Here is a 262202-nt window from a genome sequence, read left to right as displayed (position 1 = left end):
CCCTCACACGGCCATTTCCTCCCTGCCTGACAGGAACATACCTATTAAGGACAGGCAGTATTTGTTCCTTGAACAAGCTCCACTTTTCATTTGTGCCTTTCCCTGACAGTTTCTGTTCCCATCTTATGCTCCCTAATTCTTTCCTAATCGCATCCAATTATAAACCTTGCCCTGCCGTATGGCCCTATCCCTCTCCATTGCAATAGTGAAAGACAGCAAATTGTGGTCACTGTCATAATATACACCAGTATATCATGGTGCAGACACACACTGATGGACACTCACAGGGACCAATCAACATGTACAAACACCACAGCCAATCACCAGTTAGAATACACACACTATAAAGGCAGAGGGCAGCACGGTTCCCGCTCATTCTGGGTGCTGCCTCTCAGTGTAACAAGATCTCATCCAGCCCAGCACAGACTCACACCACGTGCTGAATCAACTGGTTCGGACAAGGGTTAGGTCTCTAGTTTAAGTTAGCATCATTTAGATCCACAGTCATCGTTTGTTAGAAGTAGTTAATAAAATTGAGTTGAACCTTCATCAGTGTTGGCAGTGTCTGTTCATCTCTCAAGTCTACACTAGCCAACACTTCATGGTACCAGGAGTTGAGGGATGCTAGCACTTCTGAGACCTACCTTTCAGTGATATGCCTTTCCACCAGTCTCGCGCCATCCTACAGAATGGACTCCGTTCGCCCGCCGCCACCTCTCCACATTGCCGGGAATCTGTGCTGGAACTGGAAACTTTTCAAACAGCGCTTCCAGCTGTACCTCGAGGCCAGGGACCTGGAAGCCGCCTCGGACGCACGGAACATTGCTCTCTTCCTCTCCACAGCCGGGGACCACGCTCTGCACATTTTCAACTCGCTCACCTTCGATGAGGGGGAGGACAAATCGAAGTTCAAGACCGCAATTTTAAAGTTCGACAGCCACTGCGCGGTCAAGGTCAACGAGAGCTTCAAGAGATACATGTTTCAGCAGCGAATTCAGGGTAAGGACGAGCCTTTCCAGTCCTTTATTACCCACCTCCACGTCCTTGCACATTCCTGCAACTACGGGTCCACCTCTGATTCCATGCTCCGTGACCAGATTGTTTTTGGTGTTCAATCTGAGCCCCTGCTCCAGCAGCTACTAAAAGTAAAGCAGCTCACTCTCTCTACGGCCATTGAGACCTGTGCACTTCATGAACATGCCTCCACACGCTACTCCTGCATCCAGGCCACTGAAACGGTGCAGCAAGCCCCTTACGAGGCAGAACGGGTCCGAATTACTAAATCGTTTCAGGCTCTGGATCTGAACGACGGCGGCCATTTTGCGCGCTTTTCGCGGAGTCCCGCGCTTACATGCAGCGAGCATGCTGATGTCACGGACCGCTTTGCGCAGGTGGATCGCCCCGTGCATGCGCGGAGGCGTGCCGAACGTCCCGACGCTCCAGAGTTTGGCCACTGTGGCTCCGCCCACTTAAAGCGGCAATGTCCCGCGAAGTCCTGACGCTGCCTGCAGTGTGGCAAACGAGGCCACTACGCTACAATAAGAACATAAGAACTAGGAGCAGGAGTAGGCCATCTGGCCCCTCAAGCCTGCTCCGCCATTCAATGAGATCATGGCTGATCTTTTGTGGACTCAGCTCCACTTTCCGGCTCGAACACCATAACCCTTAATCCCTTTATTCTTCAAAAAACTATCTATCTATACCTTAAAAACATGTAATGAAGGAGCCTCAACTGCTTCACTGGGCAAGGAATTCCATAGATTCACAACCCCTTGGGTGAAGAAGTTCCTCCTAAACTCAGTCCTAAATCTACTTCCCCTTATTTTGAGGCTATGTCCCCTAGTTCTGCTTTCACCCGCCAGTGGAAACAACCTGCCCGCATCTATCCTATCTATTCCCTTCATAATTTTAAATGTTTCTATAAGATCCCCCCTCATCCTTCTAAATTCCAATGAGTACAGTCCCAGTCTACTCAACCTCTCCTCATAATCCAACCCCTTCAGCTCTGGGATTAACCTAGTGAATCTCCTCTGCACACCCTCCAGTGCCAGTACGTCCTTTCTCAAGTAAGGAGACCAAAACTGAACACAATACTCCAGGTGTGGCCTCACTAACACCTTATACAATTGCAACATAACCTCCCTAGTCTTAAACTCCATCCCTCTAGCAATGAAGGACAAAATTCCATTTGCCTTCTTAATCACCTGTTGCACCTGTAAACCAACCTTCTGTGACTCATGCACTAGCACACCCAAGTCTCTCTGCACAGCGGCATGCTTTAATATTTTATCGTTTAAATAATAATCCCATTTGCTGTTATTCCTACCAAAATGGATAACCTCACATTTGTCAACATTGTATTCCATCTGCCAGACCCTAGCCCATTCACTTAACCTATCCAAATCCCTCTGCAGACTTCCAGTATCCTCTGCACTCTTCGCTTTACCACTCATCTTAGTGTCATCTGCAAACTTGGACACATTGCCCTTGGTCCCCAACTCCAAATCATCTATGTAGATTGTGAACAATTGTGGGCCCAACACGGATCCCTGAGGGACACCACTAGCTACTGATTGCCAACCAGAGAAACACCCATTAATCTCCACTCTTTGCTTTCTATTAATTAACCAATCCTCTATCCATGCTACTACTTTACCCTTAATGCCATGCATCTTTATCTTATGCAGCAACCTTTTGTGTGGCACCTTGTCAAAGGCTTTCTGGAAATCCAGATATACCACATCCATCGGCTCCCCGTTATCTACTGCACTGGTAATGTCCTCAAGAAATTCCACTAAATTAGTGAGGCATGACCTGCCCTTTATGAAGCCATGCTGCGTCTGCCCAATGGGACAATTTCTATCCAGATGCCTCGCTATTTCTTCCTTGATGATAGATTCCAGCATCTTCCCTACTACCGAAGTTAAGCTCACTGGCCTATAATTTCCTGCTTTCTGCCTACATAGAACATAGAACACTACATAGAACACTACAGCGCAGTACGGGCCCTTCGGCCCTCGATGTTGCGCCGACCTGTGAAACCATCTGAAGCCTATCTGACCTACACTATTCCATTTTCATCCATATGTCTATCCAGTGACCACTTAAATGCCCTTAAAGTTGGCGAGTCTACTACTGTTGCAGGCAGGGCGTTCCACACCCCTACTACTCTCTGAGTAAAGAAACTGCCTCTGACATCTGTCCTATATCTCTCACCCCTCAATTTAAAGCTATGTCCCCTCGTGTTGGTCATCACCATCCGAGGAAAAAGACTCTCACTGTCCACCCTATCTAACCCTCTGACTATCTTATATGTCTCTGTTAAGTCACCTCTCAGCCTTCTCCTCTCTAAGGAAAACAACCTCAATTCCCTGAGCCTTTCCTCGTAAGACCTTCCCTCCATACCAGGCAACATCCTAGTAAATCTCCTCTGAACCCTTTCCAAAGCTTCCACATCCTTCCTATAATGTGGTGACCAGAACTGCACGCAGTACTCCAGGTGTGGCCGCACCAGAGTTATGTACAGCTGCAGCATGACCCCGTGGTTCCGAAACTCAATCCCCCTGCTTATAAAGGCTAGCACACCATATGCCTTCTTAACAGCCCTATTAACCTGGGTGGCAACTTTCAAGGATTTATGTACCTGGATGCCGAGATCTCTCTGTTCATCTACACTACCAAGAATCTTGCCATTAGCCCAGTACTCTGCATTCCTGTTACTCCTTCCAAAGTGAACCACCTCACACTTTTCCGCATTAAACTCCATCTGCCACCTCTCAGCCCAGCTCTGCAGCTTATCTATGTCCCTCTGTATCCTATAACATCCTTCAGCACTATCCACAACTCCACCGACCTTCGTGTCATCTGCAAATTTACTAACCCATCCTTCTACACCATCTTCCAGGTCATTTATAAAAATGACAAACAGCAGTGGCCCCAAAACAGATCCTTGCGGTACACCACTAGTAACTGAACTCCAGGATGAACATTTGCCATCAACCACCACCCTCTGTCTTCTTTCAGCTAGCCAATTACTGATCCAAACCGCTAAATCACCTTCAATTCCATACTTCCTTATTTTCTGCAATAGCCTACCGTGGGGAACCTTATCAAACGCCTTACTGAAATCCATATACACCACATCAACAGCTTTACCCTGATCCACCTGTTTGGTCACCTTCTCAAAAAACTCAATAAGGTTTGTGAGACATGACCTACCCTTCACAAAACCGTGTTGAGTATCGCTAATCAACTTGTTCTTTTCAAGATGATTATAAACCCTATCTCTTATAACCTTTTCCAACATTTTACCCACAACCGAAGTAAGGCTCACAGGTCTATAATTACCAGGGTTGTCTCTACTCCCCTTCTTGAACAAGGGGACAACATTTGCTATCCTCCAGTCTTCCGGCACTATTCCTGTCAACAAAGACGACATAAAGATCAAGGACAAAGGCTCAGCAATCTCCTCCCTGGCTTCCCAGAGAATCCTAGGATAAATCCCATCTGGCCCAGGGGACTTATCTATTTTGACATTTTCTAAAATTGCTAACACCTCCTCCTTTTGAACCTCAATTCCATCTAGCCTGGTCGACTGAACCTGAGTGTTCTCCTCGACAACATTGTCTTTCTCCAGTGTAAACACTGACAAAAAATATCCATTTAATGCTTCCCCTATCTCCTCTGATTCCACACACAACTTTCCACTACTATCCTTGATTGGCCCTAATCTTACTCGAGTCATTCTTTTGTTCCTGATATACCTATAGAAAGCCTTAGGGTTTTCCTTGATCCTATCCGCCAACGACTTTTCGTGTCCTCTCCTCGCTCTTCTTAACTCTCCCTTTAGGTCCTTCCTGGCTAACTTGTAACTCTCAAGTGCCCTAACTGAGCCTTCATGTCTCATCCTAACATAAGCCTTCTTCTTCCTCTTGACAAGTGCTTCAACTTCCTTAGTAAACCACGGCTCCCTTGCTCGACAACTTCCTCCCTGCCTGACAGGTACATACTTATCAAGGACACGCAGTAGCTGTTCCTTGAAAAAGCTCCACATTTCGATTATACCCATCCCCTGCAGTTTCCTTCCCCATCCTATACCTCCTAAATCTTGCCGAATAGCATCATAATTGCCTTTCCCCCAGCTATAATTCTTGCCTTGCGGTATATACCTATCCCTGCCCATTGCTAAAGTAAACATAACCGAGTTGTGATCACTATCACCAAAGTGCTCACCTACATCTAAATCTAACACCTGGCCGGGTTCATTACCCAGTACCAAATCCAATGTGGCCTCGCCCCTTGTTGGTCTGTCTACATACTGTGTCAGAAAACCCTCCTGCACACACTGCACAAAAACTGACCCATCTATAGTACTCGAACTATAGTATTTCCAGTCAATATTTGGAAAGTTAAAGTCCCCCATAACAACTACCCTGTTACTCTCGTTCCTGTCAAGAATCATCTTTGCAATCCTTTCCTCGACATCTCTGGGACTATTCGGAGGTCTATAGACAACTCCCAACAGGGTGACCTCTCCTCTACTGTTCCTAACCTCGGCCCATACTGCCTCAGTAGACGAGTCCTCAAGCGTCCTTTCTACCGCCGTAATACTTTCCTTGATTAACAATGCCACACCCCCCCCTCTTTTACCATCTTCTCTGTTCTTACAGAAACATCTAAATCCTGGAACCTGCAACAACCATTCCTGTCCCTGCTCTACCCATGTCTCCGAAATCGCCACAACATCGAGATCCCAGGTACCAACCCATGCTGCAAGCTCACCCACCTTATTCCGGATGCTCCTGGCGTTGAAGTAGACACACTTCAAACCAGCGTCCTGCTTGCCGGTGCCCTCTTTCGAACTTTTAACCCTATCCCTGACCTCACTACTCTCAACATCCTGTACACTGGGACTACAATTTAGGTTCCCATCCCCCTGCTGAATTAGTTTAAACCCCCCCGAAGAGCACTAGCAAATCTCCCCCCCAGGATATTGGTACCCCTCTGGTTCAGGTGAAGACCATCCTGTTTGTAGAGGTCCCACCTACCCCAGAATGAGCCCCAATTATCCAGGAACATAGAACATAGAACATAGAACAGTACAGCACAGAACAGGCCCTTCGGCCCTCAATGTTGTGCCGAGCCATGATCACCCTCCCTCCTGCACCATCCCTGTAGCCACGTGTTCAACTCCTCTCTCTCCTTATTTCTCACTTCGCTAGCACGTGGCACGGGTAACAACCCAGAGATAACAACTCTGTTTGTTCTAGCTCTCAGCTTCCACCCTAGCTCCCTGAATTTCTGTCTCAAATCCCCATCTCTCTTCCTACCTATGTCGTTGGTACCTATGTGGACCACGACTTGGGGCTGCTCCCCCTCCCCCTTAAGGATCCCAAAAACACGATCAGAGACATCACGAACCCTGGCACCTGGGAGGCAACATACCAACCGTGAGTCTCTTTCGTTCCCACAGAACCTCCTGTCTGTTCCTCTAACTATGGAGTCCCCAATGACAAGTGCTCTGTTCCTCTTCTCCCTTCCCGTCTGAGCAACAGGGACAGACTCTGTGCCAGAGACCTGCGTCCTATTGCTTACCCCTGGTAAGTCGTCCCCCGCAACAGTATCCAAAACGGTATACTTGTTATAGAGGGGAACGACCACAGGGGATCCCTGCACTGCCTGCCGGTTCCCTCTCCCTCCCCTGACGGTAACCCATCTACTTTCTTCTTTTACCTGAGGTGTGACTACCTCCCTATAACTCCTCTCAATAACCTCCTCCGCCTCCCGAATGATCCGAAGTTCATCCAGCTCCAGCTCCAGGTCCCTAATGCGGCTCTCGAGGAGCTGGAGTTGGGTGCACTTCCCGCAGATGTAGTCAGAAGGGATACTAGAGGTGACCCTTTCCTCCCACATTCTGCAGGAGGAACATTCAACTGCCCTAGCCTCCATTCCCACTGGACTAACTTCCCAACAACTGAAAAATAAAAAAATAAAAAGCTTGTTAGTTTAGCAATCCAACGGACAGAGCTTTTTTTTTGGTTAGAGGAGGAGGATGGGTGGGAGACACTACGTAAGTAGTGTTTTGGGTAAAGCTGTCACTCGAGAACAGCCCCTTCACAAACCACCTTCAACTTACGCTGACCGCACTGCACGTATGCAAATCTCCCCGGAACAGCCAAACAGAAGCTCTGCTCTGCTGCCCTCTGCTGGATGCTCACCTTCCGTCGAACTCCTCGGGTCACTGATGCAGGTGCACCTTCAACTTACTCTGACCGCACTGCACGTATGCAAATCTCCCCGGAACAGCCAAACAGAAGCTCTGCTCTGCTGCCCTCTGCTGGATGCTCACCTTCCGTCGAACTCCTCGGGTCACTGATGCAGGTGCACCTTCAACTTACGCTGACCGCACTGCACGTATGCAAATCTCCCCGGAACAGCCAAACAGAAGCTCTGCTCTGCTGCCCTCTGCTGGATGCTCACCTTCCGTCGAACTCCTCGGGTCACTGATGCAGGTGCACCTTCAACTTACGCTGACCGCACTGCACGTATGCAAATCTCCCCGGAACAGCCAAACAGAAGCTCTGCTCTGCTGCCCTCTGCTGGATGCTCACCTTCCGTCGAACTCCTCGGGTCACTGATGCAGGTGCACCTTCAACTTACGCTGACCGCACTGCACGTATGCAAATCTCCCCGGAACAGCCAAACAGAAGCTCTGCTCTGCTGCCCTCTACCTCCTTTTTTAAACAGTGGTGTCACGTTTGCTAATTTCCAATCCACCGGGACCACCCCAGAGTCTAGTGAATTTTGGTAAATTATCACTAGTGCATCTGCAATTTCCCTAACCATCTCTTTTAGCACTCTGGGATGCATTCCATCAGGGCCAGGAGACTTGTCTACCTTTAGCCCCATTAGCTTGCCTATCACTACCTCCTTAGTGATAACAATCCTCTCAAGGTCCTCACCTGTCATAGCTTCATTTCTATCAGTCGCTGGCATGTTATTTGTGTCTTCCACTGTGAAGACCGATGCAAAAAACCTGTTCAGTTCCTCAGCCATTTCCTCATTTCTAAAACTCCCTTCTCATCCTCTAAAGGACCAATATTTACCTTAGCCACTCTTTTTTGTTTTATATATTTGTAAAAACTTTTACTGTCTTAGAACAGTACAGCACAGAACAGGCCCTTCGGCCCTCAATGTTGTGCCGAGCAATGATCATCGTACTCAAACCCACGTATCCACCCTATACCCGTAACCCAACAACCCCCCCCTTAACCTTACTTTTTAGGACACTACGGGCAATTTAGCATGGCCAATCCACCTAACCCGCACATCTTTGGACTGTGGGAGGAAACCGGAGCACCCGGAGGAAACCCACACACACACGGGGAGGACGTGCAGACTCCGCACAGACAGTGACCCAGCCGGGAATCGAACCTGGGACCCTGGAGCTGTGAAGCATTTATGCTAACCACCATGCTACCATGCTGCCCTGTCTGTTTTTATATTCTGAGCAAGTTTACTCTCATACTCTATCTTACTCTTCTTTATAGCTTTTTTAGTAGCTTTCTGTTGCCCCCTAAAGATTCCCCAGTCCTCTAATCTCCCAGGAATCTTTGCCACTTTATATGCTTTTTTCTTCAATTTAATACTCTCCCTTATTTCCTTAGATATCCACGGTCGATTTTCCCTCTTTCTACCATCCTTCCTTTTTGTTGGTATAAACCTTTGCTGAGCACTGTGAAAAATCGCTTGGAAGGTTCTCCACTGTTCCTCAACTGTTCCACCATAAAGTCTTTGCTCCCAGTCTACCTTAGCTAGTTCTTCTCTCATCCCCTTGTAATCTCCTTTGTTTAAACACAAAACACTAGTATTTGATTTTACTTTCTCACCCTCCATCTGTATTTTAAATTCCACCATATTGTGATCGCTCCTTCCGAGAGGATCCCTAACTATGAGTTCATGAATGTGCAGATCTTCCATGCCTGCTGTTTTTAGGAGTTCCACCCAGCCCCACAGAGATGTCAGGGCTATCCAGCCTGCCATCAATGAATCTACTCCAGACCTTGCTTCCGACTGCCTGCGATGACCCACAGGTCCTGTTCCAAATCGGTGTTGTTACCACGAACAGGATGTCCCCCAAGCGTGGCACTGATCCCGTCTACGTCCACAGCGTCAGCCAGGATGATGAGTGATGTGCCACCCTTACGGTCAACAGGTCCCCTGTCAGGTTCCGTCTGGACACTGGCGCTTCTGCCAATCTCAGCGCGTCGTCTGATTTCCGCAAGCTCTGCATACAGCCTGCTGTCCTGCCATCTGTGTGTAAATTGCTGGACTACAATGGCAATGCCATCGCCGCCAGCGGCTGCCGCCGCCTTGAGGTGACACATCGTGCTCACACAGCCATTCTCCCGTTTGAGATTGTTGCTGCCTCAAAAGCCTCCCTGCTTGGTGCGCAGGCATGCAAGCTGCTCCACTTAGTGCAGAGAGTACACTCTCTCTCTTCAAGCGATGTGTCTGCATCCTCTGACACAGACTTCAGGGCTCAACTCGACTCCATCATCCAGCAATACCATGATGTTTTCGAAGGCATGGGCACGCTCCCGTACACATACAAAATCTTACTCAAGCCCAACGCCACGCCTGTCGTTCACGCACCTCACAGAGTCCCAGCGCCCCTCAGTGACTGCCTCAAGCAACAGCTCCAGGTCCTCCAGGATCAAGGAGTCATCTCTAGAGTCACGGAACCCACAGACTGGGTAAGCTCCATGGTCTGCGTCAAGAAGCCGCCCGGCGAGCTGCGGATCTGTATTGATCCTAAAGATCTGAATCAGAATATCATGCGGGAGCACTACCCGATTCCGAAACGTGAGGAGCTCACGTCCAAGATGGCCCACGCCAAACTATTCTCAAAACTGGATGCCTCGAAGGGTTTCTGGCAGATCCAACTAGATGAGTCAAGCAGGAAGCTGTGTACGTTCAATACACCCATTGGCAGGTTCTGCTACAACCGGATGCCATTCGGCATCATTTCTGCATCCAAAGTTTTCCATCGGATCATGGAGCAGATGATGGAGGGGATCGACGGCGTCCGGGTATATGTCGACGACATTATTATCTGGTCAACCAGAGTTCGTCGCCCACCTCAGAGACTGAACTTATGAACTCTGTACACATGTGGACTTTATGAAAAAAAAATTCTATATCCTTCATTGTTGCATTCGTTATCCAGTGATTTGTAAATAGATTCGTTGGTTGTTCCAGTTCATGGTAGTCATCTGCGCCAGGCATCTTCCTCTGTAAATAGTCTTGTTCCCTGTATATAGCTTTGTACATATGTCTTCACACTTCACACGTAGCTAGGTACATTTTCCACACACCCACACTATTTATCATCACATGCCTATATCAACATTTTTTATTAAAGGAGGGATGTCATAACACACACCAGTATATCATGGTGCAGACACACACTGATGGACACACACAGGGACCAATCAACATGTACAAACACCACAGCCAATCACCAGTTAGAATACACACTATAAAGGCAGAGGGCACCACGGTTCCTGCTCATTCTGGGTGCTGCCTCTCAGTGTAACAGGAACTCATCCAGCCCAGCACAGACTCACACCACGTGCTGAGAGAATCAACTGGTTCTGACAAGGCTTAGGTCTTTAGTGTAAGTTAGCATCATTTAGACCCACAGTCATCGTGTGTTAGTTAGAAGTAGTTAATAAAATTGAGTTGAACCTTCATCAGTGTTGGAAGTGTCTGTTCATCTCTCAAGTCTACACGAGCCAACACTTCAGTCACTATCTCCAAAGTGCTCTCCCACAAACAAATCTAACACTTGGCCCGGTTCATTACCCAGTACCAAATCCAATGTGCACACCCCCCTCCTTTCCTGTTTCTAACTTCAGCCCACACTACCTCAGTAGGCAGATCCCCCTCAAACTGCCTTTCTGCAGCCGTTAAACTATCATTGATTAACAATGCTACTCCTCCACCTCATTTACCACCTTACCTACTCTTACTGAAACATCTATACCCCGGAACTTCCAACAACCATTCCTATCCCTGTTCTAACCATGTCTCCGTAATGGTAACAACAAAGTTCATCTACCTTATTCCGGATGCTCCTTACATTGAAGTAGACACACATCAACCCATCTTTCTGAGGGCCGGTACACTCCTGCGACCTTGATACCCTCATCAGTACCTCACCTCTCAACACTGGCTCTGGACCCCGGTTAGGATCCCGGACCAGACTCACATTTGTTAGGATCCTGGATCAGACACCAACGTTTGTTTGGATCCCAGACCAGAATCACATTTGTTAGGATCCTGGACATGGCACCAACATTTGATACGATCACGGACCAGACACCAACATTTGGCAGGATCACGGACCAGACACCAACATTTGGCAGGATCACGGACCAGACACCAACATTTGGCAGGATCACGGACCAGACATCAACATTTGGCAGGATCACGGACCAGACACCAACATTTGGCAGGATCACGGACCAGACACCAACATTTGGCAGGATCACGGACCAGACACCAACATTTGGCAGGATCACGGACCAGACATCAACATTTGTTCGGAGCCCAGGCCAGTCCCGGACATTTGTCAGGATCCCGGACCAGACCCCAATACTTGTTAAGATCCCGGAATAGACTCACATTTGTCAGGATCCCGGAACAGAAACCAACATTTGTTCAGATTCCGGACCAGGCCCCAACATTTGTTAGGATCTCAAACCAGACCCCAACATTTGTTAGGATACTGGACCAGACCCCAACATTTATTCGGAGCCCGGACCAGCCCCCTACATTTGTTAGGATCCCGGACCAGGGGCAGGATTCTCCGACCCCCCCGCCGGGAGAATCGCCCGGGGCCGACGTCAATCCCGCCCCCGCCGTGTCCCGAATTCTCCACCACCCAAGATTCGGCGGGGGCGGGAATCGCACTGCGCCAGTCAGCGGACCCCCGCGGCGATTCACCTGCCCGCGATGGGCCGAAGTCCCGCCGCTGACAAGCCTCTCCCGCCGGCGTGGTTAAACCACCTCTCTTACCGGCGGGATTGGCTGCGCGGCCGGGCGCCGGGTCCTTGGGGGGGTGGGGCACGGAGTGATCTGACCCCAGGGGGTGCCCCCACGGTGGCCTGGCCCGCAATCGGGGCCCACCAATCGGTGGGCGGGCCTGTGCCGTGGGGGCACTCTTTATCTTCCGCCTTCGCCATAGTCTTCACCATGGCGGAGGCGGAAGGGACCCCGTCCCCTGCGCATGCGCCGGAATGATGTCAGCAGCCGCTGACACTCCGGCGCAGGCGCGGACTTACGCCGGCCAGCGAAGTCCTTTCGGTCCCGGCTGGTGTGGCGCCAAAGGCCGTTAGCGCCACCCAGCGGAGTGGGAACCACTGCGGCGCGAGCCTAGCCCCTCAATGTGAGGGCTTGGCCACTAAAGTTGTGGAGACTTCCGCACCTCTGGGGCGGCCCAACGCTGGAGTGGTTCACTCCACTCCAACATGCCAGGACCACCCCCCCCCCCCCCCGCCCCACCGGGTAGGGGAGAATCCCGGCCCAGACACCAACATTTATTAGGATCCCGGACCAGACACCAACATTTGTTAGGATCCCGGACCAGACCCCAACATTTGTTAGGATCCCGGATCAGACCCCAACATTTGTTAGGATCCCGGAACAGATTCACATTTGTTAGGATCCCAGACCAGACCCCAATATTTGTTAGGATCCCGGACCAGACCCCAACATTTGTTCGGATCCTGGACCGGACTCCAAACAATTTGTTTTCAATTATTAAATCTGTGAGGAAAGGATACTTCACCCATGGAGTGATGACTCTTGCAAATAGGTATTGTTCATGTTAAAATAAACATTGAATTTATACACAGAATTAACCACATTAACATCAAAGAAAATAGCTTTACAATTAACAATTCGTTAACACAAGGAACAACTTAAACTTACCCCCTATACATAGAAACATGGAAAATATAAACAGGAAGAGTCCATTCGGTCCTGCAAGCTTGCTCCACCATTCATTATGATCGTGGCTGATCATCAAGTTCAATACCCTGATCCTGCCTCCCCCCCCCCCCCCTCCCCCATATCCCTTGATCCCGTTAGCCCCAAGGGCCATACTTAATACCTTCTTGAAATTACACAACATTTTGGCCTCAGCTAATTTCTGCGATAGTCAATTCCACTGATTCCCCACTCTCTGGATGAAGAAATATCTTCTTGCCTCAGTCCTAAATTGTTTACCCCTTCTCCTCAAACTATAATCCCCTTTCCCCACCATCGGGAGCATTCTTTCTGAATATATCCTGTCTAATCCTGTTAATTTTGTAAGTTCCTATGAGATCCCCTCTCACTCTTCTAAACTCTAGTGAATATAATCCTAACTGACTTCGTCTCTCCTCATATGCCAGTCCCAACCATCCCAGGAATCAGCCTGGTCAACCTTTGCTGCACTCCCTCCATAGCAAGAACATCCTTCCTCAGAGAAGGTCACCAAAATTGCAGAAAACTGCAGGTGTGGCCTCACCAATGCCCTATACAATTGCAGTAAAACATTTCCATTCCTATACTCTAAGTTGAAGACCATAAGAACATAAGAACATAAGCACATAAGAACTAGGAGCAGGAGTAGGCCATCTGGCCCCTCGAGCCTGCTCCGCCATTCAATTAGATCATGGCTGATCTTTTGTGGACTCAGCTCCACTTTCCGGCCCGAACACCATAACCCTTAATCCCTTTATTCTTCAAAAAACTATCTATCTTTACCTTAAAAACATGTAATGAAGGAGCCTCAACTGCTTCACTGGGCAAGGAATTCCATAGATTCACAACCCTTTGGGTGAAGAAGTTCCTCCTAAACTCAGTCCTAAATCTACTTCCCCTTAATTCCCCTTATTTTGAGGCTATGCCCCCTAGTTCTGCTGTCACCCGCCAGTGGAAACAACCTGCCCGCATCTATCCTATCTATTCCCTTCATAATTTTAAATGTTTCTATAAGATCCCCCCTCATCCTTCTAAATTCCAACGAGTACAGTCCCAGTCTACTCAACCTCTCCTCATAATCCAACCCCTTCAGCTCTGGGATTAACCTAGTGAATCTCCTCTGCACACCCTCCAGCGCCAGTACGTCCTTTCTCAAGTAAGGAGACCAAAACTGAACACAATACTCCAGGTGTGGCCGCACTAACACCTTATACAATTGCAACATAACCTCCCTAGTCTTAAACTCCATCCCTCTAGCAATGAAGGACAAAATTCCATTTGCCTTCTTAATCACCTGTTGCACTTGTAAACCAACCTTCTGTGACTCATGCACTAGCACACCCAAGTCTCTCTGAACAGCGGCATGCTTTAATATTTTATCGTTTAAATAATAATCCCGTTTGCTGTTATTCCTACCAAAATGGATAACCTCACATTTGTCAACATTGTATTCCATCTGCCAGACCCGAGCCCATTCACTTAACCTATCCAAATCCCTCTGCAGACTTCCAGTATCCTCTGCACTTTTCACTTTACCACTCATCTTAGTGTCATCTGCAAACTTGGACACATTGCCCTTGGTCCCCAACTCCAAATCATCAATGTAAATTGTGAACAATTGTGGGCCCAACACGGATCCCTGAGGGACACCACTAGCTACTGATTGCCAACCAGAGAAACACCCATTTGTCCCAACTCTTTGCTTTCTATTAATTAACCAATCCTCTATCCATGCTTCTACTTTACCCTTAATGCCATGCATCTTTATCTTATGCAGCAACCTTTTGTGTGGCACCTTGTCAAAGGCTTTCTGGAAATCCAGATATACCACATCCATCGGCTCCCCGTTATCTACTGCACTGGTAATGTCCTCAAAAAATTCCACTAAATTAGTTAGGCATGACCTGCCTTTAACGAACCCATGCTGCGTCTGCCCAATGGGACAATTTCTATCCAGATGCCTCGCAATTTCTTTCTTGATGATAGATTCCAGCATCTTCCCTATTACCGAAGTTAAACTCACTGGCCTATAATTTGCTTTCTGCCTACCTCCTTTTTTAAACAGTGGCGTCACGTTTGCTAATTTCCAATCCACCGGAACCACCCCAGAGTCTAGTGAATTTCGGTAAATTATCACTAGTGCATCTGCAATTTCCCTAGCCATCTCTTTTAGCACTCTGGGATGCATTCCATCAGGGCCAGGAGACTTGTCTACCTTTAGCCCCATTAGCTTGCCCATCACTCCCTCCTTAGTGATAACAATCCTCTCAAGGTCCTCACCTGTCATAGCCTCATTTCTATCAGTCGCTGGCATGTTATTTGTGTCTTCCACTGTGAAAACCGACCCAAAAAACCTGTTCAGTTCCTCAGCCATTTCCTCATTTCCCATTATTAAAACTCCCTTCTCATCCTCTAAAGGACCAATATTTACCTTAGCCACTCTTTTTTGTCTTATATATTTGTAAAAACTTTTACTGTCTGTTTTTATATTCTGAGCAAGTTTACTCTCATACTCTATCTTACTCTTCTTTATAGCTTTTTTAGTAGCTTTCTGTTGCCCCCTAAAGATTTCCCAGTCCTCTAATCTCCCAGCACTCTTTGCCACTTTATATGCTTTTTCCTTCAATTTGATACTCTCCCTTATTTCCTTAGATATCCACGGCCGATTTTCCCTCTTTCTTCCGTCCTTCCTTTTTGTTGGTATAAACCTTTGCTGAGCACTGTGAAAAATGTGCTTTGCTGAGCACTGTGACCAACATACCATTTGCCTTCCTTTCTGCCGACTGTGCCTGCATGCTTATTTTCAGCAACTGATGCATGAGGAAATCAAGGTGTCAATGAGAATCTACCTCTCAATTTACACCCATTCAAATAATAATCTGTCTTCCTGTTTTTGCTACCGAAGCGGATAACCTCACATTTATCCACATTATTCTGCATCTGCCATGCATGTGCCCATTCACTCAGCCTGTCCAAATCCCACTGAAGCATCTCTGCATCCTCCTCACAGCTCACCCTCCCACCCAAATTTGTATAATCTACAAATTTGGAGATCATACATTTAGTTCCCTCGCCCAAATCATTAATAATAATAATCTTTATTGTCACAAGTAGGCATACATCAACACTGCAATGAAGTTACTATGAAAAGCCCCTAGTCGCCACACTCCAGCGCCTGTTCGGGAACACAGAGGGAGAATTCAGAATGTCCAATTTACCTAACAACATGTCTTTCAGGACTTGTGGGAGGAAACCGGAGCACCCGGAGGAAACTCACTCAGACTCAGGGAGAATGTGCAGACTCCGCACAGACAGTGACCCAAAGTTGGAATCGAACCTGGGATCCTGGAGTTGTGAAGCAACAGTGTTACCCACGGTGCTACTGTGCCGCCCTATTATATTAATATATAATGTGAAGTTGGGGTCCTAGCACAGATCCCTGCAGCACCCCACTTGTCACTCCCTGACAATCATTAAAAGACCCATTTATTCCAAGATTTTGCTTCCTGTCTGCTAACCTGCTTTCTATCCTGCTCAATCCCATGTGCCTCATCTTTACATAGTAATCTGCTATGTGAGAACTTGTCGAAAGCTACTGAAAGTTTAAGTAAACCACATCCCTGGTCAACTCTACCAGTTACATCTTCAAAGAATTCTAGTAGATTTGTCAAGCATGATTGTCAAGCATTATTTTCTTTTTGTGAATATATTTTTGATTACACCATTTCTTTCCAAATGCTGTGCTCTGAAATCCTTGATAATGGACTCCAGCAATTTTCCTACTACCGACGTTAGGCTCACTGATCTAGAGTTCCCTGTTTTCTCTCTACCTCCCTTTTTGAATAGCGGGGTTACATTCACTACCCTCCAATCTGTAGGAACCATTCCAGGGTCCAAAGAATTTTGGAAAATGACCACCATTGGATCTACTATTTCTCGGGCCACTTAACATAGACATAGAACGACAGGCCGGACGGCGGAGGAGCCGGAGCGGGAGCCGAGGAGACGGAGCCGAGGAGCCGGGGAGCCGAGGAGCCGGGGAGCCGAGGAGCCGGGGAGCCGGGGAGCCGAGGAGCCGAGGAGCCGAGGAGCCGGGGAGCCGAGGAGCCGAGGAGCCGGAGCGGAGGAGCCGAGGAGCCGGGGAGCCGAGGAGCCGAGGAGCCGGGGCGGAGGAGCCGAGGAGCCGAGGAGCCGGAGCGGGAGCCGAGGAGCCGGAGCCGAGGAGCCGGAGCGGGAGCGGAGGAGCCGGAGCGGAGGAGCCGGAGCGGCGACAGGGGGGCCCAACAGCAGCAGGTCCATCCCCTCTCCCCCCCCCCCCCCCCCCCACGCGGGCCAGGAGCGGTGCGGCGGCGGCCCCCCCCCCCACGCGACCCAGGAGCGGTGCGGCGGCGGCGGTGCCGGCCCCTCTTCTCTCCCCCCCCCCCCCCCCCCACGCGGGCCAGGAGCGGTGCGGCGGCGGCGGCCCCTCTTCTCTTCCCCCCCCCCCCCCCCACGCGGGCCAGGAGCGGTGCGGCGGCGGCGGCCCCTCTTCTCTCTCCCCCCCCCCCCCCCCCCCCCCACGCGGGCCAGGAGCGGTGCGGCGGCGGCGGCCCCTCTTCTCCCCCCCCCCCCCCCCACGCGGGCCAGGAGCGGTGCGGCGGCGGCGGCCCCTCTTCTCTTTCCCCCCCCCCCCCCCAGCCAGCAGCGGGGACCCCCCCCCCCCCCAGCCAGCAGCGGGGACACAACCCCCCCCCCCCCCCCCAGCCAGCAGCGGGGACACAACCCCCCCCCCCCCAGCCAGCAGCGGGGACACAACCCCCCCCCCCCCCCCAGCCAGCAGCGGGGACACAACCCCCCCCCCCAGCCAGCAGCGGGGACCCCCCCCCCCCAACCAGCAGCGGGGACCCCCCCCCCCCCCAACCAGCAGCGACCACCGGCCCACTCGCCCCTCCCCCCCCCCCCCCAACTGCTGTGACCACCACGTGGCAAAGACAAAGGGACTCTCTCTCCTGGTTGAGTGGGGAAAAAAGAAAAAAGAGACTTGTATTTCTGTTCTTCCCAAAAGAAAACTGGTAAAGAGAAAAGGGGTAGGGGAAATAAATTAAAAAAAAAAAAAAAATATATATATATATATATATATACATATATAGATATATAATAATAAATAAAATAAAAATAGGGTGCGGAAAAGGGGGAAAAAGAAGAACAAGGAGAGAAGAAAAGATGAAGGGGAAGGGGGAGAAAAAAGTGCCAGAAAGGAGCCAAGAGAAAGGGGGCACCGGAAGTAGACTGGGCAAAGGGAAAGCCAGCTCGGGCGAACGAGTCAACACGCGAAGCGGCGGGAAGGATGCTTCGCCGCATCCAGAAGAGCTGGACGGGCGGGCAACCTCTCCCCTGGGGTTAGAGGGGGGCGTGAATTGGAAGGAAGCCTTTGCCGAGGTGGTGAGGGAGCAGCTGCAGGCATTCAAGGCAGAGTTAAAAGCAGACGCAGAGGCCGCAGCACAGGCAGCAGCGACCAGGGCCATGTCAGGGGTGCAGCAGGTTCTGACCAGATTGGAGAAGAAAGTGGATGCCCAAGGGAAGATACTGGAAGCCCAAGGGAAGATACTGGAAGCCCAGGGGGCAACCATTAAAGAGCTGGAGAAGGCAGCGACTGACGCGAGCGACCGGGTCATATCCCTGGAGAGGGGAATGGTGAAACTGAGTGCAACACAGAGGAGCCTGAAGGGCAGGGTAGACGACCAGGAGATCAGCTCGAGAAGGCAAAATATCAAGATAGTGGGCCTGCCAGAGGGGATAGAGGGTAGAAATCCCACAACATTCGTGGCTGCGATGCTGGGCTCCTTAGTGGGGCGGGAAACTTTTCCCACCCCACCGGAAATGGACAGAGCTCATCGGTCACTGCGCCCGAAGCCCAAGGAAGGGGAAAAACCGAGAGCAGTTATAGCCAGACTGCACCGGTACCGGGATAGGGAGACAATCCTGCGCTGGGCCAAGGAGAATAGAGCCTGCAATTGGGACGGGCACGCCATCCGAATCTACGAGGATTTTGGAGCGGACATAGCTAAGAGACGGGCGGAGTTCAACAGAGCGAAAGCAGCTCTCTATAAGAACAAAGTACGTTTTGGTATGCTGTACCCAGCAAAACTCTGGGTCACATACCAACACAAGGAATATTTCTTTACAGCCCCTGCCGAGGCGAATAGATTCGTCGAGGAGCACGGGCTGGAAAAACGCCATGGGAAGTAGGGACGAGGGGCCCATGGCAAGGAGACACGTCATGCCGACGGGGGGGTGGGGAGGGGCGAGGCAAAGCCAGCCCCCTCCCCCCTGGCAGAAACACCCAGAACGGAAAACAACCCAATGCCCTAGGGCCCGCTCCAGGTGGGAGGCCAGGCCCCGGCACGAGGGAACGGGAGTACTGGAGAGGGGAGAGGGGAAGCGGGACAGCAACCTCCGAGAGGGGAGCCACCGTGCTAGCAGGAAAGCTAGCGAAGGGGGCGCGCAACAGAGCAGGGCCGCAGCGCACCCCCAACAGGGGGGAAGGCGCCAGGCAGGGGAGGGGGGGGATCACCCATCAAAGGTGGGAGAGCAAATGGGGACAGGAATGGGGGAGAGAGGGGCAATGGAGGGGTACACAGGGGTATCCCCGAAAGGGATAGAGCGGGGGGGGGGGGGGCACCCGGGGGGCGAGAGACCAGGGAGGGGAAACGCAGGGACGAAGGGACAAAAGAGGCCAGTAAGGGAATAGGGCCACAAAGTGCCACAGACAAGGGCTCGAAACAGGGAACTGCTGCAAGCACCCACCCAGTACGGTCTGTGGGTGAAGGGGCCCCCCGGAGTGCAGGGGACTACCCGCGTGGCGGACACAAAGTGGACGGCCATGGCGGGTGTCCCCGGGACAAGGGGGAACCCCGGAGCGCAGGGACCCGACCGCATGGGGAGAGCAGTGATAGTGGACATCCTGGACGGCCCCCTAACATAGGGAAACCCCAGAGGGCAGGGGCGCGTCCACCGGACAAATATGGTTAACCCCACAGGAGCAAGGGGGCAGAAGCCCCCCACCAGAATAGTCACCTGGAACGTAAGGGGACTTAACGGCCCAGTGAAGAGATCTAGAGTCCTCACCCACCTTAGAAACATGAGGGCCGACATAGTCTTCCTCCAAGAGACGCACTTGAGGGAGCGGGACCAACTGCGGGTAAGAAAGGGCTGGGTGGGACAAACCTATCATTCCTGTTATGGGGCAAGGGCCAGGGGGGTGGCGATCCTGATTGGCAAGAGGACAATGTTTAGGGCGACAAAGACGGTTACGGACCCAGGGGGACGGTATGTCATGGTCAGCGGGGCCCTGGATGGGGCGCCGGTAGATCTAGTTAACGTGTACGCGCCCAACTGGGACGACACGAGCTTCATCCAAAAGACCATGGCAGAAATCCCGGACATAGCGACGCACCGACTAATCATGGGGGGGGACTTCAACTGTGTACAGGACCCAACGATGGACAGATCAAACCCCAGAACGGGGAAAACCTCAAACATGGCAAGGGAACTCAGCCACTATATGGAGCAGATGGGAGCAGTAGACCCCTGGAGATTCGCCCACCCGGGGGAGAAAGAATTCTCTTTCTTCTCCCCAGTACACAACGTGTACACCAGAATTGACTTCTTTGTGGTGGGGAAAACGGTGCTTCCAGAGATAGACAAGGTGGAATACTCCGCAATTGTGATATCAGACCACGCTCCACACTACATGGATGTGCGGCTAGAGACGGGAAGGGCCCAGCGCCCCAAATGGAGGTTGGACGGTGCCTTACTAGCTGACAAGGCCTTCAGCGAAAGGATAGCGCAGGCCATAGCGGAGTACACTGAGATCAACCAAAACGGGGAGGTCTCACCCTCCACGTTCTGGGAAGCGCTTAAGGCCGTACTAAGAGGGGAAATCATAGCCTACAAAGCGCAAAGAGATAGGGAGGAAAGGGTGGCTAGGCAGAAGCTGGTCGACTCCATACTGGAGGTAGACCATAAATACTCCGAGGCCCCGACTGTAGAACTCCTGGCGGAGAGAAAAGAATTACAAAGGAACTTTGACCTGCTCTCCACCAGGAAAGCAGTACACCAACTCCGCCAGGCACGCGGGGCCCTATACGAACACGGAGACAAAGCCAGCCGCCTGTTGGCCCACCAGCTGAGAAAGCAGGCAGCCAGCAGAGAAATCGCGCAAATCAGAGATACCAGAGGCACGTTGGAAACAGAACCAGAGAAGATTAACAAAACCTTCAAGGCCTTCTACCAAGAGCTGTACACCTCAGAGCCCCCAACGGGGAAGGCTGGGATGAACCGGTTTCTTGACGGACTGAACATACCAGTTGTGGGAGAGGGCAGAAAACGGGATCTGGAAGCACCACTAGCACTGGGAGAGATCATGGACAGCATTAGCTCCATGCAGGCGGGGAAGGCGCCGGGACCGGACGGATTCCCGGCGGACTTCTACAAAAAATTTGCGACAGCGCTGGCCCCGCACATGCGGGAGATGTTCACAGACTCGCTAGCTAGGGGCACGTTGCCACCCACGTTAGCACAGGCCTCAATCTCGCTGATACCTAAGAAAGACAAAGACCCAACGGAATGTGGGTCATACAGACCCATATCTCTGCTGAATGCAGACGCCAAAATACTGGCCACAATCCTAGCCAAAAGGCTAGAAGACTGTGTACCTGAGGTGGTCACAGAGGACCAGACGGGCTTTGTCAAAGGTAGACAGCTGACCGCGAACATCAGGCGCCTGCTGAACGTGATAATGACCCCCTCCGGGGAGAGAACACAAGAGGTGATCGTCTCCCTGGACGCAGAAAAGGCCTTCGACAGAGTCGAATGGAAATACCTCATAGAGGTACTGGAGCGGTTCGGGCTTGGAACAGGGTTCACCGCTTGGGTAAAGCTCCTGTACAACGCTCCCATGGCGAGTGTACAGACCAACAATACCAACTCCCAATACTTCCAGCTGCACAGGGGCACCAGACAAGGATGCCCACTGTCCCCGCTGCTGTTCGCACTAGCAATCGAACCGCTAGCAATCGCGCTCAGGGCAGCAAAAAATTGGAGGGGGATCCGAAGGGGAGGTAGAGAGCACAGAGTCTCACTCTATGCGGATGATCTGCTCCTCTATATCTCGGACCCACAAAGCAGCATGGACGGAATCATCGCGCTCCTGAAAGAGTTTGGAGCCTTCTCGGGCTACAAACTCAACATGAGCAAAAGTGAGATCTTCCCATTACACCCGCAAGGGGGGGGGGGGGGCAGCACTAAAGGGGCTGCCGTTCAAACAAGCCCGACATAAATTCCGCTACCTGGGGATCCAAATAGCCCATGACTGGAAAGGGATCCACAAATGGAACCTCACCAGCCTGACGGAGGAAGTTAAAAAGGACCTGCAAAGATGGAACACACTCCCGCTCTCCCTCGCGGGGAGAGTTCAGACGATCAAAATGAACGTACTGCCCAGGTTCCTCTTCCTGTTTAGATCCATTCCGATCTACATCCCCAAGGCCTTTTTCAAAGCGCTGGACAAACTCATCATGGCGTTCGTATGGGGGGGTAAAAATGCTAGGATCCCAAAGAAGGTCTTACAAAAAACAAAAACCAGGGGAGGGTTAGCCCTCCCGAATCTACAATTCTACCACTGGGCAGCAACAGCCGAGCGAGTAAGGGGATGGATCCAGGAGCCAGAAGCTGAGTGGGTGCGTGCGGAGGAGGCCTCCTGCATGGGAACCTCCCTCCGGGCCCTCGCCACGGCAGCACTCCCATCCCCACCCAAAAAACACTCCAGCAGCCCAGTGGTGACAGCCACCCTCCAATCCTGGAACCAACTGCGGCAGCAACTTGGCCTGACCAAAATGTCGAACAGGGCTCCCATCTGCAACAACCATAGGTTCAAACCAGCACTGACCGACGCCACCTTCAAAAGGTGGAGGCAGGACGGGGGGACACTGACAGTCAGGGACCTATACACGGACGACAGGATCGCAACACTGGACGAACTGACAGAGAAATTTCAGCTAGCTGGGGGGAACGAGCTACGGTACCTGCAGCTCAAAAACTTCCTACGAAAGGAGACAAGGACGTACCCACAACCGCCACGACAGACACTACTGGAAGACCTACTGGACGCAAGTATCCTAGAGAAAGGGAACTGTAGTGACATGTATGACCGACTGGTAGATAGGGACGACACCGTACTGGACGCAACAAGGAGGAAATGGGAGGACGACCTGGGGATGGAGATCGGGTGGGGACTCTGGAGCGAAGCACTGCATAGGGTCAACTCCACCTCCACGTGCGCAAGGCTCAGCCTGACGCAACTAAAAGTGGTACATAGAGCCCACTTAACAAGAACCCGTATGAGTAGGTTCTTCCCGGAGGTGGAAGACAGATGTGAACGGTGCCAAAGAGGCCCGGCCAACCACGCCCACATGTTCTGGTCCTGCCCCAGACTCGTGGAGTACTGGACAGCCTTCTTCGAGGTAATGTCCAAAGTGGTGGGAGTGAGGGTGGAGCCATGCCCGATAGTGGCGGTCTTCGGGGTTTCAGAACAGCCAGATCTATTCCTGGGGAGGAGGGCGGATGCCCTTGCCTTTGCCTCCCTGATTGCCCGCCGTAGAATCCTGTTTGGCTGGCGGTCAGCAGCACCGCCCAGAGCTGCGGACTGGCTGTCCGACCTCTCGGAATCTCTCCAAATGGAGAAAATCAAATTTGCCATCCGAGGGTCGGACGACGGCTTCCACAGAACGTGGGAGCCATTCATGCGACTGTTCCGGGACCTATTTGTGGCCAATGTACAAGAGGAAGAATAGTCGGGGGAAGGTAGCGGGAGGGGGGGGGGGGGGGCTACAGGTTCGTTACGGGGGTTCGATGGCTAGCTAAGGCCCAAAACCAAGCTAAATAAACATGTTGAGGGGGGGAGGGGGGGGGGGGGGGCGCAGTTACTACTACGAAGATGCTTACCTGTAAATATGTGTGTTAATTTTTGCGTGTTTGTTTTTGTTTGTTTTTTTTTTCTCTCTCCTAACAATTTGTAATTTGTTCAATATAAAATACGAAAACTGAATAAAAACATTTATAAAAAAAAAACATAGACATAGAACAGTACAGCACAGAACAGGCCCTTCGGCCCTCAATGTTGTGCCGAGCCATAATCACCCTACTCAAACCCACGTATCCACCCTATATCCGTAACCCAACAACCCCCCCTTAACCTTACTTTTATTAGGACACTACGGGCAATTTAGCATGGCCAATCCACCTAATCCGCACATCTTTGGACTGTGGGAGGAAACCGGAGCACCCGGAGGAAACCCACGCACACAGGGGGAGGACGTGCAGACTCCACACAGACAGTGACCCAGCCGGGAATCGAACCTGGGACCCTGGAGCTGTGAAGCATTTATGCTAACCACCATGCTACCCTGCTGCCCCACTTCCTTAAATACTCAGGAATGAAGATTATCAGGCCCTGAAGATTTGTCCGCCTTTAATCCCATTAATTTTCGCAAAACCATTTCTTTCCTAATATTAATTTCCTTCAGCTCCTCACTAAAACCTATGCTTCTCAGAACTTCTGGTACATTATTCATATCTTCCTTTGTGAAGACAAAAGCAAAGTACGAATTTAGTTCCTCAGCTATTTCTTTGTTCCCTGTGAAGAATTTTCCCGTTTCTGACTGTAAGGGGTTGCAAGGTAGCACAGGAGGGCGGCATGGCAGCACCATGTTTGCACTGCTGCTTCACAACGCCAGGATTCAATTCCCAGCTTGGGGCACTGACCGTGTGGAGTCTGCACGTTCTCCCCGTGTCTGCAGGTGTGCTCCGGTTTCTTCCCACAAGTCCCCAAATACATGCAGTTTTGGTGAATTGGACATTCTGAATTCTCCCTCTGTGTACCTGAACAGGTGCTGGAATGTGGCGACTAAGGGCTTTTCACAGTAACTTCATTGCAGTGTTAATGTAAGCCTGCTTGTGGCATGAATAAAAATTATTGTTATTATATTAGTTTTTATTAATCTTTTTCTCTTCCCAGAGAAACGTTTACAGTCAGTTTTCATGTTCTCCACTAGTTTACTTTCAAATTGTATTTCCTCCTTCTTAATCAATCCCTTGGTCTGCCTTTGCTGAATTTTAAACTGTTCCCAATCCTCAGGTCTACTGTTTTTTTTGCTAATTTCTCTGCCTCATCTTTGAATCTAATACTATCTCTAATTTCCATGGTTTGGCCACAGTTCCCTTTCCACTCTTGAGCCAAATAGGAATAAACAACTTTTGGAGTTGAGCTTCTACTAACTCCAATTAAGCAACCCAAACAGTTCCAATGCCACTTATAAAGTTAGCAAACAGATCATTTGCTTAGTTGTATGGAAACATTTGGAGAGAGATCCTCACAAAGCAAACTTCTGCTCAACCTAACTACACTTAGCAAAACTGCTGTTCAACTTAAAATCCTTCAGTATTGTCAGACTCAAATCCTATGGCAAACTGTAAAACTAGATGTGGAGATGCCGGCGTTGGACTGGGGTGAGCACAGTAAGAAGTCTTACAACACCAGGTTAAAGTCCAACAGGTTTGTTTCAAACACGAGCTTTCGGAGCACGGCTCCTTCTTCAGGTGAATGGAAAGGCTTGTTCCAGAAATGTTTATATAGACACAGTCAGAGATGCCCCGGAATGCGAGCACCTGCAGGCAATCAAATCATCAAAGATGCAGAGAGAGAGGTAACTCCAGGTTAAAGAGGTGTGAATTGTCCCAAGCCAGTTCAGTCGGTAGGCCTCTGCAAGTCCAGGCTTGTTGGTGGGGGCCGAATGTAATGCGACATGAATCCCAGATCCCGGTTGAGTCCGCATTCATGCGTGCGTCCGCAGTGTAAAGAACAGGTCAGTGTTTCGGAGTAGTACTCCTCCTCAGGACACAAAATTTACAAAAGCAAATATGCAATCAGTTAGCTTTTTGCTATGTGATTTAAGCTGAGAATATCATTAGAACCTGGCTTCCTCTTCCATTTGTTGACCTTTCAGTTGAATAAATGACTTTCAATAGCTTTGCTTTGTAATCAGAAACACTGAGCACTCCATTATATCAGATATGAAAACATTTACTTTTCACTCCATGGCTGCTAAGTAGAGGGGTCAAGGGCACAATATGATTTCCACACTAATGCAGTTTTAAAACAGTTCTGTTTGATGAAGCAGATGACAACCAGCAGTCGGCACACATTGAACAAGTTAACTGCATATTAACCGAGCAGGCCTGAAGGCCAATTTCTCCCTTTGCACATCTCAATCTGCAGCTAACCTTGTCTCAGTGTTTCAATATCACCTCTGAATGAGCAGCCCATTCCAGAGACTTTGAGCTGACACAATGAGAGACTCTGAGGCATTTTTTGTCTTTCATTAAAAAAAAAGACGGGAACATTCAGTGTTATTATCAGTGCTAAACGGGGTATAGCGCCATAACTTGTATTTAGATATTGCCTTTCAACTAACAAAATGTCTCAGGGTCCTCGACGTAGGAGCATTATAAAATTAAGTCTGATACCGAGCAACAAAGGTAGGTATGAGGTCAAATAACCAAAAGCCTGGTCAAAGAGCGACTTTAATTGGAAAGCAAAGTGGGGAGACGGAGAGATGTAGGGAGGGGATTCCATAAGGCCATAAACATTGGAGCAGAAATGGACCATTCAGCCCATTGGATCTGCTCCAACATTCAATGAGATCATGGCTTTTTAAAAATATTTCTATTTCCTCCTTTTTCACATTTTCCCCCAAATGTACACCCACCAACAATAAACAATAATCAATAACAAATATGTCAATCCCCATATCAATAACAACGATCCTATCCTCTCACCAAACCCCAAACAATAGCCCCCATGTTCACATAAACAAATGACAAAAAGGAATCAGGAATCACCCATAGTTACCATTAACACACTGTCCCCCACGCCCCAACTAATGTTCGATGTTATCCAGTTCTTGAAAGTGCATAATAAATAATGCCCATGAATTGTAGAACCCCTCCATCCTTCCCCTCACTTCAAACTTAACCTTCTCAAGGGTCAAGAATTCCAACAGATCCCCTCCGCCACGCCAGGGCACAGGGTGGAGAGGCCGCTCTCCAACCTATCAGGATCCGCCTTCGGACGATCAACGAGGCGAAGGCTACAACATCTGCCCCCGCACCCGTTTCCAACCCTGGCTGGTCCGACACCCCAAATATGGCCTCCTGGGGGCCGGGGTCCAGCTTCACGTGCAGCACTTTAGAAATTACCCTAAAAGCCTCCTTCCAGTAATCCTCTAGCTTTGGACAGGACCAAAACACATGAATGTGATTAGCGCCCCCCCCCCCAACCCCACCCCCCGTAACTTTCACACAAAACTTCTACTTCAAAGAATCGGCTCATCCACGTCCTCATGAGCTGTGCCCTGTACACCACCTTCAGCAGTATCAGCCCCAACCTCGCGCACGAGGTGGAAGCATTCACTCTTCGGGGCACCTCACACCAGAACCCCTCCTCCATATCCTCTCCCAACTCTTCCTCCCACTTTGCTTTGATCCCTTCTAGTTGTGCCTTCTCCTCTTCTAAAATAGTTCTGTAAACCGCCAACAGTACTCCCCCTGTCGTCAGCACTCCTCCAGCAATGTGGAGGCTCTGACTGAAATTAAATGAAAATTGCTTATTGTCACAAGTAGGCTTCAAATGAAGTTACTGTGAAAAGCCCCTAGTCGCCACATTCCGGCGCCTGTTTGGGCAGGCTGGTACGGGAATTGAACTGTGCTGCTGGCCTGCCTTGGTCTGCTTTAAAAGCCAGCTCTTTAGCCCTGTGCTAAACCAGCCTCTGTATCTCCTTTCTGGCAAAATCTCGAACCTGCATGTATCTAAACATTTCCCCCTGTTCCAGCCCATACTTCACTTCCATCTCCTTCAGTCCTGCAAACCGACCCCTAAGAAACAAATCTTTTAGTGTCTTAATCCTCTTCCCCTCCCATTTCCGAAAATATCCATCCCAGCATTTTCCCTTAACCCTGCCCCCAACCCGAAGTGTTGGCGAAACTGCCTCCAAATTCTCAATGAAGCTATTATTACCGGGCTCCCTGAGTATTTCCCCGGGGCTATCGGGAGTGGCGCTGTTGCTAATGCTTTCAATCCCGACCCCCTGCACAAACTCTCCTCCGTTCTGACCCACTGGGAATCAACCCCTCTGACCCAGCTCCGCACCTTCTCCACATTCACCGCCCAGTAGTAATACATCAGGTTCGGAAGGCCCAAACCCCCTGCCTGCCTTCCCCTCTGTAGCAGCACCTTTCTAACTCTGGCCACCTTCCCTCCCCATATGAACGAAGTAATCCTTCCCTCAAACTCTCTGAAAAAAGCCTTTGGAAAGAAAATCGGCAGGCATTGGAAAATAAACAGAAATCATGGCAACACATTCATTTTAACCACCTGTACCCGACCCGCCAGTGACAGAGGGAGACCATCCCACCTTGCCAGATCAGCTTTCACTCTCCTCCCCAAACTAGAAATGTTGTACCTGCGGAGCTCCCCCCACTCCCGGGCAATCTGCACCCCCAGGTATCTAAAGTGAGTCCCTGCCCCACTCGGAACGGCAGGAGGGACATAGGACCTCAATGAGATCATGGCTGATCCAATATAATACTCATCTCCACTTTCCTGCCTATTCCCCATAACCCTTGATTACCCTACTGATTAAAAATCTGCCTATCCCAGCCTTGAACATAGTTTTTTCTAAAGATAGTTTATTGGAGGTATTTTCAAATATATACAGAACAAAAAGACACAAAGATGGATAACCAACCATCAAGAATGTAACAACATGTCTTCTTCGCTAACTTTTCCCAGTCCCTCCTACCTCCCTTGCCTTTCTCCAATATAACCCTCAACCCTCCCTCCCCCTAACAAAGAAAGAAATGAAAAAGAGGTCAAAATAAACAATGCCCCCCTCCCCTCCCACCAGCGCTGACATTTTGGTACTGATGAGCAGTTTCAAAGAGAATCCTTCATCCGTTCCTCTTATGTAGAACTTTATCTTCTCTAAGTGTAGAAATCCCACTGCTGCCTCACAGCGCCAAGGACCCGCATTCGATCCCGGCCCCGGGTCACTGTCTGTATGGAGTTTGCACATTCTCCCCGTGTCTATGTGGGTATCACCCCCACAACACAAAGATGTGCAGGGTAGGTGGATTGGCTGCACTAAATTGCCCCTTAATTAGAAAGAAAATAGTTGGGAACTCTAAATTTATATAAATTCCGCCAGGTCACACACCCATGTCCCCACCCTCGGTGGCTCCGAATCCCGCCAACTCAACAACATCCTTCTCCGGGCTAGCAGGGAGGCGATGGCTACTATGTCAGCCTCTCTCCCAACCTAAGCACCTAGATCTTCCCACACTTCAAATATTGCTACCCACGGGTTTGGTGTTACCTCCACATCCAGAACCTTTAACAATGCTTCCACAACCCCTTTCCACAACCATTGAAGCTTTTTCAAGCGCTGGTCACCAAATCCTCTGCTCTCCCTGTGGATATAGAGTCACATGTAGGCCAGACCAGGTAAGGATTTCCTTTCCTAAAGGACGTTAGTGAAACAAATAGGTTTTTACAACAATCAGTAATCGATTCATGGCCTTCCTTAGACTTTTAATTCCAGATTTTAATTGAATTCAAATTTCCCATCTGCCCTAGTGGGATTCGAACCTGGATCCTCAGGTCTCTGGGTCTCTGGATTACTAGTCCAGTGACAATACCACTACACTACTGCCTCCCCAATCTGAATTGTGAATCTAAAGTAGAATAGAGGACAGGAGAAACTTCAACACAACAGTGAGGCTGTGGTCAATTCAGGGCTTGTGTTGAGGCAGAACCCAATATTATTGTTCAGGATTTGGTTAGCTAGGTGAATGAGGCAACGGGATGAGGAATGGAAATAGGGTTTGCAAAAATGAATAGGACTGATTGCTTCCATGGTGTAAATTGAGCTTTAAACATAGCTTTAAATTGAGGGGTGATAGATATAGGACAGATGTCAGAGGCAGTTTCTTTACTCAGAGAGTAGTAGGGGTGTGGAACGCCCTGTAGTTGACTCGCCAAATTTAAGGGCATTTAAGTGGTCACTGGATAGACATATGGATGAAAATGGAATAGTGTAGGTCAGATAGGCTTCAGATGGTTTCACGGGTCGGCGCAACATCGAGGGCCGAAGGGCCCGTACTGCGCTGTAATGTTCTATGTTCTATGAACCTAGTTGGGCCAATAGCCAAGGAAGTTGGATATAAGTACCATTCTCAACAAGAACATATCTCACTTCTTTGAAAATTTAGAGTGAAACCACAGCCATTGCTGTCCATCCTGTTCATCTGCGATCCTAGCCCTGTACCATTCCTAAGCACTGACAAGAGTGAGTGAATAAATGGATTCAACTTCAGTTTGCTGCAGTTGAAATCTGGAACCAGGATTCAGATCAATGCACTAAGTGCTTTTTTTTTCTGAAAAATTTAGAGTACCCAATTTATTTTTTCCAATTAAGGGGCAATTTAGCGTGGCCAATCCACCTACCCTGCACATCTTTTGTGTTGTGGGGGCGAAACCCACGCAAACACTGGGAGAATGTGCAAACTCCACAAGGACAGTGACCCAGAGGGGGGATCGAATCTGGGACGTCGGCAGCATGAGGCAGCAGTGCTAACCACTATGCCACCGTGCTGCCCAGCACTAACTAAAATGCTGTTCATGTTATTTGAGCACGCAGAGATATTGTACTTGCAGTCTTGTTAGAGTCACATGTCCCTGGATGCGATAACTCCATCAGCACTGGCCTGTGACAAGTATTGGATTGACTGCTGGGGTTCTGTCAAAGAGTCATATGGAGTCGAAACATTAACCTCTAAGTCTCTCTCCACAGATGCTGCCAGACCTGCTGCCTTGTTCCAACATTTTCTGTTTTTATTTCAGATTTGCAGCATCTGCAGTATTTTGCTTTTATATCATTGGATTGACTGTTTTGTGCTACTCCCTGCTACAGCTCTCCTTTTTTTACCAAGTGAAATGCTGTGATTTTCTTTTCAAATTGGATGTATACTCCTGTTTTTAATGATGCTCCTTACTTTTGTGTTGTTTTCATTGTCATCGAATAGTTTATACAGGAGGAGGCCATTCTGTCCATCGTGACTCTGCTAGCTCTTTGAAAGAGATGTCCAATGAAAGTAAAATGGCTGCGCCCAGCCCTGTGCCTCATGGCAGATGCCACATGGCTATGGCAAACCAGACTTTGCTTGATTGCATTTGAAAACTCAAATATTCCCCTTTCCATAATGAACAAAAGGAAAATTTGCGTGCACTGTTATGTACCTGTGAGTTATCCATTATACCAAAACTGTTGGCATACATTAACAAACTGGTGGTAATCTGAGACCACGAAGAAGGTAGTCAAATGCTTTGTTTAAAAGAAGGAACTTATTTATATCAATAAATAAATGACAAATGTGACAATAACAGTAACTCAGCATAGCAGGAGTGACAGTAATAACTATGAAAACCGGAGCTTTAGTAAAACGGGTATTGCTTGCTTGCAGACTGAAAAGCCCACACATACTCAAAACCCTCAACAGATGCCAGTAAAACAATTACACTGAACATAAGAACATAAGAACATAAGAACTAGGAGCAGGAGTAGGCCATCTGGCCCCTCGAGCCTGCTCCGCCATTCAATTAGATCATGGCTGATCTTTTGTGGACTCAGCTCCACTTTCCGGCCCAAACACCATAACCCTTAATCCCTTTATTCTTCAAAAAACTATCTATCTTTACCTTAAAAACATGTAATGAAGGAGCCTCAACTGCTTCACTGGGCAAGGAATTCCATAGATTCACAACCCTTTGGGTGAAGAAGTTCCTCCTAAACTCAGTCCTAAATCTACTTCACCTTATTTTGAGGCTATGTCCCCTAGTTCTGCTGTCACCCGCCAGTGGAAACAACCTGCCCGCATCTATCCTATCTATTCCCTTCATAATTTTAAATGTTTCTATAAGATCCCCCCTCATCCTTCTAAATTCCAACGAGTACAGTCCCAGTCTACTCAACCTCTCCTCATAATCCAACCCCTTCAGCTCTGGGATTAACCTAGTGAATCTCCTCTGCACACCCTCCAGTGCCAGTACGTCCTTTCTCAAGTAAGGAGACCAAAACTGAACACAATACTCCACGTGTGGCCGCACTAACACCTTATACAATTGCAACATAACCTCCCTAGTCTTAAACTCCATCCCTCTAGCAATGAAGGACAAAATTCCATTTGCCTTCTTAATCAGCTGTTGCACTTGTAAACCAACCTTCTGTGACTCATGCACTAGCACACCCAAGTCTCTCTGAACAGCGGCATGCTTTAATATTTTATCGTTTAAATAATAATCCCGTTTGCTGTTATTCCTACCAAAATGGATAACCTCACATTTGTCAACATTGTATTCCATAGAACATGGAACAGTACAACACAGAAAAGGCCCTTCGGCCCTCGATGTTGTGCCAAGCATTGTCCAAAACCAAGATCAAGCTATCCCACTCCCGGTCATTCTGGTGTGCTCCATTTGCCTATCCAATAACCGCTTGAGAGTTCCTAAAGTGTCCGACTCCACTATCACAGCAGGCAGTCCATTCCACACCCTAACCACTCTCTGAGTAAAGAACCTACCTCGGATATCCCTCCTATATCTCCCACCCTGAACCTTATAGTTATGCCCCCTTGTAAAAGTTACATCCACCCGAGGAAATAGTCTCTGAATGTCCACTCTATCTATACCCCTCATCGTCTTATAAACCTCTGTTAAGTTGCCTCTCATTCTCCTCCGCTCCAAAGAGAAAAGCCTGAGCCCCCTCAACCTTTCCTCATAAGACCTATCCTCCAAACCAGGCAGCATCCTGGTAAATCTCCTTTGCACCCTTTCCAATGCTTCCACATCCTTCCTATAATGAGGTGACCAGAACTGCACACAATACTCCAAATGTGGTCTCACCAGGGTCATGTACAGTTGCAGCATAAACCCACGGCTCTTAAACTCAAGAAAAAGGAGAAAGACTTATAAGAACACTCTGTACTCAAAATGACACTCCGTGACACTTCTCGTCCCTTAAATCTCAGTCCCCCATCAGGACAGAAATACAACAAAAGTAATGCCTTAACTGTGCAAAAGTCCTGTCAGGAACTTTGTAGTTGATTCAATATCATTGGTCAATCTTGTTTCAGTTGATCTGGAATTGTAGTGAAGAGGTAGATTGAGAATCTGAAAATAATATTCCTCTTCCACTTCCCCTGCAGAGTTAACTGGCAAATCTGGAAACACAGGAATCACTTCCTGGTGAACACCCACAGTAGCATTACCTTTAGCCCTGTTATCAGCAATGGTTACTGACTCCCATTTTCTAACTCTGAGTCATAACGTAAGCGAATATGATCTGTGAACCCTTCCGTGTTGCAATCTCATGACCCAAGATAATGGGACTACTTTGATTTAAAATTATTCCCAGTAACCACTCTGGTTGCTACCAAAGTTCCTAATGTAAACCTGATCACCAAGTTTAAACTGCCTCTCTTTGGTGTGGTGGCCATGTCCCTCCTCCTGATTCTCTTGTGTCCTGATCACTTTTGCTCTGAGATTTGGATGAAGCAAATCCAGATGATACTTGGGCCTTCTACCTAACAATAATTCCACTGCAGAGAGCCTGGTTGTGTGTTGCAGGGTGACACGATACTGAAATAAAAATCTTGAGGGTGTTGCACTCCTCACCTGCCATTCTCTTCATTCCCTTCTTCTGCCAAACCATTTGAAGCTGGATTAAATGGCACAGTACACATGCACAAATTCTTGAAACAATTTATTTGCTAACATAGGCATAGTGCTGTTACCCGAAACAAGCAAATCCGGTCAACCATGAATTGCAAAAATTTGATGTAGCTTCACAATTGCAACAGGAGCTGTATTATTACTCATGATATGCGCTTCCAACCATTTTGAATGTTCATCTACAACAATCAAAAACATGTGTTTCATGAAAGGTCCCGCAAAGTCCACATGCAGTCTGGACCAAGGCCTATCAGGCCACTCCCAAGGATGGTGACACCATCTTCTGGTTTATGTGACATGCCGAAATGGATTTCACCTTGTTCTACATGTCCAGATCCATATTAGGCCACCAAACATACGATCTGGCTAGACTTTTTGTTATAGAAGCACCTGAATAAGACTCATGAATTTCATCCATGATTTGCGAATGACCAGGGGGCAGAATGACCACTTTTGACCCTACAGTTTGCATCCATCCTGCACACTTAACTCATCCCTACACTTCACATAATATTCCAACCAATCATCTTCCATGATAGTTGGCTAATCTTGCATTAAAAATCTTTTAACTTGTGGCAGAATAGGATCTCTCTCTGTCTACTTATTCACACTTACTGGAGATTGGGAAAAGTCTCTCTAGTAAGAATATTGACTCAGAAATACACTATACCTGGGTTGGCAAATCCGGTAAAGGGAGACGATTTAACTCGTCCATCTTAATATTACCCTTCCCTGCCCTGAACATGATGCTGTACTGATAAGCTGACAATGTAAGCACCCAGCACTGTATTCTTGCCGAGGCCATGGTAGGAATGCATTCAGACTTACTGAAAAGGCTCCTCAATGGTGAATACACATGATGAATAAATGACCATAGAGGTATAGATTGGATTGGACTGGATTTGTTTATTGTCACGTGTACCGAGGTACAGTGAAAACTATTTTTCTGCGAGCGGCTCAACAGATCATTAAATATATGAAAAGAAAAGGAAATAAAAGAAAATACATAAAAGATTAGTACGCTTATAAGGTAAGTAAAAAGAGCTCGCAGAGAGTCGCCTCGCTCCGGCGCCATCTTGAGGAACTGCCTTGAATCCATTTGCCGCAAATCAATAGCTAGATCCACTTTGTCCATATCTGAATATCCCTTTTCAGCCTTTGTCAGCATCCGAGATGCAAATTTGATGGGTGTTACGGCCCTGTCCTCCATTAAGTGAGAAAGTACCGGCCCATATACCGTAGGGTGAGGCATCACACAACAGGATAAGTTCCCTCATTGAATCAAAATGGGCGAGTACATTTTTTGATTGCAGCAACGCTGTCACATCTTTGAAAGCTTTCTTCTGTGCGGAATCACACCTCCATTTTGTTTCTTTGTACCGAAGTAGGTACAGTGGAGCCAACACTGTCAACAGGTCTGCCAAAAACATTCCATAATCGTTGACCAGACGTACAAATGACCTCAGCTCAGCCATATTACTGGGCTCTGGAGCTTCCTTAATCGCTTGAACATTCCTTCCACAGGAGATAAGCCTTGTGCAGTGATTCTGTGGCCTAGACACTCCACACGTGGGGCCTGAAAAATGCACTTTCAGACACAGTCCCATCTCTGAAAACCTCTTTAAACTTGATCCAGGTTGCTGCGGTGTTCCTCCTCGGTCTTCCCTGTAATTAAAATGTCATCCAAGTAGACAGTGAAGAATGCCTTGCAACAGGTTGTCCATCATTGTTTGGAAGATTGCCGGACTGGAGGATACATCAAAATCCAAACGATTATACTTGAACAACCCTTTATGAGTGTTGATGGCCACGTACTGCTTTGAATCTTCCTCCAGCAAAAAATCTTTCCCCCTCGTTAATGGATAAGCATCTAACTTTGAAACCTGATTAAAGGTGAGCTTGTAGTCACCACACATGTGCACAGTACCATCATTCTTCAGAACAGGGACGACTGGAGTTGCCCAACGTGAAAACTGCATGAGATCAGTGATTCCAAGCCTTTTCAGCCATTCCAACTCCTCCTCCACTTTCTCATGGCATTGGCCAATGTGCGGGGTTGAAAAAGCAAGGAGCAGCCTAAGGATCAATGTACAACTTCACAGTAGTACCACGCAGTGTACCCACTTTATCCTTGAGCATGCTGGCATTTTGCTGAGCCTAGCAAATTCTGACCTTCCATTTCACCACAAGGAGGCGTGCCCCTGCTTCTTGACTATTACATGCAATATGGACTTCAAACATTCCAATGGGCTGAATGGCCTCTTTCTGTACTGTGAGGATTCTATTATTCTATGAAAGGTATACATCCAAAGATAAATATCTGCTGGAATAAGATCTGGGGCTTGGCTAGAATCCCGCATTGACTTCTAGGTCTCTTTATTAATAGAGGCTCTTGTGTCCACCTCCATCTTAATTTGCTCACCATCCTCCACCACCGTAGCACAAATATGCTCTGCTCATGTGTCATTCACATTAAACATGCTGTAAGTTTGATCCTCTACCTGCTCTGAGCTGTCTAAATGATATACAGTTCATTGAGGCTTCTTCGAATTAAAAGTTTCCTGTGAGAAGTCTTACAACACCAGGTTAAAGTCCAACATGTTTGTTTCAGACACTAGCTTTCGGAGCGCAGCTCCTTCCTCAGGTGAATGAAGAGGTATGTTCCAGAAACATATATATAGAAAAATTCAAAGATGCCAGACAATGCTGAGAATGCGAGCATTTGCAGGTAATTAAATCTTTACAGATCCAAAGATAGGGGTAACCCCAGGTTATAGAGGTGTGAATTGTCTCAAGCCAGGGCAGTTGGTAGGATTTTGCAAGCCCAGGCCAGATGGTGGGGGATGAATGTAATGCGACATGAATCCAAGATCCCTGTTGAGGCCGCACACATGTGTGCGGAACTTGGCTATAAGTTTTTGCTCGGCAATTCTGCGTTGTCGTACGTCCTGAAGGCTGCCTTGGAGAACGCTTACCCGGAGAACAGAGGCTGAATGCCCTTGACTGCTGAAGTGTTCCCCGACTGGAAAGGAACACTCCTGCCTGGTGATTGTTGCGTGATGTCCGTTCATTCATTGTCGCAGCGTCTGCATGGTCTCGCCAATGTACCATGCTTCGGGACATCCTTTCCTGCAGCGTATGAGGTTGACAATGTTGGCCGAGTCGCACGAGTATGTACCGCGTACCTGGTGGGTGGTGTTACCACGTGTAATGGTGGTATCCAAGTCGATGATCTGGCATGTCTTGCAGAGATTGCCCTGGCAGGGTTGTGTGGTGCCGTGGTCGCTGTTCTGAAGGCTGGGTAGTTTGCTGCAAACAATGGTTTATTTGAGGTTGTGCGGTTGTTTCAAGGCAAGTAGTGGGGGTGTGGGGATGACCTTGGCAAGATGTTCATCTTCATCGATGATGTGTTGAAGGCTGCGAAGAAGATGCCGTAGTTTCTCCGCTCCAGGGAAGTACTGGATGACGAAGGGTACTCTGTCGGTTGTGTCCCGTGTTTGTCTTCTGAGGAGGTCTGTGCGTTTTTTTGCTGTGGCACTTTGGAACTGTCGATCGATGAGTCGAGCACCATATCCCGTTGGTACGAGGGCATCCTTCAGCGTCTGTAGATGTCTGTTATGCTCCTCCTCGTCTGAGCAGATCCTGTGTATACGGAGGGCTTGTCCATAGGGGATGGCTTCTTTAATGTGTTTAGGGTGGAAGCTGGAGAAGTGGAGCATTGTGAAATTTTCATGTTCAGTCTTTTCCTTGCTCTTCGCACCCCTGCATTTCTTCACTAAATTCCCCTTCTTGCTGCACCGGTGACAAACTGCATAATTTGTAACGATTTGTAGATTGTGGCCCACCACACCTAAAACACTCCACTGCTTTCACCTTTATGCTTGCAACCTCTTTCTTCATTTGGTACAGCACCTCTGCCTGCGCACCAACATTTGAATGTTTTTAGCATTACTGGTAGTCATTTACATGCCCTGTAAAATTTCCAGAGCCTTCTGAAAAGTCAGTGAGGTTTCACTTTAAAGCCAATGTTGAATGTTAACATTGTTAATGCCGCAGACCAGCCTATCTCTGAGCATATCTTCTAAAACTGCTCTGAAATCAGTGTTCTGAAAACTGCCATAATTCTGCCACAAAGTTAGCTACCAATTGATCTGCTTTTCAGAAATGGGTATGAAATTTGAATCTTTGAACAATCACCTAGGACTTCGGATTATGGCGATTCTCTAACAGAGCAACTCTTTTATGCCAAAGACAATTCTATATTTTATGAGATTTAGGAACAAAGGTCCTATCTTGCTTGTCATAGTCACGTGACCTCTGAGGCACAGGACTGGTGGGAGCCAGTTCAATATAAACAGTGCTCTGTACGTCTTTGGGCTCATCACATGGTGTCAGAAGTGGAGCTGAGATTGTTTTGAAAAGCTGGCAGAGGAGTCACAGCCACTGAAAGAAGAACACTGAAATGTTCCAATCTGATAAAAGCTGCTGAAAATAACTACTGACAAGGAAAAGCAAACAAGACGACCCAGTCAAAAATGGTTGTGAATTAACCATGCCACTCTAATAATAATTGCTTATTGTCACAAGTAGGCTTCAATGAAGTTACTGTGAAAATCCCCTCGTCGCCACATTCCGGTGCCTGTTCGAGGAGACTGGTACAGGAATTGAACCTGTGCTGCTGGCACTGGTTCTGCATTACAAGCCAGCTGCTTAGCCCACTGTGGTAAACCAGCCCCTCTGTATCTGTATCTTTCTACTACAGATATAATAACCTGGGTGAATTTGACAACAGGCCCTAAAGTTCACCAATGTTTTGACATCTGGCTGTCTACAGTCATAATGCGCAGCCTTATTATGGTGAAAGTGGGACTTCCTCCCGTCAGGGGCTGGAGGTTTCTGCCTAGAGAGTGGCCGGCCAATCAGATTAGCTAATTGCAGCCCTAGAAGTACCAAAAGATAGGAGTGGCCAAGGATGGGACTACAACCTGTCCCACAGAAGATGATAAGATGGATACCAGACTCAGGAAAGGCTGAGCATTCTGAACACATACAGCTGGGAAACCCCAGCGACAGGAATGGAGGGGATCTGTGAGAGTTTGAATTAGAGAGGCGAGGGGAGGATGGGCAAATGGGGTTACCATCATGGGGCGGGTGGCCCCGATTTGGCATTTCCCCAAAGGATGTACCACCCTTCCTGTCCTCCAGAGCACACAGTGAAAGCTCTTCAGCTGTTCATCATGTCCCCTCCTCCCCCCACAGACCAAACAATTCCAACAGAAGCAGAACAAAGCTGTTAATGGCATTTCATAGTCCACGTAACAGCCTCATTGGCCTAAGGGTGGGAAAGCTGCCTGATGCTTTCCCCAGCCCCTGTAATGTGGGGAGAGGATGGGGACACAGCTCGTCACCCACGTCAAATATGCCAGTGTGAGTGGACCACAAAGTTCACCCCAAAACCCCCCCTACAAGGAGTTATTTCTGAAGTTCTCATCTCTGTGTAGGATGGGTGGAAATCAGGATGATGATGATATGATTTAGTGGCCGTGATTGACCTGACCAGCTGCCTTGTTTATCGACTCCAACATTCCAAAATACCACAGACGCCAAGGTAAAACTGAAACAATCACAACAGACAAATGTAATCACGGAATGCAAATTTAAATATGATTAACCTTACATTTCAACAGTTATTTTTCTATAATAAACTAGCCCATTGGTGTTAATAATGAATCATATTTCCAGAAGACAAATGATTGAAACTGCTTCATTCACAAATAATAAAACTGGAATGATGCCTAAACTTCAAAATACCTCAATTATAATCAAACATTTTTGACCATTCGGAGGTTCAGAGAGATACCATGCAAATCCAATTCTTCTTTTCCTCTGTCCTGTATTTACACATCTTATCTTCAGGAATATACAATAAGAATGCAAGGTTAAACCCCAAAACGTAGACACTGGAATGAAGGTTACAGTATAAGGTGAATTCCCTACACCTTCAGCTGCCAGTTTTATCCCAGTGTACAGTATAGTTCACGATGTGAGAAGCCAAATTGCTGGATTGGAGAACTTGGGGACATGATTGATGAATTGGGACCCAGCTTCGGAGGATCAGGAGTCAGAACTGGGGAACGGGAACTGGAATTGGAGAATTAGGAACTGGAGTGGAAGATTCCGGAACCTTTGTGGAATCTGGATCAAAAGAATTGGGAATCTGGAGTTGAGAATTAGGAACCTGACTCAATGTTTGGTTCTCCTTGGCTGTAGCGAGTGGCTTCATGTGGGAACTATGTCTCACAATGTTGCTCCTTGTCTCGATGGACAACTGGCCTCCTTCTGGACTATTACAATTCTGTGATTCAATCTCTGAAGGGATAATAGTCCGATACAAGAAGATATGCGTTTCAAAGAATAGTTTGAGAGCTGACATATTCTCTCTTTGTCTCTTCAGTTTCTTCATAATTGGAATTGATGCGACAATTTGTTGTTGTCTCCATTCTAGTCATGGTGTAAGTGCTGCTACGTGTAGTTCGGAAGCTTGCTGTTGTTGTTAACTCCTGTTCATCATACCTACTAACATGTATAAAAGGGCAGCAACGAAAAGCTTTCTTAAACCCAACGCGAAACCTGTTAATGACAACAGAAGAAAGATTAATAAAGCATCATGGGAGCCAATAGCTTTACACCTTTGATGAATAGCATTTACTGTCAGAGGAACCTTTCTTTCATCCAGTTCTTGAATTTAGTAGAAATGCCAAACAAAAGGTTGGCACGGTGGCATAGTGGTTAGCACTGCTACTTCACAGTACCAGCACCCGGGTTCAATTCCAGCCTCTGTCTGTGTGGAGTTTGCACTTTCTCCACGTGTCTAAGTGGGTTTCCTCCGGGTGCTCCAGTTTTCAACAGTCCAAAGACGTGCAGGTTAGGTGGATTGGCCTAAATTGGCCCTTAGTGTCCAAAAGGTTATGTGGAATCATTGGGTTACGGGGATAGGGTAGAGGCGTGGGCTTAAGTAGGGTGCTCTTTCCAAGAGCCGGTGCAGACTCGATGGGCCTAAGGGCCTCCTTCTGCACTGTAGGGATTCCATGAAAGCAAACCACACATCAGATAATCCCCAGCATAGCTCAACCCGCCAATCGTGTCACTTAATTGCCTCAACTTAATTTATGCCGTCCACTAACATTCCAACATTGGGAAATTATTCCACAACTTACTATCCTTTGAAGTTCTTCCTCGCATCACTTCTTATTCCCAACTTGGGACACAGAATGTGAGTAATTTGAGACATGACATGGTGAGTGTAATGTGCTTGGGAGGAACAGAACTTTGAAACTCTGGTTCCCAAGGCTCTCCACCAGTGTTGGGTGGGGGGGGGGGGGCAGGGGCGGGTTCTCACCTCCTGTCAGGGTCTGTGGTAGACTAATCGACAGAGATTAATTTCTGTGATTAAACAACTACTCAACCACAGTTTATCATGTAACTACCTGCATGGAGGAGGATCATCTAGATGTGACTGTGGTCTTTATATACTTCCTGTGCGCCAAACTTTCCGTTTTTTAATTTGTGTCCCTGAAATTGCCAAATATTATTGGGAAACATTAAGGAACACTGGGTAAGGACCATTGCCTGTGATGTGAACAGTTTGCTCTGTGAGAAGAGGGTTGGGAACATTGGTACAGAAACAGGCCATTCAGCCCTCAGACCCTTTTCTGTAATCAGTTAGATCAGGGGTGGGCAAACTTTTCCGTGCAAGGGCCACATTCAGAAATTCACAATTTTAAAGGGCCGCATAGTATATTAATTAATAGTCCCGGTTGTAACCAATTAGCGTGCGGCATATACCTCAGCGCTTCTCCCTGCGGCATCCTGCCTTTAGCCCTCTTTTTCTCTACTTTTCAAAAATGGCGCTTCACCCGGTTATGAATCTGGGCGCCTCATATAGAACATAGAACAGTACAGCACAGAACAGACCCTTCGGCCCTCGATGTTGTGCCGAGCAATGATCACCCTATTCAAGTCAACGTATCCACCCTATACCAGTATCCCAACAGCCCCCCCCCCCCCCCCCCCCCATTAACCTTATATAAAAAAAATAATTTAAAAAAAAAAATGTAAAATTTTTTTTTGAGGACTTGATCTTAGTGGGGCGCATAAAGACCTTTGGCGGGCCGCATGCGGCCCGCGGGCCGTAGTTTGCCCACCCTTGAATTAGATTGTGACTGATCTGTATTTTTACTTCATCCACCCCTCTTTATTTCTTAATACTTAACACAAGGAAAACTGATCAATCTGAATGCTCGCATTCAGAGTATCTTTGACTTTGTCTAAATACATTTTTCTGGAACCTACCTCTTCATTCACCTGAGCAAGGAGCAGTGCTCGAAAGCTAGTGATTTGAAACAAACCTATTGACTTTAACCTGGTGTTATAAGACTTCTTACTGTGTTGCTTCCTCAGTCACTCTCTCTCTCAGTCACTCTCTCTCTCAGTCACTCTCTCTCTCAGTCACTCTCTCTCTGTCACACTCTCTCTCTCAGTCACACTCTCTCTCTCAGTCACACTCTCACTCAGTCACTCTCTCTCAGTCACACTCTCTCTCTCAGTCACACTCTCACTCAGTCACTCTCTCTCAGTCACTCTCTCTCTCAGTCACTCGCTCTCTCAGTCACTCGCTCTCTCAGTCACTCGCTCTCTCAGTCACTCTCGCTCAGTCACTCTCTCTCTCTGCCACTCTCTCTGCCACTCTCTCTCTCTGCCTCTCTCTCTCTCTGCCTCTCTCTCTCTCTGCCACTCTCTCTCTCTGCCACTCTCTCTCTGCCACTCTCTCTCTCTCTGTCACTCTCTCTCTCTGTCACTCTCTCTCTCTGTCACTCTCTCTCTCTGTCACTCTCTCTCTCTCTGTCACTCTCTCTCTGTCACTCTCTCTCTGTCACTCCCTCTCTGTCACTCCCTCTCTGTCACTCCCTCTCTGTCACTCTCTCTCTGTCGCACTGTCTCTCAGTCACTCTCTCAGTCACTGTCTCTCTCAAGCACTCTCTCTCTCAGTCACACTCTCTGTCACTCTCTCTCTCAGTCACATTCTCTCTCAGTAATTCTCTCTCTCTGTAGCTGTCTCTCAGTCGCTGTCTCTCTGTCTCTCAGTCACTCTCACTCTCTCTCTCAGTCACTCTCTCTCTTGAAAAACTTACCTTGAAGGGTGACATCACAGAAAAGCAGTGACCTGATTGGCTGGTAAGGAAAATGCTCCAATTAGCAGTAGCTGGGAGAAATTTAACTCTGTGTGTTTGGTAAGTATTGTGATTGGTAAGTAAAATCTTTATTCCTTTCACTTATCCATTATTTGGTATTATATTTGTAATCAGTTAAGGTAAAGTGTAAAAATGGCAGGAGATCCCAGACCTGTGTTATGCTCCTCGTGCTCAATGTGGGAGTTCAGGGACGTGGCCGATGCCCCGACTCCTTCATGTGCGGGAAGGGTGTCCAGCTGCAGCTCCTGTTAGACCAGGGGTGGGCAAACTACGGCCCGCGGGCCGCATGTGGCCCGCCAAATGTCTTTATGCGGCCCACCAAGTCATTAAAAAAAAAAAAAAATTTAAAATTTTTTTTTTTAATTTTAAATTTTTTTTTAAGGTTAATGGGGGGGGGGGCTGTTGGGTTACTTACTGGTATAGGGTGGATACGTTGACTTGAGTAGGGTGATCATTGCTCGGCACAAGTCAAGAGCCGAAGGGCCTGTTCTGTGCTGTACTGTTCTATGTTCTATATGAGGCGCCCAGAATCATAACCGGGTGAAGTAATTATTTACTTAATATACTATGCGGCCCTTTAAAATTGTGAATTTCTGAATGTGGCCCTTGCACGGAAAAGTTTGCCCACCCCTGTGTTAGACTGTATGATGGCTTTGGAGCTGCGGATGGACTCACATTGGAGCATCTGCGATGCTGAGGATGTGGTGGATAGCATGTTCAGTGAGTTGGTCACACTGCAGATTAGGATTGGTGAGGGAGACAGGGAATGGGTGACCAAAAGGAAGAGAAAGAGCAGGAAGGCAGTGCAGGTGTCCCCTGCGGTCATCTCCCTCCAAAACAGGTATACCGTTTGGATATTGTTGGGGGAGATGACTCACCAGGGGAAGGCAGTAGTAACCAGGCTCATGGCACTGTGGCTAGCTCTGCTGCACAGAAGGGTGGGGAAAAGACTGGCAGGGCTATAGTCATAGGGGATTCAATTGTAAGGGGAGTAGACAGGCGTTTCAGTGGTCGAAAACGAGACTCCCGAATGGTATGTTGCCTCCCGGGTGCACGGATCAGGGATGTCTCAGATCGGCTGCAGGACATACTGAAGGGGAAGGGTGAATAGCCAGTTGTTGTGGTGCATATAGGCACCAACGATATAGGTAGAAATCAGAATTTAGGGAGGTAGGACATAAGTTAAAAAGTAGGACCTCAAAGGTAGTAATCTCAGGATTGCTACCAGTGCCACAAGACAGTCAGAGTAGAAATTCGAGAATAGTCAGAATGAATACGTGGCTTGAGAGATGGTGCAGGAGGGAGGGGTTCAGATTTTTGGGACATTGGAACCGGTTCTGGGGGTGGTGGGACCATTACAAATCGGATGGTCTACACCTGGGCAGGACTGGAACCAATGTCCTCGGGGCTGCTTTTGCTAACACTGTTGGGTTGGTTTCAAACTAATGTGGCAGGGGGATGGGAACCAGATTAGGAAATTAGAGGTCAGTAAAGAAGCAGCAACTAAAGCCAGTAAGGTAATGGATAATAAACTCAATGTGACTAAGGGGAAGAGTAGACAGGGAAGAGATGATGATCGCAAAGGGACAGGTGGTCTGAGGTGCATTTGTTTTAATGCGAGAAGTGTAGCAGGTAAGGCAGATGAACTTAGGGCTTGGATTAGTACCTGGGAATATGATGTTATTGGTATTACTGAGACTTGGTTGAGGGATGAGCAAGACTGGCAACTAAATATCCAAGGGTATAGATGGGTATAGGGAGGGATAGAGAGGGAGGTAAAAGGGGTGGAGGAGTTGCATTACTGGTCAGAGGTGATATCACAGCTGTGATTAAGGAGGGCACGATGTGAGACTAGCTAAGATGAAAAAGGAAGCATACATAAGATCGAGGTGACTCAAACTGATGAAGCTTTGGAGGAATATCGGAAAAGTAGGACAAATCTCAAACGCGCAATAAAGAGGACTAAAAGGGGTCATGAAATATCTTTGGCTAACAGGGTTAAGGAAAATCCCAAAGCCTTTTATTCGTATATAAGGAGCAAGAGGGTAACTAGAGAAAGGATTGGCCCACTCAAAGACAAAAGAGGGAATTTATGCGTGGAGTCAGAGGAAATGAGTGAGCTTGCTAATGAGTACTTTGCATCGGTATTCAACAAGGAGAGGGACATGATGGATGTTGAGACTAGGAATGGATGTTTAAATACTCGTCATGTCGGCATAAGGAAGGGGGAGGTTTTGGGTATTCTAAAAGGCATTAAGGTGGACAAGTCCCCAGGACCGGATGGGATCTATCCCAGGTTACTGAGGCAAGCGAGGGACAAAATAGCTGGGGCCTTAACAGATATCTTTGCAGCATCCTTGAGCACGGGTGAGGTCCCGGAGGACTGGAGAATTGCTAATGTTGTCCCTTTGTTTAAGAAGGGTAGCAGGGATAATCCAGGGAATTATAGACCTGTGAGCTTGACGTCAGTGGTAGGCATACTGTTGGAGAAGATACCGAGGGATAGGATCTATTCACATTTGGAAGAAAATAGACTTATCAGTGATAGGCAGCATGGTTTTGTGCAGGGAAGGTCATGTCTTACAAACCTAATAGAATTCTTTGAGGAAGTGACAAAGTTAATTGATGAGGGAAGGGTTGTAGATGTCATATACATGGACTTTAGTAAGGTGTTTGATAAGCTTTCCCATGGCAGGTCGATGGAAAAAGTGAAGTTGTATGGGGTTCAGGGTGTACTAGCTAGATGGATAAAGAACTGGCTGGGCAACAGGAGACAGAGAGTAGTGGTGGAAGGGAGTGTCTCAAAATGGAGAAAGGTGACTAGTGGTGTTCCACAGGGATCTGTGCTCGGACCACTGTTGTTTGTGATATACATAAATGATCTGGACGAAGGTATAAGGTAGGCATACTCTTGCAACAGTAGTGAACACGCCAACATTGAGGGCATTTAAAAATTTATTGGATAAGCATATGGATGATAAGGGCATAGTGTAGGTTAGATGGCCTTTAGATTTTTTCCATGTCGGTGCAACATCGAAGGCCGAAGGGCCTGTACTGCGCTGTATCATTCTATGTTCTATGTTCTATAAGGGGCCTGATTAGCCAGTTTGCAGATGATACTAAGATTGGTGGAGTTGCAGATAGCGAGGAGGACTGTCAGAGAATACATCAAAATACAGATAGATTGGAGAGTTGGGCAGAGAAATGGCAGATGGAGTTCAATCCAGGCAAATGCGAGGTGATGCATTTTGGAAGATCTAACTCAAGAGCAGACTATATGGTCAATGGAAGAGTCCTGGGGAAAATTGATGTACAGAGAGATCTGGGAGTTCAGGTCCATTGTACCCTGAAGGTGGCAACACAGGTTGATAGAGTGGTCAAGAAGGCATACAGCATGCTTGCCTTCATCGGAAGGGGTATTGAGTACAAGAGTCGGCAGGTCATGTTACAGTTGTATCGGACTTTGGTTAGGCCACATTTGGAATACTGCGTGAAGTTCTGGTCGCCACATTACCAGAAGGATGTGGATGCTTTGGAGAGGGTGCAGAGGAGGTTCACCAGGATGTTGCCTGGTATGGAGGGTGCTAGCTATGAAGAAAGGTTGAGTAGATTAGGATTGTTTTCATTGGAAAGACAGAGGTTGAGGGGAGACCTGATTGAGGTCTACAAAATTAAGAGAGGTATGGACAGGTTGGATAGCAACAAGCTTTTTCCAAGAGTGGGAGTGCCATTACAAGGGGTCACGATTTCAAGGTGAGAGGGGAAAAGTTTAAGGGAGATGTGCGTGGAAAGTTTTTTACGCAGTGGGTGGTGGGTGCCTGGAATCCTTTGCCAGCGGAGGTGATAGAGGCAGGTACGATAGCATCATTTAAGATGCATCTGGACAGATATATAAACGGGTGGGGAACAGAGAGAAGTAGACCTTGGAAAATAGGCAACAGGTGAAGATAAAGGATCTGGATCGGCGCATGCTGGGCGGGCCGAAGGCCTGTTCCTGTGCTGTAATTTTCTTTGTTATTTGTTCGTCTCTCAGTCACTGTCTCTCTCAAGCACACTCTCTCAGTCACTCTCTCTCTCAGTCACTCTCTTTCTCTGTCACTCTCTCTCAGTCACTCTCTCTCTTAGTCACTCTCTGTCTCTCAGTCACTCTCTGTCACTGTCTCTCAGTCACTCTCTCTCTCAGTCACTCTCTCTCAGTCTCTCTCTCAGTCACTTTCTCTCTCTCAGTCACTCTCTCTGTCACTCTCTCCCTCAGTCATTCTCTCTCAAAATCACTCTCTCTCTCAGTCACTCTTTGGCTCTGTCACTCCATCAGTCACTCTCTCTCTCAGTCACTCTCTCTCTCTCTCTCTCACTCTCTCTCAGTCACTCGCTCTCTGTCACTCTCTCTCAGTCACTCACTCTCTCAGTCACTCTCTCTCTCAGTCACTCTCTCACTCACTCTCTCTGAGTCACTCTCTCACTCAGTCTCTCTCACTCTCTCACTCACTCTCTCAGTCAGCCTCTCTCTCTCAGTCACTCTCTCACTCTCTCTCACTCACTCACTCTCTCTCAGTCACTCTCTCCCTCATTCACTCTCTCTCTGTTATTCTCTCTCTCCCTGTCACTCTCGCTCAGGCACTCGCTCCCTTATTTACCCTCTCTCTGTTATTCTCTCTCTCTCTGTCACTCTCTCTCAAAGTCACTCTCTCTCTCAGCCACTCTTTCGCTCTGTCACTCTCTCATTTACTCTCTCCAACTTACTCTCTCTCACTCTCTCTCAGTCACTGTCTCTCTCAGTCACTCTATCACTCTCTCCCTCAGTCACTATCTCTCTCAAAGTCACTCTCTCTCTCTCAGTCAATCTTTCGCTCTGTCACTCTCTCAGTCACTCTCTCCCTCAGTCACTCTCTCTCAGTCACTCTCTCTCAGTCACTCTCTCTCAGTCACTCTCTCTCTCAGTCACTCTCTCTCTGTCAGTGTCTCTCTCAGTCACTCTCTCTCTCTGTCACTCTCTCTGTCACTCTCTTTGTCACTCTCTCTCTGTCACTCTCTCTCAGTCACACTTTCTCCCTCAGTGACTCTCTCTCCCTCAGTCAACCTCTCAGTGAGAACTCCTTCTCACTCTTTCTCAGTCACTCTAGGTCTCTCTCTCAGTCACTCTCTCTCTGTCTCTCTCTGTCACTCTCTCTCTCAGTCACTCTGTCTCAGTCACTCTTTCTCGCTGGCTCTGTCACTCTCTCAGTCACTGTCTCTCTCAAGCACTCTCTCTCTCAGTCACACTCTCTGTCACTCTCTCAGTCACACTCTCTGTCATTCTCTCTCTCAGTCACTCTCTCTCAGTCACTCTCTCTCTCAGTCACTCTCTCTCTGTGTCACTCTCTCTCTCAGTCACTCTCTCTCTCTGTCGCTGTCTCTCAGTCACTTTCTCTGTCACTGTCTCTCTCAAGCACTCTCGCTCAGTCACTCTCTCATTCACTCTCTCAGTCACTCTCCCTCTCAGTTATTCTCCCTCTCAGTTACTCTCAGTCAGTCACTCTCTCTCTCTGTCACTCTCTCAGTCTCTCTCTCACTCACTCACTCTCCCTCAGTCACTCTCTCTCTCAGTCTTTCTCTCTCTCAGTCACTCTCTCTCAGTCACTCTCTCTCTGTCACTCTCTCAGTCACTCTCTGTTAGTCACTCTCTGTCTCTCAGTCACTCTCTGTCGCTGTCTCTCAGTCTCTCTCTCAGTCACTGTATCTCTCAGTCACTCTCTGTCACTCTCTCCCTCAGTCAATCTCTCTCAAAGTCACTCCGTTTCTCAGTCACTCTCTCAATCACTCTCTCTCACTCACTCTCTCTCACTCTCTCTCAGTCACTCTCTCTCTCAAGCACTCTCTCTCAGTCACACTCTCAGTCACTCTCTCTCTCTGTCGCTCTCTCTCAGTCACTGTCTCTCTCAGTCACTCTCTCTGTCACGCTCTCCCTCAGTCACTCTCTCTCTCAAAGTTACTCTCTCTCTCTCAGTCACTTTCGCTCTGTTACTCTCTCAGTCACTCTCTCTCTCTCAGTCACTCTCTTTCTCAGTCACTCTTCTCAGTGACTCTCTCTCTCTGTCACTCTCTCTCTCTGTCACTCTCTCTCAGTCACTTTCTCTCTCTGTAACTCTATCACTCACTCTCTCTCACTCACTCTCTCTGTCACTCTCTCTCAGTCACTCACTCTCTCAGTCACTCTCTCTCACAGTCACTCTCTCACTCACTCTCTCTCACTCTCTCACACACTCTCTCTCAGTCAGCCTCTCTCTCTCAGTCACTCTCTCTCACTCACTCACTCTCTCTCAGTCACTCTCTCTCAGTCACTCACTCTCTCTGTCACTCTCTCTTAGTCACTCTCTCTCTCAGTCACTCTCTCTCAGTCACTCTCTCTCAGTCACTCTCTCTCTCTGTCACTCTCTCTCAGTCACTCTCTCTCAGTCACTCTCTCTTAGTCACTCTCTCTCAGTCACTCTCTCTCAGTCACTCTCTCTCTCAGTCACTCTTTCTCGCTGTGTCTGTCACTCTCTCAGTCACACTCTCTGTCACTCTCTCTCTCAGTCACATTCTCTGTCACTCTCAGTCACTGTCTCTCTCAGTCACTCACTCTCTCTGTCGCTGTCTCTCAGTCACTCTCTCTCTCAGTCACTCTCTCTCTCAGTCACTCTCTCTCTGTCACTCTCTCTCTGTTATTCTCCCTCTCAGTTACTCTCAGTCAGTCACTCTCTCTCTCTGTCACTCTTTCAGCCTCTCTCTCACTCACTCACTCTCCCTCAGTCACTCTCTCTCTCAGTCATTCTCTCTCAGTCACTCTCTCTCTGTCACTCTCTCAGTCACTCTCTGTTAGTCACTCTCTGTCTCTCAGTCACCCTCTGTCGCTGTCTCTCAGTCTCTCTCTCAGTCACTGTATCTCTCAGTCACTCTCTGTCACTCTCTCCCTCAGTCAATCTCTCTCAAAGTCACTCCGTTTCTCAGTCACTCTCTCAGTCACTCTCTCTCACTCACTCTCTCTCACTCTCTCTCAGTCACTCTCTCTCTCAAGCACTCTCTCTCAGTCACACTCTCAGTCACTCTCTCTCTCAGTCACTCTCTCTCACTCACTCACTCTCTCTCAGTCACTCTCTCTCAGTCACTCACTCTCAGTCACTCTCTCTTAGTCACTCTCTCTCTCAGTCACTCTCTCTCAGTCACTCTCTCTCTCAGTCACTCTTTCTCGCTGTGTCTGTCACTCTCCCAGTCACACTCTCTGTCACTCTCTCTCTCAGTCACATTCTCTGTCACTCTCAGTCACTGTCTCTCTCAGTCACTCACTCTCTCTGTCGCTGTCTCTCAGTCACTCTCTCTCTCAGTCACTCTCTCTCTCAGTCACTCTCTCTCTGTCACTCTCTCTCTGTTATTCTCCCTCTCAGTTACTCTCAGTCACTCTCTCTCTCTGTCACTCTCTCTCTAAGTCTCTCCCTCTCTCAGTCACTCTCTCTCTCAGTCACTCTCTCTCTGTCGCTGTCTCTCAGTCACTCTCTCTGTCACTGTCTCTCTCAAGCACACTCTCTGCCACTCTCTCTCTCAGTCACTCTCTTTCTCTGACACTCTCTCTCAGTCACACTCTCTCTTAGTCACTCTCTGTCTCTCAGTTACTCTCTGTCACTGTCTCTCAGTCACTCTCTCTCAGTCACTCTCTCTCAGTCTCTCTCTCTCTCAGTCACTCTCTCTCTCAGTCACTCTCTGTCACTGTCTCTCAGTCACTCTCTCTGTCACGGTCTCTCTCAAGCACACTCTCTCAGTCACTCTCTCTCTCAGTCACTCTCTTTCTCTGTCACTCTCTCTCAGTCACACTCTCTCTTAGTCACTCTCTCTCAGTCTCTCTCTCTCTCAGTCACTGTCTCTCTCTCAGTCACTCTCTGCCACTCTCTCCTTCAGTCACTCTCTCTCTCAAAGTCACTCTCTCTCAGTCACTCTTTCGCTCTGTCTCTCTCTCAGTTACTCCCTCAGTCACTCTCTCTCTCACTCACTCCCTCTCACTCTCTATCTAAGTCACTCTCTCGCTCAAGCACTCTCTCTCAGTCACACTCTCAGTCACTCTCTCTCTGCCTCTCTCCATCAGTCACTGTCTCTCCCTCAGTCACTCTCTCTGTCACTCTCCATCTCTCACTCTGTCACTCCATCAGTCACTCTCTCTCTCAGTCACTCTCTTTCTCCGTCACTCTCTCTCAGTCACTCTCTCTCTCTCTCTCTCACTCTCTCTCAGTCACTCTCTCTCTGTCACTCTCTCTCAGTCACTCACTCTCTCAGTCACTCTTTCTCTGTCACTCTCTCACTCACTCTCTCTGAGTCACTCTCTCACTCAGTCTCTCTCACTCTCTCACTCACTCTCTCAGTCAGCCTCTCTCTCTGTCACTCTCTCACTCTCTCTCACTCACTCACTCTCTCTCAGTCACTCTCTCTCTCTGTCACTCTCTCAGTCACTCTCTCTCTCATTCACTCTCTCTCTGTTATTCTCTCTCTCCCTGTCACTCTCGCTCAGTCACTCGCTCCCTTATTTACTCTCTCTCTGTTATTCTCTCTCTCTCTGTCACTCTCTCCCTCAGTCACTCTCTCTCAAAGTCACTCTCTCTCTCTCAGTCACTCTTTCGCTCTGTCACTCTCTCAGTCACTCTCTCTCTCATTCACTCTCTCTCTGTTATTCTCTCTCTCCCTGTCACTCACGCTCAGTCACTCGCTCCCTTATTTACTCTCTCTCTGTTATTCTCTCTCTCTCTGTCACTCTCTCCCTCAGTCACTCTCTCTCAAAGTCACTCTCTCTCTCTCTCTCAGTCACTCTTTCACTCTGTCACTCTCTCAGTCACTCTCTCTCAGTCACTCTCTCTCTCTCTCACTCTCTCTCAATCACTGTCTCTCTCTGTCACTCTCTCTCTGTCACTCTCTCTCAGTCACTCTCTCTCTCTCTCTCACTCTATCACTCACTCTCTCACTCACTCTCTCGGTCACTCCCTCTCAGTCACTCACTCTCTCAGTCACTCTCTCTCTCAGTCACTCTCTCTCAGTCACTCTCTCACTCTCTCACTCACTCTCTCTCAGTCAGCCTCTCTCTCTCAGTCACTCTCTCACTCACTCTCTCCGTCACTCTCTCTCTCTGTCACTCTATCACTCACTCTCTCCCTCATTCACTCTCTCTCTGTTATTCTCTCTCTTCCTGTCACTCTCTCCCTCAGTCACTCTCTCCCTCATTCACTCTCTCTGTCACTCTCTCTCAGTCACTCTCTGTGCAGTCACTCTCTGTGCAGTCACTCTCTCTCTCTCCCTCTCTCTATCCCTCAGTCACTCTGTCAGTTGTTCTTACCGGTGGTTTAGGCAGCAGTAAATGATGGGGTTGAACATGGTGGAGCTCATGGCAAGCCAGAACAGTCCCAGGTACACCTGCTGTATGTAGGTTTCATAATAGATGTCCTTATTGAAACTCGCAAGGATAAAATACAAATGGTAGGGCAGCCAGCAAACAGCAAAGGTCAGAATCACCACGATCATCATTTTCACTATCTGAAACAGAGTAAGCAACATCAGGTATGCTTTTTTTTAAGCGATAATTTATTGAAGCTATATCAAGAAATACAAAAACAGAAACAATGAAAGAACAGCTAAAAACAAGCTATAATACAGTAACAATGCATTTAACACAATAGCAATACGGCACAACAGAAACACCCTTTTATACAAATCCATCAGCCAAACCCTAAAATGATTTAACCCTAATAACCCACCTCTACCCCTAAATAACCAATAACTGCAATACCCCAACCCTCCACCTCCCAACCCACAATCCTACGGCTGCCATTCCAATACTCCTTGGGAAAGTTGATGAACAGCTTCCACCTCATGGAGAACCCCTCATCCATTCCTGCAACGGCAAAGCTAATTTTCTCCAAATGAAGCAACTCAGACATGTCCTGCCCCAAGACCTGATACTAGTGGATCCGAGGACTGCCAGTTTGGCAAAATTCTCCCCCGGGCTAACAGGGGATATATGACAGCCGTATGAGGGTGTCCAGAGGGTTGGCGGGGGTGGGCTCTCAGATGACCAGAGGCCTTAGAACCATAGAAATGTTACAGAACAGAAGGAGCCCATTTGGCCCATCTTGTCCATGCCAACCCAAGGAGATCCAGGTGCCCTTTCTAATCCTACGTTCCTGCACCCGATCCATAGCTTGTAGCTACAGCACTTGAGGTGCATATCAAAGTAAAAGAGTTTAGGGTCTCCGTCTCCACCGCTAATTTGGGCAAGGGATTCCAGAATCCCACCACATTCTGCTTAAATAAATTCTTCCTCATGTCCCCTCTACACCTTCAGCTACTTATCTTGATTCTATGTCCCCTGGTTCTAGAATTCTCCACCAAGAGAAACAATTTTATCCCATCCACCCTATCTCTTCCCCTCATAATATTGTACACCTCCATTAAGTTACCCCTCAGCCTTCTTTATTCCAAGGAAAATAACTCCAATCTATCCAGGGTGGGTTTTTAGTCCCACCGCATATGATTTCTGGTGTGGCACAGTATCGGGACTCTCCGTGGGGTTGTCATGTGAGAGTACCCTTAAGAAATAGGTGTTTATAAGTGGGTATGTATATAAATATCTGTAGTGAGAGTACCTTTAAGAAATAGGTGTTTATAAGTGGGTGTGTATATAAATATCTGTAGTGAGAGTACCTTTAAGAAATGGGTGTTTACTACTGCAGTGATTTCAGAGAGTGGGTGGAGCTGGGCTGTCTGTCTGATTTTTACTTTTGTTTTAGGCTGTTTGCTGCAGGGTGTGTTTTAGTTTTGTTTCAGTGTTGGAGCTGAAGCCAGACAAAGCAGGTGCACTGTTGATCTCTCTGCCATGAAAAGACTATCTCTTGATCCCCATACCACAATCTATTAAAGTTGTGGGTCAGGTGAACTTCATGATACACTTTGGGGTTCTCTAAACCTTAGCCCATAACAAATTTGTGGCTCGTCTGGGATAAAAGTCTATCTATGGGGTTGGCTTAGTGAACTTAAAGATAGTGAGGGGTGGTTGCTTTTCAGGTGTGGTATTCTAGTTTAAGTAGGGAGTGTGTTTTGGACAATGGCTCTTTCAGAGGCTCTGAAGTTTTTGGGGGTGGAGACAGTCACACGCAGTACCTTACGGACAGAGACTAAAAGCAGACTGTTAGATTTGGCAAAAACATTGCAGTTAACATTACCTGACAAAATTGCGAAAAGATGAGGTAATTATGGCAGTGGCTAAGCATTTAAAGTTGCCTGAGATACTGTTTGACTCATTGGAAATGGCAAAAATTCAGTTACAACTTAAACAAATGGAACATGAGAAAGAATTAAAGCAGATTGAATACGAAAGAGATAGAGAGGAAAAAGAAAGAGAGAGAGAAGAAAGGAGAAAAGAAAGAATAGCCCCAGCAGAACAAAAAGAAAGAGAAAGGGAGATACAGATCAGGGGAAAAGATAAAGGGCAAAATTCTCCGCACCCGTGGAAAGTCGGCAAACCGTCGTAAAAATCGGGACCGTTTTACGACGGTCGCGAAGGCTTCATTTCCCGACGGATTCCTTCCTGGAAATGGGCTAGTATCGCGGCCAGCGTCAATTACGTGCTGATGACGATGGAACGCGACGACGACACGAACCCTCCCGATGTGACGCCGCCCGACGCCGTAAAAAGGGCGCGGGCGAACCACAGAATCTGTCGGGCAGGATGTTGGGAGCCGAGGAGAGCTGCTCCTCGCTTTGTAGATGCGACGTCGAGGCGCTGCTCGTGCCGTGGAGCAGAGGAGGGCATCATCCGCCCGCAAGAGGGCATCGCCAACCTGCCAGCACGGTAGCCATGCCTGGCCCCGAGGAGAGATGCAATCGTCTGATGACAACTTGCCCCCCCCCAAACTGTGCCAGTATCTGAACGGACTGCTGATACCTACTGTTTTGTAATGATCTACCTTGTTCCCTCCCCCAACAGGCCAAGGCCGTCTAACCACCCGTGAGCGGCACAAGACTGGAGGGGGTTTGCCCACATGCACCCCTCATCACCTTTGAACAGAGGGCACTGGACCTTGTTGGGGGGTCTGCCACCCGCGATATCGCGCAATGCGAGGTTGGCGGAACTGCAGCAAGTGAGACAACCCTCCCTGACAAACACCCCCCCTCCCCCATCCTCTGGTCCCTTCACAAACCCTGCCCACTGGGACACCTCCCCATCCTCTGTCCCTTCACACACCCTGCCCACTGGGACACCTCCCCATCCTCTGTCCCTTCACACACCCTGCCCACTGGGACCGTCCAGCGGCCTGCCGAGCAAATCGAAATAACCCGTCTCATTCTCTTCCCGAGGACGTGATGCCGAACGACCAGGGCCGTCTGGCTGCAGACGGAGACAGGAATCTGCCGCCACCTCACCCGGGGCCTCACAACAGAGGGTGCCCGATCAGCGGGCAGCCCTATCCGCCCCAACCCAATCTGCGGACCAGGACGCACAGAGGGTTCGAAGTCCACCACCACCACCAGAAATGGCCAGGGACAACCCTCCTGTCGCTGAGCAGCCCCACACCCATGGACGAGGCCCTAAGCATTGAGAGCGTCGGGCTTGCGGCACTGCTTCTTCCTCCCACCACATCCATCATCCCAGAAGATACACACCCCGGCGGGCCTATTTAGTGATGAGTCTCCTGGGGCACAGTCTGGTTGGCACATCACAGATGAGCAGGTACAGCAGGTGGAGGTCGGAGCAACAGAGGGCCCGGACTCGCGGAGGCCAGACCAGGCCCAGGATGCAGCTGGCTCCCAGACGTTTTCTGAGTTCCTGGAGTTTATCAACCCACCCGCACAAGCCGATGCCTCAGGAAACCCAGGGAAACAATGAGGGGATGAGGGCTTCCTTCCAGACTCTGCAGACGCTGTTAGAGGAGTCGAACCGCGTCCAAGAGCAGGGAGTGGTGCCGCTCATGGCAGAGGACCCAGTCCGACACCGCACGGGTGGCATCCGCGGTGGAGGCAATGGGTCAGGTTATGCAAGACGTTGGGGTTAATGTGCACGCGTCATCCCTCGGCCCTGGACAGGGTTGCCCTCTCACAGGCAGCAATGTGCCAGAGCCAAAACGACATTGCCGGCGCCCTGCGGGCCATGGCCGAGTCTCAGCAGGTCATTGGCCAGTCGCAGCACGCCATGGCACAGTCCCAGCAGTCGATAGCACAGTCCCAGCAGTCGCTGGCACAGTCCCAGCAGTCGATAGCACAGTCGCAGCAGTCGGTCGCGGAGACCATCAACCGCCTGACACATGTGCTGGATGGCGTCGTGCACACACAGGTTGAGATCGCACAGTCCCTGGCGGGAATGTCTAACTCCCTGGACTCCGTCTCTGCAAACCTTCGGATCCTGGTGGATACCGTTGCAGGTCTCCAGGACTGGCAGCGCCAGGTGTCGGTGGTGCGACGGGGCACCTGCCCGCTCGCACCTCTGTCCCAAAGTGAGGCCCGGGGGCCACCGGGCTCCCCGAGGGAGGAGGAGGTTTCGGGGTCCGTCCCATTAACTCCATCACGGGACGTCCCGGAATTCTCGGCCTCCCCCCGTCCCATCCCTGGTGCATCGAGTGGGCAGCAGGCAGAGCAGGGTGGCACAATGTCACCCGAGACGCCCGCAGAGCAGCCTGGCCCATCAAGGGCCGGGTCGCCCCAGGAAACGCTTGGCCAAGGAGAAACGAGTCGAGGGGGCGATTCGCAGCAATCCTCCTCCACTCCTGCGTATCATCTGGGGATTCACTTTAGACGTAGTGGTAGGGCCCGTAAGGCAACTAAGATAGACACTGAGTAAGTTGGCACGGGTGAAGGGCACAGTTTAGTTGTAGGGGCTAGGGCACCTGTAAATAATTGTTAATATTAAACGCACTGTTCCACCTTACTTGTAATACCGTGTGATTGTTCCACAGCCACAGGAATCGTGATGGTGACCGAGTGTCGCTGGGGGTGACGGTGGGTGAAACCTCGGTGCCGGGTGTGCAGTCCCTGCCCCTACCCCCCTCCCACAGCTAGCCACGCGGGCACGTGATGGAGTGTCAGTGACGAACTCAGCGGCCACCAAGGTGGATGGTTCAGCTATTGCCATGGGTCAGACTCTCTCTAACGATTCTGAGCTCACAGCTCTTCGCAGAGCGGGCTGTCATCATTCCACATTGCACTGATCACACCCGCTGACACAGCCATCAATGTTGTGCCATTCCGTCTGTACCCAGTGATAAGCGTCATGTCGAAGTGGAGCAGTGTACACTGAGGGGGGGGGGGGGGGGGTTGTGGTGGTGGCAGTTGTGTGGTGACCCTCTGCATGACTAGCGATGCAGGTGGTGGTTTGGTGTTCATCGGGGACGTCACATGCGATGCGTGAACCGTGCTGCCACCAGGGCGTCGCGTGCCCGCCGTCCTTGCCGGGTCCGTCGTGCCGCCTCCTGGACATCACCAGCACCTGGGTCGTGTCTGCGTTCTGCGCCCGCCACTCCGCCAGCCTCCTCCTCGTCCTCCTCCTCCTCCCTCCTCCTCCTCCTCCTCCCTCCTCTGTGCTGGCACCACTGCCACTAGCTTCTCCCTCCGCCTCCTGCAACAGTCATCTCCCCTCTGCATCGCGATGTTGTGCAGCGCACAGCAGACCACTACAATGCGAGCGACCCTGTCGGCCTGGTAACTGCAGGGCCCCGTCCGGAGCGGTCCAGGCACCTGAATCTCATCTTCAGGATGCCAAGGCAGCGCTCCACCACACCCCTGGTTGCTGCATGGGCCTCGTTGTATCGTGTTTCCGCATTGGTCTGAGGCCTACGTATAGGCGTCATCAGCCAAGACCTCAGCGGATAACCCCTGTCACCTAGCAACCAGCCCCTCAGCCGGGGGGGACGTCCCTCAAACATCGCAGGGATGAACGACTGCGCTAGTATGTAGGAGTCATGCACACTCCCTGGGAACCTTGCACAGACGTTCATGAACCTCATGTGGGGGTCGCATACCACCTGGACATTAATGGAGTATGTCCCCCTCCTGTTTGTGAACACTTCCTTGTCCACAGCAGGCGGGCGCATGGGGACGCGAACACAGTCGATTGACCCCTGAACCCTCGGTATCCCGGCCACACTGGCAAATCCACGGGCTCGTGAGTCTTGACTTGCTTGGTCCTCGGGAAAGGTGATGTAGCGATCGGCGATGGCATAGAGGGCGTCGGTCACATCCCGGATGCAACTGTGCACCGATGACTGGGAGATCCCGGAGACGTCCCCGCTCGGAGACTGGAAGGAGCCGGTAGCATAGAAGTTCAGAGCGACCGTCACCTTGATGGCTATCGGGATCGCGTGTCCTCCCCCCGTTCCACGTGGGGCGAGGTGCGACAGGAGTTCGCAGATATGTATCACCGTCTGCCTACTCAGCCGGAGTCTTCTCCTGCAGGTGATGTCCGGCATTGTTAGGAAAGAGACCCGGACACGTACACCCTCGGCTTTGGTCGTCGCCTCTGACGCCGTGGCTGCACCCTCACTCTCTCCTCTTCCTCCTCCTCCTCCTCCTCCTCCTCCTCCCCCCATGCTGCTCGACGACTGGCAACTCCTCGGCCCTTCCCTCTGCTGCTGCAGCTGGCCCTGCAGCCACTGCGGGTTGTGGGTGTGGATGCTGCTGCATCTCCAAATCCAGTAGAGCGGCCCCAACCACTGCGCAGACATAGCCGTTCTGTTCCCATGCATCGTGCTAACCTACAGAAGGGTGGTAGGAGGCAGAGAAACGGGACATGTTAGACGGACGTTAGTCGACACCTCGGCAGCCGCCAGCCATGGGATACCAGTGTGTCCCGGTGGCCTGGTCGCAGCTGCTGACATGCGGTCAGCCTAACCCCTGGTCACTTTCTGCATCCAACGGCCAGTAAACTATGGCCTCCTCACGGGTGCGGTCAGTGGCCTGTGGCCGGAAGCCACAGGGGAACCAGCGGCCGTGTCCTCGTCACCTGCACACCATGGCATGGTGGCAGACATTTGTTACGGGTTGGACGGCTCACTCTCTACCTAACCCCCCCCCTCCATCGCCCCCCACTGCCTCCCCCGTCTCCCCCACTGCCCCCTCCCGTCTCCCCCACTGCCTCCTCCGTCTCCCCCACTGCCTCCCCCGTCTCCCCCACTGCCTCCCCGTCTCCCCCACTGCCTCCCCCGTTTCCCCACCTCCTCCTCCGTCTCCCCCACTGCCTCCCCGTCTCCCCCACTGCCTCCCCCGTCTCCCCCACTGCCCCCTCCGTCTCCCCCACTGCCCCCTCCGTCTCCCCCACTGCATCCTCCGTCTCCCCCACTGCCCCCTCCGTCTCCCCCACTGCCTCCCCGTCTCCCCCACTGCCTCCCCCGTCTTCCCCCACTGCCCCCTCCGTCTCCCCCACTGCCTCCCCCGTCGCCCCCACTGCCTCCCCCGTCTCCCCCACTGCCTCCCCGTCTCCCCCACTGCCCCCCCGTCTCCCCCACTGCCTCCCCCGTCTCCCCCCCACTGCCCCCGTTCTGGACCCCCTCCCGTTCCCAGGGATGCCTTCCCCGTTGTGGCCAGACTCGAGCGGTGCGCTGAACGGTGCGCTGAGCGGTGCGCAGAGTGGTGCCCTGACCTCCTCCAAGCAGTCGTCAGCCAGGCCGACTGGTTGACGAATTTAAAAAGCAGGTGTGTTTCACGACGTCCAAACAGGGCGCCATGACGTCGGGACTTCGGCCCATCCGGGCCGGTGAATAGCGGGGGGGCTCTCAGTGGCGATTCTGGTCGTGTCAGGGGCGGGAAGGAGGCGTTTGTCGGGAAACGCGACTCCGACAATTTGCGGGGTTCGGAGAATAGCGGGAGGGCGTCGGAACAGCGTCGCCGTAAAAATTTCCGACGCCCGCTATTCTCCGAACCGTCGTGAGTCCGGAGAATCGCGCCCAAAGAGAGAGAATTTGAACTTCAGAAAATGGCTATGAAACATGAGTCAGTTAAAATTGGCAGATGTAAACATAAGAACATAAGAACATAAGAACTAGGAGCAGGGGTAGGCCATCTGGCCCCTCGAGCCTGCTCCGCCATTCAATGAGATCATGGCTGATCTTTTGTGGACTCAGCTCCACTTTCCGGCCCGAACACCATAACCCTTAATCCCTTTATTCTTCAAAAAACTATCTATCTTTACCTTAAAAACATGTAATGAAGGAGCCTCAACTGCTTCACTGGGCAAGGAATTCCATAGATTCACAACCCTTTGGGTGAAGAAGTTCCTCCTAAACTCAGTCCTAAATCTACTTCCCCTTATTTTGAGGCTATGCCCCCTAGTTCTGCTGTCACCTGCCCGCATCTATCCTATCTATTCCCTTCATAATTTTAAATGTTTCGATAAGATCCCCCCTCATCCTTCTAAATTCCAACGAGTACAGTCCCAGTCTACTCAACCTCTCCTCATAATCCAACCCCTTCAGCTCTGGGATTAACCTAGTGAATCTCCTCTGCACACCCTCCAGCGCCAGTACGTCCTTTCTCAAGTAAAGGGAAACCTACAGTTGGATGATAGTGATTAGGATAGTGAGAAAGAGCGTCAAAGTCGAAGGCTTGGTGGGAATCTATTTAAATATATGCAAGCGGTAGTAGGAGTAATAGAGAAACTATCTTGTCCAGGAATACAGTTTATCTTGGGTAATGATATAGCTGGATCGCAGGTGGGAGTGATGCCTACTGTGGTTGATATGCCAGTGGAAAATCAGACACTGAAGTGTTGAAGGACGAATATCCTGGGATTTTTCCGGATTGTGTAGTAACAAGGTTGCAAAGTGTGTCTACTTCAATGCAAGGAGCATTCGGAACTTGGAGCATGGATTGGTACCTGGGACTACGATGTTGTGGGCATTATAGAGACATTGTTAGAACAGGGACAACAATGGTTGTTGGAAGTTCCGGGCTACAGATGTTTCAGTAAGAGTAGGGAAGGTGGTAAAAGAGGTGGAGGAGTAGCTTTGTTAATCAAGGATAGTTTAACGTCTGCAGAAAGGCAGTTCGAGAGGGATCTGACTACTGAGGTAATATGAGCTGAAGTTAGAAATAGGAAAGGGGCGGTCACGTTGTTATGGGTTTTCTATAGGCTCCCAGGGAGTAATAGAGATGTGGAGGAAGAAATTGCAAAACAGATTATGGATAGGTGTGGAGGTCTCAGGGTAGTTGTCATGGGTGACTTTAACTTTGGATATTGATTGGAACCTCTATAGGTCAAACAGTTCGGATGGGCACTTTTTGTACAGTGTGTGCAGGAGAGTTTCCTGACACAATATGTGGATAGGCCGACAAGAGAGGGGGCCACATTGGATTTGGTACTGGGTAATAAACCGGGCCAAGTGTTAGATTTGTTTGTGGGAGAGCACTTTGGAGATAGTGACCACAATTCAGTGTCTTTCACTATTGCAATGGAGAGGGATAGAGCCATATGGCAGGGCAAGGTTTATAATTGGGCGAGGGGTAAGTATGATGCAATTAGGCAAGAATTAGGGAGCGTAAGATGGGAACAGAAACTGTCAGGGAAAGGAACAAATGAAAAGCGGAGCTTGTTCAAGGAACAAATACTGCATGTCCTTGATATGTATGTCCCTATCAGGCAGGGAGGAAATGGCCATGTGAGGGAACCATGGTTCACAAAAGAGGTTGAATGTCTTGTCAAGGGGAAAAGGGAAGCATAAGTAAGGATGAGAAAACAAGGTTCAGTTGGGTCACTTGAGGGTTAAAAGGTAGCAAAGAATGAGCTAAAAAAAAAAGGCTTAGGAGAGCTAGGAGGGGGCATGAGAAGTCCTTGGCGGGTCAGATCAAGGAAAACCCCAAGGCTTTTTACTCTTATTTGAGAAATAAAAGAATGACCAGGGTGAGATCAGGGCTGGTCAAGGACAGTAGTGGGAACTTGTGCATGGAGTCAGAAGAGATAGGAGAGGCATTGTAAGAATACTTTTCTTTAGTGTTCACCAAGGAGAGGGGCCATGTTTTGAGGATGAGAGTGTGATACAGGTGGGTAGGCTGGATGAGGTAGATTTTTCTGAGGAAGATGTATTAGCAATTTTGAAAAACCTTAGGGTCGACAAGTCCCCTGGGCCAGATGGGATATATCCAAGGATTCTTTGGGAGGCAAGGGACGAGATTGCAGAGCCTTTGGCTTTGATCTTTGGGTCCTCACTGTCCATGGGGATAGTGCCAGAGGACTGGACAGTGGCGAATGTTGTTCCTCTGTTCAAGAAAGGGTATAGGAATGACCCTGGTAATTATAGGCTGGTTAGTCTTACTTCTGATGGTCGCTAAGTTAATGGAAAAGGTCCCGAAGGATAGGATTTATGACCATCTGGAAAGATGCAGCTTAATCCGGGATAGTCAACACGGATTCGTGAAGGGTAAGTCTTGCCTCACAAATTTGATTGAATTCTTTGAGGAGGTAACTAAGTGTGTAGATAAAAGTAGAGCGGTTGATGTCGTATACATGGATTTTAGTAAGGCGTTTGATAAGGTTCCCCATGGTCGGCTCATGAAGAAAGTAAGGAGGTGTGGGATAGAGGGAAATTTGGCCAATTGGATAAGTAACTGGCTATCACATAGAAGACAGAGGGTGGACCACTCTTTATTGGCCTGGACAGAGGGATGGAAAATTTCTAGACTGGAGACCAGTTACCAGCGGGATCAGTGCTGGGTCCTCTGCTATTTGTGATTTTTATCAATGACTTGGAGGAGGGGGCTGAAGGGTGTGTCAGTAAATTTACTGATGACACCAAGATTGGTGGAGTAGTGGATGAGGTGGAGGGCTAGAGTAGGATACAAAGAGACATTGATAGGATGCAGAGCTGGGCCGAAAAATGGCAGATGGAGTTTAACCCTGATAAGTGCTAGGTGATTCATTTTGGTCGAAAAAATTTGAATGCGGATTACAGGGTCAACGGCAGGGTTCTGAGGAACAGAGAGAACTTGGGGTTCATGTCCACAGATCTCTGAAGGTTGCCACTCAAGTGGATAGAGCCATGAAAAGGCCTATTGTGTGTTAGCGTTTATTAACAGGGGGCTTGAATTTAAGAGCCGTGGGGTTATGCTGCAACTGTACAGGACCCTGGTGAGACCACATTTGGAGTATTGTGTGCAGTTCTGGTCACCTCACTATAGGAAGGATGTGGAAGCATTGGAAAGGGCACAAAGGATATTTAGCAGGATGCTGCCTGGTTTGTAGGATGGGTCTTATGAGGAAAGGTTGAGGGAGCAAGGGCTTTTCTCTTTGGAGCGGAGGAGGATGAGAGGCGACTTAACAGAGGTTTATAAGATGATAAGGGGGATAGATAGAGTGGACGTTCAGAGACAATTTCCTCGGGTGGATGTAGCTGTTACAAGGGGGCATAACTATAAGGTTCAGGGTGGGAGATATAGGAGGAATGTCCGAGGTAGGTTCTTTACTCAGAGAGTGGTTAGGGTTTGGAATGGACTGCCTGCTGTGATAGTGGAGTTGGACATTTTAGGAACCTTCAAGCGGTTATTGGATAGGCACATGGAGCACACCAGGATGACAGGGAGTGGGATGGCTTGATCTTGGTTCCGGACAAGGCTTGGCACAACATCGAGGGCTGAGGATTCTGTTCTGTGCTGTACTGTTCTATGTTCTATGTTCAAAGTCACATGTTAAGACAAGAGGATAAATCAAAGAGTGAAGATGAAGTTGAAGTGCAATTGTCAGAAATGATTTTTGATCAGATGGTTGAAAAAGAACAAGAACAGGTAGAGGATGAGGCAGATATTTTTATTTCAGGAAAATTGGCGGAGTTACAACAGAAAGATATAGAAATGAAACGGATGTATCAAAAAGCATACACAGAAGAGGAATCTGAGTGGATACCAGAGTGTTATTACCGTAAAAGTGATGTCTTGATGAGAAAAAGGAGACCTTTACATATGCAGGCGGATGAAAAGTGGGCAGAAGTTCATCAAGTAGTATTGCTGGTAGAGTATAGAAAGGAGGTGTTGCGAGTTGCACATGAGGCACCAGTGGGAGGTCATTTGGGAATAAGGAAAACTCAAGCTAAAACAACACTAAGTAATGCTTACACTGTCCTTTTAACATCCAGAAGACTGACAAAAGAAATACCGTTTATTGGCCTGGACTACATAAAGATGGAGTAAAATTTTGTCAATCATGTCACACATGTCAAGTGATAGGGAAACCTCAAGCAATGATAAAACCAGCGCCCTTAATACCCATTCCAGCATTTGAGGAACCTTTTACAAGGATCCTAATTGATTACATAGGACCGCTTCCTGAATCAAAAAGTGGGAATCAATATCTTTTGACAATAATGGATGTGTCTACTCGGTTTCCAGAGGTCATTCCAGTACGTAATATTACAGCTAAACAGATTGTGGAGGAATTACTTAAATTTTTTACTAGATATGGACTACCCACAGAAATTCAATTGGATCAAGGAACAAATTTAACCTCCAGGGTGTTCAAAGAAGTTATGGATTGCTTTGCAATAAAACAATTTTATCAACTGCATACCATCCAGAATCGTAGGGTGCGTTAGAAAAGTGGCATCAGACATTAAAGACAATGTTGAGGGCGTATTGTCAAGATTATCCAGCGTATTGGGGAAAAGGAATTCCATTCGCATTGTTTGCAATTAGGGATGCACCTAATGAGTCAACCAAATTTAGTCCTTTTGAACTAATTTTTGGTCATGAGGTAAGAGGACCACTTAAATTGATTAAGGAAAAATTGGTGAGTGAGAAATCGGAAATTACATTATTAGATTACGTGTCAAATTTTAGGGAACGATTAAATAGAGCAGGTGAATTGGCTAGACAGTGTTTAAAAGGTGCACAAAATGTGATGAAATGGGTCGCAGGCAAGAAATCCAAAGTTCGTAGTTTTGCCAGTGGAGATAAAGTTTTAGTGTTGTTACCAGTGGTAGGTGAACCTTTAAGAACTAGGTTTTGTGGACCTTATCAGATTGAAAGGAAATTAAGTGAGATGAATTATGTGGTTAAAACACCAGATAGAAGGAAAACTCACCGAGTGTGTTATGTGAATATGCTTAAAAGGTACTTTGAAAGGGAAGGAGAGAAAAAGGAGGTTTTAATAATTCTAACTCAAAGTGACAAACCAAATCCAGATGACTGTGAATTTAACATACCTCAAATTAAATTGGAAAATAAGGATGTTCTTAAAACTTGGGATAAATTGTTGAGTTACCTTCCAAACGAAAAACGAACTGACCTGAAAGAGCTATTGATATCACATGGGCAAGTTTCCAAAGATAAATTGGGAAGTACTAAAATGGCTATACATGATGGAGATGTGGGAAATACTGTTCCTATCAAACAACATCCATATAGACGTTACCCTTTAAAATCGGCACAGGTTAACAAAGAGATTCAGAGTATGCTTAAAAATGGCATAATTGAAGTGGGTTGCAGCCAATGGAGCTCACCCATAGTGATGGTACCTAAACCAGATGGTACCCAACAGTTGTGTGTGGACTATAGAAAGGTTAATGCAGTTACAAGAATGTACTCTTACCCTATCCCACGTTTGGAGGATTGCATTGAGAAAGTGGGACAATCAGCTTTTATTTACAAACTGGATTTACTTAAAGGTTATTGGCAGGTACCTTTATCCGAAAGGGCGAAGGAGATTTCAGCTTTTGTGACTCCAGATGGTATATACCAATTCAAAGTTATGCCATTTGACATGAAAAATGCCCCAGCCACATTTCAACGGTTAACTAAAAAAGTTGTTTCAGGATTACCCAATTGTGCGGTATACATCGACGATCTGGTAATTTTCAGCCAGACATGGAAAGAACATTTAAAACATCTGATGGAGTTATTCAATTAACTTCAGCAGGCGGGTCTGGTGATAAACCTAGCCAAAAGTGAATTTGGGAAAGCCCAAGTCATTTTCCTCGGCCATACAATCAGACAGGGTTGAATGGTCACACGGGATGTGAAACCAACAGTTATTGAGGAGTTTTCAGTACCCTCAAGATGAAGGGAAATAATGCGATTTCTTGGCATGAGTGTATTTGATCAAACATTTGTGCAAATGTTTTGTAGCGTGATTGCTCCACTGACGGACTTGCTGAAGAAATGTTGAAAATTCCAATGCACAGCGGAGTTTCAACAGGTGTTTGACTGCCTGAAAGCTGTGATAACCAATGCTCCTGTGTTGGAGAATTACAAGGGACTCTGTGATCAGATTGAACTAAAGTATCTGACTTTAAAGAGAATTGCCGAGGCGTAGAGAAATGGACGGATTGTGCAAAGACTTTTGTTCAAAGAGATTGTCAATCAAGAAGGATTTGAGTTGGAGGAAGAAGAGCAAAAATGGACTATATTATTATACCTGTTTGCGTGTGTTGCTTTTTTTGAAACAAAAAAGTATATTAACTGTCTGCATTTCTTAAAGGATCATGAAAAGGTGCAAAATGAAACCATCTTGATAGTTTGTGTTTATAAATTGGTGTGTATATAAATATCTGTAGTGAGAGTAGCTTTAAGAAATGGGTGTTTACTACTGCATTGATGTCAGAGAGTGGGTGGAGCTGGGCTTTTTACTTTCGTTTTAGGCTGTTTGCTGCAGGGTGTGTTTTAGTTTCGTTTTCAGTGTTGGAGCTGAAGCCAGACAGAGCAGGTGCACTGTTGATCTCTCTGCCATGAAAAGACTATCTCTTGATCATTTGGTGAATTCAGAATTATAAATGTTTTCAGTAGTGACTTTCACCTGATGTCCTTCTGTTAAAAGATGTTTCTTTTGTAAGTCTTCTGGATGTTAAAAGGACAGTGTAAGCATTACTTAGTGTTGTATTCTTTGGGGGTTGTATTTGAATTAATGGTTACTAAGATGTTCACTATATGTTTTAAAAAGGTTAACTTGAATTCATAGAATAAACATTGTTTTGCTTTTAAAACATACTTTTCCAATTCTGCTGTACCACACCTGTAGAGTGGGCTGTGTGCTCCCCATACCACAATCTATTAAAAGTTGTGGGTCAGGTGAACTCCATGATACACTTTGGGGTTCTCTAAACCCTGGCCCATAACAAAGTGAATTCTCCGCTATCGGGTTTGTGGTGACTAGAACTCAACACAATACTCCAGTTGTGACCTCACCAGAGTTTTATGCAATTCCAACATCCATATTGTTATATTCTACACCTCTGCCAGTGAAGGAGAGCATTCCATTTGCCAACTTTCTATCCAGTTTGCCAAATTGCCTTTTATCCCATGGGCTTTTACCTTTTTGACCAATCTGCCATGTGGGGCTTTGTCAAACGCCTTGTTAAAATCCATGTACACAACATCCACTGCACCACCTTCATCAACCCTTCTTGTCACTTCCTCAAAGAATTCGATCAAAATTGTGAGGTAAGACATTTATTTTTCTTTTTATAAATTTAGAATACCCAATTAATTTTTTCCAATTAAGGGGCAATTTAGCATGTCCAATCCACCTACCCTGCACATCTTTGGGTTGTGGGAGAAAAACCCACGCAAACACGGGGAGAATGTGCAAACTCAGAGCCAGGATCGAACCTGGGACCTCGGCGCCGTGAGACTGCAGTGCTACCACTGCGCCACCGTGTTCCCCGCATTATATTCCTTTAACAAATTCATACTGACTATCCCTGACTGGTCCAGGAGTTGAATTCTCCGCTGTAGGGATGCTCCGTTTTGCCAACAACCCGGGGGTTTTCCGACGGCATGGTGCTGCCCCACAATGGGAAACCCTATTGACCAGCCGGCGAAATGGAGAATCCCGACGGCATGCTGAACCAGAAACTTGGGGCGGCGGGACAGAGAATCCAGCCCCATGCCTTTCTATGTGACAATTAATCCTATCCCTCAGGATTGATTCGACTAATTTGCCCACCATCGACGTAAGACTAACTATAATTGCTCGGAATTTTGACAGGTGGATCCCTTTTTAAACAATGGAACATTTCTCTAATCCTCTGGTACCTCTCCTCTTTTTGTGAGCATTGGAAAATCATCCTCAGAGCCATCTCCTCCCTGACCTCCTTCAGTAGCCTTGGAAACAATTCTCAGCATTTAAAGGCTCAGATGTGTCAGCGCTCAGCAGTGTGAGCAGCCGGGAGATTGTAGCACCAAAGGGGTGCATTTAAAAGACAGACTGCAGCAATAGCGATCTGAACTAGGCCACCCTGATTCCAAGAGAGACATCCCAAGTCCACGGACAGGGCACCAAGTCACTACCCGCAACTGCCCAAGACCCCGCCACCCCCAGAAGCCAGACAGCTTTCTATGTTTTTTTCAGTGTTTTTTTCGCCTCCCACTCCCCCCTCTGTAGCTATGGTGACCAGTCCACATTTTTCAATACTTGTAGTAATTAACGCCTGCAACGCTTCTGCCTGAGAGGACGGAACATACTGGGCGCGATTCTCCGACCCCCACGCCGGGTGGGAGAATCGCGGGAGTGCCGGGCGATTCCCGCCACGCTGCCCTGGCACCAGCACGCTATTCTCCCACCCCCCCCAAAACGGCGTGCCGCGTTTTACAACAGGCCGCTCGGAGAATCGCCACTCGCTGTTTCTAACGGTCGAGCAGCTATTCTCCGGCCCGGATGGGCCGAGCGGCCTGTCCAATACAACCGATTCACACCGGCGCCAACCACACCTGGTCGCTGCCGGCGTCAACAGCGCACGAACGCTGCGTGTGCGGTCTGTGGAGGGGGGAGGGAGGATCGAGCACCAGGGGGGTGCTCTGGCCCGCGAACGGTGCCCAGCAATCGGCGGGCCGGCATCTCTAAAAGATGCACTCTTTTCCCTCCGCCGTCCCGCAAGATCAATCCTCCATGTCTTGTGGGGCGCCCGCGGGGAGGACAGCAACCGCACATGCGGGGGTTAGCACCAGCCAACTTGCGCATGCGTGGGTGACATCATTTAAGCGCCGCCGGTCGCGTCATTTAGGTGGCGCCGCTTTGACGCGGGCGCCAAGGCCTGGCACGCAAAATCGACGCGGCGCCGCTCCTAGCCCCCTGGGGGGTGAGAGAATAGGGGGCGAGGAGCGGCCTCCGACGCCGGAGTGAAACACTCCGGTTTTCACTCCGGCGTCGGCACTTAGTCTGCCGTTGGGAGAATCGCGCCCACTGTGTCTAGCCCGCTAATCACATTTAAATGAATGCAAATGCTGGTTTTGTATGCCAGCATGGTACACAAACCTCATTTTTGCCACCAGCAAGGGACAGAGCATTGCTCCCGGCTCGGCCCCGGACGTGGACCTTGATTCTGGCCAGACGTCCAATTCTCTTCCCGATTCCAGTTCGTGTTTGTAGCATTGCGAGGCGGAGAATTTCACCCATCCTTATGCCAGGTCGAGGTCAAGTGAACCTTCTCTAAACTGCTTCTAATGCAATTATATCCTTTCATTTTAAATAAGGAGACTAAAACTATGCACAATTCTCCAGGTGGTCTCACCAATGTCCAGTACAACTTTAGTAAAACATCTTTTTAATATTCCATTCCCCTTGGAATAAACACCAACACTTGCCTTCCTAATCCCTGCATATTAACCTCTCCTGATTCATGTACCAGCACACCCGGATCATGCTGCAATCTCTATTTACATACTGCTTTTCTATACTTCCTGCCAAAATGGACAAGCTCTCACTTTCCCACATTATAATCCATCTGCCAATCTTTGCCCACTCACTTAACCAATCAATATCCCTTTCTCCTTCGGTGCTCTTCACAACTTTCACTCCGACATATGTCACCAGCAAAGTCACATACCATACATTTGGTCCTTTCATCCAAGTCATTGATAGAGATTTTAAATAGATTGTAATTAGATCAGCACTGATCCCTGTGGCACTCCATTTGTTATATTTTGCCAACCAGAAAATTACTCACTCATGCCTACTTGCTTCCTGCTGGATACCCAAACATCTATCCATGATAATATGTTACCCTCTACATCATTAGATCATATTTTGTGCAGTAACCTTTGATGTGGCACCTTGTCAAGTGCCTTCTGGAAATCTAAGTACAGCACATCCAAAGGTTCCCCTTTATCCACATTGCTCAGCCGCGATTCTTCCACAAAATTTCCAAGTTCATTTGTGGTGGGTTTTTCAGGTGGCTTCCTGCTAGCTCTGCCGGCGAGCTCCCCACTGCTTCTCAATGACACTTAGTCACTTTTTTGGACCCTGGGGAGTTACTCACCGTTCAACCCACACTTAGAGGGCTGGATTCTCCGTTCCTGAGACTAAGGGTGGGATCTTCCCAAAAGGGAACAAAGTCTCCAAGCGAGCGTGTTTAGCTGCGTATTTGGCAGTGCCAACCTGACAATGCCACCTGAGCACCTTGGTAGTGCCAAGCTGGCACCCAGGTGACACTGACAGGGTGCTATGCTGGCACTGCCAGGGTATCCAGGTGGCACCAGCAGTGACAGGGCACCATCCTGCCCAAAGGGCATGCTGCTCTGGGGGTCTCCAACCCCTTTGAATCCCCCACAAATGCTGTACTGTCTGGTCCTTGTTTGTGAGGGCCAGTCTAAACAATGCTCGCCTGAGGTCCCCGAGTGAGAGGGATTGAATACCAAAGCCTCAGTTACCTCGGGAATCTACACTTTAGAATAAGATCTACTGCCTCGCTCTAACATGCAGATTTGCCGATAGGTGATCCCACCCATTCTGGGCAGGATTCACCTTGCAACATCTGGTTGTGTTGAATCTTGTGAAATGCTGCAATCCGGGTAGATCCCGGGAGTGGGTTGTCCCAGCTTTCACCGGGCACGCTAGGCAGCTTGCCGGAGGATCATTGCGTTGACACAGAGGCAGGATTTGTGGACTTCCACGACAGCAACCTGGATCGATTCAGCGACTGTTGAGATCCTGGCACTGGCACCAGCTGACACACAATCGATTCCAATGAGAAACGGTGCCGGATTCACAGGACTTGCGAATGACACTGAGGAAAAGCTGCAGCTGCACATACCCACTTCACTCCCCACACACATCATCCCAGCCAACAAGATGGCAGTGTGGAAAGCGGCATCCTGTTTCACTGACCCTCCTGGACACGGTAGAGGAGTAGCGCGCGGCTCTGTGCCCCGGCCCGGGAAGGAGGTTGCAGCCGCCGCCGTTCGCCGTTCCAGGGCGCAGGTGGCAGAGGCTGTCAGTGCCATGAGCAACACCATCCGGACCAGCGGCCAGGGCAAGTAGGCAACACGGTGCTCCTGGCACCAACCCCCACAAACCCGTAACCAAACCCCTCCAACTCGGAGACCCTGCACCACATTCTGGCACCCATAGAAGCCACCACTGCCTGGTGCCCTGGCCACTTTGGCCAGCAGCTACTGACCCCCTGGGCTGCAAGCGTCGGACTGTCTCACACTGTTGTTTTCTGCTTCCCCAGCCCCCTCAGGAGAAGGCCACCCATAACCGCCAACAGCGGGAGAAACCTGAAGGGGGACCACTAGACCTGCGGGCTCTGCAAGTGTTGGCAGTCGAGAAGAAAGGGAGGTCGCCGGAGTGGAGATCAGCCGTGGGCGAGGAAGTGAGACCCTGCTGAGTTGCAGTTCCCCATGCCACATGTCACAACCTCACCCAACACCACCCCACAACACCCTCACCCTCACCCCCACCCTCACCTGACCCGCGATCTAACCATGTGTCTTGTCTTGTGTCCTGCACTACCTGCTGGAGATGTGGGGAGGTCCATCTGGTGTACCTCGCCCCCAGCCAGTGCCACAGCCAGAGCCCCCCATGAGCCGAGCAGGGACGAGGCGAGCAGCACGGATGGCAGCCCTTGATAAGACACCTCGGAGTTTGAGTCCGGGGATGACACGGATTTCCAATCACAGAAGTCCCCAACACCATCCCAGAGTCACTCACCTCAGTTGGGCACTTTATTGAAGAGGCTCCTGGGACACACTCTCGTGCTCACCCCACAGCTGAGCTGGTACAGCAGGAGGGGTAGGAACTCCCAAGGGGGCGGAGGGCAGGCCGGCCCTAGAATCTATTGGCCAGACGGGTTTCGGGCTTCTGGAACGAATGGTCCCATCGATTGTGGAGATGCAGTCACAGAGCCAGGGACTACATGAGGGCGTGACAGCGGCCATCCAGCACCTGAAGACACAGGTGGAGGAGTCCAACCGTGTGCAGGTGCAGGAAGGAAGTGCTGTCGAACATGCTTGCCACCCAGGCCAACATTACACTGCGTCTGCGGTTGAGGCATTGGGGGCAACGGTTTCGGCTATGGATCAGTATGTCCAAGGCCTGGGGCATTCTGTGCAGACGCTGGCCGAGGCCTAGAACAGAATTGCCACATCACAGGCAGCCATGTGCCAGAGCCTCTTGGACATCACAGTGGCACTCCTGAGTGTGGCCCAGTCACAGCACGCCACGGCTGGGAACGTCGGCGGCATTCCCAGGCGCTGGCTGATGTCCACAGACACAGAGGAATGTGGGCCAGTCCCAGAATGTTATGACACAGTCATATGGGTGATGTGGCGCAGTCCCAGATGGAGATGGTCCATTCCCCACTCCATGCCCGCGAGCATGCAGACACTGGTCGAGACCAGAGAGTACCTACAGGTCTGGCAACGCCAGGTGGCGGGCCTCAGGTGATACCTCCGCTTGCACTCCCATCCCATGGAATAGTCTGGGACCATCGGGCACCCCGAGGGAGGAGGAGGTGATGGGGCCCGTGCCGGTGACCCCTGCAGGGGAGATGCCGGAACACTGCAGCATCTCAGACCCCCCCCCTTCCTGTCCATGGTGCATCTGGTGGGCAGCGGGGAGAGCAGGTCAGCACCATGCCACCTGGGACACCCAAGCAGCAGCCAGGCCCATCCAGGCCCAGTCACCACGGGGACCCAAGTCGCAGGGTGTGAATCACAGCAGGCCAGCCCCACTCCTGCTGTACAGTCTGGGGATCCGCCAGACGTAGCTTTAGGATCCGTAACGCCAGTTAGGTTGGCACGGGTGCAGCGCACAGTTTAGTGATAAGGGCTAAGACACAAATCTTTGTATACATTGTCACATCAAACACCTCTTCATATTGTTACAATCTGCCTTGTTGCTCTGTCAGATGGGTGTGAGGGGTGGGCTGGTCTGGACTGACCGGAGAGGGAGTGCGAGGGTGGGGGGGGGGCAATGGGTGGACGTTGTTGGTGGCCCAGAACTCCCTACCCTCCCCCCCGACCATCCCCACCATCGTCATCCCATGGATTCAATGGGACCGTGTGATGCAATGACCAGCTCGCATGCAAGGATCACCCTGGCGGACAGTGGAAAGTGCTACCATGGGCAAGGGTCAGACATTGACAAACAATGTGGAGCACTCACGCTCAGTACAAAGCGAGTCGTCACCATCCTCCATCCCATGGACCAGATTCGCTGTTACTACCAACCCAATGCCGTCCCACTCTGGTAGTGGTAGTGTAGATGAACAGAGAGATCTCGGCATCCAGGTACATAAATCCCTGAAAGTTGCCACCCAGGTTAATAAGGCTGTTAAGAAGGCATATGGTGTGCTAGCCTTTATCAGCAGGGGGATTGAGTTTCGGAGCCACAAGGTCATGCTGCAGCTGTACATAACTCTGGTGCGGCCGCACCTGGAGTACTGCGTGCTGCGTTCTGGTCACCACATTATAGGAAGGATGTGGAAGCTTTGGAAAGGGTTCAGAGGAGATTTACTAGGATGTTGCCTGGTATGGAGGGAAGGTCTTACGAGGAAAGGCTCAGGGACTTGAGGTTGTTTTCGTTAGAGAGGAGAAGGCTGAGAGGTGACTTAATAGAGACATATAAGATAGTCAGAGGGTTAGATAGGGTGGACAGTGAGAGTCTTTTTCCTTGGATTGTGATGACCAACACGAGGGGACATAGCTTTAAATTGAGGGGTGATAGATATAGGACAGATGTCAGAGGCAGTTTCTTTACTCAGAGAGTAGTAGGGGTGTGGAACGCTCTGCCTGCAACAGTAGTAGACTCGCCAACTTTAAGGGCATTTAAGTGGTCACTGGATAGACATATGGATGAAAATGGAATAGTGTAGGTCAGATAGGCTTCAGATGGTTTCACAGGTCGGCGCAACATCGAGGGCCGAAGGGCCCGTACTGCGCTGTAGTGTTCTATGTTCTATGGTGCTTACCCCGTACCTAACCAGGTCCACCGGGCTACTCTGCGGCCCTGGTTGGCACTGTGGGCTCTGCCGTGCTTATTCCCCCACCCCCTCCTCCCACCTATGCACCTCTAGTCCCATTGGTGCCCAGCACCGTGGGAACTCTGGCCGTGGTGCCCACCCCTGCTGCCAGGGGTACCGCCCTGACAACACAGCCCATTCCCTCGTCACCCCCATCCTAGGCCCTAGCAGGGCCCCCCCGCCCCAGCCATCCCGGCTAGTGGCCGGCCTTCAGCCCACAGTTATACCTCTCCATGTCCTACCTCCTCTCTCTCCCTCATCAGCCAACACGCTGGTTTCACGATTTTTAAAAGCACAACTGCATCGCCAGGAATTCGGCCCATCGGAAGCGGAGAATCGAGGAGACCCCGGAGAATACTGAATCTAGTAGCTAATGATATGCAAACGGTGTTTACTGTACATACGTTCCGAACGCATTGACGGCGCTGTAGAGGTGATGGAGAATTCCGATTTAGCATCAAATTGGCGACCGCTGCGATTTCGGCGTCAGAATGGATTCTCTGCCCAATCGCATTTCCCAATTTCAGCATCAGCCAACGGAGAATCCTACCCAGAATTCTTTTTAGCACTGGGGAGCTGAACTCAGAGATTGGGCCGCCATTTTGAAAGGGTGGCCCAATTTCTAAGTGAGCTTGTTGGTGTCCCTCCATCCATGGGCAATGTCACCTCCCGTACACATGTGCACCACTCCACACACCCCAAGTGAGGACACTCCGCCATGGAGTGCCTGTGGGCCCCCCTCTTCAGGTCCCCCAAACCCTCTTACAGATCACCCTCTCTTCCAGGACCCCCACCTGTCACCCCACCAATCTCCCGGAGGTCCCTACTTACCTGCCCTGGACACCGCCCACCTCCGCTTCAAACTCCTCCACCCTTCTTTCATGCCATTGGCACCTAACGGACCCTGACCCTTGGCAGTGTCACCCTGGCACCCAGGCAGTGCTCCAGCCAGCTTGGTAGTGCCACCCAGCCACATTGGCAGTGGAATGGGAGAGAATGCCCGCTCCAGGTGTCCGTCAAAGTGACGGTCACCCTGAACATTTACGCCACTCCAGACACTGAGTGGGGCCCATCCGGGATCTCACAGACCTTGGTCTATAGGTCTATCCGTGCCATCACAGAGGCCCTATATGCTGAATTCTGGGGCGGTGGGGTTCGCCGCCATCGCCGAGATGTCCAGGTGGAGGGGATGATCAATGGGATGCATGGCATCCTACAAGCATATGACAGGCCACTCTACACCATCCAAAAGGGGTTCCACTCGATGAACCTGCAGTTGATGTGTGACCACGAGATGCGCATGATGCGCGTCTGCACCCGAATATTTGCCAGTGTGCACAGCGCCTTCTTCCTGGCACACTCGACAATTCACGGCCTTTTCGAGGCACACCCCTGCCTGGGGGGTGGTCATCCGATTAGGTCATGGCTGATGATGCCAATCTTGATGCCCGCTACAACGACACCCATGCAGTGACCAGGGGCGTGATCGAGCGGCGCTCCAGCATCCTGACGATGCAGTTCACCTAAACCACTCTGGTGGGGCCCTCCAGTATGGTGCTGGCAGGGCTGCCCGCATCGTGGCATCCTCCATAACATCACGCAGCAGAGGGGCACGTGCTGGAGCAGGAGGATGAAGACCAGGCCTCATCCAGCGAGGAAAATGCGAGGGAGGGGGCCGATAGACAGTACATGGAGCCTGGGTGTGGTGAATGTGATTCACACCGGATTATAATCTGTATATTCATGTGGCTGTATTGTAAGTGCAGTTGCACTACCTGTCCTCCAGGGGGAGTAGCTCTGGGAATGCTCGAGTTGTATGGGGCTTCTCCCTTGGCTCTGCCCAGGACTCCTCCCCCGGAAGCTCCTGTATAAAAGCTCAGTGCCACATGGTCAGCCGGCCAGTTCACCGAAAGTTCAATGGTTAACCGGCTGGCTCTGTTGTGAGTATATTAAAACCGCTATTCTAATCCTACAAGCACGTGTCCGTAGAATTGTTGGTTCCAACACTGGGTAGGCAGGGGAGGGCGCACGTGTGCGCCAGGGCTAATGTGCATGGGACACTCTGATCACCTCCAGGGTCACCAACTATTGGCCAGGAGCACGCACACCGCATTCCACCCACACACATCATCCCACTCGCCTGCAAGCCCTGAGTGATACATACCTGCTGCACTACAGGGCGAGGGCCCTGGATTGGCAGTAACAAAGGCTTTGGTCCATGGGACGGAGGATGATGATAACCCGCTCTGCGATGAGCTCTGGTTCTCTGCATCGTTTGACACAATGCCTGCGCATTATAGCACATTCCACCGTCCACCTGGGTGATCCCTACATACGAGCTGGCCATTGCATCACGTAGTCCCATCGAATCTCCTGGTGGTGGAGGTGGAAACGCTTGGCGGGGTGGGGGGGGGGGGGAGAGTGGTGAGCACTGGCTGAACTGTGGTCCCTGAGCCAAGCCCAACCCCCAATGGCCTCCCATTCCAACCCCCCGACCTCCCGCGCCCCCCCCCCCCCCCATCTGCAGCACCTCTGCAGCTAGCCCACACCAACCCACCCCTCACACCCATCTGATAGGACACCAAGTCAGGCTGTAACTTTGTGCACAGTGTTTAATGTGAAAACATATATACATATCCGTGCCCTATCCCCCATCACTAAACTGTGCCCTGCGCAGGTGTCTACTTTTCTGGCCCTACGGGCCCAAATGCTGACTAGGTGGATATTTATCTATCTGTCTATCTATGTGTCTAACGTCTGGATCCCCAGATGGTACATCAGGAGTGTAGACGGCCTGCTGTGACACCTTTGGCTAGTGTCTTCTGGGGCGACCGGCTCTGGATGGGCCCGGCTGCTGCTCGCATGCCCCAGGTGGCATGGTGCTGCCCTGTTCTACCTGCTGCCCATGCGATGCGCCAGGGCCGGGTGGGTGGGGGGAGGCATGATTTGAGGGAATTCGAGGTACTGCAATGTTCTGGCATCCCCCCTGCGGGTGTCAACAGCAAGGGCCCCATCACCTCCTCCTTCCCTCGAGGTGCCCCTTGGCCACCGGGCTACTTCATGGGATGGGGGTATGAACAGAGCTATCCCCTGAGGCTCCCCCGCCACCTGCCGCTGTCAGTCCTGGAGGCTTGCTGGATAATAATAATAACCTTTTATTGTCACAAGTATGAAGTTACTGTGAAATGCCCATAGTCACCACATTTCGGCGCCTGTTCGGGTAAGCCGGTACGGAATTGAACCCGCGCTGCTGGCCTTGTTCTGTGTCACAAACCAGCTGTCTAGCCCACTGAGCTAAACCATGCTAAGTTGCCCCTTAGGGTGGGATTGCAGGAATAGGGCAGGGGATTGGGCCTGGGTAGGGTGCTCTTTCAAGGGGTCTGTGCAGACAGAATGGGCTGCGTGGCCTCCTTCTGCATTCGAGGGATTCTATAATTCTAAGAAGAATTAAAAAACTTCCCAAAGACACTTAAAAATCAAATGGTCGAGGGGAGGAACTTAAAACAATAACAGAAACAATAACTAAGGAGGGAAAACTACTGGACCTCAAAGCCCACAGGATCAGTTGGCCTGCCTCCAAGTGTCTCAAAAGAAGCTGTTGAGCAGATAAATTGGTTATAATATTCCCAAACTCTTCAGATCCTGGAAGGGTTCCAGTGATTTGGAAATAGCTATTATTCAAGAAAGGAAGGAGTAAGAAAATAGGAAACTTGCAGGCCAGTTAACCGAATAGTGGCCACAAGGAAATTACTAGAATCCGCTGTTTAGTGTTTGTGTTGCCACAGTAAGCAATAGAATCCATTGTTAAGTAAGTTATAGCAGGATACTCAGAAATTTATAACTTGATCAGGCAGTCAATATGGGTCTGTGAATGGGAAATCATGTTCAATTAATTCATTGATTTTTTTTGAGGAAGTCACAAGCAAGGTAGAGAGAGTAATAACAATCTTCATTAGTGTCACAAGTAGACTTACATTAACACTGCAATGAAGTTACTGTGAAAAACCCCTAGTTGCCACACTCCGCGCCTGTTCAGGTACACCTGGGCAGCGCGGTAGCACAAGTGGATAGGACTGTGGCTTCACAGCGCCAGGGTTCCAGGTTCGATTCCCCGCTGGGTCACTGTCTATGAGGAGTCTGCATGTTAGAACATAGAACATAGAACAGTACAGCACAGAACAGGCCCTTCGGCCCTCGATGTTGTGCCGAGCAATGATCACCCTACTCAAACCCACGTATCCACCCTATACCCGTAACCCAACAACCCCCCCCCCCCCTTAACCTTACTTTTTAGGACACTACGGGCAATTTAGCATGGCCAATCCACCTAACCCGCACATCTTTGGACTGTGGGAGGAAACCGGAGCACCCGGAGGAAACCCACGCACACACGGGGAGGACGTGCAGACTCCGCACAGACAGTGACCCAGCCGGGAATCGAACCTGGGACCCTGGAGCTGTGAAGCATTTATGCTAACCACCATGCTACCGTGCTGCCCGTGTGTGTGTGGGTTTCCTCCGGGTACTCCGGTTTCCTCCCACAGTCCAAAGACATGCAGGTTAGGTGGATTGGCCATGATAAATTGCCCTTACTGTCCAAAAATATTAGGAGGGGTTCTTGGGTTACGGGGATAGGGTGGAAGTAAGGGCTTAATGTGGGTCGGTGCAGACTCGATGGGCCGAATGACCTCCTTCCGCACTGTATGTTCTATGTACACAGAGGGAGAATTCAGGATGTCCAATCCACCTAACAGCATGTCTTTCGGGACTTGTGGGAGGAAACCGGAGCACCCGGAGGAAACCCACGCAGACACGGGGAGAACGTGTAGTCTCCGCACAGACAGCGACCCAAGCCCGGAATTGTACCCGGTTCCCTGGTGCTGTGAAGCAACAGTGCTAACTACTGTGCTACCGTGTCGCCCATAGATAAAGGGCAACCGGTGGATGCACTTGGATTTCCAGAAGGCATTTGATAAGGTCCACATTAAAGGTTCTACATGGATAAAGGATTGATTAGTTAGCAGCAAGGAGCAATAGGTAAATAATTTTTTTTGAGAGTTGGTGATCTGGAACAAGTGGGGTGCCGCAGGAATCAGTTTTGGGGCCTCAATTATTTACAATCTACATCAATATTAAATGAAGGCCCTAAATGTGTGGGATCTAAAGTTGCCAATGACACCAGGATGGGTATTATAGTAAGTTGTCGAGAGGAGGTAGTAAGTCTGCATAGTGATATAGACAGGTTAAATAAGTGGGGACAAATTTGGCAGATTGAGTATAATGTGGGAAAATGTGAACTTTTTCCAAGACAGGAAGAATGGAAATTTATTATTTAAACGGAGAGAAATTGAAGAACTCAGTGGTTCACAGGGATCTGGGTACCCTGGTACATGAACATCAGAAGGTCAGTATTAGGGATTAAGAATGTTGCCATTTATTGCAAGGATTATGGAATATCAAAATAAGGAAGTTTGCTGCTCAGGGTCTCACGAGACCACGAGTGCAATTCAGTGACACTGTTGCTCTTGGCGCAGATCCGGGCGCAAGGGGTAAATCGCGCACATGCCCTAAATCAGCATCCACAGGGAAACTGTCAGGGTGCAAAGGGCACTGCCAGAAATCGGGCGGGAGGGGGGGGCCTTTCCACTTTGTGGTGACGGGGGGTGGGGGAGGGGTGGGGGGGGGAGTGGGGGTTCCCAGGGCCTCCCGAGAGAGAGGGTCTAGTCAATGGAAGGATGCAACTGTTGTTAGTAGAGCAGGGAAGGCCACTGGAAAGTATAAATACTGGTTGAATGTACAGCATTCAGGGGAGGGAGTCAAGACAATGGATTGGGAAAACATAGAACATAGAACATAGAACGATACAGCGCAGTACAGGCCCTTCGGCTCCCGATGTTGCACCGACATGGGAAGTCAAAAACCAAAGGCCATCTAACCTACACTATGCCATTATCATCCATATGCTTATCCAATAAACTTTTAAATGCCCTCAATGTTGGCAAGTTCACTACTGTTGCAGGTAGGGCATTCCACGGCCTCACCACACTTTGCGTAAAAAACCTACCTCTGATGTCTGTCCTATATCTATTACCCCTCAATTTAAGGCTATGTCCCCTCGTGCTAGCCACCTCCATCCGCGGGAGAAGGCTCTCACTGTCCACCCTATCTAACCCTCTGATCATTTTGTATGCCTCTATTAAGTCACCTCTTAACTTTCTTCTCTCTAACGAAAACAACCTCAAGTCCATCAGCCTTTCCTCATAAGATTTTCCCTCCATACCAGGCAACATCCTGGTAAATCTCCTCTGCACCAGTTCCAAAGCTTCCACGCCCTTCCTATAATGAGGCGACCAGAACTGTACGCAATGCTCCAAATGCGGCCGTACCAGAGTTTTGTACAGCTGCAACATGACCTCATGGCTCCGGAACTCAATCCCTCTACCAATAAAGGCCAACACACCATAGCCCTTCTTCACAACCCTATCAACCTGGGTGGCAACTTTCAGGGATCTATGTACATGGACACCGAGATCCCTCTGCTCATCCACACTGCTAAGAATTTTACCATTAGCCAAATATTCCGCATTCCTGTTTTTCTTTCCAAAGTGAATCACCTCACACTTCTCTACATTAAACTCCATTTGCCACCTCTTAGCCCAGCTCTGAAGCTTATCTATGTCCCTCTGTAACCTGCAACATCCTTCCACACTGTCTACAACTCCACCGACTTTAGTGTCGTCTGCAAATTTACTCACCCAACCTTCTGTGCCCTCCTCTAGGTCATTTATAAAAATGACAAACAGCAACGGCCCCAGAACAGATCCTTGTGGTACGCCACTCGTAACTGAACTCCATTCTGAACATTTCCCATCAACCACCACCCTCTGTCTTCTTTCAACTAGCCAATTTCTGATCCACATCTCTAAATCACCCTCAATCCCCAGCCTCCGTATTTTCTGCAATAGACGACCGTGGGGAACCTTATCAAACGCTTTACTGAAATCCATATACACCACATCAACTACTCTACCCTCGTCTACCTGTTCAGTCACCTTCTCAAAGAACTCGATAAGGTTTGTGAGGCATGACCTACCTTTCACAAAACCATGCTGACTATCCCTAATCATATTATTCCTATCTAGATGATTATAAATCGTATCTCTTATAATCCTCTCCAAGACTTTACCCACAACAGACGTGAGGCTCACCGGCCTATAGTTACCGGGGTTATCTCTACTCCCCTTCTTGAACAAAGGGACCACATTTGCTATCCTCCAATCCTCTGACACTATTCCTGTAGCCAATGATGACATAAAAATCAAAGCAAAAGGCTCAGCAATCTCTTCCCTGGCTTCCCAGAGAATCCTAGGATAAATCCCATCAGGCCCCGGGGACTTATCTATTTTCACCTCGTCCAGAATTGCCAACACTTCTTCCCTACGCATCTCAATGCCATCTATTCTAATAGCCTGGGTCTCAGCATTCTCCTCCACAACATTATCTTTTTCCTGTGTGAATACTGACGAAAAGCATTCATTTAGTATCTCGCTTATCTCCTCAGCCTCCACACACAACTTCCCACCACTGTCCTTGACTGGCCCTACTCTTACCCTAGTCATTCTTTTATTCCTGACATACCTATAGAAAGCTTTTGGGTTTTCCTTGATCCTACCTGCCAAAGACTTCTCATGTCCCCTCCTTGCTCGTCTTAGCTCTCTCTTTAGATCCTTCCTCGCTTCCTTGTAACTATCAAGCGCCCCAACTGAAACTTCACGCCTCATCTTCACATAGGCCTCCTTCTTCCTCTTAACAAGAGATTCCACTTCTTTGGTTAACCACGGTTCACTCGCTCGACCCCTTCCTCCCTGCCTGACTGGTACGTACTTATCAAGAACATGCAATAGCTGTTCCTTGAACAAGCTCCACATATCCAGTGTGCCCAACCCTTGTAGCCTACTTCTCCAACCTACACATCCTAAGTCATGTCTAATGGCATCATAATTGCCCTTCCCCCAGCTATAACTCTTGCCCTGCGGGGTATACTGATCCCTTTCCATCACTAACGTAAAGGTCACCGAATTGTGGTCACTGTTTCCAAAGTGCTCACCTACCTCCAGATCTAACACCTGGCCTGGTTCATTACCCAAAACTGTTGGCCTGTCAACATATTGTGTCAGGAAACCCTCCTGCACACATTGTACAAAGAACGACCCATCTAATGTACTCGAACTATATATTTTTCAGTCAATATTTGGAACGTTAAAGTCTCCCACAACAACTACCCTGTTACTTTCGCTCTTTTCCAGAATCATCTTCGCCATCCTTTCCTCTACATCTCTAGAACTATTAGGTGGCCTATAGAAAACTCCCAACAGGGTGACCTCTCCTTTCCTGTTTCTAACCTCAGCCCATACTACCTCGGAAGAAGAGTCCCCATCTAGCATCCTTTCCGCCACCGTAATACTGTCCTTGACTAGCAGCACCACACCTCCCCCTCTTTTGCCCCCTTCTCTGAGCTTACTAAAACACCTAAACCCTGGAACCTGCAACAACCATTCCTGTCCCTGCTCTATCCATGTCTCTGAAATGGCCACAACATCGAAGTCCCAGGTACCAACCCATGCTGCCAGTTCCCCTACCTTATTTTGTATACTCCTGGCATTGAAGTAGACACACTTCAAACCACCTACCTGAACACTGGCACCCTCCTGCGAAGTCAAATCTGTGCTCCTGACCTCTATACTCTCAATCTCCCGTACCCCAAAACTACAACCAGGTTCCCATGCCCCTGCTGAATTAGTTTAAACCCCCCCAAAGAGCACTAACAAATCTCCCCCCCAGGATATTGGTGCCCCTCAGGTTCAGATGTAGACCATCCTGTCTATAGAGGTCCCACCTTCCCCAAAACGAAGTTCAAAAATGGAGGGCACAGAAACGCAGTGCCAGTTCAGATAGTACATCGGATAGTGAACGGTTTCGCAGGAATAGGTCGAGAACTATTGAAAGGACATCCCACAGCAGAAGGGAAAGATCAAGCAGTAGCAGTACAGAACGAGATACCAGGCGGGAGAGGGAACGTCGTTTATCAAGATCTCGGAACAGGAGTAAGACTACTAGGAGTAGAAGCCCACATGCACGTAAGAATTTTGGTGGCTTCCAATAAATTAGATGAAAAGTTATCAAAAGTGCCAAACAGCATGAACTGCACAGTTGGAGTGCATTTGGGGTATACACGGCAGTACCGGATAGGGGACAAAGAGGTGGATTTGCACGGAAAAGGTTCTTCCGGATGGAACTTATAAGGCAAAGGCCAGGCTTATGGCAAGGTCATTTGTAGAAAACTTAGAAGATCAGGATTTAAGGGTAGATTCCACCTACGGCAGGAAAGGTTATTTTAAAGATCTTCTTGGCTCTATTAGTCACAAAGGCATGGGAATGCAAATCTATAGATATAAAAGCTGCCTTTTGCAGGGGCATCAGCTTCAGAGAGACATTTTTCTCCATCCTCCGAAAGAGGCAGCTAACACAGAAGGGGTACTGTGGAAGTTCAACAAATGTGTATATGGATTAAATGATGCGTCCAGGGTACTTTTCGGTGAGGTCAGTTTTGTTAAAGCTAGGCTGTTGCCAGTTGAAAGTGGATTCGGCAAAGTTTTGCTGGCACTATAAAGGAAATCTTTGTGGCATCTTTATGGTGCATATTAATGAATTTTTGTGGGGTGGGACTAGTGATTTCGAAGCTATTGTAATCTCTGGGTTGAGGAAAGAATTCAGGGTTGGAAGTCAGGATTCCAGTGTATTTAAATATATTGGACTAGAAATCGTACAGACTACATTAGGTGCAACTTTACATCAGCAATCTTATTTGGAGAGCATCAGTCCAATAGCAATTAGTCATGGTCGGGTTTCACAAAAAGACACAGTGGTTTCAAAGATGGAAAAAGAGCAACTGCAAATTTTAATTGAGCAACTGAATTGGTTAGGTGGACAGACTAGACCGGATGTTAGTTTTGATGTCTCAAAGTTAAGTACAAAAATGAATGATCCTAAAGCGGAAAACGTAATGAGTGTCATGATATGCAAACATGCAGCTGATGAACACATAGAATAGGACACGACCAATGAGAAGTCAGGACACTCAGGGGTGGTATCTCACTATAAAAGGGATGAGGCACTCACACCCCCGCATCCTTCCACAGAACAACATCTACCGAGTGAGACAGGGTGTATCCTCAGCATCACACCCCAGCACGTGGCTAAGAGCAAGGCTGGTTCAGTTAGACTGAGTTACTACATTTAGATTAGCAGAGAGTCGAACTCATTGAGAACTGTGCTAATAGTTCAATAAACACATTGAACTCACTTCAAAGTCTGGAGCATCTTTTACTCAAAACTGCATCAAGTGGCAGCTTGTGTCATTCCAAATTACATAACACAACATGATACCAGGAGTCTGTTCAATCTAGTTAGTTCAACTCAGCAAGATCCGTGACGACCAGCGAATGTATACCGGAACAATGGAAAAGATTCAGGCTCCTCACCAGCTCAGGACCTCCAGCAATCTCAGTACCAACTGGCAGACATTCAAGCAGAAATTTCAGCTTTACGTCGAAGTATTAGACCTCAATGGTGCGTCTGATGCACAGAAGATAGCTCTTTTCCTCACCACAGCGGGTGATCACGCCTTGGAAATATTCAACTCCTTTCACTGCGCCGAAGACCAGGACAAGACAAAGTTACAGACCATCCAGGACAAGTTTGACAGCCACTGTGAGATGGACACGAACTAAATCATCAAGCGCTACATATTCAAGCAGCGATTGCAAGGTAAAGACAAATCCTTCAACTCATATTTAACTAACCTTAGACTGCTAGCGCAATCCTGCAACTTCGGTGATATCACTGACTCCATGATCAGGGACCAAATCGTTTTGGAGTTCATTCTGATCCTCTAGGAGAGCAGTTACTGATGATCAAGCATATGACCCTACCAGTCGTGATTGAAACATGCACAGTGCACGAGCACGCTAAAAATCGCTACTCCCAGTACAAAACGGCAGAAAATTATAAACTAGCCTCCCACGAGGCAGAGAGTGTGCAGCGCCTCAACTTTGACCAAAGCAGCCATTTTGCGCGCTCTTCCCGGGGCCCGACGCATGCGCGATGCGAACAGGATAGCGAAGTGGCCGAAACCCACATTGCGCAGGTGCAGATGTCTGAGAACCGCACCGCGCATGTGCAACGATGCACGGAGCACCAGGACGCATTCAAACTATGGCACCGCCCATTTAAAGAAACACTGCCCTGCAAGAGGGCAGACGCTGTTTAAACTGCGGGAAGCCAGGCCACTGTGCAGCCCTGTGCAGATCTGCACCACCAGTCAAGAGCCAGCGCTCCCAATTCCGACGACGGCGCATCCGGAGTGTGTAACAGCGCCTACAGGATTCTGATCTCGGCAGTGCAACGGATCCAGATGCTGACTGCTTGGACAACGCCTACCGTAAGGGCATTATTACAATGTGTAAATATGCCACACCAGACACCGCAAGTCCAATCCATCCTCGCTGTGGATTCTAAGGGCGAATGAAAGGCTGTGATGAAGGTCAACCACTGCCCCATCCAGTTCAAGCTGGACACAGGTGCCTCTGCCAACCTCCTCTCACAGGCAGACTTCAGACGCATTAAGAAGCCCCCCCCATGGTCCTTCCAGCTGCCTGCAAGCTCCTGGATTACAACGGGAATGCCATCACGGCACTGGGATCCTGTCAAATGCTTTGTATAAATGAAGCATAGCCTCCCTACTTTAGTAATCAATTCCCCTCACAATAAATCATAACATTCTATCATCCTGTCATCCTGTCATCTGCATGTATCCAACCGACACACAAGCACGGTTACGCTTTTGAAATTGGATCCTCAGCATCACACACCAGCATGTGGCTTAGAGCAAGGCTGGTTCAGTTAGACTGAGTTACTACATTTAGATTAGCAGAGAGTCGAACTCATTGAGAACTGTGTTAATTGTTCAATAAACACAGTGAACTCGCCAACATTGAGGGCATTTAAAAGTTTATTGGATAAGCATATGGATGATAATGGCATAGTGTAGGTTAGATGGCCTTTAGTTTTTGACTTCCCATGTCGGTGCAACATTGTGGGCCGAAGGGTCTGTACTGCGCTGTATCGTTCTATATTCTATGTTCTAGGCAGCACGGTAACATTGTGGATAGCACAAACGCTTCACAGCTCCAGGGTCCAAGGTTCGATTCCGGCTTGGGTCACTGTCTGTGCATCCTCCCCGTGTGTGCGTGGGTTTCCTCCGGGTGCTCCCACAGTCCAAAGATGTGCAGGTTAGGTGGATTGGCCATGATAAATTGCCCTTAGTGTCTAAAATTGCCCTTAGTGTTGGGTGGGGTTGCTGGGTTATGGGGATGGGGTGGAGGTGTTAACCTTGGGTAGGGTGCTCTTTCCAGGAGCCGGTGCAGACTCGATGGGCCGAATGGCCTCCTTCTGCACTGTAAATTCTATGAAAACACATTGAACTCACTTCAAAGTCTGGAGCATCTTTTACTCAATCTGCATCAAGTGGCAGCTTTTGATTTTACAAATTACATAACACAACAATGAGAGCAAATAAAGCGTTGGTCAAACTAAAAATGCAGGAGTGTGTTTTGAGATTCCCGGTTTTAGGTGACCTTAGGCACTTGAAACTCATAGTTTATAGTAATACGTCCTCTGCAAATTTATGTGATGGGGTTTCAAGCGCAGGAGGTTTTATAATTTTCCTTTTGGGGAACAAGGGTAAATGTTGGCAGAACGGTAGCACAAGTGACGAGGAAGAAGGAGGCTACAAAGGGGCATGGACAGGTTAAGTGAGTGGGAAAAGATCTGGCAAATAGAATATTAACTGGGCAAATTGTTCATTTTGGCAGGAAGAGTAAAAAAGAAGCTTATTATCTAAATGGTGAGAGATTGCAGAAATCTGAGATACAGGGGGATCTGGGTATCCAGAAAGATTAATATACAGAAACAGGAAGTAATTAGGAATGTTAGAGAATGTTATTATTTATTGTGAGGGGAATTGATTACTAAAGTAGGGAGGCTATGCTTCATTATACAAAGCATTTGTGAGACCATATCTGGAGTATTATTTAAGGAAAGATATGCCGATAATAGAAGGAGTTCAGAGAAGGTTTACTGGAATGGGTGGATTGTCTTCTGGGGAAGAATTCATGGAATCATAGAAGTTACAGTGCAGAAGGAGGTCATTCGGCCCATCAAGTCTGCACCTGCCCTTGGAAAGAACACCCTACTCTCATTCCTCTCTCCAATCCCCATAACCCTACCTAACCTTTTGGACACTAAGGGGCAATTTATCATGGCCAATCCACCTAACCTACACATCTTTGGACTGTGGGAGGAAACTGGAGCACCCAGAGGAAACCCACACAGCCACCGAGAGAAAGTGCAAACTCCACAGAGACAGTCGCCCGAGGCTGGGGCCCGATCCCGACCGCATGGGCCCCCTAATGGAGCTCCCCCTCCCCCATTGCCCCAAGGCCCTCAAACGCTGCCTGCGGTTCTTCTCCTACTACGCCCAGTGGGTCCCAAACTATGCGGACATAGCCCGCCCACTCATACAGTCCACCCAATTTCCCCTCGCGGCTGAAACACAACAGGCCTTCACCCGGATTAGAGCAGAAATAGCCAAGGCCGGGATGCACGCAGTAGATGAGGCACTCCCCTTTCAAGCTGAAAGCAACGCCTCGGACGTCGCCCTCGCCGCCACTCTAAACCAGGCAGGCAGACCCGTGGCACTCTTTTCCCGCAGCCTTCATGCCTCTGAAATTCGGCACTCATCCGTCGAAAAAGAGGCCCAAGCTATCGTTGAAGCTGTGCGGCATTGGAGGCATTACCTGGCCGGCAGGAGATTCACTCTCCTCACTGACCAACGGTCGGTAGCCTTCATGTTCAACAACACGCAGCGGGGCAAGATCAACAATGATAAAATCATGCGGTGGAGAATCGAGCTCTCCACCTATAATTACGAGATTTTGTATCGCCCTGGCAAACTCAACGAGCCCCCAGACGCCCTCTCCCGAGGTACATGTGCCAGCGCACAAGGAGACCAACTCCGGGCCCTACATGACAGCCTTTGTCACCCGGGGTCACATGACTGTACTACCTAGTCAAAGCCCGCAATCTGCCCTACTCCGTCAAGAAAGTACGGACAGTCACCAGAGACGGCCAGGTCTGTGCGGAGTGCAAGCCGCACTTCTACCGGCCGGACCGCGCACGCCTGGTGAAAGCCTCCTGCCCCTTTGAACGCCTCAGCGTGGATTTCAAAGGGCCCCTCCCCTCCACCGACCGAAACACGTATATCCTCAGTGTGGTCGATGAGTTCTCCAGATTCCCCTTTACCATCCCATGCCCCGATATGACTTCTGCCACTGTCATCAAGGTCCCCCGCCTACATCCACATTGACAGGGGATCCTCATTCATGAGCGATGAGCTGCGTCAGTTCATGCTCAGCAGGGGTATCGCCTCCAGCAGGACGACCAGCTCCAACCCCCGGGGAAATGGGCAGGTAGAGAGGGAGAACAGGATGGTTTGGAGGGCCGTCCAGCTGGCCCTACGGTCCAGGAACCTCCCAGCCTCTCGCTGGCAGGAGGTCCTCCCTGATGCATTGCACTCCATCCGGTCACTACTGTGCACAGCCACAAATAACACACCCCATGAATGTGTTTTTACCTTCCCCAGTAAGTCCACATCCGGGGTGTCGCTCCCAACATGGCTCGCAGCTCCAGGACCGGTCATTCTACATAGGCACGTCCGACTCCACAAGGCGGAACCCTTGGTGGACAGGGTACATTTGCTCCACGCCAACCCCCAGTATGCCTACGTGGATTTTCCCGATGGCCGCCAAGATACGGTCTCACTCAGGGCCGTGGCTCCATCAGGTTCCACTCCAACACACTTCCCCACCCACGCGCCACCCTCCCCTCCAACACCAACACCAACCCCACCAAGTCCATCCCTCCTTCCCCTGCCCACGCAAGAGGACGATGAAGATTTCAGCACGCTCCCGGGGTCATCCGACTACTGGCCAGCACCAACACTGCCAGCAGCGACATCGGCGACACCAGCACCGCCAGCACCGACATCGCCGCCACCGTTACGTCGCTCCCAGCGAATCGTCAAAGCACCGGATCAACTGAACCTCTGACGGGCACCGGACGGTCAAAATGGACATTTTTTTTCCTATCCACTATAAATAACCTGCAACATTGTATATAGTTCCACACCACCCCCGCCGGACTCATTTTTAACAGGGGGTGAATGTGGTGAACCAGTGTGTGCACATGTATTAGGGGATGTAAGGCAGGACCTGCACTACAGGTTCACCGGTAGCCCCTGCCTGCTTTCTCTGCCCACAAGGAGCCGTATAAATATGTGTGTCCTCCTCTGAGCTGCCATTTCGCCAGCTGCAGTAGGAAGCCACGGATCTGACTGCAATAAAGCCACAATTGTACTAATCTGAGTCTTTTGTGCAATTGATCGTGCGTCACATTGCACAAGAGGAGGTCCCATTTACCTGACGCAGTGTCTCACTCCATACTTCCCAATCCATACTTCCCTTCCAACTCCGCTTCCCATTTCTCCTTGATCTTCACCACCCGCTCGCCTCCCTGCTCCCCAGCCACTTATATATATCCCCAATTCTTCCCTCCCCTTCCACATCCGGAAGCAGCAGTTGCTCCAGAAGGGTGTATCCTGGCAATCTAGGGAACCCCTTCTAGACCTTTCGTGCAAAGTCCCTAACCTATAGATACCTGAACTCACTACCCCTCGGCAACTCTACCCTCTGCTTTAGCTCCTCCAGACTGCCGAACCCTTCCAAATACAGATCTCTCACCATGACCAGCCCCACTTCCCTCAACCTCCTGTATACACTATCCATCTCCCAAGGCTCAAACCCATGATTCTCGCACCGCGGCGTCAGCACCGACATCCCTTCCACCCTAAAATGCCTCCTCAACTGATTCCATACCTTCACTGTGGACTGCACCATGGGGCTTCCTGAATACCTACTTGGAGCTTCATACCCCCGATACTATCCAGCCCCTCCCTCAGCCCCAGGGGCTCCTCCAACGTCTGCCTCTTTGCTTCCTCCACCTGGGGAGATTCCAGCTCGTCCAGAAACTGCCCCATGTCCCCCTCCTCTCCTCCTGGATCTGCCTCATAAAGTCCCTGGTAGTACTCCCTAAATGCCTCGTTTATCTTCCCTGGCTCTGACACCACAGCCCCAGGCCAGTCCGCATCTTCAATATTTCCCTGGACGCAGCCTGCCTCTTCAGCTGGTGCGCCAGCATGCGGCTCGCCTTCTCCCCATACTCGTATTGCACCCCTCTTGCCCTACGCAGTTGCCCTACCGCCCTCCCCGTTGTCAGCCTGTCAAACTGCCCTCCAACCTTTTCCTCCTCGCCAATCCCTCCACGGTGGGCACCCTCCACTATCACGCTCACTAGATGGTCATGTTCCTCCCTCCTTTCCCGATGCGCACGAGCCGTAAACAAAATAATTTCCCCCCAGACCACTGCCTTCAGTGCTTCCCAAAAAATGGCTGCCGACACCTCCCCATTCTGATTCAACTCCACAAAAACCTCCATCCGCCAGCAACCCCGAGTCAAACCTCCACCCCGGCCTCTGCTCTCATCCCGATCTACACCGAATCTCCAGCCAGTAGGGTGCATGGTCCGAGATAACTATCCCCGCATACTCTGCCCCCTCCACCCCAACCAAAATCTCCCGACTCACTACAAAGTAATCAATCCTCAAATAGAACTTATATACGTGTGAAAAGAGGGAATACTCCCTTCCCCTTGGGTTCTGAAAGCGCCATGGATCCACCATACCCATCCTCTCCATAAACTCCCTTGCCATTCGTACCTTACCCATCGACCTGGGTCTCAACTTGGTATCATTGCAAGCTTTGAGATGTTCCATTTTGTTGCCTCATTCAAATCATTTATATATATTGTGAATAGCTGGGGTCCCAGTACCGATCCCTGTGGCACACCACTAGTTACCGCCTGCCAATTTGAAAAGGACCCATTTATACCTACTCTTTGTTTCCTCTCTGCCAACCAGTTTTCTACGCCTCAATACATTTCCCCCAATCCCATGCGCTTTAATTTTGCACAATAATCTCTTCTGCGGGACTTTGTCAAACGCCTTCTGAAAATCCAAATATACCACATCGACTGGCCCCCTTCGAGGGTGCCCCCTTGTCGACTGTACTGGTTACCTCTTCAAAGAATTCTAACAGATTTGTCTAGCATGATTTTCCCTTCATAAATCTATGCTGACTCTGACTGATCCTACCACTGCTTTCTAGCTGTTCTGCTATAAAATCACGGGTTCAATTCCCATACCGGCCTCCCCGAACAGGTGCCGGAATGTGGCGACGAGGGATTTTTTACAGTAACTTCATTGAAGCCTACTTGTGACAATAAGCGATTATTATTATAATTTTCCCAGCACCATTTCCCTACTAATGTTGATCTCCCCCAGTTCTTCCCTCTCACTAAACCTTTCATTCTCCAGCATTTCTGCTATTTGATTTATGTCCTCTTTTGTGAAGACAGAACCAAAGTATGTATTCAATTACTCAGCCATTTCTTTGTCCCTTATTATGCATTCCCCTGTTTCTGTCTGTAAGGACCTACATTTCTCTTTACTAATCTCTTTCTCTTCACATATCTAGTCTTATTGTCAGTCTTTATGTTTCCTGCAATCTTACTTTCGTACTGTACTTTCTCCTTCTTAATCAATTCCTTCGTCCTTCTTTGCTGAATTCTAAACTGCTCCCAATCCTCAGACCTATTATTTTTCTTGGCCAATCTGATGCTTCTTCCTTGGATCAGATTCTATTTCTTATTTAAATAGAATAGAATAGAACAGTACAGCACAGAACAGGCCCTTCGGCCCTCAATGTTGTGCCGAGCCATGATCACCCTACTCAAACCCACGTATCCACCCTATACCCGTAACCCAACAACCCCCCCCCTTAACCTTACTTTCATTAGGACACTACGGGCAATTTAGCATGGCCAATCCACCTAACCCGCACATCTTTGGACTGTGGGAGGAAACCGGAGCACCCGGAGGAAACCCACGGGGAGGACGTGCAGACTCCGCACAGACAGTGACCCAGCCGGGAATCGAACCTAGGACCCTGGAGCTGTGAAGCATTTATGCTAACCACCTTGCTACCGTGCTGCCCTTTGCAAGCTATGGATTGGCCCTCTTACCCATTTTGCTTTTGTGCCAGACAGGAATGAACAGTTGCTGCAATTCCCCCATGAGTTCCTTGAATGTTTGCCATTGCCGATCCACTGTCTTCCCTTTAAGTAACTCTCCCCAATCTATCAAGGCCAACTCACGCCTCATATCCTCATAGTTCCCTTTATTAAGATTCAGCTTCCTAGTCTCCGAATCAACTACTTCACTCTCCATCTTGATAAAAAATTCTATCATGATATGGTCGCTCATCCGCAAGGGGTCTCGTACAGCCAGATTGGCAATGATTCTATTCTCATTACACAGTACCCAGTCTAAGATAGCCTGCTCTCTCGTTGGTTCCGCGACATATTGGTCAAGAAAACCATCCTGTATACACTCCAGGAATTCCTCCTCTGCGGCATTGTGGTTAATTTGATTTGCCAATCTATGTGAAGATTAAAATCACCCATGATCACCGATATTCCCTTATTACATGCATCTCTAATTTAAAATAATAATAATAATCGCTTATTGTCACAAGTAGGCTTCAATGAAGTTACTGTGAAGAGCTCCTAGTCATCACATTCCAGCGCCTGTTGGGGGATGCCGGTACGGCCAGTTTAATGCCATTTCCAACCTCACCATTGCAGTTTGGGGGTCTATATATGACACACACTAATGTTTTTTACCTCTTGGTATTTCTCAACTCTACCCATACAGATTCCACATTGTCAGAACTAATATCCTTTCTCACTATTGTGTTAATTTCCTCATTACCCAGCAGTGCCACGCCACCACCTTTTCTTTTCTGTCTGCCCTTCCTAAATACCGAGCACCCTGGGACATTCAGTTCCCATCACTGTTCACCCTGCAGCCATGTCTCTGTAATCCCAATTATATCATACTCATTTATATCTATCTGCGTGATTAGTTCACCCACTTTATTGTAAATGCTCCGTACATTAAGGCACAGAGCCTTTATGTTTGTCTTTTTCACAATGCTTGTCTTGCTCCCAATATTTTTCTCTACTGCCCTGTTTGAATTTTGTCCTTGGTTTCTCCACCTATCACTTTTCTTATTCACTTTTCTATTTTTTTACTTTTGTCCTTGCTCCCTCTTTCTCTGACTCCTTGCGAGGTTCCCACCCCCCTGGCATATTAGTTTAAACCCTTCCCAACCCTTGCTTCACTGTTGCTGGGTCAAATGCTGGAAGTCCCTCACTCACAGCACAGTATGTGTATGAGCACCTCAGGGACTGCAGCTGTTCAAGAAGGCAGCCCACCACCACCTTCTCAAGAGCAATTAAAGATGGTCAGTAAATGCTGGTCGAGCCAGCGACGCCCATATTGTGTAAAAATATAAACAAAAATGCTGGGGTGGGAGGGAGAATTCCAGTCTGATGCTGATTTGAATATTATGTTAATCGGTTTCCAGGTGACTTTAAACAGGAATGACAGAATGCCAATACCTTGCCATGACGGTCACAAGTTGCCAACAGGGAACTTATTTTTTTCCTCTGCTCCTTTTCTCCGACCCCTCCCACAATGAGCTCTGCTGCTGATCAATGCTCCTGATCTCTGGAATAACATGACTGACAAGGTACAAAGAGCAAAGAAAAGTACAGCACAGGAACAGGCCCTTCGGCCCTCTAAACCTGTGCCGACCATGCTGCCCGTCTAAACTAAAATCTTCTCCACTTCTGGAGTCCGTATCCCTCTATTCCCATCCAATTCATATATTTGTCAAGATGCCCCTTAAACGTCACTATCGTCCCTGCTTCCACCACCTCCTCCGGCAGTGAGTTCCAGGCACCCACTACCCTCTGTGTAAAAAACTTGCCTTGTACATCTCCTCTAAACCTTGCCCCTCGCACCTTAAACCTATGCCCCCTAGTAATTGACCCCTCTAAGGGGGAAGAGATTTCCAGATCAAAGTGGGGGCAAGAGGAGGAAAATGCTGAGTGATTTGGCAACCACGTACGGGGCAGGGGTATGAACTCGCTTGATTTGGCTGATTTGGACAATAAGCTCAAAGCCCAAACCCGACAAGTTAAACAGAGCTTGGACAGCATAAATGGAAATGCTCGGCAGGACACAGAGGGAGATTTGGCTGGGCACAGGGCTAGCAGACTTATGGTTGCTGTAGTAGAAGGACACAGCCAAACCATTAATCAGATCGGTCAATGGAGGGTTGAGCATGATGCCGGGCAACAAAACTGAACTCTGCAGTATCTATGGACCATGGATAATTGAGGGAGAACCTCGACCAGGTCAACAGGGGGAAGGTTCCGACCTGGAACAGTGATGAACAAATCGAACACCTGTACTGGGGAGAAAGACACCCCAATGTGACTAGCTACCAACAGCGACAATTGAACAAGGTCTGGTCGAACGATAGTTGTAGAGGAACCCCGGAGACCCCAATAGAAATAGTGTTAGGGATCCCCATAATCTTCAATGACAAGGTTGGGTTTGAGGCAGAAAACATTGGAGTTATCCAAGAAATGATGTGGATGGGGTATGGTGGGACCCCTCTGTACGTGGTTGAGAGGAAGGAAGCTCATAGGCACCAGTCTGGACACGTGTGAACACAGAGACAAAACAGCTGTGTGCCTGGGCCAAGTATATTAAAACAAACATGCCCTGTGTGGATTCAGAACAACTACCAACCTAAATTGTACACTGGAAATTTGGAATCTGGAAGGGGATGTCACCCCTCCCTCGCAAATGCGAGGTGATGCATTTTGGAAGATCAAATTCAAGAGCGGACTATATGGTCAATGGAAGAGTCCTGGGGAAAATTGATGTACAGCGAGATCTGGGAGTTCAGGTCCATTGTACCCTGAAGGTGGCAACGCAGGTTGATAGAGTGGTCAAGAAGGCATACAGCATGCTTGCCTTCATCGGAAGGGGTATTGAGTACAAGAGTCGGCAGGTCATGTTACAGTTGTATCGGACTTTGGTTAGGCCACATTTGGAATACTGCGTGCAGTTCTGGTCGCCACATTACCAGAAGGATGTGGATGCTTCAGAGAGGGTGCAGAGGAGGTTCACCAGGATGTTGCCTGGTATGGAGGGTGCTAGCTATGAAGAAAGGCTGAGTAGATTAGGATTGTTTTCGTTGGAAAGACGGAGGTTGAGGGGGGACCTGATTGAGGTCTACAAAATTATGAGAGGTATGGACAGGGTAGATAGCAACAAGCTTTTCCCAAGAGTGGGGTGTCAGTTACAAGGGGTCATGATTTCAAGATGAAAGGGGGAAAGTTTAAGGGAGATGTGCGTGGAAAGTTTTTTACAAAGAAGGTGGTGGGTGCCTGGAACGCTTTACCAGCGGAGGTGGTAGAGGCGGGCACGATAGCATCATTTAAGACAGGTATATGAACGGGTGGGAACAGAGGGAAGTAGACCTTTGAAAATAGGAGACAGGTTTAGAAAAAGGATCTGGATCGGCGCAGGCTGGGAGGGCCGAAGGGCCTGTTCCTGTGCTGTAATTTTCTTTGTTCTTTGTTCTTACAGGGGGGAAGGACAATACTGTATTCCAACCTCGCTAGCAAAATACCAGTATGGGGCAGCAACATGCGGCATTAACAACACCACCTTTTGCATCAGGCCACATATTCCCGCTAGGATAGGATTAATTAGTGAGGAATTTAGACAGACTTTGAGGGAGTACTTTGAAACATTTGACACCAGATTGCTCAAAAAACTACCACAAATTCAGACACAATTGGCTACTGCACACAAGACCTATGTCAAAGTGGTGCAACAATCGGGGGAGATCAAAAGGAACATCAGTGAAATTAAAGTCACCACCTGGTGGGAAAAGCTCTGGAATTGGGGTTCAAACATTCAAATTCACCCATGGGTCCAACGGCTGTCACACCCGATCATAATAGGCATTCTCCTTATGGCCGTGTACCTAACTTCCTCACACTCAAATTCACCCGATGGAAGAAAGAATTAATGCGCCATTTGAACTTAGAAAATGCGATCTGGCACCGCAAAAATATCCACGTAGAACTCTGATTTATATGTAACTTTATTTATGTTTTTTAAATTATTTTATTTTCTCACTTGTTTGTACTGATTTGATGTAATTACTTGTTTTTCTATTATTATTGTTCATATGCTCATTTTGCACGTTCAAATTCCATATTTACTCAAAATGTTGGTGCTATGTATATATGGGTTAGGGAAACAGTATTGTTAGCCCAAGATTCGGTTACTTGCCCATCCAGTGCCTTGGTTAGAATAGTGTGACCTGGTTCAATGACACTCCCTGGTCAAGAAGAGACATTATGGTAACCTGGCACGGCCTAGTTTTAGGCCCGAATAATTGGATATCTTAAATTAAGGAATGAGACACTTTAAGTCAAACTGCAGTCAAACCTCAGGCACGCTGATGGGAATTCAAACTTGATTTAAGTCAAATATACAACCCACAAACTGCCACAACAGTTAGGGCAGTACGGTAGCATTGTGGCTAGCACAATTGCTTCACAGCTCCAGGGTCCCAGGTTCGATTCCGGCTTGGGTCACTGTGCGGAGTCTGCACATCCTGCCCGTGTGTGCGTGGGTTTCCTCCAGGTGCTCCGGTTTCCTCCCACAGTCCAAAGATGTGCAGGTTAGGTGGATTGGCCATAATAAATTGCCCTTAGTGTCCAAAATTGCCCTTAGTGTTGGGTGGGGTTACTGGGTTATGGGATAGGGTGGAGGTGTTGACCTTGGGTAGGGTGCTCTTTCCAAGAGCTGGTGCAGACTCGATGGGCCGAATGGCCTCCTTCTGCACTGTAAATTCTATGGAAAAAAACATGTCTGGACCTGACCAGTCAATCACACATCAGAAGATTATCGATCCTATTGAGATGCACTATCGAGCCAGACCTTTGGGTGCTCAGAATTCCCGTTGTTACCTCATATGGCAACAGGTTACCTGCAAACAACACCACTTGGAATAAACATCTGGGGATGGGCCACGGTGTCCTGTCAAACGGACATCATCTAATCCATTGGGTGTTGGGAGCCCCTCCTGAGGCCTCATTGGCAGAAAGCCAAAGAAGGTTCTGGAAAGGCGCAAAGGGAGGGGCATAAAGGTAGACACCCAAGACACACCCCAGTGAAGACTCGAAGTGGAAGGTGACCCTGCCCATCTGTGGGCAGCACGGTAGCACACATGGCTAGCACTGTGGCTTCACAGCGCCAGGGTCTCAGGTTCGATTCCCCACTGGGTCACTGTCTGTTTGGAGTCTGCACGTTCCCCCCGCCCCCGTGTCTGCGGGATGTCATCCAGGTGCTCCGGTTTCCTCCCACAGCCCAAAGGAGTACAGGTTAGGTGGATTGACCATGCTAATTGCCCTGAGGGTCCAAAAGGTTTAGGAGAGGTTATTGGGTTATGAGGATAGGGTGGAAGTGGGTTGGTGCAGACTGGATGGGCTGAATGGCCTCCGTCTGCACTGTATGTTCTATGTATCTATCTATGTAAGGGGCCTCACGGTAGCATGGTGGTTAGCATCAATGCTTCACAGCTCCAGGGTCCCAGGTTCGATTCCCGGCTGGGTCGCTGTCTGTGTGGAGTCTGCACGTCCTCCCCGTGTGTGCGTGGGTTTCCTCCGGATGCTCCGGTTTCCTCCCACAGTCCAAAGATGTGCGGGTTAGGTGGATTGGCCATGCTAAATTGCCCTCAGTGTAAGGTTAATGGGGGGATTGTTGGGTTACGGGTATACGGGTTACGTTGGTTTAAGTAGGGTGATCATTGCTCGGCACAACATTGAGGGCCGAAGGGCCTGTTCTGTGCTGTACTGTTCTATGTTCTATGTATTTATTTGGAAGGAAGCAACTAGTGAGACCCACCTTCGCAATGACGGATCTGAGAGATTCCATCTCAGGAATAGGTGGGCAGCACGGTACCATGGTGGTTAGCACAATTGCTTCACCGATCCAGGATCCCAGGTTCGATTCCCGGCTTGGATCACTGTCTGTGCGGAGTCTGCACGTTCTCCCCTTGTGTGCGTGGGTTTCCTCCGGGTGCTCCGGTTTCCTCCCACAATCCAAAGATGTGCAGGTTAGGTGGAATTGCCCTCAGTGTCCAAAATTGCTCTTAGTGTTGGGTCGTGTTATCGCGATAGGGTGGAGGTGTGGGCTTGGGTAGGGTGTTCTTTCAAAGAGCCGGTGCAGACTCGATGGGCCGAATGGCCTCCTTCTGCACTGTAAATTCTATGGCTCTATGAATCTTAGTATATGGTTTGGGTTAACTTGAGGGCTAATATTGTTCTTGTTGATTAAAATTCGTTTGACTTTATACTTGTGTTGTCCTTTGTTATCCTTGCTAATAAAGACATCTAGATAAAGCTTTTGAGAAAAATACTGTTCAAAGTTCTGTTATTTTACAGATACAACAGGGATGTGGGATTTACCATCGGGTATGGGGGAGGTATGTGGAATATACCAGTGGGTATGGGGGTGCAATAAATTTACCATCAGGTGTGGGGGTACATGGAATTTACTATCGGCTATGGGGGAGATGTGGAATTTACCTTGGGTGTGGGGGTATATGGAATTGAGCATTGGGTGTGGGGGGTATGTTCAATTTACCATCGGGTGTGGGTGGTATATGGAATTTACCATCAAGTGTGGAGGCTCTGTGTAATTAACCATTGGGTGTGGGGGGGGGGGGTTTGTGGAATTTACCATCCTGTATGAGGGATATGTGGAATTTACCATCGGATGTGGAGGGTATGTGGAATTTACCATTGGGTGTGGGGGTGTATGTGGAATTTGCCATTGGGTGGGGGGTATGTGGAATTTACCATCGGGTGTTGGGGTTATGTGGAATTTACCATTGGGTGTGGGGGTATGTGGAATTTACCATCAGGTGTGGGGGGGTCTGTGGAATTTATCATTGGGTGTGGAGGTGTATGTGGAATTTGCCATTGGGTGGGGGGGGTATGTGGAATTTACCATCGGGTATGGCAGGATATGTGGAATTTACCAATGGTATGGGCCTTATGTAGAATTTACCATCAACTGTGGGATTATGCGAAATCTACCATCGACTGTGGGGTTATGCGAAATTTACCAACAAGTTTCAGGATGGTACGAGAAATTTACCAATGGGTGTAAGGGGGATATGTGGAATTTACCATCTGGTATGGGGGTGGAGCTGTGGGATTTACCATCGGCTGTGGGGGTTTGTGGAATTTACAATTGGGTGTGGGGAGGGCAAAGTGGGATTCACCATCGGGTGCGGGGTGGGGATGTGGGATTTACAATAAGGTGTGGGGGGGCTTCACTGGAATTTAACATCAGGTGTGGGGTGGGATTTACCTGTAGGTGTGGGGGATGGGGATATGGGACTTACCATCGAGTGTGGGTTTGTAGGGATGTGGGATTTACCATTGGGGTGGCAGTGTAGCACAGTAGTTAGCAAGTGTTAACAGGTGTTTATTGTGAACAACTATACACTGTATGTGCCCTAGCACCTGTAACTAAACTGTACCCACACCTGTGCAAACTTAACTGGTGTCTAATGTTCTGGTCTTACGGGCCATGGCCAGGTGGTTCCCCAGATGGTACAGCAAGAGTGGAGGCAGCTTGCTGTGACTCCTGCCCTGCGACAATTAGCGCCCATCTGGGGTGATCCGGCCTAGATGGCGATCCGGTCTAGATGAGCCCGGCTGTTGCTCGGGTGTCCAGGGTGGCGTGGTACCGCCATCATCTGCCCGCTGACCACCAGATGCACCAGGGACAGGACAGAAGGGGGGGGGAAGGAGTCTGAGGTGCTGCGCTGTTCTGGCACCACCCCACGCGGGGGTCACTTGCACGGGCCCCAGCATCTCCTCCTCCCTCGGGGTTTCCGATGGCCCCCAGGGTATTCTATGAGACGGGGGTGCAGGTGGAGCCTCCCTCTGATGCCCACCCGCCACATGGCGCTGCCGTTCCTGGAGGCCCTCTCTGGTCTCGTTCAGGGTCTGCACGTTCGCGAACATGGAGCACAGGGAGTTGACCATCTCTGTCTGGGACTGTGCCATGACCCTGAGGGTCTGTGCCACATCTGCCAGTGGCTGGGCCACCTCCTCTGGGACTTGGACACCTCCCTCTGGGTGTGAACCATGTCCCTCTGGGTCTGGGTCAGGGCTGCGTCCCTCTGGGACTCAGCCACCCTGCCCATTGTTTGCCTCACGCCGGCCAGCGCCTGGGCAATGCTGCTGATGTTCTCAGCCATGGCCCGCTGTGACTGGGCCATGCTGAGGAGCGCTGCCACTGCGATGTCCAGGTGGCCTGTGAGGGAGCAGCCCTGTCCTGGGCCTCGGCCCCCGTCTGCACAGAATGCCCAGGCCTTGCACACTCTGATCCATATCCGACACCGTCGCCCCCATTGCCTCCACTGCAGATGCCACCTGTGTGGTGTAGGCCTGGGTGGCACGCATGACCGGTACCACCCCCTACTACTGCATTGGAAGGACTCCTCCACCTGCGTCTCCAGCACGGAGTGTGTGGGGGAACAGTGGGGTTGGTGCCAGGCATGCAGTGCCGCCCTGAGGATGTTGTGCAGTTTCTTCCTGCACTGGATGCCAGTCCGGACAACATTGCCCATGGCACTGACCGCCTCTGCCACCTACGCCCAGGCACGGCGTATGGCAGCGCCTGGTGGCCTTCCTCCTTCATGCAATCCAGGAAGGTGTCCAACTCACTGTCCCTGAATAGAGGCTCTGCTCTCCTTCCAGCCATCCTGTTGGCTGGGACGGTGTATGTTTGGGGAAGGATCGTTTAAGAGTGGCTGCATTTGAGTCTCATGTGCGCCAATCACGGACCCGATGCCATTTTGCTTGGAAGCGGTTGTGTTCTGGTGATGGTTCTAGCCCATTTAGAGTTGCTGAATCAGTGCATTTGTTACACCATTTTTGCTGTGGTAAAACACCACTATTCTCACACCGGAGTGAGCATTAGTCTCAAAATCAGAGAATCCAGACCATGGTTTCAGGGTGGTCACGACTGGGAGTTAAATATCTAGGAGTATCAGACTATTCAGAAGGACAGACAGGAAGTTATGGGAGGTGGTGTAGCTCTAATATTTAAGGATGACATCAGGGTGGTAGTGAGAGATGATATAGGATGATATAGAGTTCACCTGACCCATAACTTTTAACAGATTGTGGTAAGGGGAGCACACGGCCCACTCTACAGGTATGGTACAGCAAAACAATGTTTATTCTATGAACTCAAGTTAACCTTTTTAAAACATACAGTGACCATCTTAGCAACCATTAATTCAAATACAACCCCCAAAGATTACAACACTAAGTCATCCTTTAAGCTTTCCTTATAACATCCATAAGACTTAAAACACCTTTTACCAGAAGCACATCAGGTTAAAGCCACTACTGGTATTAGTTTTAAATCACCAGCATCGATTTACAGTCTTTAGATTACAGAGAGAGATTCATTCACCTTCTGGTTGTGACTGCAGCTATCCAGCTTTGAAAATAAAGCTAAAACACACCCTGCAGCCTGCTCAAAAATGAAAGGAAAATGCTGACATACAGCCCACCTCCACCCACTCTCTGACATCACTGCAGTAGTAAACACCCATTTCTTAAAGGTACTCTCACTACAGATATTTATATACACACCCATTTATAAATACCCATTTATTAAAGGTACTCTTACATGAAAGGCCACATCTGGAATACTGTGTACAGTTTTGGTCTCCTTACTTGAGAAAGGATGCACTGGCAGAGGACATTCACCAGTTGATTCTGGAGTTGAGGATTAGTTTAAGAGGATAGACTAAGTAGACTGGGACTATACTCATTGGAATTTAGAAGAATGGGGGAAATCTTATAGAAATATATAAAATAATCAAGGGATTATCAAGGGACAGAAGCAAGGAGGTTTCCACTGGCTGGTGAAACTAGAACTAGGGGGCATAGTCTCAAAATAATAATAATAACATTTATTATTATCACAAATAGGCTTACATTAACACTGCAATGAAGCTACTGTGAAAATCCCCTAGTCCCCACACTCCACCGCCTACTCAGGTACACAAAGGGAGAATTCAGAATGTCCAATTCACCTAACAAGCACGTCTTTCAGGACTTGTGGGAAGAAACCGGAGCACCCGGAGGAAACCCAATCAGACATGGGGAGAACGTGCAGACTCCGCATTGACAGTGACCCAAGCGGGAATCGAACCTGGGACCCTGACGCAATGAGGCAACAGTGCTAACCACTGTGCTACCGTGCCTACCAAGGGGGAGCAGATTCAGGACTGAGTTGAGGAGAAAGTTCTTCACCCAAAGGGTTGTGAGTCTGTGGAATTCCCTGCCCAGTGAAGCAGCTGAGGCTACCTCGTTAAATATTTTTAAGGCAAAGATAGATCGATTTTGAACAGTAAAGGAATTAAGGGTTATGGTGAGTGGGCGGGTAAGTGGAGCTGAGGCCACAATAAGATCAGCCATGACCTAATTGAATGGTGGTGCAGGCTCGAGGAGCCAGATTGCCTACTTCTGCTGCCAGTTCTTATGTTCTTGTGAGTGTTGGGGGGAGGGGGGGGAATTTGACATTGGGTGCGTGTATATCCCAACATGACGAATGTGTAACAAGCCAGAGTACCAATTGAAATCTTGGATAAAGCGATGATTTGGATGCCAGACAGGATTTACTGGAATTGGTGAACTCCACAGTGAGCAATGTCTATTTACTCAGCAAATAATGTTTATTGAAACAGCGCGCTATCACAGACGAGAGATTTCATTTCAATAAGAGCTCTGAACACGAGTAAACGGAACACATCAGTGAAATTGCAAAAAAACTCCCACAGTGGTGAATTCTCTAGAGAAATGTGGAGGCTGGAGGATATTTACATGATACAGATTGTGTTAATAAAATCAATCTCCATCACTTACAGCAACTCCACTTCCTTGTGTGATTGACCAGGGGAATTACTGAATGAATTCCATTCTGGCCAGGAATATAATGACCCATAACCTGCTAGTGGCAGGAAGCCACGGGCCCCTGATTTTAAAAGAGAAATGTGCAAACCTACCTGCGCTCCGATGTTGAGTGTTATGTTCTGCTGTTTGATTAGCATAAATTGCTACTGACCATAGACAATGTTGAAACATACTCCAGTCCTTGAAGTAAGTTGAAAGGATTTATTAAGTAACAACAACTAGATAAATGAGTTTGACACTCTGTTGATCTAGCTCTAGTAACTCAGTGATAATGACTAACTGTACAACTGGGATCTAGGCACCATGTTGTGACCCAGCCTGAGATCTAAACTATTCTGGTGCTAATCCCACAGTCCCTGCCAGGAGTGAGAGGGAGGGTCTAGTGTGTCTGGTTTTATAAGTGCGGAAGGATGTTGCAGGTTACAGAGGGACATAGATAAGCTGCAGAGCTGGGCTGAGAGGTGGCAAATGGAGTTTAATGTGGAGAAGTGTGAGGTGATTCACTTTGGAAAGAATAACAGAAATATTTGGCTAATGGTAAAATTCTTGGTAGTGTGGATGAGCAGAGGGATCTCGGTGTCCATGTACATAGATCCCTGAAAGTTGCCACCCAGGTTGATAGGGTTGTGAAGAAGGCCTATGGTGTGTTGGCCTTTATTGGTAGAGGGATTGAGTTCCGGAGCCATGAGGTCATGTTGCAGTTGTACAAAACTCTAGTACGGCCGCATTTGGAGTATTGCGTACAGTTCTGGTCGCCTCATTATAGGAAGGACGTGGAAGCTTTGGAACGGGTGCAGAGGAGATTTACCAGGATGTTGCCTGGTATGGAGGGAAAATCTTATGAGGAAAGGCTGATGGACTTGAGGTTGTTTTCGTTAGAGAGAAGAAGGTTAAGAGGTGACTTAATAGAGGCATACAAAATGATCAGAGGGTTAGATAGGGTGGACAGCAAGAGCCTTCTCCCGCGGATGGAGGTGGCTAGCACGAGGGGACATAGCCTTAAATTGAGGGGTAATAGATATAGGACAGAGGTCAGAGGTGGGTTTTTTACGCAAAGAGTGGTGAGGCCGTGGAATGCCCTACCTGCAACAGTAGTGAACACGCCAACATTGAGGGCATTTAAAAATTTATTGGATAAGCATATGGATGATAAGGGCATAGTGTAGGTTAGATGGACTTTAGATTTTTTCCATGTCGGTGCAACATCGAGGGCCGAAGGGCCTGTACTGCGCTGTATCGTTCTATGTTCTATGTTCTATGTAATGTCCTTTAGTGGTCGTGCCACAGCCGGGTGTTCTGATTAACCCCTTAGTTACATGTCAGTCTACATATCATTACATCTCCCCCTTTTTTTTTACATTACAAAGATCAGGTGTGGTACGAGGGAAATTGTGTGACAAAGCTCGATATAATGATATGATATGTACAATTTTTTATATACAGAGCAAACAGGGAAGCAAAAATGTTCACAGGTTCAGTCTTTGAGGCTTCCGCCTTATCCTTGATGACCTGCTGAGGGGTGGCGGCGGAGACGTCAGTGGCTTGATCATTGTGTGTGTCTCACGACCAGTGGAAATGTCGGTCAGGATGTCTTGAGGAATTGCCGCAACAAATGGCAGTGAAGGGGTGATCAGTGGCGGCCGTATTTTTTGAAGTGTCCTTCGAATTTTGTGGATGATGGCACCATTAGCCGTTTGTATCACGCAGGATCTGGGTGCAGCTTGTTGAATAACAACAGCTGGAGCAAACCAGCCACCATCAGGTATTCTGATTCTGACGGTGTCTACTGGAGATAGCGCGTCCAGATCAGTTGCATTTTTGCCATAGTGATGCTTCTGACCATCACAAAGCCATCGCATCTTGTGTATCACCGGTAGGAGATCTGGATTAGGCAGTTGTAGGGCCGGAAGTGTTGTTCGCAGGTCCATGTTCATCAGCAGTTGAGCCAGTGACATGCCAGATACTAAGGGAGCAGCACGATACGAGAGTAGTGCTAGATGAATGTCGGATGCAGAATGCAAGGCTTTGTCGATGAGCTGTTTGACTATGTGCACCCGCTTTTCCACCTTGTCGTTGGACTGCAGGCAGTGCGGACGAGGACGTGCTTGAAATTGTAGCACTTTGCAAACGTGGTCCATTCTCGACTGTGAAAGCATGGTCATTGTCAGTCATGATCGTGTTTGGGATGCCATGACGAGAGAAGGTCTCTTTGCACGCTTTGAACAAGGTTTGTGAGGTGAGGTCAGACAGCTTCAGTAGTTCGAGTAGTAGTCTATGAGTAGTACGTAGTCACGACCATTGGAGTGGAAGAGGTCAATGCCTACGGAGAGGTTTTCACATTGTGTGGTTGCAGAGTCTCCTTACACTGCGCAGGTTGGAACTTCTGGCAAGTCTCACAGCTCAAGACCATGTCCGTGATGTCCTGCTTGATGCCAGGCCAGTAGACGGCTTGTCGAGCCCTTCGTCTGTATTTTTCTATGCCCAGGTGGCCCGCGTGGATCTGACATGGGCCTGAGATGCAGCGGAATCACTATTTGGTCCATTCTCAGCAGTATACCATTGATCATTGTCAGGTCATCTTTGATGTAAAATTGCGGGCATTGCCCTTTCAGCCACCCATTGTTTAGGTTGTGAATTCCTCGTTGCAGTAAGGGATCTGTGCCTATCCCTGCTCTGATGAGAGTTATCTTTTCGACCGTTGCAGGAAGGTTGTCTGCGTACATTTGTACCTGGCCTTCAATTTGTCGGATCATCACTAGTGGCTCACTTGGTGAAGTGACTGAGTGAGACAACACGTCAGCAATGATGAGATCCTTACCAGGCGTGTATATAAGATTGAAGTCATACCTTCTAAGTTTAAGTAGAATTCTCTGTAGCCGAGGAGTCATATCATTGAGGTTCTTCCGTATGATGTGTACCAGAGGTCTTTGGTCTGTTTCAACGGTGAATGTTGGTTGGCCGGAGACGTATTCATGGAATTTCAAAATGCCTGTGAGAAGGCCTAGACACTCCTTTTCAATTTGAGTGCACCGAGTCTCTGTCGGTGTCATTGCATGTGATACATATGCTATTGGCATGACGCTTCACAGCTCCAGGGTCCCAGGTTCGATTCCGGCTTGGGTTACTGTCTGTGCGGAGTCTGCACATCCTCCCCGTGTGTGCGTGGGTTTCCTCCGGGTGCTCCGGTTTCCTCCCATAGTCACAAAGATGTGCAGGTTAGGTGGATTGGCCATGATAAATTGCCCTTAGTGTCCAAAATTGCCCTTAGTGTTGGGTGGGGTTACTGGGTTATGGGGATAGGGTGGAGGTGTTGACCTTGGGTAGGGTGCTCTTTCCAAGAGCCGGTGCAGACTCGATGGGCCGAATGGCCTCCTTCTGCACTGTAAATTCTATGATCTATAATTCTATGATGACGAGGTGTCATCTTTCTGCAGCAACACTGCTCCAATACCATCCTGACTGGCATCAGTCAAAATCTTGGTTTTACAATCAAGGTCACAGAATGCTAAAACGGGTGTAGTGGTGAGCTTTGCCTTCAACTCCAACCACTCGTTCTGATGTTCTGTATTCCATTCGAAAGAGGTAGACTTCTTAATCAGTTGTCGTAGAGACGCCGTGTGTGTGGCCAAATTTGGGATAAATTTGCCCAAGAAATTCACCACTTCGAGGAAGTGAAGTACCACTTTCTTGTCCTCGGGGACCTTCATCGCTTCAATGGCCTTTATCCTGTCTGTGTCGGGGCGTACACCGTGTTCCGATATCTGGTCGCCCAGGAACCTGAGCGTGGACATTCCAAAGCTGCATCTGCATCTATTTAACTTGAGGCCATGCTCATGTATGCGTCTGAATACCTGTTTCTGTCATGACACATGTTCCTCTGGAGTCGAGGACCAGATGATAACATCATCCATGTACACGCGAACTCCGTCTATCCTTTCCATTATCTGTTCCATGATGCGGTGGAATATTTCAGATGTCGAGATGATCCCAAATGGCATTCGATTGTAGCAGAATCTGCCAAAAGGTGTGTTGAGGTTGTAGAGCTTTCTGCTGGATTCTTATAGTTAGATTTGCCAAAATCCTTGGGATGCATCTAACTTGGTAAAGAAACGCGCGTGTGCCATTTCGTTTATGATCTCTTCTCTTTTTGGGATCGGGTAGTGTTCCCTCATAATGTGTTTGTTGAGATCCTTGGGATCGATGCAGATTCTTAAGTCCCCCGAGGGCATTTTGAAGCACACCATCGAACTGACCCAGTCAGTTGGTTCAGTGACTTTGGGGATAGAGATAGAGAAATACAGCACAGAACAGGCCCTTCGGCCCACGATGTTGCGCCGAACTTTTGTCCTAGGTTAATCATAGAATTTTGGACAATTTTTCATGGCCAATCCACCCAACCTGCACATCTTTGGACTGTGGGAGGAAACCGGTGTACCCGGAGGAAACCCACGCACACACGTGGAGGATGTGCAGACTCCACACAGACAGTGACCCAAGTCGAAATCGAACTTGGGACCCTGGAGCTGTGAAGCAATTGTGCTATCCACAATGCTACCGTGCTGCCCTTAAGAAGTTAACCTACACTCTATTATTCTACCCTAATCCATGTACCTATCCAATAGCCGCTTGAAGGTCCCTAACGTTTCCGACTCAACTACTTGAAAGGATGATGCCTTTCTTCTGAAGACTCGCAAGTTCTGATTTTAACCATTCCCTCAGGGGAGCGGGCACTCTCCTGGGTGAGTGAACCACTGGTTTCGCATCAGCACGCTGCAAAATCTGATATTGATATGGAAGTGTGCACATGCAACTGAAGACATCTGGGTATTGTTCCAGTATTCTGTCAATGCTAGCCTGGAGAGCGTGATGAGATGACGTCATGGTGTGTGGTGTGTTCTGCTGCTTCGGATAACACAGGCTGCTACTTGATGCAGTCTTAACTAAAGGATGCTCCAGACTCTGAAATGAGTTCAACGTGTTTATTGAACTATTAACACAGTTCTCAAATGAGTTCAACTCTCTGCTAATCTAACTGGAGTAACTCAGTCTAACTGGACCAGCTTGCTCTAAGCCACGTGCTAGGGTGTGATGCTGCTGATCAACCCTGTCTAACTCTCTAGATGTCTGTCTGTGGAAAGAGGCAGGGTGTGAGTGCCTCATCCCTTTTATAGTGTTTATGTCATGCCCCCTTGTGGTGATGCCACCTCTGACTGTCCTGACTTCCCATTGGTTGTGTCCTATTCTGCGTGTTCATAGGTTGCATGTTTGATATCCCCTTTTCTTTTTAGATGTATATACATGTGACTGTGTCTGTCTAATGTGACTGATTGAAGAATACAGAACAGAACAAACAAAACAATTGCTCAGAAGTCCAGTCTCTGAGGCTTGCGTCTGATCCTCGTCAACTGCCGGAGAGGCGGTGGAGGGGATGACAGTATCTTGACAGGTGAGTGGGAGGCACGACTGGTGGCCTCGTGGTTCGAGGAGTCTGGAGGTGGCAATTCGACATGTGGAAATGGAGGGGAAAGTGGTTGTGGGCAAACAACTTTTCGCAGTGCCCTTCGATTCCTTCGCACAATGGAGCCATCAGCCATACGTATGACATAGGATCTGGGCGCGGCCTGTCGAACAACGACAGCCGGAGAAGCCCACCCACCATCCGGTATCTTGATCCTGACCGTGTCTGTCGGGGTAGCACATCCAGATCGGTGGCATGTGCGTCATAGCCCTGCTTCTGGCTGTCGCAAAGCTGCTGCATCTTCTGCAGCATTGGGAGGTGTATGGCTGGAAGCGTCGTCCGCAGATCCCTGTTCACCAGCAGCTGAGGTGGCGACATGCCAGTGGACAAGGCAAGTAGTGCAAGGTGTATGTTGGGGACTTTCATTGCCTCGATGGCTTTAATTTTGTCTGTGTCCAATGAGCTGACCCAATCGGTTGGTTCAGTGGTCTTGGAGATGATGCCTTTTTGTTGTAGACTCGTGAGGACTGCCTTCAGGAGCTCTCTCAGTGGAGCAGGGACACGTCGTGGTGTGTGGACCACCGGCTTGGCATCAGGCCGCAGCAGAATCTTGTACTCGAATGGCAATGTGCCCATCCCGCTAAATACATCTGGGTACTGGGTTAGGATGTCGTTGATGCTGGCCTGAAGATCCGAATGGGACGGCATCGTGGTGTAGACCCTTTGAATGAGATTCAGTTGCTTGCAGGTGTGCGCACGAAGCAGGGACGCCCTGTCTGGTTTAACAATCTCGAAGCGTAAGCTTGCTTGTGTGTGTTGGCTGGACACCTGCAGATGGCAGGACCCTAGTGCCTTGAGACCCTAGGGGCAGCAGGGTAGCATGGTGGTTAGCATAAATGCTTCACAGCTCCAGGGTCCCAGGTTCGATTCCCGGCTGGGTCACTGTCTGTGTGGAGTCTGCACGTCCTCCCCCTGTGTGCGTGGGTTTCCTCCGGGTGCTCCGGTTTCCTCCCACAGTCCAAAGATGTGCGGGTTAGGTGGATTGGCCATGCTAAATTGCCCGTAGTGTCCTAAAAAGTAAGGTTAAGGGGGGTGGTTGTTGGGTTACGGTTTAGGGTGGATACGTGGGTTTGAGTAGGGCGATCATGGCTCGGCACAACATTGAGGGCCGAAGGGCCTGTTCTGTGCTGTACTGTTCTATGTTCTATGTTCTATGTTTCCATTGTAGTCCAGTAGTTTACAGGCAGCTGGAAGGATTGTGGGGGACTTCTTGATTCTCTTGAAGTCCACCTGTGAAATCAGGTTGGCGGAGGCACCTGTGTGCAGTTTGAACTGGATGAGGCAGTGATTGACCTTCATCACTGCATGCCATTCGCCCTCGGAATCCACAGCCAGGATTGATTGGACTTGCGATGTGTCCGGTGTGGCGTATTCGCACTTCGTAATAATGCCCACTCGGTAAGTGTTGTTCAGGTATTCATCATCTGGATCCGTCGCACTGCCTGGATCAGAGTCATGCATTCGGTGTTGCACACTTCTGATGCGCTGCTGTCGGAATTGGGAGCGTTGGCTCCTGACTGGTGATGCAGATCTGCACAGGCCTGCATAGTGGTTTGGTTTCCCACAGTTTAAACAGCGTTTGCCTGGGCGGTGCCGCAGTTTGCACACGCTCAGTGTGTCGTTGCGCATGTGCGGTGCGGTTCTCGGACATCTGCACCTGCGCAGTGTGGTTTTCGGCCGCTTCGTGTTCCCGATTGCATTGCGCATGCGCCGGGAACCAGGAAGAGTGTGCGAAATGGCTGCCTTCGTCAATGTGGAGGCGCTGCTTCTGGGAGGTGGCCTGAACACTCTCCACCTTGTGGGAGGCTTGTTTTTCACTTGCTGCCGTTTTGTACTGTGAATAATGATTTTTAGAGTGCTCATGCACTGTGCATGTTTCAATCGTGACTGGTAGGGTCATGTGCTTGATTTTCAACAATTGCTCTCGCAGAGGATCAGAGTGGACTCCAAAAAAGATTTGGTCTCTGATCATGGAGTCAGTGATATCACCGAAGTCGCAGGATTGTGCTAGCAGTCTAAGGTTAGTTAGATAGGAGTTGAAGGATTTGACTTTACCTTGCACCCTCTGCTTGAAGATGTAGCGCTTGAAGATTTCATTGGTGTCCATCTAACTAAGCTAGAGTCACAGACAGACTCTCGGCGGTTGTGGCAAGGACTAAACAACATAACGGGCTACAAAGCGAAGCCGAGCAGTATCTCTGGCAGCAGCGCACCCCTCCCCGATGAACTTAATGAATTCTATGCTCGGTTCGAGCAGGTAACCAACAATCCGCTATCGAGTGCCCCAGCAGCCCACAATTCACCCATACCCACCATCACAGCTTCTGAAGTCAGATCGGCCTTCCTGAAAGTGAACCTACGGAAGGCGACGGGCCCGAACGGGATCCCTGGTCGTGCACTCAGAGCCTGCGCAGACCAGCTGGCAGAGGTAATCACAGACATCATTAACCTATCCCTACTCCACTCCGAGGTCCCCACCTGCTTCAAGAAGACCACCATCATACCGGTACCAAAGAAGAACCAGGCAACATGCCTCAATGACTACCCTTCGATGGCCCTGACGTCAGTTGTAATGAAGTGCTTCGAGAGGCTGATCATGAAGCGCATTCACATCAGGCGCCATTTCCCTGGCCCTACATTCATCCCTCGAGCATCTCAAAAACAAGGACTCCTACATCAGACTCCTATTTATTGACTACAGCTCCGCCTTCAACACCATAATCCCAGCCAAGCTCATATCAAAGCTCCAAAACCTAGCACTTGGCTCTCCACTCTGCAACTGGATCCTTGATTTTCTGACCAACAGACCACATTTAGTAAGAATGAACACCAACACCTTCTCCACAATAGTCCTCAGTACCGGGGCCCCACAAGGCTGCGTAATTAGCCCCCTACTCTACTCCCTGTACACACACGACTGCATGGCAAAACTTGGTTCCAACTCCATCTACAAGTTTGCTGATGATATGACCATAGTGGGCTGGATCTCGAATAAAGATGAGTCAGAATACAGGAGGGAGATGGAGAACTTAGTGGAGTGTTGTAACGACAACAATCTCTCCCTCAATGCCAGCAAAACTAAAGAGCTGGTCATCGACTTCAGGAAGCAAAGTACTGTACACACCCCTATCAGCATCAACAGGGCCGAGGTGGAGATGGTTAGCAGTTTCAAATTCCTAGGGGTGCACATCACCAAAAATCTGTCCTGGTCCACTCACGTCGACGCTATCACCAAGAAAGCACAACAGCGCCTATACGTCCTCAGGAAACTAAGGAAATTCGGCATGTCCACATTAACCCTTACCAACTTTTACAGATGCACCATAGAAAGTATCCTATTGGGCTGCATCACAGCCTGGTATGGCAACTGCTCAGCCCAGGACTGCAAGAAACTTCAGAGAGTCGTGAATACCGCCCAGTCCATCACACGAACCTGCCTCCCATCCATGGACTCCATCTACACCTCCCGCTGCCGGGGGAAAGCGGGCAGCATAATTAAGGATCCCTCCCACCCGGCTTACTCACTTTTCCAACTTCTTCCATCGGGCAGGAGATACAGAAGTTTGAGAACATGCACAAACAGACTCAAAAACAGCTTCTTCCCCACTGTCACCAGACTCCTAAATGACCCTCTTATTGACTGACCTCATTAACACTACACCCTGTATGTTTCATCCGATGCCAATGCTTATGTAGTTACATTGTATATCTTGTGTTGCCCTATTATGTATTTTCTTGTATTTTCTTGAATTTTGTTTAATTCCTTTTTCTTCCATGTACTGAAGTTGAGCTGCTTGCAGAAAAATACTTTTCACTGTACCTCAGTACACATGACAATAAACAAATCCAATCCAATCCAATCCAATCCAATCTTGCAGTGGCTGTCAAATTTTTCCAGGATGGTTTGGTAGTTCGTTTCGTCCTGCCGTTCGGAAAAGTGAAAGGAGTTGAAGATCTCTATCGCATGATCACCCGCAGTGTTGAGTAGTAGAGCTATCTTCCGAGCATCGGTCGCGCCATTGAGGTCGGAAGCTTCCACGTATTGTTGAAATTTCTTCTTGAATGATCGCCAGTTGGCGCCAATTGCCGGTGGTCCTGAGCTGAGGAGCCTGAATCTGTGCCTGTTTTCAGTAGCTGGTTGTCATTCCTGGTATCATGTTGTATTATGCTGCTTTGGATAACACAGGCTGCTACTTGATGCAGTCTTCACTAAAGGATGCTCCAGACTCTGAAATGAGTTCAACGTGTTTATTGAACTGTTAACACAGTTCTCAAATGAGTTTGACTCTCTGCTAATCTCACTGTAGTAACTCAATCTAACTGAACCAGCTTGCTCTAAGCCACGGTAGGGCAGCACGGTAGCACAAGTGGATAGCACTGTGACTTCACAGCACCAGGGTCCCAGGTTCAATTCCCTGCTGGGTCACTGTCTGTGCGGAGTCTGCACATTCTCCCCGTGTCTGCGTGGGTTTCCTCCGGGTGCTCCTGTTTCCTCCCACAGTCCAAAGATGTGCAGGTGAGGTGGATTGGCCATAATAAATTGCCCTGAGTGACCAAAAAGGTTAGGAGGGGTTACGGGGATAGGGTGGAAGTGAAGGCTTAAGTGGATCGGTGCAGACTCGATGGGCCGAATGGACTCCTTCTGCACTGTATGTTCTAAAAAAGTATGTTCTAAAAAGACATGCTGGGGTGTGATGCTGCTGATCAACCCTGTCGAACTCTCTAGATGTCTGTCTGTGGAAAGAAGCAGGGTGTGAGTGCCTCATCCCTTTTATAGTGTTTATGTCATGCCATCTTGTGGTGATGCCACCTCTGAGTGTCCTGGCTGCCCATTGGTTGTATCCTATTCTGAATGTTCATTGGTTGCATGTTTGCATATCATGATACCTCTTCGAATGAGGTTCAGTTGCTTGCAGGCTTGCGCACCTAACAGCTTTGACTTGTCAGGTTGAACAATCTCAAACCTCAGGCTCGCCTCCCTGTCTTTGTTGGATATTGCTAAATGGCAGGACCTCAGTGAGGAGATCGCGTTGCCATTGTAGTGTTGGAGATGGCAGGCAGCTGGAAGGATTTTGCGAGCATTCTTGATCTTCGTAAAGTTGAGCTTCGAGATCAGGTTAGCGGAGGCACGAGGGCAGCACGGTGGCGCAGTGGGTTAGCACTGCGGCCTCACGGCGCCGAGGTCCCAGGATCGATCCTGGCTCTGGGTCACTGTCCGTGTGGAGTTTGCGCATTCTCCCTGTGTTTGCGTGTGTTTCGCCCCCACAACCCAAAAATGTGCTGGCTAAGTGGATTGAACATGCTAAATTGCCCTTTAATTGGAAAAATTAATTGGGTACCCTAAATTTATTTTTAAAAAGGTTAGCGGAGGCACCTGTGTCCAGTTTGAACTTAATGGGGCAGTTGTTTACAATCAACACTGTTCCATTCAGCTTCAGCATCAATGGCATGGATTGACTTCACTTGCAAAATGATCTGTGCGGAGGTTTGAAACTTGGTGATGATTCCCTCTTGAAATGGTTTATCCAGGTATTCCTCATCTGGATCCGTTGCACTACCTTGATCAGATTCATCCGTTTGAAATTGCACATTTCTGATGCGACTCTGCTTTAAGAGCGGTCTTTGATTTCTGAATTGAGGTGCAGGTCTCCACTGGGCAGCATAATGATTAAGTTTCCTGCAGTTGAGACAGTGTTTGCCAGTTGCAGGGCATTTTTTTCTAAAGTGGGCGGTTCCAAAATTTGTGCACGTCATCGCGTCACCATCATGACTTTCTGTGCATCTCCGCGCATGCTCGATGTGGTTTTCGCCCATTTCGTACCTTCGCTCGTGGTGTGCCTGCACAGAGCAATTCGCGGGCATTTCATACTTTATCTTGTATTGTGCATGTGCAGGGCCCGCATTTGCGCGCGCAAGATAGCTTCCGTCAGAAACATGCGGGCACTGCAATCAGGAGATGGCCAAGGCACCCTCGACCTCGAGGGAGGATTTTTCACCATGTTCAGCGCTCTTATACTGTAGTATTTTGAGTGTTTATGCACCGTGCACATTTCTGTGGCAATTTCTAAAGACGTAGGCAGGATTCTCTAATCCCGCGGCAGAGTTTCCACACTGTCGTAAACACCGTCGCGTTTTACGATGGCGTGAACGGGCCAACCCGAAGAATAATTCTGACCCGCAAAAGGGGCCAGCACGGCATTGGAGATGTTGATGCCGCTCCAGCTGCTGATCCTGGCACGAACTGGGCGCCGCTGGATCCGCGCATGCGCAGTGGCACCGTCGGCAACACGCGGATGCAAAGTGCCTTACTTTAACGCGCCGGCCCCGATGCAACATGGTGCAGGACTACAAGGCCCAGCGCGGAATAAATGAGGCCCCCAGCCAGAGAGGCCGGCCCAACGATTGGTGGGCCCCAATCGCGGGGCAGGCCACATCGGAGGCCCTCTCCCCTGGGATCAGACACCCCTCCCCTCCACAGGCCACCTGCGGTCCCGTTAAGAGCAGGTGTGGCCGGCGCCGGCGGGACTTGGCGTTTTCACGACGGCCGCTTGGCCCATCCCGGGCTGAGAATAGGCAGGCCGGCTGTGTAGTGCGGCCCCCGACCGGTGCAGTGCCAGCCATGCAGGTGCCAATAGCACAGATTCTCCACTTTGCAGAGATTCACATGCCGGTGTCGAGGCAGCGTGGCACGATTTGCGCCGGTCGCTGGGATTCTCCGGCCCGGCCCCGGGCGGAGAGAATCCCGCCACATGTGTTTGAGCTTTAGTAGTTGTTCTCTGAGAAGATCAGAGTGGATTTCAAAAACTATCTGGTCTCTGATCATCGAGTCAGTTATGCACCAAAGTTACAAGATTGGGCTGGCAGTCTGAGGTTAGTGAAAAAACTGTTGAAAGATTCATCTGTTCCTTGCATCCTTTTCTTAAAGATGTAGCGCTCAAAGATTTCATTTTCCTGGACCTCGCACAGCCCATCTGTATAGTTCAACGAGTTGTAGATCTGTAACACATGATCACCAGCAGTAGTCAATAAGAGAGCTATTTTCCGAGCATCAGTTGTGTTTGTTAAATCAGACGCCTCTACATACAGTTGGAATTTTTGTTTAAACAAGCGCCAGTTAACACTAAGGTTATTGTTGGTCCTGAGGTGATGAGTAGTTTGTCCATCGTGCCTGGATTCGACAGAGTCGTTCTGGATGCTGCTATTGTTTATTTGTTTATTGTCACGTGTGCCGAGGTACAGCGAAAAGTATTTTTCTGCGAGCAGCTCAACAGTTAAGTACATTAAGTACATGGAAAGAAAAGGGAATAAAAGAAAATACATAATAGGGCAACACAAGGTATACAATGTATAAAAGAGAGAGGTTAGTAATAATATTAGTCTTATAATTATATTTTAAAAGATTAGAACAATTGTAAGTTAAGTAAAAAGTAGATCTGTTGGGGAGAGCTCGCAGAGAGTCGCCTCGATACAGCGCCACCTTCTGGAAAAAAAAATTGTCGAATAGCTGTCTTGATTGTTTCCCTAAACTTACTGAATTTACCGTGTAGATGCAGCAGCCACTACCAGCACCATGTTATGTTATGCTGTTTGATTAACATAAGTTGCTACTGACCACGTGGTGATCCACCACTGTGTAAATATATGTGTGCCTGTATTAGGGGATGTACAGCAGTACCTGTATTACAGGTTGGTCGGTAGCCCCTGCCAGCTAGCTCCGCCCACAGGGAGCAGTATAAATATTCATGAGTTCTCCTGAGCTGCCATTCTACCAGCTGCAGTCGGAGGATAAACATCTCACGGTAATAAAGCCTCTCTTGTACCGATTCGAGTCTTTGTGTGCAATTGTTAGCGCATCAATTTATTACCGTGAGATTTTCCGCATCATGGACATCAGAATAAAACCCGATCGCCTGCAGCTGGATCCGCAATCGCCGAATGCCAGAAAAGACTTTAATCACTGGCTGGCTTGCTTCGAGGCCTACATCACCTCAGCGGACCCTGCACCGTCGGAAGCTCAGAAAATTCAAATCCTCTACTCAAGGTTGAGCTCCAGCGTGTTCCCGCTGATACAGGACACATTGAACTACGTACGCACCATGGAACTTCTCAAAGAAAATTACATCCAATCAATGAACACTCTGTTTGCGAGGCATGTACTCGCCACTCGCGTCCAGCTACTGGGTGAGTCGATCGAGGACTTCTGGCGGGCCCTTATCCCTCTAGTACAGGACTGCGACTGCCAGGCCATCACAGCCACGGAACATTCCAATCTCGTCATGCGAGATGCATTTGTGACGGGGATTACATCGGACCCCATCTGGCAACAACTGGTGGAAGGGGCCGCGCTCGATCTAGCGGCGACAAAGACTTTAGTGCAATCCATGACGGTCGCTTCACGTAACGCACAATCCTACCCCTCGTGGACCCCGCAACCGACCCCCGCCCCGACTGGGACCGCTTCCGCGCAATATGCCTGCACTGCTCGCCACACCCTGGGGGTCACCGCTGCTACTTCTGCGGCCAGCAGAAGCACCCCGGCCAGTGCTGCCCGGCCCATGCCGCGACCTGTAGATCCTGTAGCAACAAAGACACTTTGCAGCGGTTTGTCAGGCCCGCGCAGTTGCCGCTAATGCGCCCGACCCCCCCTTTTCCTCAGTCGATCGCGCAATGGGCGCCACCGTCCGCTGCCCCCGGGGCCACGTGCGACCAGTTGGCGCCACCACCTTCTCCCCCCCAGGTCCACGTGCGGCCGGTGGGGGCCGCCATCTTGCGCCGCCCCCGCAATGTGCGCACCATGGGTGCCGCCATCTTTCCCCCCTGGTCCATGTGCAGCCAGTGGGTGCCGCCATCTTGCCCCGCCCCCGCAACATGCGCTCCATGGTCATCGCCAGATTGCCCCGCCCCCACAACGTGCGCTGCATGGGCACCACCATCTTCTTCCCCGCAGGTACTTCGGACGCCGTCATTTTGTCCTCCCCTCGGGACTGGACCACGGGACCCGAGTCGCTGCCACTCCTCGTCGGACTCTTCGGACTCTTCGGACGATCGGCCGCTACTCGCCTCCATGACGTTCGACCAATCCCATCCTCACAACCTGGCTACCGCTTCAACAACGGTGCTCATCAATGGCCACGTGACCTACTGCCTACTAGACTATAGGAGCACCGATAGCTTCATCCACCCGGACACGGTAAGGCGCTGCTCCCTCACGGTCCATCCCGCCCACCAGCGGATCTCACTGGCTTCCGGATCCCACTCTGCCTCGATCCGGGGTTTCTGTCTGGTCAACCTCACCGTACAAGGCGTTGAATTCAGCGGTTTCGGCCTGTACATTCTCCCCAACCTCTGTGCTACACTATTACTGGGTCTGGATTTCCAATGTAACCTCCAGAGCCTCACCCTCAAATCCGGCGGGCCTCTACCTCCACTCACCGTTTGCGGCCTCACGACCCTCAAGGTTGACCCCCCCTCCCTCTATGCCAATCTGACTGCAGATTGCAAGCCCGTCGCCACCAGGAGCAGACGGTACAGCACCCAGGACAAGACCTTCATCAGGTCCGAGGTCCAGCGGCTGCTTCAGGAGGGTATTATCGAGGCCAGCAACAGTCCCTGGAGAGCCCAAGTGGTGGTGGTTAAAACTGGGGAGAAAGACAGGATGGTCGTGGACTACAGCCAGACCATCAACCGGTACACGCAGCTCGACGCATACCCCCTCCCTCGCATATCTGATATGGTCAATCAGATTGCGCAGTACCGGGTCTTCTCAACGATTGACCTGAAATCCACCTACCACCAGCTCCCCATCCGTAAATCGGACCGTCCCTACACTGCCTTCGAGGCGGATGGTCACCTCTATCAATTTCTTAGGGTTCCCTTCGGCGTCACTAATGGGGTCTCGGTATTTCAGCGAGAAATGGACCAAATGGTTGACCGGTACGGACTGCGGGCCACGTTTCCGTACTTAGACAATGTCACCATCTGCGGCCACGACCATCAGGACCATGACGCCAACCTTGCCAAATTTATGCACACTGCATCTCTCCTCAACCTCACTTATAACAAGGAGAAGTGCGTATTCAGCACAGACCGCTTAGCCATCCTCGGCTACGTAGTCCAAAACGGACTCCTGGGGCCCGATCCCGACCGCATGCGCCTCCTCATGGAGCTCCCCCTCCCCCACTGCCCCAAGGCTCTCAAACTATGCCTGGGTTCTTTTCTTACTATGTCCAGTGGGTCCCACAATACGCGGACAAGGCCTGCCCACTTATCCAGTCCACGCAATTTCCCCTCACGGTCGAGGCACAACATGCCTTCGCCCGTATTCGCTCAGACATAGCCAAGGCCGGGATGCACGCAGTAGATGAGACACTGCCCTTTCAAGTTGAGAGCGACGCTTCAGATGTTGCCCTTGCTGCCACTCTAAACCAGGCAGGCAGACCCGTGGCATTCTTTTCCCGCATCCTCCATGCCTCCAAAATTCGACATTCGTCTGTTGAGAAGAAGGCCCAGGCTATCGTTGAGGAGGTGCGGCACTGGAGGCATTACCTGGCCGGCAGGAGGTTCACTCTCCTCACTGACCAACGGTCGGTAGCCTTCGTGTTTAACAACACGCAGCGGGGCAAGATCAAAAACGATAAAATCTTGCGGTGGAGAATCGAGCTCTCCACCTATAATTACGAGATCTTGTATCGCCCCGGCAAGCTCAACGAACCCCCAGACGCCCTCTCCCGAGGTACATGTGCTAGCGCACAAGTGGACCAGCTCCGTGCCCCGCACGACAGCCTTTGCCATCCGGGGGTCACTCGGTTGTACCACCTAGTCAAAGCCCGCAATCTGCCCTACTCCGTCGAGGAAGTACGGACAGTCACCAAAGACTGCCAGGTCTGTGCGGAGCGCAAGCCGCACTTCTACCGGCCAGACCGCGCGCACCTGGTGAAGGTTTCTCACCCCTTTGAACGCCTCAGCGTGGATTTCAAAGGGCCCTTCCCCTCCACCGACCACAACACGTATATCCTTAGCATGGTGGATGAATTCTCTAGGTTCCCCTTCGCCATCCCATGCCCGGATATGACTTCTGCCACTGTCATCAAGGCCCTCGATTCCATATTCGCTCTGTTCGGTTTCCCCGACTATATCCACAGTGACAGGGGATCCTCATTTATGAGAGATGAGCTGCGTCAGTTCCTGCTCAGCAGGGGTATCGCCTCCAGCAGGACGACCAGCTACAACCCCCGGGGAAACGGGTAGGTAGAGAGGGATAACGGGTCGGTTTGGAGGGCCTTCCAGCTGGCCCTACGGTCCAGAAACCTCCCAGCCTCCCGCTGGCAGCAGGTCCTCCCGGATGCACTCCACTCCATTCGGTCACTGCTGTGCGCCGCTACTAACAACACACCCCATGAACGTGTTTTTACCTTCTCTAGGAAGTCCACATCCGGGGTGTTGCTCCCGACTTGCCTCGCAGTTCCAGGGCCGGTCCTACTGCGTAGGCATGTCAGACTCCACAAGACGGACCCTCTGGTGGACAGGATACGCCTGCTCCACGCAAACCCCCAGTATGCCTACGTGGAGTTCCCCGACGGTCGCCAGGATACAGTCTCGCTCAGGGACCTGGCTCCCTCGGGTGCCGATCCCACTCCCACACACCTCCCCACCCACGTGCCACCCTCCCCTCCCCCGGCGCTCCCAGCATCAGCCCCACCAGGTCCATCCCTCGTTCCCCTGCCCACACTAGAGGACATGGAAGATTTTGGCTCGCTCCCGGAGTCGTCCAGCCACTGGCCAGCACCAACACCGCCACCACCGATGCCGTTTTTACGCCGACACCGTCTGTGCAGACGTCGCCACCACTGCTGCGTCGCTGTCAACGAACCTTCAGACCACCGGTCAGACTCAACCTATGACGGGCACCGGGTTGCAAGATGGACACTTATTTTTTTTCCCTCCCCTCTGTAAATAAATCACGGATTATGTATATAGTTCCACGTCACCCCCGCCGGACTCATTCTTAACAGGGGGTGAATGTGGTGATCCACCACTGTGTAAATATGTGTGTGCCTGTATTAGGGGATGTACAGCAGTACCTGTATTACAGGTTGGTTGGTAGACCCTGCCAGCTAGCTCCTCCCACAGGGAGCATTATAAATATTCATGAGTTCTCCTGAGCTGCCATTCTCCCAGCTGCAGTCGTAGGATAAACATCTCACGGTAATAAAGCCCCTCTTGTACCAATTCTAGTCTTTGTGTGCAATTGTTAGCGCATCAGACCATAGACGATGTTGAAAGACATTCCAGTCCTTCAAGTTGAAAGGATTTATTCAGTAACAACAACTAGATAAATGAGTTCGACACTCTGCTGATCTAGCTCTAGTAACTCAGTGATAATGACTAACTGTACATATGGGATCTAGGCCACATGTTATAGAACAGTACAGCACAGAACAGGCCCTTCGGCCCTCGATGTTGTGCCGAGCAATGATCACCCTACTCAAACCCACATATCCACCCTATACCCATAACCCAACAACCCCCCCCCCCCCCCTCCTCCCCTCCCCTCCCCTCCCCTCCCCTCCCCTCCCCTCCCTTAACCTTACTTTTTAGGACACTATGGGCAATTTAGCATGGCCAATCCACCTAACCCGCACATCTTTGGACTGTGGGAGGAAACCGGAGCACCAGGAGGAAACCCACGCACACACGGGGAGGACGTGCAGACTCCGCACAGACAGTGACCCAGCCGGGAATCGAACCTGGGACCCTGGAGCTGTGAAGCATTTATGCTAACCACCATGCTACCGTGCGACCCCATGTTGTTACTGCTCTTATCATGTAGGGGCTGGTTTAGCACAGTCGGCTAAATCATTGGCTTGTAATACAAAACAATACCAGCAGCTCGGGTTCAATTCCCCTACCAGCCTCCCGAAACATGTGGTGACTGGGGATTTTCACAGTAACTTCATTGAAGCCTACTCGTGACAATAAGTGATTATTATTATTATTATTACTATGTGGTGACCCAGCCTGAGATCTAAACTATTCTGGTGCTAATCCTACAGTCCCTGCCAGGGGTGAGAGGGAGGGTATAGTGTATGTCTAGTTTTATAATGATTTGTGTAATGGCCTCCAGTGGTCATGCCACAGCTGGGTATTCTGATTAACCCCTTAGTTACATGTCAGTCTACATATCATTACAGTGAGCAACCTTCCTTTCTCTTCGGCAGCCCGGGGCCTCCAGTGCCCCGGTGTGCGCAGGCTCCAGCCTCATGACACAGCCAGCTTCAGAGCACCCATTGAGGGCAGGCATTCAAACAGATAGAAAACAACAGGCAACTATTTGAACAAATGTTTTAAAGGTATGTAGAAGTTATTTTAACAGGTTCTTTATGCTCTTTCTTTTAAACAGGCATTACTACTTGGGGGCTGGCTTAGCTCAGTGGGCTAGACAACTAGGCTGGGATTCTCCCTTCTGGCGACTAAGTGCCCATGCCGGTGGGAAAACTGGCACCAATGACTCCGGCATCAGCGGGCCCGCAATGTGAGGAATTCTCACCTTTCTTGGGGGCTAGGTGGACGCCAGTGGGGTTGGTGCAGCTCCAGCTGGCGCTGAAAGGACTGCACGAGGTCGTGCATGCGCGGAACGGCCTTTGTGATATCGCGCATGCGCAGACCGACTGTCGTATTTTGCCTCATACGCAGGGGATTCTCTTCTCCACGCTGGCCATGACGGAGCCCTACAGGGGCCAGCGCGGAAGGAAGAAGTGCCCCCATGGAACAGGCCCGCCCACAGATTGGTGGGCCCCGATTGTGGGCCAGGCCACCGTGGGGGCCCCCCCGGGGACGGATCCCACCGTGTCCCCCCGAGGGCCGCCCACACTGACTTACCTGGCAGGTCCCACCATGTGGGACCATGCGACACCCTCGCCGGTGGGACTGGCCAAAAACGGACGGCCGCTCAGCCCATCGGGGCCCGGAGAATCGCCGAGGGGGCCGCTGCCAATGGTCTCCGACCAGTGTGGTGTGAGTCCAGCCCCTGCCCGAACAAACGGTGCCGGAGAACACGCAGCCGACATTGGGGCAGTGGGGTGGGATTCACGCTGTCCCCCGTTTTTGATTAGTGTTTATAGAATCCTTTCCCCACAGCCCACCTAATCTTTGGACACTAAGGAGCAATTTACCCCGCCCATCTTTGGACTGTGGGAAGAAATCGGAGCACCTGGAGGAAACGGTAGCAACACGGTGGAACAATGGTTAGCACTGCTGCATCACAGCGCCAGGGACCTGGGTTCAATTTCAGCCTTGGGTGGGCTTTGTACGCTCCCATCATGTCTGTGTGGGTTTCCGCCGGGTGATCTGGTTTCCTCCCACAGTCCAATGATGTGCAAGTTAAGTGGATTGGCAATGCTAAGTTGCCCCAGAGTTTCCAAGGATGTACAGGTTAGGTTCCGGAGATAGGGCAGGGAAGTGGAGTCAGGTAGGGATATCTTTCAGAGAGTTGGTGCAGACCTGATGGGCTGAATGGTCTCCTTCTGCACTGTAGGAATTCTATATTTCTATTCCATGGTTCTGGTAAACCCATACAGACACAGGGAGAATGTACAACCACCACAAGTCACACCCAAAGTCTGATTTGAGAACAGGTCCCTGGAGGGAGCAGTGCAAACAATGTGCCACTGAATTAAATATGTTTCCTCCTCGTTTACTTCAATTATTGTATTTATTTATAATTATCTCATAATTAAATGTTGTGTTCAGATGTTTCAGTTAGACATTTGTCAAAGCTTGTAAAGTTTAAACATTATTAACAAAAATACTTTTATAAATATAAAACTTAGAAACCAGTTAACATTTAACTTAACCTTTAATTTTATCAGCTGAACAATGACATTAAACTACCTCAACTTTTCTAAATTTCTTGCAATAAAATATATTTTCATCAAACACAATGGTTCCGTCAATTTATAAAGGTGAAGGAGGGAAGAGAGGGGGAAGGGGAGTGTTTTGACAATTGTTAATTGACAGGTTCAACATCCGAAAGCAGCAGCTGCTGAAGTGCAGTGTCCTGGCACACATCTACTCTGACATCATTTCAGGATGTCCTTTGGCACTACACTCTTAGGGGAGGGTGATTGATTTGCTGCAATACCGGCCAGACAGATAGTTCACATTTGCTTACAGGAGACTTGCATATATCAAGTAAGGCATTAAACTTTGTGAAATCATTTGAGGTAATCACTGAGGCTTCTAAGGATGAATATTAAGTCAGTGAGACTCGTAAGCAACTCACCTTAAAATACAATGCAAAATCCGAATGTACTTTAGTTCTGAATCAGCTGGGAGGATAGGTGTGCTAAAGATAGTGTCCTTGAAAGAGTCAATAGCACCAGTATTGAGGCCATGGTCATCCAAAACCAACTTCACTGGGCCGCCCATGTGCTTAGGATGTCAGAGTTCCAACTGCCAAAGCAACTCTTCTTCACCCAATTCTAGGAAGGATCCCGAACAAGAGGAGGACAAAGGCACCTTGTAAGCTAACCTCAAGAAATGGTAAACAGACATCAATTCCTAGGAAACCTTTGCTCAGAATAGACCTACTTGGGGGAACTTCCTGATTGAAAAGTCACAATTATTTGAGAACATCCAAGGCAAGAGGAGACCCAGAAAAGGTGCCTGAGAAAGGAATACCCGCAACTTAGCATCCAAGGAATGATACGAGCTTTTGGAAACTCCTGCCGAGTGAGTGATTGAAGATTTGGCTCTAGGATCGGGATCATCAACCACTCAAGGACCCAAAGAACTTGTGACCAGTAACAGTGAGTATCTTAGGTGGACAATCATACCTGTAGTGAGCGATTCTATCCATTATAGTTCCTTCAATGGAATTAACATCCTCACGACAAACCAAAGTTTAAAAATAACATTCTTGCACCTTCTAAGACTTCAAACTCACTTTATTCAGTAAAGTTCCCCCTTTAATGGAATTAACAGCCTCATGACAAACCAAAGTTTGAAAATATATATATCTTTCATTTTATTTGCATTGTAAACATATTTATAAACACTAAACACCAATAATATAAAAATGTCTCCCGATGTCTCCTGTGTCTACTTGACTGAAGCATTTCAGAGTAAATAAAAAGGTGCAAAATCTCACCCAAATATCCCGGTAAGTGGCCCAAATTTTTAATTCAGCTGCCCCAGTGCAGCGCAGGGCTTCAAGCAGTCAAAGAAAAAACGGGCGGGAATTTAAGGTCCGTGCACTTCCAGTGCGCTTGCGTGAATGGCCGCATTTCCAGGTCGTCACGCCTGTATATGCGCGAACGCACCAGTGATTTATCATGCAGAAAGTTATGGGTCATTGTCAATATATTTACCCAAGCGTAGGAGCTGCCCCACCGATACCAGCTTTGCCATGTCACCCTCTCTAGCCATGTCCTTAAACAATTAGAGACGATATTCAAAGAATAATAGGATAAAGGTACAGAATTAGGTCATTTGGCCCAGCCAATCTGTTCCGCAATTTGATCATGACTGATCTCATCCTGGCCTTAACTCTACCGTCCTGCCCCTTCAACCCATTACCAATTAAAAATCTTTCTAATTCCTCCTTAAATTTACTCACTGTCCCAGCATCCACTGCAATCTGGGGTAGGAACTTCCACAGATTCACAACCCTTTGGGAGAAGTAGTTTCACCTCAACTCTGTTTTAAATTTGCTACCTCTTATCCTAAGACTATGTATGACCTCTCGTTCCAGAATGCCCCACATGATAAAGCATCTGCTCCACGTCAACAGGAATAGTTCACAATAAATTTGCAGTCACCTTAAGTGACAGTGGGTTTAAATAAATTAATCCCATTGGCCGAGATGTGCTTTTTCATGTTCTCAAGCATTTGTCAGGGAACATTGTCCTTGTCTTCGATTAAAATTGCTGATACTATTTTTTTTTTGCTACAGACCTTTCTTTTTGCATTCAGGTGTTCACGATATCTCTGTGTTGAATCTCCGGGTATCTCACTGGCCCACAGTGTGATTCCCACTTTCGTATATGTGACTCCCATCACCATCAAAGGCATCAGATATGTCAGTACAATCACCACAAGTTGGTACCTGGAATACACAATTATCAATTATGTTAACTGGATGTTATGGAGATTCCAAAAGGGTTTTGCAAAATTTGAGCTAAAAATGTGAAACTTCAAATCAAAGAATTGGAGGTTGCATGTAAACTCTGGGAGTGGATAAGAAACTGGTTCATGGATAGTGTTATGGGCCAGGGTTTAGAGAACCCCAAAGTGTACCATGGAGTTCACCTGACCCACAACTTGTAATAGATTGTGCTATGGGGAGCACACGGCCCACTCTACAGGTGTGGTACAGCAGAAACCGATAAGTATTTTCTAAAGCAAAGCAATGTTTATTCTATGAACTCAAGTTAACCTTTTTAAAAAATACAGTGAACATCTTAGCAACCATTAATTGAAATACAACCCCCAAAGAATACAACACTAAGTAACCCTTAATAAATTCCGAATCAACATCCAGAAGACAAAAGAAACACCTTTTAACAGAAGCACATCAAGTTTAACTTCACTACTGAGAACATTTATAATTCTGAATTCACTACATGATCAAGAGATGGTCTTTTGATGGCAGAGAGAGCAACATTACACCTCTTGCGTCTGATTGCAGCTCCAACACTGAAACAAAACCGAAAAATACAGACACACCCAAGCTTTTCTCAAAGTGAAACTAAAAAGCAGAGCCAGAGCTTAGCTCCACCCACACTCTGACATCACTGCAGTAACATGAGCAGCCAAACATTTCTTAAAGTGACATTCTCATGACACCTCCCCCCAAGAAAAAATAAATAAACCATCAACTTCAAGATGGTTTCATTTTTCACCTTTTCACTATCCTTTAAGAAATGCACACAGTAAATATACTTTTTCATTTCAAAAGACAACACACGCAAACAGGTATAACAATATCGTCTATTTTGTTCTTCCTCCAACTGGAATCCCTCTTGATTGACAGTCTCTTTGAACAAGAAGGTCTCTGCATGATCCGTCCATTTCTCTGCGCCACGGCATTTCTCTTTAAAGTCAGATATTTGAGTTCAATCTGATCACAGAGTCCCTTGTAATTCTCCAACACAGGAGCATTGGTTATCATAACTTTCAGGCAGTCAAATGCATGTTCAAACTCCGCTGTCCACTGAAATTTTGACTTTTCTTCAGCAAGTCCATCAGTGGAGCAGCGTCGCTACAAAAACTTTGCACAAATGTTCGATCAAATCCATTCATGCCAAGAAATTGCATTATTTCCCATTGTGTCGAGGGTATTGGAAACTCCTCAATAACTGTTGTCTTCATATCCCATGTGACCATTCGACATTGTCCGTTTGTATAGTCAAGGAAAGCGATGTCTTGTACACTGCAAATTGGGTAATCCTGAAATGACTTTGTTAGTTAACCATTGAATTGTTGCTGGGACGTTTTTCATGCCAAATGGCATAACTTTGAATTGTTATATACCATCTGGAGTCACAAAATCTGAAATCTCCTCCACCCTTTCGGATAAACCTTTAAGTAAATCCAGTTTGGAAATAAAAGCTGATTGTCCCACTTTCTCAATGCAATCCTCCAAACGTGGGATAGGATAAGAGTCTGTTCTTGTAACTGCATTAACTTTTTTATAGTCCACACACAACCGTTGGGTACCGTCTGGTTTAGGCATCATCACTATGGGTGAGCTCCATTGGCTGCAACTCACTTCAATTATGCCATTTTTAAGCATACTCTCAATCTCTTTGTTAACCTGTGATAATTTTAAAGGGTTAAGTCCATATGGATGTTGTTTTATTGGAACAGCATTTCCCACATCTCCATCATGTATAGCCATTTTAGTACTTTCCAATTTATCTCCAAAAACTTGCCCATGTGATATCAATAATTCTTTATCCAAATTTTTAAGAACATCCTCATTTTCCAATTTAATTTGAGGTATGTCACAGTCACAGTCATCTGGATTTGGTTCGTCACTTTGAGTTAGAATCATTAAAACCTCCTCCTTTTTCTCTCCTTCCCTTTCAAAGTACCTTTTAAGCATATTCACATGGCACACTCAGTGAGTCTTCCCTCTATTTGCCGTTTTTACCACATAATTCACCTCACTTAATTTCCTTTCAATCTGATAAGGTCCACAAAACCATGCTTTTAAAGGTTCATCTACCACTGGTAATACATTAAAACAATCTCCACTGGCAAAACTACGACCTTTGGATTTCTTGTCCGCTACCCGTTTCATCACATTTTGTGCAACTTTTAAATGTTGTCCAGCCAATTCACCTGCTCTATTTAATCATTCCCTAAAATTTGACACGTAATCCAATAATGTAATTTCCGATTTCTCGTACACCAATTTTGTCTTTAGGAATTTAAGTGGTCCTCTTACCTCATGACCAAAAATTAGTTCAAAAGGACTGAATTTGGTTGACTCATTAGGTGCATCCCTAATTGCAAACAGTACGAATGGAATTCCTTTATCCCAATTCTCTGGATAATCTTGACAATCTTGATAATCTGTACAGCACAGAACAGGCCCTTCAGCCCTCAATGTTGTGCCGAGCCTTGTCCGAAACCACGATCAAGCTATCCCACTCCCTGTCATTCTGGTGTGCTCCATGTGCCTATCCAATAACCGCTTGAAAGTTCCTAAAGTGTCCGACTCCTCTATCACAGCAGGCAGTCCATTCCACACCCTAACCGCTCTCTGAGTAAAGAACCTACCTCAGACATCCCTCCTATATCTCCCACCCTGAACTTTATAGTTATGCTCGCTTGCAACAGCTACATCCACCCAAGGAAATAGTCTCTGAACGTCCACTCTACCTATCCCCCTCATCATTTTATAACCTCTATTAAGTCACTTCTCAGCCTACAACAGCCCTCCACCTTATCCACTACACCAATCTTGGTGTCATCAGCAAATTTACTACAAAAATCACAAATAGCAGAGGACCCAGCACTGATCCCTGTGGTACACCGCTGGTAAGTGGTCTCCAGCCTAAAAAATTTCCATCCATCACAACTCTCTGTCTTCTATGTGATAGCCAGTTACTTATCCAATTGGCCAAATTTCCCTCTATCCCACACCTCCTGACTTTCTTCATGAGCCGACCATGGGGAACCTTGACAAACGCCTTACTAAAATCCATGTATACAACATCAACTGCTCTACCTTCATCTACACACTTAATTACCTCCTCAAAGAATTCAATCAAATTTGTGAGGCAAGACTTACCCTTCACAAATCTGCGTTGACTATCCTGCATTAAGCTGCATCTTTCCAAATGGTCATAAATCCTATCCTTCAGGACCTTTTCCATTAAATAATTGACTACTGAAGTAAGACTAACGGGCCTATGATTACCAGGGTCATTCCTATTCCCTTTCTTGAACAGAGGAACTACATTCGCCACTCTCCAGTCCTATTCCCGTGGACAGTGAGGACCCAAAGATCAAAGCCAAAGGTTCTGCAATCTCATACCTTGCCTCCCAAAGAATCCTAGGATATATCCCATCTGGCCCAGGCGACTTATCGACCCTAAGGTTTTTCAAAATTGCATCTTTCCTCAGAACATCTACCCCCTCCAGCCTACCTGCCTGTATCACACTCTCATCCTCAAAAACATGGCCCCTCTCCTTGGTGAACACTGAAGAAAAGTATTCAACGTATTCATTGACCGGCCCTAACCTCGCCCTGGGCATTCTTTTAATTATAGATCATAGAATTTACAGTGCAGAAGGAGGCCATTCAGCCCATCAAGTCTGCCCGGCTCTTGGAAAGAGCAGCCTACCCAAGGTCAACGCCTCCACCCTATCGCCATAACCCCACACAACACTAAGGGCAATTTTGGACACTTATGGCAATTTATCATGGCCAATCCACCTAAACTGCACATCTTTGGCCTGTGGGAGGAAACCGGAGCTCCCGGAGGAAACCCACACACACACGGGGAGGATGTGCAGACTCCGCACAGACAGTGACCCAAACCGGAATCGAAGCCGGGACCCTGGAGCTGTGAAGCAATTGCGCTATCCACAATGCTACCGCGCTGCCCCTCACATAAGAGTAAAAAGCCTTGGGGTTTTCCTTGATCCGACCCGCCAAGCCCCCTCCGAGCTCTCTGAAGCCTTTTTTCAGCTCATTCCTTGCTACCTTGTAACCCTCAAGCAACCCAACTGAACCTTGTTTTCTCATCCATACATACACTTCCTTTTTCCTCTTGACAAGACATTCAACCTCTTTTGTAAACCATGGTTCCCTCACATGACCATTGCCTAACCTCACCCTGCCTGACAAAGATATACCTGTCAAGGACACGTAGTATTTGTTCCTTGAACATGCTCCACTTTTTATTTGTGCCTTTCCCTGACAGTTTCTGTTCCCATCTTTTGCTTTCTTAATTCTTGCCTAATCGCATCATAATTACCCCTCCCCCAATTATAAACCTTGCCCTGCCATATGGCCCTATCCCTCTCCATTGTGGCCACTATCTCCAAAGTGCTCTCCCACAAACAAATCTAACACTTGGCTCGGTTCATTACCCAGTACCAAATCCAATGTGGCCCCACCTCTTGTTGGTCTATCCACATATTGTGTCAGGAAGCCCTCCTGCACACACTGTGCAAAAACTGCCCCATCTGAACTGAGGTTCCAATCAATATTTGGAAAGTTAAAGTCACCCATGACAACTACCTTGAGACCTTCACACCTATCCATAACCTGTTTCGCAATTTCTTCCTCCACATCTCTATTACTATTTGGGGGACTATAGAAAACTCCGAACAACATGACCGCTTCTTTCCTATTTCTAACTTCAGCTCATATTACCTCAGTAGGTAGATCCCCCTCAAACTGCCTTTCTGCAGCCATGAAACTATCCTTGATAAGCCCTCAACATTCTCTTTAATGTCTGATGCCACCTTTCCAACGCTCCCTGCAATTCTGGATGGTACGCAGTTGATTTGCATTGTTTTATTCCTTAGCTAGCCACAACTTGTTTGAATAACCTTGAGGTAAAATTCGATCCTTGATCCGATTGTATTTCTGTGGGTAGTCCATATCTAGTGAAGAATTTAAGTAACACCTCCACAAACTTTTTAGCTGTAATATTGTGCACTGGAATGGCCTCTGGAAACCTAGTAGACACATCCATTATAGTCAAAAGATATTGATTCCGACTTTTCGTTTTAGGAAGCGGTCCTACGCAATCAATTAGGACCCTTGCAAATGCTGGAATGGGTATTAAGGGCACTGGTTTTATCACTGCTTGAGGTTTCCCTATTACTTGACATGTGCGACATGATCAACAAAATCTAACTATATCTTTATGTAGTCCAGGCCAATAAAAATGTTTTTTTCTCTTAGCTTGAGTTTTCTTTATTCCCAAATGACCTCCCACTGGTACCTCACGTGCAACTCGCAACATCTCCTTTCTATACCCTACTTGATGAACTTTTGCCCACTTTTCATCCGCCTGCATATGTAAAGGTCTCTATTTTCTCATCAAGACATCACTTTTACGGTAATAACACTCTGGTATACACTCAGATTCCTCTTCAGTATATGCTTTCTGATACATCCGTTTTATTTCTATATCATTCTATTGTAACTCCGTCAATTTTCCTGAACTAAAAATATCTGCCTCACCCTCCACCTGTTCTTGTTCATTTTCAACCATCTGATCAAAGATTGTTTCTGATAATTGCACTTCAACTTCATCTTCACTCTTTATTTCTTCTCTTGTCTTAACCTGTGACTTTGCGACCTTGTTACTACATAATCCAGAAAAATCCCAAGATATTCGTCCTTCAACACTTCAGTTGTCTGATTTTCCACTGCCTTATCAACCACAGTAGGCATCACTCCCACCTGCAATCCTGCTATATCATTACTCAATATAAATTGTATTCCTGGGCAAGATAGTTTCTCTATTACTCCTACAACCACTTCACCACTCTTCACTGGACTTTCCAGTCTTACCTTATATGATGGAACACGACTCCTCTCACCCTGAATTCCACATATTACCATCTTTTCTTGCACCATTCTTCCCAAACTGCATAAATCCTCATCTCTTACCATTAAGGATTGACTAGCTCCCCATCTCTTAAAAATGTGACTTCTTTATCTGTTCCTCCTGATACACATGAGTAAACTTTACCCACACAAGTAAATTCTTTAAAGAGGTCTGGCACCTTCTGACCAATTACCTCTTGATCAGGCTGTACAATCTTTTGCACCTTCTTCGCTTCTCTTGGGCTTTCCTTTACCACTTTCACAAACCCCACTGTCTTATCCTGTTTTACCACATCAGCCTTCCCAGTGCTTTTCTTCAACCACCAACATTGTGACTTTACATAGTCTAGTTTATCACAGTGAAAACATTTGAAATTTTCATCTCTTTTCCACCCTCCTGGATTTCTTTTTTAGTCTGAGGTAAACTCACCTTATTATCTCCCATCAGATCACCTTTACCTTTACCACTTGAGTATTTCTCATGTCCCCAGTTTCTATCCTTCACAGGCTGAAACTGATATTGGAAACTAAGCTTTGATTTATGAACTAATTCATAATCATCTGCCATTTCTGCTGCTAATCTCGCAGTTTTAATGCTCTGCTCTGCTGCATGAGTTCTCACTACACAGGAGTTGAATTTTCAAACTCCACCAAAAGCTTAATTTCTCTGAGTGCTTCTTCATTTGGTCCATTTTCAAAGCCCTTATCCAGCTGTCAAAATTACTCTGTTTGATCCTTTCAAACTCCATGTATGTTTGACCAAATTCTTTCCTTAAATTTCTAAACCTTTGTCTGTAGGCTTCAGGCACCAGTTCACAAGCACCTAAGATGGATTTTTTCACCTCCTCATCCATATACCTCCTCCGGTCGTGATGCAAACACTTAGAACATAATAACATAAGAATTAGGAGCAGGAGTAGGCCATCTGGCCCCTCGAGCCTGCTCCACCATTCAGTGAGATCATGGCTGATCTTTTGTGGACTCAGTTCCACTTTCTCGCCCGAACACCATAACCCTTAATCCCTTTATTCTTCAAAAAACGATTTACCTTTATCTGAAAAGAATTTAATGAAGGAGCCTCAACTGCTTCACTGGGCAAGGAATTGCATAGATTCACAACCCTTTGGGTGAAGAAGTTCCTCTTAAACTCAGTCCTAAATCTACTTCCCCTTATTTTGAGGCTATGCCCCCTGGTTCTGCTTTCACCCACTAGTGGAAAAAACCTGCCCGCATCTATCCTATCTATTCCCTTCATAATTTTGTATGTTTCTATAAGATCCCCCCTCATCTTTCTAAATTCCAACTAGTACAGTCCCAGTCTACTCAACCTCTCCTCGTAATCCAACCCCTTCAGCTCTGGGATTAACCTAGTGAACCTCTGCACACCCTCCAGTGCCAGTACGTCCTTTCTCAAGTAAGGAGACCAAAACTGAACACAATACTCCAGGTGTGGCCTCACTAACACCTTACACAATTGCCGCATAACTTCCCTAGCCTTAAACACCATCCCTCGAGCAATGAAGAGCAAAACTCCATTTGCCTTCTTATTCACCTGTTGCTCCATCATGGAGCAGATGATGGAGGGCATTGAAGGGGTTTGTGTGTACATGGAGATATCATCATATGGCCCATGACCCCTGAAGGGCATGTTTCCCGTCTCCAGGAGGTATTCCGCCGTGTCCATGCCAATGGCCTGAAGCTGAACAGGTCCAAATGTTGCTTTGGCATGTCGACACTCAAGTTCCTAGGTGACCAGATCTCTCAGCTGGGCATGCGCCCAGACACAGACAATGTCAAGGCCATCGAAGCCATGAAGATCCCTGAAGACAAGAAGGCGGTGTTGCGCTTCCTTGGCATGTCAATTTCCTGGACAAGTTCATCCCAAAACTGGCCTCACACACCACGGCCCTACGAAACCTGGTGAAAAAGTTAACTACCGTTGAGTGGAAGACAGCACATCAGGCAGAGTGGTTGAAGATGAAAGCCAAGCTCACCACTGCACCCGTCTTGGCATTTTTTGACCCAGACAGGGTGACGAAGATCTCTACAGATGCGAGCCAGGATTGCATCGGTGCGGTGCTGCTTCAACGCGATGACACTTCATCCTAGGGACTGGTAGCCTACACATCGAGCGCCATGATGCCCACCGAAACAAGGTATGTGCAAATAGAGAAGGAATGCCTGGGTCTTCTCACTGGCATTCTCAAGTTTCACGACTATGTCTACGGCCTGCCGACATTCACTGTCGAGACGGATCATAGGCCTCTGGTCCAGATTATCCACAAGGACCTGAACGACATGACGCCTCGGTTGCAGCGCATCCTCCTCAAACTCAGAAGGTACCACTTTGATTTAGTCTACACGCTTGGTAAGGAGCTCATCAACACTGATGCATTGCACCGCTCCATCACATTGCCTAGTGAACCGCTGGAAATCACCCAGCAGATTGAATCACAGGTGCAGATGTATGCCAGCACCCTCCCAGCGTCTGATGAGAAGATGGTTCGCATCCGTGAGGGGACAGCCAAAGACCCCCTCTTGCAGTGTGTCATACACCACCTCGCCAATGGCTGGCAGAAAGGGCAGTGCCCTCAATCTTACAATGCAAAGGACGATCTGACGGTGATTGATGGTATCTCCCTCAAGCTGGACCGGATTGTCATTCCACTCAGTCTCCAGAGCCTGGTTCTCCGCCAAATCCATGAGGGACATCCGGGCGTCGAGAAGTGCAGACTCAGAGCCAGGCAGGCTGTCTTCTGGCCCGGTATTAGCCAGGACATCTCAAACCTGGTCCTCAACTGTGCGACCTGTCAACGTTTCCAACCAACGCAGAGCAAGGAGACGCTCCAGCAGCATGAAATCGAGACCTCTCCGTGGTCCAAGGTTGGCATCGACCTCTTTCGTACGAATGGTCGTGACAACGTGTTGATTATTGACTATTTCTCCAATTACCGTGAAGTCGTGAAGCACTCAGATCTCACATCTCGGACCATCATCAAGGTTTGTAAGGAGACGTTCGCCAGGCATGGTATCCCACACACTGTCATGAGTGACAATAGCCCGTGCTTTAACAGCCACGGGTGGTCTATGTTTGCCAAGTCATACCATTTCAAACATGTCACTTCCAGCCCACACTGTCCGCAGTCCAATGGGAAGGTTGAAAAACGGGTGCACATTGTGAAACAGCTCATCTGCAAGGCTGCTTCTGACATCTACCCCACGCTTCTTGCTTACAGGGCAACCTCACTGTCCACTGGCATGTCGCTGGCTCAACTCCTGATTAACAGGGACCTGCGGACGACACTTCCAGCCGTACACTTGCCCAACCTGGATCACCTCCCGGTGCTGCAGAAGGTGCAGCAACTCCAAAACCAGCAAAAGCAGGGCTATGATGCTCATGCCACCGATTTGCCCGTGTTACCCCCGGCTAACACTGTCAGGATCAAGATACGGTAGCACGGTAGCATAGTGGTTAGCATCAATGCTTCACAGCTCCAGGGTCCCAGGTTCGATTCCCGGCTGGGTCACTGTCTGTGCGGAGTCTGCACGTCCTCCCCGTGTGTGCGTGGGTTTCCTCCGGGTGCTCCGGTTTCCTCCCACAGTCCAAAGATGTGCGGGTTAGGTGGATTGGCCATGCTAAATTGCCCGTAGTGTCCTAAAAAGTAAGGTTAAGGGGGAGTTGTTGGGTTACGGGTATAGGGTGGATACGTGAGTTTGAGTAGGGTGATCATTGCTCGGCACAACATCGAGGGCCGAAGGGCCTGTTCTGTGCTGTACTGTTCTAAATTCTAAATACCGGATGGTGGCTGGTCTGCTCCAGCTGTTGTTGTTTGACAGGCTGCGCCCCGCTCATATGTTGTGCGTATGGCTGATGGTTCTGTTGTGCGACGAAACAGACGGGCACTGCGCAAAGTTGCCTGCCCGCAACCGCTTTCTTCTCTATTTCCGTCCATTGTTTTGCCAACTCCTGATACCTCGAACTACGAGGCCACCAGTCAGACTTCCATCCCACCTGTCAAGGCGCCGTCATCCCCACCAGCTCCTCTCCGGCGGCCGACAAGGATCAGACGCCAGCCCCAGAGACTGGACTTATGAACATTTGTTTAGTTTGCTATGTTCTGTTTTCTCACATTAGACAGCTGTCTTCACATGTACGTGCGTTTGCATATGCCACCGCTTGTAACTATGTTAATATATGCCACCATATATAAGTACGTTCCCATATGCCAACAAAACATTTTTAAAAAGGGGAGATGTCATGATATGCAGACATGCAGATAATGATATACAGACAGGCACAGACAGGCAGCTAATGAACAAAGAGAACAGGACATGACCAATGAACAGGCAGGACACCCAGGGGTGGTATCTCACTATAAAAGGCTGAAGGTGCTCACAGTCCGCCTCTTTCCACTGATGAACATCCACAGAGTGAGTCAGGGTGTATGTACAGTATCACGCCTCCAGCATGTGGCTAAGAGCTAGTTTGGTTCAGTCAGACAGAGTAACCACACCTAGGTTAGCAGAAAGTCGAACTCATAGAGAACTGTGCTAACTCTGCTACTGGTACAATAAATCAGATTGAACTAACTTCAAGGTCTGGAGTATCTTTTGGTTAAAGCTGCATCCAGTTGCAGCCTGTGTTATCCCAGAGTACATAACACAACAGTGATGATATTAGGCGGGAACTTTCAAAAGTTGATTGGGGATGCCTATTTACAGGCAAGGGAACAGTTGGTAAGTGGGAGTCTTACAAAAGCGTGTTAACTAGGGTTCAGGGTGAGCACATCCCTCCTGGTGGAAGGAGGGAACCTTGGATAACTCGGGCTATTGAGGCCATAGTCAAAAGGAAGAAGGAGGCATATGACATGCATAGGCAGCTGGGATCAAGTGGATCCCTTGAAGGGTATACGGCAGACATTTTCAAAGTTGGGGACGTGACCTGCGGGTGGGTTGTCGACGGGTGTCGGGAGGGTCGCGGAGCCATCTGTCGCGGCACTCCCGATTGTGAAAATCCGCGTGCACAGCCGCAGCAGCCGGCTTTTAACACTGCCGACTGCGAGTGGCCTTCAAAATGACGGCCGTAAGCATCTAAAAAAATGCGGGCACACTGCGCATGCTTGCCCATTCATCGATGCGCATACGCAGAACCACATGGTTCCGTGAGCTTCAATAAGGAAAACTGATCAGCTAGCATTTAAAGGCAAGATTTCACCCAAAATGTGAACAAAGAACAAAGAACAAAGAAAAGTACAGCACAGGAACAGGCCCTTCAGCCCTCCAAGCCTGTGCCGACCATGCTGCCCGTCTAAACTAAAATCTTCTACACTTCCTGGGTCCGTATCCCTCTACTCCCATCCTATTCATCTATTTGTCAAGATGCCCCTTAAATTACACTATCGTCCCTGCTTCCACCACCTCCTCCGGCAGCGAGTTCCAGGCACCCACTACCCTCTGTGTAAAAAACTTGCCTCGTACATCTCCTCGTACATCCCAGGGGGCTGATTTAGCACTGGGCTAAATCACCGGCTTTGAGAGCCGACCAAGGCAGGCCAGCAGCACGGTTCAATTCCCATATCAGCCTCCCCGAACAGGCGCCGGAATGTGGCGACTAGGGGCTTTTCACAGTAACTTCATTTGAAGCCTACTTGTGACAATAAGCGATTTCATTCCTCTCAACCTAGCGCCTTGCACCTTAAGCCTATGCCCCCTAGTAATTGACCCCTCTACCCTGGGGAAAAGCCTCTGACTATCCACTATGTCTGTGCCCCTCATAATTTTGTAGATCTCTATCAGGTCACCCCTCAACCTCCGTCGTTCCAGTGAGAACAAACGGACTTTATTCAATAGCTCCTCATAGCTAATGCCCTTCATACCAGGCGACATCCTGGTAAATCTCTTCTGCACCCTCTCTAAAGCCTCCACATCCTTCTGGTAGAATTGAACCTCCAAGTGTGGCCTAACTAAGGTTCTCTACAGCTGCAACATGACTTGCCAGTTCTTATACAAAATGTCTCGGCCAATGAAGGCAAGCATGCCATATGTCTTCTTGACTACCTTCTCCACTTGTGTTGCCCCTTTCAGTGACCTGTGGACCTGTACACCTAGATCTCTCTGAGTGTCAATACTCTTGAGGGTTCTACCATTCACTGTATATTCCCTACCTGCATTAGACCTTCCAAAATGCATTACCTCACATTTGTCCGGATTAAACTCCATCTGCCATCTCTCCGCCCAAGTCTCAAAACGATCTAAATCCTGCTGTATCCTCTGACAGTCCTCATCGCTATCTGCAATTCCACCAACCTTTGTGTCATCTACAAACTTACTAATCAGACCAGTTATATTTTCCTCCAAATCATTTATATATACTACGAACAGCAAAAGTCCCAGCACTGATCCCTGTGGAACACCACTAGTCACAGCCCTCCAATTAGAAACACACCCTTCCATTGCTACTCTCTGCCTTCTCAGACCTAGCCAGTTCTGTATCCATCTTGCCAGCTCACCGCTGATCCTGTGTGACTTCACCTTTTGTACCAGTCTACCATGAGGGACCTTGTCAAATGCCTAACTAACGTCCATATAGACACCATCCACTGCCCTCCCTGCATCAATCATCTTTGTGACCTCGTCGAAAAACTCTCTCAAGTTAGTGAGACACACCTCCCCTTCACAAAACCATGCTGCCTCTCACTAATATGTTCATTTGAAATGGAGTAGATCCTGCCTCGAAGAATTCTCACCAGTAATTTCCCTATCACTGACGTAAGGCTCACCGGCCTGTAGTTCCCTGGATTATCCTTGCTACCCTTCTTAAACAAAGGAACAACATTGGCTGTTCTCCAGTCCTCCGGGACATCACCTGAAGACAGTGAGGATCAGCAGAGGGCAGCAGAGCAGAGCTACTGATCAGCTGTTCTGGGGAAATTTGCATACGTGCAGTGCGGTCAGCCTAAGTTGAAGGTGGTTTGTGGAGGGGCTGTTGGCAAGTGACAGTTAAACCCGAAACACTTTGTGAGTGTTTCCCACCCTACCTCCTCCTCTAACCAACCCCCCCACCCCACGGTGGTTGGGAAGCGGGAGCAGGGGCCTGTCGTGAAGGTGAGTGAGTGCCTTTAAATTTGCTTACCTTTCAGCGGGATCAGGGTTTGAGGTAATATCAGGTAAGCTCTTCCTTTCTTTTTCTTTTTCTTGTTTTTTTTAATCTAGAGGGGATGTCAGGGAAGGCAGTACAATGCTCCTCCTGCAGAATGTTTGAGGTGAGGGACGCCGTCAGTGTCCCTGCTGATTTCATCTGTGGGAAGTGCACCCAACTCCAGCTCCTCAAAAACCGTGTTAGGGACCTGGAGCTTGAGCTGGATGAACTTCGGATCATTCGGGAGGCAGAGGGGGTCATAGATAGGAGCTTCAGGGAAGTAGTTACACCAAAGACTGGAGATAGATGGGTAACTGTAAGAGGGACTGGGAAGAAGCAGTCAGTGCAGGGACCCCCTGCGGTCGTTCCCCTGAGTAACAAGTATACCGTTTTGGATACTTGTGGGGGGGACGACTTACCAGGGGTAAGCCATGGGGTACGGGCCTCTGGCACGGAGTCTGTCCCTGTTGCTCAGAAGGGAAGGGGGGAAAGGAGTAGAACATTAGTAATTGGGGACTCAATAGTCAGGGGCACAGATAGGAGATTTTGTGGGAGCGAGAGAGACTCACGTTTGGTATGTTGCCTCCCAGGTGCAAGGGTACGTGATGTCTCGGATCGTGTTTTCCGGGTCCTTAAGGGGGAGGGGGAGCAGCCCCAAGTCGTAGTCCACATTGGCACTAACGACATAGGTAGGAAAGGGGACAAGGATGTCAGGCAGGCCTTTAGGGAGCTAGGATGGAAGCTCAGAGCGAGAACAAACAGAGTTGTTATCTCTGGGTTGTTGCCCGTGCCACGTGATAGTGAGATGAGGAATAGGGAGAGAGAGCAATTAAACACGTGGCTACAGGGATGGTGCAGGCGGGAGGGATTCAGATTTCTGGATAACTGGGGCTCTTTCTGGGGAAGGTGGGACCTCTATAGACAGGATGGTCTACATCTGAACCCGAGGGGCACCAATATCCTGGGGGGGAGATTTGTTAGTACTCTTTGGGGGGGTTTAAACTAATTCAGCAGGGGAATGGGAACCTGGATTGTAGTTTTGGGGTGCGAGAGATTGAGAGTAGAGAGGTCAGGAGCACAGTTTTGACTTCGCAGGAGGGCGGCAGTGTTCAGGTCTGTGGTTTGAAGTGTGTCTATTTCAATGCCAGGAGTATACGAAATAAGGTAGGGGAACTGGCAGCATGGGTAGGTACCTGGGACTTCGATGTTGTGGCCATTTCAGAGACATGGATAGAGCAGGGACAGGAATGGTTGTTGCAGGTTCCGGGGTTTAGGTGCTTTAGTAAGGTCAGAGAAGGGGGCAAAAGAGGGGGAGGTGTGGCGCTGCTAGTCAAGGACAGTATTACGGTGGTAGAAAGGATGCAAGATGGGGACTCTTCTTCCGAGGTAGTATGGGCTGAGGTTAGAAACAGGAAAGGAGAGGTCACCCTGTTGGGAGTTTTCTATAGGCCACCTAATAGTTCTAGAGATGTAGAGGAAAGGATGGCGAAGATGATTCTGGAAAAGAGCGAAAGTAACAGGGTAGTTGTTATGGGAGACTTTAACTTTCCTAATATTGACTGGAAAAGATATAGTTCGAGTACATTGGATGGGTCGTTCTTTGTACAATGTGTGCAGGAGGGTTTTCTGACACAATATGTTGACAGGCCAACAAGAGGTGAGGCCACTTTGGATTTGGTTTTGGGTAATGAACCAGGCCAGGTGTTAGATCTGGAGGTAGGTGAACACTTTGGAGACAGTGACCACAATTCGGTGACCTTTACGTTAGTGATGGAAAGGGATAAGTATACCCCGCAGAGCAAGAGTTATAGCTGGGGGAAGGGCAATTATGATGCCATTAGACATGACTTAGGATGTGTTGGTTGGAGAAGTAGGCTGCAAGGGTTGGGCACACTGGATATGTGGAGCTTGTTCAAGGAACAGCTATTGCATGTTCTTGATAAGTACGTACCAGTCAGGCAGGGAGGAAGGGGTCGAGCGAGGGAACCGTGGTTTACCAAAGAAGTGGAATCTCTTGTTAAGAGGAAGAAGGAGGCCTATGTGAAGATGAGGCGTGAAGTTTCAGTTGGGGCGCTTGATAGTTACAAGGAAGCGAGGAAGGATCTAAAGAGAGAGCTGAGACGAGCAAGGAGGGGACCTGAGAAGTCTTTGGCAGGTAGGATCAAGGAAAACCCAAAAGCTTTCTATAGGTATGTCAGGAATAAAAGAATGACTAGGGTAAGAGTAGGGCCAGTCAAGGACAGTGGTGGGAAGTTGTGTGTGGAGGCTGAGGAGATAAGCGAGATACTAAATGAATACTTTTCGTCAGTATTCACTCAAGAAAAAGATAATATTGTGGAGGAGAATGCTGAGACCCAGGCTATTAGAATAGATGGCATTGAGGTGCGTAGGGAAGAAGTGTTGGCAATTCTGGACAAGGTGAAAATAGATAAGTCCCCGGGGCCGGATGGGATTTATCCTAGGATTCTCTGGGAAGCCAGGGAAGAGATTGCTGAGCCTTTGGCTTTGATTTTTAGGTCATCATTAGCTACAGGAATAGTGCCAGAGGACTGGAGGATAGCAAATGTGGTCCCTTTGTTCAAGAAGGGGAGTAGAGATAACCCCGGTAACTATAGGCCGGTGAGCCTAACGTCTGTGGTGGGTAAAGTCTTGGAGAGGATTATAAAAGATACGATTTATAATCATCTAGATAGGAATAATATGATTAGGGATAGTCAGCATGGTTTTGTGAAGGGTAGGTCATGCCTCACAAACCTTATCGAGTTCTTTGAGAAGGTGACTGAACAGGTAGACGAGGGTAGAGCAGTTGATGTGGTGTATATGGATTTCAGTAAAGCGTTTGATAAGGTTCCCCACGGTCGGCTATTGCAGAAAATACGGAGGCTGGGGATTGAGGGTGATTTAGAGATGTGGATCAGAAATTGGCTAGTTGAAAGAAGACAGAGAGTGGTAGTTGATGGGAAATGTTCAGAATGGAGTTCAGTTACGAGTGGCGTACCACAAGGATCTGTTCTGGGGCCGTTGCTGTTTGTCATTTTTATAAATGACCTAGAGGAGGGCGCAGAAGGATGGGTGAGTAAATTTGCAGACGACACTAAAGTCGGTGGAGTTGTAGACAGTGCGGAAGGATGTTGCAGGTTACAGAGGGACATAGATAAGCTGCAGAGCTGGGCTGAGAGGTGGCAAATGGAGTTTAATGTGGAGAAGTGTGAGGTGATTCACTTTGGAAAGAATAACAGGAATGCGGAATATTTGGCTAATGGTAAAATTCTTGGTAGTGTGGATGAGCAGAGGGATCCCTGAAAGTTGCCACCCAGGTTGATAGGGTTGTGAAGAAGGCCTATGGTGTGTTGGCCTTTATTGGTAGAGGGATTGAGTTCCGGAGCCATGAGGTCATGATGCAGCTGTACCAAACTCTGGTACGGCCGCATTTGGAGTATTGCGTACAGTTCTGGTCGCCTCATTATAGGAAGGACGTGGAAGCTTTGGAACGGGTGCAGAGGAGATTTACCAGGATGTTGCCTGGTATGGAGGGAAAATCTTATGAGGAAAGGCTGATGGACTTGAGGTTGTTTTCGTTAGAGAGAAGAAGGTTAAGAGGTGACTTAATAGAGGCATGCAAAATGATCAGAGGGTTAGATAGGGTGGACAGCGAGAGCCTTCTCCCGCGGATGGAGGTGGCTAGCACGAGGGGACATAGCCTTAAATTGAGGGGTAATAGATATAGGACAGAGGTCAGAGGTGGGTTTTTTACGCAAAGAGTGGTGAGGCCGTGGAATGCCCTACCTGCAACAGTAGTGAACTCGCCAACATTGAGGGCATTTAAAAATTTATTGGATAAGCATATGGATGATAAGGGCATAGTGTAGGTTAGATGGCCTTTAGTTTTTTTTTTTCCATGTCGGTGCAACATCGAGGGCCGAAGGGCCTGTACTGCGCTGTATCGTTCTATGTTCTATCCAAAGATTTCTGTCAAGGCCTCAGCAATTTCCTCTCTAGCCTCCTTCAGTATTCTGGGGTAGATCCCATCTGGCCCTGGGGACTTATCTACCTAAATCTTTTTCAAGACGCCCAACACCTCGTCTTTTTGGATCTCTTTTCTTTCAATTCTGTTATGAATTTCTTTTCTATTTCTGATCCCAAAACCGACTGAGCTACCAGCACCTAAGTAGCCAAATCCTGTGTTACACTGAATTACATTGAGTATACCATCACATTCGTCCAATCAGCCCATGTCCACTTTTTTGCTTCATTCGGAATATAGTTGAGCATAAGGCACTATTTATGCATGAGAGAAAACAAGTGGAGAAACAAAAGAGCATTGTGGCCAGCCAACCAACCCACACCTCGGAATTGAATGAAATGCAAATTGATACAGGAGCAAATACTTTATCCCTCATGTTGTTCAAAATATGAAGCAGCTACTGGTCTGGCCAGGTGGACAGAAAAGCAGCAAAGATAATACAATCCAGGGAAGTGTGAGGTGATGCATTTGGGGAGGTTAAAGAAGGCAAAGAATTACACAAGAAATGGGAGGATACTGAGAAGTGTATAGGAAGGGAGGGACCTTGGAGTGAATGCCCACAGATCCCTGAAGGTAGCAGGACAGGTTGCTCAGGTCGTTAATAAGGCATCTGGAAGCCTTCCATTTATTAGCCAAGGTAGGTTTGCGTAATCGGAGAAGCAGGAGAAAATTTTTCTTTAAATGCAATGTAATCTTCCTGCCTGAAGGGAGGCAGAGAGCAGGTCATGTCGCGCCAAGTGCTTTCGGTGTGATTGCAATTCCTTAATTTTGTCATCAGCAACAAGGTAAGAGAAAATGGTGCGTCGTGAAAGTCGGCCAGCGTGCGTCGCGAAGGACGGCAGGCGTGGGTCGCAAAGATCGGCCAACGTAAATCGCGAAGGTTGGCCGGCGTGGGTCCCGAAAGTTGGCCGGTTGGTAAAAATGGGTCCCCAGAAAAAAGTTTGCAAAACACTGGTATAGGGCTTGTCAGAGTAGAGTTAAGAGAAGTTAGGAGGGCAAAAAGGCAACATGAGATTGTAGCAGGTGGAGGGGTTCCCCTTGCTGCCCCCACGAGGGGTGAGGGATAGGGTGCTCTCGGGGGTGTGGGTCGGAGGAGGGAGCATTTCGGACATATACCGGGTAATGCAGGAGGTAGACGAGGCCTCGGTGGAGGAACTGAAGGGGAAGTGGGAAGAGGAGCTGGGGGAGGAGATTGAGGAGGGGACGTGGGCGGATGCCCTGGAGAGAGTGAATTCCTCCTCCTCCTGTGCGAGGCTTAGCCTCATACAGTTCAAGGTGCTGCATAGGGCCCACATGACTGGGACAAGGATGAGTAGGTTTTTCGGGGGCGAGGACAGGTGTGCTAGGTGCTCGGGGAGCCCAGCGAACCACGCCCATATGTTTTGGGCGTGCCCAGCGTTGGGGGAGTTTTGGAAGGGGGTAGCAAAGACGGTGTCGAGGGTGGTGGGATCCAGGGTCGAGCCAGGCTGGGGACTCGCAATTTTTGGGGTTGCAGTGGAGCCGGGAGTGCAGGAGGCGATAGAGGCCGGGGTCCTGGCCTTTGCGTCCCTAGTAGCCCGGCAGAGGATCTTGCTCCAATGGAAGGATGCGAGGCCCCCAAGCGTGGAGGCCTGGATCTCGGATATGGCGGGGTTCATTAAATTGGAGAGGGTGAAATTTGCCCTGAGGGGATCAGGACAAGGGTTTTTCAGGCGGTGGCAGCCTTTTCTGGACTTCCTGGCGGAATGGTAGGGAAACAGGCCGACAGCAGCAGCAACCCGGGGGGGGGGGGGGAGGTGGGGGGGGGGGGGGGGGGTAAGGATTGGGGGGGGGGAGAACTGTGCACAAGGGTTTGTGGAGGGTGCTATCTCTCTCCTTTGTTTGTTTTTTTCTCTTTTTCTTTGTTTTTGTTTCTTCCTTTTGTTTGAAATTGCTCTTGAAGCTGGGGGGCATTGTTTATGGGGTGTTACCGTGGTTGTACATTAATAGAGTTAAGATGTTTATATTTTGTATTTTGTAAAAATTTCAATAAAAATTATTTATAAAAAAAAGGCAACATGAGATTGTATTGGCAGATAAGGCAAAGGAAAATCCAAAGAGTTTTTACAGATACATAACAGGGCAAAAGAGTGACCAGGGAGACAGTAGGGTCTTTGCAGGGATGGGAGTGATCTTAAATTAACATTTCTGGTCAGTAATTACTGTTGAGAAAGGCACGAATGTTAGGGAAATTATGGAAATAAAAAGTGATGTCATGGGGAGTGTACATATTACAGAGAAGGAGGTGCTGGAGGTATTAAAGCGCATCAAGATAGATAAATCCCCGGAGCCCTGATGAAATGTATCCCAGGATGTTGTGGGAGGCGAGGGTGGAAATTGCGGGCCCCCTAGCTGAGATATTTAAATCATTGACAGCCACAGGAGAGGTGCCTGAAGATTGGAGGGGAGCAAATGTTGTGTCCTTGCTTAAGACGGGCTGTAGGGATCAGCCTGGGAACTACAAACCAATTAGCCTCACTTCTGTAGTGGGTAAGTTGTTAAAAGGTATTCTGAGGAACAGGATCTACAGGCATTTAGTCAGGCAAGGGCTAATTAGGGAAAGTCAGCATAGCTTTGTAAGGGGAAAGTCATGTCTCACGAATTTGATTGAGTTTTTTGAACAGTAACCAAGAAGGTAGATGAGGGTGGTGAGGTCGACGTTGTCTGCATGGACTTTAGCAAGGCCTTTAACAAGGTAAAGCATAGTAGGTTGTTGCAAAAGGTTAAATCTCGTGGAATCCAGGGTGAGGTAGCCAATTGGATACAAAATTGGCTTGGCAACCGAAACCAAAGGGTGGTTGTGGAGGGTTATTTTCAAACTTGTGATGATCGGTATTTACCTTTAATACCTTGCCCCTTTAAGAGGCTTGGAACCCTGGTGGACTCAGCCTCTGGCTACGCCCCCAGGAAACAGTATATAGGATAAGGCTCCATGTTGCGAGCACACTTCTCTAATTGAGGCACTCTCAATTACGACGCAAGAGCGAGGTCAGTAATCAAAGGCTTTTATATACAGAGAACAGGACTGCATTCGAGAGGAGTATGCTCGCAACATGGAGCCTTATCCTATATACTGTTTCCTGGGGGCGTGGTCAGAGGCGGAGTCCCCCAGGGTTCCAAGCCTCTTAAAGGGGCAAGGTATTAAAGGTAAATACCAATCATCACAAAACTGGAGGCCTGTGATCAACGGTGTGCCTCAGGGATCAGTGCTGGGTGCACTGTTATTTGTTATACATATAAATGATTTGGATCAGAATGTTGGAGGCCTGGTTAGTAAGTTTGCAGATAATACCAAGATTGGTGGTATAGTGAATAGTGAAGAAGGTTATATAAGGTTGCAACAGGATCTTGACCAATTGGGCCAGTGGGCTGATGAATGGCAGAAGTTTAATTTGGATAAATATGAGGTGATCATTTTGGTAGATAAAATCAGGGCAGGACCTACTCATTTAATGGTAGGGAGTTGGGGAGAGTTACAGAAAAAAGAGATCTAGGAATACAGGTTCATAGCTCCTTAAAGTTGCAGATGCACAGGGTGGTGAAGAAAGCATTCAGCATGCTAGGTTTTATTGGTCAGAATATTGAATACAGGAGTTGGGACGTCTTGTTGAAGTTGTACAAGACATTGGTAAGACCAAACATGGAATACTGTGTTCAGTTCTGGTCACCCTATTATAGGAAGGATATTGTTAAACTAGATAGATTGCAGAAGAGATTTACGAGGAAGCGACCAGGACTTGATAGTCTGAGTTATAAGGAGAGGCTGGATAGGCTGGGACTTTTTCCCTGGAGCATAGTAGCCTTAGGGGTGATCTTATAGAGGACTGCAAAATAATGAGGGGCTCAGATAAGGTAGATTGTCGACATCTTTTCCCAAAGATAGAGTCTAGAACTGGAGGGCATAGGTTGAAGGTGAGAGGAGAGAGATACAAAAGAGACCAGAGGGGAAATTTCTTCACACAGGGGGTGGTGAGCATCTGGAATGGGCTGCTAGAGGCAGTGGTAGAGACGGGTACAATTTTGTCCTTCAAAAAGCAGTTAGACAGCTGCGTGGGCAGGATGGGTATAGAGGGATATGGGCCAAATGCGGCATGTGGGTCTAGCTTAGTGATAGAAACTGGGTGGCATGGACAAGCTGTTTCCATGCTGTAAACATCTTTGACTCTATAATACCCTGTAAAACAGGCTCGAGCAGAGTCACCAAAGCCTGTTGTCTGCCTGCTTGTTTACATCTAATGCTGCAAAGAACCTCCAAACACAATTCACAGGACCTCCACTAACTTTTTTTATATGTTCATGGTTTGTGGGCGTCACAGGCTGTGCCAGCATTTATTGCTCACCCTTAATTGCCCTTGAAGGGGCAGTTAAGAGTTATATGTCGGCCTGACCAGGTAAGGATGGCAGATTTCCTTCCCTAAAGGAAGTGAACCAGATGGGTTTTTCCGGCAATCGACAATGGTTTCACGATCATCATTAGACTTTTAATTCCAGATTTTTATCGAATTCATCTGCAATAGCAGGATTTGAATCCGGATCCCCAGAGCAATGCTCTGGGTGTTTGGTTTACTAGTCCAGTGACAATACCATTACGCCACCACCTCCCCAACCTCAACAAAATCAGTCAAAAACACCTCTCCTGCAATTTGGTTGCTGGCTTTTAAGTAACATTAAACTGGGAGTCCACGTTCAGTTGTGGTTGCCTTTGCTGAGCTCCTTCAACTGGTTTGACAATGGTTTTACCAACTGGATCTATGCATGTGCCCAGTTAGTAACACCATTGTCAAGCTAGTTGAAAGGGATGTCTGCCTTTATGGTAGGAATTGATACTTCAGCACTGTCACTTGACCAGTAATCCAGAGACTCTGGGAACCCTGGTTTGAATCCCACCATGGCAGATGATGAAATTTGAATTCAATGCAAATCTGTAGTTCAAAATGATGATCATGAAATCATTGTCGATTGTTGCAAAAACCCACCTGGTTTATAAATGTCCTTTAGGGAAGGAAATCTGCTGCCCTTACCAGGTTTAGTCTACATGCGACTCAAGACCCACAGCAATGTGGTTGATTCTTAAACTTCCCTCTGAAATGGCCGAACATGCCACTTAGTTCAAGGGCAATTAGGGACGGGCAATAATTGCTGGCCCAGCCAGCGACTCCCACATCCCATGAATTAAGTTTTTTAAGTGGGGCATCTGAACTAGCACAATGGTTTTATAATGTTTTTCTGGGTGGCACAGTGGCACAGTGGTTAGTACTGCTGCCACACTGTGCCAGGGACCCGGGTTCGATTCCAGCCTTGGGTGACTGTGTGGAGTTTGCACTTTCTTCCCGTGTCGGCATGAATTTCCTCTGGGTGCTCTGGTTTCTTCCCACAGTCTGAAGATGTGCAGGTTAGGTGGATTGATCATGATAAATTGCCCCTCAGAGTCCAGTGTTGTGCGGTAGGTTAGGTGGTATTCTGGGATTGCAAGGATAGGGCAGAAACCTGGGTGGGCGCTCTTTCGGAGAGTCAGTGTCGACTCGATGACCACATGGCCTCCTTCTGCAGTGCAGTGGTTCTACAGTTCTGTAGCACCCTTCACAGCATGGGACACTACCCAGGTTGTGCTGGACATAGCTCGAAGCACAACCAGAACCAATTTAGGATTTCAGAACTTCCAAAGGGTGCCACAAGCCATAAGATGCAGCCTGGTTTCACGGCCTCGTTCCCTCGTTCATACAGGATTCCTGAATGCCGTGTTACTCCACTGAAATGTTACATTTGAAAGTGACAAGGTGATCAATACTGGACCGTCCTCAGGTTGAACCCATTTGTTACATCTGATAGAATTTCATCACAAACTCACTAGAAAAGTAATACAGGTCTCTCATAGGGGCTGTTTAGCACAGGGCTAAATCACTGGGTTTGAAAGCAGACCAAGGCAGGCCAGCAGCACAGTTCAATTCCCGTATCAGCCTCCCCGAACAGGCGCAGGAATGTGGCGACAAGGGGCTTTTCACAGTAACTTCATTTGAAGCCTACTTGTGACAATAAGCGATTTTCATTTCATTGGATGCCAGTCCATAATATGGGGAATCTCCTGCAAAGTCAAACGGGTTTGGGTGAAGGATTCTCAGATGAAAATATCAATTATTAAAATGAAGATGGCCCTGATAAATCTCTTTTATTACATTGCGTGTACTCTGTACTTGGTATTATTGACTTCCCTGTGTTCTCAATGTACCTTTTATGAGGTGTGAGCTTGTGAATATGAACAGATGTTTCCGCCTGGATTAAATGGAGCATTTAAAACACCATAAACAGCAACTTGGAAATTGATGTTAATGCAAATGGTAATGGTTTATCACTGTTTGGACAATATATAGAGAATAGAGCAAATATTAGAGAGCAAATAAGGCATAATGGTTTCCAGTGACAGAAGGGTCAGTAACCAGAGAACACAAATTTAATGTGATTGACCAAGATCCAGAGCCAATATGAGGAAATACTGAGGGTTTCCCATCCCGGTTTTCAGCAGGTGGGAATGCCGACGCAGGCAGAGAATTGAGGGGAGTCCCAAAATGGCTTTCACACCAGCGGGAGTCACATGGATGATGGGAGAGGAGTGAGAGGAGGGAGGGGATGGGGATGGATGGGCGAAGGAGAAGGAGGTGCTCCTTTGCTTTTTCGAACTTTTTCGCCCTGAGCGAGTTGCTACTTGCTCTACAACCGGGGAAGTAACTAAGTGTTTGGTGATTCTCTGGTAAATGGTCAAGGTCTATTCTATTCCAAAGCTTTAAAAGAGTGCAGGAATTTGTGATAAGATTAATAAATATATAAAAGAAAATAAATAATTGAATGAAATCATTAAATATTCAATGAAAGCACATAAAGATGGCAGGACAGGTAATGTGTCAGGACTTCAGCATGTGGGAGCTCCTGGGGACATTGTGATCTGGGGAAAGCATGTCGGCAGCGTTTGTGGCTTGGGGACCTTCAGATCAGAGTCTGCAAACACCACAACACATCAGGGAGGGAGGTAGATGTAATAACCTGGGTGGAGCACACGCAGCTGGCTTGACTGTTTTTCCCTTGTGACCCGAGGAGTATGAGCTCCCCCGCTAACTACGAGGCTATTACCATGTGTATGTAGGGTTGGCCAGATAGGAACCAACAGACAGAGAGAGAGGACGAGGTGAAGTCTAACCGGGTCCCTTTGTAAATTGTACATATTATAAATAAACATTTTCTTTGTGTTACTTGTCTGACTTCTTTTAAGACCATAAGACATAGGAACAGAATTAGGCCACTCGGCCCATCGTGTCTGCTCCGCCATTCAATCATGGCTGATATTTTTCTCATCTCCATTCTCCTGCCTTCTCCCCATAACCCCTAATTCTCTTGTTGATCAAAAATCTGTCTATCTCTGTCTTTATTAAACTGGTGAGTGGCAGAAATGTGCTGCTCTGCTGCCTACGTCATCTCTCCGTGACTCTACATCATCTGGACAAAGGTACAGTGTTGAGTCTTTACCAAGCCTTCGTATAATCGATTGGATGATTTTGACTTTGCAGTTGAGTCATGGAACCAGTACACAGAATGTTGGTGATACTTTTTCTGCAACAACAACATAACCGAAACAGAGCGCCTAACTGTGATATGGTTAACATTCGGCATAATTAGGGGCCTCATGTTTCCAGCCACACCAGATACGGTAACATTCAACCAGCTCATCGCGCTGGTGGAGAATCATTTCATCCCAACACCATCTGTCATTGTGCAATGGTACAGATTTAATACGGCGGACAGGTTGGAAGGGGAGTCAGTTGCCGAGCATGTTTCCGGTTGTGGAAAGCACAGATGAATATGAATATGGGGTTGTGTTGGCAGATATGCTTTGTGACCACTTTGTTTACGGTATTAATAGTCTGGTCATACAAAAAAGGCTTCCTGGTGAAGCTTCGCTAAATATCCAGCAGACTTTGTAGATTTCTCTTTTACAGAAGAGTGCCTCTTGGAGTGTATAGGAGCTCCAAGGTATGGATGCTAATGTAAGTTCGAGGCCACCCCCTTTCTGCAACTAGAATGGATCACTCCGCTGTGGCAGGCCGAAGTCTTGAGTTGCTGGGTCGTGGTGCCTGCCGCTCCCGGAAGGGACTATTCCGCCACCTGTGAGAAATGGTGACATTGGTGTCACCGAAGCTGCTGGCAGCATGAGGGGCAGCACCCCGACCGCTCAAGATGAGGTTGACATCGGCCCTGTGCCCGTCCGAAATGCAGCTGAACTGTGTGGCTGCTCTGCAAGTGGCTCCTATTTGCATCCCCTGCAAGGTAACGGCCACTTAATTCAGATGGAATTAGATGGTTGGCACAACATCGTGGGCTGAAGGGCCTGTACTGTGCTGTATTTTTTTATGTTCTGTACAGGTGCTGTCGCTTTCATGGTGCCCCATCACATGTTTGACCGGATCTGACACGGAGTGAGATTGTCGTTGGCTGATTTAGCTCCCCGCCTCGCTATGTATACTTGGGAGTGTTTGTCGATTGTGGGCTCCACGCACGCCCTGGTGCTTTTTGGATGTCAGTCTTTGAGTCTTCCCCTCATCGTGGCGCACAGCGATGGTCCCAACTTGCTGGGCCAGGATTGGCTGCACCGTTTGCAACTTGACTGGTAATGTATCCTCAAGGTAGAAACTGGCAGTTTATATGCGGTGTTGCAGAAGTTCCCCGAAGTTTTCCGCCCGGCCTTGGGGGCGTAGCGAACATTCATGTGAATCCGCAGGCCCAGCTTGTTTCTTTAGTGCTCGACCAGTCCCCTATGCAATTGTGAGCAAGGTCGAAGGTGAGCTCTAATGGTTAGAAAGAGTTGGGATCATTTGGCTGGTTTGTTTTGCCGACTATGTGGCACCGGTGCTTCTGGTGATGAAACCGGACCGGACTGTCCGCATCTGCGGTAATTACAAATTAACCGTTAATATCTACAGGGCAGCACGGTAGCATTGTGTATAGCACAATCGCTTCACAGCTCCAGGGTCCCAGGTTCGATTCCGGCTTGGGTCACTGTCTGTGCGGAGTCTGCACATCCTCCCCGTGTGTGCGTGGGTTTCCTCCGGGTGCTCCGGTTTCCTCCCACAGTCCAAAGATGTGCAGGTTAGGTGGATTGGCCATGATAAATTGCCCTTAGTGTCCAAAATTGCCCTTAGTGTTGGGTGGGGTTACTGGGTTATGGGGATAGGGTGGAGGTGTTAACCTTGGGTAGGGTGCTTTTTCCAGGAGCCGGTGCAGACTCGATGGGCAGAATGGCCTCCTTCTACACTGTAACTTCTATGTCTATGTCTAATACGGCTTCATGGTTGGATCACTACCCACTCCCTCGTATTGTAGACCTGTACGCCACACTGGCAGGTGGCTCCACCTTCACAAAATTGGATATGAGCAATGCTTATTTGCAGTTCAAACTGCACATAGCCTCACGAGAATACATTCTGATCAACACTCATTAGGATTTATATGAGTATACCAGACTACTATTCGGTGTCTCTTCAGCTTGCGCCGTGTTTCAACGCATCATGGAAGGTATATTTGCGAGGTCTCTGGACCTGAATATTGAAGGGTAGCAGTGAATTTTGAATTTTACATTCAGTTTGAGGGAGGGAAGAGTCCATCCAAGACTAAATCTTTAAACTTAAATAAGGGTAATTATAAGGGCATAAACGTTAACGTGAACTGATAGATAAGGTTAAGCAATAGGTCGATAGAGGTTCAGTGACAGACATTCAAGGGGATATTTCAGAATACACAGGATAGATCCTTTCAACAAGAAAGGAAAATTCCAAGGGGAGTACAACCCATCTGTGGTTAACTAAAAAAGTTAAAGATAGTATCAAACTCAAAGAAAAAGCATATAATTGCGCAAAGACAGATGGTAGGTGTGAAGATTGTAAAGAATATAAAAAACATCAAAAGATGCCAAAAAGATTAGTGAGGAGAGAAAAATTAGAGTACGATAGAAAGCTAGCTAGTGATATAGAGATGGATAGTAAGAGTTTCTATAGATATATAAATAAGAAAAGAATTAACAAAGTGAGCATTGGTCCTATCTCAAATACTCCAATGAAAAGTAGGGAGTTGGTGAATGAATTAAACAGGTACTTTGCATCAGTTTTCATTATCAAGGCACAAGTAACATCCCAGAAATATCCGTAAATCAGGAATAGAAGGGAAAGAACTCAGGAAAATTACAATCACCAGGGAAGTGGTACTGAGCAGATTTTTGGAACTGCGGGCTGACAAACTCCCCAGTCTTGAAAGAAGTGACGAGTGAGATGGTTAAGGCATTGGTTTAAATTTTCCCCAAATTCCCCAGATTCATAGATACATAGAAGATAGGAGCAGGAAGAGGCCTTTTGGCCCTTCGAGCCTGCTCCGCCATTCATCACAATCATGGCTGATCATCCACCTCAATAGCCCAATCCTGCTTTCTCCCCATAGCCTTTGATCCCATTCTCCCCAAGTGCTATATCCAGCCGCCTCTTGAATACATTCAGGGGCGGTTCCATTAGATTGCAAGGTAGTAAATGTAATTCCATTATTCAAAAAGGCAGGGGGACTGAAAGCAGGAAACTGCAGGCCAGTTAGCTTAACATCTATCCGAGGGAAAATGTTAGAAGGCATTATTAAAGATGTTATAGCACTATAGACCCAGGTCGTCTTGTGACTATGTGATGACGTGGTCACATCAGGCATCATGTGGCGGGAGCGTGCCAGATTACCCCAGGGCCTCGGGCATGGCACAAGTTGCAGAGTTAGTTAAATCAACTTACTGTTCCCAGTCTCTGTTGCAGTTAGTGTTGCAATGAACCACAGGCACTACATGGTGTCAGGGCTGGCAACAGGGCGCAGGGCTTCGAACTATTGACCCATTAATCTGCGATGAAAAAGTGGCAGACTAGTGGGAGGAGTTTAAACAGGCGTGGCTCATTTTCTGTGGAACAGTGCTTTATGATAAGCTGAAAAGGTACACTTTGCTGAATTTAGCGCATCTTGAAGTAGTCGCAAAATTTCAATCATTTATGTTCCACTCCCACAAAGCTGACCCTGAAATAATTTTCAATTAAGGCGCAATTTAGCGTGGCCAATCCACCTACCCTGCACGCCTTTGGGTTGTGGGAGTTAGACACACGCAGACACGCAAAAGCTGCACCGATCCTCCATCTGGTGGGAGGGGGGCTAGTAGCCATGCAGTGCAAAGCCCCCGGCTTTACTTACGGATATAGCTGGGCAATTGCTGGGTCCTTGGCCTTCAATGGCCGCGCTGTGCACACTGGTTGTGCGCGGGCCCAGCCAGCCACATACTGTCCCCTAGTAACCCCCCTCGCCATCCCCGGACCATCCCGCACAGTGCCCCCAGCCCCTGCCAAAGCCCCCCGTCTGTCTGTAGAGTGACTGCCCCCGCCCCCGGCTGTGGTGGCACAGGACTTAGTCTGCAGCCGTCACACTGGGTTCATGAAAAAAAGGGATAAATGTTCCACACCATCAGGAACTTGGCCTATTGGGGGCGGAGCATCGGGAGAGGGCCTCAGGTGACGTCCTGTGGCCATCCCGACGACGAGGACCCCATTTGTGAGGGGGCGGAGCATCTCAAAAGCAGTCCCACCCCCGATTTCGGCACAAACAGGGATTCTCCGGCCGATCGGCGAACGCGATTTCACCCAGAATTTGATTTGCATAACTATAAATATCGTTATCAGGACTTTGCGCCTGATGGCCCCCCACTGTTGGATTGTCCATTCAGATCGATGTGAGACCATGCCAACATAATAATAATAATAATCTTTATTGTCACAAGTAGGCTTACATTACCACTGCAATGAGGTTTCTGTGAAAAGCCCCTAGTTGCCAGACTCCTGTGCCTATTCAGGTACATAGAGGGAGAATTCAGAATATCCAATTCACCTAACAGCACATCTTTTGGGATTTGTGGGAGGAAACCGGAGCACCTCGGCTCCTTTGCTGCAGACAGGGGTGTCTACATACTTTGCTTCCTGAAATCAATGACCAGCTCTTTAGTTTTGCTGATATTGAGAGAGAGCTTGTTGTCGTTACACCACTCCACTAGGTTCCCTATCTCCCTCCTGTACTCTTAGCTCATGCGGGGTTAAGGTTACAATCACATTAGCCAGGATCTTACTGAGTGATGGAGCTGGCTTGAGGGATGTGCAATGGTTGTTGTTACTCTTGGACATTTCCTACAAGATGGATGGGAATGGTATTTGTCTGCTTCGCAGTACCTTTTCTTCCTAATCCGTTTAGGGTATCAGGAAGCTTTCTGAGGCTGAGGAAGGGCATTCCTGTGGCAAGGAAACTGAGCAGCATCCTGATCTCTTTTGTTGTTGTTGAAGGTGCGAGACTGCTGTGAGGTTTCAGCATCTCTTGTGGTTCTGGCACCTTGGCTGGAAGTTGGCATGTGTGCACAATGGTTGGTGTGTCTGCCAACTGTGGCATCGAGATGTTTGAGCTTCCTCCCGTGCCACTTCCACAAAGTTGCTATGGTAACCTCATGTGCAGGTGGTTGGTCTGACCATTAGGGACTTTCCAGGACCTGGAATGATAATGGACAATTCTGTAAAAAGAGATGATTGAAGGTGAACCCTGAGTCTGAATACACTTCAGCTTTTGAGTACTCTGGGCTGTGTCTGGCTGGTGACAGTGGTAGGCTTGACATCTCTGCCGTCAGCAGGAGATCTGAGAAAGGCTGATTCCCGACAATATACATCAGCTCAGGGATCTCTTTGCTGCTCCACGTTGTATTCTCTCCACTTATCGATTTCCCTTGACAGAGTATAATTTCTCTTTGCTACTTTTCAAGCTCAGATTCTGTGGTTGAGCTTCTGTCAATTCTTTTTCAAACACCTCGGCCGGGATTCTCCCTTCTGGGGATGAAGTCCTCACCCCAGCGGGAAAACCCGGTTTTCCCGGTGGCAACCACTCCAGCGTCAACAGCCCCCGAAAGTGCGGAATTCTCTGCATTTTCGGGGGCTAGGTTGACGACGGAGGGGTTGGCGTCGATCCAGCCAGTGCCAAAGGGCTGGTGTTATCTCGCACATGCAAAGAATGGCCGGCGTGATTCCGCGCATGCGCAGACCGGTCGGTGTATTTTCACGCATGCGCGGGGGTTCTCTTCTCCGCGCCAGCCCCCGGGCAAATGGCGGAGCCCCACAGGAGTCCGTGCAGAAGAAAGAAGGCCCTCACGGAACAAGCCCGCCCGCAGATCGGTGGGCCCCGATTGTGGGCCAGACCACCATGGAGGCCCCCCCCCAGGATCGGATCCCACCGCACCCCCATGTATACTCACCTGCCAGGTCCCGGCATATGTGAGGTGAGTGATTCACGGCAGCAGGACTGGTTACTCGGCCCATCGGAGCCTGGAGAATCATCGGGGTGGGGCCGCTGTCAAGGGCCCCTGACTGCCCCCTTTTACCCCGACTGGTAAAGTGGCACTGGAGAATAGGGCAGCCGGCATCAGGGCGGCGGGGCGGTAATTGCGCCACCCCCCGGGATTCTCCAACCCGGCGGGGGGTCGGAAAATCCCGGCTGGGTGTTCTTTGTAAGAACCTCTACCTTCACTTTCCATTCTATGTTCTGGATTTTCATCTCTTCACATCCTTCTTTATATTTTTCCAACATTCCTTCAAATGTGTAACTGTTTCCCTCAGCTCTTCAGTCACATTATTTACTTCTCAGCTTCCTTCTGGATGAATGAACATGCTGGAGTCTTCTCCAAAATCAGAGTCATCAGCTCTTTCATTTTGTCTCATTTTGTAATGTTCCCCAGGGACAAACTCAGAATTGAAGGATCCTAATCTCATGTAAAGGTCTTTCTTTCCGTTGTGAAGCTAAACTACTTTGTATTCAGTTTTCTCATAATTTAGCAGAGTCCTATTGAGTCTGTTCTGCCTTCTGCCATTCAGCTGATCAAGGTTTTCTTATTCCACCATGATGCCAAAGGGCAATGGATTACTTTTGAGTATGATCCATAAGGACAATTGGCTGCAAATGTTATTCTCTTGTTCAACTCTTGTCTTCTGAATCTGAGTTGGTGTATAACTTTGCCATTGCTGATTGTTCCAACTCATCTTTTTTCTGAAGTAGCATTCATTGTCCCAATCCTCGGCTGGGATTTTCCAGTCCTACCCATGGCGGGACCCATGCCAAATTTGGTGAACCAGAAAAATATCCATTGACTTTGGGCAGGAATTTCCATTCCATGATTGAAGAGTCGAAATGGACCCGAATACCATGGTAATAGAATCATTAGGAATAATTGAGAACATCAGTGTGTCTTTTTCACTCCATGTTGCGTATATATAATGGCCGGAATTCTCTGTTTTTGAGATGGGCGGGCGACTCCAGCGATGCCTGTTCTGTTGGCCAGAGTGGCAGGATCCTGTGCCAGAGTCTGCGCTTGGAACCTTATTAATTATGCACAGGTGAACTCCCCTCTGAATCTCCTGGTGGGCCGGCAGCTAATTCGTCCACTTGTTATCAGCTGGCTGGTTCAAAGATCCTGGTGCAGTATTTAAATACCAGTCCAGCACAACCATATCACTCTCGCCAGTCCATCTGTCTTCACCAGACCATGCAGCAACTCAAGAGAAAGAAGGCTCGCAGCCTCAAGTGAAATTCTGTTCCTTGATTCAAACATCCTACACCCGAGCCCACCACCTGCAAGGCGCCCAAGTCTCACTTGGACTCCTACCCACCACATCTAGAGTCTTTATCCATCCCTTTCCAGTAAACAATCTTTGACCCCCCTTGTTTGTGAGATTTTCATGCAACCTTGTCGAGATCCAGCTTCCCTCCCCTCTGTCTTCCCTCATGCATCTCTTCATCCACCTCCTTGCCCCTCTGTGTACTGTCATGAGCCTTCACTGACTCCCCCTCTTTACACAGCTCTCCTTCCACATTACCCCCTCTGTCTTTGTCAGCTCATTCCCTGCCTCCATCACCTCGCACTCCACCCCCGGTCGAACTTCAGACCTTTGTTGAAGTGGCTGCATGAGCCCCGCAGCACAGGGCTGTCCAGATAGACACTGGTGTGTGGACTGGGTGGAGGGGGGGGGCGCCTGTACTTCCCAATCCCAGCCGCATTACTGATCCAACTCGGTGACACAGGAGGGTTCATACCTGACCAATCCATGTGCAGCTTTCCCAGCCCAAGCTGTACATTAGCACACATGATCGCCGCCTCAATTTGTCCTCCAGCTCCTAAAAGGATTTCAGAACAGGAGGATTGTCAGGGCACACAGTACGATCACAGATGTACCAACCAACGGTGTTTCAGTCTGACAGGAATTCCTGGAGTCCTGCTTCACCTCCACAATCGGGATGGCCTTGGATTTCCAACCTTTGCTTGCAAAGGCCATTGAGCCCATTCCTAAATCCCACGTTTGGGATCTTTTTCATATTCAGGGCCACTAGCTTTGCCTGCAGTTACTCAGCAGAGGCATCTACCTTCCTCCCACTCATTGTCATCAACGGGGAAAAAGCAAAGACCCTCTCTGGCTGAGGAGGACAATGTGTCATTTTTCCCCAAATGGAATTATTAGCTTCCAACTGGAAGGAACACATCCTCCCTGGTATCAATTTCCTTCACTCTGTGGTTAGTGAACCCATATCTGCTCCCAAGCAAGGCCGAGAGTGACTGAAGTAAAGAGGGTTCCTTTCTGCCTTTTCCTCTTCATGTTCTTCAAGGACCGAATTAATGCCTTCATTTACTATATACTGGAACACCCATGTGAAAATGTTGGGAATACATGCTGATATACAAATTAAGAGCAGGAGACCATTCAGTCCCTCGAGCCTGCTCCACCAGATAATAAGATGATGGATGATCTGATTGTAACTTCAAATGAATGAATGAAAAATGGAAATCACTTATTGTCACAAGTAGGCTTCAATGAAGTTACTGTGAAAAGCCCCTAGTCGCCACATTCCGGCGCCTGTTCGGGGAGGCTGCTACGGGAATTGAACCGTGCTGCTGGCCTGCCTCGGTCTGCTTTAAAAGCCAGCTATTTTGGCCCAGTGTGCTAAACCAGCCCAGCACCCCGGTCTCCTGCGTGACAGGCAGGGATACTAACCACTATACTAACGAGGAAACACCATATTCTGCCTAGCCACAATAAAGTTTGACTCCCTTGTTAGTAACAATGTATCTACATCTTCCTTAAAAATATTCTTGGACTCAGTTTACCTCCAACATTTCTTATAAAGTCCCTTGAATCATTTGTTTTCAAATTCCATAGTTTATAATTCAGAGCCATTCTGTATTGATCAGATTGTGCAGTCATGGCTGTCTTTTCTTTGGTCATGGTGTTGCTGGTTTTACCATTGATTCAGTGTGTGGGATTCTCCATGAACTCACTTACCCTGTGCTCCTCCAAAGTGAGCAAGCAGTAACAGGATGATGTGACTCTCTGCAAGGTGCTTCGCTGCTGGGTTCAGCTATTGCCCCAAGGATTAGAGGTTAAAAGATTGTCTTCAATGAGGGCACCACAGATGGTGATGCCATGTCTGCTGGGGCCACATCGTTGTGCTAGTGCCCTATATTTATTTAAGAGAGAGGCAGGGAAATAGACATATTCAACTACCCAAGGGACAGTTACGTCGTGGAGTAATTATAGCAGTTCTAACATGGAAATAGGCATTTGGTCCAATTTGTGTCAGTGTTTACGCCAGACACAATTTGAATTACATTTCCTATCCTGTTCCATATTTCATTATCCACTATATTGTGGCCACCTAAAATGACGTCCGGCAAAGAATGCTGGGAAAAGTGGCCAAGTTCAGGGACAAACAGGCTGCAGCTCCAAATGAACAAAAGGCTGCAGCCCAGACTTTGCAAATAACAAAGGAAAAAGGCCATCAAGAGGCTATCCCGGGATAATAGGTTTAAATGCAAATCACCTATCATGTAACAGGGCGGGATTCTCTGGTCGATGACGCTGAAATCGCGTTCGGTGATCGGCCGGAGAATATCCGATTCCGAACAAATCAGGGGCGAGTCCGTTTTGCAATGCTCCACCCCCTCTAAAGAGGCATACTCTTTGAATACGCCCATCACATATCGACGGCCTCAGGACATTGCCTGAGGCCCCCCCCGATGCTCCAGCCCGACCGGCCGAGTTCCCCACGGTGTGAGTCGTGTGTGCTCTCACCCACACGGACTCAGTCCAACGCCACCACAGTTGCGGACGGGCTCATCCGCGGGAAAGGGGTACATTATTTGGGGCTGGGGACACTGTGGGGCATTGGTCCGGGGCACACGAGCCTGCCGAAGGGGGACACTATTTTGCAGGCTGGGTCTACAAGTGGCCTCCGCCATGTAGCACGGCACAGTAGCTGCAGGCCGCCGCTGTGCACATGCGCGGCCATGGACCCGGGGCGTATCAGCAGCTAGAGCTGGGTGCTCTATGCTGCTGACCTGCTAGCCCCCAGCAAAATGGGGAATCAGTGCCCATTTTGCACCATTATTTCTGGTGTAAAATGCCACCGTTCCCACGCCGACGTGGGGGACATAGCCCCAGAATCAGAGAATTCAGCCCACAGACTCAGTGGCGTCTGTTCCCTTATTTAGAAAGGCCTCGGTCACCAACGGGCATGGCCGGTAAGGACACACCCCACCATCAAGGGTCTTGATTGGACTTAATCAATCAGGGTGATCTAGCCCTGATTAATTGATTGGTAGCTCACCTGAGACCGGCGCCGGCCTCTCGCGGACCCAGCCAGCAAAATAGTCCCTCCTTTCGGCCGGCTCGTGTGCACTGGACCACCCTTCACAGTGCCCCCAGCCCCGAATAATGTCCCCCACTGCCGGCGGATCGGCCCTCCCCCGATTGTGGCGATGCTGGACTGCGTCTGGAGCCACCACGCCGATTTCCTGACGGGTGAGACCACACATGTCCCACGCCCACGGGAACTCAGTCAGTCGGGGTCGGAGCATCGGGGGGCGAGCCTCAGGCAATGTCCTGAGGCCATCGATACATGGCGTGGCGTACTCCTAGAGTACGCCGCTTTGGAAGAGGCGGAACATCGTGAATGCGGCACCGATCCGGATTTAGTCGGGATCTCGTATTCTCCGGCCGAACGCCATTTTGGCGTCAGCGACCGGAGAATCCAGACGATTATCTGCCTAGCACTTGTCAGTCACTTGAAAGTTAAGTTAAGGTCTTCCTCAGGTGAGGAAGAAGCAGTGAGAAAGGAGCAGTGCTCCGTAAGCTAGTGATTTGAAACAAACCTGTTGGACTTTAACCTGGTGTTGTAAGACTTCTTACTGTGCTCACCCCAGTCCAACGCCGGCATCTCCACATCATAACTTGTGTGTGTGTGTGATTGAATTAATATTGTGTGAATGTAAATAAATATTATACTCTTGTATGAAATAAATTTGTAGTCATTTGCCCACTGTATATGACACACTGTGGTTTAGGCACATCAGTACAAACTGAACTTGAATGTTGACAGTTTCTGCCACGACTGCTATTCCGGTGCCAACTTCTGCTTTTCTCTTGTTTCATTCCCTCAGCATAAGCAGTGACCAAGTGTCTCAACCTGATTTCCCTATAAGGGCGACTATTTATTAGCAACTCCCAGTGGGAGAGATTAGAAGCATGCCATGCAAGTTTTTAACTGAGTGACCTTGTGTTATCTCACAAGGGCAATTCTATCATGGTATACAGACAGCCTGATAAGCAACCCACACAGCTCACATTATCAGCGCCTATGATTGAACTTAACACTCTGATAGTGTGACAAGAACACGACAAGGCAGAGAATGTTCTCAGCACCAGGTTTGCTGGAAAAACCTTGCAATCCCTTACCATAATACAGTGATGAACTCGGAGTGCCAGGCTGCACTATGGAGTCTTGACATACAATGGCATTACAATCACTGAATCCCCATTATCAAACCCTGAGGGGTTAATAATAATAATCTTTATTAATGTCACAAGTAGGCTAACTCTGCAATGAAATTACTGTGAAAATCCCCTAGTCGCCACATTCCGGTGCCTGTTGAGGTACAGAGGGAGAATTCAGAATGTGCAAATTACCTAACAGCACGTCTGTCAGGACTTGTGTGAGGAAACCGGCGCACCCGGAGGAAACCCACACAGAAACGGGGAGAACGTGCAGACTCTGCACAGATAGTGTCCCAAGCCAGGAATCGAACCTGTGTCCCCGGGCGTGGTGAAGCAACAGTGCTAACCCCATGTGCCGCCAACAATCAGGGCCCTGGAGAGGAAGGTGCGCGATGCAAAATACTGGAACTCATGGCCTGCAAGGGCCTGGTTTATTCTCCCCCATTGGTGCTGCTCTCCGTAACCCCAGCCCTTCACATAATTTCCTGTCCCACACCAGAAATGGCGCCTGGGAGTTGTAGTTTCCCAGGGTTAGTTGTCAGTTTCTGCACATATCCTTGGAGACAAAAGGGAGTTGAGGTAAAAGGCTGCATATTAGTTAGAGAATCTTAACTGAATGATAACTTGATTGTGCTATTGTGGCAGCGTGGCCCCTTTAAGGGACGATACTTCACGGCCCACGTGATAAGCCGAGAGCCTATGGGGACACACAGCTCGAACGTAAGCTCATGAGGAGTTTAGGCATGGTTCTGGGCATTGGGGCCTGGTCAGTGTTAGCCCGGGAGTCGTGCGTACAAGACTTGACCATTGGTTGTGCTGTCCAGTATATATAGCTTGTTTTAGTTCAATAAACCTTGTTTGTGTTTCAATGCTGCTTCGTTGATATCTTCACAATATAACAATGATGATGAGAGTAAAACAAGCCAGTCGAAGGAAACCATTGAAAATTTGAATGGGATGGGGTGTGCAAGTGCCTCTCAAAAAATAAAAAGGTACAAGAAGGTAGGAAAGGGGAAAAGGATGTCAGGCAGGCCTTTAGGGAGCTAGGATGGAAGCTCAGAGAGAGAACAAACAGAGTTGTTATCTCTGGGTTGGTGCCCATGCCACGTGATAGTGAGATGAGGAATAGGGAGAGAGAGTAATTAAACACGTGGCTACAGGGATGGTGCAGGCGGGAGGGATTCAGATTTCTGGATAACTGGGGCTCTTTCTGGGGAAGGTGGGACCTCTATAGACAGGATGGTCTACATCTGAACCTGAGGGGCACCAATATCCTGGGGGGGAGATTTGTTAGTGCTCTTTGGGGGGGTTTAAACTAATTCAGCAGGGGCATGGGAACCTGGATTGTAGTTTTGGGGTACGGGAGATTGAGAGTATAGCGGTCAGGAGCACAGATTTGACATCGCAGGAGGGTGCCAGTGTTCAGGTAGGTGGTTTGAAGTGTGTCTACTTCAATGCCAGGAGTATACAAAATAAGGTAGGGGAACTGGCAGCATGGGTTGGTACCTGGGACTTCGATGTTGTGGCCATTTCAGAGACATGGATAGAGCAGGGACAGGAATGGTTGTTGCAGGTTCCGGGGTTTAGGTGTTTTAGTAAGCTCAGAAAAGGGGGCAAAAGAGGGGGAGGTGTGGCGCTGCTAGTCAAGGACAATATTACGGTGGCGGAAAGGATGCTAGATGGGGACACTTCTTCCGAGGTAGTATGGGCTGAGGTTAGAAACAGGAAAGGAGGTCACCCTGTTGGGAGTTTTCTATAGGCCACCTAATAGTTCTCGGGATGTAGAGGAAAGGATGGCGAAGATGATTCTGGAAAAGAGCGAAAGTAACAGGGTAGTTGTTATGGGAGACTTTAACTTTCCAAATATTGACTGGAAAAGATATAGTTCGAGTACATTAGATGGGTCGTTCTTTGTACAATGTGTGCAGGAGGGTTTCCTGACACAATATGTTGACAGGCCAACAAGAGGCGAGGCCACATTGGATTTGGTTTTGGGTAATGAACCAGGCCAGGTGTTAGATCTGGAGGTAGGTGAGCACTTTGGAAACAGTGACTACAATTCGGTGACCTTTACGTTAGTGATGGAAAGGGATAAGTATACCCCGCAGGGCAAGAGTTATAGCTGGGGGAAGGGCAATTATGATGCCATTAGACATGACTTAGGATGTGTAGGTTGGAGAAGTAGGCTGCAAGGGTTGGGCACACTGGATATGTGGAGCTTGTTCAAGGAACAGCTATTGCATGTTCTTGATAAGTACGTACCAGTCAGGCAGGGAGGAAGGGGTCGAGCGAGGGAACCGTGGTTTACCAAAGAAGTGGAATCTCTTGTTAAGAGGAAGAAGGAGGCCTATGTGAAGATGAGGCGTGAAGTTTCAGTTGGGGCGCTTGATAGTTACAAGGAAGCGAGCAAAGATCTAAAGAGAGAGCTAAGACGAGCAAGGAGGGGACATGAGAAGTCTTTGGCAGGTAGGATCAAGGAAAACCCAAAAGCTTTCTATAGGTATGTCAGGAATAAAAGAATGACTAGGGTAAGAGTAGGGCCAGTCAAGGACAGTGGTGGGAAGTTGTGTGTGGAGGCTGAGGAGATAAGCGAGATACTAAATGAATACTTTTCGTCAGTATTCACTCAGGAAAAAGATAATATTGTGGAGGAGAATGCTGAGACCCAGGCTATTAGAATAGATGGCATTGAGGTGCGTAGGGAAGAAGTGTTGGCAATTCTGGACAAGGTGAAAATAGATAAGTCCCCGGGGCCTGATGGGATTTATCCTAGGATTCTCTGGGAAGCCAGGGAAGAGATTGCTGAGCCTTTGGCTTTGATTTTTAGGTCATCATTGGCTACAGGAATAGTGCCAGAGGACTGGAGGATAGCAAATGTGGTCCCTTTGTTCAAGAAGGGGAGTAGGGATAACCCCGGTAACAGTAGGCCGGTGAGCCTAACGTCTGTGGTGGGTAAAATCTTGGAGAGGATTATAAAAGATACGATTTATAATCATCTAGATAGGAATAATATGATTAGGGATAGTCAGCATGGTTTTGTGAAGGGTAGGTCATGCCTCACAAACCTTATCGAGTTCTTTGAGAAGGTGACTGAACAGGTAGACGAGGGTAGAGCAGTTGATGTGGTGTATATGGATTTCAGTAAAGCGTTTGATAAGGTTCCCCATGGTCGACTATTGCAGAAAATACGGAGGCTGGGGATTGAGGGTGATTTAGAGATGTGGATCAGAAATTGGCTAGTTGAAAGAAGACAGAGAGTGGTAGTTGATGGGAAATGTTCAGAATGGAGTTCAGTTACGAGTGGCGTACCACAAGGATCTGTTCTGGGGCCGTTGCTGTTTGTCATTTTTATAAATGACCTAGAGGAGGGCGCAGAAGGATGGGTGAGTAAATTTGCAGATGACACTAAAGTCGGTGGAGTTGTAGACAGTGTGGAAGGATGTTGCAGGTTACAGAGGGACATAGATAAGCTGCAGAGGTGGCAAATGGAGTTTAATGTGGAGAAGTGTGAGGTGATTCACTTTGGAAAGAATAGCAGGAATGCGGAATATTTGGCTAATGGTAAAATTTTTGGTAGTGTGGATGAGCAGAGGGATCTCGGTGTCCATGTACATAGATCCCTGAAAGTTGCCACCCAGGTTGATAGGGTTGCGAAGAAGGCCTATGGTGTGTTGGCCTTTATTGGTAGAGGGATTGAGTTCCGGAGCCATGAGGTCATGTTGCAGTTGTACAAAACTCTAGTACGGCCGCATTTGGAGTATTGCGTACAGTTCTGGTCGCCTCATTATAGGAAGGACGTGGAAGCTTTGGAACGGGTGCAGAGGAGATTTACCAGGATGTTGCCTGGTATGGAGGGAAAATCTTATGAGGAAAGGCTGATGGACTTGAGGTTGTTTTCGTTAGAGAGAAGAAGGTTAAGAGGTGACTTAATAGAGGCATACAAAATGATCAGAGGGTTAGATAGGGTGGACAGTGAGAGCCTTCTCCCGCGGATGGAGGTGGCTAGCACGAGGGGACATAGCCTCTCGGGCCTCACGGTAGCATGGTGGTTAGCATCAATGCTTCACAGCTCCAGGGTCCCAGGTTCGATTCCCGGCTGGGTCACTGTCTGTGTGGAGTCTGCACGTCCTCCCTGTGTGTGCGTGGGTTTCCTCCAGGTGCTCCGGTTTCCTCCCACAGTCCAAAGATGTGCGGGTTAGGTGGATTGGCCATGCTAAATTGCCCGTAGTGTAAGGTTAATGGGGGGATTGTTGGGTTACGGGTATACGGGTTACGTGGGTTTGAGTAGGGTGATCATTGCTCGGCACAACATCGAGGGCCGAAGGGCCTGTTCTGTGCTGTACTGTTCTATGTTCTATGTTCTATGTTCTATAGCCTTAAATTGAGGGGTAATAGATATAGGACAAAGGTCAGAGGTCAGAGGTGGGTTTTTTACGCAAAGAGTGGTGAGGCCGTGGAATGCCCTACCTGCAACAGTAGTGAACTCGCCAACATTGAGGGCATTTAAAAGTTTATTGGATAAGCATATGGATGATAAGGGCATAGTGTAGGTTAGATGGCCTTTAGTTTTTTTCCATGTCGGTGCAACATCGAGGGCCGAAGGGCCTGTACTGCGCTGTATCGTTCTATGTTCTATGTTCTAAGATCGTCTGCAGTCAAATAGCGATGTCACTTGTCACTTTTTTGCTGCCAATGAAATCATGGCAGAAGTGAAACAAAAAGTCATATCATTGTTTGCAGCCTAAAAACAAAGAACAAAGAGCAAAGAAAAGTACTGCACAGGAACAAGCCCTACGGCCCTCCAAGACTGCGTCGATCATGCTCCCCGACTAACCTAAAACCATAAAGAATGATACGAGCACACCAAGGCTATTGCTTAACTAGTCTGTGAGATAGCTCTCCCAACTTTGGCACAAGTCCCCATGTTAGTCAGGAAGAAGGGCTGGGTTTGTCTCCATAAGAACTGTGCGGTTGTTGATCACTCCTAACCGATCCCATCATGGACAGTTGTATCTGCAGCAGGAAGGTTGGTTCCCTCATCACCTGCCGCAGTCCCAGTTTAGCAGCTATGTCCTTTAGGATCAGCCAGCTCAGTCTGTGGTGGTACTACTGAGCACTCTTGGTAATGGACATTGAAGTGCCTTACCCTGAGTGCATTCTGTGTCATTGCCAGCCTCAAATAGTATTCATCAGCAGGTAAGTTCCTCATCCATGTTTTACCTGGTGCATTAGACTTCATAGGGTCCAGAGTCGATGTTGAAGACTCCCAGGGCAACCCCCTCCCAATTGTATACTACTGTGCCGCCATCTATGCTGGGCCTGTCCTGCCGGTGAGAGACGACAGGCCAGCACAGTAGCACAGTGGTTAGCATTATGGCTTCACAGCGCCAGGGTCCCAGGTTCGATTCCTGGCTTGGGTCACTGTTTGTTTGGAATCAGTGACCCTGCTGATTTTACCTCTGGGAAGTGCACCCATCTCCAGCTCCTCAAAAACCGCATTAGGGAACTGGAGCTGGAGGTGGATGAACTTCGGACCATTCGGGAGGCAGAGGTGGTCATAGGTAGAAGCTTCAGGGATGTAGTAATTCCGAAGAATTAAGATAGATGGGTGACAGTGAGAGGGGCTGGGAGGAAGCAGTCAGTACAGTAGTCGTTCCCCTTAGTAACAAGTATACCGCTTTGGATGCTAGTGGGGGGGGGGGGGGCAACTTACCAGGGGCAAGCCATAGGGTACAGGTCTCTGGCACAGAGTCTGTCGCTGTTGCTCAGAAGGGAAGGGGGAGAGGAGTAGAGCATTAGTCATTGGGGACTCCATAGTTAGGGGGACAGATAGGAGATTCTGTGGGAACGATAGAGACTCACGGTGGTGTGTTGCCTCCCAGATGCCAGGGTCCGTGATGTCTCAGATCGTGTTTTCGGGATCCTTAAGAGGGAGGGGGAGCAGCCCCAAGTCGTGGTCCACATAGGCACCAACGACATAGATAGGAAAAAGGATGGGGATGTAAGGAGGTGTGTCGATATTCAGGGAGCTAGAGTGGAATCTTAGAGCTGGAACAAACAGAGTTATTATCTCTGGGTTGTTACCCATGCCACGAGACGAGGAATAGGGAAAGAGAGCAGTTGAACACATGGCTACAGGGATGGTGCAGGAGGGAGGGATTCAGATACCTGGATAATTGGGGCTAATTCAGGGGTAGGTGACCTCTACTAACGGGATGGTCTACACCTGAACCAGAGGGGTACCAATATCCTGGGGGGGAAATTTGCTAATGCTCTTCGGGAGGGTTTAAACTAATCTAACTCAGCAGGGTGATGGGAACCTGAATTGTAGCTCCAGTGTACAGGAGGTTGAGAGTAGTGAGGTCATGAGTGAGGTTTCAAGGTCGCAGGAGTGTACCGGCAGGCAGGAAGGTGGTTTGAAGTAGTGTCTACTTCAACGCCAGGAACATCCGGAATAAGGTGGGTGAACTTGCAGCATAGGTTGGTACCTGGGACTTCGATGTTGTGGCCATTTCGGAGGCATGGATAGAGCAGGGACAGGAATGGTTGTTGCAGGTTCCGGGGTTTAGATGTTTCAGTAAACTCAGGGAAGGTGGTAAAAGAGGGGGAGGGGTGGCATTGTTAGTCAAGGACAGTATTACGGTGGCAGAAAGGATGTTTGATGAGGACTCGTCTGACATAATATCCACTCATGGATATAATGAGATGCAGACAGGCAGTGATTGACACAGAGGATAACCAATGAGCACACACGACACAGAAGAACCAATCACCAGACAGGACACTATCACTATAAAACACACGAGGCATTAAGACTCTGCCTCTTCTCACTGGATACAGCTACTGAGATAGTTAGAGTGCACAAGGCCATGAGCACCTTCTCCACGTGACAGAGAGCTAGTTTGGTCAAGCCACTCTGAAGTTATCAGTTTAGATTAATAGAGTGTCAACCCACAGCAGATTATGTACAGAAACAAGCAAGTTCAATAAAACTGTGTTGGACCATCTCCTGTGTCGGAAGCTTGATTCGAGTCTCATTGCATCCAGTTGCAGTCGATGTTAGACCAACTGAGATAACACATCATGATATCAGGGACCTATTAACTCTAACGAACCTACCTCGAGTGACTCTGCAACGACCAGCAAGCAAACATCCAGCAGCATGGAAAAGATCCAGCCCCCTCCGCAACTCCGGATCTCAGGCAAACTTGGCGCCTCCTGGAAGGTTTTCAAACAGAAGTTCCTCCTGTATATTGAGGCCTCCGACCTTGAGGCAGCATCGGATGCCAGGAAGATCGCGCTATTCCTGTCGACTGCGGAGGATCACACCATCCACATCTTTAACTTGCTCACGTTTGCCGATGGCTAAGACAAGACGAAGTTCAAAACAGTTCTGCTGAAATTCGACAGCCACTACGAAGTCGAGGTGAATGAGAGCTTTGAACGGTACATCTTCCAACAGAGGTTTCAGGGTAAGGATGAATCTTTTCAGTCCTTCTTGACCCATCTCCGCATCCTGGCGCAGTCATGTAATTATGACTCGGCGGCTGATTCCATGATCCGGGATCAGATCATTTTCGGGGTCCAGTCCGACTCCCTGCGGGAGCAGCTGCTCAAAATCAAACAGTTGACCCTCTCCGTCGCCATCGAAACGTGTGTTGTCCACGAGCATGCCAGGAATCATTACTCCCGCATCAGGGCGGCAGAAACTGCAAAACTGGCCTCCCACGAGGCAGGAAGGGTGCAGGCCATCACAAAAATGCAAGGCCTGAGCATCGAGGAGAGTGGCCGTTTTGCGCGCTTTTCCCGGGTAACCACGCATGCACGCCACGACCGGGAGGACGATGAGGCCGAAGACCCTACTGCGCATATGTGAACGTCGGCCGACCGCACTGTGCATGTGTGATGGCGCGCAGAACGCACTGACGTCATCATTGTGACGTGTCCAAATTGTGGCCCCGCCCATTTAAAGCTGCAATGTCCAGCCAAAGGCAGGCAATGTCTACAGTGTGGAAAGGCTGGGCATTATGCAGCCCTCTGCAGGTCCGCTCCACTGAGCAACAGCCAGTATCCCAGCTGCAGCGCAGGCGTGTCCGTTGCATACAACAAGGCATGTAGCATTCTGATCCCGAACGCCCAACAGACCCCGATGCTGACTGCCTCGGGTCTCCGTATCGGGTGGGCATCCTCACCACTGGTCTCCACCGCGCCTGCAAACGTGGAGTGTGGATCCTGACGACGAGTGGTGTGCTGTCATCACGGTCAACCAGCGTCGCATCCGATTCAAATTGGATACTAGCGCGTCTACGAATCTCATATCACAGTCAGACCTCGACAGCATCCAAAACTAACCTATCATTCTTCCACCAGCCTGCCTGCTCCTTGACTGCAATGGCAATGCCATAGCTGCCAGTGGATCGTGCCAGCTCGCTGTATCTCACAAGGCAATCAAGGCGACGTTAAGATTCGAGGTCGTCCGGCCTGACAAGGCATCCCTGCTCGGTGCTCGAGCATGCAAACTCCTAAATCTGGTCCAGCGAGTCCCTGCCATGTCCTCCACACCTGCGACTGCCTCGCCCAATGCGAACCTACAGACTGAGATAGATGACATTCTCACACAATACCACAATGCGTTTGATGGGATGGGCATGCTCCCATATCGCTACAAGATACTACTCAAGTCGAATGCCACCCCAGTAATCCATGCACCACGCCGGGTGCCAGCTCCTCTCAAGGATCGTCTGCAAACGCAGCTACGAGAACGCCAAGACCAGGGCATCATTTCAAAGGTCACGGAACCAACAGACTGGGTCAGCTCTATGCTCTGCATCAAGAAACCCTCCATTGAACTCCGCATTTGCATCGATCCCAAAGACCTGAATCGCAACATCATGCGCGAGCACCACCCGATCATCCCGAAACGAGAAGAATTAACCTGTGAGATGGCTCATGCCAAATTTTTCACCAAGCTGGACGCCTCACGGGGTTTCTGGCAGATACAGCTGGATGAGTCCAGGAGGAAGCTGTGCACGTTTAACACTCCGTTCGGCAGGTATTGCTACAACCGCATGCTTTTCGACATAATTTCAATTTCTGAAATCTTTCATCGAATAATGGAGCAAATGATGGAGGGCATCGAGCGGGTGCGAGTCTATGTGGACAACGTGATCATCTGGTCCACGACGCCCGAGGATCACATCGCTCGCCTCAAACAAGTTTTCCAGAGGATCCATGAAAATGGCCTCCAGCTCAACAGGGCCAAATGCTCATTTGGTCAGTCCGCTATCAAGTTTCTGGGTGACCACATTTCACAGCAGGGTGTGCAACCTGACGCTGACAAGGTGCTGGCAATCAATGCCATGAAGACACCAGAGGACAAAAAGGCGGTCCTACGTTTCCTTGGGATGGTAAATTTTCTCGGAAAATTCATTCCCAACATGGCATCCCACACCACAGCCCTCCAGCATCTCGTAAAAAAGTCCACAGTATTCCAATGGCTTCCCACACATCAAGCGGCGTGGCTTGAGCTGAAGGCGAAGCTGACCACAGGCCCAGTACTGGCGTTCTTTGACCCAATCAAGGACACCAAAATATCTACTGACGCAAGCCAGGACGGCATTGGGGCGGTGCTCCTCCAGAGAGACGACTCCTCGTCCTGGGCTCCAGTGGCATACGCCTCCAGGGCCATGACTCCGACCGAACAACGGTAGTCCCAGATCGAAAAAGAATGCTTGGGTCTCCTGACAGGAATAGTCAGGGTTCATGACTAATGTATACAGCCTGCCAAAGTTCATGGTGGAACCAGACCACAGGCCCTTAGTCCATATAATCCAAAAGGATTTAAATGACATGACACTTCGGCTGCAGCGAATTCTTCTTTGTCTCCGCCGATATGACTTCAAACTCGTCTACACACCGGGTAAGGAGCTGATCGTCGCGGATGCCCTATCCCGATCCATCACCATGCTGTGTGAACAGGGCGACTTCATTCGCCACATTGAAGCACAGGTGCAGCTGTGTGCCAGCAGCCTCCCAGCCACTGATGAATGAGTTATCCAAATACGCGAAGAAACTGTCAAAGATCCCCTACTGCAGCGCGTGAAGAAGCACCTCGCCCATGGCTGGCAAAAGGGGCAGTGCCCCCAGTTCTTCAACGTTAAGGACGAGTTAACGGTTGTTGAGGGGATCCTTCTGAAACTGGATAGAATCATCATTTCCCAAAGCATGCAAACCATGGTTCTCAGACAGATCCATGAGGGTCACCTTGGGGTCGAGAAATGTCGATGCAGAGCTCGGCAGGCAGTTTACTGGCCTGGCATCAGCCAGGACTTTGTCAACATGGTCCTCAACTGCACAACATGCCAGAAATTCCAACCATCCCAGCCCAAGGAAACACTGCAACAGCATGAGATCGTGACCTCTCCGTGGTCCAAGGTGGGGATAGACGTCTTTCACGCAAATGGACGTGATTACGTGCTTTTAATCGACTACTTCTCCAGCTACCCGGAAGTGGTGAAATGTCCAAGTCCGTCATCAAAGCCTGCAAAGAGACGTTTGCCAGGCACGAGATACCACTCAGAGTAATGAGTGACAACGGTCCATGTTTCTACAGCCAAGAGTGGTCCGACTTTGCACGATCCTACCACTTTAGTCACATCACATCCAGTCCCCATTACCCGCAATCAAACGGGAAGGCCGAGAAAGGGGTCCATATTGTCAAGCGGCTGCTTTGCAAGGCTGCAGACGCAGCCTCTAATTTTAACCTGGCGCTGTTGGCATCCAGGGCAACCCTCTGTAGACTGGTTTGTCTCTGGCGCAGCTGCTCATGAACCGCAACCTGAGGACGACTGTTCCAGCCATCCATGTTCCAGACCTTGACCACCTCACGGTGCTGCAGAAAGTGCAGCGATCCAGGGACCAGCAGAATACGTGTATGATACTTATGCCACTGATCTGCCTGCGTTGGCTCTAGACGATGTTGTTCGCGTCCAGCTGCCTGAGGGAGGCTGGTCAGCCCCAGCTGTTGTCATCAGAAGGCTGCCCCCAGGTCTCACATTGTTCAAATGGCTGACGGCTCCATTCTTCGGCGCAACAGGAGGGCGCTGTGCAAAGTTGCCTGCCCACCACCTGACCACACTTCTCCGCATGTCATCATGCTGCCTCAGGACATCTCGCACCACGTGGCCACCGATCTGGCAGCAGTCCTGCCTATCCAGGTGCCGGTGTCCCCCCTCCACCTCTGAGGCGATCGACAAGCATTCGTCGCCCACCACAAAAACTGAATCTATAGACTTGAATCCTGTAAATTTTGTTCAGTTTGCTCTGTATCTGCATGATAGACACCTTTCCATGTACATATGTTCATTCACTCACCACTTGTACATAGTCACACATGTAAATACAGCCAAATTCCGAAATTTATTTAAAAAAGGGGAGATGTCACAATATCCACTTATGTATATAATGAGATGCAGACAGGCAGTGATTGACACAGAGGATAACCAATGAACACACACGACACAGAACAACCAATCATCAGACAGGACACTGCCACTATAAAACACACGAGGCATTAAGACTCTGCCTCTTCTCACTGGATTCAGCTACAGAGATAGTTAGAGTGCACAAGGCCGTGAGCACCTTCTCCACGTGACAGAGAGCTAGTCTGGTCAAGCCAGTCAGAAGTTATCAGTTTAGATTAATAGAGTGTCAACCCACAGCAGAGTATGTACAGCAACAAGCAAGTTAAATAAAACAGTGTTGGACCATCTCCTGTGTCGGAAGCCTGATTCGAGTCTCACTGCATCCAGTTGCAGTCGATGTTAGACCAACTCAGATAACACATCATCGTCTACTGAGGTAGTATGGGCTGAGGTTAGAAACAGGAAAGGAGAGGTCACCCTATTGAGAGTTTTATATAGGCCTCCAAAAAGTTACAGGGATGTAGAGGAAAGGCAACCTTGAGGAGGAGTTTATAGAATGTATCCGCGATAGTTTCCTAGAACAGTATGTAATGGAACCTACGAGGGAACAAGTGGCCCTAGATCTTGTCCTGTGTAATGAGACAGGATTGATTCATGATCTCATAGTTAGGGATCCTCTTGGAAGGAGCGATCACAATATGGTGGAATTTAAAATACAGATGGAGGGTGAGAAAGTAAAATCAAATACCAGTGTTTTGTGTTTAAACAAATGAGATTACAAGGGGATGAGAGAAGAACTAGCTAAGGTAGACTGGGAGCAAAGACTTTATGGTGGAACAGTTGAGGAACAGTGGAGAACTTTCCAAGCGATTTTTCACAGTGCTCAGCAAAGGTTTATACCAACAAAAAGGAAGGACGGTAGAAAGAGGGAAAATCAACCGTGGATATCTAAGGAAATAAGGGAGAGTATCAAATTGAAGGAAAAAGCATATAAAGTGGCAAAGATTGCTGGGAGACTAGAGGACTGGGAAATCTTTAGGGGGCAACAGAAAGCTACTAAAAAAGCTATAAAGAAGAGTAAGATAGAGTATGAGAGTAAACTTGCTCAGAATATAAAAACAGACAGTAAAAGTTTTTACAAATATATAAAACAAAAAAGAGTGGCTAAGGTAAATATTGGTCCTTTAGAGAATGAGAAGAGAGTTTTAATAATGGGAGATGAGGAAATGGCTGAGGAACTGAACAGGTTTTTTGGGTCGGTCTTCACAGTGGAAGACACTGTGCCAGCGACTGATAGAAATGAGGCTATGGCAGGTGAGGACCTTGAGAGGATTGTTATCACTAAGGAGGTAGTGATGGGCAAGCTAATGGGGCTAAAGATAGACAAGTCACCTGGCCCTGGGGAATGCACCCCAGAGTGCTAAAAGAAATGGCTAGGGAAATTGCAGATGGTCTAATGATGATTTACCAAAATTCACTAGACTCTGGGGTGGGCCCAGTGGATTGGAAATTAGCAAACGTGACACCACTGTTTAAAAAAGGAGGTAGGCAGAGAGCAGGAAATTATAGGCCAGTGAGCTTAGCTTTGGTAGTAGGGAAGGTGCTGGAATCTATCATCAAGAAAGAAATAGCGAGGCATCTGGATAGAAATTGTCCCATTGGGCAGACGCAGCATGGGTTCATAAAGGGCAGGTCGTGCCTAACTAATTTAGTGGAATTTTTTGAGGACATTACCAGTGCAGTAGATAACGGGGAGCCAATGGATGTGGTATATCTGGATTTCCAGAAAGCCTTTGACAAGGTGCCACACAAAAGGTTGCTGCATAAGATAAAGATGCATGGCATTAAGAGTAAAGTACTAGCATGGATAGAGGATTGGTTAATTAATAGAAAGCAAAGAGTGGGGTTTAATGGGTGTTTCTCTGGTTGGCAATCAGTAGCTAGTGGTGTCCCTCAGGGACCCGTGTTGGGCCCACAATTGTTCACAATTTACATAGATGATTTGGAGTTGGGGACCAAGGGCAATGTATCCAAGTTTGCAGATGCCACTAAGATGAGTGATAAAGCGAAAAGTGCAGAAGATACTGGAAGTCTGCAGAGGGATTTGGATAGGTTAAGTGAATGGGCTAGGGTCTGGCAAATGGAATACAATGTTGACAAATGTGAGGTTATCCATTTTGGTAGGAATAACAGCAAATGGGATTATTATTAAACAATAAAATATTAAAGCATGCTGCTGTGCAGAGAGACCTGGATGTGCTAGTGCATGAGTCACAGAAAGTTGGTTTACAGGTGCAACAGGTGATTAAGAAGGCAAATGGAATTTTGTCCTTCATTGCTAGAGGGATGGAGTTTAAGACTAGGGAGGTTATGTTGCAATTGTATAAGGTGTTAGTGAGGCCACACCGGGAGTATTGTGTTCAGTTTTGGTCTCCTTACTTGAGAAAGGACATACTGGCACTGGAGGGTGTGCAGAGGAGATTCACTAGGTTAATCCCAGAGCTGAAGGCGTTGGATTATGAGGAGAGGTTGAGTAGACTGGGACTGTACTCGTTGGAATTTAGAAGGATGAGGGGGGATCTTATAGAAACATTTAAAATTATGAAGGGAATAGATAGGATAGATGCGGGCAGGTTGTTTCCACTGGCAGGTGAAAGCAGAACAGGGGACATAGCCTCAAAATAAGGGGAAGTAGATTTAGGACTGAGTTTAGGAGGAACTTCTTCACCCAAAGGGTTGTGAATCTATGGAATCCCTTGCCCAGTGAAGCAGTTGAGGCTCCTTCATTAAATGTGTTTAAGGTAAAGATAGATAGTTTTTTGAAGAATAAAGGGATTAAGGGTTATGGTGTTCGGGCCGGAAAGTGGAGCTGAGTCCACAAAAGATCAGCCATGATCTCATTGAATGGCGGAGCAGGCTCGAGGGGCCAGAGGCCTACTCCTGCTCCTAGTTCTTATGTTCTTATGATTCTGGATAGGAGCAGTGGTCGAGCGAGGGAACCGTGGTTTACTAAAGTAGTTGAATCACTTGTCAAGAGGAAGAAGGAGGCTTATGTAAAGATGATGTGGAGATGCCGGTGTTGGACTGGGGTGGGCACAGTAAGAAGTCTTACAACACCAGGTTAAAGTCCAACATGTTTGTTTCAAACACTAGCTTTTGGAGCACTGCTCCTTCCTCAGGTGAATCTGAGGAAGGAACAGTGCTCCGAAAGCAAGTGTTTGAAACTAACCTGTTGGACTTTAACCTGGTGTTGTAAGACTTCTTACTATGTAAAGATGAGATGTGAAGTTTCAGTTCGGGCGCTTGGGAGTTACAAGTTAGCCAGGAAGGACCTAAAGAGAAAGCTAAAACGAGCCAGGAGCGGACATGAGAAGTCTTTGGCAGGTAGGATAAGGAAACCCTAAAGCTTTCTATAGGTATATCAGAATAAAAGAATGACTAGGGTAAGAGTAGGGCCAGTCAAGGACAGTAGTGGGAAGTTGTGCGTGGAGTCCGAGGAGATAGGAGAGGCGCTAAATGAAATTTTTCGTCAGTATTCACACAGGAAAAAGACATTGTTGTCGAGGAGAATACTGAGATACAGGCTACTGTACTAGACGGGATTGAAGTTCATAAGGAGGAGGTGTTAGCAATTCTGGAAAGTGTGAAAATAGATAAGTCCCCTGAGCCGGATGGGATTTATCCTAGGAATCTCTGGGAAGCTCGGGAGGAAATTGAAGAGCCTTTGGTTTTGATCTTTCTGTCGTCATTGTCTACAGGAATAGTGCAAGAAGACTGGTGGATAGCAAATGTTGTCTCCTTGTTCAAGAAGGGGAGTAGAGACAACCCTGGTAACTATAGACCAGTGAGCTTTACTTCTGTTGTGGGCAAAGTCTTGGAAAAGATTATAAGAAATAGGATTTATAATAATCTAGAAAGGAATAATTTGATTAGGGATAGTTGTGAAGGGTAGGCCGTGCCTCACAAACCTTATTGAGGGCTTTGAGAAGGTGACCAAACAGGTGGACGAGGGTAGAGCAGTTGATGTGGTGTATATGGATTTCAGTAAAGTGTTCGATAAGGTTCCCCAAGGTAGGCTATTGCAGAAAATACAGAGGCATGGGATTGAGGGTGATTTAGCAGTTTGGATCAGGAATTGGCTAGCTGTAAGAAGAGGCAGTGGTTGATGGGAAATGTTCAGCCTGGAGTTCAGTTACTAGTGGTGTACCACAAGGATCTGTTTTGTGGCCGCTGCTGTTTGTCATTCTCCTGGAGGAGGGCGTAGAAGGATGGGTGAGTAAATTTGCAGATGACACTAAATTCGGTGGAGTTGTGGACAGTGCGGAAGGATGTTGCAGGTTACAGAGGGACATAGATTTTTTTTATTTTTTTTTTATAAATTTAGATTACCCAATTATTTTTTCCAATTAAGGGGCAATTTAGCGTGGCCAATCCACCTACTCTGCACATTTTTGGGTTGTGGGGGCGAAACCCACACAGACACGGGGAGAATGTGCAAACTCCACACGGACAGTGACCCAGAGCCGGGATCGAACCTGGGACCTCAGCGCCGTGAGGCGGTTGTGCTAACCACTAGGCCACCGTGCTGCCCACAGAGGGACATAGATAAGCTGCAGAGCTGGGTTGAGAGGCGGCAAATGGAGTTTAATGCAGAAAAGTGTGAGGTGATTCATTTTGGAAGGAGTAACAGGAATATAGAGTACTGGGCTAATGGTAAGATTCTTGCTAGTGTGGATGAGCAGAGAGATCTCGGTGTCCATGTGCATAGATCCCTGAAAGTTGCCACCCAGGTTGATAGGGTTGTTAAGAAGGCGTACAGTATGTTAGCTTTTATTGGTAGCGGGATTGAGTTTTGAATCCATGAGGTCATGTTGCAGCTGTACAACACTCTGGTGCGGCCGCATTTGGAGTATTGCGTGCAGTGCTGGTCGCTGCATTATAGGAAGGATGTGGAAGCATTGGAACTGGTGCAGAGGAGATTTACCAGGATATTGTCTGGTATGGAGAGAAGATCTTATGAGGAAAGGCTGAGGGACTTGAGGCTGTTTTCGTTTGAGAGAAGAAGGTTAAGAGGTGACTTAATTGAGGCATACAAGATGATCAGAAGATGAGATAGGGCGGACAGTGAGAGCGTTTTTCCTTAGATGGTGATGGCTAGCACGAGGGGACATAGCTTTAAATTGAGGGGAGATAGATATAGGACAGATGTCAGAGGTAGGTTCTTTACTCAGAGAGTAGTAAGGGCGTGGAATGCCCTGCCTGCAACAGTAGTGGACTCGACAACATTAAGGGCATTTAAATGGTCATTGGATAAACATATGGATGTTAATGGAATAGTGTAGATGGGCTTTAGATTGTTTCACAGGGCGGCGCAGCATCGAGGACCGAAGGGCCTGTACTGCGCTGTAATGTTCTATGTTCTAAGAGTCTGCACGTTCTCCCTGTGTCTGCGTGGGTTTCTCCTGGCGCTCCGGTTTCCTCCCACAAGACCCGAAAGGCTGTTAGGTAATTTGGACATTCTGAATTCTCCCTCCGTGTACCTGAACAGGCGCCGGAGTGTGGTGACTAGGGGCTTTTCACAGTAACTTCATTGCAGTGTTAATGTAAGTCTACCTGTGACAATAAAGATTATTATTACATACCCAGGGACGATGATAGTGGTGTCTGGGACATTGTCTGTCAGGTATGATTCTGCGAGTATAAGCATGTCAGGCAGTTGCTGGATGAATCTGTAAGACGGCTCTACAAACTTTGGCACAAGCTCCCACGTTAGTGAGGAAAAAGGTCTGGGTTTGACCAATGTCCATCCGGTTAGTGAGGAAAAAGGCCTGGGTTTGACCAATGTCCATCCGGTTAGTGAGGGAAAAGGCCTGGGTTTGACCAATGTCCATCCAGTTAGTGATAAAAAGACCTGGGTTTGACCAATGTCCATCCAGTTAGTGAGGTAAAAGGCCTGTTTTTGACCAATGTCCATCCAGTTAGTGAGGAAAAAGGCCTGGGTTTGACCAATGTCCATCTGGTTAGTGAGGAAAAAGGCCTGGGTTTGACCAATGTCCATCCAGTTAGTGAGGAAAAAGGCCTGGGTTTGACCAATGTCCATCCAGTTAGTGAGGAAAAAGGCCTGGGTTTGACCAATGTCCATCCGGTTAGTGAGGAAAAAGGCCTGGGTTTGACCAATGTCCATCCAGTTAGTGAGGAAAAAGGCCTGGGTTTGACCAATGTCCATCCAGTTTCATTTCATTTTTTTTCTTTTTACAACACACCGCTTTAAGAGTCAACCACATTGTTGTGTGTCTGGAGTCACATGTAGGCCAGACAAGGTGAGGATGCCTGGTTTCTAGATGGTTTGTGAACCAGATGGGTTTTTATGACAACAATTCAATGACAATAATCCCAAGGGGCTGGTTTAGCACAGTGGCCTAAATAGCTGGCTTGCAATGCAGAACAATGCCAGCAGCGCGGGTTCAATTCCCGTACCAGCCTCCGCGAACAGGTGCCGGAATGTGGTGACTAGGGGCTTTTCACAGTAACTTAATTGAAACCTACTTGTGACAATAAGCGATTATATAATTTATTGAATTTAAATTCCACCATTGCTGTGTTGAGGAGTGAACGCGGGTCCGCAGCGCAGTGACAAACCACTGCCCTGCACTGTAACAGCTCTATGTTTTGTCCAGCACTGTAACAGCTTCATAATTGTGTCCTGAAAAGTAACATCTCTGTTATGCTGTTGTACACTGTAACAGCTCTGTAGTTCTGTCCCGCACTGTAACAGCTCTGTGATTCTGTCCTGCACTGTAACAACACTGTAAATCACTCCTGCACTGTAACAGCTCTGGGATTCTGTCCTGCACTGTAACAACACTGTAAATCACTCCTGCACTGTAACAGCTCTGGGATTCTGTCCCACACTGTAACAGCTCTGGGATTCTGTCCCGCACTGTAACAGCTCTGGGATTCTGCCCTGCACTGTAACAGCTCTGTGAGTCTCTCCTACACTGTAACAGCTCTGTGGTTCTGTCCCGCACTGTAACAGCTCTGGGATTCGGTCCTGCACTGTAACAACACTGTAAATCACTCCTGCACTGTAACAGCTCTGGGATTCTGTCCCGCACTGTAACAGCTCTGGGATTCTGCCCTGCACTGTAACAGATCGGTGAGTCTCTCCTACACAGTAACAGCTCTGTGATTCTGCCCCGCACTGTAACAACTCTGGGATTCTGCCCTGCACTGTAACAGCTCTGGGATTCTGCCCTGCACTGTAACAGCTCTGGGATTCTGCCCTGCACTGTAACAGATCGGTGAGTCTCTCCTACACAGTAACAGCTCTGTGATTCTGTCCCGCACTGTAACAACTCTGGGATTCTGTCCCGCACTGTAACAACTCTGTGATTCTGTCCTGAACTGTAACAGCTCTGTGATTCGGTCCTGCACTGTAACAACACTGTAAATCACTCGTGCACTGTTACAGCTCTGGGATTCAGTCCTGCACTGTAACAGTTCTGTGATTCTGTGCTGCACTACAACGACTGTGTGACTCTGTCCGACACCATAACAACTTTGTGATTTGGTCCGGCACTGTAACAACTCTGTGACTCTGTCTGCACTGTAAAAGTGGTGTGATACTGGTCGGCACTGAAACATCTCTGTAACTTAATCCAAACTCTGTCCTGCACTGAAACAGCTCTGTAACTCTGTCCTGCACTGTGACAGCTCTGGGATTCTGTCCTGCACTGTAACACCTCTGTAATTTAGTCCTGCACTGTAACAGCTCTGGGATTCTGTCCTGCCCTGTAATATATTTGTGTTTGCTTTTCCGGTGTGGTATTCCAGTTTAAGTAGGGAGTGAACTATGGTTCTTTCAGAGGCTCAGAAGTTTTTGGGGGTGGAGAAGGTCACACGCAGAACCTTACGAACAGAGACGAAAAAACGGCTTTTTGATTTGGTAAAAACATTGCAGTTAATGTTACCTGACAGCAAATGAAAAGAAGAGGTACTTTAGGTGGTAGCTGAGCATTTAAAATTGCCTGAAATACAATCTGACTAATTGGAAATGGCAAAAATGCAATTACAGATTAAACAACTTGAACATGAAAAAGAATTAAAGCAGCTTGAACACAAAACGAGGGGAAAATAAAGAATAGCCTTAGCAGAACAACAAGAAAGAGAAAAGGAGTGTGGAAGGGAAATTAATGAGTTGCCAATTTAGAAGCCTGCTGGGAAATGCTTGACTATAGTTCAACACTGCTTTTGAATGAAAATAAATAGGTCAGGTAACGTAAACAAAATACTGCTTAGTATTTTGGTATTAGTCTTATTATGATAACACATTGTCCTCCGAAAGATAACAAAATGTGTACTCGAGTTGTTTTTAGCCAAGGGCAAGAACTACGTATTTCAGCTTATGTACTTTCCAAGGTCTATTTAATATAAACATGGCTGTTTACTTCAAGCTGTTATTTCAGACTATAAAGATACGCTTCCTTCAGTCGAATCTCAGAGTGCTGTGGACTGGCTAAAAAGCCAGAACACTCTCTCTCCGCAAATATATCTGTGTAAATAAATTTCCTTAAATCGAACCTTGAAGAATTTTTCTTTATTATAATTTCTACGCCAGGGAGGTACTGATGAGGGAAAAAGAAAAAGAGAGAGAGGAAAGGGAAAAAGAGAGAGTTTGAACTTCAGAAAATGGCCATGAAATATGACAGCCAGTTAAATTGGCAGATGTAAAGGGAAACGTACAATTTGAGGATAGTGATGAGGATAAAGATAAAGAGCGTCATAGTCGAAGGCTTGGTGGGCATCTATTTAAATATTTACAAGCATTGCCAACGTTTGATGAGAAGGAGGAAGAAGCTTTTTTCATTTCATATGAGAAGGTAGCTAAACAAATGAAATGGCCACAGGACATGTGGGTACTACTGATTCAAACAAAGCTGGTAGGTAGGGCTAGTTTGCATCACTATGAGAGGAGGTATCTGGGACGTATGAGGAGGTGAAAAAAATCAATTTTTGGTGCATATGAACTAGTGCCTGAAGCCTTCAGACAAAGGCCTCGAAATTTAAGGAAAGAACCTGTGTAGCCATCTGGGATGGCCACTTCCAGAATACAAAATGGATGATCACAATGACTGTCGGGAAACATGGACAATGTTAGGAAAGCAAGTAGGCACAGAGCCTGTATGCTTATTGAGAAGGCAACTCCCAGACAAGACTGAAACTGTGGGTCAATGAACATATTGATGGCCCATCTCTGGGAACAAAGGAATGAAACTCAAGTAATCGATACTATTGCAGGCATCCCGGCGCCAGAAATACACAAACAAAGCAAGGCCAACGGCCACTGAGGACACACCCAGCCATCAGGGCACCCAACCCTTTATTGGGCAAGATCAATACGAGTGATCAAGATACGGCCCAATTAATTGGGGCCAAGTTCAAGGCCTGCTCAAAAGCGCGCGAAGCCCCTTCAGGTAAAAGAAGAAGGCCCCAAGAGAGAATTGCTCTCTTGGACTCGGCTCTCAAAGCGGAGAGACCTGTCCACAAGCTGCACCAGAAGCAAGTAAGTCCAAGTAAGCTCGCTACCAGATGGATGACCTTCGTTGTTCTCCTGTACCACTTCGAACCCAACAGCCTCAGATCCGAACAACGGCCATTGTCCCTCTGACTGAGTGGGCACCCGAAGTTAAGTATAGGCGTTAGCGTTGGAGATAGTTTAATTTATGGTATTTTGTGCATGAGTAGATATTACTGTGTGTGTAAATAAATAGTATTGACTTTGAACTAACTAACTGGTGCATTAGTTCTTTGATCAGTATTCGGGTTTGAACCTTGTAGCGGTATCGAGAGATACCTGGCGACTCTAGAGCAAACATAATTAGGATTAAGGAAGGCGACCATATTGACCGCTGTATTTATAACCAGATAAATATAGCAACATCTGGTCAAATATACATGGAGTTTGAAAGGATCAAACAGAGTAATTTTGATAGGTGGATAAAGGCTTTGAAAATAGACCAAATGTATGAAGCTCTCAGAGAACAAGAACAGGTGGAGGATGAGGCGGATATATTTAGTTCAGGAAAATTGGCAGAGTTACAACAGAAAGATACAGAAATAAAATGAATGTATCAGAAAGCAGACACGGAAGAGGAATTTGAGTGTATCCCAGAATGTTATTACCGTAAAAGTGATGTCTTGAGAAAATGGAGACCTTTGCATATCCAGGCAGATGAAAAGTGGGCAAAGGTTTATCAAGTGGAATTGCTGATAGTGTATAGAAAGGAGGTGTTGCAAGTTGCACATGAGGTAACAGTGGGAGGTCATTTGGGAGTAAGGAAAACTCAAGCTAAAATCCAAAAACATTCTTATTGGCCTGTAGTTAAAGATGTAGTTAAATTTTGTCGATCATGTCACACATATCAAGTGATAGGGAAACCTCAAGAAATGATAAAAACAGCACCCTTCATAACTATTCCAGCATTTGAGGAACCTTTTATGGGTCTTAATTAATTGCAAAGGACCGCTTCCAAAAAGGAAAAGTGGGAATCAATATCTTTTGACTATAATGGATATGTCCACTAGGTTTCCAGAGACCATTCCAGTACACAATATTACAGCTAGAACAATTGTGGAGGAGTTCCTTAAATTCTTTGCTCGATATGGACTACCTACAGATATACAGTCAGTTCAAGGATCAAATTTTACCTCAAGGTAAGAAGTTATGGATAGTTTAGGAATAAAACAATTTAAATCAACTGCGTACCATCCAGAATCGCAGGGAGCATTAGAAAGGTGACATCAGACATTAAAGACAATGTGAGGGAGTTTTGTCAAGATTATTCAGAGGATTGGGATAAAGGAATTCCATTTGTACTGTTTGCAATTAGGGATGCTCCCATGAGTCAACCAAATTTAGTCCCTTTTGAACTAATTTTTGGTCATGAGACAAGAGGACCACTTAAACTGATTCAGGAAAAATTGGTGAGTGAGCAGTCGGAACTTATATTATTGGATTATGTGTCAAATTTTAGGGAATTATTAAATAGAGCAGGGGAATTGGCTAGACAACACTAAATGGTCGCACAAAATGCAATGAAATGGGTAGCGGACAAGAAAGCAAAAGTTTGTAGTTTTGCCAATGGAGATAAAGTTTTAGTATTGTTACCAGTGGTAGGTGAACCTTTAAAAACATGGTTTTGTGGACCTTATCAGATTGAAAGGAAATTAAGTGAGGTGAATTATGTGGTAAGAACGCCAGATAGAAGGAAAACTCACCGAGTGTGTCACGTGAATATGCTTCAAAGGTACTTTGGAAGGGAAGGAGAGCAAAACGAGGAGGTTTTAATGATTCTAACACAAAGTAAAGAACCAAATCCAGATGACTTTGAATTTAACATCCTTCAAATTAAATTGGAAAACAAGGATGTTCTTAAAAATTGGGATAAATTGTTGAGTTACCTTCCAGAGGAAAAATGAACTGGCCTGAAAGAGTTATTGATATCACACGGGCAAGTTTGTGGTGATAAGTTGGGAAGTACTAATATACATGATGTAGATGTGGGAAATACTGTTCCAATTAAACAACATCCATATAGACTTAACCCTTTAAAATTGGCACAGGTTAACAAGGAAATTGAAAGTATGCTTAAAAATGGCTTAATTGAAATGGGTTGCAGCCAATGGAGATCACCCATAGTGATGATATTGAAATACCCTCAATTACAACTCGAGAGAGATGATTGGTAGTACAAAGGCTTTAATTAGCAGAGAACCAGATAGCTACCAAGAAGTGTGCTCACTGCACACGGCCCACTGAACATTACCTTATATATGGCTACCTGGGGGGGGGGGGGGGGTGGAGCTGGAGGCGGAGTCCCCCAGGGTTCCAAACCCGGTCTTAAAGGAATCATTACATTAAAGGTGCAGTAATCATTCATCACATTCACCCCCTGTTTTAAAAGGAAACACAGAGTCCGTCGAGGGTGAAGTGGAATTACATGTCCAGTCTTTTGGGTGGTCTGATTGTCCTTGTTGACCTTCTCAGCTCTGCCGGTGGTGCGGCGGACACGGGCGTCTTTAGTGGGAGTATATCCGGGAGCACGGTGGTCTGAGCCTTTGCCCATGTTGGAGCGGGGGGGTATCCGGGGTGACTAGGGTGATTGGTGCCGGCGCCAGCAGGGGGGAGGGGGCGCTAGAGGGGGGGGGCACTGTCAGAGTCAGCAGCCGGTGCGGGGAGGGGAGCGCCGGTCAGTGGGAGAGCCAGCGGGTGCCAGGTCTCTCAGGGAAACTGTCTCTTGCCTTCCGTCGAGGCGCTCGACGTAGGCGTATTGGGGGTTTGCATGCAGCAGCTGGACCCTCTCAACTAGAGGGTCCGCCTTATGGCTTCTCGCGTGCCTCCGGAGTAGAACTGGTCCCGGAGTCGTCAGCCAACGTGGAAGTGAGACCCCAGAGGTGGACCTCCTGGGGAAGACAAACCAGCGATTGTGGGGGGTCTCGTTCGTGGCCGTGCAGAGGAGCGACCTAACGGAGTGTAGGGCATCGGGTAGGACCTCCTGCCAGCGGGTGGTTGGGAGACTTCTTGACCGTAGGGCTAGAAGGACAGCCTTCCAAACTGTCACGTTCTCCCTCTCTACCTGCCCGTTTCCCCGTGGGTTATAGCTGGTCGTTCTGCTCGAAGCGATGCCCTTGTTGAGCAGATACTGATGCAGCTCATCGCTCATGAACGATGTATCCAGGTCGCTGTGGATATAGGCGGGGAAACCAAACAGGGTGAAGATGCTGTGCAGTGCCTTGATTACGGTGGCCGAGGTCATATCGAGGCACAGGACAGCGAATGGGAAGCAGGAGAATTCGTTGATGACAGTGAGGAAATAGATGTTGCGGTTGGTGGATGGGAGGGGCCCTTTGAAGTCCACACTTAGTTGCTCAAAGGGCCCAGAGGCTTTCACCAGGCGAGCCTTGTCTGGTCGGTAGAAGAGCGGTTTGCATTCCGCACAGATCTGGCAAGTCTTGGTCATGGCCTTGACCTCCTCGGTGGAGTAGGGTAGGTTGCAGGACTTGATGAAATGAGCGAGCCCGGTGACCCCCGGGTGACAGAAGTCATCATGGATGGCCTGCAGACGGTCTTTCTGCGCGTTGGCGCACGTGCCGCGGGACTGGGCATCTGGAGACTCATTGAGCTTCCCCGGACGATATATAATATCGTACTTGTAGGTGGCGAGTTCGATCCTCCACCTCAAAATTTTATCCTTTTTTATTTTGCCCCATTGTGCGTCATCAAACATGAAGGCTACCGACCGTTGGTCGGTGACGAGTGCGAACCTCCTACCAGCTAGGTAGTGCCTCCAGTGCCACACAGCCTCCACAATGGCTTGTACCTCCTTCTCGACTGCAGTGCCGAATTTCCGAGGTGGTGAGGTTTGGGAGAAAATTGCTACTGGCCCGCCTGCCTGGTTGAGGATAGCGGCCAGGGCGACGTCTGATGCATCGCTTCCTACTGGAAGGGGATGGTTTCGTCCACCGCGTGCATGGCGGCCTTGATGATATTGGCCTTAATACGACTGAAGTCCGAGCGGGCCCCAGCCATGAGGGGAATAACCGTGGTGTTAATGAGTGGTCAGGCTTTGTCCACATATCTGGGGACCCACTGTGCGTAATAGCACCGTTTGAGTGCCTTGAGGCTACGGGGAGGGGAAGTTCCTTTTGGGGGCGCATGCGGTCGGGGTCTGGGCCTAGGACCCCGTTTTCCACGACGTAGCTGAGGATGGCTAGCCGGGTTGTGTGGAACACGCATTTCTCTTTGTTGTAGGTCAGATTGGGGGCCCGGGCGATCTTGAAAAACGTTTTCAGGTTTGAGTCGTGGTCCTGCTGGTCATGGCCGCAGATGGTGACATTGTCCAAGTACGGGTAAGTAGCCGGTAAGCCGTACTGGTCCGCCATTTGGTCCATTGCCCTTTGAAAAACGGAGACCCCATTAGTGACGCCAAAAGGGACCCTGAGGAAGTGAAAAAGCTGCTTCGAAGGCCGTGTAGGGGTGGTCCTCCGGGCGGATAGGGAGCTAATTGTAGGCGGATTTTAGGTCAACTGTGGAGAATACCCGGTACTGGGCGATCTGGTTAACCATTTCTGTTATGCAGGGAAGGGGGTACGCATCGAGTTGCGTAAAACGGTTTATGGTCTGACTATAGTCCACCACCATCCGTTTCTTTTCCCCAGACCAGACTACCAACACTTGTGCTCTCCAGTTCTGTTGCTAGCCTCTATGACCCCTTCTTTCAGCAACCACTGAACCTCTGACTTGATAAAAGAAATATCTTGGGCACTGTACCACCGACTCCTGCTGGCGACGGGCTTACAGTCGGGGGTGAGGTTCGCGAAGAGCGGGGGTGGTGCAACTTTAAGTGTTGCCAGGCTGCATACCGTGAGTGGGGGCAGTGGTCCGCCGAACTTCAGTGGCAGGCTTCGGTGGCTACACTGAAAGTCCAGACCGAGCAGCAGGGGGGGCGCAGAGGTGAGGGAGGATATAAAGTTTGAAACGGGCGTATTCGGCGCCCTGGATTGAGAGATCCGCAATACAATACCCCGTGATTTCGACCGAGTGGGACCCGGACGCGAGGGCAATAGTTTGGGAGGCGGGATAGGTGCGCAGGGAGCAGCGCCTTACCGTTTCTGGGTGAATAAAGCTCTCCGTGCTCCCAGAGTCGAAGAGGCAGGGGGTGTCGCACCCGTTGATTTGGACCTGCATCATGGAGTTCCATAGGTGTTTCGGTCGTGATAGATCGAGGGTGATCGCTCCAGGTTGCAGGTAGTCTGAGTCCTCAGCTGAGTCGGACTCACAAAATGGCTGCCCGGAGTTACAAAATGGCCGCCGCCGTCGGTCTCGCACAAGGCCGATGACGTGTCAGAAGGGGGCATGTCCGGCCGGCGCGCAGCCACGTTGCGAGGCCTGTGGGCCTGGGAGCTCGATTTTTGGGCCCAATGAGACTTTGTTTCTGAACCTTGGGCCCAGCTAGGCAGACCTTTGCGAAATGACCCTTCTTCCGCAGTCGTTGCAGATAGCGGAGCGGGCTGGGCAACGCTGACGTGGGTGCTGGCCTTGCCCACAGAAATAGCACGGTGTGTCCCCGGTGTGAGCAGGTCACCGCTCAGTGCAGGTCTGTAGCGTGGCCGAGTCTGGAGGGGACCGAGAGAGGCTCGCAAGGTCCGTGGAGTATGTGCGGAGATTATGGTGGGCCACTTCCAGAGAGGAGGCGAGCATTACCATGCCTTGGAGGTCTTTTGCTCCGTCTTCAAGGAGTCGCTGCCTGATGTATGTGGATCATATACTGGACACGAAAACATCTTGGATGTGCAAGTTCATATGGACTTCTGCCGTCTCCTCCTTGTGGTCTCAGTTCCTAGCGAGCGCGGTGAGTCTTTCCATGTACTCGTCCAGCATTTCCCCGGAGACCTGCCGGCAGGTCAAGAGCAAATGCCAGGTGTGCACCTTGTTTATTGGCTTAACGACGCGCTTCCGCAGGATTTCGACCGCCAGCTTGTACATGGTGGCCTTTTCGATCGCAGAGGAGAGTCTGTGGCCCACCCAGGCGTGTAGTAAGCTCAGCTTGCAAGGTCCGTCGACTGGAGTGTCTGAGGAGTTCAGGTCGGCCTCAAAACACCGAAGCCAGTATTAAAACATTTCTGCGGCCTCCGGCGACCGAGCGTCCAAATTGAGCTTCTCCGGTTTTAGACTGCTGTCCATCTCGAAGTAATTTGCTAATTAAATTGAGATACTGGGTGGCTCCCCCCACCAAGATATACCGTCCCCTCACACCCAGTCCGAGAGAAAGAGAAAACAAAATACAACAATCCCACCGATACAATTCCCTAAACTAAGATATATCCGTCGCAACACAGAATGCCAATCAACCCAACCAATAACTTGAACTCTGTAACAATGCAAAGAGAAGTAAATTACAATGCACGTCAGTGAAAAGAGAGCTGTAGCATTTATACATTTTCCAGCTGCCCAAACACATTCCACAGTCTCTCTTGCAGTTCCGCTCCTCACATCTGTCCCAAGCCTTCTGCCCTCACGAACGCCTCAGCCGCCTCCGCTGTCACAAAATAAAAGTCTTTGGCATCATACGTCACCCTCAGCTTCGCCGAGTACACCATACCAAATCACACACCCTTTTTGTACAGTGCCGCCTTCACTCGGCCAAACGCCGCTCGTCTTTTTGCCAACTCCACCGTCAAGTCCTGGTAGATCCGAACTCCAGCGCCATCCCACTGCACCTAGCACTTCTGCTTCGCCCAGTTTAACACCTTCTCCTTCATGCAGTACTTCTGGAAGCAGATAATTACTGTTCTTGGTGGTTCATTCACTTTGGGCTTCGGCCTTAATGATGAGCTCGGTCCAGCTCATACTGGGAGGGGTGCTCACCCTCCCCCTTCAGCTCCGCAAACTTCTTCACAAAGTACTCTGTTGGCCTTGGACCCTCTATCCCTTCGGGAAAGCCCAGAATTCTCAGCTTACGCCGCCTTGAGCCGGTCTCCAAATCCTCTAGCTTTGCTCGGAGTCCTCTGTTGACCTCCACCGCCGCAGTCCATCCCCCATCGAGGTGAACTGGTCGCTATGCTGCAACACGCCCTCCTCCATTTTCTTCATCTTCTCGCCCAGCTCTCAGCCGATGTCTTTGCCACAGCTACTCATCACTGGGGCGATTGCCTCCTCCACCAATGACTTCAATGCGACCGCCATCTCCTTCCTCAATGCCTCCAAGTGCAAACTGTTTTTCCAGTTCCACGGCCATCACCTAGGTCATCTTCGCCACCGTAAGTAGTGCAGCCCCACCATGCGGTATGGCCTCTGCCATCTTGTCAGCACTTTTGCTCGTCCTCTCATTCAACAGCAAGCCCCCCGTTTCCTCCCTTCCTCGACGCTGCTTTTCGCATCCATTAACGGCTTATTATTTTTCTTTTTTCTCCCCCTTCCTTCCTTCTTCAGTCTCAAATTTCTTTAAAACTTCTGTTTCTTCTTTTTTTTGTATAACTCCTGAATTTCCCTGGGACTGAGGTTCAGTCTGCTTACCACATTCGAGGCGGGAGCCACCCGATGTGGGATATCTCACCCACATTGCGCCCTGGCTTTGGGCCTGTCGCCTTGGCCTCCGTTTGCCTCCGCCCCCGCTGTTCCTTTCAAGTTTTCAGGAGAAAGAGAGAGAAAATAAGAAATTCCCTTTCCTCTCCGTGCTCTTTGAGCCCTTCGGCTTTCAGGGTTAGGGAACAAAGTCGCGATCCCCGCTCTTCCTCCAGGTACAGCCGCTCCGCCGAACCCACCGGGACCAGTCTCTCCTCTCCCGCCCTTCCAACCCTCCGGCTATGTGAAATGGAGCTTTGACGTTTTCACAGGGCGAGGGAAGCAGGGCCAACCCCGTGATATCGCGGACCGGCGAGAGCTTCTCCTGAACGCGGCTGCTCCGCACGCGAACGCCACCGGAAGTCCATAAACCATCAACTTTAAGATGGTTTCATTTTTCAGCTTTTCACTTTCTTTTAAACAACATTGACAGTAAACATACTTTTGTTTAACAAAACATGCAAACATTTAGAATAACATAGTCCATTTTAGTTCTTCTTCCTGCAACTAGAATCCTCTTGATTGACAGTCTCTTTGAACAAGAAGGTCTCTGCACGATCCAACCATTTCTCTACGCCTCAGCCTTTCTCTTTAAGGCCAGATACTTTAGTTCAATCCGACCACAGAGTTGCAATTCTCCAACACAGGAGCATTGGTTAACACAGCCTTCAGGCCATCAAATGCCTGTTGACACTCCGCTGTCCACTGAAATTTTTGACGTTTCTTCAGCAAGTCCATCAGTGAACCAACCTCGCTACAAATATTTTGCACAAATGTTCGATCAAATCCACTCATGCCAAGAAATCGTATTATTTCCCTTTGTGTCAAGGGTATTGGAAACTGTCCTATAACTTTTGTTTTCACATCCCGTGGGACCATTCGACCCTGTCCAATTGTATGGCCAAGGAAAGTGACTTGGGCTTTTCCAAATTCACTTTTGGCTAGGTTTACTACCAAACCCGCCTCCTGAAGTCAATTGAATAAATCCATCAGATGTTTCAAATGTTCTTTCCAGGTCTGGCTAAAAATTACCAGATCATCGATGTACACCACACAATTGGATAATCCTGAAACAACTTTGTTAGTTAACCGTTGAAATGTGGCTGGTGTGTTTTTCATGCCAAATGGCATAACTTTGAATTGGTATATACCATCTGGAGTCACAAAAGCTGAAATCTCCTTCGCCCTTTCGGATAAAGGTAGCTGCCAGTAACATTTAAGTAAATCCAGTTTGGAAATAAAAGCTGATTGACCCACTTTCTCAAAACAATCCTCCAAACGTGGGATAGGATAAGAGTCTGTTCTTGTAACTGCATTAACCTTTCTATAGTCCACACACAACCGTCCGGTTTCGGTATCTGTGATGAATGATTACTGCACCTTTCGCAAAGGAGGTGTTTGGGGCCATCCCCGACTTGGACACACTCAAACTGATAGGGGGGGAGGGGAGGGGGGGGGGGCTGTATCTTGGTGCAGGAGCCAAGGTTGGACAGATTACGGCCACGCTCGCTGGTCCCATCGGGGGGGGGCGAAGGCGTTGGCTGGGCTAATGGTGGAAATGGAGGGGTGGACCCTTGGAGGTTCCTGCACCTAAGGGAAGGGGAGAACTCGTTTTTCTCAGCAGTCCATAAGGTATATTCGCATATCAACTTTTTTTGTGGTGGGAAAGGCTTTGCTGGCTGGGGTTGAGGGGTCGGAATACTCAGCAGTTGCTGTGTCAGATCACACTCCGCATTGGGTGGATATGGTGCTGGAGAAGGGGGTAGCGCAGAGGCCGAGGTGGAAACTGAATGTGGGGTTTTTGGGGAACCAAGTGTTCTGCGACAAAATTGGAAAGGTAATTAAGGAATATATAGGTTTCAACTGTACGGGTGAGGTGTCGAAGGCGGTCGTCTGAGAGGCTCTAAAGGCGGTGGTGAGGGGGGAAGTGATCTCGTTTAAGGCCAAGCTGGACATGGAGGAGAGGTTGGAGCAGCAGAGGGTAATAGATGAGATGTTGGAGGTAGATTGGAGTTATGCAGAGGATGGGGAACTAGCAAAGCTGGTAAAGAGGAAGGAACTACAGGCGAGCTTTGACCGAATATCTGCCAGGAAGGCGGTACACCAACTGAGACAAGCAAGGGGTGCAGTTTACAAACATGGAGATAAGGCCTGTAATCAGGTCTGTTACAAGGCCTTTTGGCAGGTCAGCTCCAGAGGGAAGCAGCGGCAAGGGAAGTTGTGCAGGTGAGGGATACGGCAGGGAAGTTGGTGGTGTCTCCGGATCTGATTAACAAGGTTTTTGAGGAATTTTATGAGAGGTTGTACAGGTCAGAGTCACCTGGTAGACACCGTGAGATGCAGGAATTTCTAGATGGGTTGGAGTACCTGAGGTTAGGGGAGGGGGACAGGACTACATTAGATGGAGCGATAATGGAGCAGGAGATAAAGGGTGCGATTGGGAGGATGTAGTAGGGGCCGGATGGGTTTCCGGTGGAATACTATAAAAAATTCAAGGATAAGCTGGCACCCCTGATGGTGGGGATGTTTAAAGAGGCGATAGGGAAGGGAGTGCTGCCACAAAAATTGGGGCAGGCATCGATTTCCCTGTTGCTAAAAAAAAGATAAGGATCAGACAGAGTGTGAGTCGTCTAGGCCCATATCACTTCTGAATGTGAACGCAAAAGTATTGGCGAAGGTACTGGCAGGGACTCACTTAGTGCTCGGGGCCTGGACGGGGCAGAGTTTGTAAGGAGCATCCAGGAGGGCTTCTTAAAACAACATGTAGACAGTCCAACTAGGGAAAGCGCTGTACTGGACCTGGTATTGGGGAATGAGCTCGGCCAGGTGGTAGAAGTTTCAGTCGGGGAGCATTTCGGGAACAGTCACCACAATTAGGTGAGTTCTCCCCGTGAGCCACAGAAGACACAGCCAGAGTGAGACACAGCAAAGAGTGAGTTTGGAAATTTGAAGCTCGGTGGGAATTCGAAGCTGGGTGGGGAGGAGGTGCTTTTTAACCCTGGTAAGTGACTGGTAAGTAGTTTTTCTTTTCATTGTCTAATTTATTTATTTATTTATTATTTTTTTTATTTCATTTTTTGGAATTGTAGTTGTATAAATTAACCTAAGGTTTAAGACATGGCAGGAGATCCCAGACCCGTGTCATGCTCCTCGTGTGCGATGTGGGAGCTCAGGGACACGTCCACTGTCCCTGGCTCCTTCATGTGCAAGAAACGTGTCCAGTTGCAGCTCCTGTTAGACCGCTTGATGGCTCTGGAGCTGCGGATGGACTCACGTTGGAGCATCCGCGATGCTGAGGAGGTCGTGGATAGCACGTTTAGCGAGTTGGTCACACCGCAGGTGAAAATTACTGAGGGAGATAGAAAATGGGTGACCAAAAGACAGAGCAAGAGTAGGAAGGCAGTGCAGGTGTCCCCTGCGGTCATCTCCCTGCAAAACAGATATACCGCTTTGGATACTGTTGAGGGAAGTGGCTTACCAGGGGAAGGCAGCAGCAGCCAGGTTCATGGCACCGTGGCTGGCTCTGCTGCACAGCAGGGCAGAAAGAAGAATGGCAGGGTTATAGTGATAGGGGACTCAACCGTAAGGGGAATAGACAGGCAGTTCTGCGGACGCAATCGAGACTCCAGGATGGTATGTTGCCTCCCTGGTGCAAGGGTCAAGGATGTCTCAGAGCGGCTGCAGGATATTCTGGGGAGGGAGGGTGAACAACCAGCTGTTGTGGTGCACATAGACACCAACGATATAGGTAAAAAAACGGGATGAGGTCCTACAAGCTGAATTCAGGGAGTTAGGAGTTAAACTAAAAAGTACGACCTCAAAGGTATTAATCTCAGGATTGCTACCACTTCTACGAGCTAGTCAGAGTAGGAATGTCAGGATAGATAGGATGAATGTGTGGCTCGAGAGATGGTGCAAGAGGGAGGGATTCAAATTCCTGGGGCATTGGAAGCGGTTCTGGGGAAGGTGGGACCAGTACAAACCAGACGGTCTGCACCTGGGAAGGACTGGAACCGATGTTGGGGGTGTTTTCTAGAGCTGTTGGGGAGGGTTTAAACTAATGTGGCAGGGGGATGGGAACCAATGCAGGAAGTCGGAAGGGAGTAAAACAGGGACAGAAACAAAAGGCAGTAAGGGGGAAAATGTAAGGCAGAGAAGACATAGTCAAAAATCAAAAAGGGCGACAGTACAAGGTACAGTGACTGAGGGGAGCTCGGTGAATAGGCCCAGTAATACTAAAAGGAATAAAACAGGAAGTAAAAACATAAATTGTAAGTGACGCGGCAGGTTGTTACATGAAGATATGGGTTCAATGACATGAAAAATTAGGAGAAAAGTTAAGAGGAAATATAACTTAGGAAAGGTTACTGATCGAGGTGTTAAGATTCAAAACAGAGGTATAAAAGCCAACATAACTGTACTTTAAGAACATAAGAACATAAGAACTAGGAGCAGGAGTAGGCCATCTGGCCCCTCGAGCCTACTCCGCCATTCAATGAGATCATGGCTGATCTTTTGTGGACTCAGCTCCACTTTCCGGCCCGAACACCATAACCCTTAATCCCTTTATTCTTCAAAAAACTATCTATCTTTACCTTAAAAACATTTAATGAAGGAGCCTCAACTGCTTCACTGGGCAAGGAATTCCATAAATTCACAACCCTTTGGGTGAGGAAGTTCCTCCTAAACTCAGTCCTAAATCTACTTCCCCTTATTTTGAGGCTATGTCCCCTAGTTCTGCTTTCACCCACCAGTGGAAACAACCTGCCCGCATCTATCCTATCTATTCCCTTCATAATTTTAAATGTTTCTATAAGATCCCCCCCTCTTCCTTCTAAATTCCAACTAGTACAGTCCCAGTCTACTCAACCTCTCCTCATAATCCAACCCCTTCAGCTCTGGGATTTACCTGAATGCTCGTGTATTCGGAATAAGGTAAATGAGTTGATGGCGCAAACCATTGTGAATGACTATGATTTAGTGGCCATTACTGAAACGTGGTTAAAGGATGGTCACGACTGGGAGTTAAATATCCAAGGGTATCAAACTATTCGGAAGGACAGAGTGGATGGTAAGGGAGGTAGTGTAGCTCTGTTATTTAAGGATGACATCCGGGCAATAGTGAGGGATGACATCGGTGCTATGGAGGATAAAGTTGAATCCATTTGGGTGGAAATCAGGAATAGTAAGGAGAAAGGTCACTGATAGGAGTGGTCTATAGGCCACTGAGAGGTGATCTTATAGAGGTGTATAAGATCATGAGAGGCATGGATAGGGTGATGCACTCAGTCTTTTTCCCAGGGTTGGGGAATCGAGAAATGGAGGGCATAGGTTTACGTTAAGAGGAGAAAGAGTTAATGGGAACCTGACGAGCAACATTTTTACACAGATGGTGGTACATATGTGAAATTAGCTCCTAGAGGAAGTGGTTGAGGCAGGGACATTGACAACATTTAAAAGGCATTTGGACAGATACGGTAGCATTGTGGATAGCACAATTGCTTCACAGCTCCAGGATCCCAGATTCGATTCCGGCTTGGGTCACTCTCTGTGCGGAGTCTGCACATCCTCCCCGTGTGTGCGTGTGTTTCCTCCGGGTGCTCCGGTTTCCTCCCACAGTCCAAAGATGTGCAGGTTAGGTGGATTTGCCATGCTAAATTGCCCTTAGTGTCCAAAATTGCCCTTAGTGTTGGGTGGGGTTACTGGGTTATGGGGATAGGGTGGAGGTGTTGACCTTGGGTAGGGTGCTCGTTCCAAGAGCCGGTGCAGACTCGATGGGCCAAATGGCCTCCTTCTGCATTGTAAATTCTATGTTAAAAATTCTATGATACATGGATAGGAAAGCTTTAGAGGGATCTGGCCCAAATGCAGGCAAATAGGGTTCGCTTTGGTTGGGATGGACCACTTTGGGCCGAAGAGCTTGTCCCCATGCTGTACATTATATGATTCTATAAAACCGCCCTATATACACACCAGAAATTCCTCTTCTATAGTGATTAATTTGACTAATGTGAGTCACCCAATCTAAATGCAGAGTAAAGTCTCCCATAATCACAGATGTTTCTTTATCATATGCATCTCTGATTTCCTGTCTAATGCTGTTCCCAACATTACTACGACAGTTTGGTGGTCTGTATACCACCCCTAAGAATGTTTTTGCCCCTTCTTAACTCGATCCAGACAGATTCCACATCATCTGTATTAATGTCTTTCCTCAATAGTGTATCAATATCTCCTTCAATCAACAATGCAACTCTACCACCCTTTCTATTCTGTTTGTCCTTTCTAAAAATGTAATAGCCCGCAATGTTTAGTTCCCATCCTTGGTCACCTTGTGTTTAGGAATGGGTTAAGAAACATTCCAATTAGATGTCTCATTGATCCAATAATTGTCACTGATATGTAAAGAGGCTACAGGTGGGCTTGGAGCATGTGATATGATGATAGAGTTTGCTGCCGAATGTGTTCAAAGAAAAGTAAAGGTGTTTGGGAAAAGGAGCAGAACTCTTGACTCTTTACTTGGGCAGCACGGTAGCATGGTGGTTAGCATAAATGCTTCCCAGGTTCGGTTCCTGGCTGGGTCACTGTCTGTGCGGAGTCTGTACCTCCTCCCCGTGTGTGCGTGGGTTTCCTCTGGGTTCTCCGGTTTCCTCCCACAGTCCAAAGATGTGCGGGTTAGGTGGATTGGCCATGCTAAATTGCCTGTAGTGTCCTTAAAAGTAAGGTTAAGGGGGGGTTGTTGGGTTATGGGTATAGGGTGGATACGTGGGGTTGAGTAGGGTGATCATTGCTCGGCACAACATCGAGGGCCGAAGGGCCTGTTCTGTGCTCTATGTTCTATGTTTACTCAACAGCAGCTGGAGGCTAACATTGGTAGCAGAGGATGGTTGCTGAGCAAATGTAAAGGGTTGAAAGATACTTTTCCAGGGGGAAGAAAAATGGACGCGATTCTCCCATATGGGGAGAAATCGTAAGGCTGGCGTCAAATCCGGGCGGGTTTGACGCCAGCCCCCCCCCCCCCCCCCCCCCCCCCCCCCCTTCCCGACCGGGAACCGATTCTGGTCCCCGGTCGGGGCTAGCATGCCGACGCCGTAAACTCCGGCATCGCGGGCTTAACGAATTTCGTTAAGCCCGCTTGCCAGAGTTAGCGCCGGCTCACGCGCATACGCGGATGACGTCATCGCGCATTTGCGCGAAACCCGCGCATGCGCGGGCCGGGATGCCCCTCAGCCGCCCCGCGAAGTGATACAGCGGGGCAGCGGAGGGACAAAGAGTGCGCGGGCATCGGGCCCGCTGCCCGCGATCGGTGCCCACCGATCGCGGGCCCATGGCACCCTTGGCACGGCCGTAGTACTGCCGTGCCAATCGGTGCCATGGTTTTAAAGATCGAGAGTTTACGGCCGTTTTTACGAACGGCCAGACCAGGTGTGTTTGCCGTTCGTAAAAACAGCCGTAAAGGGCTGGGAACTCGGCCCATCGAACAGCTGAGAATCGCTGCCGGCCGTAAAAAAACGGCGGCAGCGATTCGTTTCGGGAGTCGGGCATGGTGGGGGGGGAGAATAGCGGGAGGGCGTCGGAACAGCGTGGCCGTAAAATTTTACGAGCCACGCTATTCTCCGCACCGTCGGGAGTGCGGAGAATCGCGCCCAATGTTTTTCAACCAAGAAGTGAGAAGGAAGTAAAATTTGAGAGTAAAATTCGAAGCAAAGTATTTTCTGAACTGGAATTGGCCTTTATTGGTAGAGGGATTGAGTTCCAGAGCCATGAGGTCATGTTGCAGCTGTACAAAACTCTGGTACGGCCGCATTTGGAGTGTTGCGTGCAGTACTGGTCGCCTCATTATAGGAAGGATGTGGAAGCATTGGAAAGGGTGCAAAGGTTTATACCAACAAAAAGAAAGGACAGTAGAAAGAGGGAAAATCGACCGTGGATATCTAAGGAAATAAGGGAGAGTATCAAATTGAAGGAAAAAGCATATAAAGTGGCAAAGATTGCTGGGAGACTAGAGGACTGGGAAATCTTTAGGGGGCAACAGAAAGCTCCTAAAAAAGCTATAAAGAAGAGTAAGATAGAGTATGAGAGTAAACTTGCTCAGAATATAAAAACAGACAACAAAAGTTTTTACAAATATATAAAACAAAAAAGAGTGGCTAAGGTAAATATTGGTCCTTTAGAGGATGAGAAGGGAGTTTTAATAATGGGAGATGAGGAAATGGCTGAGGAACTGAGGCTGAGGTGGATTGGCTATGCTAAATTGCCCGTAGTGTCCTAAAAAGTAAAGTGGGGGGGGGTTGTTGGGTTACGGGTATAGGGTGGATACGTGGGTTTGAGTGGGGTGATCATTGTTCGGCACAACATTGAGGCCCGAAGGGCCTGTTCTGTGCTGTACTGTTCTATGTTCTAACTGAACAGGTTTTTTGGGTCGGTCTTCACAGTGGAAGACACAAATAAAATGCCAGCGACTGATAGAAATGAGGCTATGGCAGGTGAGGACCTTGAGAGGATTGTTATCACTAAGGAGGTAGTGATGGGCAAGCTAATGGGGCTAAAGATAGACAAGTCTCCTGGCCCTGATGGAATGCATCCCAGAGTGCTAAAAGAAATGGCTAGGGAAATTGCAGATGCTCTAATGATGATTTTAGCAAAATTCACTAGACTCTGGGGTGGTCCCAGTGGATTGGAAATTAGCAAATGTGACACCACTGTTTAAAAAAGGAGGTAGGCAGAGAGCAGGAAATTATAGGCCAGTGAGCTTAACTTCGGTAGTAGGGAAGATGCTGGAATCTATCATCAAGGAGGAAATAGCGAGGCATATGGATAGAAATTGTCCCATTGGGCAGACGCAGCATGGGTTCATAAAGGGCAGGTCGTGCCTAACTAATTTAGTGGAATTTTTTGAGGACATTACCAGTGCAGTAGATAACGGGGAGCCAATGGATGTGGTATATCTGGATTTCCAGAAAGCCTTTGACAAGGTGCCACACAAAAGGTTGCTGCATAAGATAAAGATGCATGGCATTAAGAGTAAAGTACTAGCATGGATAGAGGATTGGTTAATTAATAGAAAGCAAAGAGTGGGGTTTAATGGGTGTTTCTCTGGTTGGCAATCAGTAGCTAGTGGTGTCCCTCAGGGATCAGTGTTGGGCCCACAATTGTTCACAATTTACATAGATGATTTGGAGTTGGGGACCAAAAACAATGTTTCCAAGTTTGCAGATGACACTAAGATGAGTGGTAAAGCGAAAAGTGCAGAGGATACTGGAAGTGTGCAGAGGGATTTGGATAGGTTAAGTGGTTAAGTGAATGGGTAGGGTCTGGCAGATGGAATACAATGTTGACAAATGTGAGGTTATCCATTTTGGTAGGAATAACAGCAAACGGGATTATTATTTAAACAATAAAATATTAAAGCATGCCGCTGTGCAGAGAGACCTGGGTGTGCTAGTGCATGAGTCACAGAAAGTTGGTTTACAGGTGCAACAGGTGATTAAGAAGGCAAATGGAATTTTGTCCTTCATTGCTAGAGGGATGGAGTTTAAGACTAGGGAGGTTATGTTACAATTGTCTAAGGTGTTAGTGAGGCCACACCTGGAGAATTGTGTTCAGTTTTGGTCTCCTTACTTGAGAAAGGACATACTGGCACTGGATGGTGTGCAGAGGAGATTCATTAGGTTAATCCCAGAGCTGAAGGGGTTGGATTATGAGGAGAGGTTGAGTAGACTGGGACTGTACTCGTTGGAATTTAGAAGGATGAGGGGGATATTATAGAAACATTTAAAATTATGAAGGGAATAGATAGGATAGATGCGGGCAGGTTATTTCCACTGGCGGGTGAAAGCAGAACTAGGGGGCATAGCCTCAAAATAAGGGGAAGTAGATTTAGGACTGAATTTAGGAGGAACTTCTTCACCCAAAGGGTTGTGAATCTATGGAATTCCTTGCCCAGTGAAGCAGTTGAGGCTCCTTCATTACATGTTTTTAAGGTAAAGATAGATAGTTGTTTGAAGAATAAAGGGATTAAGGGTTATGGTGTTCGGGCCGGAAAGTGGAGCTGAGTCCACAAAAGATCAGCCATGATCTCATTGAATGGCGGAGCAGGCTCGTGGGGCCAGATGGCCTACTCCTGCTCCTAGTTCTTATGTTCTTATGTTCTTATTATTGGCATCTCCGACGCAGAATCGACAACAGTTATTAGTGACGCTTGTGGGATAGTATTCCGCTGATCAGAATCAGCAACAGTAATTGGCGACCTGTGACGGGACTCGACCTAGAAGTGATTTTGTCACTCCGAGAGAACCTACAAAATGTTGAATTAGAAACCCAATTGGAAAAGTGAAAGAAACCACAAGTGTAAGTCCCGTATTGATCAAACCTCCAAGATTCGGAAGTGTGTAGTAATTTGCATGTGTACTAAGAGGGATATAAGGTAAACTCGTTAGATTTTGTTGCGTTAAAAACTACTGGGAGTTTTGTGAACCGGAAAATAGCTTAGGACATACCCACTGTTTGCATCGCCATCCTATTCCCCCCCGTCCCAAATTTAGGATACAGAAAAGAGATACCAGTAGAAATGGTAGCAAATGCAATGGAACGCCTTATGAACCCACAGGAACCCGAGGTCGCAGCGACCAGTAGAGCAGAGCAATGTCCCAAATGGGAAGAGGAACTAAGGAAATACTTAAAGGGGAAAGGATGGCCTCTTTGGTCTGAGCTTTGTGCGAATGAAGAGTCAGATCCTGGTTGTGTAGGACAAACTTGGTGGGACAACTTAACCAAGATACACAAGAAGAATTTAGGGAAAGTTCGTAAGCCGATGGCAATCGTGTCCTGTCTGGCACAATTGCGAGGTACAGAGGAGGTCGTGAGGACGCTCCACAGACAGCTTGTTGTGAAAGAGGAGAAGAGTGGGGGAAACGTTAGCAAGTGTGAAAAGGTTCATGAGCAACTCCGAGAGCATCTAGCAGCAAAAGACAAGGTGATGATTGATGTCAAACGGGCACACCAATCTTGTCTAGTTCACCTAAGCAGCTTTCAGACATAATATGATAAAGCCGACCAAGATACACAACGCGCAGTCTTGGTAAGCGAAGAGGCAGAACAACAGGTAGAACAGTTAACAAAGCCATACGCAGACTTAAAGGCAGCTTCACGAGCACTCCACAGTTCCACAACGGAACAAAGGCAGAGTTCAGTAGACCACTCCAAATGCAGGCAGCAAATTTCACGGTTACAGTCACTGCTTTCAGTGCGAAATGGTTTCAGAGACACCTTTGGACCAAATTTAGACCAGGAAGATGGCCCCGATTGGCAGGAACTCAATGAAACTGCCTATGGGTATGTAGAAGATACTGAAAATCAGAATAGAGCCCCTCAGGCACCAAAAAGGAAAGCACCTGCATGATTCATGATCAATTGTACAAAGACTGAGGTTGGATACAACTGTGGCTTTATTGCAGTAAGATGTGTGGCCTCCCACAGCAGCAGGCGAAATGGCTGCTGAATAGAGGGCACGCATATTTATACTCCTCTTACTGGGCGGAGCCAGCAGGCAGGGGGTACCGGCGAACCTGTAGTACAAGTCCTACCTTACATCACCTAAACAGGTGTAACATTGGTTTACCACATTCACCCCCTGCTAAAAATGAGTCCGGCGGGGGTGGTGGAGAATTATATAAAGTAGTGAATTTATGTACAGTGTTTTATCAGGGAAAAGAAAAAAAAATGTCTTTGAAAGTCCGGTGCCAGTTAGAGATTCAACGGGTCTGGTGCCTTGACGTTCCACTGGGAGCGACGTAGCGGTGGCGGCGATGTCGATGCTGGCCTGATGTTGGATGACTCCGGGAGTGTGCCAAAATCCTCTTCATCCTCTGGCATGGGTAGGGGAAGGAGGGATGGTCCTGGTGGGGTTAATGTTGGGAGCACCGGGGGAGGGGAGGGTGGCGCCGGGCCGGAGATGTGTGTATGGGTGGAACCTGCTGGTGCCAGGTCCCTGAGGGAGACAGTATCTTGGCGGCCATCAGGGTACGCCACATAGGTGTACTGGGGGTTGGCATAGAGCAAGTGAACCCTATCCACCAACGGGTCCGCCTTGTGGAGTCGGACGTGCCTACGGAGCAGGACCGGTCCTGGAGCTGTGAGCCAAGTGGGGAGCGACACCCCGGATGTGACTTCCTGGGGAAGGCAAAAAGACGTTCATGGGGTGTGTTATTCTTAGCGGTGCACAGTAGTGACCGGATGGAGTGTAGTGCATCAGGGAGGACCTCCGGCCAGCGAGAGGCTGGGAGGTTCCTGGACCGTAGGGCCAGCTGGACTGCCCTCCATACTGTTCCGTTCTCCATCTCTACCTGCCCGTTTCCCCGGGGGTGATAGCTGGTCATCCTGCTGGAGGCGATACCCCTGCTGAGCAGGAACTGACGCAGCTCATCACTTATTAATGAGGATCCCCTGTCACCGTGGAAGTAGGCGGGGAAACCGAACAGAGCGAAGATTGTGTTTAGGGTATTGATGACGGTGACAGCCGTCATAGCAACGCATAGGATGGCGAAGGGGAATCTGGAGTACTCATCGACCACACTGAGAATATACGTGTTTCGGTCGGTGGAGGGGAGGGGCCCTTTGAAATCCATGCTGAGGCGTTCAAAGGGGCGGGAGGCCTTCACCAGGCGCGCACGGTCCAGCCGGTAGAAGTGCGCCTTGCACTCCGCACAGACCTGGCAGTCCCTGGTGACTGTCCGTACTTCCTCAACGGAGTAGGGCAGATTGCGAGCCTTGACAAGGTGGTACAATTGTGTGACCCCCCCTGGGGTGACAAAGGCTGTCGTGTAGGGCCGGGAGTCGGTCTACTTGTGCACTGGCACATGTACCTCAGGAGAGGGCGTCTGGGGCTCATTGAGTTTGCTGGAGCGATACAAAATCTCGTAATTATAGGTGAGAGCTCGATTCTCCACCACAAGATTTTATCGTTTTTGATCTTGCCCCGCTGCCTGTTGTTAAACATGAAGGCTACCGACCGTTGGTCAGTGAGGAGAGGGAATCTCCTGCTGGCCAGGTAACTCCTCCAATGCCGCACAGCTTCAACGATAGCTTGGACCTCTATTTCGACGGACGAGTGCCGAATTTCTGAGGCATGAAGGGTGCGGGAAAAGAATGCCATGGATCTGCCTGCCTGATTGAGGGTGACGGCAAGACTGCCTGCCTGATTGAGGGTGGCAGCAAGTGCAACGTCTGATGCGTCGCTTTCTACTTGGAAGGGCAGAGTCTCGGCTACTGCATGCATCCCGGCCTTGGCTACATCAGCTCTGATATGGGCGAAGGCCTGTTGTGCCTCGGCCGTAAGGGGAAAGTGGATGGACTGAATGAGTGGGCGCACCATGTCCGCATAGTTTAGGAACCACTGGGTGGGGTAGGAGAAGAACCCCAGGCAGCGTTTGAGGACCTTGGGGCAGTCGGGGTGGGGAAGCTCCATGAGGGGGCGCATGCGGTCGGGATCGGGCCCCAGAACTCCGTTCTGGACCACATAGCCGAGGATGGTTAGGCGGGTTGTGCTGAACATGCACTTCTCCTTACTGTAGGTGAGGTTGAGGAGAGTGGCGGTGTGGAGGAATTTGGCAAGGTTGGCGTCGTGGTCCTGCTGATTGTGGCTGCAGATGGTGACGTTGTCTAGGTACGGGAAGGTGGCCCGCAAACCGTACCGGTCGACCATTCGGTCCATCTCCCTTTGGAAGACCGAGACCCCGTTAGTGACATCGAAGGGAACCCTGAGGAAGTGATAGAGACGACCGTATGCATCAAAAGCAGTGTATGGATGGTCCGATTTACGAATGGTGGTAGGCAGATTTGAGGTCTAACATTAAGAAGACATGGTACTGCGCAATCTGATTGACCATATCAGATATGCATGGGAGGGGGTACGCGTCGAGCTGCATGTACCAATTGATGGTCTGGCTGTAGTTCACGACCATTCTGTGTTTCTCTCCAGTTTTAACGAGTACCACTTGAGCTCTCCAGGGGCTGTTGCTGGCCTCGATTATGCCTTCCCGAAGCAACCGCTGGACCTCGGACTTGATGAAGGTCTTGTCCTGGGTGCTGTACCGTCTGCTCCTGGTGGCAATGGGTTTGCAATCCGGAGTTAGATTGGCAAAGAGGGAGGGTGGGTCGACCTTTAGCGTTGCGAGGCCGCACACAATGAGGGGTGGCAGGGTCCTGCCGAATTTGAGGGTAAGGCTCCGGAGATTGCACTGGAAATCCAGGCCTAATAGTAGTGCAGCGCAGAGATTAGGAAGGACGTAGAGGCGGAAGCCGCTGAATTCTGTGCCCTGGACCGTGAGAGTGACCATGCAGAACCCCCAGTTCACAATGGAATGGGATGCTGAGGCCCGGGTGATTCTTTGATTGGCGGGGTGGCCTGCGAGGGAGCAGCACCTTACCGTATCCGGGTGGATGAAGCTTTCAGTGCTCCCGGGGTCCAGCAGGCAAGAGTCACGTGACCGTTGATTCTCACATTGGTCGAAGCGGTGGCCAGGTAGTGCAGACAAGACTGGTCGATCGTCACTGAGGCGAGCTGTGGTCGGTCGTCGCTGGCGTCAGAAGACGGAGAGCATGGGGGGCCCAGGTCGTGGAATGCTGTCGCTGTCCATGCACTGTGGGGAAGACAGAATGGCGGCGCCTGAAGATCTTGCGGGGGACAAAATGGCAGCGCCCATGAGCTGCACATTGCGGGAGCTGGACAAGATGGTGGCGCCCATGGGCCACACGCTGCGGGGACTGGACAAGATGGCGGCGCCCATGGGCCACACGCTGCGGGGACTGGACAAGATGGCGGCACCCATGGGCCACACGTGGACTGTGGGGGGGAAGATGGCGGTGGCCACTCGCGGTCCCGGGAGGTGAAGATGGCGGCATCCGTTGTGTGTAGGTCAGGGGGGAGGGGGCGATAGCGGCCACTGTGCGGGCCTGGCACATCGTGGCGAAGTGCCCCTTTTTGCCGCAAGCCTTGCAAATGGCAGTGCGGGCTGTGCAGCGTTGGCGGGGGAGCTTCTGCTGGCCGCAGAAGTAACATCGGGGACCCCTGGGGTGCACGGGTTGGCATGTGGTGCATGCTTACTGGCTGGGTAAAGCCTCGGCTGGGGCAGCCGTCTGTGGGGTCCACGAGGGATAGGAGGGGTGGGCCGCGCGGCCGGAAGGGTAGGACTGAGCATTACATGAGGCAACCATCATGGAGAGTGCTAGCTTTTTAGTCTCGGCTAGGTCGAGCGTGGCCCCTTCTGGCAGTCTTTGGCGTATGAGGTCCGACCCAATCCCTGTTACAAACGCATCACGCATAAGAAGGTTGGAATGTTTGGTGGCCTTAACGGCCTGACAGTCACAGTCCCAGACGAGTGGGATTAGGGCCCGCCAGAAGTCTTCTATGGACTCACCAGGGAGTTGAGAGCAAGTGGCGAGTTCATGCCTGGCGAAGAGTCTGTTCGTTTTCTATGCGTAGTGTGAGGGGTGCCATGGCGTCTGCGTAATTCGGGGCATCCTGGATCAGCAGAAACACGTTGGAGCTCAACCTTGAGTACAGGATCTGTATCTTATGAGCCTCCGTCGGTGGGGTGGTCGCTGAGTTGATATAGGCCTCGAAGCAAGCTAGCCAGTGATTAAAGTCCTTTTTGGCGTTGCTTGATTGCAGATCCAGCTGCAGGTGATGTGGTTTGATTCGGAGGTCTATCTTTTAGAAAATCTTACTGCAATAAATTAATGCACCATCAATTGGACAAGTTGGATACAACTGTGGCTTTATTGTTCTAAGATGTGTGGCCTCCCACAGCAGCTGGCGAAATGGCTGCTGAATAGAGGACGCTCCTCCTACTGGGCGGAGCCAGCAGGCAGGGGCTACCGGCGAACCTGTAGTACAAGTCCTACCTTACATCACCTAATGCAGGTGTAACAGTGGTTTACCACACTGCACCACCGACTGCACAGGCAGCACATAACCCCATGAATCCAGTCACTACGCAGTGCACGTCACCGATTGACGACAAACCCTATTTCATTTACACCACCCCATTATCCATCACACAATTGAGAGGTGCCTGTGCCAAAATTGAATCATTCCAACCCACAGCAGACCCACACCATTTCTTTGAGCGAGCAAGACAACAGACAGTTATGTACGGTCTGGATGAACTGCAGGAGGTGAAACTTATAGTGATGAGCCTTGACCCATCCGTTAGCTCAGCGTTAGCTCAGGAGATCCCGTAGAAGGTCTAAACGCTGCAGACAAAAAAAGGAGAGCATCCGACTGCATACGCAGGACGCCTTTGGATTCATTTTAAAACAGTATTTGGAGATTTAGTCCGCGCATACGTAAATGTCGAAAACACAACCAAATGAGCCCGTATTTTAGTCTCCCACGCCACAGAAACAGGTCAAATAGCCTGTGCGAATTATGACCCCTCAGACGCCACATATAACGAAGTGTGGGTTCTGAAGAGACTATCTAGAGCTTGGGAACAATCCCTACATAAAAGGGCAGAGCAGGAGAAAGTAGAAGCAAACATGAATCCAGTAAGGACGCATCAGGACCCCGCATGGGTAAACAAGGGTACACATGATGGACAGCACCCCAGAGGACAGGCACCACGAGATTGCTGTAATTGTGGACATATGGGACGTTACGCCCGCGAATGCAATGCCCCCCGAACTAGCAACGGAATCAGCAAGCGAACGCCCCACATAGGAACAATGCCAGGCCTATACACAGTATTAGCGCCCACCTTTAGGGCAGCAGGGTAGCATGGTGGTTAGCATAAATGCTTCACAGCTCCAGGGTCTCAGGTTCGATTCCCGGCTGGATCACTGTCTGTGTGGAGTCTGCACGTCCTCCCCTGTGTGCGTGGGTTTCCTCCGGGTGCTCCGGTTTCCTCCCACAGTCCAAAGATGTGCGGGTTAGGTGGATTGGCCATGCTAAATTGCCCGTAGTGTCCTAATAAAAGTAAGGTTAAGGGGGAGGTTGTTGGGTTACGGGTATAGGGTGGATACGTGGGTTTGAGTAGGGTGATCATGGCTCGGCACAACATTGAGGGCCGAAGGGCCTGTTCTGTGCTGTACTGTTCTATGTTCTATGGACAATTTTGCCATAAATAGCGCAGATTGACAGTGTTCGGACTCCCCAACTTGGGTCTGCGACACACTCTGGGACAAGTCAGGTAGACCAATAGTCACAGACACAGTCTGGAGACACCCCATGGAGTTTCTTTGGGACACAGGAGGGTCCCGCATCACTTTAAGCTCCTCCGCAATGTGTCACCGAGATAAATGGCCCACTACAGACACCATCACTCTTAGCGGATTTAAAGGACATATCCAGCAGGGCTATATTACGGCCCTCGTAGATATCCAAATCGGAAACGTTAATGCCAAGCACCTCGTTGTTTCAGTAGATTGCCATAATATACACCAATATACCATGGTGCAGACACACACTGATGGACACACACAGGGACCAATCAACATGTACAAACACTGCAGCCAATCACCAGTTAGAATACACACACTATAAAGACAGAGGGCTCCATGGTTCCCGTTCATTCTGGGTGCTGCCTCTGAGTGTAACAGGAACTTATTCAGCCCAGCAGAGACTCACAACACGTGCTGAGAGAATCACTGGTTCGGACAAGGCTTAGGTCTCTAGTTTAAGTTAGCATTATTTAGCCTCACAGCCATTGTGTGTTAGTTAGTTAGAAGTAGTTAATAAAATTGAGTTGAACCTTCATCTGTGTTGGAAGTGTCTGTTCATCTCTCAAGCCTACATGAGCTAACACAACATAGATTTTCCCCGAACAGCAGAACACATTTTAGGGATCAACTTCATGAGTTTACACAACCTTTCCTTTGACCCCCATGAATAAGAGTTTTTGGAAAATGACTAGAACAGCGAGAGCCCTGCCATGCTCACAGTAGGAGATACGAACACAGAATCTGCTCAGTAGGCGACTACTGGTTTGATCCGCAAGCCATTAGTACAGTTAGGACAATTAGGGATGTCCTAGCATCCTTCGCCCAGCACAAGCACGACTGTGGAAGAATTCCGGGAACAGTCGCCGTTACAGGTCCCGATCCCAAGCCCCAGAAAGAATACGGTTTCTCACAGCAAGCCGAAGGAGAAATTGCACAGGTAATTGAAAGTTAGCTAGACCAAGGTGTAATTCGGCCCGTAGCCTCAACAAACAATGCCCCAATTTGACCCGTAAGGAAACCAGACGGTACCTGGAGACTGACCATCGATTACAGAGAACTCAATAAAGTAACCCCATTAGCAGCCCCTACCATTGCCATGAGTCCCGAGGCAATGCTAAAGCAGGGACTACAGTCAAGGTATTTTATGCTACTGAACATTAGCAATGGCTTCTGGTCCATTCCATTAGAAAACAATTGCCAATATAAATTCAGCTTCACGTTCCAAGGACAGTAATATACGTGGACATGCCTTTCGCAAGGTTTCCACAACTCCTCCCACCTCCCCACCCCCATTTTCCACTGACAATTGGCAAATGGATTATCCAAATTTTCCCGACCCGAATGCCTCATTCAGTATGTGGACAACTTGCTCCTACAAACTGATACCAAGGAAGAGCACGTTTCGCTTCTTTCCGAACTGTTAGGTCTCCAACACCCAATTGGATGTAAAGTCAACCCGAAAAAGGCCCAAACCCTAAAAGAAGATAGAGAAAAAATGGATTGATTTGATTGTTAAATTGCCCTTGTCCCATAATGTCACTGCACTCTGGTCAATTTTAGGACTGGTTGGTTACTGTAGGAACCATATAGGCGGTTTCGCTACCAAGGAGGCAGCCCCACCTGTCAAGCTCCTAAAAAAGAGCGCCCCTTGGGAATGGCTTCCACAGCAGATGGATACGGATGACTTTGTTTGCACTGTGTGCTGAATTTGGTGAAGTTGAGTGCTACAGGGCTATAGGGCAGTGGGTGCGTGGGTTTCCTCCGGGTGCTCCGGTTTCCTCCCACAGTCCAAAGATGTACGGGTTAGGTGGATTGGCCATGCTAAATTGGCCTTAGTGTCCTAAAAAATAAGGTTAATGGGGGGGGGGGGGGGGGGATACTGGTATAGGGTGGACACGTTGGCTTGAGTAGGGTGATCATTGCTCGGCACAACATCGAGGGCCGAAGGGCCTGTTCTGTGCTGTACTGTTCTATGTCTATAGTGAGAGTTTGGTGACTGAGGGAGCAGAAGGGTTCATTTTTATCTAAAGTCTAGTCTTTCTTTATTTAGTTAATTAACTTAAAAGTTGCTGTTTGGTTTAGAAGAAGGTGAATTTTCAATCAGCTTTAAACAAAGGTTCTATTTGTAGCTACTTGCAGCTAGACCTTGTTAATTAGTTAATTGGATTAGGTCAGTTTTCAGAGGCTAGATTCACAGTATAAAAGGGATCCAGCTGCAGTGCAGACTATGTTTGCACTGAGTGCTGAATGTGGTGCATTTCAGTGCTGAATGTGGTGCATTTGAGTGCTATAGTGAGAGTTTGGTGGCTGAGGGAGTGCTGAATGTGGTGCATTTGAGTGCTATAGTGAGAGTTTGGTGACTGAGGGAGTGCTCAATTTTGGTGCATTTGAGTGCTATAGTGAGAGTTTGGTGACTGAGGGAGTGCTCAATTTTGGTGCATTTGAGTGCTATAGTGAGAGTTTGGTGACTGAGGGAGTGCTCAATTTTGGTGCATTTGAGTGCTATAGTGAGAGTTTGGTGACTGAGGGAGTGCTCAACTTGGGTGCATTTGAGTGCTATAGTGAGAGTTTGGTGACTGAGGGAGTGCTGAATTTGGTGCGTTTGAGTGCTATAGTGAGAGTTTGGTGACTGAGGGAGTGCTGAATTTGGTGCATTTGAGTGCTATAGTGAGAGTTTGGTGGCTGAGGGAGTGCTGAATTTGGTGCATTTGAGTGCTATAGTGAGAGTTTGGTGACTGAGGGAGTGCAGAATTTGGTGCATTTGAATGCTATAGTGAGAGTTTGGTGACTGAGGGAGTTAGGTGAGGAAGGAGCAAGGTGCTCCTTTCATTTCATTTCCGCAAAGAGTGAGAAGGGAGCCAGGAGTTTACACAGAGTGCAGCTGACTGGGAGCAGAGTCGGAGGGCGGAGGTCCAGTTGGTCCACAGGGCAGCTATATTCTGTAAAGTAAAAGAGGATGGAGGCTAGGGCAGTTGCATGCTCCTCCTGCAGGATGTGGGTGGTGAGGGCTACCATCGGTGTCCCCGCTGGCTATACCAGCGGGAAGTGCAACCAACTCCAGCTCCTCAGAGACCATGTTAGGGAACTGGAGCTGGAGATTCAATGGTTAGGGGAATAGATAGGAGATTCTGTGGTCATGAGCGAGACTCCCGGAAGGTATGGTGCCTCCCGGGTGCCAGGGCCAGGGATGTCTCGGATCGTGTCTTCAGGATCCTGAAGGGGGAGGGTGAGTAGCCAGAAGTCGTGGTGCATATTGGTACCAACGATGTAGGTAGGAAAAGGGGTGTGGAGGTAATAAACGAGTTTAGGGAGTTAGGCTGGAAGTTAAAGGCCAGGACAGACAGAGTTGTTATCTATGGTTTGTTGCAGGTACCACGTGATAGTGAGGCTAGGAATAGGGAGAGAGTGCAGTTGAACACGTGGCTGCAGGAATGGTGTAGGAGGGAGGGCTTCAGGTATTTGGATATTTGCAGCGCATTCTGGGGAAGGTGGGACATGTACAAGCATCTGAACCAGAGGGGCACCAATATCCTGGGAGGGAGATTTTCTAGTGCTCTTCGGGAGGGTTTAAACTAATTTGGCGGGGAAATGGAAACCGGATTTGTAGTCCAGCAACTAAGATAGCCAATATTCAGGACGCCAAAGCATGTAGTGAGGCAGTGGGGAAGGTAACACTGACAAAGCAGAGTATTTATAGGAACGGAGATGGGTTGAAGTGTGTATAACGCAAGAAGCATCAGGAATAAGGAGGGTGAACTTAAGGCATGGATCAGTACTTGGGACTACGATGTGGTGGCCATCACGGAAACTTGGATAGAAGAGGGGCAGAAATGGTTGTTGGAGGTCCCTGGTTATAGATGTTTCAATAAGATTAGGGAGGATGGTAAAATAGGTTGGGGGGGGGGGGGGGGGGGTGGCATTGTTAATTAGAGATAGTCTATGAGCTGCAGAAATGCAGTTCGAGGAGGATCTGCCCACTGAGGTAGTATGGGTTGAAGTCAGAAATAGGAAAGAAGCAGTCACCTTGTTGGAAGTTTTCTATAGGCCCCCCAATAGCAGCAGAGATGTGGAGGAACAGATTGGGAAACAGATTTTGGAAAGGTGCAGAAGTCACAGGGTAGTAGTCATGGGTGACTTCAACTTCCCAAACATTGAGTGGAAACTCTTTAGATCAAATAGTTTGGATGGGGTGGTGTTTGTGCAGTGTGTCCAGGAAGCTTTTCTAACACAGTATGTAGATTGTCCGACCAGAGGGGAGGCCATATTGGATTTGGTACTTGGTAATGAACCAGGGCAAGTGATAGATTTGTTAGTGGGGGAGCATTTTGGAGATAGTGACCACAATTCTGTGACTTTCATAATGGAGAGGGATAGGTGCGTGTAACAGGGCAAGGTTTACAATTGGGGGAAGGGTAAATACGATGCTGTCAGGCAAGAATTGAAGTGCATAAGTTGGGAACATAGGCTGTCACGGAAGGACACAAGTGAAATGTGGAACTTGTTCAAGGTACAGGTATTGCGTGTCCTTGATATGTATGTCCCTGTCAGGCAGGGAAGAGATGGTCGAGTGAGGGAACTATGGTTGACAAGAGAGGTTGAATGTCTTGTTAAGAGGAAGAAGGAGACTTGTGTAAGGCTGAGGAAACAGGGTTCAGACAGGGCGCTGGAGGGATACAAGATAGCCAGGAGGGAACTGAAGAAGGGGATTAGGAGAACTAAAAGAGGGCATGAAAAATCTTTGGCGGGTAGGATCAAGGAAAGCCCCAAGGCGTTTTACACATATGTGAGAAATATGAGAATGACTAGAGCGAGGGTAGGTACGATCAAGGACAGTAGCGGGAGATTATGTATTGAGTCTGAAGAGATAGGAGAGGTCTTGAACGAGTACTTTTCTTCAGTATTTACAAATGAGAGAGGCCATATTGTTGGAGAGGACAGTGTGAAACAGACTGGTAAGCTCGAGGAGATACTTGTTAGGAAGGAAGATGTGTTGGGCATTTTGAAAAAATTGAGGATAGACAAGTCCCCCAGGCCTGACGGAATATATCCAAGGATTCTATGGGAAGCAAGAGATGAAATTGCAGAGCCGTTGGCAATGATCTTTTCCTCCTCACTGTCAACAGGGGTGGTACCAGAGGATTGGAGAGTGGCGAATGTCGTGCCCCTGTTCAAGAAAGGGAATAGGGATAACCCTGGGAATTACAGGCCAGTTAGTCTTACTTCAGTGGCAGGCAAAGTAATGGAAAGGATACTGAGGGATAGGATTTCTGGGCATCTGGAAAGACACTGCTTAATTAGGGATAGTCAGCACGGATTTGTGAGGGGTAGGTCTTGCCTTACAAGTCTTATTGAATTCTTTGAGGAGGTGACCAAGCATGTGGATGAAGGTAAAGCAGTGGATGTAGTGTACACGGATTTTAGTAAGGCATTTGATAAGGTTCCCCATGGTAGGCTTATGCAGAAAGTAAGGAGACATGGGATAGTGGGAAATTTGGCCAGTTGTATAATGAACTGGCTAACCACTAGAAGTCAGAGGGTGGTGCTGGAGCCCAGTTACCAGTGGTGTATCGCAGGGATCAATTATGGTCCTCTGCTGTTTGTGATTTTCATTAATGACTTGGATGAGGGAGTTGAAGGGTGGGTCAGTAAATTTGCAGACGATACAAAGATTGGTGGAGTTGTGGATAGTGAGGAGGGCTGTTGTCGGCTGCTAAGAGACATAGATAGGATGCAGAGCTGGACTGAGAAGTGGCAGATGGAGTTTAACCCTGAAAAGTGTGAGGTTCTCCATTTTGGAAGGACAAATATGAATGCGGAATACAGGGTTCACGGTAGGGTTCTTGGCAATGTGGAGGAGCAGAGAGATCTTGAGGTCTATGTTCATAGATCTTTGAAAGTTGCCACACAAGTGGATAGAGCTGTGAAGAAGGCCTATGGTGTGCTAGCGTTCATTAGCAGAGGGATTGAATTTAAGAGCCGTGAGGTGATGATGCAGCTGTACAAAACCTTGGTCAGGCCACATTTGGAGTACTGTGTGCAGTTCTGGTCGCCTCATTTTAGGAAGGATGTGGAAGCTTTGGAAAAGGTGCAAAGGAGATTTACCGGGATGTTGCCTGGAATGGAGAGTAGGTCTTACGAGGAAAGGTTGAGGGTGCTAGGCCTTTTCTCATTAGAACGGAGAAGATTGAGGGGCGACTTGATAGAGGTTTATAAGATGATCAGGGGACTAGATAGAGTAGACAGTCAGAGATTTTTTTCCCCAGGTGGAACAAACCATTACAAGGGGACATAAATTTAAGGTGAATGGTGGAAGATATAAGGGGGGGGATGTCAGAGGTAGGTTCTTTACCCAGAGGGTAGTGGGGGCATGTAATGCACTGCCTGTGGAAGTAGTTGAGTCGGAAACATTAGGGATCTTCAAGCAGCTATTGGATAGGTACATGGTTTGAGGTGAGGGACGCCGTCAGTGTCCCTGCTGATTTAATCTGTGGGAAGTGCACCCAACTCCAGCTCCTCAAAAACCGTGTTAGGGACCTGGAGCTTGAGCTGGATGAACTTCGGATCATTCGGGAGGCAGAGGGGGTCATAGATAGGAGCTTCAGGGAAGTAGTTACACCAAAGACTGGAGATAGATGCGTAACTGTAAGAGGGACTGGGAAGAAGCAGTCAGTGCAGGGACCCCCTGCGGTCGTTCCCTGGAGTAACAAGTATACCGTTTTGGATACTTGTGGGGGGGACGACTTACCAGGGGTAAGCTATGGGGTACGGGCCTCTGGCACGGAGTCTGTCCCTGTTGCTCAGAAGGGAAGGGGCAAAGGAGTAGAACATTAGTAATTGGGGACTCAATAGTCAGGGGCACAGATAGGAGATTTTGTGGGAGCGAGAGAGACTCACGTTTGGTATGTTGCCTCCCAGGTGCAAGGGTAAGTGATGTCTCGGATCGTGTTTTCCGGGTCCTTAAGGGGGAGGGGGAGCAGCCCCAAGTCGTACTCCACATTGGCACTAACGACATAGGTAGGAAAGGGGACAAGGATGTCAGGCAGGCCTTTAGCGAGCTAGGATGGAAGCTCAGAGCGAGAACAAACAGAGTTGTTATCTCTGGGTTGTTGCCCGTGCCACGTGATAGTGAGATGAGGAATAGGGAGAGAGAGCAATTAAACACGTGGCTACAGGGATGGTGCAGGCGGGAGGGACTCAGATTTCTGGATAACTGGGGCTCTTTCTGGGGAAGGTGGGACCTCTATAGACAGGATGGTCTACATCTGAACCTGAGGGGCACCAATATCCTGGGGGGGGAGATTTGTTAGTGCTCTTTGGGGGGGTTTAAACTAATTCAGCAGGGGCATGGGAACCTGGATTGTAGTTTTGAGGTACGGGAGATTGAGAGTATAGAGGTCAGGAGCACAGATTTGACTTCGCAGGAGGGTGCCAGTGTTCAGGTAGGTGGTTTGAAGTGTGTCTACTTCAATGCCAGGAGTATACGAAATAAGGTAGGGGAACTGGCAGCATGGGTGGGTACCTGGGACTTCGACGTTGTGGCCATTTCAAAGACATGGATAGAGCAGGGACAGGAATGGTTGTTGCAGGTTCCGGGGTTTAGGTGTTTTAGTAAGCTCAGAGAAGGGGGCAAAAGAGGGGGAGGTGTGGCGCTGCTAGTCAAGGACAGTATTACGGTGGCGGAAAGGATGCTAGATGGGGACTCTTCTTCTGAGGTAGTATGGGCTGAGGTTAGAAACAGGAAAGGAGAGGTCACCCTGTTGGGAGTTTTCTATAGGCCACCTAATAGTTCTAGGGATGTAGAGGAAAGGATGGCGAAGATGATTCTGGAAAAGAGCGAAAGTAACAGGGTAGTTGTTATGGGAGACTTTAACTTTCCAAATATTGACTATATTGAAAAAGATATAGTTCGAGTACATTAGATGGGTCGTTCTTTGTACAATGTGTGCAGGAGGGTTTCCTGACACAATATGTTGACAGGCCAACAAGAGGCGAGGCCACATTGGATTTGGTTTTGGGTAATGAACCAGGCCAGGTGTTAGATCTGGAGGTAGGTGAGCACTTTGGAAACAGTGACCACAATTCGGTGACCTTTACGTTAGTGATGGAAAGGGATAAGTATACCCCGCAGGGCAAGAGTTATAGCTGGGGGAAGGGCAATTATGATGCCATTAGACATGACTTAGGATGTGTTGGTTGGAGAAGTAGGCTGCAAGGGTTGGGCACACTGGATATGTGGAGCTTGTTCAAGGAACAGCTATTGCATGTTCTTGATAAGTACGTACCAGTCAGGCAGGGAGGAAGGGGTCGAGCGAGGGGACCGTGGTTTACCAAAGAAGTGGAATCTCTTGTTAAGAGGAAGAAGGAGGCCTATGTGAAGATGAGGCATGAAGTTTCAGTTGGGGCGCTTGATAGTTACAAGGAAGCGAGGAAGGATCTAAAGAGAGAGCTGAGACGAGCAAGGAGGGGACATGAGAAGTCTTTGGCAGGTAGGATCAAGGAAAACCCAAAAGCTTTCTATAGGTATGTCAGGAATAAAAGAATGACTAGGGTAAGAGTAGGGCCAGTCAAGGACAGTGGTGGGAAGTTGTGTGTGGAGGCTGAGGAGATAAGCGAGATACTAAATGAATACTTTTCGTCAGTATTCACTCAAGAAAAAGATAATATTGTGGAGGAGAATGCTGAGACCCAGGCTATTAGAATAGATGGCATTGAGGTGCGTAGGGAAGAAGTGTTGGCAATTCTGGACAAGGTGAAAATAGATAAGTCCCCGGGGCCGGATGGGATTTATCCTAGGATTCTCTGGGAAGCCAGGGAAGAGATTGCTGAGCCTTTGGCTTTGATTTTTAGGTCATCATTGGCTACAGGAATAGTGCCAGAGGACTGGAGGATAGCAAATGTGGTCCCTTTGTTCAGGAAGGGGAGTAGAGATAACCCCGGTAACTATAGGCCGGTGAGCCTAACGTCTGTGGTGGGTAAGGTCTTGGAGAGGATTATAAAAGATACGATTTATAATCATCTAGATAGGAATAATATGATTAGGGATAGTCAGCACGGTTTTGTGAAGGGTAGGTCATGCCTCACAAACCTTATCGAGTTCTTTGAGCAGGTGACTGAACAGGTAGACGAGGGTAGAGCAGTTGATGTGGTGTATATGGATTTCAGTAAAGCGTTTGATAAGGTTCCCCACGGTCGGCTATTGCAGAAAATACGGAGGCTGGGGATTGAGGGTGATTTAGAGATGTGGATCAGAAATTGGCTAGTTGAAAGAAGACAGAGAGTGGTAGTTGATGGGAAATGTTCAGAGTGGAGTTCAGTTACGAGTGGCGTACCACAAGGATCTGTTCTGGGGCCGTTGCTGTTTGTCATTTTTATAAATGACCTAGAGGAGGGCGCAGAAGGATGGGTGAGTAAATTTGCAGACGACACTAAAGTCGGTGGAGTTGTAGACAGTGCGGAAGGATGTTGCAGGTTACAGAGGGACATAGATAAGCTGCAGAGCTGGGCTGAGAGGTGGCAAATGGAGTTTAATGTGGAGAAGTGTGAGGTGATTCACTTTGGAAAGAATAACAGGAATGCGGAATATTTGGCTAATGGTAAAATTCTTGGTAGTGTGGATGAGCAGAGGGATCTCGGTGTCCATGTACATAGATCCCTGAAAGTTGCCACCCAGGTTGATAGGGTTGTGAAGAAGGCCTATGGTGTGTTGGCCTTTATTGGTAGAGGGATTGAGTTCCGGAGCCATGAGGTCATGTTGCAGTTGTACAAAACTCTAGTACTGCCGCATTTGGAGTATTGCGTACAGTTCTGGTCGCCTCATTATAGGAAGGACGTGGAAGCTTTGGAACGGGTGCAGAGGAGATTTACCAGGATGTTGCCTGGTATGGAGGGAAAATCTTATGAGGAAAGGCTGATGGACTTGAGGTTGTTTTCGTTAGAGAGAAGAAGGTTAAGAGGTGACTTAATAGAGGCATACAAAATGATCAGAGGGTTAGAAAGGGTGGACAGCGAGAGCCTTCTCCCGCGGATGGGGGTGGCTAGCACGAGGGGACATAGCCTTAAATTGAGGGGTAATAGATTTAGGACAGAGGTCAGAGGTGGGTTTTTTACGCAAAGAGTGGTGAGGCCGTGGAATGCCCTACCTGCAACAGTAGTGAACTCGCCAACATTGAGGGCATTTAAAAGTTTATTGGATAAGCATATGGATGATAAGGGCATAGTGTAGGTTAGATGGCCTTTAGTTTTTTTTTCCATGTCGGTGCAACATCGAGGGCTGAAGGGCCTGTACTGCGCTGTATCGTTCTATGTTCGATGTTCTATGGATTACGGTAGAATAATGGAGTGTAGATTGTACAATGCTACAAGTGTAGCATTGTGGATAGCACAATTGCTTCACAGCTCCAGGGTCCCAGGTTCAATTCCAGCTTGGGTCACTGTCTGTGCGGAGTCTGCACATCCTCCCCGTGTGTGCGTGGGTTTCCTCCGGGTGCTCCGGTTTCCTTCCACAGTCCAAAGATGTGCAGGTTAGGTGGATTGTCCATGATAAATTGCCCTTCGTGTCCAAAATTTCCCATAGTGTTGGGTGGGGTTACTGGGTTATGGGGATAGGGTGGTGGCATTGACCTTTGGTAGGGTGCTCTTTCCAGGAGCCGGTGCACTGTAAATTTTATGTTAATCTATGATTAATCTAGGACAAAGGTTCGGCACAACATCGTGGGCCGAAGGGCCTGTTCTGTGCTGTCTTTTTCTATGTTCTATGTTCTATGCCATTGATGCATTAAAACGCGCCCTAGGTACAGCCCCCCCTTTACAGGTACCAGACCAACACTCCCCATACGCCATAGAAGTAGCGACCACCGACCAAACCCTATCGGCTGTTCTACTCCAAGAAAGGCATGATCGTTTAAGACCCATAGCCTATGCCTCATGAGTTTTGGGCCCAGTGGAGCAAGGATGTTCAGCCTGCGAAAGTCACTTGCTCGCAGTCTTTTGGGCTGTTCAGTACTTCGCATACATCACAGGCCTCAACCCTGTAACGATTTTAACCGAGCACACCCCAACGCAACTACTGTTAGATGGTAGGTTAAAGGATGGTTCAGTTAGCCAGATTAGAGCAGCGCGCTGGGCCCTACTCTTACAAGGAAGGGACATCACAGTAAAAAGGACAAAGACACACACATTTTCAGCAGATAATTTGCAGTATGCAGGAACCCCACATGAATGTGAAATCATCACAGCCAGGCACAATACAGGCATCAGACCACAGAGAACCCAGCCCACCGATAAATCTTAAAAAATTTACGTAGATGGCTCCTCCACCGTTCATAATGGAAATAGGATTACAGGATGTGGTATATATGTGGAAGACACGCAGGGGCGCGCTTTAGAGGAGATATCACTGAAATTAACAGGATGTGTAGATGCCGGCGTTGGACTGGGGTGAGCACAGTAAGAAGTCTTACAACACCAGGTTAACGTCCAACAGGATTGTTTCAAACACTAGCTTTCGGAGCGCTGCTCCTTCCTCACCTGAGGAAGGAGCAGTGCTCTGAAAGCTAGTGTTTGAAACAAACATTTTGGACTTTAACCTAGTGTTGTAAGACTTCTTACTGAAATTACCAGGACATTTAGGATCGCAGGCAGCCGAGTTAGCGGCTATCGCATACATAGTGCAGCACCCAGATTCTTTCCCAACCCCCGCAGATATATATTCGGACAGTTTATATATCTGCAACAGTTTGACGGAATTCCTGCCCCTGTGAGAATCTAGAGGATACATATCCGCTGACGTTAAACCCCTACCCTCGGTGGCATTACTGAAGCTCATTCTGGAAACAGCGAAAGACCGCAAATATGGCATAATAAAGGTTAGAAGCCATCATCGTTCGTCCCCACCCGGTAACGTAAAAGCAGACGCCCTAGCAGAGGCAGGATCATGACACGCAGTCCAGGTTTCACAGACAAATATCCAAGATTTAGCACAGGCCCAAAAGGCAGACGACATTCTTTCAAGGACACACTGACGGTACAGGACGGAATTGTATTAAAAATGGAATTTATGTGGTCCCCACCCAGGACAGGAACCAGATTATTTGTCAATTTCATGATGGACATGGACATCAGGGGATAGAAACCACAATTGCCCACTTAAGACCCTTGTGCTGGTGGCTCGTCACACATTATATTGAAAATTGTTTCATTTGTGCTCCAAATAACCCAGACAGATACTCCAGGAAAGGTCAGTTAAGATACATTCACCCTGTTAATGGCCCATGCACAAATTTACAGCTAGATTATATTGGTCCCCTCCCCACCTGCAGAAATGGTTTTGAATATGTGTTGGTGGTGATCGACACCTTCACAAAATGGGTGGAAACATTTCCCTCCAGGACAAACACGGCTAAGGCAACAGCCAAGATTTAAACACAGCAAATATTTACATGCTGGGGACTCACCGCAGTATTGAATCGGACCAAGGTTCCCATTCTACAGCAAGAGTGATGCAGAACGTTTTGACGATTTTTGGGATAAAACAAATATTCCATATTGCCTATTACCCACAATCCAGAGGCATTGTGGAACGTATGAACAGAACCCTAAAAGCGACTACCAAGAAAATGGTGCAACAACACAACACCACATGGGACACAGTTCTCCCATTTGCACTTATGTTAATTCAGAACATGGTATCAAGTTCCACAGGTTTCACCTCCCACACACTTAATATTTATTAGGACTTGATTTGGCCAGCCCCACAGTCACTGCCTTCACTCACGAAAAAGCAGTCCAACAGGTAATGGAAAATGTTAAGGCCGTTCCCCTTAGTAACAAGTATACCACTTTGGATACTGGTGGGGACGACGACTTACCAGGGGTAAGCCATGGGGTACAGGTCTGTCCCTGTTGCTCAGAAGGGAAGGGGGGAGAGGAGTAGAGCATTAGTCATTGGAGACTCCATAGTTAGGGGGATAGATAGGAGATCCTGTGGGAGCGAGTGAGACTCGCGGTTGGTGTGTTGCCCCCCAGGTGCCAGGGTCCGTGATGTCTCGGATCGTGTTTTCGAGATCCTTAAGGGGGTGGAGGAGCAGCCCCAAGTTGTGGTCCACATAGGCACCAATGACATGGGTAGGAAAAGGGATATGGATGTAAGGCAGGAATTCAGGGAGCTAGGGTGGAAACATAGAGCTAGAACAAACAGTTATTATCTCTGGGTTGTTACCAGTGCCACATGCTAGCGAGACGAGGAATAGGGAGAGAGAGCAGTTGAACATGTGGCTACAGGGATGGTGCAGGAGGGAGGGTTTCAGATACCTGGATAATTAGGGCTCATTCTAGGGTAGGTGGGACCTCTGCAAATGGGATGGTCTACACCTGGACCAGAGGGGTACCAATATCCTGAGGGGTAAATTTGCTAATGCTCTTCGAGACGGTATAAACTAATTCAGCAGGGGGTTGGGAACCTGAATTGTAGTTCCAGTATACAGGAGGTTGAGAGTAGTGAGGTCATGAGTCAGGTTTCAAGGTTGCAGGAGTGAACCGGCAGACAGGAAGGTTGTTTAAAGTGTGTCTACTTCAACGCCAGGAGCATCCAGAATAAGGTGGGTGAACGTGCAGCATGGGATGGTACCTGGGACTTTGATGTTGTGGCCATTTCGGAGACATGGCTAGAGTAGGGGCAGGAATGGTTGTTGCAGGTCCCAGAGTTTAGATGTTTCTGTAAGCTCAGGGAAGGTGGGGGGAGGGGGAGCGGTGGCATTGTTGGTGAAGGACAGTATTACGGTTGCAGAAAGGACGTTTGATGAGGACTCGTCTACTGAGGCAGTATGGGCTGAGTTTAGAAACAGGAAAGGAGAGGACACCCTGTTGGGAGTTTTCTATAGGCTTCCGAAAAGTTCCAGAGATGTAGAGGAAAGGATTGCAAAGATGATTCTGGATAGGATCGAAAGTAACAGGGTAGTTGTTATGGGGGACTTTAACTTTCCAAATATTGACTGGAAACGCCGGGTGCCTGAAAGTTAAGTACAGGTTGTTGTAGTGTTAGGTGCAATTTAGCTTATAGTGTTTTATGTTGCATGTGTGAGTTAACCATGTGTGTAAATAAACCATATTTGAACTTGAACTAACTGACTGGTTGTTGGGTCTTTGAACCTTGGTTGAACCTTGTGGTGGTATCATCTGATACCTGGCGACTCTGAAAAGTCAATATTAAGAAGGGTAACATTATTGACATCTCCGGCGCAAAATCGGCAACAGTTATTAGTGATGCCAGTGGGATAGTATTCCACTCATCAAAATCGGCAACAAGAGGAAAAAGATGGTGACCAGAAAGAAGGCATTGTCCTCTCAACAAGCAGTTTTACTCCAGTAATGAGGATGTTGGTTGCAGAATTCTTCAATTGTGCTGTATTGGACAGTGGCTGCACATCTGCTGTGTGTGGAATTGACTGGTTAAAATATTACCTGGACTCTTTGAATGCTGAAAATCGTAACAAGGTGAAGGAATTTGAAAGTTCCACAAGTTTCAGGTTTGGGGATAATAATACTCTGAAGTCGCTGAAAAGAGTGGTGATCCCTTGCAATATTGCCGGAGTGAATCATTTAATTAGCAAGGATGTTGTATCACATGAGATACCTCTGCTTCTGAGCATACCGTCGATGAAGTAAGCACACGTGAAACTGGATGTGGAACAGAATAAGGTAACAGCTTTTGGAAAGACGGTGGACTTACAATTTACACAGTCGGGACACTATTGTATTCCATTACTGACAAATAATATTTCAGGTGCAGTTGTTAAGGATGTGTTATTGGCAGCTGGAAATGGGTCTTTAGCTGATAAAAAGATTATTGTATTAAAACTGCATTGGCAATTTGCGCATCCGTCTCTTCGGAGGCTGAAAAATTTCATAAAGGATGCAGGGATAAGGGATGAAGACTATACAAAGCTGATAGAACAGGTTAGTGATCGCTGTGAAGTTTGTAGGAAGTACAGAAGGATACCAGCACGACCGATAGTAACCCTACCTTTGGCCAGGGATTTTAACGACAGTGTGGCCATGGACTTTTAGCATAGTATAGAACATACAGTGCAGAAGGAGGCCATTCGGCCAATCGAGTCTGCACCGACCCACCTAGGCTCTCACCCACCCCCCCCACCCCCCCCATCCCGATAACCCACTTAACCCTCCTAACCTTTTTTGGTCACTAAGGGCAATTTATCATGGCCAATCCACCTAATCTGCACATCTTTGGACTGTGGGAGGAAACCGGAGCACCCGGAGGAAACCCACGCAGACACGGGGAGAACGTGCAGACTCCGCACAGACAGTGACCCAGCAGGGAATCGAACCTGGGACCCTGGCGACCTTCAATCTCTGGGTTGAGGAAAGAATTCAGGGTTGGAAGTCAGGCTTCCGGTGCATTTAAATATATTGAACTGGAAATTGGACAGACTAAGTTAGGGGCAACTTTACTTCGACAATCTCATTTGGAGAGCATCAGCCCAATAGTCGGAGTCGGGTTTCACAAAAAGACGCAATAGTTTCAAAGATGGAAAAAGAGCAACTGCGTAGTTTAATTGGGCAACTGATTTGGTTAGGTAGACAGACTAGACCAGACGTTAGTTTTGATGTCTTAGAGTTGAGTACAAAAGCAAATGATTGCAAAGTGGAAGACATAATGAGGCCAAATAAAGCGTTGGTCAAACTAAAAATGCAGGAGTGTGTTTTGAGGTTCCCGGTTTTATGTGATCTTAGGTACTTGAAACTCTTATTTTTCTAGTGATACATCCTATGCAAATTTATGTGATGGAGTTTCAAGTGCAGGCGGTTTTATAATTTGCCTTATGGGGAACAATGGTAAATGTTGCCCTCTTGTGTGGGAAACAAAGAAAAAAGGAGATTGGTCAAAAGCACTTTGGCTCCTGAGACTTTAAGCCTTGTAGAGGCGGTGGATATGGCCTTTTATAAATCTCAGATCTTGACAGACATTTTGGGATTAGGGGATTTGGGTAACATACCCATTGAGTGTCACATTGACAATAAATCCCAGTGGGAAAATGTGCACTCTACAAAAAGTGCAAATGAGAAAAGGCTAAGGATAGACATAGCAAGTTTGAAGCAAATGTTGGACAGAGGGGAGATAGCAAAAATTAAATGCATCCACAGTAGCTATCAATTATCTGACTGTTTAATCAAAAGTGCACAGAAACTTTTGGTATTGTAAATGAAGGGCGCCTGTTTCTGTGACTGTTTGTTTTGGGGGGGTTTTCCTTCCTTCCAAAAACATTTTTTTTAAAGAGGGGGAAAATTGCATGTGTTTTTGAGTTTCTTGTAATTTTGTTTTCACCAAATTATTTTTTTATCCAAGGACAGGGAGACTGTGAAGGAATGGGTTAAGAAACATTCCCATTAGATGTCTCATTGATCCAATAATTGGCACTGATATGTAAAGAGGCTACAGGTGGGCTTGGAAGCATGTGATGTGATGATAGAGTTTGCTGCTGAGTGTGTTCAAAGAAAAATAAAGGTGTTTGGGAAAAGGAGCAGAACTCTTGACTCTTTACTCAACAGCAGCCTGAGGCTAACACCTTGGAGCCATGTCTCCATGATCATCACACTGAACCAAGGTCCAAGGAGGTGGAGTCTTTGAAAAGTGTAAATCACTGGAAGGGGAACTCCAACTGCACTTTCAGGGTGAATGCCAACATGTTACAGGAATCTTGTTATCTACAGATAGGGTATTGGAACACTACACCAATAACTTCCAGTTGTATATAGAGTATCAGTGAGTTCATAAGATATAGGAGCAGAATTCAGCCATTTGACCCATTGAGTCTGTTCCGCCTTTCGATAATGGCTGATCTCATCCTGGCCTTAACTCTATCGTCCTGCCCATTCTCCATAATCCTTCATCCCATTACCAATTAAAAATCTGTCAAACTCCTCCTTAAATTTACTCGCTATCCCAGCATCCACCGCAATCTGGGGTAGCAAATTCCATAGATTCACAAGCCTTTGGGGAAGTAGCTTCTCCTCAACTCCATTTAAAATTTGCTATCTCTTATCCTAAGACTATGACCTCTCGTTCTAGAATGTCACACACGAGAAATCATCCACTCCACGTTAAGTGGAGTTATATGGGTTCTTGTCCCAGTCATAATAGTGAGTCACTTGAAAGGGAGCTTGCAGGTGGTGATTTTCCATACATCTAGAACATAGAACAGTACAGCACAGAACAGGCCCTTCGGCCCTCGATGTTGTGCCGAGCAATGATCACCCTACTCAAACCCACGTATCCACCGTATACCCGTAACCCAACAACCCCCCCTTAACCTTACTTTTTAGGACACTACGGGCAATTTAGCATGGCCAATCCACCTAACCCGCACATTTTTGGACTGTGGGAGGAAACCGGAGCACCCGGAGGAAACCCACGCACACACGGGGAGGACGTGCAGACTCCGCACAGACAGTGACCCAGCCGGGAATCGAACCTGGGACCCTGGAGCTGCGAAGCATTTATGCTAACCACCATGCTACCGTGCTGCCCATCTGCTGCCCTTGTCACTCTAGGCAGCCCTGATCTTCATGGGTTTGGAAGGTACTGTTGAAGGAACCTCACTGAGTTGTTACAGTGCATCTTGCGTATGGTGTACAACATAGCCACTGTGTGCTGGAGGGAGAAAGTGAATTTTAAGGTAATGGACGGGGTGCTGATCAAGTGGACTGCTTTGTCCTGGATGGTGTTGAACTTATTGAGTATTGTTGGAATTGCACTCAGCCAGGTAAGGAGGAGTATCCCATCACACTCCCAACTTATGACTCATAGATGATGGAGAGAAGCCAAGGAGTGAGCCATTCACCACAAAACACCCAAAAGGGTGGTGGAGGCAGAGACCTTCATAGCATTAAAGAGGTTTTTAGATACACACTTGCGATGTCAAGGAATACAAGGCCAAGTGCTGGAAAATGGGATTGGAATATTTAGGTGGTTGATTTTGACTGGCACAGACGTGATGGGCTGAAGGGCCTTTTCCGTGCTGCAGACCCCTATGTGTCTATATAGCCTCTGACCTATTCAATGTGGCTTTCATGTGATTGGCCCAAATACATTTCCGATCGCTGGTAACCCCTATGACGTTGGGATTTATTGATGGCAATGCCATTGAATGCCATAGTTAAATTCCTCTTTTGGAAATGGTCACACTGATGTCACTCTGAATTGCGGTGAATGCTGAAAACCACACTAATCTGACAGAAAGATTCCTCAGACCGGGAAACATAACAGAAGTATTTCCTAGGAATCCAGTATTGAACTGCAATGTCTGGTCACACAAATAATAGAATTAAAGCCATTGGCTGGGATTCCCCGTCCTGCGCACATGTTTTCTGGTGCGGCACGCCTCAGCCGGCAGCGGCATCCACCGTTCCGCCAGCCAGCCAATGGGGTTTCCTATTGTGGGCACCTCCACATCATCGGGAAATCTGCAGGAATGACTGTACTGCGGGAGAAACGGAGGATCACACCGTCGGAGAATCCTGCCCCTTGTGCTTCGTGTGGTGACACTGCTGGTCACAGAGTGTCACCACACGTTGGGCTATCAACAATGGCAACCTGGACTTAAGGGAATCCACCAACCAACTTTAATGAAACAAGAAAAGCAATTCTCTTCCCCTGACCACTCAAGCTCATAGGTTTCAAATCACATGATTGAGGTATACAAAACTTTGAGGGGTAGAGATAGGGTAGGCAGGAGGACTTGTTTCCCTTGGCAGAGTTCAAAAACCAGGGGTCATAGATTCAAGGTAAGTGGCAGAATGTGTAGAGGGCCGAGAGGGAAAACATTTTTACATAGAGGGTAGTGGGTGTCTGGAATTCGCTGCCGGAGTTGTTGGTGGAGGCAGAGGCACTAAACTCTTTTAAAAGGTACCTGCATCTGTATATTAAATGTTCTATACTGCAGGTCTATGGGCCATGTGCAGGAAGACGGGATTAGAAAGGGCACCTGGGGGTCTTTGGATCAGCATTGACAAGATGGGCCAAATGGCCGCTTTCTATGCTGTATAATTTCTATGCTTCTGAGACAGAATTTAACCCCAACTCCAGATATCCAACATAGTGAAGGTTTAAGCCTATCCTGCTCTGATACTTTCTTCCAGTGACACACTGTTGTTTTCATATAAATTCTAAATATGGTAACTCATCGGGAAAGATTGAGAATAACATTTCTCTAAATTTGTGCCAATTGATTGCTTTTTCCCTCCTTAAACTATGGAAATTATTTTTGCATAAACTTCCACATTTGCAAATCCACAGTTGGAATTGGCTGTAACAGTAGGACTGACATTGGAGAGAATTGAAACAGATTCTTACGTCAGTTGATGTTGTCCTCCAACATCCTCAGGCCAGTCCACTATACAGATCACTCTGTTTTCTGCTTGCACAATGCGGGCGTAGAAGCACTGTGGGAATGCGAGAGTCAGGGCCAGCAGCCAGATAACGCCAATCACTAACTTAGTTGAGCTGGAGGACAACCTGGGCTTCAGTGGGTGGATGATAGCAATGTACCTGTGTAATGAGATACAACACATGTCACATAGAAAGTAATCAGGCAGCACATCTCAATCCTCCATATTATCCTCTTTCTCCATTTACAGTTATGTGGAACAGATAGAACAGTGCAACAATGTAAACGATAATGTTCTACACAAATCTCCTCCCACCTTACTTCATCCAAACTTACCCTTGCTCCCTTTCCTCCTCCATGCACTCCTTTAATCCAATAGAGTTCAATTTTAATGCCACCCTCCAATCCTCTGGCCAGCAGCCAGATAACACCAATCACTATATCACCCCATATCCAGGAAAGAAAGGAAGATCATGGTGCACCCTTCCACTATCTCAACATCCACTTCCGTTAGCGACTTGGGATGCAAGATATTTGGACAAGGGACGTATAAGTATAGTCAGCTTTTCCAGTACATCCTGCCTCCCAATTGTCCCCCAAAGCAAAACTGTATCATTTATATGTTTGCACAGTGTTTATAAGAACATAAGAACTAGGAGCAGAAGTAGGCCACCTGGCCCTTCGAGCCTGTTCCGCCATTCAATGAGATCATGGCTGATCTTTTGTTCCTGCAGGAAACACACTCCAAGTGGGTTAACGTAATGACAAGTTGGTAAGTTTACATCAATTTATCATTAAAGTTGGACAGAATGAGATAAATTATGGAATCTTTCTGTTTAAAGGGGAAGTATCTTCATTCTTGTCCTGATAGAGGTCTACAAGATTATGAGGGGAATGGATAGAGTGGATGTGTCGGCACTCTTTCCCAATGTGGAGGGGTAAGTCACCAGGGGGCATAGATTGGTGTATTAGTTGCCTGTTCATTAATGTTCAATCAAGATTGATGTTATATTATTTGTTGTAATAGAAGTCTTAAAAAGTCTAATTGTATTTCTGCTGCCGATTTGGTAAATTCATCTCTTCTAAAAAGTAACAGGTTCTATGGTGATCCCAACAAAATACAAATGCTCTATTTCCAATGCAAATATAAGAGATGCAATACTGGCCCTTTCACCTCCTCCCTTATCATCATTCAAGCACCAAACACCCCTGGCAGCTACATGAACTTCTACCAACTCGGTACACATGTATTCAGTGCTCACAACGCACTCTATTGTACATGAGGAAAACCAAACACAGATTTCAAATATTAATCGAAAACATTTATCAACCAAATAAAAGAAAATTTAAGCACACATGATTACATTTGCCCACTTAATATTCAGATATTCCTTCCAAAAAATTTTTGGTTAGACACACAAGTAAATACCCCTTTAGGCAACAATCCACATAGATGTATAATCTCTTTCTAAAATTCTGCTAATATTATGACAAACACTCAATATTGGTGTCAGCAAGAAATATCCCAGAGGTTCTTTCTCTCTCCCACTCCGCTTTCAAACCGAATGGTGATTTGTGAAATATAAACACGTTTCTGGGTTGGCTGAAGTCTGCTTCGCTTTGCTTCCTTTCACAGCTCATTTCCAGTACAGAGCACAGTCATGAGACTTGACATTACCACACAGCTCCCAACCTCACTCTAAATATGTCTTTTTCCCCTTTCATCTTTACCAGTGTCCTGAATCTTGTTTGAGACTGAGCATTTCACAGAAAATAAAAGCTTCCATATTCTCCTTTCAGCCAGTTCTTCATGGTAAACTAAACGTAAGTAATTTTGCCTTACCAATTTAAGAAATTTTCGCAGTTGCCAACCACTTTTTTATTTCAGAATTAGCAATGCAAACAATAAGCATTCTTTATCTAGTAATCCCATGTTTTACACACATCTCAGACATCCAACTCAGCCTAAATCACTTCAAATGCCAGCCTAGGTAATGAAAAATGAAAATGAAAATTGCTTATTGTCACGAGTAGACTTCAATGAAGTTACTGTGAAAAGCCCCTAGTCGCCACATTCCGGCGCCTGTTCGAGGAGGCTGTTACGGGATAGGGAGTATAGGTAAAGCCAGTGGTATCGAGTAGGGACAAGCAGGGATACAGAGTATAGGTACAGCCAGGGAATACCGTGTGTAGGTATAGCCAGGGAATATTGTGCATAGGTACAGCCAGGGGATACAGAGTACAAGTAGAGCCAAGGCTATAGACTATAGGCACAGCCGGTGATATAGAGTATACATACAGTCAGGGGATATATTGTATTGGTACAGCAAGGGGATAGTAAGTATAGGTACATCCAGGGGATACAGAGCATAGGTTCAGCCAGGGAATGTAGATTATAGGTAGACCTGGGGAATATACAGTATAGGTGAAGCCAGGGGATATAGAATATAGGTACAGCGGACTTCCGGTTGCGGCTATGCGGAGCTAAGCTGCACGTTCGGCAGCTCCCGCTTTAAGAGGACTTATGGGCTCTTTTAAGGGCCCCAAACGGCGCTGATTCGACGATTCCCGGTGGATAAAGGGGTCTGGAGCAAAACCCCCCGGGATTTATGGTGCGGACCCGGAGTGGGGCGAGGAGTAAAACGGCAGCAGCTCCCCTGGAAAAGCGGGGGAAGGTGGACAAAATGGCGGCCGGTGGAGCCCCTGAGGAATGGAGGCAGTGGGCGGAGGAGCAGCAGGCGGCCCTTCTGCGCTATTTTACGGAGCTGAAAGGAGAGTTGCTGGAATCCCTGAAGGTAACGACAAGTAAGCTGCTGGAGACCCAGACAACTCAGGGTGCAGCGATACTTGAGTTGCAGCAGCAGGCCTCTGAGCGCGAGGAGGAGGTTTCGGCCCTCGTGGGGAAGGTGGAGATGCACGAGGCGCTCCACAAAAAGTGGCAAGATCGTTTCGAGGAGATGGAGTTTCGATCAAGGAGGAAGAACTTGCGGATCCTGGGCCTCGCGGAGGGGCTGGAGGGGTCGGACCTGCCGGCCTATGTGGATGTGATGCTGAACTCGCTGGTGGGGGCAGGATCCTTCTATCTGCCCCTGGAGCTGGAGGGGGCCCATAGAGTGCTGGCCAGGCGGCCTAAGGTGAATGAACCCCCGCGGGCGGTGCTGGTGCGGTTCCATCGGTTCAGTGACCGGGAGTGTGTGCTGCGATGGGCCAAGAAGGTGAGGAGTAGCAAGTGGGAGAATTCGGTAGTGCGCATCTACCAGGACTGGAGTGCGGAGGTGGCTAAGTGGAGAGCCGGGTTTAACCGGACGAAGACGGTGCTCCACGGCAAGCAGGTGAAGTTCGGCATGCTGCCGCCTGCGCGCCTGTGGATCACCTACAAGAACCGATATTACTATTTTGAGTCCCCGGAAGAGGCGTGGGCCTTTGTGCAGGCTGAAAAGTTGGACTCGAACTAGGGATTGGGGGCTGTGGGAGTTTTTTTTTGTATCACTGTGTATGTTGTTGCTGGTTATTCTGTTTGGTTTTTTTTTTCTCTCGCTTTCAGATGATGTTGGTTATGGTTTTGTGTCTTAAGGGGGGTATCGGGGTTTGTGGTTGTTCTGTTTGTGTTTGTACGGGGTTGGTGGATGGGTTGGGACTGCTATTTGGGAGTTGCGTTGGGTGGGTGGGGTGGGGCAGTGTGAAAGCGCGAGCTTTCCTCTGGTTTCCCGCGCTGCGGGACGAGGGGGGTGGAGCTGGTGGCAAGGGGCGTGGATATCAGATCCGGGGGGAGGGGTGACCCCATTTCGGGAGGGGTCGGAGTTAGGGCGGGAGCTGCCAGGGTCAGCAGAAGTCAGTTGGCTCACGGGAGTACTTTGGAGGGAGCGTCGCGGCTAGGAGGGGTCCTAGCCTGGGGGGGGGGGGGGGGGGGGGGGGGGGGGGGGGGGGGATACCGGGTTGCTGCTGGATTGGCCAGGGAGGAGCTGTGGTGGAACGCGGGGTCGGGGTGAAGTTCTATCGCCGTGGAGTTAAGCCGAATGGGTGCTGGCCAGGGGCGAGCAGTCGATGGGCCATGGCTAGTCGACGGGGGAGGGGGGCGGGGTGCCCCCTGATCCGGCTGATCACGTGGAACGTGAGGGGGTTGGATGGGCCGGTTAAGCAGGCCCGGGTGTTTTCCCATCTGAAGGGGCTGAAGGCGGACGTGGCCATGCTCCAGGAGACTCACCTGAAGGTGGCGGACCAGGTCCGTCTGAGGAAGGGGTGGGGGAGGCAGGTTTTCCATTAGGGCTCGACGCGAAGAACCGGGGGGTGGCGATCCTGGTGGGGAAGAGGGTGGCGTTTGAGGCGTCTGAGGTGGTGGCTGATAGTGGCAGCAGATATGTGATGGTGAGCGGTAAGCTGCAGGGGGAGAGGGTGGTGTTGGTAAATGTGTACGCCCCAAATTGGGATGATGCTGGTTTCATGAGGCGTATGTTGGGCCGCATTCCTGACCTGGAGGTGGGGTAACTGATCATGGGGGGGGACTTCAATACGATGCTGGATCCCCTACTGGATCGTTCTAGTTCAAGGACAGGCAGGAGGCCGGCGGCGGCCACGGTGTTGAGGGGGTTTATGGATCAGATGGGAGGAATGGATCCCTGGAGGTTTGGGAGGCCGAGGTCTCGGGAGTACTCTTTTTTCTCCCATGTGCACAGGGTTTATTCCCGTATTGATTTCTTTGTCCTGGGTAGGGGACTGGTCCCGAGGGTGGAGGAGGCCGAATATTCGGCTATAGCGATTTCGGACCATGCTCCGCATTGGGTGGATCTGGAGATGGTCCAAAGATGTGCGGGTTAGGTGGATTGGCCATGCTAAATTGCCCGTAGTGTCCTAATAAAGTAAGGTTAAGGGGGGGGGGGGGGTTATTGGGTTACGGGTATAGGGTGGATACGTGGGTTTGAGTAGGGTGATCATGGCTCGGCACAACATCGAGGGCCGAAGGGCCTGTTCTGTGCTGTACTGTTCTATGTTCTATGGGGGAGGTGCGGGACCAGCGCCCGCTCTGGCGTCTGGACGTGGGGTTGTTGGCTGATGAGGAGGTGTGCAGGAGGGTCCGGGGATGTATCGATTGGTACCTCGAGGTCAATGATACTGGGGAGGTCCAGGTGGGGATGGTGTGGGAGGCTCTGAAGGCAGTGATGAGGGGGGTGCTGATCTCCATCCGAGCCCATAGGGAGAGGGGGGAGAGGAGGGAGAGGGAGAGACTGGTGGAGGAGCTGTTGAGTGTGGATAGGAGGTACGCGGAGGCCCCGGAGGAGGGATTACTGGGGGAGCTGCGTAGCCTGCAGGCCAAGTTTGATTTATTGACCACCAGAAAGGCGGAGACACAGTGGAGGAAGGCACAGGGAGCGGTCTACGAGTATGGAGAGAAGGCGAGCAGGATGCTGGCGCATCAGCTTCGCAAGCGGGACGTGGCTAGAGAGATTGGTGGAGTGAAGGATAGGGGTGGGAATGTGGTGCGGCAGGGGGCAGAGGTCAATGGGGTCTTTAGGGACTTCTACAGGGAACTGTACCAGTCGGATCCGCCGGTGGTGGGAGGAGGAATGGAGAGCTTTTTGGACAGGCTGCGATTTCCAAGGGTGCAGGAGGAGCAGGTGGAGGGACTGGGGGCGCCGATCGAGATGGAGGAGCTGGTCAGAGGGATCGGCCACATGCAGTTGGGGAAGGCGCCGGGACCAGATGGGTTCCCGGTTGAATTTTATAAGAAATACGCGGACCTGTTGGGCCCCCTGTTGGTTCGGACCTTTAACGAGGCATGGGAGGGGGGTGTTCTGCCCACAACGATGTCACGGGCGCTGATTTCCCTGATCCTGAAGCGAGATAAGGACCCCTTGCAGTGTGGATCATATAGGCCAATTTCACTGCTGAACGTGGACGCCAAGTTGCTGGCGAAGATCTTGGCCACTAGAATAGAGGACTGTGTGCCGGGGGTGATACATGAAGATCAGACGGGTTTTGTGAAGGGGAGGCAGCTGAACACTAACGTGCGAAGGCTGCTAAATGTGATAATGATGCCGGCAGCAGAAGGAGAGTCGGAGATTGTGGTGGCATTGGATGCGGAGAAGGCCTTTGATAGGGTTGAGTGGGGGTACTTGTGGGAGGTGTTAGAGAGGTTCAGGTTTGGATGGGGTTTATTAAATGGGTGAGGTTGCTGTACGAGGCCCCGATGGCAAATGTAGTGACAAATGGGAGGAGGTCCGAGTACTTCAGGCTCCACCGTGGGACGAGGCAGGGGTGCCCCCTGTCCCCCTTGCTTTTTGCGCTGGCAATTGAGCCTCTTGCCATGGCTCTCAGGGAGTTGGGGAGGTGGAGGGGTCTGGTGCCGGGTGGGGAGGAGCACCGAGTGTCGCTGTATGCAGATGACTTGCTGCTGTATGTAGCAGACCCGGTGGGGGGAATGCCGGAGGTGATGGAGATTCTTGCTGAGTTTGGGAATTTCTCGGGTTATAAATTGAACCTGGGCAAGAGTGAGCTGTTTGTTGTACACCCGGGAGATCAGGAGGAGGGGATTGGTAGGCTCCCGCTAAAGAGGGCAGTGAGGAGTTTTAGGTACTTGGGGGTTCAGATGGCTAGGAGTTAGGGGACTCTGCACAAGCTTAATTTTACTAGGTTGGTGGAGCAGATGGAGGAGGAGTTTAAAAGGTGGGACATCCTGCCGCTGTCGTTGGCGGGTAGAGTACAGTCCGTTAAAATGACGGTGCTCCCGAGGTTTTTGTTTTTGTTTCAGTGCCTCCCCATTTTCATTCTGAGGGCCTTTTTTAGGAGGGTGAACAGGAGCATTCTGGGATTTGTTTGGGCGCACGGGACTCCGAGGGTGAGGAGGGTCTTTTTGGAGCGGGGCAGGGATAGAGGGGGGCTGGCGCTGCCCAACCCCACTGGGTACTATTGGGCGGCTAATGTCTCGATGGTATGCAAGTGGGTAATGGATGGGAAGGGGGCAGCATGGAAACGGCTGGAGATGGCGTCCTGTGATGGCACGAGCCTGAAGGCACTGGTAACGGCGCCATTGCCGCTCCCTCCAACGAGGTACACTACGAGCCCGGTGGTGGCGGCTACCCTCAAAATTTGGGGGCAGTGGAGGCAACACAGGGGGGAAGTGGGGGGCTCGGTGGAGGCCCCGCTGCGGGGGAACATTGATGGCGGGTTCCTGGAGTGGCACAGGGCAGGCATTACGAAGTTGGGAGACCTGTTCATTGACGGGAGGTTTGCGAGCCTGGGTGAACTGGAGGAGAAGTTTGAGCTCCCCCCGGGGAATATGTTCAGGTACCTTCAGGTCAAGGCGTTTGCTAGGCGGCAGGTGGAGGGGTTCCCTTTGCTGCCCCCGCGGGGGGTAAGGGATAGGGTGCTTTCGGGGGTGTGGGTCGGGGATGGGAAGGTGTCTGACATCTACCAGGTGATGCAGGAGGTGGAGGAGGCATCGGTATAGGAGCTGAAGGCTAAGTGGGAAGTGGAGCTGGGGGAGCAGATTGAGGAGGGGACATGGGCGGACGCCCTGGAGAGGGTGAACTCCTCCTCTTCATGTGCGAGGCTTCGCCTCATCCAGTTCAAGGTACTGCACAGGGCTCATATGTCCGGGACGAGGATGAGCAAGTTCTTTGGGGGTGAGGATAGGTGCATTAGGTGTTCGGGGAGCCCAGCGAACCATGCCTAAATGTTTTGGGCATGCCCGGCACTGGGGGAATTCTGGCAGGGGGTGGCGAGGACGGTGTCGAGGATGGTAGGGTCCAGGGTCAAGCCAGGCTGGGGACTCGCGATATTTGGGGTTGGGGTGGAGCCGGGAATGCAGGAGGCAAAAGAGGCCGATGTTTTGGCCTTTGCGTCCCTAGTAGCCCGCCGGAGGATCTTGCTGCAGTGGAAAGATGCGAGACCTCCGAGCGTGGAGACCTGGATCAATGACATGGTGGGATTCATTAAGCTGGAGAGGGTCAAATTCGCCCTGAAGGGGTCGGTACAAGGGTTCTTTAGGAGGTGGCAGACTTTCTTCGACTTTCTGGCTCAACGATAAGGAACTAGGTCAGCAGCAGCAGCAAGCCGGGGGGGGGGGGGGGGAGGGTGAAGAGGGTGAAAAAAGGGGGTGAAGGGGGGGGGGGTGAAAGGAGGAAGGAGGGGGGAAGGGGGGGTGAAAGAAGGGGGGGTGAAAGGAGGGGGGAAAGGGGGGTGAAAGGAGGGGGGAAAGGGGGGGTGAAAGGAGGGGGGGAAAGGGGGGGTGAAAGGAGGGGGGAAAGGGGGGTGAAAGGAAGGGGGAAAGGAGGGGGGGAAGGGGGGTGAAAGGAGGGGGTGAAAGGGGTGGTGAAAGGAGGGGGGAAAGGGGGGGTGAAAGGAGGGGGGAAAAGGGGGGTGAAAGGAGGGGGGAAGGGGGGTGAAAGGAGGGGGGAAAGGGGGTGAAAGGAGGGGGAAAGGGGGGTGAAAGGAAGGGGGAAAGGAGGGGGGGGAAGGGGGGTGAAAGGAGGGGGGAAAGGGGGGAAGGGGGGTGAAAGGAGGTGGGAAAGGGGGGGTGAAAGAAGGGGGGGAAAGGGGGGTGAAAGGAGGGGGGAAGGGGGGTGAAAGGAGGGGGGAAAGGGAGGGTGAAAGGAGGGGGGAAAGGGGGGGTGAATGGAAGGGGGAAAGGGGGTGAAAGGAGGAGGGAAAGGGGGTGAAAGGAGGGGGGAAAGGGTGGGGTGAAAGGAGGGGGAAAGGGGGGTGAAAGGAGGGGGGGAAAGGGAGGGTGAAAGGAGGTGGGAAAGGGGGGTGAAAGGAGGGGGGAAAGGGGGGGTGAAAGGAGGAGGGAAAGGGGGGTGAAAGGAGGGGGGAAAGGGGGGTGAAAGGAGGGGGGAAAGGAGGGGGGAAGGGGGGGTGAAAGGAGGGGGGAAGAGGGGGTGAAAGGAAGGGGGAAAGGAGGGGGGAAGGGGGGTGAAAGGAGGGGGGAAGGGGGAGAAGGGGGGAGAAGGGGGGAAGGGAGGGGGGTGAAAGGGGGGTGAAAGGGGCGGGGGAGAAAGGGCGGTGAAAGGGGGGGGAGGGGGGAAGGGGGGAAAGGAAGGGGGGAAAGTAAGGGGGGAAAGGGGGGTCCCAGGGGGGTATTGTTTAAGTTAACTTGCTTATTGTTAATTTATTTTGTTGTTTATTGGGTTTGGGGGGGTGGGGGGAGTTCGTTCCATGCGTTGTTACGGGTGCTGGGGTTTTTTTTATTTTTATTATTGTTATTATTATTATTATTGTTCTGTTGCTATATATTTTTCAAAAACTTCCAATAAAAATTATTTTTTAAAAAAGAAAGAATATAGGTACAGCCAGTGTATATAGTGTATTGGTACAGCCAGGTAATATAGAGTATAGGTACAGCCAGGGTATATAAAGTGTAGGTACAGCCAGGGGGTATACAGTATAGGTTAAGCCAGGGGATAATAGAGTTTGGTTACCGCAAGGGGATTGAGAGTGCAGGTACAGCCAGGGTATATAGAGTATAGGTACAGCCAGGGGATATAGAGTATAGGTACAGCATTCCTCTATATCCCCTGGCTGTACCTATACTGTATATCCCTGGCTGTACCTAAACTCTATATCCCCTGGCTGTACCTATACTCTATATCCCCTGGCTGTACCTATACTCTATATCCCCTGGCTGTACCTATACTCTATATCCCCTGGCTGTACCTATACTCTATATCCCCTGGCTGTACCTATACTGTATATCCCTGGCTGTACCTAAACTCTATATCCCTGATAGTACCTATACTTTATATCCTGGCTGTATAGGTACAGCCAGGGGATATAGAGTATAGGTACAGCGTTCAGCCAGGGGACATAGAGTATAGGTACTGCCAGGGATATAGAGTATATGTACAGCCAGGGGAGATAGAGTATAGGTACAGCCAGGGATATACAGTATAGGTACTGCCAGTGGTATAGAGTATAGGTACAGCCAGGTATATACAGTATAGGTACAGTCAGGGGATATAGAGTATAGATAGAGCCGGGGGATATAGAGTATAGTTACAGCTCGGGGATATAGAGTATAGGCTCAGCCAGGGGATATAGAGTATAGGTACAGCCAGGAGTTATAGAGTATAGGTACAGCCAGGGGATATAGAGTATAGGTAAAGCCAGTGGTATAGAGCACAGCTGCAGCCAGGGATATAGTGCATAGGAACAGCCGGGGGATATAGAGTAAAGATACAGACAGGGGATATAGAGTATAGGTACAGCATTCAGCCAGGGGATATAGAGTATAGGTACAGCCAGGGGATATAGAGTATAGGTACAGCCAGGGGATATAGAGTATAGGTACAGCGTTCAGCCAGGGGATATAGAGTATAGGTACAGCCAGGGGATATAGAGTATAGGTACAGCCAGGGGATATAGAGTATAGGTACAGCGTTCAGCCAGGGGATATAGAGTATAGGTACAGCGTTCAGCCAGGGGATATAGAGTATAGGTACAGCCAGGGGATATAGAGTATAGGTACAGCCAGGGGATATAGAGTATAGGTACAGCGTTCAGCCAGGGGATATAGAGTATAGGTACTGCCAGGGATATAAAGTATATGTACAGCCAGGGGAGATAGAGTATAGGTACAGCCAGGGATATAGAGTATAGGTACAGCCAGGGATATAGGGTATAGGTACAGCCAGGGGATATAGAGTATAGGTACAGCGTTCAGCCAGGGGATATAGAGTATAGGTACTGCCAGGGATATAGAGTATATGTACAGCCAGGGGAAATAGAGTATAGGTACAGCCAGGGATATACAGTATAGGTACTGCCAGTGGTATAGAGTATAGATACAGCCAGGGATATAGAGTATAGGTACAGTCAGGGGATATAGAGTATAGGTAGAGCCGGGGGATATAGATTATAGGTACAGCAAGGGGATATAGAGCATAGGGTCAGCTAGGGGATATAGAGTATAGGCTCAGCCAGGGGATATAGAGTATAGGTAAAGCCAGTGGTATAGAGCACAGCTGCAGCCAGGGATATAGTGCATAGGAACAGCCAGGGGATATAGAGTAAAGGTCCAGACGGGGGATATAGAATATAGGTACAGCCGGGGATATAGTGTTTAGATACAGCCAGGGGTATAGAATATAGGCACAGCCAGGAAATAAACAGTTTAGGTACAGCCAGGGGTATACAGTATAGCTACAGCCAGTATTTAAATTTATACAGGCCTTCCAAATTTCACAGAAGATCACCTGTTGCACCTGTAAATCAACTTTTTGCGACTCATGCACTAGCACACCCAGGTCTCTCTGCACAGCAGCATGCTTTAATATTTTATCATTTAAATGATAATCCCTTTTGCTGTTATTCCTACCAAAATGGATAACCTCACATTTGTCAACATTGTATTCCATCTGCCAGACCCTAGCCCATTCACTTAACCTATCCAAATCCCACTGCAGACTTCCGGTATCCTCCGCACTTTTCGCTTTACCACTCATCTTAGTGTCGTCTGCAAACTTGGACACATTGCCCTTGGTCCCCAACTCCAAATCATCTATGTAAATTGTGAACAATTGTGGGCCCAACACTGAACCCTGAGGGACGCCACTAGCTACTGATTGCCAACCAGAGAAACACCCATTAATCCCCACACTTTGCTTTCTATTAATTAACCAATCCTCTATCCATGCTACTACTTTACCCGAAATGCCATGCATCTTTATTTTATGCAGCAACCTTTTGTGTGGCACCTTGTCAAAGGCTTTATGGAAATCCAGATATACCACATCCATTGGCTCCCCGTTATCTACCGCTCTGGTAATGTCCTCAAAAAATTCCACTAAATTAGTTAGGCACGACCTGCCCTTTATGAACCCATGCTGTGTCTGCCCAATGGGGACAATTTCCATCCAGATGCCTCGCTATTTCTTCCTTGATGATAGATTCCAGCATCTTCTCTACTACCGAAGATAAGCTCACGGGCCTATAATGACCTGCTTTCTGCCTACCTCCTTTTTTAAACAGTGGTGTCACGTTTGCTAATTACCAATCCGCCGGAACCACCCCAGAGTCGAGTAAATTATCACTAGTGCATTTGCAATTTCCTTAGCCATCTCTTTTAGCACTCTGGGATGCATTCCATCAGGGCCAGGAGACTTGTCTACCTTTAGCCCCATTAGCTTGCCCATCACTACTTCCTTAGTGATAACGATCATCTCAAGGTCCTCAGATGTCATAGCTTCATTTCCATCAGTCACTGGCATGTTATTTGTGTCTTCCACTGTGAAGACCGACCCAAAAAACCTGTTCCGTTCCTCGGCCATTTCCTCATCTCCCATTATTAAATCTCCCTTCTCATCCTCTAAAGGACCAATATTTACCTTAGCCACTCTTTTTTGTTTAATATATTTGTAGAAACTTTTACTGTCTGTTTTTATATTCTTAGCAAGTTAACTCTCATAATCTATCTTACTCTTCTTTATAGCTTTTTTAGTAGCTTTCTGTTTCCCCCTAAAGATTTCCCAGTCCTCTGGTCTCACACTAATCTTTGCCACTTTGTATGCTTTTTCCTTCAATTTGATACTCTCCCTTATTTCCTTAGATATCCGCGGTCGCTTTTCCCTCATTCTCCCGTCCTTCCTTTTTGTTGGTATAAACCTTTGCTGAGCACTGTGAAAAATCGCTTGGAAGGTTCTCCACTGTTCCTCAACTGTTTCACCATAAAGTCTTTGCCCCCAGGCTACCTTAGCTAGTTCTTCTCTCATCCCATTGTAACCTCCTTTGTTTGAGCACAAAACACTAGTGTTTGATTTTACCTTCTCACCCTCCATCTTTTTTTAAATTCCACCATATTGTGATCGCTCCTTCCGAGAGGTTCCCTAACTATGAGATTATTAATCAATCCTGTCTCATTACACAGGACCAGATCTAGGACCGCTTGTTCCCTCGTAAGTTCCATTACATACTGTTCGAGGAAACTATTGCGATACATTCTATAAACTCTTCTTCAAGGCTGCCTTGACCAACCTGGTTAAACCAATCGACATGTAGATTAAAATCCCCCATGATAACTGCTGTACCATTTCTACATACATCAGTTATTTCATTGTTTATTGCTTGCCCCACCATAACGTTACTATTTGGTGGCCGATAGACTACTCCTATCGGTGACTTTTTCGCCTTACTATTCCTGATTTCCACCCAAATGGATTCAACCTTATCCTCCATAGCACCGATGTCATCCCTGACTATTGCCCAGATGTCATCCTTAAATAACATCACCTCCCTTACTGTCCACTCTGTCCTTCCGAATAGTTTGATACCCTTGGATATTTAATCCCAGTCGTGACCATCCTTTAACCATGTTTCAGTAATGGCCACTAAATCATAGTCATTCACGATGATTTGCACCATCAACTCATTTACCTTATTACGAATACTATGAGCATTCAGGTAAAGTACACTAATGTTGGCTTTTATACCTCTGTTTTGAATCTTAACACCTCGATCAGTAGCCTCTCCTAAGTTATATTTCCTCTTAACTTTTCTCCTTATTTTCCTTGTCGTTGAACCCATATCTTCATGTAACAACCTGCCGCGTTGATTACCATTTACGTTTTTACTTCCCGTTTTATTCCTTTTAGTATTATTGGGCCTATTCACTGAGCTTCCCTCAGTCACTGTACCTTGTACTGTCGCCCTTTTTGATTTTTGACTATGACTTCTCTGCCTTACACTTTCCCCCTTCCGGCCTTTTGTTTCTGTCCCCGTTTTACTACCAGGAAGGACAGGAAATAGGAGAGTGCAAGGAAGGCAGGTGGTCAAGGTAAAGAATGGATAGCTGGGAATACTGTGATATCTCCTACTCAGACCAGAAAAGAAGGTACTGAGGGTGAAGGTGAGACTTGGAAATCCAGCTGTAATAAGATTCAGCATGTTGAAAGTTGCAAGGAAAGTCCAAGGTATTGGTGGGGTGGGTGGGAGGAGAGGGGTCACAAAGAAGATTCTGAAAAGACGACACAAGTGGAGACTTTTTACCGGATGATTGGAGGGAGACAATTAAATAGATAGATAGATAGAATTTACAGTGCAGAAGGAGGCCATTCGGCCCATCGAGTCTGCACCAGCTCCTGGAAAGAGCACCCTACCCAAGGTTAACACTTCCACCCTATCCCCATAACCCAGTAACCCCACCCAACACTAAGGGCAATTTTGGACACTAAGGGCAATTTAGCATGGCCAATCCACCTAACCTGCATATCTTTGGACTGTGGGAGGAAACCGGAGCACCCGGAGGAAACCCACGCACACACGGGGAGGATGTGCAGACTCCGCACAGACAGTGACCCAAGCTGGGATCGAACCTGGGACCCTGGAGCTGTGAAGCGATTGTACTAACCACAATGCTACCATGCTGCCCCAATTGTTGTTACCCTGTTAAAGAAAGGGAATAGGGAAATCCCTGCGAATTATAGACCCATCAGTCTTATGTCTGTGGTGAGCAAAATATTGGAAAGGGTTCTGAGAGATAGGATTTATGATTATTTAGAAAAACATAGTTTGATTAAAGATAGTCAGTATGGCTTTGGGAGGGGCAGGTCACGCCTCACAAGTCTCATTGAATTCTTTGAGGATGTGACGAGACACATTGATGAAGGTCGGGCAGTGGATGTGGTGTATATGGATTTCAGTAAGTGGAAGGGTGGGTTAGTAAGTTTGTCGATGACATGAAGGTTGGGGGAGTTGTAGATAATGTTGAGGGTTGTTGCAGGTTACAACAGGACATTGACAGGGTACAGAGCTGGGCTGAGAAGTGGCAGATGGAGTTCAACCTAGATAAATGTAAAGTGATTCATTTTGGAAGGTCGGATTTCAATGCTGAATACAGGGTTAAAGGCAGGATTCTTGGAAGTATGGAGGAACAGAGGATCTTGGGGTCCACATGCATAGATCCCACAAAGTTGCCACCCAGTTGATAGGGTTGTTAAGAAGGCGTATGGTGCGTTGGCTTTCATTAACAGGGGGATTGAGTTTAAAAGCCGCAAATTTTTGCTGCAGCTTTATAAAACTCTAGTTAGACCACACTTGGAATATTGTGTCCAGTTATGGTCCCCTCATTATAGGAAGGATGTGGATGCTTTGGAGAGGGTACAGAGGAGATTAATCAGGATGCTGCCTGGACTGGAGGGCATGCCTTATGAAGAAAGGTTGAGGGAACTAGGACTTTTTTTTTAAAAATTTTATATCATAGAATTTACAGTGCAGAAGGAGGCCATTCGGCCCATCGAGTCTGCACCGGCTTTTGGAAAGAGCACACTGCCCAAGGTCAACACCCCCACCCTATCCCCATAACCCAGTAACCCCACCCAACATTGAGGGAAATTTTGGACGCTAAGGGCAATTTATCATGGCCAATCCACCTAACCTGCACATCTTTGGACTGTGGGAGGAAACCGGAGCACCCGGAGGAAACCCACGCACACACGGGGAGGATGTGCAGACTCCACACAGACAGTGACCCAAGCCGGAATCGTACCTGGGACCCTGGAGCTGTGAAGCATTTATGCTATCCACAATGCTACCGTGCTGCCCTCACTGGAGCGAAGAAGACCGAGAGGTGACTTGATAGAAGTGTACAAGGTGATGAGAGGCATGGATAGAGTGGATAGCCAGAGACTTTTCCCCAGGGTGGAAATGGCTGACATGAACATAGAACATAGAACAGTACAGCACAGAACAGGCCCTTCGGCCCTCGATGCTGTGCCGAGCAATGATCACCCTACTCAAATCAACGTATCCACCCTATACCAGTAACCCAACAACACCCCCACCCCCATTAACCTTATTTTTTAGGACACTAAGGGCAATTTAGCATAGCCAATCCACCTAACCCGCACATCTTTGGACTGTGGGAGGAAACCGGAGCACCCGGAGGAAACCCACGCACACGCGGGGAGGACGTGCAGACTCCGCACAGACAGTGGCCCAGCCGGGAATCGAACCTGGGACCCTGGAGCTGTGAAGCATTTATGCTAACCACCATGCTACCGGGCTGCCCCACTGCTACCGTGCTGCCCCATGGTCATATGAGGGGACATAATTTTAAGGTGATTGAAGGAAGGTATAGGGGAGATGTCAGAGGCAGGTTCTTTACACAGAGAGTGGTAGGTGTGTGGAATGCACTGCCAGCAGAGGTGGTGGAGTCAGAGTCATTAGGGACATTTAAGCGACTCTTAGACAGGCACATGGACAGCAGTAAATTGAAGGGGTGTAGATTAGGTTGATCTCAGATTAGGATAAATGGTCGGCACAACATTGTGGGCTGAAGGGCCTGTACTGTGCTGTACTGTTCTGTGTTTTATGTACTACAGGACAGACTGTAGCTTTAACTGGGCTTAGGAGACCTGAGTTCCATTGTATAAAGTACAATTGGAGTGTGATTTACTGTCAGGCTCAATAGTTGTCGAAGTGGTTAAGCAATTCCCAGTTGACGGAGTAGACTTGCTTTTGGGGAATGATTTGGCAGGTGTGAAGGTGGTAGCTTTACCCATGATTACAGAGAGTCCGAGGGAAGTACTACAGATCACACATGAGATGCAGACGGTAGGGCTTGTGGGAGTTAGGAAAAGACATTGGACAATTAATGTCTCAGAGAAGGAAATGTTGACAGGCATTGATCACATAGCAAGTGTCAATGGTAGTGAATCAGATTCTACTGATCCTGATGAAATTATCTCTCGGAGAATGGTTCATCATAGAGATTTATCAAAGATAAAATCGATTGTGGCACTGGATTCACTGAAGGTTGGCACACCTCATTGCTTAGTTACAGTAGGAAAGCTGCCTCTCAATAATAGGTTTAAATTAATTTTGGCATCAAGTTACTGAGTTTAATTTCCCAATTTGCAAGAATATCATTTCAGTATTGATTGGTGAATCGCTTGACTGCTTGGTCTCGGACAGTGACGTTTATTGGGTTTGGTATCATTGCTCACTGGAGAAATATGTTACCCTCCCACTTTCTGACAAGTTTTCCAGTCAAAGTGAACAATCACCGTGAGGCAACTTCACCGATTGTGCCAGAACAGGACGAGGACAGCACAATAGTTCGGACAGGAGGTAGAAAGAGGACAGTAACCCCATTCTCTGAATAAATGAGAAATCAGTTCCACTTGTTGATGTTGTCGTGTGATCTTCAATAGGATATTTAATTCCTGCTTTAAACAGAGGTTGGAACTAATTTCAAAACTCAAAACTCCGCAGAACCAATCAGGAAACGGGACTGAAACCAGCCGGGAAGGTACAGCTTGAAATAGATTACAGACCAGAATGAAAAGTTAACTGTTCCTGGTCCCATCTCCTTTCAATGGTGCTTCAGGGTAAGAGCTATCCCGGGTTAATCCCGGGCAGAGGCTTTCCCGGGTTAGTCACGGGCAGGGGCTTTCCCGGGTTAGTCACGGGTAGGAGCTTTCCTGGGTTAGTTCCGGGTAGGGGCTTTCCCGGATTAGTCCCGGGTAGGGGCTTTTCTGGGTTAGTCCCGGGTAGGAGATTTCCTGGGTTAGTCCCGGGTAGGGGCTTTCCTGGGTTAGTCCCGGGTGGGGGCTTTTCTGGGTTAGTCACGGGTAGGAGCTTTCCTGGGTTAGTCCCGGGTGGGGGCTTTCCTGGGTTAGTCCCGGGTACTGGCTTTCCCGGGTTAGTCCCGGGACGGTGCTTTCCTGGGTTAGTCCCAGGAAGGGGCTTTCCCGGGTTAGTCCCGGGCAGGGGCTTTCCTGGGTTAGTCCCGGGTAGAGGCTTTCCCGGGTTAGTCCCAGGTAGTGGCTTTCCCGGGTTAGTCCCGGGTCGGGGCTTTCCCGGGTTAGTCCCGGGTAGGGGCTTTCCTGGGTTAGCCCGGGCGGGGGCTTTCCCGGGATAGTCCCGGGTAGTGGCTTTCCCGGGTTAGTTTCGGATAGTGGATTTCCCGGAGTAGTCCCGGATAGGGGCTTTCCGGGGTTAGTCCCGGGCAGGGGCTTTCCGGGGTTAGTCCCGGGCAGGGGCTTTCCGGGGTTAGTCCCGGGCAGGGGCTTTCCGGGGTTAGTCCCAGGTAGGGGCTTTCCCAGGTTAGTCCCGAGCAGGGGCTTTCCCGGGTTAGTCCCGGGTCAGGGCTTTCCCGGGTTAGTCTTGGGTAGTGGCTTTCCCGGGTTAGTCCCGAGCAGGGGCTTTCCCGGGTTAGTCTTGGGTAGTGGCTTTCCCAGGTTAGTCCCGAGCAGGGGCTTTCCCGGGTTAGTCCCGGGTAGTGGCTTTCCCGGGTTAGTCCCGGATAGGGGCTTTCCTGGGTTAGTCCCGGGTAGGGGCTTTCCCGGGTTAGTCCCGGTACGATGCTTTCCTGGGTTAGTCCCGGGTAGTTGCTTTCCTGGGTTAGTCCCGGGTAGGGGCTTTCCCGGGTTAGTCCCGGGACGGTGCTTTCCTGGGTTAGTCCCGGATAGGGGCTTTCCCGGGTTAGTCCCGGGTCAGGGCTTTCCCGGGTTAGTCTCGGGTAGTGGCTTTCCCGGGTTAGTCCCGGATAGGGGCTTTCCTGGGTTAGTCCCGGGTAGGGGCTTTCCCGGGTTAGTCCCGGTACGATGCTTTCCTGGGTTAGTCCCGGGACGGTGCTTTCCCGGGTTAGTCCCATGACGGTGCTTTCCTGGGTTAGTCCCGGGTAGGGGCTTTCCCGGGTTAGTCCCGGGCAGGGGCTTTCCTGGGTTAGTCCCGGGCAGGGGCTTTCCCGGGTTAGTCCCGGGCAGGGGCTTTCCCGGGTTAGTCCCGGCAGGGGCTTTCCTGGGTTAGTCCAGGGTAGGGTCTTTCCCGGGTTAGTCCCGGGTAGTGGCTTTCCCGGGTTAGTCCCGGGACGGTACTTTCCTGGGTTAGTCCCGGGTAGGGGCTTTCCCGGGTTAGTCCCGGGCAGGGGCTTTCCCGGGTTAGTCCCGGGCAGGGGCTTTCCCGGGTTAGTCCCGGGCAGGGGCTTTCCCGGGTTAGTCCCGGCAGGGGCTTTCCTGGGTTAGTCCCTGGCAGGGGCTTTCCTGGGTTAGTCCCGGGTAGTGGCTTTGCCGGGTTAGTCCCGGGTAGTGGCTTTCCTGGATTAGTCCCGGGACTGTGCTTTCCTGGATTAGTCCCGGGTAGTTGCTTTCCTGGGTTAGTCCCGGGTAGTTGCTTTCCCGGGTTAGTCCCGGGCCAGAGCTTTCCCGGGTTCGTCCAGGGACGGTGCTTTCCTGGGTTAGCCCGGGCGGGGGCTTTCCTGGGTTAGTCCCGGGCAGGGGCTTTCCCGGGTTAGTCCTGGGCAGTGGCTTTCCGGGGTTCGTCCCGGGCAGGGGCTTTCCTGGGTTAGTTTCAGGGTAGTGGCTTTCCTGGGTTAGTCCCGGGTAGGGGCCTTCCTGGGTTAGTCCCGGGCAGGGGCTTTCCTGGGTTAGTCCCGGGCAGGGGCTTTCCTGGGTTAGTCCTGGGTAGGGGCTTTCCCGGGTTAGTCCCGGGTAGGGGCCTTCCTGGGTTAGTCCCGGGCAGGGGCTTTCCCGGGTTAGTCCCGGGTAGGGGCTTTCCCGGGTTAGTTTCAGGGTAGTGGCTTTCCTGGGTTAGTCCCGGGTAGGGGCTTTCCTGGGTTAGTCCTGGGTGGGGGCTTTCCATGGTTAGTCCCAGGTAGTGGCTTTTCCGGGTTAGTCCCGGGTAATGGCTTTCCCGGGTTAGTCCCGGGCGGCGGCTTTCCTGGGTTAGTCCCTGGCAGGGGCTTTCCTGGGTTAGTGCCTGGCAGGGGGTTTCCTGGGTTAGTCCCAGGTAGGGGCTTTCCCGGGTTAGTTTCAGGGTAGGGGCTTTCCCGGGTTAGTCCCGGGTAGGGGCTTTCCTGGGTTAGTCCTGGGCAGGGGCTTTCCGTGGTTAGTCCTGGGTAGTGGCTTTCCCGGGTTAGTCCCGGGTAATGGCTTTCCCGGGTTAGTCCCGGGCGGCGGCTTTCCCGGGTTAGTCCCTGGCAGGGGCTTTCCTGGGTTAGTGCCTGGCAGGGGGTTTCCTGGGTTAGTCCCGGGTCAGGGCTTTCCCGGGTTAGTCCCGGGTAGTGGCTTTCCCGGGTTGGTCCTGGGCAGGGGTTTTCCCGGGTTAGTCCCGGGCAGGGGCTTTCCTGGGTTTGTCCCGGGTAGGGGCTTTCCCGGGTTAGTCTTCAGAGTGATTTAGATAGGTTAAGTTAATGGGCTAGGGTCTGGCAAATGGAATACAATGTTGACAAATGTGAGGTTATACATTTTGGTAGGAATAACAGCAAACGGGATTATTATTTAAACAATAAAATATTAAAGCATGCTGCTGTGCAGAGACCTGGGTGTGCTAGTGCATGAGTCACAGAAAGTTGCTTTACAGGTGCAACAGGTGATTAAGAAGGCAAATGTAATTTTGTCCTTCATTGCTAGAGGGATGGAGTTTAAGACTAGGGAGGTAATGCTGCAATTGTATAAGGTGTTAGTGAGGCCACACCTGGAGTATTGTGTTCAGTTTTGGTCTCCTTACTTGAGAAAGGACATACTGGCACTGGAGGGTGTGCAGAGGAGATTCACGAGGTCAATCCCAGAGCTGAAGGGGTTGGATTACGAGGAGAGGTTGAGTAGACTGGGACTGTACTCGTTGGAATTTAGAAGAATGAGGGGGGATCTTATCGAAACATTTAAAATTATGAAGGGAATAGATAGGATAGATGCGGGCAGGTTGTTTCCACTGGCGGGTGAAAGCAGAACTAGGGGGCATAGCCTCAAATAAGGGGAAGTAGATTTAGGACTGAGTTTAGGAGGAACTTCTTCACCCACAGGGTTGTGAATCTATGGAATTCCTTGCCCAGTGAAGCAGTTGAGGCTCCTTCATTACATGTTTTTAAGGTAAAGATAGATAGGTTTTTGAAGAAAAAAGGGATTAAGGGTTATGGTGTTCGGGCCGGAAAGTGGAGCTGAGTCCACAAAAGATCAGCCATGATTTCATTGAATGGCGGAGCAGGCTCGAGGGGCCAGATGGCCTACTCCTGCTCCTAGTTCTTATATTCCTATGTTCTTAGTCCCGGGCAGGGGCTTTCCTGGGTTAGTCCCGGGTCGGGGTTTTCCCAGGTTAGCCCCGGGCAGGGGTTTCCTGGGTTAGTCCCGGGTAGGGGCTTTCCGGGGTTAGTCCTGGGCAGGGGCTTTCCCGGGTTAGTCCTGGGCAGGGGCTTTCCTGGGTTAGTCCCGGGTAGTAGCTTTCCTGGGTTAGCCCGGGCGGGGGCTTTCCTGGGATAGTCCCGGGCAGGGGCTTTCCCGGGTTAGTCCCGGTACGGTGCTTTCCTGGGTTTGTCCTGGGTAGTTGCTCTCCCGGGTTAGTCCCGGGTAGGGGCTTTCCCGGGTTAGTCCCGGGACGGTGCTTTCCTAGGTTAGTCCCGGATAGGGGCTTTCCTGGGTTAGTCCCGGGCAGGGGCTTTCCCGGGTTAGTCCTGGGCAGAGGCTTTCGCCGGTTAGTCCCGGGTAGTGGCTTTCCCGGGTTAGTCCCGGGTAGGGGCTTTCCCGGGTTAGTCCCGGGACGGTGCTTTCCTGGGTTAGTCCCGGGTAGGTGCTTTCCTGGGTTAGTCCCTGGCAGGGGTTTCCTGGGTTAGTCCCGGGTCAGGGCTTTCCCGGGTTAGTCCCGGGTAGTGGCTTTCCCGGGTTGGTCCCGGGCAGGGGTTTCCCGGGTTAGTCCCGGGAAGGGGCTTTCCTGGGTTAGTCCCGGGTAGGGACTTTCCCGGGTTAGTCTGCAGAGTGATTTGGATAGGTTAAGTTAATGGGCTAGGGTCTGGCAAATGGAATACAATGTTGACAAATGTGAGGTTATCCATTTTGGTAGGAATAACAGCAAACGGGATTATTATTTAAACAATAAAATAATTAAAGCATGCTGCTGTGCAGAGAGACCTGGGTGTGCTAGTGCATGAGTCACAGAAAGTTGCTTTACAGGTGCAACAGGTGAGGGTTGGATTATAAAAGCAGCGATGTGCTACTGAGCCTTTATAAGGCTCTGGTTAGGCCCCATTTGGAGTACTGTGTCCAGTTTTGGGCCCCACATCTCAGGAAGGACATACTGGCACTGGAGCGTGTCCAGCGGAGATTCACACGGATGATCCCTGGAATGGCGGGTCTAACATATGATGAACGGCTGAGGATCCTGGGATTGTATTCATTGGAGTTTAGAAGGTTAAGGGGAGATCTAATAGAAACTTACAAGATAATACATGGCTTAGAAAGGGTGGACGCAAAGAAACTGTTTCCGTTAGGCGAGGAGACGAGGACCCGTGGGCACAGCCTTAGAATTAGAGGGGGTAAATTCAGAACAGAAATGCGGAGACATTTCTTCAGCCAGAGAGTGGTGGGCCTGTGGAATTCATTGCCGCGGAGTGCAGTGGAGGCCAGGACGCTAAATGGCTTCAAGGCAGAGATAGATAAATTCTTGATGTCGCAAGGAATTAAGGGCTACGGGGAGAATGCTGGTAGGTGGAGTTTTAATGCCCATCAGCCATGATTGAATGGCGGAGTGGACTCGGTGGGCCGAATGGCCTTACTTCCACTCCTATGTCTTATGGTCTTATGGTCTTAAATGGAATTTTGTCTTTCATTGCTAAAGGGATGGAGTTTAAGACTAGGGAGGTAATGCTGCAATTGTATAAGGTGTTAGTGAGGCCACACCTGGAGTATTGTGTTCAGTTTTGGTCTCCTTACTTGAGAAAGGACGTACTGGCACTGGAGGGTATGCAGAGGAGATTCACGAGGTCAATCCCAGAGCTGAAGGGGTTGGATTATGAGGAGAGGTTGAGTAGACTGGGACTGTACTCGTTGGAATTTAGAAGAATGAGGGGGGATCTTATCGAAACATTTAAAATTATGAAGGGAATAGATAGGATAGATGCGGGCAGGTTGTTTCCACTGGCGGGTGAAAGCAGAACTAGGGGGCATAGCCTCAAAATAAGGGGAAGTAGATTTAGGACTGAGTTTAGGAGGAACTTCTTCACCCACAGGGTTGTGAATCTATGGAATTCCTTGCCCAGTGAAGCAGTTGAGGCTCCTTCATTACATGTTTTTAAGGTAAAGATAGATAGGTTTTTGAAGAAAAAAGGGATTAAGGGTTATGGTGTTCGGGCCGGAAAGTGGAGCTGAGTCCACAAAAGATCAGCCATGATTTCATTGAATGGCGGAGCAGGCTCGAGGGGCCAGATGGCCTACTCCTGCTCCTAGTTCTTATATTCCTATGTTCTTAGTCCCGGGCAGGGGCTTTCCTGGGTTAGTCCCGGGTCGGGGTTTTCCCAGGTTAGCCCCGGGCAGGGGTTTCCTGGGTTAGTCCCGGGTAGGGGCTTTCCGGGGTTAGTCCTGGGCAGGGGCTTTCCCGGGTTAGTCCTGGGCAGGGGCTTTCCTGGGTTAGTCCCGGGTAGTAGCTTTCCTGGGTTAGCCCGGGCGGGGGCTTTCCTGGGATAGTCCCGGGCAGGGGCTTTCCCGGGTTAGTCCCGGTACGGTGCTTTCCTGGGTTTGTCCTGGGTAGGGGCTTTCCCGGGTTAGTCCCGGGACGGTGCTTTCCTGGGTTAGTCCCGGGTAGGTGCTTTCCTGGGTTAGTCCCTGGCAGGGGTTTCCTGGGTTAGTCCCGGGTCAGGGCTTTCCCGGGTTAGTCCCGGGTAGTGGCTTTCCCGGGTTGGTCCCGGGCAGGGGTTTCCCGGGTTAGTCCCGGGAAGGGGCTTTCCTGGGTTAGTCCCGGGTAGGGACTTCCCGGGTTAGTCTGCAGAGTGATTTGGATAGGTTAAGTTAATGGGCTAGGGTCTGGCAAATGGAATACAATGTTGACAAATGTGAGGTTATCCATTTTGGTAGGAATAACAGCAAACGGGATTATTATTTAAACAATAAAATAATTAAAGCATGCTGCTGTGCAGAGAGACCTGGGTGTGCTAGTGCATGAGTCACAGAAAGTTGCTTTACAGGTGCAACAGGTGAGGGTTGGATTATAAAAGCAGCGATGTGCTACTGAGCCTTTATAAGGCTCTGGTTAGGCCCCATTTGGAGTACTGTGTCCAGTTTTGGGCCCCACATCTCAGGAAGGACATACTGGCACTGGAGCGTGTCCAGCGGAGATTCACACGGATGATCCCTGGAATGGCGGGTCTAACATATGATGAACGGCTGAGGATCCTGGGATTGTATTCATTGGAGTTTAGAAGGTTAAGGGGAGATCTAATAGAAACTTACAAGATAATACATGGCTTAGAAAGGGTGGACGCAAAGAAACTGTTTCCGTTAGGCGAGGAGACGAGGACCCGTGGGCACAGCCTTAGAATTAGAGGGGGTAAATTCAGAACAGAAATGCGGAGACATTTCTTCAGCCAGAGAGTGGTGGGCCTGTGGAATTCATTGCCGCGGAGTGCAGTGGAGGCCGGGACGCTAAATGGCTTCAAGGCAGAGATAGATAAATTCTTGATGTCGCAAGGAATTAAGGGCTACGGGGAGAATGCTGGTAGGTGGAGTTTTAATGCCCATCAGCCATGATTGAATGGCGGAGTGGACTCGGTGGGCCGAATGGCCTTACTTCCACTCCTATGTCTTATGGTCTTATGGTCTTAAATGGAATTTTGTCTTTCATTGCTAAAGGGATGGAGTTTAAGACTAGGGAGGTAATGCTGCAATTGTATAAGGTGTTAGTGAGGCCACACCTGGAGTATTGTGTTCAGTTTTGGTCTCCTTACTTGAGAAAGGACGTACTGGCACTGGAGGGTATGCAGAGGAGATTCACGAGGTCAATCCCAGAGCTGAAGGGGTTGGATTATGAGGAGAGGTTGAGTAGACTGGGGCTGTACTCGTTGGAATTTAGAAGAATGAGGTGGGATCTTATCGAAACATTTAAAATTATGAAGGGAATAGATAGGATAGATGCGGGCAGGTTGTTTCCACTGGCGGGTGAAAGCAGAACTAGGGGGCATAGCCTCAAAATAAGGGGAAGTAGATTTAGGACTGAGTTTAGGAGGAACTTCTTCACCCACAGGGTTGTGAATCTATGGAATTCCTTGCCCAGTGAAGCAGTTGAGGCTCCTTCATTACATGTTTTTAAGGTAAAGATAGATAGGTTTTTGAAGAAAAAAGGGATTAAGGGTTATGGTGTTCGGGTCGGAAAGTGGAGCTGAGTCCACAAAAGATCAGCCATGATTTCATTGAATGGCGGAGCAGGCTCGAGGGGCCAGATGGCCTACTCCTGCTCCTAGTTCTTATATTCCTATGTTCTTAGTCCCGGGCAGGGGCTTTCCTGGGTTAGTCCCGGGTCGGGGCTTTCCTGGGTTAGTCCCTGGCAGGGGCTTTCCTGGGTTAGTCCCGGGTAGTGGCTTTCCTGGGTAGTGGCTTTCCTGGGTTAGTCCCGGGTAGTGGCTTTCCTGGGTTAGTCCCGGGTAGTGGCTTTCCTGGGTAGTGGCTTTCCCGGGTTAGTCCCGGGTCGGGGCTTTCCTGGGTTAGTCCCTGGCAGGGGCTTTCCCGGGTTAGTCCCGGGTCGGGGTTTTCCCGGGTTAGCCCCGGGCAGGTGCTTTCCTGGGTTAATCCAGGGTAGGTGCTTTCCCGGGTTAGTCCCGGGCAGGGGCTTTCCCGGGTTAGTCCCGGGTAGTGGCTTTCCGGGGTTAGTCCCAGGTAGGGGCTTTCCCGGGTTAGTCCCGGGCAGGGGCTTTCCTGGGTTAGTCCCGGGTAGTGGCTTTCCTGGGTTAGTCCCGGGCAGGGGCTTTCCTGGGTTAGCCCTGGACAGGGGCTTTCCCAGGTTATTCCCGGGCAGGGGCTTTCCCGAGTTAGTCCCGGGCAGGGGCTTTCCCGAGTTAGTCCCGGGCGGGGGCTTTCCCGGGTTAGTCCCGGGTAGTGGCTTTCCTGGGTTAGTCCCGGGTAGTGGCTTTCCTGGGTTAGTCCCGGGTAGTGGCTTTCCTGGGTAGTGGCTTTCCTGGGTTAGTCCCGGGTAGTGGCTTTCCTGGGTAGTGGCTTTCCCGGGTTAGTCCCGGGTGGGGGCTTTCCTGGGTTAGTCCCGGGCAGGGGCTTTCCCGGGTTAGTCCCGGGTAGTGGCTTTCCCGGGTTAGTCCCGGGACGGTGCTTTCCTGGGTTAGTCCCGGGCAGGGGCTTTCCCGGGTTAGTCCCGGGACGGTGCTTTCCTGGGTTAGTCCCGGGTAGGGGCTTTCCTAGGTTAGACCCGGGCAGGGGCTTTCCTGGGTTAGTCCCGGGTGTGTCTGTCCCGGGTTAGTTCTGGTGCGGCTGTCCCGGGTTAGTCCGGCTGTGGCTGTCCCAGTCTCTGCTCCTTACCTGTCCAGGGCGATCGCTGTCATAGAGTAGAGAGCTGCGAACACGGCAGTGATAGGCACCAGGTTATGGAAGCGGCAGTAATGCAATCCGAAGTACCAGTCATTGTGAACGGCGTAGATGAAGTTGAAAGCCGTGTTAAAAGCGGCCATGGCTGCGTCTGCCACCGCCAGGCTGAGCAGAAAGTAGTTGGTGACGGTTCGCATCTTCCGATGAGCAAGAACGATCCAAACGACAATCACATTGCCGCACACAGCGGTTAGCACGATAGCCGAGTAAGCGAGAGCCCAGAGACACACCTGCCAGGCTGGCTGGGCAAACACATTGCCCGCGGTGCCATTGCCACTGGCTTCAGTCCCATTCGCACCCGCTGCAACTTCACTGCTCATTCCCAACACGTTCACCCCAAGCCAGAGCTCAGAGCGCCCGCCAACCTCTCAAATAGCCCAACCCAGCTCAACTGGCTGTCCAATACTCTGTCACCAAACACACACCCAACTCACTGTCCTCGCACTCACTGTCACTAAACACACACCCAACTCACTGTCCTCACACTCACTGTCACCAAACACACACCCAACTCACTGTCCTCGCACTCACTGTCACTAAACACACACCCAACTCACTGTCCTCACACTCACTGTCACCAAACACACACCCAACTCACTGTCCTCGCACTCACTGTCACTAAACACACACCCAACTCACTGTCCTCACACTCACTGTCACCAAACACAAACCCAACTCACTGTCCTCACACTCACTGTCAGCCAACACACACCCAACTCACTATCCTCACACTCACTGTCAGCCAACACACACCCAACTCACTGTCCTCCCACTCACTGTCAGCAAACACACACCCAACTCACTGTCCTCACACTCACTGTCACTAAACACACACCCAACTCGCTGTCCTCACACTCACTGTCACCAAACACACACCCAACTCACTGTCCTCGCACTCACTGTCACTAAACACACACCCAACTCACTGTCCTCACACTCACTATCACCAAACACACACCCAACTCACTGTCCTCGCACTCACTGTCAGCCAACACACACCCAACTCACTATCCTCACACTCACTGTCACCAAACACACACCCAACTCACTGTCCTCACACTCACTGTCACCAAACACACACCCAACTCACTGTCCTCGCACTCACTGTCACTAAACACACACCCAACTCACTGTCCTCACACTCACTGTCACCAAACACACACCCAACTCACTGTCCTCGCACTCACTGTCAGCCAACACACACCCAACTCACTATCCTCACGCTCACTGTCAGCCAACACACACCCAACTCACTGTCCTCACACTCACTGTCAGCCAACACACACCCAACTCACTGTCCTCACACTCACTGTCACTAAACACACACCCAACTCACTGTCCTCACACTCACTGTCAGCAAACACACACCCAACTCACTGTCCTCACACTCACTGTCACCAAACACACACCCAACTCACTGTCCTCACACTCACTGTCAGCCAACACACACCCAACTCACTATCCTCACACTCACTGTCACTAAACACACACCCAACTCACTTTCCTCACACTCACTGTCCTCACACTCACTGTCACTAAACACACACCCGACTCACTGTCCTCAAACTCACTGTCACCAAACACACACCCAACTCACTATCCTCACACTCACTGTCACCAAACACACACCAAATTCACTATCCTCACACTCACTATCCTCACACTCACTGTCACCAAACACACACCCAACTCACTATGCTCACTCACTGTCAACAAACACACACCCAACTCACTATCCTCACACTCACTGTCAACAAGCACACACCCAACTCACTATCCTCACACTCACTGTCACTAAACACACCCCCAACTCACTATCCTCACACTCAGTGTGACCAAACACCAACCCAACTCACTATCCTCACACTCACTGTCACCAAACACACACCCAATGCACTATCCTCACACTCACTGTCACCAAACACACACGCAACTCACTATCCTCACACTCCCTGTCACCAAACACCCAACTCACCATCCTCATACTCTGTCACTAAACACACACCCAACTCACGATCCTCACTGTCAACAAACATACACCCAACTCACTATCCTCACGCTCACTGTCACCAAACACACACTCAACTCACTATCCTCACACTCAGTGTCACCACACACCCAACTCACTGTCCTCACACTCACTGTCACCAAACACACACCCAACTCACTATCCTCACACTCACTGTCACCAAACACACACCCAACTCACTGTCCTCAAACTCACTGTCACTAAACACACACCCAACTCACTTTCCTCACACTCACTGTCCTCACACTCACTGTCACTAAGCACACACCCAACTCACTATCCTCACACTCACTATCACCAAACTCACACCCAACTCACTATCGTCACACTCACTGTCACCAAACACACACCCAACTCACTATCCTCACACTCACTGTCCTCACACTCACTGTTACCAAACACACACCCAACTCACTATCCTCACACTCCCTGTCCTCACACTCACTGTCACCAAACACACACCCAACTTACTTTCATCACACTCACTGTCACCAAACTCACACCCAACTCACTATCCTCACACTCACTGCCACCAAACACACACCCAACTCACTATCCTCACACTCACTGTCCTCACACTCACTGTTACCAAACTCACGCCCAACTCACTATCCTCACACTCGCTGTTACCAAACACACACCCAACTCACTTTCCTCACACTCACTGTCCTCACACTCACTGTCATTAAACACACACCCAACTCACTATCCTCACACTCACTGTCACCAAACTCACACCCAACTCACCATCCTCACACTCACTGCCACCAAACACACACCCAACTCACTATACTCACACTCACTGTCCTCACACTCACTGTTACCAAACACACACCCAACTCACTATCCTCACACTCCCTGTCCTCACACTCACTGTCACCAAACACACACCCAATTCACTATCCTCACACTCACTGTCACCAAACACACACCCAACGCACTATCCTCACACTCACTGTCACCAAACACACACCCAACTCACTATCCTCACATTCACTGTCATGAAACACACACCCAAATCACTATCCCACACTCACTATCACCAAACGCAATCCAACTCACTATCCTCACACTGACAATCACCAAATGCACCTCCAACTCACTACTCAACAGTCACTGTCACCAAACTCACAGCCAACTCACTATCTTCACACTCACTATCATTAAACTCTAACTCACTATCACCAAACTCACACCCAACTCACTATCCTTATACTCACTAAAAGCAAACTACCCCAACTCACTATCAAAAATTTTAAGCCCAACTCACAATCTTGACTTTGAGATCCAACTCACTATTCCGACATTCAAACACAACTCACTATCACGATACTGAGACCCAACTCACTATCCCGATACTGAGACCCAACTCACTATCCCGATACTGAGACCCAACTCACTATCACGATACTGAGACCCAACTCACTATCACGATACTGAGACCCAACTCACTATCCCGATACTGAGACCCAACTCACTATCCCGACACTGAGACCCAACACACTATCCCGATACTGAGTCCCAACTCACTATCCCGATACTGACGCCCAACTCACTATCCCGATACTGACGCTCAACTCACTATCCCGATACTGACGCTCAACTCACTATCCCGATACTGAGACCCAACTCACTATCCCGACACTGAGACCAAACTCACTATCCCGACACTGAGACCCAACTCACTATCCTAATACTGAGACCCAACTCACTATCCCGATACTGAGCCCCAACTCACTATCCCGATACTGAGACCCCACTCACTACCCCAATACTGAGACCCAACTCACTATCCCGATACTGAGACCCAACTCACTATCCTGATACTGAGACCCAACTCACTATCCCGACACTGAGACCAAACTCACTATCCCGACACTGAGACCCAACTCACTATCCTAATACTGAGACCCAACTCACTATCCTGATACTGAGCCCCAACTCACTATCCCGATACTGAGACCCAACTCACTACCCTGATACTGAGATCCAACTCACTACCCCGATACTGAGACCCAACTCACTATCCCAATACTGAGACCAAACTCACTATCCCGATACTGAGACCCAACTCACTATCCCGATACTGACGCCCAACTCACTATCCCGATAGTGAGACCCAACTCACTATCCCGATACTGACGCCCAACTCACTATCCTGACGCTGAGACCCAACTCACTATCCCGATACTGAGACCCAACTCACTACCCTGATACTGAGACCCAACTCACTATCCCGACACTGGGACCAAACTCACTACCACGATACTGAGACCCAACTCACTATCCCGATACTGAGACCCAACTCACTATCCCGATACTGAGACCCAACTCACTATCCCGATACTGACGCCCAACTCACTATCCCGATAGTGAGACCCAACTCACTATCCTGATACTGATTCCCAACTCACTATCCCGATACTGACGCCCAACTCACTATCCTAACACTGAGACCCAACTCACTATCCCGATACTGAGACCCAACACACTATCCCGATACTGAGACCCAACTCACTATCCCGATACTGAGCCCCAACTCACTATCCTGATACTGGTACCCAACTCACTATCCCAATACTGAGACCCAACTCACTATCCCGATACTGAGACCCAACTCAATATCCCGATACTGAGACCCAACTCACTATCCCGATACTGACGCCCAACTCACTAACCCGATACTGAGACCCAACTCACTATCCCGATACTGACGCCCAACTCACTATCCCGACACTGAGACCCAACTCACTATCCCGATACTGAGACCCAACTCACTATCTCGATACTGAGACCCAACTCACTATCACGATACTGAGACCCAACTCACTATCCCGATACTGACACCCATCTCACTATCCCGATACTGAGACCCAACTCACTATCCCGACACTGAGACCCAACTCACTATCCCGATACTGAGACCCAACTCACTATCCCGGTACTGACGCCCAACTCACTATCCCGATACTGAGACCCAACTCACTATCCCGATACTGAGACCCAGCTCACTATCCCGATACTGAGACCCAACTCACTATCCCGATACTGAGACACAACTCACTATCCCGATACTGAGACCCAACTCACTATCCCGATACTGATGCCCAACTCACTACTCTGATACTGAGACCCAACTCACTATCCCGATACTGACGCCCAACTCACTATCCCGATACTGACGCCCAACTCACTATCCCGATACTGGGACCCAACTCACTATCCCGATACTGACGCCCAACTCACTATCCCGACACTGAGACCCAACACACTATCCTGATACTGGTACCCAACTCACTATCCCAATACTGAGACCCAACACACTATCCTGACACTGAGACCCAACACACTATCCTGATACTGGTACCCAACTCACTATCCCGATACTGATGCCCAACTCACTACCCTGATACTGAGACCCAACTCACTATCCCGATACTGACGCCCAACTCACTATCCCGATACTGACGCCCAACTCACTATCCCGACACTAAGACCCAACACACTATCCCGATACTGAGACCCAACTCACTATCCCGATACTGACGCCCAACTCACTATCCCGACACTGAGACGCAACTCACTATCCCGACACTGAGACCCAACTCACTATCCCGATACTGAGACCCAACTCACTATCCTGATACTGAGACCCAACTCACTATCACGATACTGAGACTCAACTCACTATCCCGATACTGACGCCCATCTCACTATCCCGATACTGAGACCCAACTCACTATCCTGATACTGAGACCCAACTCACTCTCCCGATACTGACGCCCATCTCACTATCCCGATACTGAGACCCAAATCACTATCCCGATACTGAGACCCAATTCACTATCCCGATACTGAGACCCAACTCACTATCCCGATACTGAGACCCAACTCACTATCCCGATACTGAGACCCAACTCACTATCCCGATACTGAGACCCAACTCACTATCCCGATACTGATGCCCAGCTCACTCCTCTGATACTGAGACCCAACTCACTATCCCGATACTGACGCCCAACTCACTATCCCGATACTGACGCCCAACTCACTATCCCGATACTGAGACCCAACTCACTATCCCGATACTGACGCCCAACTCACTATCCCGATACTGACGCCCAACTCACTATCCCGATACTGAGACCCAACTCACTATCCCGATACTGACGCCCAACTCACTATCCCGATACTGAGACCCAACACACTATCCTGATACTGGTACCCAACTCACTATCCCGATACTGAGACCCAACACACTATCCTGACACTGAGACCCAACACACTATCCTGATACTGGTACCCAACTCACTATCCCGATACTGATGCCCAACTCACTACCCTGATACTGAGACCCAACTCACTATCCCGATACTGAGACCCAACTCACTATCCCGATACTGAGCCCCAACTCACTATCCCGATACTGAGCCCCAACTCACTATCTCGATACTGACGCCCAACTCACTATCCCGATAGTGAGACCCAACTCACTATCCCGATACTGACGCCCAACTCACTATCCTGACGCTGAGACCCAACTCACTATCCCGATACTGAGACCCAACTCACTATCCCGATACTGAGACCCAACTCACTATCCCGATACTGAGCCCCAACTCACTATCCCGACACTGACGCCCAACTCACTATCCCGATACTGAGACCCAACTCACTATCCCGATACTGAAACCCAACTCACTATCCCGATACTGAGACCCAACTCACTATCCCGATACTGACGCCCAACTCACTATCCCGATACTGAGACCCAACTCACTATCCCGACACTGAGACCAAACTCACTACCCCGATACTGAGACCCAACTCACTATCCCGATACTGAGCCCCAACTCACTATCCCTATACTGATGCTCAACTCACTATCCTGATTCTTAGGCTCAAAGCATGATCCTGACACTCTGACCTAACTCACTAGCGTGGCACTCAGGCCCAACTCACTATCCCGTGAATCAGATCCAACTCACTATCCCCACACTGGCATCCACTCACTATTCCCACTCTCACATTAAACTCACTATCCCCACACTCACACCCAAGTCACTCTCGTCACACTCACACCCAATTCCCTATCCCCACACTCACACCCAACTCACTCTCGTCACACTCACACCCAAATCACTATCCTCACGCTCACACCCAACTCACTATCTCCACACTCGCATCCACTCTCTATCCCCACACTCACAACCAACTCAATAACGCGCGACACTCGGCGATGGGCTGTTCAGAGATTCCCAACTTTGCAATCAACATCCCAAGAGCTGAATGAACGAGGTCTCGGCGGCAAACATTAGCACCAGCTGGGAGGGAGCGAGGAAGGTTGCTGGAAGCAGAGGACAGAGCCCCGATTAGCAGTGAGTACAAGTGGAGTTGGCAGGACTTGCTGTGCGTGTATAAACTGGAGGGTGGAGCTGGGAGCTGGCTGACTCGCCAGGGAGGTGGAGACATCCCCCAATCCATTCTGTAAAATATCAGCATCATTGATTTCACTGCGGGCGCAGGCTCTGGGTTTGACCAACCCTACAGTCTCTCGCATGGACTGTCCACGATCTTCAATAAGTTCCCATTTTACACATTTCCAAGCTTTTCTCAATTATCGGTGATTGTTGCTACCGTTTGAACACAAACCCTCGTGGACGGCAATGTTGGTGACATTTTCACAGCGAGCTGCTTCCTCAGTGGTGAATTTCCATTTGGTTACAAAATATCTCGGTTTGCATCTGCGAACCGCAGCCCCAGTTTGGAGGTGATTCCTGTGTCCTGTCAACTGGACAACTTCCTCACTCTAAAGGGAATAGTATTGGGAATACTTAATCCCTGTCCGGAATAATCCCCTCCCTATCAACAGCGCCCGTACCCCTAGTTTAAATGAACAAATAAACACCAATGTGCAGGAACAACACGCAGACCGTTTCTTTCTATTAAATCTTGTAAATGATACAATGCTGAAATCACAGAGCGCGCGATCTCCGGAAGGGGGTAGTATAAAATGAGCTCGACTCTCATTTAACCCGTGTCCTTCCTGTCCTTGAGTGTTGAACAGCACAGTGGAGAAGAAAGATTTTAAAAATCAATTAATAATTTATAACAATTAAGGAATGAACCCCAATCGTAGGTAAGGAGTTTTAAGGTGACATTAGATTAAGTTTTTTTACTGTTGCCTGATGATTCAGAGGATTTTAGAATTCAGCAGAGGGACAATAAATCGATTAATAAAAGAACGATGGCTTTAAACTAGACAGATAAAAACGGACTGTAAACATATCAATAGGAACACACAAAGGAAGAGATTAGTGCAATTAACATGGCCTCGGTAGTGGTGGAGGAGGAGAACATGGGGAATAAGAAAATCGCAGACATTAGACAGGTATTGCAAAGTGCGACCTGCAGAATCCGCCGATCCACTGCTGTCTGAGGTGGTAAT

At 48.8% G+C, this 262202-nt stretch overlaps 1 protein-coding gene across 1 annotated transcript; it reads right to left on the bottom strand.

The window, feature by feature from the left end:
* Window positions 1-39555: 39555 nt before the first annotated feature.
* tacr2 (tachykinin receptor 2) lies at window positions 39556-254111 on the bottom strand. Its single transcript, XM_038773776.1, has 5 exons — window positions 253660-254111; window positions 227413-227607; window positions 126073-126223; window positions 52496-52692; window positions 39556-40543 (listed from the first exon to the last, which is right to left on the bottom strand). Exons 1-5 carry the CDS (start codon window positions 254043-254045, stop codon window positions 40321-40323), a joined length of 1152 nt encoding a protein of 383 aa, XP_038629704.1. The 5' UTR covers window positions 254046-254111; the 3' UTR covers window positions 39556-40320.
* Between the last annotated feature and the right edge of the window lie 8091 nt (window positions 254112-262202).

The sequence above is a fragment of the Scyliorhinus canicula genome, chromosome 16 (assembly GCF_902713615.1).
Source record: "Scyliorhinus canicula chromosome 16, sScyCan1.1, whole genome shotgun sequence".
NCBI lineage: Eukaryota > Metazoa > Chordata > Chondrichthyes > Carcharhiniformes > Scyliorhinidae > Scyliorhinus > Scyliorhinus canicula.
Note: the sequence above shows the minus strand (reverse complement) of the source record. Positions and strands in the feature narration are given on the sequence as shown.

What these genes read in the sequence shown, in the direction of transcription:
- tacr2 (XM_038773776.1), bottom strand. Translation starts at nt 254,045, where the DNA reads ATGAGCAGTGAAGTTGCAGCGGGTGCGAATGGGACTGAAGCCAGTGGC. An exon ending in GGAGGACAACATCAACTGAC is followed by an intron (nt 126,224 to 227,412) that starts GTAAGAATCTGT and finishes TGTGTATTCCAG; the next exon opens with GTACCAACTTGTGGTGATTG. An exon ending in ACCTGAATGCAAAAAGAAAG is followed by an intron (nt 52,693 to 126,072) that starts GTCTGTAGCAAA and finishes ACTCTGTTTCAG; the next exon opens with ATAGTGAAAATGATGATCGT.